Genomic DNA, 288,358 nt, shown 5'->3' on the forward strand with positions numbered 1-288,358 from the left:
CTGCTGTGCAAATTAATGCCCCTTTTTGCTGTGCTTTCAGGACAGTCAAGTAAAGATTGAGGTGCCTGCTTCATCTATTGGAGAGAAAAGGCACAAACTCAGAAGTCAGTTCTTTCTACTTTACTGGTGCAGTGAAATTCTTTCCAATTTAAAATTTGTCATTAGCATTTAGAAATCAGGTGGGTTTTTTTTTTTTTTTTAATCTAACAAAATAGAGATTTTTCTTCTGGCTCACATACTGGAATATGGAAAAGAACAAATTATTAATGACTATTGCTAAGAAAGCATCTTTCCAGTTCCCTTAGATTTATATTTGTTTTCAAACTTTTTTTCATACAGTCTCTGGCATTCTTGAAGCTAAGCAGGAAGGCTTAAAAAGGAACTGATTTCAATGGGAACTCACAGAGGAAAAAGGATACATTTCCAGGCAATTTAATCCTTAATATTGTTTGCTTTGATTTCTAGTATACTAGTATTTGGATAAGGAAGGATTTGAGTATATTAGCTCCAGAACTAAAAGCATTAGTTATTAAATGCACCATCAAATGCACCAGCTTTAAAAACCATATTTCAGGACATTTGAACATTGTTTCCCCTGTCTTAGTCTCATCATCACTGAGTGGGAACACAGTCTGATATTTTATCAATACGTTGTAGAGTGCCATAATATCTGACCATGGGGTTCTGTTAAATGCTCAGTCAAACCAGATCTTGTCCAGATGAAGGTGATACAGGAGAGCTCACTGAATGACATAATCAAGTAGCTCCACCGAAAAGATTGTTATGATCAGCCCTGTGTTTATAAAGAAAATCCAACCCAGAAAATGCATAGAGCCTTCTATTTAGTATAAGTGCCACAGTGAATAGCATTATTCCCCTTTTATAGCTGAGTGGTCCAAAGGCTGCATGGCAAGAGTGGCTTCCAAACTCCCTACTTCTTGTTTTATGGATGTCAGACCCTGTTCTACCAAAGCTTCAGTGCTCTGTTATTGCCAGCTTAAATCAGCACTCTGGCTCTATCTGGTACCAGCAGAAGCTGAGCACACAAACCTTGCAGAAAGTGTTCATAGTATGATGCTGTGCTCTAGTAATAAGCAGTTTAATTCTTCATCAGCTTCATAACGAAAGAATTCACTGTAATATCATGCCCTGATCTAGAGATAAAAATAAATAAAATTCCACCCAGATCCATGCAGCTACACAATGATGCAAAGGCTGTAAGAAATCTAGTAAGATGCCCTCTAACTCAGAAGTAAGGTGAAGTGGCAGCTGAAGGATGTGCATGCTCAGCAAAAGGACTCACATCTTTTTCATATCCTCTGGTTGCTTTCCCTACTCTCACCTTAGTATTACTATCCAGACTGAACTAAAATCAATTTGCTCTCAGCCACGCCACAGTCTCTACTGAGCTTTTAATGAGATGCCTGATCACACTCTCTGTGCAGGATGCTGCAGACACAAAATTCCCCAACAGACTCCCCTAATTGCAATTGCCTGATCCTTCTATTGAGCAGAACCATGACAAGATCCCATCAAGTGTCCTTCATGCTAGAGCAACTACAACTCATTTAATGATTATTCACTTGCTTATTTAATAATAAAAATCAATGCACAAATCCAAGCATTAAATAACAGATTTTAAAAGGCTCTTTTAATGTCTCAAAATGGATTTAATTTAGTTTTGTCTTCTTTCTTCTTTAGAGGATTCTTACATCCTACTTTGTTACAATAGTAGGATTATTGAGTTTAACCACTTACGCTGGAAAATAAAACACCTCCACACAACCAAGGATGTTAAGATAGAATTGCTGCATCCTGGGGGGTTACTAAGAAGTATCCTCCATAGATTGATTCTTACTATGTGTGGATTGGTACAATCATCTCCCCACCCTCCAGGAAAATAAATTCAAAAACGTCACCAAAAAAGTAGTGAAAAATAAATATTCCTGAGTGCCTTTTTTAACTATATGCATTAAATTCTCTGACATGTCTTCCTGTCCTCTCCTCTTCCAAATGATTTATCGTATTTTACCTTTGTTCTGGAGCGACTGTGTCCCCCATTGCCAGGCAAAATCATTCACATTTTGAAACCGTATGTATTGGTACTACAGTGATGGCTGTGGGATTTCTCAGTGAATTTTATTTAAGAACTCAGTAATAGTATCTGTCAGTAATGCAAGCCTGCTAGACACAGTGACAGAATATATATGCACAGACTTGTATTAATTACTATGTCCTTCTTTTATCCCTAAATTGTGTTTACATTATTCCAAGAGAGATTACTTTTTCCTCTTTACATTCTTCTCTTTTCTTTTTTCCCTCTAAGCAATTTGCCTTCTTTGAACAAGCTTTTAATTTTTGTGTTCTTCAGCAGTCCTATTTTTTCATGTCTGCTGCTGTAGATAACACCATGATATAGTCAGAGGCAATATCAGGTATGTACTCCTCAAATAAAGACAATATTCTCCTTCTAGAATAAATGCTATAAATTCTTAAAATCCACTTATATCATGACTGTCTTATCAAACAGGCTTTGAGACGAATTATTTCATAGTTTCCTGTGCAGGGTAGGAAGGCAATTTTGTTATAACTAATCTTTCACACAGTGACATGTCCTGCCACTTTGCTGTTATTTGCTGGAACTGTAATAGAGTTCAAAGGCCCCAACTGAGATCAGGATCCTATTACAGTAGCACTGCTCTGGGGCAAAAACACTTCAACCCTCTGACCCTGTGAAAAGAGTGGAATTAAACTCAGTAATAATCTTAAGCATGTCCAGGCTAGAGATGGACAAGGAAATACGTGGATTAAAGGATGAAAATACTCCTGCCCGTGTTTTTTCTGTGGGGTAGAAAGTGGCAGCAAATTTTCAGAATTTATCCAGGACACACAAGGCATTCATGGCACAGACAGATATTATTTTCCAGTCAATAATCTTATCGATCTTTATTTTTTGCATCTTACTGTCAATAGGAGGAATAAGGTTTAAGCTGAAACAGCACAGAAACAATAGTGTTTTGAATTGCAATGTGTTAAACAGAAGCATAAAAAATAGATTTGTAAGCACACAGGTATCACTTAAGGCACAGCACTATGACAAATCTGCACCAAAGGGTATTTTGAAAACCATTTTTTCAGAGGCCTGTCTGTGGAGCCTGAGGCCTTGATTAGGAACTCCAGAGGACAGCAAACTAAGCTAATAAGAACTGTGATAAGTGGGGAGAAAGGGGCATCTAGGGGAAAAAAGGACTCAAATTGGGAATTAAAGGAACAAAATTGGATCTGTCATAAACTGGAGGAAAGGGACTAGAAAGGACGGAATCTGCAAAAGCAGCATGAACTCACAATGACACAATCTTTTTCAGAAATTAGATTTGCACTATGAATTCCCAAATCTCAGAGTTCCTAGAATATCAGCAAATCCTTCACAAATTGTCTTTCTACCACTCAATTTTTGAAGACAGTATGCTGCAGCAAATCTCAGAGCTGCATAAAGACCCAACATGATACAGGTGAGTATCTGCATGGTGACATACAGTCCACAGCTTTGTTTTGTTGCTTGGGCTTTTTAAAAAACATGCAACGTTGCATGCAAAAACATAGCTTAAAGCATTATTGATGTTTTCCATATAAACATAATAAATCCCTATTGTATCTTAGCATTATAATTTGAAAATTTATTTTACACAAGGTTTGTTCCCCATCCAGTGGTCTCTGAATACTCTTACTCTAGGGACAAATCAGAATTATGCAGGGTAGGATGCTGTATAATCCTTCCATTAATTTTGCAAAAGTTAGAAGACATGCAGCAGAAACTGATGAAAAGAAGGAATGGTCTGAAAATTCAGGGAAATTGAATGGTGGCCTCAGTAAATGTATCCTTCATTCTCTCATGGCTCTATCACAGATACATCATCTAAATAGTACTCGTGGCTTTTGGTCACCTCTGTATTCCTCTTTGTTGTAACTCCAAGCCCTTCCTGTGGTCTGAAAACATTAGGTATCTATACTTGCAACACAAAAAACCAGCATTGAATTTATCTAGTACCATGGCTAAAGTAAAACATATACTGTATCCAAACCATCTGAAAAATCAGGTCATAAGCATCTCAAATTGGCAGTCAAAAATAGTGGATATTTTCTAATTTATTCTGTCTCAGTTCTCTCTCTGTCAAATTAGAATAATAATCCCTCTTCAGTGCATGGAAGTGCTGTGAAGATAAATTCATTAAGATTTGTAAAGCACTCAAACACTGCAGCAATGAGGACCATGGAAAAGCCCAAGAGGAAATTAAAAATTCTGCCTTCAGACAGAACTTAAAAATGTGACATGGGACCATACACTGAACAATAACAAAGAAAATTATGAATAGTTCCTTATTCAGGGAGCATTATCTATATATTGTGCATCATAGGAAGCAGGAATTCAGGTGGGGACAGGGATGTATGTGGTCAGTTAATTAAAAACAGGTTGATAGTGCATACCAGGATATAGGAAAATAAGAGGTTGGTGGACAATCCAAAGCCTGGGAATTCCAAGAGTTCAGCTTTTGGCTATAAATACTCTGTAATTTTTTTCCAGAATGGTTTTTGTGTTTAATATGTAGAAAGCTTAAAAGATCTCTATCTCCATTAAGTCCTTTCACTAAGACATGACAGCAGCCATAGTTTTGTCTAATGTTACAGCTAATCTCCTAATTCAATAGATTTGAGGTAGTATTTGTCCTGCTTCTCCCAAGTCATCTTAATACCTTCTTTTAAAAGTGTAGGATCCTATCAGAGACAGATGAATTTTAATGTATGAAGTAAAATGAATGCTGTTAAAAGAATCTGAAGAAAAGTTAATTGCAACAATTCAATACTTGTTATATGAATGAAACCCAAAATTTGCTGGCTGAATTATCTGGAAGACATTAATCCCACCTGAGAGTAACTAACTATATAAATTTCTTTTTAAATTTAAATACCCAAAGTTAAACAAAAAAAAAAAGGCTGCTCTTGACATCTGTAAGTATAAAAACTAGATTTAAAATTCAAAATGGCTGTTTGGTTTTGCCTTCAGAAAGTCACCTTTCTAATTCCGTTGGCAGTGCTCTGATTGTCCGATTGTTTTTCATTGTCTTGATTGCAGTATCTTTCCTTAATAAATCAATCAGGAAACTCTGCCTGTTTGATGGTGTCCTAGTAGCCCATATCCCCTAGCTTCACAGAAAACTTCTAATAAAACATAGACCAATGATCCTTAGATATGTTGGACATTGGGTTTTTAGAAAGAAATGATCTCTTTCTTCTTACTAAAAAAATGGTTTAGAAAGGGGAAAGACTATTCTCAAGATGTCTACAAATAAGCAGAGACAGGTAAGTAATTTAAAATACTTTTTTCCTAAATTTTTAGAATTCCTCCTCAGAATACCAGGGGTTTGTTTTTTGGTTTTGTTGTTTGTTTCTTTGTTTTCACAGAAATGTAAACATGGGATGTCACTTTTCCCAGACAGTACTGAACAATCTTAATAATTTTTCATACATATGAAAGAAAAAGGAAGGGCAAAAAAATGTAAAATACTATATTTTTAGATAAAAGTACTTCTGTAGTAGTCTTGTACTTTCATACACAATTTTAAAATGTAGGCCATTTCACAAGCTATAAAGTAAATCAAGACTGATACAGATAAAAGTGCGTTTTAATTTAAGAATTTAAGTCTTTTGGGCTTCCTTTCTATTTGCATATGGGTTTAAAGGTTAAAAGTTAGAAAAAAAAATTAAGTGACAGTACCAAACAGGAGTTCAATTTATCCCCTTTAAAAACTACTTGGAGTTCATGGGTATGAGTAATGATAATGAACATTTCCGTGGTTGGCATCCACTGATTGCTGGTTTAAGTGCTTTTCCCTTTTTACGTTTTTCCTACATTGACAGGACTCTAGTGAAACATCAAATATGACTGTAACCTGTGGAGAAAAAAATTACAGAGGTTAAAACTGTAAGATTTTATGTTATGGGAATACAGGTAATGGTGAAGTTAAGTAAGTCTGTCACACTTTGCTGGATAAATGTTCCATTCTTGCAAGACATCAAGCAGTATTCCTAATATAGGACAGTGTATTAACTTTACCTGAATCACTGGGAATCTTTCCAGAAGCAAGATTAGAATGACACAGGCAAAAGACCATCCGTAATTGTTAAGTTTGAGAGAAGAAAGATTCTCTGTGGAACCAAATGATGAATTGTCTGAACTCATCATCCCAGTCAAGTACAAACAGATGTGTCTAAGAAGACACCATGTGACAATATATAGCATGTCATTTTGTGCTCCAGGCACCAATTACCATAATAGAGCAGGAAGTTATCATACTTTATCTTTATTGCCCTGACAATAGGTTTTAGATTTCCAATGAATTTTAGAAATCCTCTGCCCCAGGTAAATTTGAATGTTTTAGAGAGGTAGATGGAAAATTCAGCCCCTGGCAGATGTTTGCTAAGAAGCTTCAAGAAGTTGCCAGGCATAGCAGAGGAGTTTCAGCATCCCTGAGTACTTCTGAAATCTCTCTTGGTCACTTAAGTGTAATGAAAGGCAAAATCCTTTTAAATCTAATTCTGTAACAACTATTCAGCTCTGAATTTGCACTTAAGCAAAGGGAAAAATGAGGTTCAAGAGACCTGAGAGGAAACACTAATATGTAATGTAATGCCATGCAAATGGCTGCAGGTTTTACGTCACAAGCTTCATTAACAATACCTGCTGTACTTACTTTAATAGTTCTGTATATTCTGATAACTGGAAAACAATGAATGGAACATGTAAAAAGATATCCTAAGACACATATATGTCTCTTACACCTACATCTCACTTTGCCGTTGGTAATTTTATCATCAAGCCCATTTGGCAAACAAAAATGTGGTTGTGATGAGATGCAGGACAGACTTCAAGACAAAAAACTGGACTATTAGATATTAAATTGCTCACCTAAATCCCAATGATGAAGAATTCCTAGCTTTCTTTCACATCCACCTCAATGCTTTCTTAAATAATAAGAGGTCCTTGTTTTGCTGAAAAAATGTTCCCTTGAAACTTGAGAATTCACTTTCAGGAACAGGCAATTTACCAAGTACTGATCCAGTTTTTCACTCCTGCCTTGTTACAGTTTTAATCAAAAGTAACTCTTGCAAGTGCAGTTATACTATGAATATTCAAATACACCCCAAATTTATAAGACTTGATGAGCTGGTATCCAGCCCTGTTTAGCAGCCAGTAAAGAACTACCACAAAGAGAAGAAGTCTAAGTGGTTGAATCTCAAGTCTGTAGAGAGCAGCCTGGTTGGCCTTAAGAGAGGAAACAGGCACCAAACAGCCAGAATTTACTGTCACTCCAGAAAATCTGAGTGGTAGGTCAAAACAAACAGAGAAGCTCAGAATTCCTGTATGGCAGGTTCTTGTACAGCAGGTTACAAGATTAAGCTCTGTACACTGGTGGAACAGATCTTATGTAATAAGTTTCACAGCAAATTTTCTTCCTGATATTTCTAATGCTTACGAAGCTGTAATTAGATACATGTCTCATTTGTATGACGGTTCTGGGAAACAGCACACAGGTTATATTTTTATTCCAGTGGGATTAACTTGCATCCCTCCATGGACATCAACAACAACAGCTCTCTAAATGTGTCAGATCATGGGTGGCAGCCAAGGGAAAAAAAATATAATTTGATTTCTGAAGTGTAACATGAGGTATACTGTCTTGACTGTATCAATCAGAAAAATACAAATTTTGAAAACACACATCTACAAAACCAGGATACTTTCCGTTAACTATGGTTGAAAAGCACCTTTAAAAAAAAATAGAGAGTCCATGAAGTCCATGAGTGACATGAAGTCATGTCAGTTATAGTAAGGTGGTGAACCAACAACATCAGAATTAGAAGGCAAACAAAAAAAAAATCAGTAAGCATTTAGTAGAAATATCAAGCTTGAAAAAAGCAGAGAAAAAGGTAAAAAAAAAATCAATACAGTTGAAAATTAAGCAGAAAAAAGATTCCATAGAATGATGATGTGTTGACACGTCAGTGGGTAGAAAGGTTGCATCAACAAAAAACAACAGCACAGCTCTGGGTGTGCTATGCCATCAACATGCACAGCCAAACAGAAAATAAAATACAGCAGAAAATTACTCTTGTATAATTGACATTTAGTAATTATTTTCTATTCCCTACCTTTCAAATTTCACTTAAAATATTACCCTTCTGTAGCAGAATTTAATCAGAATGCAATATTCTTTACTTAATGTCAAACTATGACATAGATTTACCTGTATGAGAAACAAGACAGGTGCTTCCTATTTTCAGAAATAAAAGGGATAAAATGAGTGTGAAATGGAAAGGTATCAGAGCTTCTAAAATGGACATATAACCTCTCCTCTCCTCTCCTCTCCTCTCCTCTCCTCTCCTCTCCTCTCCTCTCCTCTCCTCTCCTCTCCTCTCCTCTCCTCTCCTCTCCTCTCCTCTCCTCTCCTCTCCTCTCCTCTCCTCTCCTCTCCTCTCCTCTCCTCTCCTCTCCTCTCCTCTCCTCTCCTCTCCTCTCCTCTCCTCTCCTCTCCTCTCCTCTCCTCTCCTCTCCTCTCCTCTCCTCTCCTCTCCTCTCCTCTCCTCTCCTCTCCTCTCCTCTCCTCTCCTCTCCTCTCCTCTCCTCTCCTCTCCTCTCCATGAAAAAAGTTTTTGTGTCCTGCTGTTGGACCTGTCCATTGGGACTGTGACCCAGAGGCCTCATTAATAAAAGAGAGATAGAGGGTAAACAGTATTGTCCAAGCAAAGCATCTTATAATCAACTCTGTGATCACAATCAGTATTGCTTGCCCTCTGTAGAGAGTTTAACACATCAGAGACCCAGAGCATCACAAAGTCGGTACATGACTAATATTTATATTATATTTAATGTATGAGTACAAAGTCAGCTCTGGTCAGGATTTCTGCTATCTATCTGAGTGATGCCGACATGCTCTCATGTTCTTCCCTTGCTGCAGTGTCAGGAAATAATGACAGAGGGCAATATAGGCAAGTCTTATGGGACTTGAAGACTGGGATGTATTTAGGGAATCAGTAGCTGAGAAATAATTTTATCCTACTCTGAAGACATCATTCTGACAAGGGGTAATTTTTAGGTCATTTGAGTATGCACAAAGAGGTGTCCATTTTAGAAAAAAAACCTTTTTCTTGTCCTGTAGATATGAGAGCACCCTGAAGCAGCACTGAGTAAAACTGCAGGTCCTGTCAATTATGCTCAAAAGCAACAGTAAATAAAGGAAAATATTTGTGAAAATGGAGGTCAACTGGCAGAGAAAGACTGCAGCTTTTCTAGTCAAGTCTCTAGACAGGTCTCCAAGAGAGGAGCTGCAAGCAAGCTACCTGTCAGAGGTGGAGGGGTCTGATGAATTCTGACTCCCAAACCATGCCCAAGGATAATTCTAGGCAATGTTAAGAAATAGAGAAAAATATGCCAGGAAATACACTAGGATAGATGAATCCAAAGTTTAGCAGGTTTTGGATCTAATAGCTTTGAAAGCAACTTTTGAGACTTATCAGAAATTACTTCATACACAGATCTGGACTGCATTGCTATTACTGCAAGCCAGGAACAGAAGAGTGCTTGTTTTTATAGCATGGCTCCTTTCAGTGCTCTATAAATTTTGGAGATTTTATTAGTTGGCATTCCAATCTTAAAAGTATTTTTAAAAGGATTGCATGATTTATGCAGTCTTAATAAGAGATTTATGTCCTAATTCATGGCTATCACCCAGGATCCTGAGAAGAAAGTTTAAAAATTTAATAGGTGGAATATGGGACATTTATTCTTCTGAAATAAGAGAATTCTAAGCTAAATTTCACCCTTCTTTTTCTCATTTAAAGGGCAGGCTATTTTACATGAAAATTAGAATAATGACTACTAATTAAATAAAGAGAAGCAATTTTGGAGTTGAACAATAGGAATTTGACAGTTGCTTAAGTTGGAGAGCACTTTACAGTTACACAATCTTGTTGCCCATTAAATCTATACTTACTCTCAATTTGTCAAGTTACGATTAGGACAAACACTTATGAGTCTGTTTTTTTATTAATCCAGTTAATAATTTTCAATTTCAGCAGTCTACAACTTCCTTCTGGAAATTGTATAATAGTATTTCTTCCAGAAATAGTATAACAAAGTTAACATAAACCTCAAATGAATATGCCACAAACATTGCAGTCCTTCTGAAGAAATGCTACAGGCTTTCCCAATACTGAATGAACTTTCCAGCTTGCCCACTGGACTCGACATTCATTATCTTCACAAGCTTATTTATGCCAAGCAATAAAGGGAAGAAACAATTTAATTCTGAATTTGACTATAGCTACATCTCAAAGCTATCAAGAGAATTTAGATTTAAGGATGGATATGATTCCATAGTTTACTTCAAAGTTATACCAGATTCTCTGTTGTGCTAAACTGTGACAGCTGGCCATATGCAGATTTGAAACTGGACTATTAATATGGCACTTGAGGATGAATGTGAAAAACATTTTTAAATACTGCTATTGTTTTTAAAAAGTAGAAAAGATACAGCATTTACTGCTGACATGGAGCTGCTGAGAGAGTCCAGAGGAGACTACAGAATGTATTGGAGTCAAAACTGTTTAGCCTGGAGAGGAGAAGGCTCTGGGGGAGACATTTATGTGGCATTCAATACTTAAATGGGCTGTATAACAAAAATGAGGTGGGAGTTTTTAACAGCGCCTGTAGTAATAGCACAAATAATTTAATGATAAGAGCTAATGATTTAAACTGTAAGAGGGTAGATTCAGTCTAGATAAGGAAGAAATTTTTGTGGGAATGGTGGTGAAACACTGTTCCTTGGAAAAGCTATAGATGACCCATTCCTGGAATTATTAAAGATCAAGTTAGATGTTGCTCTGAGCAACCTGCTTTTTTTTTGATGTTGCTGCTTATTTCAGGATGTTGCACTAAATGACCTTTAAAGGTCTCTTCCAATGCAAAGCATTCTATGATTATCTGAGTCTATGAAGTGTTAAGTTTTTGGTTCTCAGAATATTTACTAATAGGCAAACACAACATAAAGGCTGCTGTGAGATTCCTGTCCTGAAGGAGATGGGTTACCCTTGTCTTACTTGGGGAGATCCTGGTCCTCTCCTGTGCTCTGGCACCTAGTTGTGATAACATTTTCAATTGGCTGGTTCTCTGCACTCACAACTCAAATGTTTAGACATAGGGACTGGAAACAAGGCATTGTCACGTGGTGACAAACATGTGGAGTTCACAACTATCCTGGTAACTACATACAAAGTTCAAGGTAACAACTCTGACATGTCTTTCTTAAATGGAGAAAAATAGTGAGACATGAATAGTTAAAGACATCTATTTGAATAATCCATAGAAAAGGTGCCAATGAAAATCTTATTTTAATGTAGCAAAACCAGTCTTGCTACATACACTCCTTTCAAGGTTAGACATGTTGCATTTATAAATTATACAAGAAGACACTCAGATGAAACACAGAGGATGTGTCTTTAAATATACTTCTCTCATCATCTAGAAGTATAAAAAATCAGATCAAAACAGAATTTCCTACAGTTGAAAAAGATTATTTTTTAACTAAGCACAAACCAGACATCTAATATAAACTAGCCAAGAAATTTCTGTCATTTGATATTGAAAGTGAGGAATGCTGATAAGTTACAGACATTATATTCTGTGCACTTCCATCAGCAATTTTAGTTCAGTTTCAACTAAAATGATATAAACATAATCCTAGAATATCTATTGAGCAGGGAAAATCCCATGTTTTACAAGACACGCTTCATAATTACATACAATGCTAAAAATGTAGAGATTATGTCATCATCTATGAAACAAAGCAAACTATTTTGATAAATGTCTCATTAAAAACATATTTGGTTGACTTTTTTATTTAAATAAAGAAACAGAAACAAGTCAGAGCTTGTTTTATCTTGCTATGGATTCTAGAGGGCACAGCTGATTTACTGCTGCTGATTAGACAATGGCAAAAAAAGTAAAAATGTAGTAATCAATTTATTACAGCTTCACCTACAGATATTCAGAGATGGAAGGCGGCTATCTGCCTGTTTTTCATTTGTTGCATATTGCTGCAAGCTGTGGAATTCATAGTTGCTGGCCTTTGGATGTGCTCCCACTCTGTCAGTGACACGCTGGCTTCAATGGGCAGGGCATCAGCACCTCTCAGGAAAGGCTTCCTGCTGTGTTGAATAATAGTTGCTGCTGCATAAAACCCTTGTTTGCAAATCCTGCTTCTGGTTACAGGGTGATTCAGTTGCCAGAGGTCCATGGAACACTGTGTGTACTTACCCATCCTCAAAACAGAGTGCTGGCCTGCCAGGCTGAAACTGTATAAATGTGATATAATCTACTAAATACTCATTACATTTGTACTGGTACAATGTATTAGATACACCAGCAAGCACCCGCTTAATTTCCAGGACTAGGATCTAAGCTGGCCATAATTTTACCAGCAGCAGATAGCAGGCGAGTTTATATTGAAATCTGAAAAAAATTGGTTGATCTCCATTCTCTTTCTCTTATTTTAAAATATTATTTAAAAAATTATTTTCACCCAATACACTTTTTGAGAGAATCTATTTGTTAATGTATGTATACTTATTCACAGACCTGACTAGTTGGTCTTTCTAGGCAAGATGTGTGAGCTCTATTTACATAGTTAGAAGCAGTTTGGGATGGACTCTTAGTGTCAAAAACTGTATGGCAGATAGCTCTTTGTACCCAGTTATTATTGCTGTGCTGAGTAATACTTAAAAGACAATTTTAGTTGTGAAATACACTCTGCTTCAAAAAGAGCAAGTGTGTGTACAATGCTGTGTAAAGTATCTCAGGCGACTTAGCTCCAGGAATATAAAGTAGTTTCTGATAAGCAAAGATTCCACCTTAGAGGACTTCTAAAGAAATCCCTTGGTCTCTCCATAAAAGCTTCAAAGTAAATAATGGAAAAATTGACATTTTTTGCCTTGGGAGCTCTACTTTTGTCTCTTCCTAAATTCTTCAGCTCTATAGTTTGCAATGATATGGTGTCTCCCCAGATAGTCTCTGACTAATAGGTACTGAAAAAATATTACTGGACAGGACAGTTCTATTACAAAACAACACAGGATTTTAATAACCATTTTCTGACATTAGAACAACAATAATACTTTGGCTTTTCCCTTGAGGTCTAACTAGATAGCAAAGCCAAAATTATAAGATATGGGGCAACTTCTACCCCACTCAGAAAAAAACTCCCAAGTATGAAAATGAGGAGCAATAAAAATATTTTAAGAGATTTTAATATTGAAATTACCTTTGGCATCAGAGAAAGGTAAAAATAACAGTAGAATAATCCGATTTCACAAATCAAATCTGCACAACATTTTTTGTCATGTCTAGGGAAAGGTTAAGAGGAAGAGCTGTATCTCTGTACACTGGGCTTTGGGAAACACCTCCATCACTTTTCTATACAGATGTCAACTCACTTAACCATGGTGCTGTGAAGAAAAATTTATATAAACCCTTCACCCTAAAAAAAACCTTTTCCTTAAAGGAACAACACTTAAGAAATATATAATCTTAAAAACTCTGTTTCATGTCTGTCTTCTTGGGGATTTTAAGGTTAATAATGTTTACCTTTATCTTCTGCTGCTGCTTACAATTTAGAAAGACTTCTTTACTGTAGTAGATATAAACATAATTTATCTAGAATAATTAAATCATCAACCTGTCTCAAGGCAAAGGCTGAGCTTCTAGGCCATTTGAAGGGTTTTTTGTTGTTTGCTTGCAGTATTTTATTTAGTTTTATCAGTTTTCTTCACCATGTGATCCTACGAAAAGATGTGTCAGCACAGCCTAGGGTAGTTGCATATTGCAGCATGGGAGGAGGAATGTACATTGTCTGTGAGATGCAGGAATACTTTAAATTGGGACTTGTCCTCAAGGTGGGTTTTTTTAATACACTGAAAATTGTTTTATACAAATGTATTTACAATGAAGGCCGTGATTTATTTAATAATATAAAGTAGCTTAGCATGTGCATTACAATTCTGTCTTCTCAGAGTAGAAAAAATTTCCTATCTCAGCTTTGGAGGTGTCAGAATGATGCTACCAAAGATATAATTCAACGCTGTTGCTTCAGGAAAGGCACTCTTTAGTGGCAATAGTAGCCTGAGGAATTGCCACACTCATTCTCCTTCCCTGACTCCTCACTGTGTGGCTGAGTTGTGCTGGCCCAACATGTTTCTGGCTGTGATGTTCAGCAGATAGGGAACCCACTTGGGTTGAAAAATCTTAACAATACTTACATAATAAAATAATGTAAAATAACAGTATTTTTTAAATTTTAAAATAACACTATTTTTTAAAATGCCAGTATTTTTACATATAAATAAATTTTAAAATAACAGTATTTTTTTAAAGCCAGGTCATCTCCTTTATCTCTTTTGCAGAACAGGTGCATAAACAGTTCTGGGAGCAGAAGTGAGGAAAATATTGAAGACTAAGGAGAGCAATACCTCTAAGGTGGAAGGGTGGCAGAGGAATCAATGCTGACTTCAGGTATTGTATCCAAAGATATAAAAACATGAACTGCAGTCTGAAATAAAATACCAACAGAAAGCTCAGTGGGCTTTTAGCTAGAGACATCCACATATAGCTGGCCTGCTTTCTGGTAGCTGGAAAATAAATTTGCTTTAATACCATTGATCTTTTAAGGTGGCTTCTGTATCATCTTCATGTTAAACATTTACACTGTTTTCCTGTCTGAATAAGTAGGAAGATATAAATCCCATGATTTACAAGTACAGACATTTAGCTGAGGAATTATTACTCCTTTGGCTTTAGAGTAATAATGACCTCTGTTTTTGTTGGTTTTTTGTTTGGGTTTTTTGTTTGTTTGTTTTTTTAAAATTAGTCAGGAGCATAATAACATAAATTAGCAATGCTGCTCCACAGAGCTGGAGGTAGGAAAATTAAATCCGTGTGTCAATCTGTAATGTCATCTGATGCACAGGATAAAACTTGGGCTTGTCATATCAAGAATGTGAGAACAATGTAATGGCATTACATAAACTCTGTAATTATTTTTTTAATTGATCTAAATGCTCAGGAACTGATCTATAGGTCTCCTCCCTCATCACGAGTTGATGCAGGATGTTATTGAAACCTCCTGTTTGATTTCTGTGCGTGTGTTCCAGCACTTGTGTATCTGTGACTATCTATTAGGCTGAGCCCTATGACTCTAATTAATGGTAATGGCAGTAAATTTATCAGGACTTTAAACAGTTTTAGGAAACCAGGTGAATGTAAAATCAGAAACTTGAATGTAAAATCAGAAATTTGAATGTGTGTGTTTATCTTTTGATTATAAGTGCATACCCCACTGCACTCTTGTTCTTTGTACTCAGGCATTAGCAAGGATCAATAGCAGCTTTTAAGAAAAAAAAAAAAAACAACATTGAATTCCCTCACACCACTGGGAATCTTTCCTTGTGTCTTCTGAGTTTTAATTCATTGTAAAAGTAAACTGAACTTGCTGGTTCTATTGACTTCTCTGAGAAGTTCTGTGGCATATTACAGTTTACACAGATGAAAAACAAATTGTGTATGTGCACATTGAGCCTGCTTATTTGCATATGAAAATATACACATATATCTACATATAGGTAAATATTTACATAAATAAATAAAAGTATGTTTACTTCTGTTATTTCCACCATCATCCCTTTAGCCACCATAGATAAAAAAATAGTCAAATTAATGTGAATTGGGATGGAAGATCATTGGCAAGTATTAGGATTTAGCAATGTGGATTTGCACCATAGCTTAGAGCTGGGAAAATCCTGTCAGGTTATTCTAAGGAAACCTCCAGGCCCCTTAAACACAAAATGTGTAGTTTTAAATAGCACAGCATAGATTTGAAAAGGGTCTGAAGGCAGCACTAGTCAGATCGTGGTGTTGCCATAGCAACAGACATTGAAATTCAAAATATGAAGTAAAATGGGGGTGAGAGAAAAACAAGGGTAGAGAGGAGAAAAATAGCAAGTAATAATGAAAATCCCTAAAAAGAATATGAAAATAAGACTTCTGTAATCAGTGATAGAATAACTATAATATCCTTACTCTGCTTACTGTTATTTGCATTTTTTCACCTTTTCCACACAAAAATTTGAAAATGCTTTGTAAATACTAACAATCTACACCTTCTAATATCCTGCAATGGAAGTATTGATGTTGTCATTTACAGATAGAAATACTGAGGCAGGAAGTGCTTTGCATAAGTAGAATACCTATGGCAGAGGTAAAAAGAGAGTTCAGCTGTTTGCTTAGCTCTGTATTCATGTGCTTTTTGCTTCATTGCTTTAACATACCTCAGTTTTATGATGTTATTATCTGGATATGCAATAGAAGAACCAGAATGATTTTCGTAAGAGGGGTAGCAACATCATTCTCTTTCTGACACAAAAGCTCTGGTGCTTTAATACACATTTGGTATAGTTATTTAAAGGTTTCTTGGTATGTCCTTACAATGGTAGTGATAGAAAATAAGAAAAGAATGAGTAAAATAGTAAATTGCAATTTTTTTCAAAGACATTCAATAGTTCAGAAAAAGATACTCATTTATGCCTAATTCATCAAATTACTGCAGCAAATCTAATTCAACAGGAAGGAATTAATATGCCTTTGTTGAGGATCAAGGAAACATACTGCAGATTAAAAGCCTGAGCTAATGTTTCTGTTGGGTTTTCTTTGAAAATGTATTATTTTATCTTTCATAGACACCTCTTTACAGTCTTTACTTGTGAGTATACATCATATTAATCTTTCTGTATTGCTGACTTGTATATAATATAATTCTTTAGTATATCCAGGAACTTTATTTAATCTTGAGTTTTGCAATGACTCCCATTTTACTTTGGCACTATGATGGAGTGATAATGAGGAAATTTCATCTCTCTATTTCCTACATTTATATTTCCCTTCCAGGCATGTAATTTAGTTTACAGTCATTATTCTTGAGGGAATATAATGCTACAGTATGTCTCCTAAGAATAACTTTGAGGTTTTTCAACATCAGTATCAGCAGTATAGAAAAACTGATAACTTGCATGTCACATCCAGGAATTTTAGGCAATGAGCCATAAACAAAGAAACTAGATAAAAGGTAGAAAAGAAACATTCAAAATTATGAAATATGACTGAATTACAGACTTGCAGTATACCAGAGGAGTTGAAGCAAACAGAAGAACAATGGGGAAAATAATTCTTGAAACCTATAGCTTACCTGAATAGGACAAGAGTTTTACTATTTAAGAAGCAAATCTGTTATTTCTAGGGTCACAATGGTGGGTGGATAGATTATGATAGACTGACAATTCTCTAGTAGTGGGAAAACCAGAAGAAGCTAAAGCATGAGCTTACAGAAAATGAGTAATGTGAGAGGTGAAGAACAACCCAGGATACTGAACTTATTTCTTCAGGTATTTTTATCAGACAGCTGCTATTGTTTCATGTGTTTGCGCCATGGAGTACTCTTCCTGGTAGCTGTTGTGGAGCTGCACCATGGAGCCTGGCATGTGTCCAGGTTCTTGCCCAGTGTCTTTGGAGGCAGTTTTGCAGTAAGGTCTGAAATAATGCTTCAACGCCACCGTTGTCCAAACCAGCAGGTTTAAAGTACTGATGCTGATCACCTCTGGTCTAACATGAAGATATAATGTGCAGGAGTTAACATTAGGAACTGCTGAGGGCAGGATGGAAACTTTGAACAAGATTTATGAGGGAAACCCTCCTGCTGCATCATGAGGTTCAAAAAGGTTCTGGCTTTCTAATGCTCTCCTCAGAGAGAAAACTAGGTGTGGCTAGATTCAAACCCAGTCCCAGACTTGGTCAAGAGTTTATGTCTGAAGATTTTTATAGGAGTAATTGAACCTTAGTACAATTTATCCTGCACAGTTAAGGATAGCAAGCCAATACAGAAGAATTATTCATTTTATTTAATAATAAAAATGCTTAGACTAAAAGATATTAATCATAATTTGTTACTACACAGTGAAGATAGTTATTACTAGTATAGTGCACGATTTATTGAATACTGAAGGAATAATATTAAAGTTAGCAAATCCATTACTAAACAGAGATTGATGTTGCCCATACCAACAATCGAGGGCAAATCTCTTCTGCTCAGCCTTGAGGAGTAGCCTTGAGGGGCATCTCCATTCAAGGGTGGAATAGCCACGGTCACTCTGAGAAGTGGCGTGTTAGAATTCCCTGCAATTAAAAAGAGGGGCTGGGCTTTTGTGCTACAAGGTGATTCACAGCCAGATGTCTCTGGGACTGCAGGATCACCTCAGCAGCTTGAGATAAGTTATCAGCACTATCACTTGATGGTGCCTCTAATAGCAACTTCACCTGGGACATCCTCACTAGTGCCAGTTTCCCTCAGGAAATGTTCTTCACATCCTCACAATGTTTCACTTTGGGACTGATGAATCAGGCTGATTCTTCATCACCAAACACAGCATGAGGCCTCTTCCCACCAAATACTGATAATTTTTGCAAATAGGGTCAAGTTTGAGCTGTTTTACCCCCAGTTAGGCAGAGCATCCTGCTACATGAGCAAAGGGGGGAGGCTGGAACAAAGTACAGACGTAATGTTGAGGCAAGAACACATCCATTTCCCTGATCCTTCTCTTCTGGATACTTGCAGGAAGCAGCTTCTCCAAATTTGTACTTAGGCAGTGGGCCCTCGGTCAGGCTTGGGAGGAAAAGGGCAAAAGAAGTATGTACTGGGCTGAGTGAAAGAATGTGTGCAGAACTGGAAGACTGGGATAGGGAGGATCCTTTTACAAATAAACTTGCTAATTTGGATTTTAATTGGAAATGGTGATAAACTTCTAAAGCTTTTTGTATTCAATTAATAATTGCACTTTCTATGTAAAGTTAACAACTTGATTTTCAAAATATTTTGCATATGTCTACACTACACTGCAGTGACTATAGTATAGAAACATCTCTTTTTCATCTTTATTTTAAAAATATATGAAAGCTTTGGGGAAAGCCAACCCTGTTACATAAAAAAATCACATAGAATCTTTTCTTCCTCAAAAATAAAGTAGGTTCTTTGATAAAATTTAAAAATTTCTAATCAGAAAACTAATCATGAAAGGTTTTTCTACCCTCATACCATTGCCCACAAGTTTTCACAAAACTGGATTGTCTCAAGGCCAGGTAAACTACTGAGCTGTAGACAAAAATCATTCAATGTCTTCTGCAGGCATGAGACCCATAAGATGCCTGCCCAATAACACAGTCTGAGTTTGAAAATAGCTGAACCAAGACTGGTTCAGGTTGTTTGCACCAACATTTGTCATAAAACACTCTAACTGATGATTTCTAACCACAAATTCAGTATTAGCATATTAGACTTTTATTCCAGATCTAACACAGCTGGAAATCTATATATATAAATTACATCTTAAACCCCCATTTTCTACTACAACTAAATAGGCTTTTTTTCCTTCAGTACCATGCAAATTTGTTTATTACTGCATATAGGTCTCAATTTGCCTCAAGGTGCATAGAGATGAGGTACAAAGGAATGTAATTTTTTCTTATTTGATAAGCAGGTAAATAAAGGAAATTATGTTTATAAACTGTTTGGGAAGACAACATGGGAATGTCTTAAACAGAGGTAGAAAACTGCACACACCAAAGTTTCATTAGTGGTCTTTGAACACTTTGGTCTAAAAAGAAGCCATGAACTGAAATATGACTGCTCTGTGCATATCTCTGTTTTTGGGGTCCTGAATACCAATCACTACCAACCTCTCAGAAGAAAAAAAAACCAAAACAAAACAACAAGATACCTCTAAGTTTAATCTAAACTGTTTAATCTAAACTGTTAAGGGGCTCTTCAATATCTCTGAAATAGATTTTGCAATCAGATTTTGTTATTGCTACTTCATTAAATTGATTTTTTTACATTTGCTTTGAGCATAATCTATTATAAAAGACAATATAAAAAGCTTAAATATTAATGGATTTTCCTGAAAACTATATCCTAGGTTTTCCTGAAAACTATATCCTAGGGTTTTTTTCCCTTTTTCTTCGATTATTTTCCCCCTCCTTTTTTCCCCCCCATCTTTTTTCCCGCTCTCCCATTTTTCTCTCCATTCTTTTCTGCCCTTTAGTTTTCCTTTCATTTTTTCTTTCACCCTTTTTTGTTTCATTCCCTTCTTTTTCCTGTCAGTTTTTTTACTTGTTTTCTGCAATTTTTTCTCTTCCTTTTGCTGTCTTTTTTTCTTCCATTACCCACCCTTCTTTTCACTTCTGTTTTCTAATTTCGTCCCCCTTTTTTCTTTTTTCCTTCCTTCCTTCCTTCCTTCCTTCCTTCCTTCCTTCCTTCCTTCCTTCCTTCCTTCCTTCCTTCCTTCCTTCCTTCCTTCCTTCCTTCCTTCCTTCCTTCCTTCCTTCCTTCCTTCCTTCCTTCCTTCCTTCCTTCCTTCCTTCCTTCCTTCCTTCCTTCCTTTCCCCCTCCCCCTTTTTAATTTTTGCCCCTCTTATTTCCCCCCTTTCTCTTTTCCTTCCATACCCAATTCTTTTTTTTTTCCCACCCCCTTTCTTTCTTCACCCCTCGCTGCCTCTCTCTGGCGCTGAGCTGCCAAACCATCAAATCACAAGGATTCCTTGTCCACCTGTCTGGGCAGCCGCGGATCCCAGGATTTACTCTCAGCATCTCGCAACGCCGAGCCTCCCTCCCTGGGGACAGCGCTGTCCCCAGGCTGTCCCCAGGCTGTCCCCAGACTGTCCCCAGGCTGTCCCCAGGCTGTCCCCAGCGCTGTCCCCGGGGCTGTCCCCAGGCTGTCCCCAGGCTGTCCCCAGCTCTGTCCCCAGCTCTGTCCCCAGGCTGTCCCCAGGCTGTCCCCAGCTCTGTCCCCAGGCTGTCCCCAGGCTGTCCCCAGCGCTGTCCCCAGCTCTGTCCCCAGCGCTGTCCCCAGCGCTGTCCCCAGGCTGTCCCCAGACTGTCCCCTGGCTGTCCCCAGGCTGTCCCCAGGCTCTCCCCAGCTCTGTCCCCGGGCTGTCCCCAGGCTGTCCCCAGCGCTGTCCCCTGGCTGTCCCCGTGCTCTCCCCAGACTGTCCCCGTGCTGTCCCCAGGCTGTCCACAGGCTGTCCCCAGGCTGTCCCCAGCGCTGTCCCCAGGCTGTCCACAGGCTGTCCCCAGGCTGTCCCCGTGCTGTCCCCAGCTGTGTCCCCGGGCTGTCCCCGGGCTGTCCCCAGCGCTGTCCCCAGCGCTGTCCCCAGCTCTGTCCCCAGCTCTGTCCCCAGGCTGTCCCCAGCGCTGTCCCCAGCGCTGTCCCCAGCTCTGTCCCCAGGCTGTCCCCAGCGCTGTCCCCAGGGCTGTCCACAGGCTGTCCCCAGCGCTGTTCCCAGCTCTGTCCCCAGGCTGTCCCCAGGCTGTCCCCAGACTGTCCCCAGGCTGTCCCCAGGCTCTCCCCAGGCTGTCCCCAGCTCTGTCCCCAGGCTGTCCCCGTGCTGTCCCCAGCTGTGTCCCCGGGCTGTCCCCGGGCTGTCCCCAGCGCTGTCCCCAGCGCTGTCCCCAGCTCTGTCCCCAGCTCTGTCCCCAGGCTGTCCCCAGCGCTGTCCCCAGCGCTGTCCCCAGCTCTGTCCCCAGGCTGTCCCCAGCGCTGTCCCCAGGGCTGTCCACAGGCTGTCCCCAGCGCTGTTCCCAGCTCTGTCCCCAGGCTGTCCCCAGGCTGTCCCCAGACTGTCCCCAGGCTGTCCCCAGGCTCTCCCCAGGCTGTCCCCAGCTCTGTCCCCAGGCTGTCCCCAGGCTGTCCCCAGACTGTCCCCAGACTGTCCCCAGGCTGTCCCCAGCTCTGTCCCCAGCGCTGAGGCGCCGCGGGGCCGCGCACGGGGCCGCGCACGGGGCCGCGCGCCGTTGCCGGGAGACGGAGGCGCGCGGGAGGCGTCGCCGCGGGAGCGCGCGCCCCCCCTCCCACGCCCCTCCGTCCCCGCGCGCGCGTCAGCGGGAGGCGGACCGCGCCGCCATTGGCCGGCGGGGCGGCGGGCGGCGCCGCGCGCATTGGCCCGCGCCGGGTCACGCGGGGCGGGCGGGCCCGTGACGCGCGCGGCGGCGGAGGGGGCTCGGCTTGTCAGGTAGGGACCGTCCGCGCGCGCCGCCCGCGCCGCGCCCGCCCCGGCCCGGCCCGGGACCGCCGGGCCCCGCCCGGCTCCGGGCCGGCGGCGGGCCCCGCGCCGGCTCCACCTGCGCGCGCGGCGGGGCGGGCCGGGCACCGGCGCCGCTCGCCTTTCGCTCCGCCGGGGCGGCGGCGGCGGCCGCATCCGGTCGCGTCCCGGTGGCGTCCCGCCGGGAGGTGTCGGTGGCGCCGCTCGCCCGGAGGCGGCTCCGCCCCGGCGGTCAGGGGCAGCGCAGCGGGCGCGGGTCCCGCCCCCTCTCCGGGTCCGCCGGCGATGTCCTGGCCGGGGGGGCCAGAGGGCGGTGCCGGGCCCCGGTCCGGCGGTGCCGGGCCCCGGTCCGGCGATCCTGGGCCCCGGTCCGGCGGTGCCGGGCCCCGGTCCGGCGATCCTGGGCCCCGGTCCGGCGGTGCCGGGTCCCGGTCCGGCGGTGCCGGGCCCCGGTCCGGCGGTCCCGGGCCCCGGTCCGGCGGTGCCGGGCCCCGGTCCGGCGGTGCCGGGCGCGTCTGCTCCCCTCCCGTTCTCCGGCTGGGCTGGAAGTGCTGGGAGTAACAGGAGGACGCGCTGGGTACCGCCAGGAGCTGCGATGTGTGACCATCCCTGCTTCCCAAAAATTGCAGCAGCCCCGGGGGTTCGGTTTGGGGTTTTGTGATTTTTCCTCCTTGGTGCCGCCTGACAGTTCTGTACAACACAGCGGCTGCCTGCATGAACTTCTGCATTAGTGTTGGACCTGCATGCTGAGGCCTTCTCAGTGTCGCTGCCCTGGCGCTTTTTTTTGTGCATTCTAATGCTTTGTGCGTTTGAGATTTTGGTATTTGTACGTGTACTGTAATATTCATATTTGGGGTTCGAGAGGATTACACTGAAGGGCATTAAACATCCTTTTTCGTGTTGGAGTATCTTTCTGTTTGGTTGGACTTCACATGAGCATACACCTCTGAAGTGACACATCCTGTGTGAGCACCAGGGCGTTTTGTAAGACCTTTAAAACAAGCCAGCTCATTTTCTCTTTGCAGGACGGCATCATTGCTTTTGAAGTAGGTGAAATAACTTTTCCCTGCTTTGAAGCAGACCTGCTCAAAGTGTCTTTGGTGGTCTGCTCTGTTGTACTGCAGATTCCTTCAAGAAGTTGCAGTGTGAAAAAAAATACAGATGATGATGTGTGAAACTGGACCAAAAAAATTACTGGGTCTTAAAATAAATTTATTAAAATAAGTTAATCTTACTTGCTAATAATACCTAACAAATAAATTACTTCTACAGTTTATTTTATAGTGGTAGTCTTTGAGAATCTCAGAGAGGTGGGACATTCAGACATCATCTGCTCACAGTCAAAGCAAATTGCAAATTAGGGACACATTGTAGGTTGAGTTAGAGCAATGATTATTGTTGGTGAGACCAGTGTATGTTCCCTCATCTTACAAATTCCTTGAAATGTGTTGACAGAAATTGTCAGTATGGTTAGAACTTTAAAATATACATGCATGGAATGTTAACCCTAGTAAACTTGGGCTTTGGAGTTTTTTCTTGGAGGGAGAAGATCAAGTCTTGTATGTACAGTGCTACTTACTAGTGGAGCAAAAGCTCAGTTATCCATCACATTTCCTGATTTTCTACAACTGTAACTTCATGTCACAACTGAGTCCTTTGTCAGTGGGTATTTGGATTGCCAGTGTATAAAGTGATCATGTAGAAATAATTCTGACACTTGAAAGCAAGACAGGCCAGAGAAGGTGATGAATGGAGTATAGAGAACAGAAAATTTCAGTTCCTCTGGAGTTGTTTGATAGAGCTTAAAGATTAACTAGCAAAAAAGATAAAAGAATGTATCAGTGTGTGCACAGGATGTCAGGCCGATTTCAATATCAAAAAACTTTAGTGATGCGAAGGTGAGATGGGCCTTTGTTAAGAGAGAAGTGACATTTTCTTCACTAATAAGAGATAGCATAAAAAGGAAGTAAGGTTTGGTTGCAGGAGGTACACTGCAGTTAGGTAAAATGGTATGTATTTCCATACTTAAAATGTTCAGAGTTCAGTGTCATTCTTCCTGCCGTGGGGAGCAGAGATGCTTTGGTGGTACGAAGTTATGTTGATGCGAGAGCGGGCAGGCATCTGGTGGCCCGTTCTTTGTCCGTGGGAAATCCCCTCTCCCTGCCCGCTCTGCCCTCCCCACTTGCCGCCCGTCCTCGGTTCCCTCAGTTCGGAAGCAGCAGGATGAAGGAAGATATGTTTGCCATGTCAGGCTGAAGGCGGAGAGAGCTGGCAGCAAGTCCGGAATTGCTCCATACAAGGAGATGGGCTAGGAGCATGAGGTCATCACTTCACAGGGAGGAGTTTTTTTTGCAGTGTGTGGAAAGTAGGTCTAGGGAAAGAGACTTTTTTGCTGGCGGGGAGGAGAAGCAAAACAGTAAGAGAAGAAAGCCTAAATGCATTCCAGTAGGAAGTAAACTGCATATATGCTCCTATTCTGAGATAAAACTGTCCGCTCAGTCCTGGCTTAATTATATTGTTGCTGTATCCGCCTTGTGAAAATGGATTTAAAAAACCTAGTGGAGGGCTTTATTCTACGGCAGAGATAGTCTTGAAATGGTTGAGTATTCACTATTTTATTAGGGAGTTAAAGGATTTAAAATTTGGAGCATGAAAATATGCAGAAAGTTTCTGCTGTTTAACCTTTGTGTCAGGTAAATGTAGCATTTCTTTACAAAGGTTTATGTTTGAAACTTTTTTGCAGTAGTGAATCAGTGAAATTCATAGCTTTGTTTCTTTGTTTCCAGAGTTTGAGAGAAGATAGTCCCCTCTCATTTTAAGAGCTATGTGTATGGGCTCATAGATGTACATAGGAAGTTTTTGTAAGGATTCTTAAAAACCAGTGAGAGTCCTTCTAAAATGGCTTTTATTTTTGTGTTTGGGATTATATTTTTTTTTCTTGTGGGACAGCTTCACTGGATGGAAGGCTTTGATTGCTGTCAGCTTGTAGCATGAAATCATATTTGTGACCATTACTATAATTCTTTTCTATTTTGCAAGTTTAAGTGCAGAGTTCAGTTTGGTGTAAGGAGTCTGAAATAATAGGGAATTTTAAATTCCTGTGTGTTTCCCTGATGATAATAAAAATAAATTCCCATTAATGTAGGGCTTAATGCTGTTTTTAATCTGAATGAGTGAACTGTACCTCATGGCATCATTCTACTTTGGATTTCAGATTGCTGTTTGCTCTATAGTAACCAGCTTCCCTTGCATTGCTGCTTTCTACACTTGAGAGAAAATGCCTGGTGCTTTAACCACGTGTAATTTCAAACTATCTTCTTAATCTCTGGGTTTCTTACTAATCTGCTTACAATACCAAGATGTGTGCCATAGCAGTTGGTAGAGACAACCCTCTGTATTTATAACTTTACTGCAGTTCAGTGTCTGATTTCTGTCCCCATGTACAAGTTTGACAGAATTACTGATCTTTGGAGCATGTTAGTTGGCTCTTTAGAAACTTGTTGATGTTGTGGGCTTGCACCTTGAGCAAAAAGGGTATTTTGTTAGGATTTCTGATATGGCTGCTCTTTTTTTCTGCCGAGGAAACAGTGCTTGGACAGTAATTCCAAGTATGTGGAGTTACAGCACTAACTGCATCCTATGAGAGCTTTCTGCCATATAGCTCTCTATTAGGACAAACACATGCTGTCAGCTGTTGAGGGGGAAATAGGGCAATCATGTGTATACTGTTAATATGTTCTTAGCTATGCTGTATGATACTGTAGTCCAGTTGCAACCCTCTCTTAGTATGAGCTAGTAAGAAAATATTTAATGAATAAGTATTAATGGTTCTCACATATTTGGCATTTTTCTATATGGCATTCAAATCTTGGTCTGAAGACGGGTAGCTGTCTTGCAATTGTCATTAAATGATTTTAATAGTGTCACAACTTTTCATCCTGTGATTCTGTAAGTGATTTATTTCAACATGAGGAGCTGAGACATTAAGAAATTGTGCTTAAACATAAAGCTAAATTATCATAATTAAGACTGAATGAAAAGTCAGTTATTGTGTAAGTCATGGCAACCTGTGAAAAGTTTGTGAATTGTTGTGTATTACATAAGCACTCTTTACCAGAGGCAGAAGTTAAATCCAGAGCAGTGTTAAAGTGCATTAATTACAAGCCATTTGTTCCTTGAAATTGCCTGCTTAGTAAATGGGAGACACACAATTATAGCAATGAGCCTGGTAAGAGTCGTGAGGATGAGCCCCTCTGACAGAGTGCTGAATCATACTCAGAGCACTCCATCCTCTCTAATAAATGGGTTGGGCATTCCTAGGGAAAAGTGCTATGAAAGTAATTACACAATCACATAGTGCATATTCCAAAGAGGGTGGAATTTAGGTTTGCATCTTCATTTTGTGAGTCTCTTAATTTTGTACTTGGTTTGTCAGCTTTGCTGCTTTTTTTTCTGTTTATACCTAACTTTTTGCTTTAGAAAATTTGGAAAACCTTACTCCAATACATTGAAAGCATATTGTAGCTTACATTATCTGTCATCACATTTGTAATGTTTGCTGTTTCAATTGAGAGTGGCAGTTATAAGTTGTTTTCTCTCTTGCAATAGAGAGCTGGAAAGGACATAGATTTAATGGTTATTTAATAAGACAGGAATTATTTTATTGAATATTTGGTGCTTTAATACTCGGACAAAGAACCTATCAATAACGTCTGAGCTGGTAGGGATTGTTAGCTGCTACACTTGTAAATCACAAAATTCACCTTTGGTAAACCTATAAACAAGTAGGAGTAACATCATAGGATCAAAAATCCTGATTTTTGAATACAGATTTTTGAATAAAGCTTGTTTTATCTGCTCTTACATTTAATAAATTTGTTAAATTATGATCCCTGTAGTGTATTGCTATTGTGTCTGCTCAAATACAGCTTTTCAGAATTATGCTAAAGCTTTCTTTCTATATTTTGTGTGTCTTTCAGATAGCATCTGACTTCTTAGTTGTGGCTTCTACTTTCAAATGCTCATGAGTGTAAAATAATAACCCGCAGCATTTATACTCTAGGTTTCAGGAAGTACAGATAAGGGGTACAGTCAGGCAAAGTGGTTAAGTTCAAAAATATGACAACTTAAGCTTTTTAAAATAATCAGCAAAATGTGAGAATTGCAATGTTAAGAAAAATCATACAACTTAACAGCAGCTTTTTACAGATTCAAAAGTAGAAAACACAAATCAGAAAAACACATCCTTGTTTATTTTAGGTGTATTTGTTGTATGCCAATGCTGTGAATGCTGCGTTACCGCCCAGCTTTTCTGACGTTTCCATGATATGGTTCATAAACTGAAGTTTATCAGATAAAAGGAAATGCCTGATTTGCCAAATACAGAAAAAATGTTGGCAGTTGAAGTGTGCATCTGAAAAAGCAGAGTTCTAAAGGGTCTGTAACAAAGATAGAGGAAAGCTATATAACTTTTGCCCTTTGGATTAGGTGAATGTTGAAACTGGAGTGCATAATCTCTTACCAATGAATGTGATAAGTAAATTTGAAGCTACTATTTTAAGAAATTTAAATGGCATCCAAACAATCTAATTTATCTAATTTTTTTTTTTTTTTTTTTAAATGAGAGAAGGTAATTATATGCCATTCTTACTGAAGTCAAAATCTCAGTTTGAGTCAGTCCTTGTGTCTGGTCTCTTAGTTTTCCATGCTGCATACTTTCTAACTCTCCTTCTCTGGAGCCAAGTGGTCCCTCTGAAACCCGTAAATGATGGGAGTTTACTCCTGGCCCTGCTTCAGACACAATATGGAAACTCATTGCAGCAGATTTGTGCCCTTCAGAGAAAGTCTTCAGGAGGTATCCTGTCCCTGTATGCCTTGTGTCCCAAGGCTTCATGTTTCTGGGAAGCATGTAGTGCATACGCTGTGCACATAGGCCAGGGGAGCCTAAGTGGGATGTAGGGGTTAGCAGTGTGGGTGTGGAGCTGCCATTTCCAAAGCTCTGATTAAGCAGATGGTCGTCAACATTCGGCCGTTATGACAGCGTGGCTTGTGTTCCTCTACAGAGTTTTTTTCAGATTAAGTTGGGATTTTAGGTTTAGAGATGCAGTCAAATTATCTCCGAGTACAGTTAGGCAAGAATTCTGAGGGAGCTAAATAACCCTTGTCTACAGTACATTATTGTTATTTCTAACTTGTTTCTGAATGATACTGTTAAGAAGAATATTGTCCTTTTAAGTCAAATATTGGCTGCCTGGTATAATCTCTGGAAGGAACAGTTTTGAGCAGCAGCAGGAAAGACTGGATATGAAAGAATAATCTATTGGAACAAAAATCAGATAGGCTGAATCTTACTTATGCAAATACATTTCCATGTGAAGAATCCAGTCTTGCATGTGCACTTCAGGACCACTTGTCCAGACACCTGGAAGATTAAGCTTCTACCACTTTTACCTGTTTGTAGTAGCATCCTTTAATTAAAGCTCATACACTTTTAAATGAAAGTAATATTCTTCAGAAGGAGAGTTCTTTAGAGCTAGGATGGCTGATGATACCCCAACAGAACTGTCTGGAACTAAGAAAATAATAGGTAGGTTTTTATATTGATACTTATTTGTAGAATATATGAAATAAATTTTGTTACACAGTTAAAGCATGTAAGAAGGCACAAATGCATAGTTCAGTCATCTGCATTTCTGGTGAGAGTAACTGTATCCCATTTAACACAGAGAATTACCATGGTATCTTTTAGGATATGGAGATGGGAAGGAACAGTCATTCAGTTCAGGGACAGCAAACAAAGGCTTGAGGCAGCACACCTTTCACAGAACCACACGATATGTTACATTTCCTGCAGTGCAACAGCCTGGAATATCAGCGGCTAGGAAGAGACAGAGCCACCTCCTGGATCTATGATCCTCATGGCCAGTATTTTCTGTACAAAATACTGTGTAATTAAACTACATTAAATGTGGTACAATGATGCCAAGGAAATAAGTGACCTTGAGAGGACTGAATGAACAGTGAGTTAACTAAGTAGAGGGTTTAATGAACCAGAAGGATGTAATTAGTTTAATGAAGGAGGAAAGAAGAAGAAACCTCCTGATTGCTCATTCAGTTGCTTTCCAAAGAGCAATAAATACTTGGAACTAGATTGTGTTTCTCCTGAGGAGACCACTATTGTCATATATTACAGACCAATGGCAGATTTGCTATCTGTTTTTTCTGAATTGAGACATTCTGGCTGATAATGGGTCATGGGAAGAAATTAAATGTCTCTAGACCTTTAAAAGTACTTGACATCTTGCGGATTTGTCTTTTTCTATGGCTGTTCTTAAATCTTGAGAGCTAAGACAGTGCTACTAGATGAAGCTTCTGGTAGTACTCTGGATTTCTAAGTTGAAATGTGCAATGGCAGTAGCCAGTGAATTTTGGGACCTGAAGTCTTCAGGATGAGTCTTAGGTGTAGCTTTTGTGATGATGAGAGACCCCCAGTAGGAGTATTCTTCAAACCTGTTCCCCTGAAGAAATGCTTACATAGGCAGCCTTGGGACTGATAGTTTACATGTAGGTTTTCTGTGAGTGTTAATTCTGACTTGCCAAGTATTCATCTCGAGACAGATGGATATCGAGATGTGAAATGCTGCTTTCAGAGGTTTGGTGTATTTTTCAAGTAGGGAAGACTGCTTCCTACCTTCAGACTAGAGAACTTGGTAGCTAATTGAAATCTAAATATCTAAGAGAAATATCTAAGTTAGTGGTGCTTAAAATAACTCTTTAGTTGAGATGGTTACTACAGGTGCTTTTTAATTTCAGTGTCGACTTTTTCCAGAAGTTGTTTCTACCTTCACTACTCATCTAAGACAAGAAATCCCTTAAAAATGCAATAGTTTAATTTTCTTTAGCTTCTCTTTTTTTACTTAGAAGTTTCTTTACTATACTCTATAATATACACTTTAAGTGAGCTTGAGTCACTGATGTATTTTTTATTCTGTTTTCAGTTTGTGGCCAATTTTTGGAGATATTAACATTATTAACATTATTAACATTATTATTTAACAGTATTTCTTTGTAATTCTGCCCTTCTCTTTAGCTGATAGAATTGGTTAATAGGGCTGCAGATGCGCAGTACCTGCCCTGAGATAGTCACTTCTAGCAGCCTTATCCTGCTCAATCCATTTCTCTTTTAGGATCTAGAGTGTTGATACGTGTTGCAACACTGCAGAATTGATAGGTTAGTGAAAATTTGTTGGTCAGAAACTCTTTATTGAGGCCATGCTTTTCTTTGCCTTTCCTTGAGTCCTGGAGCTGAATTTAGAGAAAGTGTAATTCTTGGAAAAATGGAGGAAGGAAAGCTTTTTTTTTGTAAACACATGAAAGGTGATGGGTTACTAGGTGTGTTTACCTTTGAAAGCAAAAGAAGCATGTGTGGCTTACTTTGTCAATTTTTCAGAGTTAACAAGGGAAGAGTCTTAAAGCATTAGTGACAGGATGTAACTTGTGTCCACTAGACTAGCTCTTTTCTTCTTAGCCTGTATCTGCCTCCACCTTCTTGTTTGTCTGCCTGGTGAGATGCAGTGTGAATCTCACCAGTGAGAATTCAGTATGTGTATATTTAGCTGTGACTGTGAGGTAGAAACTTCTGCAGGGTGGAAACAAAACTGATTGAGTAACTGCACGCACCTAAAAAGCACTTCCTGCATGTTCTCTACCAGATGTCATCACTACCCTTTGCCCATTTTTTCACAGAAAGCCTGAGATGATAAAGAACATGCCGAGAAGGTTACCAGACCATGGGAAGTAGCAAACAGCTGAAGGTGGGGTGGAGAATGAGATTACTGTTCAGAATTGTCTTGGAAAATGGGACATGTCATCTGGAATAAAGCAAGGTTCAGTGAGTGTGAAAGCTCACTGGTTGGCTGTAGGGTGGACAGAATGGATGTGTGGTGGGGGAAGAAAAAGTGGAAAAAGAACATGAATTTTTGATTAATGAACAAATAGTGATGCATTATCAAGTTATTAGAAAGAGGGTAAGTACCTGGGCAAGGAGCTTGCAAGTAATATAAACAAATCTTTCTGTTCTTGTCAGAGTTGGTTGGTCCTACACTGCCTCACTGATTCAGCTTCAGACTTCTTATGTGAGATGGTGACCAGTTCCAGGTTGTTTAGAGGACAGCTGTGGTTTATAAAATAGTTTAGAATGAAGGATTGAAAAAACTAGAATTGCATCTTGTGATTCTAGGCAGAGAACCTGGGAGCTGTGTTGTTGGGCTTCTATCTGTTTTGCTTTTTTTTTTTTTTTTTTAGAGGAACTGCTGAGGAAAACTATGGTCTTCCTACAGGTGCATGGATGGGAGAATGAGAGTCCACTGTTTGAGGATATTTGTACATGACCAAGTAAAATCCATGTAAAACAGTACTTGCTACTGTCAGATAAGAAGGGGTGTTGGCATAAATGTAGAGTAATAATTCCTGTTCTGCTTTTAGAGTTTAGAGACATCTTAAGATGGAACTCTTGTTGTTCTACAGATCTGTTTTTTTAAAATTAATTTTTATAATAATTTTGTACTGCTTTGTTTCATGGTCTCAGAAATGTCTGTAGGTATTGATTTATCTAATTTAATTATTTACTGGGCAAAGAAGGATATAAGAGCAACTTTTTAAAAATTTCATTTGATGTTCTCAAGTTCCTCTGGAAAACACTTCAGGCATTTGACATATCATATCACTTTGTGCTATAATGATTTTTTCTTTTCGTGTTCTTTGATCTTACACCTGTCATTCTTACCTTTTTTGTGAGCTAAAAATTACCTTTTCTCTGTGTGTAAGCTGCTACATGCTATGATCAATATTCTTCTTTGGTGCTTTATGTTTTTCTTTAGCTAGAAGCACTTGGACATATAGGAATACCATTAATGTATCAGCAGCATAAGGGCATGTTATGTTTTTTAAATATGTTATATTTATGTATTATTCTGGATGGTTTCTAACCCGATTGCTTGAAAGCACTGAACAAATGTCTTTCAAAGGTGTGTCTTCAGAGACTGCTACAACTTTTTCTGGTACTATTATTAAACAACCCTTAACCAGTATATTGTGTTGCATTTATTGACATGTGACTTCATCTGCTGCTTTCTGTGCTTGCTGCTCAGTATTCTGAGGTTTTTGCAAGTTTTGTAATGATCTGTCAATTTTGATGAGTCATAATAATTTTGTATAAAGCACAGATGCTTCTGTAATGATGTATAGGCAGGTAACCATTCTGAAGAGCAGCCCAAGTTCTGGCCCAGATTATGGAGAGGCTTCTAAGCTCTTTCTCCTGTCAGTCTTTGTCTCTTAAGTCTTACTTTGCAAGGTCTTCAGTTCTCTGGTAGCTTCCTATCAGAGACATCAGTAGAAACTTCTACTTCCAACACCTTTTCCCACAGGATGCTTGATGCCTTCACAGAACTCTTCAAGTTGTGAAACATGATTTTGCTCTGTAAAAGCTGCATTGTTCTTTTTTTCATTTGAGTTATTCTAGTCTATAAATTCTAGGCATGGTTTTAACCACCTTGTGCAGCATCAGAGTTAAACTGTGTTGTGCTTCTGATTGCCTTGTCCCATCTGAAGAAAATTTGATATATTTTCTACTCTTGATTATTCTTTGTTTGGCTCACTTTAAGCCTAAGTTTTTGCAGAATTAATATTTTGGAAATTTGATAGCTGTTGTTCAATACTTTGGCTCAATAGCATCTGACTCAGGTGAATTCTTACTACTAATTTGATATTTGTAATTGCATCTCGGATGCTTCAGTTTTAGAAAATGCCTTATGTATCCTAAATGTAAAGAGGATCTGATTTGGGGACTTGCCTTAGCTGTCTTGTTAGTAATTTCAGAAGATGACAGGTCATCTAAATTTTGTGTTCTGTCTTTATCTTCTTATAAATTTGTCTTTTATACCTTCCTTAGCTAGTGAATAATTGCATTGAGGTAGCAACATGTTTGTAACTATCAGATTCAGCTATGCTTGGGCTCAGAAATATCAGTGGAAATGTTGTGAGATTTTATTGCCCTCTGACAGATGGCTGTGCAATTCACTGGAAAGCTTTTATTATGCTTCCATGTACTAGCTAGTGTATGTCTATCAATTAGACCTGTGTTGGACTAGCATTACCAGGTTTAAGTTCTACTAATGACCTGTATGCAGATGAAAAAATGCACATAGGTAAAAAGTTAATAGTAACTGGAATTCTAAAGAAAAGTTGGTTTTGAATTTAGTTTTCATATTGAAAAAACAAAATTTTGCACTCTAAAATACATGACAGCATAGTTCTTTAAAAAGAGAAAAAATGGTGTGTCTTTGTTTGTGTTCAGGGAGCAGAAGATAGAACTTTTTTGTGTTGAAGTGGCTCCAATCTGTTGTTTCATTTAATAAATGGATTTTTTTTGTGGGCTTCATTTTGCCATGTGCAGTCCTTAACATCTCTATGAAACTTGAATGTGCCCAGGTGCTGGTGGTGATGTTTGTTCCACTTTCACGAGGCCCATTTGAATGGGGATTAGGATTTATGTTCCTGTCCAGTGACAAGTTTGGTGTTTCCACCCCGTTTGTATTTGTGCTAGTAAGATGAGCCAGATTTACTCTAATGTTTTGCTGTTGCTTGTACTTTTTTGCTAGTGGAGGCTTTCCCTTGGGCTTTGCAACTTTGGAACAAATGATTTTAGATCTGTTTCTTAGAAATGTGATGAATTTTATAATGCTTATCCTGTGGTTTTTTCCTCCTTTTGTATCTGCTTCCATATCTGCTTTTCCTTTTCAGTGCCTGAATCTTAGCATCACTTAGACTTTTCTATTTTTGGTCATGGCAAATAGAAGTTTTGTATTTATATTAGGCAGATCTTTGTTTCTCAAATGTCACTAAGTAACGAGAAAGGAATACTAAATAATGCCTGCTTGAATGTGAACTAAGATTGTCCCTTCGTAAGATTTTGTGATCGTGTCTGTGATCAGTGCTTTGTTTTAAATAATGGGGATTTTGAAAATAGTTTTGCTTTCTTCACCCCTACACACTGTGTCTTTCTTTCAGTTTTGCTTTATGTGTTTTTTCCTATGAAGGCGTTGCTAAACTGTTATGGAATGTCTCATCTGAAGTTGGACATTGTAGAGTGAGATTGTGAGTGAATACTTATCATGAGTCCACACGTAGAGATTATACAGTATACCTTGCACTTACTTGTAAGCTGTGCAAAGCTTGTTTCTTACAATTTTTTAAATCAAATATATATTTTTCTTGATACAAACGTTCAAAACCCTTCTGTGTCGGTTTGCTTCACCTAAATTTTGGTCCAGAGCTACAGTTTGAAGTTTTGGTCTTGCTAATCATCCTAACTTCCTGACCCCCTACTTTTCTAGATATTAGAGTAGCTAGAGCTAGATAGAATTTTATGTGTAATGAGGGGTTCCTTTCTCTTGTTGCCACTTGTTTTCTTCCACCTTTATAAAAAATACCACTAATAACTTGGTCTTTCATGTAACAAACTTAGGCCTTCTGTGCTTTCATTTTCCTTAATAAGTTTCTCTTTTCATTTTACCAAGGGGAAGGTTCATAAATAAATAAATTTGTCAGATTTTTCAGCTACAGTATACTTGTCATAAGAAATTCCAAGAACTTAAAGAAAAATATTTTTTTACATGCATAGAGGCAAAATTATTTCTTCACTCAAAATTATGTGTATGAAGTGATAGCATACTACTGCTGGCAGTCATTAGAGAGATCTGCTCTTTTAGTTGAACTTTTGTTTTTTTAAAACTGTATTCTTGTAATAATCTGAAAATGCAGGGCAACTTACCTAAGTTTGAGTTTTGCAATGTATTTGAAAATGGTGAGATAGTAAAAAGAAGTTTGATATGTTTTTCTTTCACAGAGTCCTCAGAAAAGAAAAAAAAAGTATATTTCAGTAGGTGAAAATCAGAGGAAGTAGCTGCTGACATAGGAAAACTGTACTAAAGGACATTTCTGAAGGAAAACTTTTAAGGTATGTTGGCTAAGTTATGCTTTGCAGAAAAGCCTTCCTGAAAATTAGCTGCCTGCTTTGCTTTGAGTGGACCAGTATTTCAAATCAGCTTTGAAATAATCAGGCAAACTTGTGTAACTCCTTCAGATGTTTATTGTTGGCAAAAGCTCTGCAGAAGGATTAGTTTTACTAGTTTATGTTGTATACATGATATCTGTATGTACAAAGATGGTCTTATGAATATGTGATTAGTGTAAACAAATGGTAGGTAATGCATGTGTTTTGTGTTTCATGGTCTTGTTCATTCCAGGAATGGATGCTACACTAACAGAATGTCAATTGTTTGACTCTATAATTTTTATTTAAGGTGTGGATGGAGCGCTGAAAACAATCTATTTCATTATTTTAATGGAATATAACTACTGTAAGTCTCACATTGAGAAATTGAGAAGAACTGTCTAACAAATTGATAATCTATTGTAAAAATGTTTTTAGTTTGGTATAGAAGCTTTGATTTTGAGGATTTGTCTCCTGAATCCAAATAATCTTTATTTTCTGATTTTGAGATATTTTTAATGTTTGTAGAAAGTGTTTGCAGAATAAGAGACATTCTGTATTCTCTATGATTTGGAGCCCATGCAAATTTAGGAATAATCTAAATTCATGGTTACAATATGAAGGATAAGAGAATCCAGATCTGTGATGTACTTTCCTATTCTGAATTTAATTAAGAATCAGGTGTGCTTTCTGGTTTTATAGTTTTTTAGTTGCCTACCTTGTCACTGGTACTGTGAAATCACACGTTCAAACTGATGCGGGTAGATCCATCATTATTACAGGTTTATAAAGTCACAACCTTGGATATAATTGATGGCAATATGTAGCAGAAGACACCAGTTGTTACAAGTGTAGGAGAGCATCTTGTGTTGCATTGTACATGCTCTGCTCTTCCTTGCTCATTTGATCTCAGGCTTTGGTCTGACACAGCATGGCCACTTTCACATGTCACAGACAGATTGCAATCTTTAAATTAAATGTACATTGGTTATGCAAACTACTTTCTTCAGAATTGCTGCTGGAATCCAGTAGCAAGACTAACTGGAATACTGGCTTTATTTCCTGGAGGGAGTGTTACAGTATTGAAATATTATGTGACTATCAACTTCCTTGAAGTTTCTCAGTTAGGCTGAAAAAATTTAACGTTGATTTGTTTGGAATCTGACTGCACCACTGTGTTGGTGGTTGAGAGAAATTTTAAGTTGTCTTTGTTAATGCTGCTTAAATTTAGAACAGTTTGAGATCTGGTTGCTCATTTGCACTATCCTTTTAAATGTACATTCAGTGTGTACTTCCTGTGAATGATTAGTTTGTTTTTTGGGCGTAACACTATAAAGAAAGTCCTACTTTCTTGAAATTGACTGTGAGACATATTTTACTCCTAAGTTTAACAAATATTTTTTGACTAATTTACATGTACAGTAATTTTTTAGCCATCTATATCTATGTCTATAACAGATATTATATGTCTTATATATATATATATATATACATATATAATATTTCAAAATATAAAGAGGTAGCTGAAATTCATTTGTCTAATATGGTGGTGCTGGTATTTTATTGCTTTTACAAAATATGCTACAATTCTGTTTGAAACTTGACTGGCATGTCAAATTATGTAAGCTTTGTTCACATGTGGAAAAAGAGATAAACCTCATGGGTATCTACCAGAAACAGAAGAAATCTCTTCACTGTAAGAGTAAAGCAATTCCTGAAGGCTTTTATTTCTGTATGAATTTCTGTATTAATTTAATTCTGTATGAATTTACTTTTTTGTTGTTATCACCTCTCTGTCTAGCTTGTTTTAAATCATTATGCCATCTCTGTTTTTTCTATTAAGATAAAACACTCTCCCATGTTTTTTTGAGATTTTTTCCCCCCCAGAATAGCTATCACAATGTTTTTCATCTTTTGAACATTAAAGAAGAAAGTATGCGTGTGTCTCAAACTCCCCATATCTCATACCAGTTCCACATTAAAACTTTTTTGAGTTCAGATTTTGCTGGTTTTGCCAATTTCTGAATTTTGGTTGTAGTCTGTGGTTGCAAAATCTGCCTGGGAATCTTTGTCTTTCATTGTGAATATTTTAATGTTGTAGGGTAAAGCCTAAAAATATGGGAATATTAGTATTTCATAATCCAGTAGCTGTGAACGTGGGGAAGCACAAGGAGAATCACACCCCGAATAGCAGCCCAGGTAGTTTGCTGTTCTTAAATGTCTTCTGGTGCCATGGGTGGAGACACAGGGCTGATCTAAATGCATTACTGTGCCTGGGTGATCACTGTAGGTCCTTTCTGACTGAAATACTCTGTTGTATTGTATTGACCATGTAGGGCAGCTCTCATCTCTGTGATCATTAACAAGGGAGATAGCAAATTTGGAAAAATACCTGTCTGTATTGGTGCCAGATACTGTATTTTCGTACACTGGCCTTTCAAAATGTGCCTGTGTTTTTTAAGAGTATTTGAAAATCAGATTTGTGTGTTCATGAGTTTGGTATACCTTACAGTTCTTACTTCAAATTAATGACTGTGTGATCTGTTTTGTTTTCAATTGTTTAAAATTACTAAAAAAATTAAAAATCAGAAGTGGTTTTAAATTACAGAATCGGGTTTTAGTTTTTCAAAACTTAAGCTTAGTTAAGTGGCTTAGGTCTTGAATACTTCTTCACTACGTCTTCACCTCCACAATAAAGTATTTGGCTGATGTCTTGATTGAACATTTTCTCAATTTACATGGAAATGACATGGCAGCTGGCTTACCCATTTGGGAATCATCAGTTCTGAGTCTTTATGCTTGTTAGTTTTAGCAAATAATAATTTTACCACTTTTGCAAAACAATCTTTTGCTTTGCTGCTTCTGTCACAGTGAAAGGAGTAATTTAAAACGAAGATTGGAGTCCAGTGTGTGTACAATTTTTGCCTATGTATCTAGGCATCTAATGTTGGCATTAGAAAAAAATGTGGTTACTGCTTCATGAAGAACAACTTAGCAGGCTGGAGTGGGATATGTCGGGTCTTTTGTTCTATTGATTTTTGTAATCCTAGATCTCCTTTGTAGGTCACTAGAAGCAGACAAATATCACGTGCTGAGAATATTTCCTACTTCTCTTGCCATACTGCCTCTCAGTAAAAAACAGAGGCTAGGGTAAAAGCAAGCAAGCCATTTCTTTACTCATAATACAAGGCTGAACTTCACTGTGAGATTCAGCTTCCATCTTTTCTAAATCTGGATGTAAGAAACAAGGATACTGTCTTTTCTCACAGCTGTTGTGTTAGGAGAGTTGGGTAATGTGCTAAAATGGTGTTGTAAAAGATGAGATTGGATCTAGATCCAAAGGGCGTAGAAAATTCACTACTGCAGCTTTAGTCATGTTAATAAACAAGACTTTTAAGATTTTTTTTCTTTGGTTCATGTTGCTAAAGTGTTTGTGGTTATGCAAGAGTGTTCCTCAATTTTAACTGTGGAGGTATTTTCATATTGCTACTAACAGTGACATAGTTCATAAATACAGCTAACATAAACTATTTACTGTTGCTATGTATGACTGAATTTCTAGCCATCAGGAATAATTCTGATGAAAATATACAGCTTCAAATTAAAGATCTTATGGAAGCTTTCAGGTTTAAGGTTGCTCATACAGCTTTGACTTATCTGTATTGTGTCGATACATAGTAATGTGGTCCTGTTCTAGTTTTCTTTATTGGATCTTTGTTTTGTTATGTAGCATGGTTTGTGTTCTGAAGATAAACACATAGTACACGAAGCTTATTTTAGAGGGTGCTCGAGATTCTGATTTGCAAAATCTTCAGAAATTTTGTGCAGTAACTGAAGCCAGTGACATATTTATTTTTTCTGAATACCTAACATGCTAAAAATGCTAGGCACTCTGAATAGTCTGTCTTTAAGCCTTGTACATACTGGTATGAGCTGCCACAATGTTGACATCAGTATGTGTCTCAGTTCTTAATGTAAAATAAGAATATTAGTCCTACTTCCCTCAATGGACCACTGGAAGATAAATAGATAAATTTGTTAGTGTTTTTAGAACACTGCTATTTTAAGTGGTAGTGTGTAAAGCCTGTGAAGAAATTGGTGTTTCTGTGTTAAAAAGAACCAAGACTTTGCTGAAGTGCAGGAATTAGTGAATAGGCAATGTACAGGCAGTGGCTGTACTGCAGTTCAGAGGTAAGGGTTGCAGTTTATATTAGTTTATCTTACCTAGTTGAAGCTGTTTAGTATAGGAATAGGTGATTGGTATGTACACAGAAAAGAGGGTTCAGCCCACATTAGAAAACCTTGTGCAAGAGTGTGTAGGAATTCTTTGTGTGGTTTCAGCTTTTCCACAATGTAGATGTGTGTTTATCAGTGTCAGATACGTGTATTTCAAAGCTAACTCTAGCAATATGTCTTTGACCTTTGGTTCTGCTACAGGATTTCATAAGGCAGCATTTCTTACCTGTTTATCAATCTTATTTTATGTCAATTTGGTACAATAAGACTGGACTGTCTAGGGTAAAATGGTGTGAACTAAAGAACTCTGACCCAGGGGACCAGTGTATGGTTGGATGGGAAACCTGCTTTGGGATAGTTTCTGTTTTTTGGGAGGTTGAATCTGCTGGTTTTATGGCCCACTAACACAGTGTTTTGAAGCAAACTAGCTTCTAGTTATCAGTTTCCCACAGATGCAGTGCCTGAGAGCTGGTGTTTTATGTGGATTTTTCTGTGCTCTTATGACAGTAAACATGACAAAAATTGCAGGTCAGCAGGAGTAGAAAGATACAGCTGGCAGCTTGTCTGAAGATATTGCTAGCTGTACTTATTTGGTTAAATATGTAGATTGGTCTTAAGTGTTTGTCTTAGACGCTGTTGTTTTCTTTCATACTGTAAGTTAGGGAGGGATGTTTTTGCAGAATTGGAAACTGGAATTCTAAGGCTGAAATCTTGCAGTCAGAATTTGTTGTTCAAAACAGTGCTCTGAGCTTACTTTCAGTTTATACTGAGGAGGTTAATGTATGTGGTTAATCTTATGATGAGGTAATTTCAGTGTTTAGGCATCTATAGTTGCTCTTTGTCTCACCAGAAGTTTTTCTTTTGATAATTGTCTCATCAGTCTTGTTCTCCTTTCAGATGTGGTGAAGAGCCTGTATTTTCCCCTGTGTGGTATATTGTGCCTTAAAAAATGGGGTTTGGAGGTGACCTGAAGTATTCTCATGATGCTCTATTAAAACTGCAAGACTGGGAACTACGACTACTGGAAACAGTGAAGAAATTTATGGTCATGAGAGTAAAAAGTGATAAAGAATATGCGTCCACTTTACAGAATCTTTGTAACCAAGTAGATAAAGAGAGTGCTTGTCAGTTGGATTATATCAGCAATGTGTCCAAGGTAAGTCTGAAGTTTGAATTTGGAATATCCTTTGGTTCTGGGTTTTTTTTGTTTTTTTTTTTTTTGGTTTGAGTTGGATTACTAGCCATTCAGTTTCTTGTGAGTTAATATTGCCAAAGCATTTAAAATGGATTCTTTTAATTTCTCAGTGAAATATGCAGAAGTTGAGCTCTAGTCTTGCTTTGAAAAAATTAACTGAATGAGAATCAATCCCAATTTTTGAAACTCAGTATTTTACATAAATGGGTTGAGCCTGCTTCTTTGCTTAGTGCTTTGAAAATCAAGTATGCCATAGTAAGCTTTTCTTTTAAGATAGGAGCTATTGTTTATGTTGTATAGAATTTGTGACAGAAATAGAAAAAATGCCAGGAAACCAAGGCAAAGGCTAGAATTCCAGCTGTTACTCACAGTGCAGCATGTGTTGCAAGAACAAAACATTAATTCAGGATGTTTCTCATATTTGTGAGGTTATTTTGTATTCTGTTTAAATAACCGTGTTGACTTTCAAAAAGGTAATGCTGTCTGTTCTGTCTGTTCCAAATTACTGGTTTTTAGACTTTGAGCAAGTCCAAGTAAATGTAATAATGAAGCAAACTTCCCTTATCACCTGTTTGAAAATTTTACTCTGGACCTGGATTCTCTACTGACAAGAGAAGACTATTCTGTTTTGATGGCTTATTCAGTTCTTGGCCCTTGTTCTGTAGCAGTGGTTACACAGTGCATTCAGTCTGGCATGAATCCTTATTTTCTCTCTGCAGGAAAACACCCTTTCTGGGTCAGGTTAAATTTCAGACAAAGCAGTTTTTTATGTCATGGGCTTATGAGGTGGCTGCTTGAACAATGGCTGTGGTGTAGCATTAGGAACAGGACTACTCCTTGTGCAGCAGGATGGATGTATACAGGGTTAAAGTGGCTCTGTGTGACTTGAAGGCTGTGCTGCTATAGCTAGGCTGCTTCAGCACTGTGCAGTGTTTATATATCACACGTTCTGTTGTTGCCTCCCTCCCTCCCAACAATTCTTGCCTTGCAAATTGAAATACTGCCCTTTTTTTTAATTGGCTCAGAGTATTTAGTGTTATAAGGTTTAAAAAACCATTAACCTTCACATAGGTATCTCAGTCTAGGACAGTTCATGTTAATAACATGAGCATTTCTTGTGAGCAGATACATTGAAAAAATCTGGAGGTCTGACTTAAGCCACGTTCTTTTTGGCTTGAAAAGAGGCATGCATGGCACATTTGGAAATCTTGTTTTGAACAGAAGTGCTCAAGTTGTCCTTCAGCATGATTTTCATTCCCTTTTTATTTTTTTCTCTTAAGGAGGTGTAATTTTTCACTAAGTTGCATCTCTAATTTCTACATTTTCTCTGTTTTCTACATTTTAACAGCAAAAATATTAATCTGGACTGGCAGATCTTTTATATGGGCTTGTCTTATAATTTCAGTGACATCTTGGATTTTGTAGTTGTGTAGTGACACATTATGTTACTGATTTTGGCAGTTAAAAAGCCTGAATTACTGATTTTTTACTAATCTCATTCTAATTTATTTTAATATTTTGTGGTACTTTTTTCTCTCTTCCTGTCATTTTACAGAACCAAAGAATGATGCAAATATGGTACATGAATCTAATTTCTTACATCTTCTAAGATATTAAATACCTGTTTTTGTTATTGTGGTATTATTTGGCATTTTGTGGCATTAAAAACCAATAGCAAGCTTTTTAATTTTTAATGGGTTTTGTTTGGTTGGTTTTGTTGTTATGGTTGTTTGTTTTGTGTTGATGTATCTCTAAGCATACAGTAAGAGTGAACACTTAGAGAGAAATGGTGTTTGGGAAAATCTGTCTTCTGATTTTTTTTCATGTGAAGACAACAAACTTGCTGGAAGGCATGCTAGCAGCAACTGATAATGCTAGAAAAGAGGTGTTCTTAAGAGCTTTCAGACTGCACTTTTGTGTGTGCATATGTCTGAAAAATAATATTAAACCAAACAATAATATGTTTTATTGCATTTACATTTGGACTGTGGTAATTTTTTGTGGAAGGAAATGCTTTACCTTTTCTGCCGTTCCCACCCAGCTTTTTTGTCCCATATAAATCTCTGCTATGGAAGCATTTTCACTTCACCTTCTTCTAATTCAAAGTAATAAAATATAACCATACAAAGCACAGAAATCCTGCTTTACTGCTATTTCCCTATGGAAACATCACTTTCCCATTTTCCTGATGGAAAGAGTGATGTAAATAACAGGGAAATATGCAAATTTTTTTTAATAGAAAGGGAAGTAATTGCTATGTTTCTGGCTTATTTAAGCTAATTTGGTGACTTGTAAACTAAGCATTTGCTTAGAATACCTGCACTGTTGAAAAATGCTTTCGGTGTGATTTTTTGGTATTAAACAGTAGTTGTCTCATCAGTAATAAATGAGCCTTATAGAAAATGGATGATTCTGACTACATTTTCACTTCTGAGAGCACTTCTGTGAACTGTTCTGTAACCACAAAGGCCCACTCTTCTCACAGAGGTGTTCAATGCTGTTTTATCCTATGCAGCTTTGCAGTATGGCTTCTGAAATGGTCTCCAGCCATAGCAGGAAACCTTTGGGCCTTGACATTTTATAACATTACACTTTAAGCAGTCCAGATATCTCTGTGCCAATCTGTGGGATATTTACAAGCTGGAAGAAATGTTTAAGATAGTCCAGTGTATAGGGGAATCAATTTTATTTTCTTTTGTTCTCTAGACTCTTGTCTCTGTTGCAGCATTGTCATGTAGAGATGGAAATATTAGGTGTATAGGTTGGTATACAGGATATGAAGAAACCCCAAAACTAAGAAACAAATTGATTTTCCAAAGTTTTTATCTTAGGTTAATTTCTGTTTTAGTAACAAAAAAGATAAATGCCAATAGAAGTCATATGCTAGCTGCCTTCAAAACCTTGTAATTCTGTGGCATGTAGCCACTCTGAAGTCTTAGCACAGCATTCATTGTCAGGGAGTTATCTTTAAAGAATCCAACGTGTGACAGCAATCTTGAGTGTAGCCAAGGCTTTTATTTGAACTGAAGTTTAATTTGTGGCACGTTTGTGTCTCTGATATCTGTAGAAGCATATCTGTATTCAAAGCCACACACAGCACATTAAGCTATCCTGAAAACTGGCAGACTGTCCAAGAAAGCTATTAAAGCAAGAGTACAGAAGGATGCTGGGTTACAGTGATGGATGGGTGTTGTGTCTGTCTGTGCTTTGGTGCTGGTGGCCTGACTGATGTCCTCTTAAACCAGCACTCCTCAAATGCACATTGCTGTCAGGTATTCACTCAAAGGTGTGGAAGGCAGCTTGGGCAGAGCAACTGTGGGGGGGAAAACAGAGGACAAAGGATGTAGCAACATGGTTCTTAGGGTGTTGGGGTTATATTAGAAAAAAATAAGGCTGCAGTGCTTTTATGAGGATTCAGAAATACTAGGACAGTGCTGAAGAGTGACTATTCAATGCTGTATTTTTTTCTGTGGTGCTTTTTTATGATTTTATGAGTGAGATTGAATCATGACTTTGCAGTTGCAGGAGGATCTCAAATGCATTTGGGTAAGCTTAAAGTTAGTTCTTTTACTGACTTTTTTTAAAACGATGCATCTTTTCCCACAGTTCTTATAATTGTTTGGTTGTGAGCTGAAATTAATAAGTGCTTTTCTGTTCTGACTTTTTTATAGTCTTGGTTGCTTGTGGTACAACAAACAGAACAACTGAGCAAAATAATGAAGACACATGCCGAGGATCTTAATTCTGGGCCCTTGCATAGGCTTACAATGATGATCAAAGATAAGCAGCAAGTTAAGAAGAGTTTTGTAGGTGTTCACCAACAAATTGAAGCAGAGATGTATAAGGTATTTTATTCATCTGTGCTTGATAAATTGATAATAAATCTCTGTGTTTAAAAATATTAAATTAAGATAATTTTTTTTGGGTTTTGTTCATACTGTGGTAGGAGCATAGTGGGTGATATGTAGAATGCTTAGTTTAAATTTTAATAATTTTCTACACAGATTTTCTTTCCTGATAGCTAATAAGACAAAGATGAAAAATTTCTTCCATATGAATTTCAGTGGACAGATACCACTGGAAATGCTCTGTTAGTAGAGGATAATTAATTCTTGTGTGACACTTCTCTATTCCATCTCCTTTCTGTTCTAATTCCACTCTAGGCATTCATGGAAATTGGGCACTGTAAACTGTTGTTAATGAGTGCTCTTGGCAGTCCAGACTCTTTTGGGTGGAGACAGGCTGTTCTAGTCCCTGTTCTAAAATATAAAGCAAGTGTAAACCAAACATTGAGGCTGCAGGTGGAACTCTTCAGAGTGTTTTCCATGACATATCTGTTATCCTGCTTGTGTTCAAAGTGATGTATCTTGTCAGTAAAGCTGACAGAAATCAGTTTCAGATGCTCTGGGGGAAATGTAGCTACAGATGTCAAAAATCAGAGCAATAGTCTGAAAGGTCTACTGAGAGAAGGAAAAGCACTGTTTCTTCTTTCTTCCAGCAGAGAATTTGGGATTTGAAGTAATGTAATTAAAATGTAACATCTGAGTAAAGCAGTAACACTGTCATGGATTGACGAGTAAAAAGTTCTTGGGCCAGTTATGAGAAGAACTTGGAGCTATTCTGTATTTAAACTAAGACTATTTTAAATTAAATACATTGGCTGTAATAAGATTGTTTCCCTAACATGCTAGAATCTTGGCATCTTCCTCAGGTAGGGACTGTGGGGATGTCTTTTTTGATGCATGGTCTGTTGGCTGTCATTATCTGAAAAACTTCAAGCCAAATAATCATTTGCTGCTATTTATGAATTGGTGTATCTCAAAAATGTTAGAACGAAAGAAGAGGAAAAACTGGTAGCATGTGATAGAAATAATAAAAATTACAAAGAGTTGCAGGAAGATAAAAAGAAAGATAAGAAAGAAAGGCGGAATGGAGTTAAGACTGCTGGAAGTTCAGGTATAGTTTGAAAAGAGACTATGCAATGTTTTGTTTTCTGTTAATAGGCCAAACTCTAATAGAACCTCTAATAAAAATGTCTTTTAGAATAAGACTTTTCCAAAAAAACCATAATGCAAACTCAGCATTTGCCAAATTATTATTACAAACCATATTGGCTTTATTTTATTATGGGCTGCATAGCCATGAATGTATTTTGCATCCTGCTGATTAAGCTTGCATTGTTGTTTGGTTAGAGGTTTTTTGGGTTTGTTTTCTTTTTTTCCCCTTCCTGAATTTGCAAAGAAGTATTTGAATAGTGTTCTCCTATTGTTAGCTGACATTGTTCAATATTTTGTGTACCTTACCTGGAGCACTTTAAGAATGATTCCCTGAAATTCAAAAGACTTCTCATGTTCTGTGATATTATTTCTGCTTTTGTTATGCGCAGAGGTAATATGCCAATTATATCTCAGGACAGTATACAAAGGTTGTGAACATCAGTGTCTGTGCAGCTCTGATTTTTACGATAAGATGGCATAAAAATGTGTTTAGGTGAAATGCATGTATGTAATCCTTTCTTATTCTAGACACCTCTACAATGAGGAATCTTACAGGGGAGATTCTTAAGGACAGTCAAATAACATGGCTTTTGCATAAATGTAATAGGACTTGTATCTTGTAGATTTATTCCAGTTTCTATTAAGATGTTGAATAATTTTCTTTCTTAATGAAATTTGAGGGGGAAAAAGTAGAATACTGTGCTAATTAGGTGGTTGAGACCTTTTAAAATAAAAATGGAATTTAACGTAATCCTTGACCATCTTAATTCCTTAAATGTTCTTTGGGTACAGACATGCTGTTGGTGTTGGTTTTATCTGTTAGAAAAACGTAATCTCAGAATCATAATGTAGTTGTTATAAAGGTTTCCTAATGCTAGTGCCCTGTTTTATTTTTTGGTTTTCTATAAGAGAAGCTGTTCTTGTTATTTAGGTCTTTATTGTGATCATTACTTCCTAATTGCTTTTTTTCCTCCATTTGTGACGGTGTCTTTAAATACAAGTTTGTCATAAAGTTATTTCTCCTATCTCACCTTTATTGGTGTATAGTAACAGCAGATCTGTATAATTTACAGAATGCAGAAATATGAGATGAGTGTATGTGATTGATGTGGAGAAAAGGTTCTGCCTTCAAATTAAATATTGCACAGTTGGCCCAAAAATAGAAGTGTAGACAACACTTTGTTGGATCTTTAAGGAATTACATTAAGTTTTCAGATGTTGGTGAAAGTAGTGTTATCTGGGCCTTGCCTCATGAAAAAAGGGGAAAACTATGAACTTCAGCCTTCTTCCTGCCAGCTACAAGAGGAACAATTTTTCAGTAGAATGAACTTCTTTTTTTTGCACATTCACTTAGAGGAGCACTTCAGTTAAAAGTAGTTAATAATTTATCTTCCTTGATTTTCCAATTGAAGTCTGTTACTCTGTTGGATTTTTTTTGGGGGGGGGGGTCAGAATTTTTTGTTTTTCTTTACAATACATGGTAGGTTTTTTTGGTATTATGATGGCTGGTTTGTTACTGAGTTTTGCTTGCAAGTTCATGATTTGGGATTATTTCTGAACAGTAATTTTTTGAACAATAGTTATTTCATTATTTCTGCACTAATTTTGTCACACACTGAGTGAATGTTGGGGTAGAACAGAAAAATTTTGTCACCAAAAACATGTTTATGTTCAGTGCTCAGTTTCATGGTAGAGGTTTCCTATTTGGTTGATTGCTTCTGTAGTTGGGTTTTTGTTTGAGTTTTTTTGGTTATTGGTTTGGTATTCCTTTTTAGTGTTTAAGTTTTACAATTGAGAGATTATTTCATGTCAAGTTACTGTTCCTTAGTCATTTGTGTGAAGTGTAATATCTAAAAATTCTGGGGTTTTTTTAGGTGCAAAAAAAATTCCTTCCTATACATAGGACATTTTAAGCCAGCATGATTTGTTAGCAATTTTTCTTTGGCCTTGTAATTGGAATGGAATATTGTCGATGATTAGCTGGATTTTCTGACTATATTTTTAATTACATTCATGTGAATGGGGATTTGTGTCTTAGGGCTCTTACTTAATTCCATGCATTTATTGATTTTGATTTTGCACCATGTAATTTGAACCATATAATATCCTATTAAGATTTTCTCAAGCCGGTGGAAAGTGTAGCATCCTTATCTTGGATAATAAATTCTGTTAATTCTGTTTTACTAATGTTATTTTTTTTTAACGTTGAGAATAAGTACTTTTAATACTTTTTATATTTCTCTTTTCTTAAAGGTCACAAAGACAGAACTAGAGAAACTTAAATCTAGCTACAGGCAACTAATAAAAGAAGTAAATTCTGCCAAAGAAAAGTATAAAGAAGCTGTGGCTAAAGGTATGATTGACTTCATTTTGTATACTTATTAGTGCCTTTTTCAAACCTGCTAAAACACTTACAATGAAACAAGGTAATTTTAAAATATTTTTTATTCTGAGCAACTTGATTACAATATAAAATCTAATTTAGTTTCTTAAGTAAGCCAGGGTGATTGTCATCATGTATGCTTGGTATAGTATAATCTCTTAAAAATTCATAAAATATAAATGGTGATTCTTTTAAGTTCTCGTATGATTCCTTCAGTGGATGTTTTTGAAATCTAAAATTGCTTGGATGTACTCTGGTCTCACCTGTGTTGTAGCTGCAGCCTACTTGTCTGTGAATTATTATTGTTGATACAGTGGCATGAGTATCAGTTCTTGTCAGTGTAACTCATCAAATCTTTGTTAGCCTAATCTAGAAGAGGAAAATAAGTCATTTGCACACTGAGATTTTTTTTTTAGGGAGTGATGTGTTCAATCTGCATGGATTTTTAGTCCTGTTGAATTATGCTTGAATGATAAGATAAAAGAGAGCCATTGTTCTATTATGTATTGAAATATTGTGCTAATAGTTCTTATGTGTGCTTCATAGATTTTCTTTTCTTCCTTTAGTGAAAATTGACTGGCAGTATGTAAGTGTAATTCCAAGATCCATCTTAAGGTTTTGTATGAGTGTCTAAATGACAGTTAATATTCTTGGTTCTGTTATAGTATAATTATAGTAGCTCTCAGTGAGAAGAGATTGTTTCTTTCCAGATTTGTCTCAAATTTGGACAAAACAGCAGGGGATAAGAAGTTATGCTTAGCTCTCTTGAACTTTTACTGTTCATTTTCTTTTACAGAAGCTCATAAAGACTTAAAAATAAAAATGCATACTTTGATGTTAATTTGATCCAGTTCCATGTTTTCTATATCTAACTTAATTTGATTTATCTTGGTTTATTCTCAAGTAACTACTTAACATCAGAATATGTAGTATATATAATGGAATATATAATAGGATGTTCGGATCTTAGTATGTTATTTTTAGCCTGTTTTATCCTCTCTTCCTGTTAATAATCTGGTCATTCTCTATTCCTGAAGCACCAAACTTTCCCACTGGAATAAAGGAGTATTTTGTCTGTCACAGCTGTGATGTTTTGATGTGGTTTTGATTAACTGAATTAATGTTTCTTCAGATAGACAGCAAATATAAATTGTTTTTAAGACACTTACCTCCTGTGGTTTTCTTTGACCATCTCTTTCAGACTTTTATCTAATATTTGTCTTATTATAATTCATACTTAATTTCATTTTTGCTAAAATCTCACTTTGATAAACACTGAAGCCCATAAAAATGTTTTTCTCCCAAAAGTTGCAGAATTGCTTCTCTCCTGCTGCATCCCAGGCCCTGTTCCTGTTTACAAATACTAGTGCATTTGATGAGCTACTACAGTTGTTTATCAGCTGCAGATCAGCAGAGCCACTTGAATTTTTCTAAGTATTGGTGTTTCTGAGCTTTTAAGTTGTCAAACTGGTTTGCTGGTGAAGTGGAAAGTTAGGGAAGTCTTAAAATGAAAATGCTTCGTTATTCCAGGGTATTCTTTATTCAGTAAACTATGCTTATTCAGATTATGTGCTATTAAGATACATTACTTTTGTTAATGTAGAAACTGATTCCGTTTTTCATGATTTCAAGAATTACTGAAAACAAGAGCAGAAACAGTGCTTACCAGAGCAGTGAGAGGGCATAACTAAGTATTGAAAATGAGCTGAAAACCATTTTGTTAAACAAATTAAAATCTTTTGACATCAGCTCTTGCAAGTAATGTGCTAAAATAGCCCTTCCAGGTTCATTTATGTAAGATGTTTTTTTAAACAGAGTCTGTTCCTCTGTAGGGACTGTCCAAGTCTGTAAGGCAGTGACTGGCCTTGCCTCTCTGGAGCTAAATGGGAAAACCACCTCTTAGGACATAGAATTTTAGCTTTACCCTGGGGGTTATGTGTGCATTTGTCTAGCACCTGTACAAGCTGGTCCCCAGGAAAAGAATGAAGATCACACAAAGTGGTCTGACAAGTGTTTCTGTTTTGCAGGAGTAGTGATTTTGAAATGTAGTAACTTTTTCTGCTTTGTTGTAGAATAGTAAAGCCGCTTTTGGGTGAGATTAGAGCTGCTAGTGAAAGAGGTACAATTGGTTCTTCAGCTTGTGAAGATAATTGCTTCCTAGTTTTCTAGTTGAGTTATTAAAACATATTAAGCTCTGGGCTAAACACACATGGTAGATGATATTAACTGATAAGGGTAAAGGTTGGCAAAGTTTGTACAGCGGAAAGTGATGTTATGATTTTCTGGAATCAGGAAGTATTCTTAGGTAAATGTGAATTTCTGTGTATGCTACTTTACACCAGTGAAGTGTAACTTTGAATAAATGACACCCTAATTGGAAAGATAAGTGTTAAGGACTGACTAATGATACTGGTTAGTTTACAGGTTTTGTTAGTGTTTGTGCAATGGGTAAATTACATGGTGGGATTTTTTTTATAGTTTTTTAGTGGAGAAAAGGGAACTGATTTTTGAAGGAGTGCAGGAGCTTTATTATGGAAGACTGTGTGCTGTCCAGATCTGGAGGAAGATGAAAGTGTCTGAGATTGTGTTTCAGAAGCTGTTCTGGGGAACCCTCTGCTAGCATTGCTTCTGCATGTGCACCGAGGGAAGCAGTGGGACAACTGTGTTGCAGAGGGAGTACCACTGAGACTTGGCTGCCACTTCCACCTTGGGCTGGGTTGCTCTGCCTTGTTATGGCCACCAGTGTCTGCCTGATTTATTTTGTTTTTTCTAGCCTTTGCCCCAGTTATTCCCATAGGAATCACAAATGCAGTCTGGTTGGTTTTTCTTTTACATGGAGGCTCCAGGTGTCAGGCAGTCTGGTTGATGTTAGTCATTTGCATGATAGTTTTCTGCCCTTTTTTTCCCAGACATTCATTCATATGGTTTTTAATGTATAGGAAGAAATAATAGGCAGAGAGAGGATGAAGTCAGCAAGCTGAACTAGTCCAGTGCCTCTTTAACGAGGCATACTTCAGTTTTGGGGACTCTATGGACAGATTGGATGCAATAGTCTCTTCTAGATTAGAAAGTTTTGTTAAAAGAATTCCACCAAGTATATGTAGTGGGAATGCAGAGCATGTTCATTTGCAGAACTGGGGCATTGGAGTCATAGGGCATGCAGGGGTCTTTGGTGCTAAAGATAAGATCTTATTATATTATTTTTCTATAATGAAATGGACAGCCCTGTGAAACATTCTGGATGTGTGATACTGACAAAAAACAGAGAAAACATTTTACAAGGCAGTCCAAAGTAACAGTCTCAGAGTATATACGAGGCTGAGTTTACAGGGCTGTGCTAATCAGTGATGCTGAGTAACAAGGTGATTAGAATGTGTCATATTGATGTTGGTGCTGTAGAAAAACATATCACGCCAAAATTTGTGCCAGATGGAAAAACCATGGTTTCACTAAAGAAGTCACAAATCTTCTGAAATAATTTAATGAATATGTATTAAGAATACAAAATAGAGACTGTAGGACAACTGTAAGTATCGTGTGATATTTCATTACATTTTGAATCTCATTTGGTTGGATTAGTAACTGCTTCCACTTAAGTTTGCTGTTTGCACAATTATTTTTGTTTCTGCAGGATCTAAGAGAGATCTAAGTATAGTTCAGTGTGTCTGTGGGGTGTTTCAAATATTTTCATCCTTGAATCTTTTTATTAAGTATTACTGCTTTATAAATAAGGAAATAATGTTGACATGAAACAATAATATACTCCATTCATTACAGGTTTTTAAAGAAGTTTAAATGCTTCAATAAAATCTAGCATCTGTTTTAAATAATTTTGGCATTAGATATTGAAGTCTGAAAGGGTTGCTCATATATTGGTAAAAATTGGAAGTTGGAACAGAGCCAGTGTCACTTTGGGAGGTTCATACTGATTTTTGATACAATGTATTCTTTGGAAAAAATTACAGGTTTTGTGTAAATACATTAGTTATGGATGTTTATTGTAGTCTTATTCAGTTCATTACTGATTGAATGTAGAAAATATTTTGCAGTGCTCTTATGTGACACAATAGATCTGAAATATATAATAAAGGAAAACATACATGGATTCTAAGTATTTAATATTATAATTCCATTTTATGCTGCTACAGCATAAAAAATACTTCATCAAATTTCTCTAGGCTTGTGTTCCCTGACAACATTGTGATTTAGTGGAGCTTAGAAATACTAAGTGTGCACCTACCACATTATGCCACATTGCGTCTGCTGTAAGAATGTTTTTGCTGCAACTCAGGTGATTTAATAATTCAGAATTTGTGACTTCTGTGGTACATACTGTAGCTTTACAGCAGCATAAGCTCACATCTATGATAAATAAGGGAGCTGTTAAAAAATCTTTCATTAAATCATTGTCCTACTATTCTTTGTAACAGCCAAGTGGTCAGAAAATACTTATTAGATGGCTGGTGCATTCATTGTGAGAGGCCTTTAAAATTGTTATTATACAACCGGTGGCAAATGTTGCCTGTAGTTCTTGCTGCAATGAGGGAAACTCCTATTAAGATTTTTTTTTTTTAAGCTTAGTTTTGACTGAAACTCTCATATTGTTAAGACAAAACAAGTAACACTGGCTGAACTGGTCTGTCTTACTCACAGAGGCCAGCATGCTGCATAGATTTAAAATTAATGCTCTACTGCAAGTGTTTCAACACATATATACTACCAGTGCTTTTGCTTGGAAGGAGTAGGGTTGTTTCTTCTGTACAAAATAAAGCTTCTAGAGCAGGAAACCCAAGGGAGTGGAAAGAGATCATGGTGACTACTTATGGAGTGTGCGACCAGCTTGGATGTACTGTTTCCACTACACACAGACATGCAGCCCCAGGATGTGCTCTCCTCACAGACCAGCAGACACTGGACAGAGAACTGGCTGGAGGTTCTTAATACCTTGCCCTGACAGTATCTGACAGCAGTTCAAAAGATGGAATATTAATTTTTGCTATTTTTATGCTATATTGCTTGCTTAAGATGATAGCTTTGGTGAACTCATTCTAAACTCAGAAGTTTAGATGTGGTATTCTGTAAATTTGAACTCTGAGTATACACAAATAGTTTTGGGATTTTTTTTCCGCATTATTAAACTGTTCATTCTTTTCAATCATTAATTTGTTAAATAATAATTGGGAGAAATCTATCCTCTTCTCAGAAGCTGGTTGAGAGGAGAAAAGAGTAAGGGATTTTGAAGAAATACATTAATGTAACAATCTTGCATGACATAAAAGGGAAAAGACCTTTGAGATTGAAGGTAAATCCTATCTTGTTTCTGTCTGTCTTTGTGATTTTCATCTTGTAAAACCTGTGTTAATTGAGATCACTGTTGTTTGCTTATCTTGATTTGCAAAGTGACGATAAGGCTGATGACCCACTAAATTTCTGAGTGTGCTTCCAGAGACAGAACTAACAGTCAAAGCTGTCCTAGTTTAGTGGCAGCAGTTTGCATAAAAATTGCTTTGTAGATAGGAATTTGTAAAAGTGTAAATTGGGCGTGGAGCAGCTGGAGAGCAGCCCTGCAGAAGCGTCCTGGGATGCTGGTGAATGGCAGGCTCTGCACCATCAGCAGGGTGACAGGTGTCAGTCATCTGGGGTGCATCACACACAGAACATGCAGAGCCAACCAGAGGGGATTGTCTTCTGTATTTAGTGTTGCTGAGGCCTCACCTGGGGCACTGAGAGTGGTTCTGGGCCTCACACGTGAGGAAGGATGTGAAGGCTCTGGGATGCTGCCTGAGGAGGGCAGTGGAACTGGTGGAAGGGCTGGAAGGGCTGTGCTGTGAGGGGCTGCTGAGGAGTTGGGGTTTGTCCATTTTGGAGAAAAGGAGGCTGAGGAGTGACCTCACTGCTCTCTGCAGCTTCCTGGGGAAGTGCAGAGGGAGGGGCTGATCTCTTCTCCCTGGGATACAGGGACAGGACGCATGGGAAGGGCTCACAGCCGTGCCAGGGGATATTCAGACTTGAAGCTAGGAAACTTTTATTCATTGAGAGAATGTTTGAACATTGAAACAGGCTTCTCAGAGAGGTGGGGGATGCCCCAAGCCTGTCAGTGTTTAGCAGGCATTTGGGCGATGTTCTCCAAAACATGCTTTAGTTTTCTGCTAGTCCTGAATTGATTAGGCAGTGTAACTTCATGATTCTTGTAGGTCCCTTCCAACTGGAATATCCCAGCCTGGCCTAGCCTTAGGGAAGTGAAGCCAGGCTCAGTATGGGAGTCCAAATGATTCAAAAGTCATGTAACTGGTGTTTTTTTTGGGATCAATATGAACTATTGTATGAGGAAGTAATTTTCATAATTACCTATGGTATTTAGATGTTTCTAGCATTATAGCATGAAATATGGAAGTTAGGAGATAATTTGGATCAGGAAGGTCCTGAAATCAGTTAAATGGGTAATATAGAGTGATCAATTACAGAGCAAGTTCTACAACCTGTATCTTTCCCATTGCACAATGAAAATCTGGGAAATTGAAAAAACTGTGGAAATAGAACCGGAAAAGTGAGAAGATTGTCTCCAAAAGCAGGGTGCAATGGTTTTTTTTTTCAGGAACTAACTGTAAGTTGTGTAATGTATTGTATTGGTAATCAGTTAACATAAATATACATAATTACATTGGTTTGATGTATTAAAGTAGTCTTTTTTTTCCCATCATATCTAGGCTTTTAAATGATTTGCTGTAATTTAAGTGCTTAGTCCATACTAAAATTCAATTGAGATAAAGACCATGTCCCATTTTGCTCCAGTTTCAGTCTGTGGAGCAGCTGAGTCAAGTTTTATGATTCTCTAATGTAAAAATATTTTTTTTATTAAAAAAATATGTTTATAGAAAAAGAGCTATTTGAAAGACATGGCCATCTCATTCATGAGTGTAAAGAATGTGTTCAATACCATAATGTAAGCAAATAATGTAATGGAGTGTTCTTTTTCAGGTACAATTAAATAATGCTCTGTGAAAAGGTGTATCTCCAAAGTTGAAATAAATAAGGAAGTGACTGTTTTGGAGTTTTGGTATTGATAAACAAATGTAAAGACAGCAAAATACTCAGAAATTGTCTTTGTTGTTGAAAATGCTAAAAAAAGGTGTAGATGGAAAGAAAAATGCAGTTCTGGAAAATTATGGAAAAACTGCAGTTATAAACAATGGGAAATGCATTGTAGATCACTATATGCATTGACAGCTTTATAGTTTAGTGCTGGTATTTACAAAAATAAAAGTTTCTAAATCAAACTGAAGAAGAAAAGTTTTTTCTGTCTTAAAAATTGTTATGTGCTCAAGACCTGCATACTTGCTCAGGGGAGGATTGTTACTTCCATTAAAAAAAAAAAATAGCAAAGGCTCTGATTCTCCCCTCTTTTTCATGTAAAAATTTTCTGATACCAACTACTGTGATACGTAGTGAGATTTTAATCCAGAAAATTGCAACAACTCTGGAGCCAAGCTGCTTAATGTACTGTGGGACTTTACCTGTTCCCTCCATAATCCTAACCCCTAAGGTTGCTCCTTCTCTGTCACTCCTCACCCATCCTGATGCAGCACTCCAGCTGGTCTCTCCTGTAAAGGGCAGCTCCCTCTCCTTGACTTCCAGGAATCTGAACTCTCCATTGCATTGCACCAGTCCTGCCTCTGCGATCCTGACAATATCCCACCCCTACAGCTGCACACAGACACCCAACTCACCACGCCTACTGCTCACGCTGCATACAGTGATACACAGGCATGTCATCCCAGCATGCTGAGGTCCTGGAAAGGATTTGTGGAACTTCTCACACTGGTGCTTTGCAGGAACCTTCTTGCCCACCTGCACCTGCTGATTTGTTTTCTTTGTGATTGATCCCTTCCCATCTTACCATGCCCTTTCCTTAGCAGTCTCCTTCCTCAGGACTGTGGGTCACTCTCACCTTCCTGTGTAGTTCCTAGTTTAAAGCCTTCATAATGACAAAAATACTTTTGCCCCGCTTAGGAAGGGGCTTCCTATCTTTCAAGCAGATGGTGGTCTGCAGAAAGGATCCCATGGTTTTAGAATCCAGACCCCCGTGGCTGACACTGGTTCTGCAGCTGCTTGCCAGCCTGTACTGTCAGTGCTCTCCTTGCACCCTTTCCCTTCACTGGCAGGATTAAGGGGGACACAGCCTGGTCCCTTTTACTTTTCATGTCTGTCCTTAGGGCTCTGTAGTCACTTTTGGTACTGTCCAGATTTCCCCTGCAAGTGTCATTGCTGCCCACATTTCTTATGACATTGCCTCTGCTGCTCTTCCCTGTACTTACCTATACCTAGAAATTTGGATGGATTTGCTTTTTGCAGTCTCTGAATTACAAGAGATTGTTATGTCCCTGACATATGTTTTAGTCCTCAGTTTTTGTGGATTGTTAGCCACAGTTTTATTTATGTATAAAGACTTTCTGCCTTCTTGTTATTAATTTAGATACTCACCTTGTTCTTCTGTTTATAATTTTTTTTGTCTATTTCCACAGTTTTAGCATGTTTAAGGTTTCTCCTTTTGTTTCTGTTGGAGGGATGTAACCATATATTGTGTCATTGTCTACTTTTCAAAATAAATGAAATTAATTGTCAGAAGCTGGCCTTGAGTAATATTGTGTCATTGGCATATCTACATGGGGTGGCATTTATTGTGTGCTGAAGTCAAAGGTCACATTTCAATACCAGGAGCTATAAATCTAGAAATTTAGTTTGTTGTGAGCTAAGCTTTTATAATGCTCTTTCTTAACTCTTTTATGAATACTTTGTTATCACTTTGGAATGACTGAATGTCTAGCTGGAAGGAGCTGGAAAACCTGGGAAAAACTTGAGCTCAGTGGCATAATTATTTCTTTTAAAGCCAAAATATGTGTGAAAACTTTTCTCTATCTGCAGCATTTATTTCCTTAAGGTCAGTTTCCCTGAGGCATTTGCGCTGCACATTGATGGCGATTTAAAAAAAGATAAACTAAACATTATGAGCTAAAATTTTTCTCAGTTTATTGTCCCATCCACCATTTTTTCTTCTAGTCTAGGTGATTATTAGGTGACAGGAGTCTAATAATTATGATTGCAAGAACTTTAGATTAGCAAATTTGCCTTTTAATTGAAAATAGACTGAAACATTCTTTCCCTGGATGGCTGTTTGTTTCCTGGATGATTTTACTGTATGCAGTAAAATCTTAAATGCATTTCTATTAGAAATAGAAATACTAGACTCCAGAATGAGTGAAAAAGCCAACCTTTTCTTTGTAAATATAAAACTTTCATAATTGAATTTTGCAAGCTTCACAGTAGTTTATGGTGTGACATATTGTATACCCATCAGTTTCTATTAACATTAAACTGTTTGTTCAACAGCTGATGGCAGTAGAATTATAATTAGATCTATTTATGAAATTCTTTGTAGAGATAAAGAAAATTGGATGTTTTCCTCTGTGCTAATTAATATGTAGAACAACTGTGTATGCTGCTTCACTGCATTTTGCTACTTTAAAAAACAAATTACAATATGAAAATAATACTGTAACTGTGTTCCCTGAATTAAATATAGATCCAAGACTCTATTTTAAAGTTGAGTGAATATGATAATTTGATTTATGTCACAATTAGTTGAGGTGTTCTGCTGAGGAGTAATGTGTAGCAACTGTATTTAGTCCTTAAAACGGATGGGAAAATCAGATACTTTACATGGTAATGAGGTTTCTGAAAGAGATACAGTATTATTAAATTGTGACTTATGTGAATTTGATAATTTTAGTGTAAATTTTCAATTTAGTTTTGCTGTTGAAGGTGGTTTGTTGCAGTTCACAGGTCACAAGCCCATACTGATGGTACATGGTATGATTTAGATGTGCTAATATTTCATAAGCTGAAAACTGATAAGGAATGTATTTTAAACACATGCACAGACAACTTGTAGGTCTTAAACTACAACATATGGAGATAATTTTAGATTATTTGATCTAGGACATGCTTGAGTAGGAATAGCCAAACACAGAATAACCCAAGAAATAATGCAGCATTTTTGCCTGTGCTACCACCTTGCCTTACTCTTCTGGCTTCCCTGAACGGTGCCACTATGGACCAGCTTCCAACAGCTTTGTCCTCTCCTTTTTCATCTAGTCTTCATCCTGTAACTGTACATGACCTCTTCCCTTCCTTCCAAATTCTCTTCAGTCACCTTCCAGTATTTCCCCATGTTCCACATACCTTTCCTTCTCCAGAAAGACCTTACGGTGTTTATGTTTTAACCTGAAGATGACCAGATTGACTCTGTAGCCTACTGTATTTAGAAAAAAGTCTGTATGATACTTTTGTATAATACTCTGAAGTTAGTTGAAGTTTTCAGGTCAGGAATAATGTATATACGGGAGAAATTTAGTTCCAAAGGCAGATGTGAAAATAGGATTTTACACCATCCTGTTATGTTTTTGTGCTGGTGTCAGACATGCATATTTGGGGGTGTTTAATTTCTGGGATATTATTCTGATGTGTTGGATTATTTTTTCCTTTATAAATGGGCTGCATTTAATTTAGAAATAAATAGTGTGAGTTTTTTTGGGCGGGATATAAAAAAAATTGGTCTCCTCATGAAACATGAGTTTAGATGGTTTGCCAAAGACAAAATCTGCTATGTCTGGCTAAAGTTTAAGATAGACTTGTGAATGTTATCTCTACAAAGCAGTTCTACTTTGGATTTTAATTTTTAAAGTGGATTGTTTAATTCATACCTACTTGAAAAATTCTTCTCTGATGATGGCTCTAGAGATGTGCTTTGTCCTTGTTGTACAGAGTAACTCGGATAAATTGTAGTGTAAGAAATCTGTACCTTCCATGTACAAAATCAGGTCAGCAATTGGATTGTTTTCAATTAAATAAAAGACATAATATCCTTTTAATTTTTATTAATCTGTGTTTGAAATGTAGCTGACAGTGGTGCAAAGTAGCAAGTTTCTGGAGAGCCATAGGAAAGTATAAAGTAATAGAAACGTAGATTGGATTAATGGTAATTTATTACCTAGGGAGTTCCTGAGTCAGAAGTGCTGTCCTAGTTCTTAGTAGCTCTTCAGGATTGTTTTTCTTTTTTTCTTTTTTTTAAATTTTTTGCATACACTTGTTCCTTCACTGTTAAACCATGTAAGTTTTTTTTGTTGTTGAAGAAGATCTGTGTTTTTACTCTTTCCATATAATGCCATATAATGTATGGCTTTTACATTGAAAGAGGTTGTGCAGGTCTGTTTCCTGTGTCTCTTCTTACATGTTCCTCCTCAGACTCTTAGTGCTTCAGGACCCTTCACTGTAGCAATTCTTTCTGTAATTGTCTTGTTTCCGACCCATCTGATGGCATTGCTCTTTTCTAAACCTTTTGTATGTCAAATATATCCTGCTTGAGGTCAACAAATTTCATACTTTTAAGTGAATTTAATCAGTTCAGTAGCATAACAACCCAGTCTATTCCTTTGCTAAATAACATTCTGTTCAGCAGCTACTGAACACTGAGTTTATATTTCCATCAATCTTGCTGTACTGACCCCAAGATCTCATTTCTATGTGCATTTGGATTACTAAACCAGAATAGTTCTTTACCCACGTGCACCTCTCTAAATATTCACTCTGTAATTTACTGTTGTTTTAATTAGTACCTCTTAAGGTTTCTGTGTTGGTTTTGCATGGTCTGGTTTTTGGCAGTGATGGGGGTCACAGAGGTGGCTTCTGTGAGAAGCTGCCAGAAGCTTCCACCATGTCCAGCAGTGCCAATCCCTGAAGGCTCTGAAGATGGAAACGCTGCTGGGTAAAGCTGGGACAGTGAAAGAACTTGGTAATGCCTCTGTGATTACATATTTAAGAGGAAAATCAAAACAAAGGGAGCACAGTTTTTTCTACTCAGAGAAAAGGAAGAGGGAAAACAGCATGGAGACACCCAGGTGAGTGGAGAAGGAGAGGGAGGAAGTGGTCCAGGCACAGAGCCCAGGTTCCTCTGCAGGCTGTGCTGAGCCCATGCTGAAGCAGCTGTGCCCCTGCAGCCCATGGGGGCACGGGGAATGCAGAGATGCTCCCGCAGCCCATGGGGAGTGCCCGTGCTGGAGCGGGGGGATGCCTGGAGGAGGCTGTGATCCACTGGGAGACCCAGCGGAGAGAGGGCCCTTGCTCCTGGGCTGGAGCAGCCTGTCCTTGGAGGGCTGCACCCGTGGCAAGAGAGAGACCCGTGCCACAGCAGTTTTGGGAGGGCTGTCTGCCCGTGAGGGCAGTTCATGCTGCAGCAGGTGGGGTTTGGCTGCTCCTGGTGAGAGTGGACCCACACTGGAGACGTTCATGGAGAGCTGTCTCCCGTGGGAGCGACCCCACGGAGTCACAGGGGAAGGATTCCTCTCCCAAAGCAGTGGAAGATAATCTCAGTGATGAACTGACCAAAATTCCCATGCCCGGTCTCCCTGTGCTGTTGGTGGGAAGGAGGTAGGGGTTGGAGAGAAAAAGGTGTTTTTAATGGTTTATTTGACTTCTCATTATCCTGCCCTGATTTTGTTAGTAATAAACTTACCTTGTACCTTTAAGTTGAGCCTGTTTTGCCCTTGGAGTGTTTTCTTCCTGTCCTTATCTGAACTCACAAGCCCTTCATTAAATTTTTTTCTCTATTCCCAGCTGTGGCAGGAGACAGTGGGCGAGCAGCTTTTCTGGGTGCTTGGATTTGGCCAGTGTCAAACTGTGACAGTTTTTTTTCCAGTTCTTCACATTTGGTTTCCCCGTTTGCTACTTTCAGACAGCATCTTCATCATCATCGTCTTCGTCACCTCATCAGACAATTAAGAGTCCAGCTGGTATTCCTGGGACTCTCCACTGAGTGCCTACTTCCTCCTGTATAAACTAATCATAATATTTTAGCTAAAACTATCTCAAGTACCTTTAAAGTTTCAAAGCTAAGCACCATCCAGTCCTCATAATTTGTTCTCATTTCATTTAGTCTCAACAACCGTTTTTCTGACAGCTTAGAAAAAAGAGATTCATTGACTCTTTCACAAAGTAATATTTCATCCTGGAAATATCTGAAGGTCTGAAGGAAAAAAAAATCTTTTCTTGTACCAGATCCTTTTATATGGTGACTGTTGTTTACTTTTTCTGACAAGGTTGCTGACGCCAATGTATATGAAAGAGGATTTGTTACTGGTTTTCCCTCAAGTTTTTTTTAGTGTGCCTTTAATGTTGCTCTGTTTTGATTTATTTGAGTTCACAGTCCCGTGTGTATTCCTTATATGACACAGATCTTCAAGGTTTGCTTTCAAGCAGCTGTTTTGCCACTTAGCTATGAATGCTTACATTTTCCTTTTTCTCAACTACTTTGTGATGGGTAGTAGACGTGTTTTTACTTAGATAATTTATTTTATGTTTATAAGAAATGGAGTGGTGTGAATGAGATTACTTTAGGTAGCATGTGTTTATCTGTGCATATACTTATGACTATGCACTTGATATTTGCAGATATGAGATTAATTTAAAATTATCTTATTTGCTGAAAAAGTAATGAGATACTTGGTAAATATAAAGAAGACAGCAAGGATTCATTAAAAGCTTGTGTGTCTGTTCTGGTTATAGCTGAATTAGAGTTGATTTTCTTCACAGTAGCTGTTGTGGGGCTGCATTTTGGATTTGTGCTGGGAAAAGTGTTGATAGCATACCCCACATAGCTGTGCAGTCACTGTGGCAAAGAATGGGATAGGTGTGCTCATGAAGTACCTTGTTGCTCTGCAGTTCAACCCTCAGCTGGTCCTGTCAGCTTGAACTTGAGGACTTCTGGTCTCAGTGGTGCAAGGCTGAGGCTGTAGAGCCAATCCTGATCAGGATATCAGTGTGATAGGGAAATGCTGAGGTGTAGGAGACAAGCTGCCCGTTTTGAGCAGGAGTAACAGTGTGAGGGTTATATACAGCTGCTTATATGTAGACTGACTGCATCATTAGTTTGTTAGGAATATAGGTAGCAATAGAAATGCTTGAATACAAAAATGTAATATATTTATAGTGAATCTAGTGTAGGAAGACATCTCTCTTCTAAAAATAAAATTTTGCAAATAAAAAAAAAAAGCTTTGAGATAGTAATGCATCTGAGATATCTTTCTTGTTGGTAGTTGTATTATTTTTATACTTGTAGTTTTTATATACTTTTAGATAAAGAATTCTTACGTTTCTGCTGAAAGATAACCTTTTTCTTACAAAGTTTATTAATTAGAAAACCTAGACATTTGATAATGTCAATTTATTAATTAATAATTACATTTGATCATGTCAATTAATAATTAACTAATTAATTGGAAGTGGTTGTATTTTTCCTTCTTCAGAGAAGTACATTAAAAATTACTGTAGAAAAAGGGGCAAACCTGACATAAATTTACCAGGTGTGTCATCTGTAGGCCTGTATACTTTTTAAATCACCATGTGCATTTTTGTTTTGTTTTCTTGCAGGAAAGGAGACAGAGAAAGCCAAAGATCGGTGTGAAAAAGCCACTATGAAACTTCATATGTTGCATAACCAGTATGTGTTGGCACTGAAAGGAGCACAATTACATCAGCACCAGTATTACGATACTACACTTCCCCTCTTACTTGATTCACTACAGAAGATGCAAGAAGAAATGATTAAAGCCCTGTAAGATGTGTTCTTAAATATTTCTAACTTGTAAATTTTTATGTGTAGTATTCTAATTAATTTATAAGAACAGTTGGAAATAAGAAGCTGTGATTAATTACTTGTATATCAGGGGATAACAGTTGAAAAAAGTCTATCCAAATGATGCAGACGGTATTTGTGAGTGCTTACTTAAGCAACAAGACACCATCTTCTTAAAAATTCTTACAGATTGACTGCAGTGTTTATATTTGACCTCATGATTTTTCCTTCTGCTAATAGACTATACCAAGTTTGTTGCCTCTCTGGTAGTCATTATTATGAAATTCCACCAGCAACAAATGTGGTTTAAACTGCCCAACTGTCTTGAAAGTGATTGTAGAAGAGCCACAGTCTGATGCACAGTTAATGGTATGGGTGGGAGGATTAACAGGATTATGTAAACTTGATTTCACTGTAAGGAGTCTCCCCTTAAAAATACTATGACCTCTTTCCTAAAAGACCATTCTTACATCATTACAGAGTATGTGCAAAGTGATGATATCTGAAAACAGATATTGAGGACTTTCATCCCTCCTTTCTAATTTTGAAGCACCAAAGGGTGGTTACCTTTTTTTGTAAGTGTTCTTAATTCAGATGTGAAACACTCTTATTTAATTTATATTCTTGCCTATTCTGAAGTCACAATTTGTCTTGACTGCAGTACGCAGGAAGTGAGGGACAGTTGAGGATTCCACACTTTATATGGTGCAGGCATCATTAGCTTCCCTATAGAGTAATTTTTTTGGTTCAGGTGCTGGTATTGAAATAAATCTTTGTAGTACTCCCTGTACAGTCCTTTTAATTTTGCGTGCAAGATTACACCAAAAGGCTACAGTTAAATGTGTGTGCTCTAATTCAGGTGATTTTTTTTAGAATCACGAGATATAATAATTAACTGAGGAAATATATGATAGAACAAGATCTTATTGAAACTTACCTTTGCTCTTCCTGGAGTAAAAACCTGTAAAAAATTCTTTTGTCACTACATAGACATTTTTGTGAGTTCTGAATGTATTGGAAAATTATTCTATTATAATACCTTTGGTGCACATATAGAGATGCTGATTTCAAATGCAGAGCTTAGTGTGAGAACCTCTGTGAAGCTAAACTTCCTCAATTATCCTAATTTTGCAGGTGAATTAGTTTTTTAAACCTAAAAAAGTATAGATTAATATTGCTACTATTTTTTTCCTCTTTTTTGTCATTGTAATTGATATATTCTTTTTCTCTTAGATATGGCATTGCTGTAGTTGATGTTTAGGTATCTTTTCATCACACTCCATTAAGTATTTTCTGGAACTTTTTCACACATGATATTCTCAGAAAAGACAAGATTTAATGCCTTCACTTCTCTGTTTTCTGCTCAGTACAAGTGCACTGAAAAAAATCCTATCATACCATTGTTTTTTACAGAGCAAACAAAACTTGAGATCTTATCCAGGAAAAATGCATTTACACTTTTTCCTCTGCATATTTGGCTAGCCAAAATCCATTAGTGTTTTTTGAGTGACCACCATGCTTCAGATCCTGGAAAACTAGAAAATTTATCAGAGATAAAAATGAAATAGGAAATAATAATGAAGGTTAGGAAGGAAATTAAAAGTTAAGGAAGGAAAACTAAAAAGTTAAGGAGAATAGAAGGGTTTTCCGAGTATGTGTTACCAGATGCTATTAAGAGTAGTGTCACACCTCTTCCTCTGCCATTCACTTCTCATTTGGTTTTTCCCACTCTTGGAAGCAGGTAAAGACAAGCTTGAGTGTCTTGTACTTGATCACAGCAAGTTCTTGGTTAATTTTCTCTCCTCTTTTAAATATATGCTTACTTGTGATTTATGCCTATTTTTGTTTGAATGACAATATATATAAAAAACATTAGAAAGACGGAAAATCAGTGTTGAAAGGAAATGTGTGCATTTCTGTAAATCATTATCCCTTATGCCAGATTATATTTTGTCATGAAATATGAAAATCTTCAATGTTACAAATGGGTAATACAATGACTGGCTCTCATAGTTAAGGGATGAATGTTGTGTGTATGTTAAGAGAAGTACTGTTGATGTATGGTTATGTTGTTATAGTTTGTTGGGATACCCTGTCTTCTCCCCATAGTCCCTTTTCCTGTCTGTATGGTTGGCACTGGACAGCCTTGGTTGTCAGGGTTGCTGGGGGCATGTGGAGGGGAGGTCGTGTCCCTGTGCCCCTTGCATGGGCAGATGGGAATGGGAAAAGCTTGTTACTATGGGGGTGTGTGACAACCCCTGACCTCTGATCGGGTTGTAGGAAAGTATTCTCCACCAACAAACAGCAAAGAAGAGTTGACTGACAGACTTTGGGAGGTGCCAGGGTTGGCTGATGCGATTTCCCCCCTCCCAGGGGTATAAAAGCTGGAGCCATTTTGTGGATGTGTCTCTGGTGGTTGGCCACGCTCACAGCGCTGGCCTTTTTCCTGATTCAGTCCTTTGCTGTGTCTGTTGAGGTTTAAAAAACATTTGAAATTTTAATGTGAGCGGTTGTTTCTCACATTCTGTGTAGGTTATAACAAGCGTCACATGTCCTTTGTGAAGGAGTGTCATCACTGAACTGTATACATTCCCTTTCCTTGTAATCTCTCCAGTTTTTAGTTTAGCTATGCTGTATGTTGGTGCACTGAAATCAACAGAAGGAACATGGTCTTAAGAGTCTCTAGCCAGCCTAAGCCTGTAGAGGAAAGTCCTCAGGTGATGCATTGTTTCTTTGAATAATATATTGTCGTATTTTTCCCTTTTTAGCCAGTTGGAACAAGACTTTGTAGAAACAACAATTTGAAAATTTGAAGCATCTTCAATGCCATCTATGCCTTCAGTGCCATGTTATACACTAGACTTTTTTTTCCTCTCTAGAAAAGGGATATTGGATGAATATAGCGAGATCACCAGTCTTGTAACAGAAGAGATTGTGAATGTCCATAAAGAGATCCAGACCTCGGTGGAACAGATAGACCCTAACTCTGAGTATAATGACTTCATAGATACTCACAGGTAAGCATTTTCATCTCATTGTTTCTTCTTGAGAAAACCCTGCAACTGCTTAAATGTTCAGAGGAATTTGTTTCTGTTTGGTTCATTTTACCTTGTTACTTTTAAAACTTCATCCTAATTGCAAAATTGTTTTACTTTGCACATACAGAAGACTGGCTGAACAGTCTGTTTGGCTGGCTCTAGAAAAACAGATTTCCAGTTACATGAGAAAAGCCATAACTTTGGTACTGACAGCAGACTACACATTATAGTCTAGACTCAACGTGAGACAATTTACTGTTTATTTGGATGCATTTGCATTCTGGGCTAAACTTGTTCTAGTTGAAAGTGATCTCTAGGTACCTTTGTACTCTGCAGCTATTGCAGGTTGAGACTTCAGAACATGCAGATAATGCAAGAAAGTTCTTACTTAAAAAGTGTATTTCCCATTTGTTGAACTATTACTCTGTTTTAGTGTATGAAGAAATAGCTCTAAGACTTCTTGTATTATTTTTTTGTGGTTGTTATATGTGAATTGGTGGTTGTCATGTGCAGGTTTATGATGGAAACAAGTAAGAGTCACCCATTCACATTGGTAGTCTTTGAGAACCTTGATTGTGCTGTGAACTTGATTCAAAGAACTGTAGTGTGTTTTATTGTCTCATGAGCCTTTAGAATTATGTTTTCTTTACAGGAAAAAGAATATGTATCCAGTTTCTATCTATCATTATATTTCGTCTATAATTTTAACTATAGTTAATGAAATACTTCAAAACCTAATGATTTGCTCTATGATCTACCCAAAGATACATGTTGATTTTGAAATTATAACAATTATTTGCTAAATTAGGTCATCAGAAGTTGTTGAACAAGAAATAGAGTTTGATACATCTTTACTAGAAGAAAATGAAAACCTTCAAGCTAATGAGATCATGTGGAATAATTTAACAGCAGAAAGTTTGCAAGTCATGTAAGTCTTCACAAACCTTTCATCCTTTGGAAGTGCTATTCTATGTTATATCTATGCTCACTTAGATCTTTGCATGGCTGTATCTCCATTTTTAAGGTCCAATTTTCTAAGTGTCATTTTTCAAAAGAAAAATGACAGCTTTGCATACATAACTGTTTAACAGTTTTTAACAACGTGTATTTTAAGGGAACATGACGAGAAACTGTTTTTTACAGTTTAAGGTAAACTTATATTTATGAATGACAGCTAGGTAGTTTGGTAGTTAAAAGTCGGTATTGACTAGCTAACCTTTCTAAACAATGAGCTATGGTGTCTCCTGATAAATATTTTCAGGCTACAGACTCTTTCCCATGCTGGATGTACTGTACTATGCACAAAATCCTTCTCCTTAGTCTCCTCAAAAACTTGCCCTTATTTTCAAAGTATGGAATTCTCTGTGCCAGTTAATAAAATTCCTCAAATCTATGATGAATCCTCCTTGGGAAGGTGCTGGTTCATTTTCCCAAAAGTGTTTCCACATTCACTACCTTAGGAAAAACAGCAAAATATTTTGATGAAACCACTGAGTTACGTGGTCAGTGATTTAAATCACTGTATAAAATTTTCATGAATAAATTTATTTCTCTTGTTTTTTTAATTTTTGCTTTTTTTTTATAAAGGAGATTGTTATTCATTATTGTAAACTTTGGAACACATTAACTTAGTAACACAGATGTAGCTGTTGTATAGCATTTCACAGAGCTTTTACCTATTCAGGATGATGAACTACTTCTCCGTGTTTTGTTAATATATTGCCTACTTAAATGTCTTCATAACTTTTACCAAGTTCACCTTTAGTAATTTGTTATAGGGAACGAATTGACTGCTGAGATTATTATGTTTGTATATTATCAGCCTCAACTTTTGACATAAAATGGTCCCGCGTGGTCATCTGTGAGATTGCAACTGTTAATAATGCATTAAAAATGGGAAATTCAGGATTTCATTGGTTGATGATGTTTTTGCTATGTCTGCTGTATTTTAGTTCATGTGAGCCTTAACTGAAATATTTTCCCCTTGGAAAGTATAACTGATGCAAATAAGACATTGATGATGCATTGTGGGAATTGTTACTTTTAGTTTTCTTTAATTTAATTTCACTTCCTTAATCTTTATTATCTTTATTTCTTGTAGGTTTTCATGAAAACAAAAATCAGTGTGAAGTATTTTCAAATGTAAACACGTTGCTGTATCTACTGCAGGTTACTCTCATGCCTGTGTTTTTTCAAAATGACAGAAACTCTGGATTTTAGTAATTCCTTTTTAAGGCTGTTAATCATCATCTCTTTTTTCTCCACATAATATGATTCCTTTCTGTAAATCTATTCCATTGATAATTGAATATTTTCAATTAAAAATATTGAAATATATTTTAATCTGAAATACCTGCCTATTTAGTCATGAAGCAGCTTTATTTTATGAAAGGATCTCATGATAATTAAACCACTCAAATTCCTTTAAACATGCTTCTCTTTTTATATATTCTGCATCATTACTATACTGAGATTATTCCTGCCTAAACTGTGAGATGTTGTACATCTTGATGTACTTCAGCACAGTAGCAAGAAATATATACATATCGAGCCTCCCTTTTCAACAGAATATTAAAATTTTTGAAAGAGTCTGTCTTTGGCTTGCCTTTGGTATCCAAACAGCAGCATATCTAAATAAAAGAGATAAAATCTTGCTTTTCTAATAAATATTTCTGATTAAATATATAATTTTGTTATGAATGTATATCTGTATATTTACCTACATATATACATTTTCAGTACAATTTTCATAGTGTCCTGTTGCAAACCATTAATCCGCTTGAAATTATTTTGCAAATTGGAGAAATTTTATGGTGTGACATTATTTCTGGAACTCAAATCAGGTAGCTCTTTGAAGCATTGCTGTCTTTAAGGTGTTCACTTTATGATATAGATTTAGGGTTCTGAGAAAAACAGTTAAACCATAGTAGGTCAGACCAAAGATAGACACTCAGCTTTTTTCATTCCCATGTTAGACAACAGGAAAAATGTCTTGAGAGGAGAACAAACTGGGATGATCATATAATGCTATTTCCTCAGCCTCTGATAATTTTAATTTCTGAAATATTTTGAGATAAATGTCTTTAATAGCCATGGAGGTAGTTTATAATATCCTTGGAAGTACTTTTCTTCTGTGTTCTTTTTCAGTCAGGTTCAGTGTTTAAAAGTATCTGTTGTACATAGAATTTTTGATCAAGGAATTCCAGAAATTAACTTCCTATTTTGTGAACCTGCTGTTATCTTTTTTTCATTTTATGACTCTTAAGCTTTTGTTTTGGAAGAGAAGAGGAACAATCTATTCCTTTTTGCCTATGATAATGTAAATTTCTGTTCACCTTCTGTTCTGTGACCTCTTTTTCAGAGCAATCTTTTAGCTTTAATCTGTTCTTTCACAAAGTTTACTCATCCTTTATCCATATGGTTGTCTTTATTTGAATGTTTTCAAGGTTGCTATATTGGGTTTGAGATGAATGACTAGAATTTCACAGGTAATGCAGATAGACAGTTTAGAGGGAGGCCTTCCAAGGTTTCATGTGCTCTTATTCTGTTTTGGTTTTAACAAATCCTAGAGAAGCATTCAATTTGATTTTCTGATCCCAGCAGCTCATCAAGCCAGTGTTTTCAGGGAATTACCTACTGTATCTCCAAGGTTTTATTTCTGAGCAGAACTGGTCATTTTAGATCCATGATTCATTCTCTATATAAATAAAGCTTTGGGTTATTTTTTTCCCCACTATATATTTGCCGATTTCCATATGTATTGAAATGACAGTCCAGGTACAGAGTGTCACAATGTCCAGGATAATTCTTTTTTATTCTTCACATTCAGCCTTACTCCTACCTCAACATTATATAATCAGCATTCTTTGTCACTTTTCAAACTATCCTTTTTTTTGGATTATTATGAACATAGCAGCAGTGCAGATTATTTATGAAGTTCCACTGTTCCCTGGGACTGTAAAAACTGTTCATTATTATCCTGTTTGTCCTTTTGCTTTTTAATGTTAATGCAGGTGAGAACCCTTCATTGTTTGTTACAGTTCTCAGTAACTGTCATTACTCATATACCTTGTTAACTGTGTTTTTAGATATGTTCTTACAGTCTTGCTTTAAATCCACTGCAACAAACAGAAAAAAAAAAAACCCACCCGTATTTCTGGTAACTGTGTATAACTAGAAATTTGCAAGCAAGAGAAGTCTAATCATTTATCCATGGTTGATAACTTTTAAAAGGTCAGCTCTGTACATGATGAAACAATAGAAATTTGACTTTTGATCTTCAGTATTAAAGTCATGGCCTTGGATCTTTGTAGTGCTACATTATATTTCTGTAGAGAGCTACCTTCAGTATCTACCAAAAAAGCGCACATGGCGGATTTATTTCACAAGCATTTAAAGCATTCAAAGGCTTATATTTATTTATAGTCAATAATATTTGGTTGAATCAGCTGTTTTATTGACTATACAATAGAAAAATGACAGCTTTGCATACATAACTGTTTAACAGTTTTAACAATGTATATTTTAAGGGAACATGATGAGAAATCTGGTTTCTCCATTTTAAGGTAAACTTGTATTTATAATAAAATTTTGACAGGTAGTTTGGTAGTTAAAAGTCAGTGTTGACTAGCTAACCTTTCTAAACAAAGAGCTATGGAGTCTCCTGATAAATATTCACAGATGTCACTGAATAATACTGAGAAATTCTGAAAAGTGTAGCAGAGTAAGAGTTTATGCTTTGAAGAGTTATGTGTTAAAAGCTGAGAGGAGGCAACCAGAATAAACTAAAAATTGATCAATGAGCATAGTAATATCCTGTTACTCTGAAATATGAGTTCTTCAAGATCAAGCATTTATTTTAATTGATAGTTGCAGCAGAACAGAGCTTTAAACTTAAGAAATATAAATGAAAGCTTTCCAGGTAAGGGTATTCTGTGATTTTTAAAGTGTTATAGTGATTAACTGTTAAGTCGTTGAAACCCTTTTGTAAACTGATTGTATCCAGAAGGCAAATACAAAACCACAAGAAAATTCCTTTGGCAAACTACAGCCAAGATAATGCCAGACAAATACAGTTATCAGCTGTAGCCAGTTTGAATGAAAGATCTTGTTTAATAGAACTGGAGTGCAAGGAGGCAAGTGGTTTTGGTCCACCTGTTAGCTTTTTCTTTTCTCTAAGATAAACAAAAATGTCCTGAAGTATCTCAGAAGCTTCAGAAAGAACTACGTCAACTTAATGTTTGAATCTGATACTGCAATATAAAATATAAAATCTAACGAAGATGTTGTATCTGCATGTATATGCTCATTCCTTTTACTGACAAAGTCTTATCAGTATGTTTTTAATTTCATGACTGTTGATGCTGGATCATTAGATAAAACATCTGCTTCTGGTAAATCAGTTGTTAACCAAATACAGTGTTGAAAAAAATTTTATTTAGAAAGCTGATCAAAAATTTTTAAAAATTACTTTATTTAGTAAGGTATTAAAATAAAAAAGTTAGTTGGTAATAAGTTGGAGACTCAGTATAAGAAAACACAGAGATTTTGACAGCCTAAAATTAATAAAAATGTATATGAAAAGCAGAGCTGTGAGGACGTTACTTTGAGGGAAATGTTTTAAGTATTTATCTTATCTCAGAATAAACACATATAGAAGGTTTGTCTTTTGGGAAATAAATTTTGGTCTTTCACTCTGTTGCTTTTTTTAGTGATTTTAGTCTCCTAGAATTAAGTGCATGAATGAGTATGGATCATATATAATCAACATTGTATAAAATAATATTGAGAGGAGAGGACTGATTCAGTGTTTAGATCCAAATAACTCAATTTGGTATATATGGATGTGTGGAATGTACCTCCTAGATATTTAGAGAGTTGAGTGTACCACTCCCTGGTCTGGAAAGGTTTTGGGCCCTAGATCTGTGCAGTGGTAAATGCTACATACATTTTGCTTGTGTTCCACTCTTTACTTCAGTAATTTTATTGAAATTGGGCTTGAAAATAGAGGGGAAATGAAGTTAAAGATATGTACATAAATGACAAAAAGGAAACAAGATGTACATGCTTATTTATTTTTACAGATTGTTCTGACTTAACAATTTCTTGATTGGTACATATTTTAGAAGTTATCATTATGTAAGCCATTTGCATGCATTGTTTAGAATGCAAATGTTGTTATACATTCATGGATTTTTTTTGTTATTAGAATATTTACCAGGATAATTATGAAGTGTAGTAATGGTTTAAAATGTAATGCCCCTTCTCTGTTAGTATTGAGTGGTTTTGTACTTTAGTTGGAATTAACCATTACTAGAGATTGTAACCTAAAAAGGATAATATTAAAGAAAGATACAATCATTATTACAACAGAAGGTGATGATTTGTACTTTTACTATTTCTAAAAGTAAATACAACCCCATTACTGATTCTGTGTATTTATTTATCATATGCTTTATGAGTCAGAAGGCTTTTGTCTTTCTTAAAACATCTCATAAATTAGTAATATATTAGGAAGGCATAAATTTGTGGAATTCATTGCATATTCTGGAAAAAATACTTTCTTGCTAGGAGAACCTGCAGGCAGGAGATCATTCTGTTAACCTTGGGTGTATGCAGAGGCTCACATAGAACCTCTAACAATGCAGATTAGCAATGTAAAGGTCCAGCCACACAAAAAAAAGAACTATCACTAAGTACTGAGTAACATAATCTAAAAAATAATGCTCTTTTACATCTTCAGGAAAAAGATTACAGTGTTTCCAGATATATATAGTTTATGCATTCACAGGTTGGGGTTTTGGAATCTGTTTTACAGGTTAAAAACAGTAATAGAAGAACTGATGCAGACACAGCAAACCCTTCTGAGCAAAGAGGAACTTGTTTTGGATCTAGAGAAAAAAATAGAAGAGTCATCTAAGACATGTGAAAAGAAATCCGAGTAAGTTGAAATTTAAATTACAAAATACAGTAGTTTGAGGGGGAAAAATGTCTATAATACAATTCCTAAAACTTAAATGAGACATAGCCTTCACTAATCTTGTTCTGCTTTTGGGTTTATCAGTTACTGTGAAAAACAACAGTAAGTTAGTTTCTTGTTTCTAAAATAAACCTTGCCACTGCATACCCCAACTCATTGAAGAACTGAGCAGCTCTGTAAGTTTAAGATAATTGTCGTGGTTTGGCATGGCTCAAGAGCTGGGCCTTTTATTAATTCAGTTCAGCTTGTTCAAGGAAGATGAGTGAGTTCAGTTGCCTTTCTGTTTGGCAGAATTCCTTGTGGAAGTGTAATTCTGTGAAACGCTTTCAGAGTCATGTGCAAGACTTTCTTACACAGTAATATGTTTGCAACTTGTCAGCTTAAGTTCATTCTTCTTTGTATTTTCTTTACAGAAGTGTAAATGTAAAGAATGTGAATCTCATACCCTGATGTAGTGCATAGTAAATGCCAAATGTGAGAGATTAGTGAGTGTTTTAGTGCACCATAAATGAAACATTATTAAAAAGAATCTTCCTTGGGCAACATCTTTAGGTTTTTCTTCTACCTTTGGTTAGAAAAAATATTCACATACTCTTCAAAACTGATGTCAGTACAACAGATAAAGAAACCTTTTGTCTGTAGTGATATTTTTCTGATTCTTGTTGCAATCAATTTTAATCTTACTAATTTGATCATAAATATTTGTTTACAGTACCAGTAGTGAATTGGAATGCAAGTCCTTCAGGTAGTCCTTCATTCACTGAAGAAGTCTTGATGCTCTTTGTTGATGGAACCTTGTTCCATGAAACATCATATAGTATTTCTCATCCAAAACTTTATTTTTGTATCTGTTGTCAGTGTTTCAAATAGATATTTTGTGTCCTTTCTTTGGTGAAGTTCACATGCACCCACAATGTGTTTTCCAATTTTTGGTTCTTGACCAGTCTTTGCTGTATGCTATTTAAGGGATAAACTATATTTAAACTAGTTGAGTTTGATGGGGTGATGTTTGGTTTTTCTCCCTCAGTACTGTTTTGTTACTAGTTATTACTCCTTGAAAATAGTTTAGACCATCACTGTATTTCTTACTGTGTGAAGACTTCTCTGACTGATTCTTTAGCAGATGTTTATGGTGTTGAGGAGATAATTTCAGTTCAAATTGCACCAGTACCTGTTTGTCTTATTAAAAGGCAGGGAATCTGGTGTAGCTGTCTAGCTGTACAGTGAAGGCTTCCCTGAAATCATCCTTGTTCTGTTTTGTCATTGATGATGCCTGCCTCCAACAAACAACCTTTTCACCTTTTAGCTGCAGTGCAGAGTGATTAGGATATTTCAGGATGCTTACTGTTCCCAGAATATCTTGTCCAGCTGTTGCACTGGGTTTAATTATGACTACATTAGGTTATACCTTATGGCAATGTCTTGTTGCTATTATCCTGGCACTAATATCCCTTTCCATCTTCAAAAGATGATATTACCTTCAACACAGAAAATGCTTTAATTGTATTTTATTTATATATGTATATGTCAAGAATACCATCTGCCCTTCCAACATGATAGCATATTGAATATTTGGGTTTTGATTTAGTTCACCTTTTTACCACTTTCTCATGTGTTGCTCCTATCTACAGAGATTCTTCATAAAAGATCTGACTCTGTGAAGTTGCTAGTAGCTATTAGTAGCGACAAGAACTTCGCAGTTTCCACTCAGGCACGCCACAGGCAAATAATTTTATAGATTCTAATTCCTCATACATGAGTGGAGTGGCAAGCACTGAATGTTGGATTTGGGAAACCAAATCAGATTGTAATCCATTTTGCCACAGTTGAGAAAGAGACACGCTTGTGAGTGACTTTTCAGGGTATGTCTTGTTATTTCTGTATCCTGATCAGTTGGAACCATTCTGGGTTTGGGGATGTTACTCCAGCCAGAGTGTATTCACCAAACCCTTGCTGATGGTTCAAACCTGTTATTTTCACATGGTGATGTCCTTTTTTGTCATAAAGGAGACCAGATGAAAACACTTTATCTTCAGGATAACTTCAGAATAATAGTTCATTTGCTTCTCTGATGCTTTTAAATATGTGCAAGTTCATGCCAAATCTCAGTTTTGGATTTGAGAACTGTGTCTGCATACCTCACACCCATTTTGAATGAACAATCATTTTGCTGATGGTGAGGAGTTTTGTTCATTACTGACTTGATATAATACTCACCTATATGAACATAATTTGTATCTTTTCCTGCCAAAGAGAATTTTATGATAGGTGGTTCCCCTGTTAATTTGAAACCCATTTGAATACTCATTTGGCTGAGCATCAGTTTGTGAAGGATCAATCCCTATATGAACAATTTCTGCTTTTCTTTTTTTCTTTAAGCATAGGGCTTGCAGGGATTGTCTTCAAGGGATTATTGTGAAGATCCAGAGTGATACAATACTGTGATTTTTCTTCATATTGCCCTCATTCTTCATAATTCTGGTTCATCTACCTCCTTCATCTGTTCTTGTAGACTGTGAGAAGTCTGAATCTCCTGTAGACCACATGTCACTGGGCACTGCTTGAGTGCTTTTAAAGGTGTCTGTATTGTACTGTGGGTGATTCTATTGCTTGGGCATCTTCTGTCAGTCTTTGGTTTTGGTAGTTCTTTGGGATGATGGAGTCATTTGAGTACCTGCAGGTACTCTTCAAGTGCATTTCCTTCAATATCATTTAATCACGGTTGTCTCAAATAGTCAAGAGTATGAGTGGTATTCAGAGAAGAACTATAAAAATAAGCAGATGATGAAAAGTTGCTTTTAGCTCCTTGTAAAGATAAATTTATTTAGCTTCATAAGACAGTTATAACCCAATCCAGAAATACTTCGAGTGCAGAGGGAAAAACCACGTATCTCTTATGTGATGCCATATGAATTTATACTGGATGTGAAGGGAGTTTAATATTGCAAATTATTACTGCACACTTATTGGAGTGTCCGTGCAAACAACTACACTGATTGGAGTGAATTTCTCATCACTTGAAATCATTATCTAAAATTTACTTATTCTCTCAGGGAAAGGGAACCCCAGTGTTCATAAATTTAATCAAAAGTGAATGAAAACAGGAGTTTCACCTATATTTATTAATCATGATTTTTGTGATAGAAGAGAATGTTTTTGTGATAGAGAGAAGAGAATGAGTATTTGAAAATGAGAATTTTGCTTTTATTATTTTGTTGCTTTGAAATTTTTCTGGAATTTCACCTTTGAATAAAAGAGTATGTTGAGGAATTGTCATGCTTTCTTCCTCACAACTTTTATAAAGCAAATAGACTATTTTCAGTCATGCACGATTTTAAATTGTTATTTTTCTTTTCAGTATTGTACTCTTGCTGAGCCAAAAGCAGGCACTTGAAGAACTTAAGCAAACAGTCCAGCAATTAAAATGCTCTGAGGCAAAATTTGCAGCCCAGAAAGAACTACTGGAACAAAAGGTTCAAGAGAATGATGGGAAAGAGCCACCACCTGTAGTGAATTACGAAGAAGATGCCAGATCAGTGACTTCTATGGTAAGTTTTACATCTGTTTTACTGAATTGTGTAGCCCTTACACTGTACTTCAGATCTGGGATCAGAGTATCAAGCTACTCACTGAGATTATTTAAAGTGAATGGACTTCTCTTTGCATTTTTGGAGACTTGTTTGGACAAAAGGTTCAGTTGCATGATATTTTTTCGTTTTAAGTGGCAGTAACTCAGTAACTCATAACAGTCTGTGTCTGGGGACTTGGGTTCATCTTCTCCACACTTGATGCTTAGATTTTCATTACACTGTTTAATAAAGAAAATCTTAACCCTTACATAGATTTAGTAAATGTGACTGGGTAGCTACTGGTAATTTCCTTGGCTGTATTGAAGAAATAAATTTAGAATTGTAGGTAGAAAATTAACAGCAAAATCTCTTGGAATTGCTGCACATGTTATGTAATTGAGAAATTAATTTTATGTACTGTAATTACTCTTTCCTCAAAACAGAAATGAACACCATTCTCTTTATAACTTATTTTTAAATGTGTACATGCTCTTAAATGATTAAAATAAAATTTTTTTGGTCTGATGACACCTCATACAGTTTAAGTAAGTACCTTACTTTGCTAATATTTTGTGTGACTTCCTTTTCTCAGTTGTCTTGCAGCTATGTGCAGAGTTTGTAGGCTACAAAAAAAAAAAAGCAAACAAACAGCACCTGTTTACTAAAAGGACAAACAGTTTTTGCCTTTGTGTATTAGTTTTGACATGTAGGAGATATTTGTGACTTTTTTCTTTGAGGTTTAGCCTGACATTCTTTTTCGCCTGTAGGGCAGTAGCTCTGTGAAATGATAATGAAATAGCTGCTTCTGAGGGGAGAGATGTTTTTCTTCCTCTGTCTATTGTGGAACTGTTTGATTCCCATTCTACAATTTGCTTGATTGTCAGCATTTTCTTGCTTCCATTGCTGTTTAATATTTACAAGGCACTATGAGGTGGTTGTCATTTATGCTGGTAAAAAACATTATTTTACAAAGCTTGTATGCTTGTCGTGACTTAGAAGGAGTTGAAAAAGTACAAAAAGATGAAGAGAGAGAAAAGGATCAGGATAATAATTGCAAACAATTAGGGGGCTTGAAATCTTTTTGGGGCAGGCTATCTTGTTAGTTATTTAATACCACATCCTGTAGCAGTGCTAGTGATTAGTGTCTGCTGGTATTAGTGTCTGCTAGTATTACAACGTGCCTGATGGTGTTGAGATGATGAGTCTAGTCATAAGAATGGTACTCTCCCCCTTCAGCTCAAGATTACTGAAACCTGTGTTTTAGTGAGTGGAGGAAATAATCCTGTGTGCTGAGCACAGGCCTACACAGGGCCAACAGGACAGAGACACGGCAGCTCCATCACTGCCAGCGCCATCTCACCTCCAGTGTCACCTTCAAGGGTGGGGCTCATCACCTCTAGTGCAGCCACTGGTGGGCCTGTGGTGCCCCAGGGCAGATGGCACAGGGTGGGCTGTGTGCTCAGGGAACAGTGACTTCTGCAGAAGGGCAGGGGAAGGGGGAGCATACATAGAGCCATAGGATGGTTTGGGAAGGGACTTCCAAGATTGCCTGGTTCCAACCCCTTTCAACACCTTCCACTGCAGCAGGATGCACTGCTTGATAAAATTCTGCCACTTTAACCCCAGTGCAAGATTGCAGAGAAAAGCCATGAGAGCAATTAGAAAGGGGACTAATGATGAGAGGCAGTCTGGTCATCTTCTCGGGAGAAGGTAAAATGGAAACAGGAAGTTTGTACAAAAGGAGGCAGAAATATTTAACACACTTAAATTATGTAGTGTAAGCTGAAATAGAGGATAATGTGGGTTTTTGTTGTTTTATTTTTTAAACCAGTAAGTAAAATTTACTGTTCAGGCAACTTGAGAAGATTAATCAGGTATGCGTTTGTATGCCAGGGATAATGTTAACATTCATTTTTCCATTAATTTAATGGATTGTATACTTTAAGTAACTTGCTCTAGTTTATGTAGTTCCATCTGGCCTATGTTATCTGAGAATTTGGAGTGCCTTCACCTTTTATGAAAATAGTAATAAAAGATTGTTCAAGCTACCTTGCAGAGAAGACCTGTCATGTAGTGTGATGGGCTAAGCTCCATCTGAAGGAGCTTTGTGTCATTTCTTCTTCAAGGCAAAGCTTACCAAAAGGGCTAAGTGGCTCTTGGACATGCACACTTATTTTGTGGGTGCCAGCTGTGGAAGTCCTTGTCTTGTACAGTCCTGAATGGGACTGAAAACAGGGTTAACTGTGATAGAAGGCATCATTATTTCCACAGATAAATCAAGTTCAGCGTTTACATGTACTGGGTACAGTATTTACATGCAGGTCATTGGTACTGAGGCTGCCTTGGGATCAGCACACATTACCCCAGAAGGAAATGCTTATGATCTACTCCAGACTATTTCTTCAGCTCTAAATACCTTAAATTTTCTCCACTTTTTCTGAGAGCAGGTCATCTAAATGTTACTCTGATATACTTGAATATGGTTATTTATTCCTCTTTAGAAATTAATTGTAAACACTTGTTTGCATTTTTTTTCCTTAAGAATTAGAAAATCATAGTTGGCTTGTTTTGTCAGCATCCATATAAAGCAAATTTTCATGACCTCAAGTCACAAGTAAGTTTTTTGTTTTGTAATTTAAAATTTAAAAGAGGGATATGCAAAGCAATTTTGTTTCATATCTCCTAAGTATTTATATCATATGAATAGAGCCAATTTCATGGTGGAATAGTTTGCAAATTGTTTTGTTTCCCTTCTCTTACATTAGGTAACTGTACAATAGAATACTAACAAGGAGTGAAACTCTGAAATGCTGTTAGATATGTTTTTATAGACAGTGTAATGTTATATTATGTGAGTGTTTTAAGTTAGTTTTCTTGTTCTTTTTTGCATCTATTAAGTGTAGGAAGTTACCTATTCTGTTAGTGTCTTCAATATGGTTTGCTTTAGTCAATATATTTGTTTAAGTATATTTGCCATGTATTGGTAGTCATGTACTCATTTAAGTAAAAAAGGAAATTGCCAAACTATTCTCTTTTTCTAATTAGGATATAAAACAGAGAGAAACAGAAATGTCTGAACATTGCATTTAACAGTTTTGTCATTGTATATGGAAAAATGAAACATTGTTACTGGCAGTTATACTTTTCTATTGACTTATCCATGCAAGACAGAGATAATTATAATGCTGATGGCACTAGAAGTTTAAAATCTTATTTCTGAGCCCCTTAGAATTATGCATTTATGCCATTCACTATGTTAATTCCCATTAACATATATATTTGTATTTATATCTGTACCTTAAGTGTGGAAATACTAAAAAAAACCCCTAGTTATTCCTTTTAAACAGATACATTTTGACCAAAATATAGTCGTATCCAAAGTGTTATGTATTATGTCACTTCATAAAATTTAACTGGAAGCTATTTGAGCTAACTTTTCCACATTTAGTTGTTCAGTCAGTGGATGTATGGCCTGTCATTTATCTTGATTTCCTTAAGGTGTATTTTTGCTGTTAATATGATCAACAAAGCATGGCAGTAGTCCATGGTAATTCAAATGAAGAAAACAACAGTGACAAAACTTTTATATGGCTGGTGATCAGATTAGAGATAAAAACATCATTAATTTCTGAATATTACAGTACCAGTTAAACATTTACTCAGGTAAATACATACAATTATGATAATTTGCATTTAATGGTAAAGCTTTAAATTTACAGGATCGGTGTTGCCTTGGAAATTTTGTTACAGAATAGGGTAAATAGAGTTCTTAAACCAGGCAATAGATTCAGTTAATATAAAATAGTAATTAATTTTGTTTAGCAATAATTTAGTGAAATCTCTGTACCACTTTAATATGTCTTCTCCTTTTTCCTTACAAGGTAAAAAAATTATGAAGGAATAAACTCACAACTTTTAAGAATATGTGTTTAAAATTACATGCTGTTCTCACTGTAAAAGTGTTTCATATAGATTTATTGTGCATACTGCAGCATTTTGCTGGAGCTGGTTGACAAAACTGAGACACGGTGCACAAGCTGTGCAACACTTGAGAGACTTGTCAGCAGGTGGAGCTCAGTGCCAGAAGACTAGTTATGACTGAACAAGACAAAGCTGTTAGCATGAAGTCCTGAGAGATACCCAGGGCAGAAGCAAGCTGAAGCACCATGGTGCAGCCATTGGGATGTTGTAATGCTTTGTGCCAGTAGAGTTCCAGGCTTAAAACTGTACATAGCAGAAAATGGTTTTATCTGTTCTAGCATAATTACTTGAAAAAAAAACAAAACACCAGAAGTTCACCTCATATCTAATAAGATTTTTTGTTCGTTATTCCTTTTTAAAAGGCTTCAGAGGTGTTATCCTTAGTGATTGCTTTAAAAGTAAGAGAAATCAGCTTTTAGTGAAGGTTGTGGTAATTAAAAAATTAGATCTCAATCATGATGGAAGGAAATATACATGAATACTAAAAATACTAAATACGTGAAACAGAGCTGAAGTGCTACTTTATTTGTTTGTAAATTATTCTACCTAATGTGAATGTTTTATCTTTCTGACCTTGCTTTCTAAAATCCAGGACTTGGTGCTCTAATCAGGATGATCAATAAACCAACAGCCAGAGTTTTCTGCAGGTTTGGATTTGAAGAGAATGTGTTCAGAACTCTCACTAAAATAGTAATTGACAAATGTAATCAATTTGTATGTTTTGATTTTTTTCATTGTCAGTTACACAGATATGAAAGAGGCTTTGCAGGAATTTGCAATTTCATTAAAGATGCTTCATTGCCTACATTTTTGATGTTGGATCACACAGTCCTGAAGCGTAATCTGCTGAGAGAACTCCCACAGTCTTTGGGGGTTCCTTTTCCCCTGCTGTGTCAGACTGTGCAGGTTCTTTATTTTGAAATAGATGCAAGGAAGTGATTGCCTTCTGTGACAGGCCATTGCAGCAATTGCAGAAAGTGTAACAGTAGAGATAAATTTGTCATTTTTCTACTGACTCAGAAGAATAGACACATTCTTATGCTCTGTAATGCATCATCCAATGTCTCCCTTATTTGTCCATGTAATTCTCTACTGATTTGAGGCTCATGACATTTATATAAAACTTAAGATTGTATTAGAGCATGGTAGGGGAGCCCTTCATAGTAATTTGGTTTATATGTTTATAAATCTTGTACACTTGCACCATGTTACTGCAAGATTTTGACTTTCTTGTCAATAGACCCAAGACCAGAATTAGTCTGTGCAGCATTGGTATCCTTATCTTTCTTTTATTTAGTCTCTGCTGAGGAAGTGCTACCGGTGCAGTCATGCTGTAGAAATTTTTGTCTATTTATTCATAAAAGACCTGGAAATAAACAGTTTTATTTGGTGGTTGCCTGGACAGCTAAAGTTCAGTTTTGTTAATGGTCATTTTCCAAGCTTGCTGGCTTGGACCTGTGTTTCTGGTTTACAGCCAGAATTTGACATGGATTGAAGGTGCCCCAAACGTCAGACGCTTTTAAGAAGTGTGGAAAGGAAGAATTCTATTAATCTTTCTCTTAGTGAATATGTTCTAGCTTCTGTTTCTTCTTTTTGTAAATCCCAACTGCCTGATGGACATGTATCAGAGGAAGAGCAATAAAAAACGAGATACTAAGGTAGTAGGCAGATAAAATCAGTCATATTTTGTCCCACTGACTGGTCCAGAACTTATAGGAAGAGAGGTCAGTGGAGCTGTCAAGACTCTTGCCACTGAACATGCCTAGAAACATCTGAAGTAAAAGATTGGACTAAGTTCACACATTAAGGCTCAGAACTTAAGTATTTCTTACAGTTAGCATATTAACTATCAAAAACCTGTCTACATAGTCTTGGGGAGAAGAGGAATTAGAAGTATAAGCAAAATTTTTGAGGAATTGAAGGAGGTGGATCATTCACAAAACCAGAACTCTTTAGAACATTTGAAGTCCAGAACTGGTTTACCTTCTCGGTATGAAGGAGAGTCATAGCACTTGAGATAAGTACCTAGATCTCTCTTGAAAAATATTTCAAGAGCTTTCATTTCTTCCTTGAGGAAACAAGCTTCACCATAGTAGTGTTGCAGAACTGCATACCCACTGGGGATTTGTTATTTCAGTGTAAATCTTCTCTGTGGATTAAGAAAGCTTCACACAGAAGTTTCCTTTCAAACGGAAATCACATACTGGTAATCCAGCATATGTTTCTCTGTGTGCTGGGAGAAAAGTAGTAATTCTTTGCCAGAATCATCATCCTTGCCTTCTTGCATCTTTTTCATAGTGATGGGACAGAATTGGTGTGATTGCTAACTTCTCATAGCCTCTAGGCAACACACAGGAAGTAATGTGATAGAATTTGGATCCTTTAAATCACTTCTCTGCTTTTCTCTCTTCCTTTTTAAGTGGCTGATTAAAAATACCGTTGTCCTTAAAGGCAATTATTATGCTTCTAAAACTCGTTAAATATGCTGTAAAATAATTATTGGAATTAGGATTTATGGTTTTAATGTAGTGTCACTGGTAGTATTTCTGCCAGATAGAAGTGTATGATTTTATGCTTAGCTTCTGTTTTCTTTTCTGCCATGTGGGGAAGTTCTTACCTGCTACAGACTTGAGAAACCAGAATGGCAATCCAGTTTTCAGACCACTGTCTTTAACTTACAGGGCTATTTTTTTGTTCTCTTTTTTATTTTTTGGTTTTTACTGTTCGTGGTTTTAACAGTGGGGTAAGTGAAATAGTGTTTTTCAGATAATACTTTTTTGTTTTAATTATCTAGCGGTCAGGTAGATGCAAAACATTTCTGGTCAGTTTGGGATCCAGGTGCCTGAACTTGAGCACCAATGCCTGATTTTGGATTGCTTATGGTATCCTGCCTGTGACATGAAGCTATGACTCAAGTCTGCCAGTCCCATGTAGTTAGTTGTCTTGGATAACCTAGGCCATAAAGAGCACTGGATATTAATATTCAAACAGGTGAATATTTCGTTCAAACAGGTGAATGTCTGTTTCCAAGAGACATTGAGGTTCTTTGTTCAAAATAGTCTTTAATGGTAGGGAAGATTAAAGTTCTGTGTGAGATAGTGGTAGTCACTGTAACCTTTCAAAAATTCCAGGATACTTACCTCAGTTTCTTCTTAGGGAGGTACAGAAACAGGTCATCAGAAACGTAATTTCTGTTTGGCTGTTGTGTTAGGGTAACGTGAGAAGGTCAGTGACATTTGCATGAAGATAATAGCAGATACCCAGGAGTTTCTGAAACTGATGTCCTCATTCTAGAGAGGAAAGAAAGCTTGGAGTATCACAGCCAAGATGTGTGGAAATTTGTTATTCCTGGAAAATGATGGAAAGTCTTTACTTTTAGGGTGCTGTAGGATTTTGTGGACCAAAACCAGGCTTGTTTTATGGAAATTACTGCAAAATATTTCTGCAAGACAAATGGTGTTTTAAATCAGATGTTTTGGGACAAGTTTCTGAAAAAAGCAAGATTTGGTGTTTTCTAGAAGCTAGAGTATCGATTAGTATAGATTAATAGAAGTAGGGGGAAAGAAAGAAAAAAAGAATGAAACCAAATACAGGATAGAGTGGCAGAGCCAGACACTGGTAGCTCCAGAGGCATTAGAGTGTTTAGTCAGGTTCAAAGTGTGCCTAGGAGTCCTATCAGGAGCAAAATGAAAGAGGATGGGGACAGTGCTGAGGACAAGACTATCATGTGGGTCCAAAGTCTGTTCAGGACACAGGACCAAACACAGGATTGGAGAAACATACAGCATGTAGTATGGTCCTACTCATGTAGGACTCATCCAGGACAAAGGGCTGGAGACAGAAATCAGTATAATTTAATGAGACAGTACTTTTCTGAGACTGTGGCTCATCGTCGTGAGACTGACTTCATCAAGACATGTTGCCACTGTGGTAAACTGAGTGCTAAATCAAAGCATAAATGGTATGATAAGAAAATTACAGTACAGAAGTAATATAGCCTGAGCTATATCTGAAATTTTTGTTTCTGATGTGCCTCAGAATGACTTGTTTTATTTCTACATGTTGGCTATGAATAAATACTAAGATGAAATAAAATCACTTAATATTTGGCTTTATATGTAATACAAACTTCTGTCATTCCCCTTTAGATTAAATTTACCTAGTTTGCTAGAACTCTGTAACAATGAGGACATCACAATATCTAGCTGAAATTATCTCACTCTGGAAACCTGTAGCATTTACTGAGCAATTGCTATAAAAATGAAAACAAAGAACTGTTGGTAGGAGAGAGAGAGAAATGGAAACACAAATATATTGGTTTGGGGTTTGGTGGGCTAAAATGAGATGCTTGACAGTCTTGACAGTTTCTGTATCATGTTAACCTGAAATTTTTGCCTTCTGTGCTAGCTGTTGTTTAGAGCAGTTGAACATGGTGATTGTTTATACTGAATTCAGTGTAATGCAGTGAATGTTACAGTACAGAAGGAGCTGTGTGACTGAGCTGGCCAGTGATTGTAAGGAAAGAGGATTTTCGTATGACTTCTAAGTGAGGGGAGATATATTTGGAGAGTTCTAAAAATGAAAAGGTTTAAAGGTAACTTCTGAGCTAGAAACAATGAATCCAACAAACAAAACGAGTAACTTCTGATTTATAAAACCAGAAAAGTTAAGGAAGTAACTCTGGGTTTAAAAAAACCAAAAACCTTTTAGGTATGTCTTTTGTTAGTCTGAAAGGTAAACACACATCCTCAAGGAAAATCAAAGTTCAGTGGTGCAGTTGATATAAATTGTTTTCTAATGTCGATTTGTTGGCTATTATAACATAAAGGGGAGATTATATTTTCTCTGTAGGGGGTAGGGGAAAGACAAACCAACGATGGGAATTGTGAACATTTCCTGCCTCATAGGAGATCCTGTTACAATGTTGTTGTGCCCATTTAAGGATGATTCAAGTTGATGACACCTACATAAGGACCGTTTATGAAGGAATGATTTGTTTTAAGAGTAAGTTTTGTACAGGCAAATGAAGTAACTTTTTGACAAAAATTCAGCTGTTTTCTTCTCAGGCTGTTTTGTAGTAGTATGCAAAGCTGTGGCTGTGTTTTAGTCTGCTTCAGACTCCTGCTGCTTTTGTCCATTTGATCTTTTCACTCCATAGGGATTTTTCTGTATAACATGTAAATTGACACTGGTTTTGTAGATACATGTTTGTACAATTTGGTTTTGTTCTCAGGAACAGTGTGACAATGAAATTTGTATCTTTATAATATGTAATAAAAATAGTGAGAAAAATAGGGTTTTCAACCAACATGACTAAAGTATTTAATCAGTTATTTTCTTCAACGTACCTTTTAAGAAATTGATGCATTGAATCATGTATAACTATACCCATAAACTAGAAATTACTGATTTTTTTTAGTGGAAGGGGGAGTGTGGGTGCAAAAGGAATTTCTTCTGTAACAGAGGAGATTGGTCTTTGATTCAAGAAGCAGCTTGAGCATGCCAAATAAGAACAGCTTATGAACTTTAAGGGAACAGTACTCAGTTGTTCTGACTCTTTTTTTTTTAATAAGTAGTGATTGAAGTAAAAAAAGTCTATTGACTGAACTAATAACTCAAAGTCTTTGCATTTCTGTAGAAGACATGCTTATTTATTTTGGTTCATCGTGCTAGATAAAATTTATGAACCTTGGCTTGAATATGATTGAATTCTTTTTTTTTGGTACAATTACTGAGACTTACACACTGACTCTGTCCTCCATGTTTATATTGATGGTATTTATATTTACAAAATAGTCTTGTTGTGTCTGATTTGTAGCAGTGATCTGTGCATGAGTTCAGTGGACCATAGGCTTTACTCAGAGTTGAATTTGAACACTGCCAATTTTGAGGGTTTGCATTTTTGTTGTTCTGTTGTTTAAATTGGCAGGTATTTGTTGCTTTGGCACCCTGCAAAGATTACTCATTAAGCCTACCTCAGTTATGGTGCTCAAGTTGTGTTCAAGCTGTCACAAAGTTGGTCTATAATTTTATCTCTTAACATGCAGGCTGATTTGTGCTTAAACAAGTATCTCTCAAAATCAGAAGCAAGCGTCATATTCTGACTGCCCTGCCAAACAGCTGTCAGACAGAAATACCTGATCAGATTTGAATCTAGGCATACTGCAAGCTCTTTACAGTTATGAAAGTTTCAGTTTTATTGTTTAACACATCTAATGTAAATGTGGATCTGGCTAAGAACCTGTCATGTCCTATTTGACTGAAACTCTTCAGGATCAACTCCATGAAACTTTGTTTTATTGTGATAAAACAAATGCATCCTCTCACAGTATGATTTTCCAAACAATTTACAATCACCAGTTCATATTTAGTAACACAGTTTATTGGGAGAGGAAAAAAGGCTCCACATCCTGCCTGATCACTTAATATGTAATGCTATTTTTCTGATTCTTGACACAGCATTTGCCAGGTGGTTTCATTAGAGCTAGTCAGTGTGTCAGCTCATGCCAGTTAATGAATTATAGAATCTTGATTAGTCGATGGCAGGGTGTAGAGGGCAGAAGTGAAAAGTTACTTTGTACCAGTTGGAACAGTGTGATGACAAACATAAGGACACTGCCTCTCTGGTACAATGATGTGGTGGTTGGCTGGGGAGACAGGATTTTTCTGCTGCTTGTAAGAACTTCCTTTGAAGTCAGGGAAAAATTTGGTGGTTTCTCCACCTCATCCCCCTAGAGAGTAATGTTTTCTGTAGGTTGGCCTAAACCTCTGCTAAAGTTGGGCTGCAGAGTTCCCTGGCAGCCTGGGATCCTGCAGCTATCACATATTTAGTTTTTGGTGTCTTGTGAACCATAGGAGGATTTATGAATTTCAAAGTCATGCAATAAAGTGATGCTGTTCTTATTCTCTGTTCTTTACATGTTGACTATGCAGCATCTGTTTAGGGTAGAGCTGCTTCAATACATCTAATCCCTTCCAGAAACCAGATTTTTTTGACTTAAATGCCTATGATCTAGACTCCACCACTATCTTAGTAAAGTACTTACCTTTAGCAGGTATTACCGAGTGTAAATGTGTCTGAAAACCAATGAAATCCATCAGTGTTCAAATGTATTTAATGAGATCTGGAAAGACTGTTAATCCTCCTATTAGTGAGTAGTGCATTCTCATTGAAATAATTGACCAATGTAGTAAGTGCAATCACTAACAAATGCCATAGTCTGTTCATGCTATATGTTTATATATGTTTGTATATATATATGTTTATATTTATAAACATACATATGTTTATAAATACTGCATTTAGATATATTTTGGACTGACTAACTCCTAGTTAGCATAGTGGGAAGCAGCATCAGCTGCTTAATTTGTTGATGCATAGAGTGCTCCCATACTTTAAAGAACAATAAAGAGATGCAGTCCTCCTTAGAAAACCATGTTTTGGATGGAACCTTTGCTTGAGTTGAGGTCAGGCAATTTTTTTTTTTTTTTTCAGAATATGTAGGAAGCAACCCCAAATTCCTTCTCAGTGACCTATTACCTTAGTTCTGTATTCCCTGTACTTTACTTGAGGGTCTTTTAACTAACCTCCATGGGAGAAATAAACCACCTGCTTCTAGTTCATAGCTTTATTTTCTGTGCTGACTTATAATCGCCCACCAACAAAATGCTATATAGATTTGCTTTATGAGATCACATTTTGTCAAGCTATTGATGCCATTGTACTTAGTGAGACCAGAGGAGCTTTGCCTGTGCAGATCTGGAATAAAAGAATGAGAACTGTTTTTGTTTTGTTCTCCGCTGAAATGTGGCTTGGCTTCCTGTCTGGGGGTTTTAGAGTTTTAAAATAACCAATGCAGGTTGTAAAGAGAAAAAGGGAATGGTTTATGCTTCTCAGTCACAGGGTGGGTAAGTATATATGGATTTCTGGCAAGCCTGTTACTGTTATTTTAAGTTTGTGGCTAGTAAAGACAATTCCCAGTTCCAGATGGCATTCTTTGGCATGCACACTGCTCTTCAGGAATTTGTCAACATGCTTGTGGTAGCTGTGAGTGATCTTCATCACTTCTTTAGTTCAGCTGCAGACTGTTGCAGAGAACATTAAGAATCGAGATATTTTGGATATTTTTTGGAAGACTTTATGTTTACCAGTGTGGATCCTTGTGTACAAATGTCCTGGACATTGTGTTTGAATTTACTTGGTCTGCTGAGTTCATTGTGTTGAGAAATCTATGCATAGCTTAGTACTTCAGGTGCTTTCACTGGAAAATTTTGCATGCCTCTTGTGAAATGTAGCCTAGGGGTTCTTCACCTGTGGCTTTTTTGTTATCAGCCCACAGAGTGATTACTCTAGTTGTTTTTATGAGGCCAGTAGTTTTAATAAAGTTCTGTTGGTCCTTGAGTAATATTTACCAGTTTGAAAAGTCTAATGTTAACTTTTTAGAAACTGAAAGTAACTACTCTACACCTGAAATGTCACCATTCCATTGAGGAAGTGCCATTACAGAATACTGTAATTTTTTAATAAGTGCCAAAACTACTCTCTACTTTTATACTTGTTTTTGTGAATATATGAGTGCATGAAAACTTCAGGAAATAAAATTTATTTCCTATGGTCATTCCCATCTCTAGTGGAGGAATGCTGAATTTTCAGTTGCTGTTTTATCACAATCTAGGTAAAATAGAGATGCAGTTTTCCAAATAGGAGTAATGCTGCAAAACAGGTGTTTATGTAGAAAAAAAAAATTTCTTCCATTACCTTAGCAAGAATTTTCATTCTAGCTCTGGTTTTGTTTTGTTTTTTCTTTTTTTAACTTGAAAGGGGATGGTAAGAGCAGTCTTTTTGTGCATAGATGCATATAACCAGTTTGAAAATATATTTCAAATTGAAGACTTTACCACTTCAAATGGCAACTGTAATGTTGATCTTGATTAAAATGCTGGGGCAGCATCAAGCACTACTACATTTCTCTGTTTTTCTGAGAATTCTGGTCATAAAAACCTGAAACTATTTCAACTGGATGTATGCAGTATTAAGGTAAAGAATAAAATTAGCCTTTTTGATTCAAAAATTCTGAACGGAAATTGTTTATGGATGCACATTTATTCACTGCTTTTTAATTTGTGAGTCTGTGTTTTCTTGAAGCAGCAGCAGTAGCACAGCCTGAATGAGCATGTTGTCCTAGCAGATGCTGACCTTCACCAGCAGCCAGTTCATCATACCGTTGGTTTATTTCATGCCATTGTTTTTTTGAATTATTAGCTGCTGCTGGATGTAAGATGTTGGCTTTCTTGCTTTTGTGAACATTAGGTATTGCAGTACAACTATGAGTACTCAGTTTTATGTTCTTCCATTGCTTACACTTGATGAGCTTACACAGAATTATAGCAAGAGAGAATTTGTATGTATGGAGATCTGTTACTGTGATGTGGCAATGGCAACCAAGAAAGGGAAGGACCATGCCATGAAAAGGCAGTTCCCTTTCATATATAGTAAGTGCCATACAGACTGAAATTTGGTAATTTTTTAGTACTTGAAATATGTAAAATGATTTTTTGAGACTTAATAATTTTTGTACATTCAGTTGATAATGGCATTATTGATTAATAACAGTGCTCTTGAAATCAGCAAAATATTTCATATCTGAAAATGTACAGACAAACCTGAGGCTTTGAAAGGATGGAGGTCTTAATTTTCCTTGTTACATGTTTCCAAAGTTAAATAAGGTAATAGTATTTAAACTTCTTTTTTTTTTAAGTATTTATTTGTTCTAAATGTGTCTGTAAGTTTTCAGAAGTCTCAATTGGTTTGTTAAATTGCCTTTATTGAAATCATATGTCATTTACTTGGCAGCATTATGTGATCAGTGAATGGAGGTGTCTTGGGATTTAGTGGTGTAGAGATACAGTCATTAAACAGAGAAGGAATACTTAATTTCAGGGGCCTATCTGTGCTGCAAAAGCCCTTGTCTGGCTACTTTTTCCTTCCACAAAAACAGTTTTTTACAAGATCTTGGCTTAGGTGTTGAGGTACATTTAGTCATCTTTTTCTCTAGATAACTGTTGACATTCTTGATGATAATTTGGTGAAATCCAAGTATCATCTTTTTAGAAATAAAAAAGCTGTTAGGTGTATATAAGAGTTAAAATGTACTGTGTTTATGGAAACATTATTGCTAACCCCCATTAAGAGGTGCTTGATTTCGTTAAGACACTTAATACATGTTCTTGTCTTTGGAAGATTTGCTAATAATTTAAAAGATGAGTGACATTTTCCTGACATTTCATATGTAGCTTGAAAAATTAGCCTTCTGAAAGTCTTAATTAAAACAAAAACAGAGCAGACAACTTAACCATACATTCCATTATGATAGATAGTGATTCCAAAAAGAAAGTGAAGGTTCAATCATATTGTAGTATTCATAATTCTTTAAAAAAAATGAATCTATTTACACAGAGTGTTTGATGATATCCAAACCTTTCCTAAGTAAAATCTACCAAATATTTTTCAGGTTTCTGTCTCCATATATTTCACCAGTCTCTTGCTAAATACTTTTTCTTGCTGCAGTTTTCTTGGAAAAAGAATAAAATTACTTTCTAGCCTCTGTTGTAACTTCAAAATCTGATATATAAAGAATGAAATACATAAAAGTAATAATAACAGAAAAAAACCCTTTATTTTGAAAGAAAACAAATGTTCTTGATAGTAAGTTAAATAAATTCCTGAACTTCTTACAATTTGTATGTATTATTTCTAACAGCATTTTAAAAACTTGTAATATTTACATTGTAGTGTGTTACTACATTCCTGTAGACCAGCCTTATTTCCTATAATATTGCCTGATTTCACATATACCAATAATGCTTTCAATAATGACCATTCAAATAAGTTCTAAATGTTCCTGAAGATAGCAGATCACTGGAAGGGATGAAAACCAAAAAGCATGCCAGAAATTTTCAGGAAAAGAAGAAGAGAACAGAAAACATTACATCGCTGTATTAATTGATGTGCACCTGCTTCCCAAATGCCATAGAACTTCAGAATAATTTAAATTGGAAAAGATCTCAGGGGTTCCATCTGGTCCTGCTTCTTGCTCAGGGCAGAGCCATCTTTAATATTATACCAGGCTGCAAAATGTCTTATTCATGTTGAGGTTCTAGCAGCTCCTCCAGAAAACCAGTTTCAGTATTTGATCATAATCCTCATTGTGAGGTTTTTGGGTTTTTTTCAGTATCTAACTGGTGTTTTTCTTAATGAAATTTGCCCTTTTGCTATGTACCACAGAAGAGTTTGGGTTAATGTAACGAGTTCTATTTTCAGCTCCCTTAATTAGAAAACTGATGTAGGAGAATTCAGAAGGACAAAACAATGATGCTCAGATATGTCGAGGAGCTTCTGTAGAATTAGTGAATAAGTAGATTGGGCTTTACAGACTTGAGAAGTGCAATGAAGGGGAATGTGATAAAGATGTGTTGTGTGTGGGAATACATGAGGGAAGAATAAGGAATAATGACTGTTCTCTGTCTTTGCAGAAGCAAGAAGTAGGACTCATCCAATAACCACTGTAGGCAAATTATTAAAAACAAGCACAGAACCATACTCTTCAAAAATGTGTAATTAAATTCTGCAACTGGTTAGTACAGTAGGGAGTTGTAATATGTTAATAGATTCCAAAAACAGCTAAAAAATATGGAAGGAAAATCCTTCCATGACTGTTGCATGTAGAAACATTAGATCTTAACTAGTAAGGCTGATCTTATACTACAGATCCTCAGAGGACAAAGACATGCTCTGAAGAATTGTTATTCTCTTTTTCTTACAGGTTGTTACTCCACTGGCACAGTCCAGGATATACCTTTGTTCTGAGAAATTATAATAGTTACCAAATTTCACCCTAGTAAGGCTTGTTTTCAGGCTACCCCCGGCAATTCAGGATAGGGAACATTAATCCAGTGCAGTGTTTTACAATATGTGTACATCAATTATGCATAATTTCTGCTGCTTTGGAAGCTGTTTAAAACAGAAAATGCTGCCTTATCATAAAGTGATTTTTGAATACCTATGTTGTTTAATTGGTTTCACTGTGTACTTGAGATATTTTTAATTAGCTTTGAATATTTAAATTTTTAATAGCTATATTACATCTACATGGCTCTGCACAGTTCTAGATATCTACAATAGTAAACTAAGAAAATGCATGTTATAATTCCTGGAAAGGGACTCCAAAGAGATGATCTACTTGACTCAAGTAATCAGCTTATATCCAGCCAGCAACTGGTTTAGTGTGTGAGTGCCATGTTACTAATTCAAAATAATCTGTGTTTTTTGTAAAGATGGCATGATTCTTTATCTGGTTTTCTATATATGGTCTTTCAGAGATACCTAGTTCTGTCATGAATGGGACAAAAAAGCCCTGAAAAAAGAGGAACAGTCTTTTGAGGAACAAGATTAGTCTTGTTTCTGAAACCATAGACTTTAGGGATGTTGGCCATGCTCTGCTCAAATTTTAATATGTCAGCATTTATGTCCCTCAGTAAGCGTTAGTAGCTGTAAAACAGTTGTATGAAGATTTTTGTGGTTAGTATATCCAGTCATCAATTAGCAGGCCATAGTTAATGTTGCAGTGTAAGTTTATGACATGCTTTTAGGACTGCACCTCTACTGAAGTGACTAATGTAGAGGATCATTTTCAGAAAGTTATTTTCTCTGTTTTGAAGAGTTCCTGCCTGTAAGTCACAAACTTTGTTCTCACTCCATACTTCCAAAGACTTCAAAAAACCAAAAATATTCCTTGTGCCCAGTGTCTAAATTTAAAGCCTTGAAATGAATGTTATTCAGCATGTTTTTCATCAGGGAATGTGTATCTTTAAACAAGAAAGGAAGCTAGCATTCACTTTACAAAAGCTGTATTAATTACTCTGGCAGATGCTGTCTGTATGCCTGTTTCATCTGTATGTTCGTTGAACATATCATTTGCAGTGGCTGCTGAAATTCCCCTTTCTTGTTTTATCTTAGAGCCCTTGTATGGTACTGAAATAGTCTTCATCAAAATATCTGAGTACCAGTTCCCTAGCCAAATCACAGAAATAGTGATATCACTCTCATCTTTTAGGTATCACTGATTATGTTCTTCTAATTGAAATCTCCTTTTCTTCTGGGGGGCATTTTCTTTTTGAGTTGTAAAGTCATAGTCACATTTCCTCTAAATTTCCTGTGGAGGTTTTGTGTTTTAATTTCCAAGCCCACATTCAACTTCTGTATCCATGTGGACAGTTCACATGCTTCATCTGACTCATAACGCATTTTGTTTGAATGGAATAATACTAGAGTATGGGTGTACTTATATCACTGTACATAAATGGCTGACTAGTGTTTTAGGAATATTCAATATATGCTGCATTGTCCTTTGTCTCTTGCTGATAATCTTCCATCTTTGGTAGTGTTACTATCTGCCTGTCCCTTGGAAGCATTAATTCTATTTTATCTTTATCTTAGATCTCTCTCCAGCCTCTTACTTCATTGCTCTTCTAAAAAGAGTATAGACTGTTTTTCTTTCATGATAACATCTAAAATACAGCCCAGTCCTGAATTTATACAGCTAAAAAACTCTTCTGGTCTTTTACATCACACAGTTGCATTTAAACAAAATCATTTTTTTTCCTGTTGCTTTTCCTTGCCTATGTTCATTGAAAATACTGTTATGACTATGACTCATCTGGTCTGTCTTTTTGATTGTGTCACTCTGCTGGGTATACTGTATTATTTCTCATACACTGTTAAGATTTGCAGTCATTGTGCTCAGTGACAGGACTGTGTGCTTGGCAAATAAGAGATTCGTTGTCCACAGGAATGTATCTGTTGTGGGGCATGACCATAGAATTGTCATGAAAAATCTACTAGAACACACAGGACCTCACACTGCACAAGATCTCCCAAAGACAACACAGAAAACACAGAAGCCCAGTTTCTGTTCATATATAAAGATGCAATTTAGGAAATCCTCAAGTGAAATAGCAGGTGCTTCACTTGTGGTTTTCAACTGACCTGGATCCTGTGCTTCTTTTTTCTTATGCTTAATTTCTCCTTTTTGTCATTTGTGAGAAGAGAAAGAATGGAAAGGGAAATTAAGAGTGTTAGAATGGTTGTCTTCTGTTGTGACATCCCTTGAAAAAAGCTGAAATAATTGTTTCTCCTTTTAAGAAGGAAAGAAAACTGAACAACCTTACATCCTTCTGTTCCAACACTTCATAGGAGTTGCCCCACCATGCTTCAGTGGTACCAGTAAGGTTATAGCACTGAAAGCATGACCTCATTTCCAGTTGTTCCTGTTTACTGACCAGATATCTGCATCAGCATAGAGGCATTTCCGTGGGCTCCCAGCAGAGCTGCCTTTGTTTCTGGAGTGGCTGAAATTCCATGGTGTTCTTTCAGGTGTTCTGCTGACCTGCCTGGCTACCCAGGGCATCTCAGTGGTGTGAGTGGGATGACATCTCATCCCACAGCTTATCATTGTTAAACCTGATGATATACCCTGCCTCTGTTACATCTAGTTTATTATATAATTAATTTAAATTCATTCTGGGGAGTCCAGATGTCTAGTCCTAAAAAGGGAAATATCAGTCCTGCATTTTCTATAGTTTTTTTTCATTATGTGTTCTCATGACATAGGTGCGTTTGAATGCACTTAAAAGAAATAGGTTTAAATGTTTTCTAATGACAGCTTGTATTTGCATACATACCTAGCTTCTTAACGGTAGAGTACAAATTTTTTCTGTAGTAATTCAGTTATTGCATAAAATATTACAACTTACAGGTTAGATTGCTTTCTAGTGAAATTGGTGCTGTATAAAATAAAGAAGTGAGAAATCATGCTACCATTTTCATGATGTCTCTGAAAGTTATTAATTTAAGCGGAAATGAAACTGAATCAGCTAATATGCTTTAGTAGCTGCATTGTGTATCTTAGTAAGTGTAATACTCCATAATGTGTCTAGCTCAGGTTTGTTGATCTGATAGTCACATGTCTTATAACTTTGGAACTTTTGTCATGACTACATATTTGGCATGTTTGTTCTGTTTGGTGACATGATGTCTGTTGGAATGAGCACTGTGTGAAATTGTAATGAATTTTCTGAGTGAATAGTACCTCTGCTCTCTGCTAGGTTCCTGCAGAAATTTAAAATTACCTAATACCCTGAAATAATCCTTTCAACTACTAAATCCTTTGTTGAATTGAGAGGATCTTGATGGGGAGGTTCAAAATATGATGTGGCTGGGGAGAGATCGCTGAAAGATTGCTGTGATGTGTGTTTGCTTTTATTTTGTAAATCAGACTTAAAATAACACCCTGATTTAATTAGTAAGATTCTACACACATATGTACATGAATACATACATTTTAAAAGAAGTAGATGGGATGTTCTTGGTTGCAGTTACACACTAGTTTAGAAAAAATATGTATTTAATGTGCATTAAAAATCCCTTTGTTTTGATTTATATAATATTCTGAGTGAAAAACTGGTTTTCCTGCAAGGTCAAATAGTTCCTTCTAAGGCACACTGCAGCTGGGCAATTGCAAAAAAAGTCAGAACAAGACCACTGTTGTAGCTCTTTAATTTTATCTAGGTAGCCCTAAAAAATACTTGGATGGAATAAATAAACTCCGTACTGGCTACAGTTGTGTTTTGTCATATATTTGGTTATGCCTGCTGTGCAAATTCTGAATCTTCATTGCTGTAAGATACAGACTAGTTTCAATGTGTCAGGGGAAAGAGCTGTGGAAATGCTAAATGGTGTTTATATATGTACTGCAGTTGGAACAGGACATGTGCTATATTTTGAACAAAGCCAAAGTTTATCCCTTAAATCCACATTTCAATACTCGCCCTGTTTAATGGAATTGTTTGCCTCTGTATGTCATTCAGTAGTGCTTATCAAAGTTGTCCCAGGCCTTGAATCTGATATTTTGAGTCAAAAAAGCTCCCTCTTGTTAATATTTTTTTGTTAATGAGAAATCTGTGAATGTAGAACCTTACTTGTAGTTTGGTGTTGTTGCTAGATAAGTGAACATTTTCAGTGCTCACTTGAAATGGAACTCTTGAGTTTTGGTTGTGGGAAGTGAAGTAGAATTCGTGTATCTTTTGGTAACTTATTTTCTCCTGTTTTGTAAGAAGTATACATTTAATTGGTGTTAAATTTCATGGCTCACTTCTGAAGAGATGTGTGAAGTGGGTCATTCCACAACCAGCATGCTAGCTAATATAGACTTTGCATCTTTAGTTGTTAATGTTTTTTTGGGTTTTTTTTTGTTTGGTTGGTTTTTTTGGGGTTTTTTTGGGGTTTTTTTTGTTGCTGGGGTTTTTTGGTTGGTTGGTTGTTTTTAGGGGTTTTTGAGGTTTTTTTTGTGTAAGCAGTTTAATTCAGCAGCATCATAAAAATAAAAATCAGGTTTCAGCACAGAGTTGTTTTACTAAAATTAAAGTATTTAGTATATGACAATACTTGAGTCTGATAAAAGGTATAAAAATATTATTGATGAATAAGTTGGCACATAGTTAATGGGTATTTCTGTGGCAGATTTGCTCCCTATCATAGTTTACACAATATGGCTTTTTTTTTTTTTTTGCACTCTTTTATTCATTAGCTTACAAATTAAGGCAAATTGTAGACTTCTGCTACTAAATAAATAGTGTTATTTTGCTAAAAGAGCATTTAACCTGTATCTTGTAAAATAAAACTCTATTTGGAAATAATTTTCAAAGACTGCTAAATTTGGTGTGCAGATTTGTTGCTTGTTTGGGAGTCCTGGAAAAAACTGAAGCTGCATTTCTTACATTATGAGGGCTTTGGTTTCTTCTGTCAGAAGTATACATTGGAAACTTGAAGTAGTTTTTCTTTGTAACACTGGCAAACAGTTGTAGTCTGTCTTCATTATCAGTTTTTTACAGTTTAGTTAACTTAAAGCTAATTAGAATGAGATTGTTAATGTAAGATTTTTCTTCTTCAAGTTTATATACTTTGTGAGTACTCACTGAAGTATCTTTGCTGTTTCTGAAGGTGATTTACAAGCAATAAACTCAGTTTGTCCATGTTAAAATTAACAATACTTTTTTTTTTTTTAAGGTTTTTATTAATTTGAGAGCTGATAGTAAGAAATGAGGAAAAATACAGTCTTCAGACTACGTCAGCTTATGAGACCTTGGAATTTATATTGAGTTCTGCTGAACTAGAGATGCTTAAAGGCTGTTTCAGTGTTCCCGTCAGAGCACCATTCTTGCAGAATTTTAAATTCAGACGGTGACTTGTCAGAAGTGACAGTGGCACTTACAGTATACACTAATGTCAGAAGAGAAATGGCTTCTATTACTTGAACTAATGGAGGCTAATACTTACAGGTAGTCTGTTGTTAGAGAAGAACCTGTTAATAAAGGGGAAAAGCCCTAAAAATGTATTTCAGGTATTTCAGGAGAACAGGAGTTATGTCTCTTGTTTTTGGCGTATAAAAGAATTTCAGTTTTCTTTATAGTTCAAAAATTGCACAAATATTTTAGGAAATACAGAATTTATAAGTGGCTAAATTGGTCTGTGCCTAATCCTGCTGATATTGACACTTTCTGGCTTGTAGCAGTTAAGTTCCTATCTTTTATTTCAGTGAAATTCAGGATTCTAAATTGCACTTTCTCCAATAAATCATTGATCCTACAGATCTGCTTTTTTTCACTAAAGATTCTGGCCTTTCTCCTAGGACAAGAAGGATAAAGTCTCAAGATTTGACACCATACGTCATTCCATAGCTGGAATTATAAGGTCTCCAAAATCCATGTTGGGTTCATCATCGGTAAGTAGTACCAATATTGTAGTATTGGGATATATTATTTTTTCACTTTAAATAAGATTTCTTTGTCCTTGAAACATCATGTATTTCCATTTGAATGGAAAAATTACATTAAAATAATGTTATATAAACACTGTGCTGACTGATCAGCATACAGGATAATATCATAGTGTAATGGTATGTCAAAACAACTTGCCACACTTGGGAGAATCACAGTTTGTGTGTTCTTTGCAGCTCCCAGAGTGATGCTATATTGTTCAAAATATTCTTCCCAATGAGGCTGATTTTCTTGAAATGCACTGTATGATAATAATCTGTAGTATGTTAGGTGGCCATACATGTTTTACCAATTGTTGCAATAATTGTATTACCCATATTTTTTTATAAAAAGCTCCAATGTATAAGCATATTGTTACTAGTGCTACTACTGCTGGTACTATTTAAGTTACTTAAAGTAATCTTGCTTAAAACCACTGTAAAAATGATTGTTGAGTATCTCTGGGGTGTAGTTAGCTTTTGTTCAAATTCTGTAATTGCTGGACAAATGTCCTTGTTTTTTTTAGTTTGTATTTCCATCTGTGTGTTTCCTATGGAAGCTTGCACTATCAGTTAGAATCCTTGAGCACCTACTTATGGATGTGTCAGATTGTACTTGAAAACCTTCTGCCTTTGTCTTGAAGAGGAACGCGTGATCACCATAACCCTCCCAACTTAAAATCAAACCAAAACAACAACTCACAAACCAAGCAAAAGAAAAAAATACTGGAAGAACTTCGGGTGAAGTTTTTAAAAATTGTTTCCATTTGCCTTTTAATTGTGATCTTGTCACCTGAAATACAAGCTCAAAGTAGCATTATTGAGAAAAATTCAGGAGCGGGTCTTGTATTTTATGCTGCAGGATTGCATCCAAGGGCCCGTTAAAGGACATGGCAAACCATATTTAAGCTAGATAGTATTCAGAATGGGTGGAACAGATAACAATTACATATGTGTAAATATACATGTGTATACAGAGGACAATGGTACATAGTGATGGAGGAATGGAAAAATAAGTATGATAATGAAATATAATTAGGGTAGAAAGGCTTTTCCTCTGAAAAACATGAGACTTGCATGGCATTTCAAAAACTAACAGGAAAAACCTTGCTAAAATATTAAAATATCCTTGATGTTAAACAAAATCTCCACATTATTGTGATCTTCATTTTATTAAAGGTCTAGTTATGGTAAAAAGGCAGCAGTTCATATTAAAAACTGATTAAAATGTATATTTCTGTGATCTCTGTTCTTTATAAGATCTCACCTCTTTATGCAGGTGATGCACAGCATTCATGTCTATTTCTATGTATTACAAAACTTATGACTTCAACGTAAACCAAAAAGCTTCCAGAAACCACAGAAAATACCATACCTAGAACTGCTTCAGAGAAAAATTGGAAGAGAAAAAATATCTCAAGAGGAAGATAAAAATAAAATGCTTAGATTAAATCAGGGAAAGTCAATGTCAAAATGTCAGTTGGCTTAAAGTGTCATTTTCAGTAGTCTATGTGCCACACTGTTTTCATTTCATGGAAGCTGATGTAAATCTGGCTGTAGATATATGGTAGATAGGACTGGTGAAATCTTGGAATATATTTGTAAGAAGTAAGATTGGCATTGGTTCATTTGAGTCAGAAAGTAAAATCTGAGTAACAAGTGCAATCTTGATTACCTGTCGCCTAAATGACAACTAAATTACTTCAGAGTTAGAATACATAAACTAGCCAATTTTCAATTTTGCTTTGTATTTTGATTTAGTGATTTTGTGTTAGAAAAGCTGACCATATCTATACAGCTCAAATTTGCTTCACGAATTAGTACTTAGCTATTAAATGTGGTCATCTCTTTCCTGCTGACAACTACATAATAATTTTAATTGCTAAATATATAAACTAGTACTTAAAGCTTACTATGCATCAATATTCAAAGTGATTATTGAATGTATATTATAAAGTAATATTAACATTCATTTAAAATTTTAGTTTTTTTAAAATAGACCAGTACAAAAAAAGGATGTCAAAGCAGATTCAGAAAAGAACCAGTACTGATCATCTCATATAGTCTAGTCTAAAATGTGATACTACCTGTTTACAAATTATTTAAGTATTTAAAGTTTTTTAAGTATTTCTAAGTATTTAATTTTTAAATATATAAAAACTTTAGAAATGGAACAATATCATTATTTAAATGTGGTGCTATATTATAAACACTGTCTAGTATTTTTAATTGGTGGATAAATTGAATTTTGTTTGTATAAATTTGAGAGGACTAATTTTTTTGTATATCATCTGGAAAAAGCCATAGGGAAACTCTGCCATTCTAAAAGCAAGCAGGAGGTTTTGTGTGTTGACACTGAAATTCTATGCATGCTCTCAGAATGAGAAGGTAATACAGGAAAAAAGTGTTGCTTGAAGAGAAAGAAAGAGGATTCAGGCAGTTTTTCTTGGACAAAATGCAATCCAATTTTCTATAACAGCAAGAGATGTAAGTTTAATCAAATGAGGAGAGGAAACACAACAGTGGGGGTAACTTTTGTGTACTGGTAATAAAATGCTGTGAATAATCTGAATGAAGAGTCTGAACAGATTGCATCATGAATACCAGCTTCTGCCCTTCTGCATATTTTCTTTTTTTGTATGACACATTTGAGCTTGACACAAACATCTGCTTTTGTTAACAGGATTTTTTTCTTTTACTCTTCAAAGGATAATAAGTGGAATTCATACTTGTTTCAGATGTTATTAGCATGTGGGAATGAGCCAGGTACACAGAGAGAATATTCCATAGGGTATGTCTTAAATTGTCAACCTAAATTTATTGCTTTGGATTCTCATTAGTGTCAGGCTACTCTTTTACACTGTAAAAGAAAAAGTACCTTGAGAAAATGTTTTGTTTGCTCAAAGATTGAAAATAAGGGATTACTGAACATTTGCATTCAGAATATATACAAAAATACAATATTGAACATAAGTATAATAAAATATCATTCCCATTATTTTTATTTAATTGTTAGTGCAAGTGAAGGAATGAATAATGCACAATTTTTTTGAGTTAGAAATGACACATTGCTGTTGTCTCAGTTTTTTTTTTCTTGAAATAAGGGAAGCAGCTGAGAACTGCTTCTTTTTACTATTGGAGAAGAGCATATGTTTTAATGGATTGTTAAGCAGGGAGAGAGAAAGGGGCTCAATATAAGGAAAGTGGACAGTACTAGATCCATGAGGAGCATGATCAAATACACGAGACATACATCTCCTTGTAGAAGAAAAAGTGTGATTAAATATATAAGGACACACCCCCCCAGCCTCACCCAATAATCAATGGGTGAAATATGGAAATAAATGGAAATCTTAAGGGAAAAAAGACAATGGCAAAAAAAAAAAAAAAAAAAAAAAAAAAGTAAGAGGGAGAGTTGAAATTTGCAGTGTGAGTTCCTTTCTTTCTGCACGGTTTGGTTAGTAATTGTTACCTTCCAGCAGAATTAACAACAAAAATCCTAGAAGCAATATTTCTTCCTTTAGGCTATTGAATCATGGAATGCTTCTGTAAGTGTACATACAAATGAGCAAGAGATCCAGCCCCCAAATGAAATTGTAAAACATTAAAGTCTAGAATATAAACTTGTCATATTAACTTGCTGGATGATATTTAAGTAGAGTTTAAAGAAAAGAGGTGGGAATTTAATTTTGTGCAGGTAGCTTTTTTTTTTTCCTCCTGTTTTCCTTAAAGACCAATCTATCGTGTAATTCGAACTATAAAATGCAGTAGAAATATTAGTACTAATGGTGGTAAACTGAGTTGAAATCAATATTAAAGTAGTTATATATTGTGCATTGGTACTGTTTTTTTCTGGGCTTTCAGCCATGTTTCATTCTTTAGCAAGTTAGGGTCAATATTATATCATAGAAACAATATGTTAGAATCAGAAGACTTGTTCATAAAAAGAATGAGATTTTAATAACATTCAAGAGTAATTGCCACTTACTTCATCAGAAAAACCACCTTGATATGATAAATCAAGGTAAGGTGAAGTGAAAAACAATCAACAGAGAACTCCATGGAATTTCCACTGTTGCTTTCTGAAGTAATAGATAACACTTTAGTCAAATTTCAAAGAGGGGGAAAATCTACGGGAGAGTTATAGACAATACCATTGTTATCTATGTCTAAAATGCTCTGTTTTCCTTCCATAAACTTTTTCTTTTGTCATAAAGGCTCTTAAGATACTTTGTTTTGCGATTTGATCCTGATTGTTTGGTTCCTCAGCCTGCACCCAGTTTGTACATAAGCAAATGTTACAATCTGGTGGCTTCCTTTTGAGGCTATAAAATAAATTGCATGTCAGGTTGATTTTTTTTCTTAAACTTTCATGAAGGCCATGAAGTAACCCTATACTGTACTTTTATCCTTAGGAGCATTCCCTCTCAGGTAGGAATGTGCTCCTCTTGAAGGGTTTGCTGCTCTGAATATAACAGAGGTTTAGGTTTTCTTTCAAGTCGAGCTCAGAATCTCTGAATAAATAAATTAAAAAAATATTTACTTGAAATAAATATTTAAGTAAATCACATTGTCTTAACATTTTGAAAGCTTTTCTCTTTCTTTTAGAAATTTGTGAAAGAAAATGTCATATTGTCATTTAACAATGGTGAACATTTTTCACCTGGGATGTTTTTTAACTGTTGATGAAATTGAAAGATATGACTACCTTCTTAGACAATCAGTATCTCTGCTTTTTAGCAGCTCATTGTGCTGATAAACACATAACATTGGAGTAGAGCTTTTGCCTCTAAAAACTGTGCAATTTGTGTTCAAGCTGTAGTTATTTCTTAAATAGTGCTTCCTATCTCTGACTCTGTAACAGACCACACTTTTTCTAGTGATCACATATTGGTTATAAGTGCTTGTTTCAAATCTCAGGTCTGAAATTCTCCTTGATGAGAATTTAATCCATGATGATTCTCTCTCTTTCTGTTGATATCTGAGAGCACAAGGGTCTGTCAGGTTCTTAAATATGTTCTCCAGTTTTCCATCAGTTTTGGACTAAACTGGTTCTTTGAGGTATAACTTAGGCAGCCAGAAGCCAACAAAGACATTTTTAACAGCTAAAAATATATCCAAGTACTAAAGAATTGCAGATATTTGGAAACAAGAATTTCTGTTTAGATTCCCATTTTTGGGTCTGCTCATTTCCACTCTCAGAGTCCGAGACCATTCCTAGTGTTTTTTTGGACTAGGTGTGGCACTATAATCAAAGTATCTTCTGAGAAGAACCTTAAATGTATGGATGGCCTCCAGCCTGGGTTGTTACCAGGGCAGAGCAATAGCAGAGGTTAATTCAGAATGGTGTTGCTTTGCTTGCATCTGTTTAATTGTCCTTCACTGAGATGTAGATCTCCATGCTGTTACTTAGGTGCAATTCAGGAGGCTGGAGAACATTCACATACCTGTTCTACTCACAGTGTGAACTGTGTTGTCATTCACAGTTTTACCACTCTGGCTCTGAGAATTTCTATGAGCTCTGGCAATGTTTTTGAATTACATACAGCTTAAATGAGGGCTTGTCTTCCTACTCATAACAAATAAATCAGAAGTGGTCAGTGACAAAATATAAAGTTTTCTTCAGTGTTCTGTTAAATAATGTAGGCATGTTTAAATTAATGTGTGAAATCATAGATTAAAACTGATTAGCTCCCACTTATAGCTGGTAGCTTCCATTTGCAGCCAATTCCATGTAGTGAAGACAATTCCTTATAATCTTTGTGTCTTATCATAAGGACACTACATCCAGGTGTGTACGCTGCACTACAGGGTGCATGCTAGGAAAACACATAATTTTTAATTGATTTGGGATACAATTGATAAATTCTGTGAAAACAGTTTATCCGATTCAAGTGCTTTGTATGAGTATTATGGTTTTGTGCCTGAGAAGTTTCTGTCTGGATAAAGAAATTATTTTCAGTTGTAAGTAGTATGTCAGAATGTGTGAGAAGGAGTTGGTCAGTATGCCTTACAAAAAATAGTAAGCCAGATAAAAAATATTGCATCATTTTATGGATGATTCCTTAAACTTCTGCTTTTGATATGTTGATTTTCCAGGTAAATAGAAAAGACGGTGATCAATATGCTTTTGTGCCAAGTGTAAGAGCTGTAAGAGCCTTGATTCTGTTGGTTAATAGAAATACATAATTTAGATACATAAAACAGAAATTATTGTTGTTTGTGATACTTTCCATGTACTAGTAAACTCTATAAGTGTACAATTATAGTAACATTTTTCTTCAATATTTTTCCCAAGTTCTTTGATGTAATCTCAACCACTGAGAAACCATTGGCTGAGCAAGACTGGTATCATGGTGCAATTCCAAGAATAGAAGCCCAGGAGCTGTTAAAACAGCAAGGAGACTTCTTGGTGCGAGAGAGCCACGGGAAACCTGGTGAATATGTCCTTTCTGTGTTTTCAGATGGACAACGGAGACACTTTATCATACAATATGCTGATGTACGTCTCTGATATAGTACTGAATATTCAATTTAGGACCTAAATAGTTTACTATAGCAAATGGATATAGCCTTTATGTGCAAATATTAAAGCTGTTGGAAATATTTCCGTCAGTGCTGGAACTGGGGGTAAAGGTCATTCTGGGAAACAAAGGAAAAGTATGAAGTATCAGGTTATTCAGTATCTTTTGTTTTATACTGAAAAGGCAAGATATTTCTGTAAATATTTTGAAATCTGGAAATTGTTACTCTTTATTTATGCATTTACATTTGGTTATTGATTACTTGGTCACCCATTTTCATAGCTGGTGCAAATTAGGCTACTTCTAGTTCAGACTGGAAAGACAGCACTGCATCTTCCTGAAAAATGGAAACAACCATACAGAAGAAAGTAATCTGTGTTTATTTTTATACACATGGGAACTGAAGTTCCTGTTGCATTTGCAATGCTTATTTTTTTTAGTCCTGTGGTTCTTGTTTTTTCAGTATTACACAAACACTTTTGGATGTTGTACAGTGTGTATGCTTCTAAGGACTAGAATTGACTCCCTTGTTGCTCTGAGGAAAAAATTGATGACTTAATGAACATCATATTAATTATCATCTACCTTTATGCAGTAGGGGGTTTTTTATTCCTCTTAATGCATTGCTTGGTTTTTTTAATGATACATTTTTCTTTTTACCTTGGAGAATTTTAAACTTATTAAAAATGTGACAGTTCCCATAACATTGCTAGAAATATTTATTGAAGTATGAAATCGCAGCAAATCATTCTCAGTTTTGATTCAGTAGTGTTGTCTCTTCAGTCTCTTGTAATAAAGTTTCCCACGTATAGAAGAATTCTCAATTTAATTGCATAATGGTGATACACTGAGGGAATTTCATTGTGTGACTCCCCAGATGATGCAGCATGCCTGGGGTAACTCAATGTGTACCTGGTTTATTTTCTTTCGAGAAGCAGTGATATTTTTCAAACTTCACAGAGGTTGGAATGCTTCTCTAGGATTAGTGATTATAGACACTTGTCACACTGGAGAGTGTTCATTAGTTATCACCTAGAATTTTCCTTGTAAAAGTGAACACACAGTTTATTTTATTTTGATTGTATGACCTTAAAGTATTTTGATGTGTCAGAGTGCAAAATGAGAAAATAAAAGTAAAAAAATTACCTATACCTAGAGTCTTACAAGGTGCTTGGTGCACCCTGATCTGATCCAGCAGAAATAAAAGCACATTATATATGTGGTCTAACTGAAATAATTTTGTGCAAATCATTGTTTGTGCAAGTAGATCTTGAAAAAGATAGCTTGTACTTTCAAGTCCAAGTTCCAATTATTATTTAAGGGCCTGCCAATCAGATTTCTCTTCCGTTGTGTGTGTGTGGGGAGGTTTCCACCAAAGCAAAACAAAACAAAAGAAGCTATCTTTCTCTCCATAGTTTTGTACTTTCTCTGAGCAGTTAAATTTGAAATGTGAGACTAATATTATTTAATGTTGCATAGCCTGGACAGTCCCAGCATTGTCAGGTCAAGATATTTAATCTGCTTGTACATTTACTAATAAAGCATTATGTTCATCTGCTCTCGGGATTAATTTGTAGTAGATTTTCTTGTCAGTCATGGAAGCTAACACTTTTTTTTTGTCCTTAAAGATGTTCCGTCCTCTGTATGCATTCCTATGGGGTGAATTTTCTGAGAATGAGAAAAAGAATTATTAAGTTCTAGAAAATAGGTATTTGGAGTGTTAGGGTCATATAGTGATGGATTTATTAATGAACATTTTTGTAGACAAGTTTTAGGAGAGTTTAGTACAAAGGATTTGTTTGTTTTTTACATTGATATGAACTATGTGGAATTAGATTTCTGACTGGTCAAGAAACAGTTGCTGACTCTTGGATCATTGACAGGTTTCCATATTTGCTTCTGAATTAAGTACTGAAGATTAGAGTAAGACATCAGTTTTAACAGCAATCCTTTAATTGTATAAGTGTTCAGTGTCTGGTTTTATGATTACTTTAAAAGCTAATCTTGATACAACTACATGATAAATTAATTAATCATTCAGCTTTGGGCATCAAAATTTACTGCTGTCATTCAAGGCTACCATTGTTTTCACTTCTGCTTATTTGAGGCTGTGCCATTTTAACGTATTGGTTTGTTAGTGATCTTAGTAAGGGTCAGGATTAGGTGTAAACACACAGAATGAAAGGACACTGGCTTCTCTAAAGGTTTTACGTAAATGGAAGCAAATGGGCAGTGGCTGGCTCTGGAATGAGGAAGTAACAGGCAGTAGTGGTGGTTGTGCTGAGGAGACTCAGAGCAAGTTTTTTGGATCAGCACAGAAGTATGAAGGAGCTTATTTGAAAGGAATGGGAACTAGTGTTAATGATCAATCAAAGCTGAGTCACTATTTAATAAACAACAAAACGTTCAGACTGTGGAAACATTTTTATGATAGAGATCTGTGAATGTTAAAAACAGCTGACAAGACCCTGCTGTCTTAACCAACAGTAATGACACGTTTCAGGAAGTTAATGCTTTAACCCTTAAGGAAATAGTGAATTTAGCGTGCACTATGCAAGGAATTCAGCCCTTGGAGCCCTTGGAGCTCTACCATGCCAGTGGTAGAGGTGCTCATTGCCCATTTGTGTAAATGAACTTGAATCACCATCTGTGCTCTGAGTTTTTTAAATTGCAGTACTTGTTCATTGCTGCTTTGTCAGACTGGCTTATGGCAGCTACTGCCTTGTGGGAAAAGCTCTCTGTAGATACTGAGACTTACTAAAGCAGGAGACTTTATTGTGTTTCACAATCAGCTGCAAGGTCCTGCCCAACTTCAGTTTGAAGCCTGTGTATCACCTGCCTTTGTCTCTAGCTTGTTTAGACATTCCTGATAAATACTCTTTATTAAAGACTAGTCATGCATTCTATAAACTATTGCAGGGTTTTACTAATTTTATGAGACAATAAATGAAGAAAGATGAGATTAGGATAGCATTGCATATCTCCTGTTTATTTTATCTCTTGTAGTATTTTATCATATATATTTTTTAGTTTGCTTGCTGTAATTTTTAGAAATAAATAAGAAGTTGGTGTTGTTTTTTCTGGTTTACAATATTTTTATTTCACTCTGTAATAGCTGTGATTTTAACAGCCCTATCTATTTAAATTAAGAGTTTATATAGTTAAAATAGTTTAAATAGAGTTATTTTATCATATTGCCTTAAGTGATTGATGAAGCAATTTTGAATTTATTAATTTATCATTTTCATAATTATCATTCAGGTTAAGTTAGTATAAATGCTATCCAATCGGTCAGAAAAGGAATCTAAAATAACTCTATAAATAAAGTGTACATTTTTTTTTTTGTGGTTACTAGTGAAGAAAGTTTGGTCAAGCACTTTTGCAGTTTCTTGTTCAAACTATTGCTTATAGAGAAATAAGGTTTTCCTTTTGTGTCCATACAGAATCAATATCGTTTTGAGGGAACTGGGTTTCCAACTATTCCTCAGCTCATAGAACATCATTACACAACAAAGCAAGTTATTACAAAGAAGTCGGGCGTTGTTCTGCTTAATCCTGTTGTTAAGGTAAAGCATACATTCCAGAACCTTTATTTAATAGACAATATTTTTGGGGGTTTCTGTTATTACTTAAATAAGTTTCTGTGGAACTTCTCAGAGGATTTTTCATTTTTGTTCACTTTGTGACTTGGCTCCTGATGTCTTTCAAAATTTTCACCTCTGTGCAATTAATTTACTTAAAACAACTCTCCATCCTGATTCTTACCATGAATTTCTGCTATTTTGAAAGAATAGCATTCAACTTCTTACCAAGTATCCTAATACTTTTATTTTTGGTTTCACACTTGGATTGCTCTAAGTAATTCAAAGTAGTAGTTCATTGCTGTTCCTTCTATAAAGTAAAAAAATTATTTTATATAATGGAGAAGGTGTCATGAAATTTGGAAGACTTAATACAACTGCATTTTGTCCCTATTTTATATCGCAAAAATAAGTTAGACACATGAAAAGGAACTGATATACCACCATCAATGAACATTTAAAACAAAAATTCCCTTTTTAATCAGGGAAAGTCTTTCAGGATCGAAATAAAAAGGGCTAAGTATTAAACTGTATGTTTTGAGAGTCTCCTTGACTTCTTCTAGCAGTTTTTAAAGTTAGTATCTGTCTAGTTGTTATGTCATTCATAAGCCAACTCCACTTACATCTTTGCATCTTTTGTTCTTGATGTATTTATTTTTTTAAGACTGGTTTCAGGCCTGATTCAACATAATTTTAGGAAGTATGACAATTTATATTTGACCATTAGTTACCTACTTTACCTACGCCAGGGTCCTAGTTCTTTTCTGTTAATAATCCTAAGAAAGTCAAGTATGTTTTTTTCTCTCAAAATTGCACTTAACTCTTCTATATAATTTTAAAATTTTAAGAATGGGGCATTGGAAATACACATTTTATGTTAATATCTTGCTGATTACCAAACTGATGCTTCATAAGTTGTTTACATTCATTATAGATCACATGAGAAAGCATAGGACATAATTTTGATGTGTGAGTAATTTTTTTGTATAAATGGTTTAAGCTCCAAATAAGCTCAAAATGAAATCTTTTTAAGCCTGTTTGCAAATTTCTCTTTCTCTTTAATACTGTGTTTTAAAGGTGTAATGCTTTTTCTGTTTTCTGACTGTACATAATGTGAAAGCAGCCCTGTTTTTTAGTAAATGTAAAACGATAGTATAGAATATTATCACATTATCTTACTTATTTTCTGGTAAACTGGAACACACCTAATCTGTAAAACAGCAGTCATTCTTCATTCTCTGATGCTTACTTTGAAGATAGGCAGTTTCTTATTCCTGCCTTTTTTGTTTCATTTAGTATTTTCTCTTCGTAACTTAAGTTTTAATTTAAACATAGGATTGTGTAACTATAGCCAAATAATTTTTTTAGTCGCTATCCTACAGAACAAACATACTCCCAAATGGCTTCCTGCTCATTTCACCATTACCTCTGCCGTGGCAGCAGCGAATTCCCCCCCAGGCAGTAGATCCGGCCATTCTCCTCCAAAACCCAGAGAGCAAGAGAGAGCTCATATCCAACCTAGCCAACCACACCTTTCCCAGGGCAACTTCTTTTTTCTGTTGACTAAATTATTGTCGTTTAGCAACAAAATAGGAGATAATTCTCTAAGAGAAAGAAAACAAAAGGAAAAACCCCTAACTTCCAGTCAGCCTTTTGTTTTTCCTCTATTCAGGGTGAAAATGAAGTTTGTCCACTCCTTCCTGGGTTTGTTGAGTTAGTATAAACTAAACTCAGTATTAACTAATAGTTAGTTGAAATAATGGCATTTCCTCTAGCATTGTGCTAGTTGGTAGATGATCTGAGCTGCAGTGCACAACTACTCAGGTTTCCCAAAAATTATGCAAGTAATTGGCATCTGTCCATAAAATCCACAGGCTGCATCTGTTTTTTCATATGACTTACCTTGTCCTGGTGTGCATCAGTCTTAATATTCAAGAGTACTTTCTTTAGGGTTAGTAAACCTTTCTACTTCCATTCTGATCTGTTACGTGAAGTAATGGAAAGGGTGGCTGTTAGTACTAAGAAAAGTATTGGGTGACAAAAAACTGATTGCATGGATTTTTTAATATGCATATTGCAATTGCATGTATACTTTCATGAATTTATTAAATGAGATACCAGTTTCTATAGCTACTAATACTTGGTGTAAGCTAAATCCAATGTATGGTATCCTTAGTGCTTCCTGACCTGTAGTTTGAGCCAAATAAGTCAGTGTTGATTTGAATTTCTTAAGAGCAGCTATTCTCAAAAATATTTAATTGTTTTGGTTTGAGCTATAATTTCATGGTGGTTTTAGTTCTCCTATCTGATAAAAACTATTTGCTGTATTCTGAAGAAGTACTTCAGAGTGAAGCAAATGAATGTTGTGAACTTTCCTTTTTAATTTGCTTGGAACTCTGGCTTTCATATGGAGAAGTGCACACATTTTAAGTCAATTTTCCAAAGTGAAAACTGACACCTAGTGTTGAGGGTAATTTATGCATCATGTGCTATTACCAAGATGTCATTAATCATTTCATTAAAGTTCATTTGGCAGGTGCAAAGACTGTTTTTGCTTTGTTCACATTATAGCTGCAGAGCAGTCATTGTCATTTCATGTAATCTTTAATCTTCTTATGCAAATTGCTGTCCCTGTAATAACCTATTTAGAAATTTAAAGTTAAATATGACAAACTTCACAGCAAAAAAAAGAAAAAGAGTTGCCCTTTTTCATTTGCTTTTGCTTTTCTTCCTTCCCACAGTCATTCATCCTCCTTTACTATGTTAGTAAAATTAGTGTTCACCTTCTGTGATGTTGCCCTTGAAAGGAACAGGCTTAATTGTGTCACAAAAGGCCTGTCCCATGTCCCATTTCATGTATACTGAGTTACCTGCTTGGAATTTTAATGATTCTCTAATAATAGAATTTAAATTAGAAAAACTGATGGCATTAAAAAGATATCTGCGAGTAACTTCCTTAATGGAAAAACGTCTCATATTTATTTATAATCTTCTAGGAAAAAAACGTATTTTGTGTTATTCAGGTTGTTATTGATGGATTGACTGGTACACAAAACCCCTGAGTAACTCAAAGCACACCCTAGGACTTTGTTAATAAATTGCTGGTTTTACCATACTGGATGTATTTTAATCTTTTAATATCTTTGACCTCCTGTTTTGGAAGTTTTTAGATTTCTTTAAATATAATTTGTTTTTACAGTTTTACAGATTACAAAACCTATATTAAGGTGTGAATGTGCTTCAGTTTGACTACTAGAAAAGAGAATTATCAAAAAAAAAAAAAAAGGAATACCATTTTAATTTAAGTGTGCATGTATTAAAGTTTTCACTTAGATCATAAATACACTTTGAAATAAATCTGCTCAGGATGCACAGCTGCTCATGGGAGGGAGTTCAGTTTTCAGAACCAGGAAAGATTTAGCCTGAAATGATGCTTTTTCCCCAGATAGATGTTTCAGATTCTGAGCACCAATTGATTCACTCTGGAGATCTGCTACTATTTCACTAGTGCTGAAATGCTCTGAATGCTGAATGCTCTGTAGTTAATTCAAATTCTGAGCATATGGAAAAAAATTAACTGCTACTTTGTCAGATGAGTTAAGCCATGTGTTTGTTACTAGTAACTTTAATTTAAAAATTCTGGATCTGTTTTTATGTGACAAAGAAACCTGTGATATGGTCTGATATTTGCATACACAGGAAAATGATGGCTCATAAATGATGAAGTGAAAGAAAAGTGCTGAAAGAAAAAACCCAGGTATTTCTCAGTAGTGTTTCTAATGCTGATAAATAAGTTTGCAAATAACATTAGAATTCTCTGCAGATCTGATGCTGTCTTGCAAGGTATGAATATATTGATGAGTTAGACATAGAAAGAAATTCTGAAGAGCTATAAATTTAAGTTAGATTTTCTTCATGAAAATCTGAAATTATGCTAATTTTTTGCTGGTGGGTTTTCTGGGGGATTTGTTTTATTTTAGCAAAGCAAGCTGAGTTTCACTGTTGCAGACAACACATGGGCTTAGAGTACATGTAGTGTGTGCCCCTCAGGCCAGCAAAAGCACAGGAGGAGGAGTTGGAGGAGGTTACTGAACAGTCTCAGTTTCAGGGAACCACTCTTATGCTGCTGGGGGATACTGGATAGAAACACAATTTACAAAGGCCAAGTTTGTCGCAAAGTAATGCTGTCACACAATTTTAGATGCTCATTTCATGGCTGGAGACAATTAAGATGCTGCAGAGGGAAGCAGTGGCAATAATGGTGTTGCCTGTGGGGAAGATCATAGTGAGTCTGAGCTGAGGACAACTCTTGAGGAGCAGGAGTCTGAAAGGAGGAAGCAGCCTGTAGCAGAGAGTGATGCAGTTATTGCAGCTCTACCTTAGCTAGATTTGTCATTCCAAAGAGGATTCCTGTGGCACCCTGGATTACCTGTGTGATACCCACTAATTTGGCTAGGCATTCTGTAGGAATGCCAGGAAGCACCTGGTGGTAGTGATCTTTGCATGCTGGTTTTTTTGGCCTAAAGTTGTAATTCCTGTGAGTGTGGTTAAAGTTTAACACATACATTTTTAAATGTCAAAATCTATCTTCAGTTTTCTTTAAGAAAACTGATTACCATTAAAAGTGAGTGTTTATAATATGCAAAAGACATACTTAGAGGAAATGAATGTATTTATTGAATACAAAATGAATCAATAGCCTGCAGCCATTGACATTTGAGAGCAGAGTTTCATATCTTATTATTAGAGGTGCAAATCACTTACGTTCTTATTCCTTCAGAATTTGGAGAAGTGTCACAGGATTTGCTTTTAACAATTTTTAGCAGAGATTATTGCAATATTTCTGTCAGGTAACAAAAAGAATGCATCATCCTTAATGGTGGCCTGTATTGTCAAGGCATGTTACCCTGTAGAGAAGAGGGAAAAAAAGAGAGAAATTTACTCTTTGTGCTAACAAAGTACCGAACCAAATTTATGTATAGTTTCCAATATATTGTGTATTTTCAAAATTGAAAGTACTTACTTTTTCAAAAAATCTTATTAAAATGTGTAGTAATAATGGAGGTAGATAAGGCTTCTTGAATAATGAATAACAAGGGTTGTTTTATATTCAAAGTTTTTTTTTTAAGTTTTTTATAGTTTAGTTTTTAAAGTTTGTTTTTTTTTTTTCTTTTTTATAGTTTTTTTTTAGAGGCCATGGCAATAAACATCTGCTATGTTGAATGTTTCTAATTCAGTCTTGTTTCTCTGGTATTTCTTTCCATGATCAGGTTTAGATTAAAATTGAAAGATAAGATTTATAAAGGATGTAAGCATTATGCTCAAACCTAGAAAAAAAATTTATTTTATCAAGTATATGAATTTCATTTTAACAAATACAATGTAATTTTTGACCAATCTCATAAAGAAAAATCTCTGTCATGAAATTTTAAATGAAACCTTGGCAACATGTGCATTCCTACTTTCTGTACAACTTTCATTAAAAAAATTACAGAATGCTATATTGCTGTGTGGAGTGCACATTGAATAAAATGAGTTACTTCAAACACAACTGAAACACTAGGAAGTAGAAAAAATAATTAAAATTTATAAAGCAAGAGATGGAAGCAAGCCATTCATTCTTATAAAAAAATAAAAAGGTATATTGTTAGGAAGGAATAAAAATTATTAAATGAAAGATTTAAGAGAATTTTTTTGATAACTGGTAGATAAGAGAATAAATTGCATCAATTAAAGGATCCTTCATCAAAGATTATTTAGATTTACTAGATTTTGTTGCTGGTAATTTGCATATACATGTGAAAATCAAAGAATTGATTGTGTTCTGTAATATTCTGGGTGTAAATTGTACCTTATGGAACACTTGTAAAAACTTGGGCTTTTATCAGAAGCTTTATAATACAGAATTGTAATAAAAAATTGTATTAGAATTGTTTATGACTGCAGCAGCTTTTCTGCTGAACTGAAATGCTTAGGAGTTTTTTTATGGATTCTGACTTCTTCCCCATATTTGGAATTCAGACATTCCCTAATAATTATTTTCTATAAGATTGTGAGTTGTAAACTTCTTGTAGTCCTCTGATTATATTCTTCCTATTTTCACTAGTGCAGTCAGGATGACCTTAATGCAAATAATGCTTTGAGTTTTCAGTATTTTCATAATATATGGCTGACAAACACATAACCTTCCTTGAACGTGGGCTGTCATGGGTCAGAAAACACAGTGGAGATTAAGAACAGGAATGAGTGTCTGTGCTCTTACATTCCTTTGTAGAGTTATATTTGTGCACAGTGGGGTACTGTGAAGTAGCTTGTGGTTGCTTAAGTGTTTTGGTTTCCATCAATTGAAGTGGAACAGAATGTTAAAAAGGAGTGAAATGACATTTCAGCTATGGAGGAGTAAAGGATACACACAAAAGGAGCTATAGGGTAAGAAAGGTACATTTTTCTTAAATCAGGTTAGTGCATCCGATGTATGTAATAGTGCCCAAATTCTGAAGAAGATCAGTTTATTTAAATGTTGATTAAGGAGGAATTCAGGGGTGAGAATAGGTAAGGTTTTAGGATTCCTTATTTGCAAGGTAAATACTGTACTTAGCCTACTGTTGAGGGTAGTGCATGGATTTCATGCTTAGTTCATAATGAAGTAAATGCTATTACCATCCTTTCTGCCACTAATAGAGTGACAAATCTTTATTTCCTTTCTTTTTCCTGTAACTAATAAAGTTGCTAGTGATTTACATAGTGTTTTACAAAAATCAAGATCACCCCCATAGAGTGGTAATCAGTGGTACAAAGTCTAATTGGAGGCCACTAACTACTGCTGTACCCCCAGGGTCAGTACTGTGTCCAAGCCTTCCTTCATTGACTTCATTAACAAACTGGGTGTTGGGGCATGAGCAGTTTCACTGATGAGACCAGTCTTGACAAAGGGGCTGATACACCAGAGGGTCAGGTTACCATCCAGAGGGACCTGGACAGGCTGGAGAAAGGGTTAGACAGGAGCCTCATGCAGATCAATAAGGGGGAAAGCAAAGTTCTGCAACTGGGGGAGCACAACTCCAGGCACCTTGCCTTCACTCCAAACATCCTCCCCCTTCCTTCCTTTTGATCAGCTTTATATGCTAAGTGTGATGCTGAATGGTATGGCATATCCCTTTGGTCTGTTTGGTGTCAGTTGTCTTAATTTTATCCCCTCCCAGCTACTTGTATAACTGCTAGAATAGGTGGTAAATTCTTCAAACCATTCATATTCACTGTTTTCATTTCATGTTTAATTTTAGAGAAGGATTTGCACATATGCATGCCATAAAGATTGCTTCGTATGTAATCATTTTTGTCAAGAGAATAATTTAACATGTAAAACCAAAATACAACCCCACACTGACTACTGTGAACAAAATTACCTCAGCCAGCAGCATTACAGTAGCAAAGTATAGATTGCTACAGACCACACAGGAAAATTTTGTCACCAATATGGGAGAAAAAGTATTGCTGAAGACAGCATTCAGAAGATTGCTAAAGTAAAAATAGAATCTTCTAATATCTGGCAGAGATATTTGGTGTGTGTGCAGCTTTTCTTTGTGTGACCTTCATTGATCGGCTTTTCTTTTTCTGCTGCTGTGAGATTTTCCAGTGTTTTTGCTATCTGAATAATGAGTTAATGGTATGTGAGAAATTCCCAATATCTTGTTAAAGAACTGCATGCATCTGATGTAAAAATCCGGTGCAGCATGCTCTTTTTAAACTCTTGGCATCTATGTAATGTTGAATGACTTCTGATTCAAAACCAACTTCTTACTTGGAATGTAGGCCAAGCTCACTGGTACACTGAAATCTCATAAGTTAAGCATGCAGTTTCCTTTCTGTGTGGCTTTGCCTTTTCCCTGCACTTTTGCAGTCACAAATTAGCTAATACAGAAGAATTTTTGAAATTTAGACTGGTTATTTTGTTCCAGTTCAGTGGTTTTAACATGCTATCTGAAGATTATGAAAGACAGTGCAAAATGAGCAGGTGTGGCTGTTAAAACATAGGATGAAGGATCTTGGGGTTTTGCTTTAAACAAAATAGTAATTTGGTGGAAGTGTTAATGTGGAACTGTAGCACGCTGAAAGGTATGCATGCTGAAACATAGACATTATTTTTGAGGGATGAATTAAGTGTTTATCTTCCTGGGGTAAAGAAATCATCTAACTGGAAACAACTGGATATTTTTGAAGTTAAGTCAGGATGGAACTAAGTGTGTGGCTAGGTATCTTATATAGTTCAAGGAGACTGTCTTGGACATTTTTACAAACACCTGTAGTTCCCCCAGCCCCATATGACATACCTTTTCATATGTGGGTGGGAGTAAAAATGTGTTTGCACATATGTGAAAATATTTTAGCCTATTTTAATAATTTGAGTGTTTGGGGAAGGTATTATGCATGCATAATGTGACTCTGCTTTTCCATTCCTCTGTTTAAATTATATGGAATGTTTAAATGGAAAACCACATTGCCGACTGGTTTTGTTTGCCTCTGAGTGTTTTGTAGGGCATACCTGATCCAGAGCTGATAATTTTTCTGTTTGAATATATTTGGTTGACCAATGATTCATAGTACTTTGTTCTGGTAGCTGAATTTACTGTATTCAGTTAAGAAGAATAGTATGTGTTCTAATGTGCTTGAAATATAATGATTTTGACATAAACTTCACTTTCTTTTTCCTGAGCTAAAGGATTTCACATTCTATGTCTTTTTGTTTTCTTGGTTGTTTTTAACTTCTTTATTTTTCTTTATTTCCTATATTTTTCCTGAAATATCCTCAGCAACATTTTAGCCCTTCCATGAATAAGAAAACATAAGCTTAGGGAACTACTGCAAAAAAACCCCTGAGGAAAACGGGTATTGTATGTTGAATTGTACAGTCACTTTGTCTACTGATCTTCAAGAAAGAATGGTCAAAGAACAGCTGTGCAGGTAATCTGAGGTCACGTATGCAGTTTATAAATTGCACAGTAGCTTTTCCAAATCTTACTTCTCCCCTCCTGTTTTATGATAATTTAGAATTTGGTTTAGCAGGAGGGTTGAACTTCACAGAGTTTTTTATGTAACAGTAAGAAATCAGATAAAATAGTAATTTTTCCCAAGGAGCTAAACCTGTCTGTGATATTATTCTCTTTTACAACCCACATTGAGTTTCATCAGTGTAGCTTAATACAGTGCTGTTAATAATGCAAAGCAGCTTCCATAACAGTTTTTACAGCTCATGAATTTTATTCTGAAACAGTTTTAAAGAAGTTGCCAGTGAAGTTTTTCAAAACTCTTCATGTAAAATCCACCTTTTCTTATGAAAAATCTTTCCCATCAGCTACCCTTACTTCTGTACTTAATCTGAAGGACTTGAAACACATAATTTATGATTCATGAAATTGATATGAACATTAGATCTAGTGGCATAGGTGGTATCAAAAATAGTACTTCTCTAAAAAGACAATTTCTCATTCCTACATTAATAAGCCCTATCCACATGTACACAGCTGTTACTTTTTTTTTTTTTTTTCTGTCTGGTTCATCAAGTTCTGATAAGTGAGATTTGAATACCCATCTGATGAAAATTGTCTGCGATTCTGATTTTCTTAGCCATAAAAAGAATTTTACTCCAATTATACTTAGTATTGGAAAGGAAAGATTAACTTTCCATTTCTGTTGATGTGGAAAAATAGCTCTTAGCTGCAGTAATTCATAGTACTGATATTTCCTATTTAACTTGGAAGAAGAAGAGCAAATAATACTTTCCAAAGTATTTTTGATGCATTTTTTCTCTGCTTAAAACATGGAGGAACAGGCATCATGCATGTTTATACACTTGACTCTTGAAATGTTGACAATATCCCTCTATTTTGAGGTTTTCTAGAAGAATGTTATGGAATAATGTACTGGGATGAGGGAAAGGGGAGGGATATTTAGGTTTATCATAAATGCCACATGCTGTGCTTGGATATTCTTAATATTGGAAAGTCATATCTTTTGAGTTCTCTTAAAGCAATAAGTTTTGTTTGATTCCTTCTGGGGCTCCCTAAGTCAACTAAGGTTTCCAGCCTATAGAGTTTTTTATCCTTTTTCACTTTTGCTACAACTACAATTAAGATGAAAAACAGTAACAATGTTTGCTGTAGATACTGCTTTCTGAGCTAGGAAGAGTAAATAATGTGAGAGAGAACAGGAGATGAATAAATAACAGTGATAATTACATAAAGGTTTTTCTTACTCATACTATGTTGGAATTTGATCAGGGTTTCCTCACTCTTTCTCTTTGAAAAATCTTGGTAAGAATCTTGGTGTTTGGCAGTTCTCTGAAACTGAATACATACACAGGTGGCTTTTTTTCCCTTCCCTTTTCTCTCTCCTTTTTAGAAATGGTGAGATTTTTAGAACCAAATATTTAAGCTGAGGCTCATAAATTCATACCTAATTCTCAAAACATCTGTTTTTAAAAGTTTACTTTCTAATTGCTTTACTACTGGTTTTAAATTTGAAAAAGTAGCATTTTAGAATTCTTAATGATTGATACTGTGTCTTGGTTACTGAGAATTATAGGAAAAGAATGCTAAGGGAGTTTGAACACTAAGTATTAGATCATTATTATGTTTTCTCTTTTATTGATAGCTGTTATAATTTACTGCAGACAATTTGTAAGCTTTCTTCCTGGTATAGTAATTTGAGATCTCTTTGATGTAGCTTCTCCCAGTAAAGGGAGATGGGCAGGAAAAAACCTGCAGTTACGTATTTTGAAGATGTTTAAGGTAATAGTGATAACATTTCAGTCTCATAGCTCAGAAAAGGAGAAATGAGATTTCATTTTATACATCAACCATCTGCTGTCCAAACTGTTCTCAGTGCCTTGCACACAACTCCACTGTATACTCACTGAAGCAAGTATTGATGAACAATTGAATCATTGCTATCTTTGCAAGGTTTGAACCTTATCATGGTCTAGGGAACCATGAAACACCCTAACATTATAAAAGGAATGCTACGTATCCAGGAAAAGAATACTGTATATGCAGAATACATTGTTTTATGAGTAAAAAAAAGGAGACATTTCTGATTATTTTAAAGTACTCATTTTCACAAGTGAAAATTTTATTTTTTAATTACTTGTCTGTTTGAGGTTTTGGTTTTTGAAATAACTCTTCTCTTTGAAAATGCTTATTTTTGTTGAAGTCAGACAAGTGTGCTGGGTAGTTGCACAGAGTCTAGAAAGGTAGTCACTAGCAAGCTGCTGCATATAAAAGCCTTCAGTGTGATGTGGGTTATCAAGTGCCTGACTATTGGGGAAGGATGACTGTCAAGGCTGACGAAGTTCTCCCCTTTGTGTGCTGTCTGGTTGACAGCTTGTTTCTCAGTGTTTGACCAACAGATGTAGCAGTACCTCCACAGGTAAGATAAACTGATAGGATTCCCATAATCTTATTAGTAAACCTGTGCTTAAAGTGTGGCATTCGTGTCATTCAGTTTCTCCTCCTGGGGAAAGCTAGAGGACAGAAATAGAGTGTGGTAAAGCTTGTAAATTTCCCAAGTAGTTTCATTTGGAAATAAGGTATATAATTAAGATTGCAAGTGAGTACGCTCAAGTGCTAATTTGTGTGGCTGAATTTTTCGGAAGTGCTTTTATATTCTGTGGTCCAAAATTAACAAGAGAAAAATCTGAACAAGTGCAAGGTAAAGGGAGATTTATAGCAGTGTCACTATAGAATAAGAGGACTGCATAATAAACAGCTTCCTTTTGGGTGAAATTAATGGGCATTAATAGTCTCAGGGGTTCTGTTTGCTTCCATTCAGATTACTTTGATTAGGTACAAAAATGTATTGGATTTGCTCCACTTGATTTAGAAGCAGCTAACTCTTAATGAAATGAAAATTTCTGTGGACTGATGTGCATTAAAGTGTTTGTTGACCTATACCTGCATTCAAGAATATTTTTGTCCCATTTTTCTGTCACATTTCTTTTATAATTTTCAATATCTTTTGCATACATGATTAATATGTAGACTAAAGGCTTTTGAAAACTGGAAAGATTGTTACATTCTATTCACAGTCAGAATTAAGCATTTAGAGAAGATCATGAACTTCATGATCAGACAGATATTACTTTATTTCATAACCTTTGTTTATGAGTACTAGTATTTATGCATTGATTTTGACATTGATAAGTGTGCCTTATTGATGTTTTTAATCATTAACAGCTATTCTAATTATTGAATGATGTCATATTAAACTCAGAGCAATTCAGGTAGATTTAGTGAGATAACAAATTTGCAGTAGAATGTCTTGTTATCTTTGACCTTAGTGTTCATAATGTAGTTTATTTATTAAAGGCAATTATCTGAACCAATGACAATGTATTTTGAACACTGTTTTAATTAATATATAACACACTGCAAATCAGAAGATTTGGTTTGTTTCTTTTTTAGTGTCAGAATTGTACACTGGCATGATGTACATGACTGTTAGGTTTTTTCTTACTTCTGCTGAAGAAACTGCTTTTGTGCAGTTTATAGCAGTTACATCAAACAAAGTTGATCAAGCTTTAAATAATTCTTTTTGAAAAATCCGGCAGAACTACAATAAATTAATGAATGGGTTAAAGTGGTATAAGAAATGACTGAAGGCTTTCTTAAAAAGTACAGGTAATGATTAATGTAAGAGAATGCAATAATAATAAATATAAGGTAATATAAAGTAATGCAATGATTATAAATCCTTCAACAGATAATTTAATTCCAGTTTATGGTATTTTCTTTGGTTAGTTTTCTGAAGAATTACCAGATTGCTTTCCTTTATAAACAACCTTTTGAAATGTCATATTGTGAATTTATTAAAAAAAAGTTACTCATTGAAGTACAGAATCCTTATAGTTAAGCAGGGATTAAAAAAATCAATTCAATTTTAATTCTTTAACTTTTGAGCTTTACCACACTTATTTCAATGTTAAAAACTATTATGTTAATACCACTAAGTAGTAATTTTTGTGGGTTAAGGTTTTTACAGCTTTCTTTGCAAATTGTTTTCTTAAACTTGAGTATTATTATTGAAAGAGTGTGCAGTTGGATAGCACTTCCTATCAATTTGTAGTATAACAGCTTTTGAATGAGGCATTCATTCAGCAGAAGGTATCTAGTGAGATGAAGGAAGTATGTTTCTTATGATGTTTGATCAGTGAGACAGTAGTTTTAAGTAATAATCTTGTGTATAGGGGAAAAATAAACTATTGTATGTTGAGAATTTCCCCTAAGTCTCACCATTTCCCACCCAGGGAAGAGATATAGTAAAGATTGGTTTAAATCATGCAGCATGGTAGCGTGGTACAGGAATCCTTGGGATGGGACTGAGAGGTGTTGTGTGCTGGGAGTTTGTTTTAATGAAGGCATTCAGAAAGTCTCTAGAATGCACACTTGTGACATTATACTTACGAACAAAAGCATAGAAATCACACTAGCAATGATCCCCACCCCTTTTTAGATTTGCTGAATTCATGTTCGACAGAAAATCTCTGGAGAGGGTGACTCCATGACCTCCCTAGGCAGCTTACTCCAATTCCTAACCACTCTGTCAGTGAAGAACTTTTTTCTAATTTCTAATCTGAACCTCCCCTGGCATTATTTAAGATCATTTCCTCTTGTCCTTTGATTTGGGATGTGGCAGAAGAGACTGACCCCCACCTAGCCACACCTCCCTTTCTACAGACTGAGCACCCCCAGCTCCCTCAGCTGCTCCTCATCTGACTTTTGCTGCAGAGACTCCCTAGCTCCAGTGTCCTTTTCTGGACATGTTCCAGCCCCCCCATGTCCTCCCTGAGTGGAAGGGTGTAGAGCTGGACACCAGTGCCCAGCACAGGCCATGGTCAGTGCCTGGGCAAATGCTTTACCTGGCATGTGTTGTCTTTTCAAGCAGTTGCCTGTAATATTTCCAACTTCCAGAACAGATGGAAGAGATGCAAGTATGTGTCTTGCTGACAAGTTGAAAGATCAGTTCATTTCCGTGTGCACTGAGGAGAAAAATGTGGGAATTTTTTGATTTAGTAGTAAGTTACATTGTATACTAAAACGAAGTTTTCTTATCTAATTTTCACTTGATGAATTGTTAAAATCAGGGTGCTAAATATAATTTCAGAGCTTGTGTGAAACTTTATATAGTGCTAATCTATCTACATACCATCATGCTGTAGGCTTAATTTCTAATAAAAATTTTCTATACAGTATCACTCACTATTTTATTGTATAAAATAAAGCAAGATTTGTAAAATTTTGAATTATAAATGTTTAGCTTTAAAATTTCTTGGTATGCTTGTGATTGAGTGTTCTGAATGTAATACTTTTTCAACTCCATTTCTACTGAAATGTATCTTAGAGAAACCGTATCTTCCATATTTACACAGACTGAAAATTCTGCTTTCCTTTTCATAGGATAAGAAATGGGTTCTCAATCATGAAGATGTCACACTGGGGGAATTACTGGGCAAAGTAAGTAGTAAAGTGAGCTAAATAACATTTGAGCAAGTATACGGTAATGATTAAGCTATTTCTGTGTACTGTTTCTTTTAAATTGCACTGCAATTTTTATGTCTTTTTTTACACTAATACATGAGACAGCTTTAAAGTGTGATGTAAATCACACTTGCTAGTAAACGTTATAATACTTATGCTGAAAGTATTTAATAACCATATGGGTTTTTTTTCCTCCTTTCGAAGTGTTTTGAGCTAAGTAGATTTTTATAACTCATGATGTGGCTGTTTTACTTTCTGTAGTTGGAGAAAAATATTGCAAAATATAAATAAAAACATGGAGAGAAACAGGTGTATACTTATGCATTTGTGTATAAAATCTGGTATGATGAGATGACTAAATCATTATTTCTTAAAACAAATGCTAATTGCTTGTGCATGATTATTGTCACTCGTTCATTGATGAAATTAAATAATTTCACAATCTTATTAAATCTTGTGTAGTTCATAAACATGTAGTTTACAAAGTCTGTTTAGAACTACAAGTATTTAAAATCAGGCAAACTCTTCACTTTTTTGGCACTTTTGCACCTGCAAAGACCATTTTGGGTGCTACTCTGAACACAGAGTAGTTTGAAAAGATTTTTTGAAAACTGAGAAAATAAGATTAAATGGGGAAGACACAAATCAAAAGCAGTTAATTGCCTTCTTACTATAGTACGCAATAAAAAAATCAGTAGGAAATTCAAGAATGGGGATATAAAATACTGCTATAAACTTCTGTTTCCCAGGATAAAAGCTCTTTGGCAGATTAAGATGACAAAAAGTATGACCATATTGAGCTGTGCCTTCATAAAATACAAGTGCTGCAGGATCTTCACATTTTTAAACAGGATAGTTTCAAGGAAGGAAAGGAAGGAAAATGTCTCCAGGAGATTTTTTTGAAGTCACATGTGGCGCCACCAGGACACAGAAGCGTAGTTCGTGTAGAAATTGATCAGACATAGTTTCAAAATTGAGATGTGTGTATTCTTTAGGAAATACAAAGCTTAACTAGAAGTATGAGATCTATAGTTTCCTTCTTGTTTCTTTTTGAGGGCTTTTTTCATTGATACCAGTGTTGTATACCTCACAAATTCCTTCTTCTTTCAACTCAGGTTTTAATTAATTTTCCTTTTGTTTTTATTAAATAAAAACTTACCTGGTGGATTTTTTTGTGGTATTTGTTACTTCATTTTTCTTCTATGAAAGCTAAAAAAAACCCCTAACTTGGGGATATGTTGTTCACTACCTAAAATGTCAGATTATAAAAGGAGCTATTTTCTAAAGTCTTGTCCAAATGGAAGCCTTACACATTTGCCTTTATAGAGCAGTGCTGACCTTGAGTTTAAAGAAATTCTGGATCACCATACACCACAATGCATTTTGCAGTGGGTTTAATTTATGATAAAAAATAATGTTCAGTGTTTTCATTCTTCATATTTTGTATTTTTTCTTTCTTATATAGGAGAATGTTTATGTAATTTTGGTATGTTTTGTCACAGTTTTTGAGATTAGTTTTTGGTCTCTTCCAGACTGCAAGTTAAAAACCATTCACAAAATACAATAGTGAAATGAAAATGCAAGTGTGCAGGAGTAAGAATAAGACGAACAAAGTACTACTATCAATGTCAGTTGATTTGAAAAGTTTTTAAGAGATTTTATGAGAAAATTCTAATTACTTAATTAATGGTTTTTTTTTTTCCTCTTTCCAGCAAGGTCAAAACAGAACTCATATGCTGTGTCCATATAATAGATGTACTATGTCAGAGTGAACGGATTTGGTTAGGGCAGATACTGAAAGAAAATCTCATTTGGCTTCATAAACACATTCCAGAGTTCTAGTCCACTTTCAGATGCTCTCTGCATTATTTTTTCTGGCAATTCATTAAGATTTTATTTACCTAGAATGATTTTTTTTTGTCCCGATTTCAGGGTAATTTTGGTGAGGTGTATAAAGGAACATTAAAGGATAAAACCCCTGTTGCTGTAAAAACTTGCAAAGAAGATCTTCCTCAGGAACTGAAAATAAAATTTCTGTCTGAAGCCAGGTAGGTTCTCTAAAATTACTTGTAGCAGTTTTTTCAGTTTTTATCACCAGATGCATTTACAAAACCTGACCTTCTGAAAAATTAAAAAAAGAAGTAGTAAAACTTTTCCTTCCTTTCTCTCCCTCAGTATATTCCACAGCTGTCTCCCTGGTAACTAAACTTTGGCATTTTTAATGTGTGAATGCAGTAGTATTTTTGCTTGCTGAAACCATCTTTTTGACAAAGCAAGCCATGCCTGTAAAATAAAATTTTGTTGTCTTAAGTGCTTTAATTTAAAACTTCTAAGATGTGCCATGAGGATTCAGATTAGAAGATTGGAAGAATTTAAATGTGATTATACCAGGCCTAACATCTGCATTATATTCATGGCTGGTAGAGGTGATCAAATGTGCCCAGATTACTTAGTGGGGTATAGACCCCATTTAGTAATTTTCTCTTTGTAAGAAGAGTTTGCTTCAGTAGAGGTATTTTATACTGTGTCAATCAGCATAAGATGATATGTTTATTTTCCAAATTACAGTCATGACACAATGTGCAAAGCATTCTGAGTGCCAGCTCAGGTAGATTCTGAGACTCCAGGGAGAGGGCTGTCTTGAGATAAACTACCTTGCTCCTTCTTGCTATGAAGCTTCATATGTTGTAATTTCCACTCTCAAGCTAGTATGATCAGTATTGGAAAATAAAAGATACTATCTGCATTTATCTGCATTTATAGAATGAGGATATCAGCCACCCTATCTACTGAATAATTTTTAAAAACTTGTAACTTGGCAACAGCAGAGATATGTCATTTGTTAAGCAGCTTGACACTAATGGGAAGAAATTGTCTGAAAAAATGGAATGTGTTATTTTTCGCTAAACATGTTAGTATTTTAATCTTGATCTCTGGGAAAAAGGGAAAAAGAGGAGGTGCTTTGAGTCAGCAAATATCAGAAGAAACATTTAAGTTACAAGGTCTCTGTAGAATTTTGTACTGCTCTTCTTTTGACTTACAAATCATACCATGCTGTTTTAGGCTGGAAATGTTCTTATTAAAGCATTTTATCAAAATATATAAATTGTTCATTTAATTATCAAAATTGATGTCCTTATAGTCTTCTAAAACTTACTGGATTAATTAATCTTTCAAAGTAAATTGGAACAAGTGAGCTGTTGAACAGTGCAGCAGGGAAGCATACAGGCAAGCTGTGCATACTGTTTTGATGTAGCTCTGCTTCTGGTCCACCACTGAAATTCTGATTAAATACAAGGGTTCTGTCAGGCCGTTTTTCAGTTATATAGATAAATGTCACATAGACAACTGGTAAGATTACAATGAGAATAAGTTTTGATTTATTAGTGACTCAGTTATGATTTTCATTTCAAACAGTAATGATTGATCTGTTATATTGATTTTGATAACAGTCATGATGTTTTTTCCTTTGATAACAATAATGACATCTTCCATTAAAGTAACATTAAAGGTTTAAGATATTTTCCTGTTTAATCAGCCTGTACAGTAAAGTTCATTACTATAATAAACTTGTCTTTTTTTCAGAATACTCAAACAATATGACCATCCTAATATTGTAAAACTTATAGGAGTTTGCACTCAACGACAGCCTATATATATTGTTATGGAACTTGTTCCAGGTAATTATTTTTTTCCTTCTTTTTGCAGCATATTTCCATAGGTTTCATTGTTTCCGTAATGTGAAATGATTTGAAATGTAATGTGAATGTTTTCTATTTGTCTTAGTCTGCCTTGTTGTGACTGACCTCAAAAGTCGCTTGTGTTGCAAATCTTTGGAAATGCTAGTTTTACTAGCTTTGGAGTGGTTGAGCTCCAAAAGTGTGTTGAGAATTTTACTGTAGCCTTTAAATACAACAAGCTTCATTATTCTCCTGATAAGATATAAAATGTTATTTCCTTTAACAACAGAGTTAGGTAGAGAATATTAAGTATTCGAAGAAACTTCATGTATTAATATCTCAATATTAATAACTCTTGTTTGGGTTACCTTTATTATTATACATTTTACACTCTATCAGAGTGTATTGTTTGGTTTTAGGGTTGCTCTTGATTTATTTTTGGAATTGGGTTCATTTTGTTCAGCAATAGCTGGAGTGAATTTCTAATTGTTGGCATGATAACAGCTTTTGGGCAATTTTGCCTCTTTGTTGATTTTTTTCAGCAGCTGGAAAATGTGTTGATTTGGTAGCCTCTAGTACTGCTTAATATGCAACACTGTATTTGTTCTATATATCACTGGATTTATCTTCAAAATTCTACAGCAAACTGCTTCAATAACCTTTTTATTCAGGAAGACTTGGATTGCTTATAATTCTTGAATGCTGGCTTTAGAGTGAGAGCACTGATGAAATATTTGACCTTGTGGAGTTTTCTGCCTTTATTAAATTAGATTATATTAGATTATTATATTTGTATGCATTATTAACTTTATTAAATTGAGAATGAAAGCAGTGTCCTCAGTTTTAAAGGGTACTTTAGCAATCAGCTTCATCAGACATCTCTGAAAAGTAAATCCTGATCTTTTAACACCTTTGTCATTCTGGTTCAGGTTTTTCAGAGCCTTGTACAAGTTGTTGAAACATGCTAATGCAAGTAAGAAGGAATTGAGTTAGAACTTTCCTCTGATTCTTATGCCTATTTTGCAGTTCAAGTCTATCCAAACATTCTTGGGATTGAATTTGCTTGAGAAAGAAGCTTCTTGCAAAGAGAATTGTTGCCCTGTTTCAATGGTCTGTAAACTCCCTGGGCTGGCTGCTCTGCCTGCAGGCCCTGATAAACAAGGGACTGCCTTCAAGTCATCACACTTTCCCCACTTCCTCTTCCATCTTGGCACACCAAAGGCTGACCACAGAAAACATAAAGATGCCAGAGAAATGCCAAATCACTTAAATGAGTAGAGAAGCAGTGATTCTGATGTTACTTTTTTTATCTAGTGACAAGTTTGGATGAGATTACAAAAAATGATAGTTAATAGTACTCTGACTTGGTATTTAACACTGCCTTTTGAGGAGTAGGATAGTGATAAAATTGTCTTCCACTTGACACTACACTTTCTCAGTATCTTCATTGTTTTGTCATAAATGTGTTTATGCTTGAAGGTGTTTAAGCAGTTTAACTCTGACATTCTGTTTAATAACTAAAAATGTCAAGTTTCAACTTAGAATTGTGTTCTGTGGATGTATGGCTAAGAACACCTGTAATTTATAAATGTCTGACAGTTTTTTTCTCAGAGTATAAAATTAGAAGCATCTTCATAAAATAAGGGATTTCTCCTGTGTTTTCTGACTCCTGTCTAATGCTTGCAAATTTTCTGCCACTTTTATATCCCAAATACACATAAGCCGTACACCTACTGTGTCTTTTGAGACTCCTATGGTGTGGTTCCATAGCAGTTAATTCTGCTTTGCATTCCAAATTCTGATTTCAAATTAGAGTCTTAATTTATTCAGGTATTAGAAATGTATATTGAAACTTAGCATTTTATATAGAGAGATGCTACTCTGTTAGTGATTCTGTCATAAAATGGCTCTGAGAGATATCTTTGTTGCAGGTGTAAATGGGATGTAAAACCATGCATATGGATAAAGACATCAATGAAAACAGTAAAGAAATGTTGCAGATTTAATTACATGTCTATCCTTTACTACATGCAAAAATAGCCCAAATGTCGCCAGCAAATAACAGAGAAACAAAGCTGTCAAAAAAAATTATTCTTTGCAGTAGACCCTTGAGTGGGTGGTGTGAGAGGTGTTGGCGTAAGTGACATGTCCTGTATGTGTCCTATAGTAAGAACCAATGATAAAGAAATGTCAAGATGGGTGATGTAGGAAGGATTAGGTGAAATAATAAACAATGTTGCATATTATGGATAGATGGAATCATAGAATTTGGCTTGGAAGGGGCCTTGAAATTCATCCAGTTCCAACCTCCCTGCCATGGGCCAGGGACATCTCTTGATAGAACAGGTTGCTCAGACCCCCACTTCACCTGGCCTTGAACACAACTAACTACATATTAGTGAGAAAAAAACATCCTTTACTTACTGCTCACTGGCTGTTGGCCATACTGATCTCGCTGTACTTGTCCTCCCAGTGTCAATCCATCATAGTACTCCAGTACAGAAGGAAAACCCTGGTCCTTTTCACAGTCCATCTATTAAGAATTTAGGGAAAGTTCTTAATGTACTCTATGTATGCATTATATAGAGCTCTCTTTAAGGGATGCACCTACAGGAAAATGCAGCTGATCTCCCTGCCAGTGTCTGGGTTTTTAGAGGGCCAGGTCTCTTTTCTTCTGAGTTTTGTCCTACAGGTCTTTCTGCAGGTTACTCTACAAGTAGGAAGGAACATCTTGTAAGCAGAGTGTGTGCACTGTTTATTTATTTAGACTTTATATTTGGTATTGCTTACTATAAACTATTCTTTTAATTGTTGAAGAAATAAACTAAGTATAACGTTCTTTGTCATATATAAACATAAGCTAAATTGCAATTTCTTTCATGTATATATCAAAAGTTACATATATGCAAGAAATGTGGCCTAAAACCACCATTCAGAAACTTGCAGAGTTGCTAAAAGATATATATCTTTTTAAATCTTAAAGAAATTGTCCTGCCTTTCCTTCTCTCCCCTTCCCAAAATTACCAAAAGCCATGGAAAATGAATCAGTAAACTGTTACTATTTTTCTTACACAAGTTTTATGTATTGGTAAGTTGAGATCTATACACATATCTGATTTGCAGGCTTAAGTTATGGTAGCTAGCTTCTGTGAAAAAGGAATCTAGTCAAGCAGATGATTTATAAATTTTTATGATTGCATAATGGATAAATTTGCCATAACCTTTAAGGCACTCTTGCAAATAATTTATTTTACTATTTTTTACCTAAATGACATTGAAATACTGACTAAAAGTATAGACAGCCCTGATCTTTGTATGGGCCTAGTCCTGGATGCTGGATGGCTTTTCAACTACCATATGATAATAAAACCCCATGAATTTTACAGTGCCCTGGTTTTCTTCTGTGAAATTTTTAGTACACTAAGAAATGAGAAAACAACTCTGCTTGGGAACTATCTTTCTATTAAAACATTTTTTTTCTTAAGGGAGAATTTACCTAGAGATGTCCTCTTTTCTATGACTTGTGACTTTTTCTCTATGACAACTGTTGTTCCTAGTTTGAAAATATTAGGACTGTTAAGAAGACTGCTGCTTAGATAAATCAGACTGTTGCTACATGTTAGTATGTTGAAGGACTCTGAACATTGTATAGGTTGCTATAGGTTATTTTCTTTGGAATATTCCTCTTTACTTTTACTGCTTTATACTGAAATGCTCTCTAAGATAGGTTTGATAAGGTTTGTTGCAAAGGTCACATTTGCTGGAGTCTTTTTCTGGTATCTTCTGATCTAAAAATAAGAATACTGCACTGTTTCATAACTGAATAGAGTAACATTTTATTAATCTGTTGTGATACAGTTTAAGTATGCAGTTTAATCCTAAGAAAGATAGTAGATGTTAAAATTTTAATTTAATTGCTAATTAATTTTGGGGAAAGAAATCCTGTATGTTGAGACTCCCCAAATGCTTATGGTAGTATAGAGCTGTGAGTTTATATTGTTCCATGGACTTGACTGACCTGACTGAAAAGTAATGCAGTAAATTTGAAACATGAATCTTAAAGCTGTTCAAGGGGAATTGCTGCATATTTGCAACCACTGAAATTTTCTAATGCAGATAATCCTTTGTCAGGGATTGTTTCCCACATGAGACAGAGCAGAATTCCGTATAAGAGTTTATAGTGCTCTGTAATAATGTTACTTTCCTGTAATGCTAAGTCGATCTAAAAACTGAAGGATTATACTCATATTTTCTGTGTTAATTTATTAATTTTTCTTTGCTCTGTGTCTGTTGTCCTGGTGGGATTTCTGTGCTTTATTGTTGACCTTAAAACTGAAGAAGGAGAAATAATTACGAGGAACTACTTTGGTATTCAGAACAGTGAAAGAGCTATTTGCCATTGTCTTTTAAGGCCACACAGGTCATAAGGAGTTTTCACAACAGCTCATTTTTAGCAAATTTATATGATGATTAAAAAGACTGCCTGGAATACTGCCAGAGTCCAGACTGACAACTGAGACAAATGCTGAATTTTGTTGGGGTGTGGAGAAGATTTATCAGGAAAATGCTGAAGGGACTACAGAGCCTGCTTCCTGTTGTTCTCAGAGTCAACTCAACATCTATTCATGAAAAAAGACAGAAAAAAAAGAAACTAAAACCCCCTTCTCTTTTACCCTTTTTAACTTTTAACTTTTTAACTGTTACGTTTCTGGCCCAAACTTCTCTTTTAGTGATCATGGGTAACAAATTGTGTTTTAATTCATTGCAGTATGCTGAATCTTTTAACTGCATTTGCTTATAATTTATCATCAGTTCTCCCTTGTAATCAAAAAGGAACTGCAGGAGTGCCATTAAAAATTTGAATGTTTTTTCCTCTTCCTTTAGGGGAAGAACAAATCAAGACCAAATGTAATCTGTAAGAAGCAAAAAGAAAACCTAAGCTACAACATTCTTGCTTCTCCTTCTTTATGTCAATTTCAATTTACTTGTATCTTAGCTAGTTCTGAAAGGAGAATTTAATTTAGAGGTAAGAATGTGATGTGTCCCTGAAATACATGCTCTAGAATGGGGTGTTTTGAGGATAGGTATGGAATCCTGTGGTGCAATTACCACTTATGCAACTATTTCAGCAGTTTATCTTGTAGAATCCTCCACAGTGCCTCTGTCCCTCCAGCAAAGAATCTGCAAGATATGCACCATCCTCATGCTTGCACCAGCTCTCTTTGAAAAATTGTCTAATTAAAAGTAGATGCAAACATCTTGGTGTGTTCCAGTACTTGATTACAGATAGTAGATGGAAGCTTGAAGTCCCATGTTTTGTGACCTGATCCTTTTTGAAACTGAAATGTTTAATCTCAAGTTAATAGCCTACTTTCTCTGTTTCAGGTTTCTGTATATTTAAACATTTTCATAACCAACATAGTTAAAATTAAAACCCCAAGAATATTTTGGAATAATTTAATTTCTGCTAGGTCAGGCATTCAAATATAGGCAATTGAAGTGTCTGTCTTGTCTCTTGATTCTTAATACAGCTTCCTCTAGCATATGCATTATGCTAATATGATCTATGATGAGGATATTATATATTATGATATTATGAAAACTGGAAAACTTTCTGTACCAGATCCTTGCCTCAGATAGTTCTAAACAGTTTCTCAGCAGTTGTCTCTTGGCTTTTCATCCATTCTGTGGCCACAGACTATATTTAGTCTGTTCTAGCAGGGATCTGCTCTGATCTGATTCTGATCCCCTCTCCCCAGTGTGTGCACAGACATTTTTCATTCTCCTGCTAATTCATTGCATTTCACTGGGGTACCAGTGTACACTCCTGATACCATCAGATAATTCCTTTGATAATAGATACATGCTTTTAAAAAAAGCAATTTCCTTTTTAACTTAACAGTGAGTTTGTGTTCGTTGTTTTAGCTACCTCATGTTGGATTGTTCTCAATGCTGGCAGCTGGAAAGAGGTAGAGCTATGCCTGTACATGTAAACAGCTATGGAAATACTCAGTAATCTAATAGCCTGAGAAGATTGTCAGAATTAGGTTTAAGCTATACTCAGCTTATATCCAGGCATGTGTATCCAGCTTCCAAGGGGGAGTTCAGCAAGGTCACAAGTTCTGTCTTTGCAGCTGGATAAGGTAACCTGTAGAGGTCTGTTCAGAATCATTTGGGATGCAAATTGCCTGTGCCACTGATGCAGAAACAAATCAGAGGTGGCAGGTTTTACTAGCTTAGATCCAGCACATCCAGCTGGATGTGAAGTGCCCTGACTCCCAGGCACACCCAGAATGAGCATGGCCATTTCTGTTGTGCCTGCACCAAGTCACTGCTCCTGGAAGTGCTCATGGAATGGCTAAACGTGGCACTTCGAGATATGGCTTGGTGGGCATAGTGATGTTTGAAGGATGGAATTGATGATCTTGGGAGTCTTCTCCAACCCAAGGGGTTATGATTCTTACCCAAGTGTGGGGTTACCTCTGAACCCTGTTCATGCTGTCCTACCTGCATTTAGCTTTGGTCTGGCTTGGTTTATTCACTCCCTTTCTTCTGAAATGTAATTCCATTGCTACTTTCTGTGTATTAGAGCACTTAACTCCTGCAGGGTGTGTTTTGTCAGAAACATGTGTAAATAAAGTGTGGTACCTACTAGGCTCACTTTTTGGCCTTTCTTGGAAAAGAGAACTCCAGGGCATGAAGATCCATTATAGGCTGCACTGAGGAGCTGAAACAACTTACTAAATCTTAAATAACTATTGTGAAATTGCTCTTATTTTCTGCATGTAGTGATAATTCAGAGTATAGCACCAAATCACAGTTGACTTGGTGCATTTCTTGTTACTTGCACTAGAGCCAGTAAACCCATTTATACCTAAAAACTCAGTTCTGAGATGTTTATAATTTATTTTTTATTGTGAAATTCAATATCCATATTATCTTGAGCTTTTATGCTAAATTAATTATTTTAAATAGAGGAGACTAGATGCTAAAAGCAGCTGAAGTACATTTATATCATGACTTACTTGAACCTTAGATTAGACCTCCTGTCTCTGAGGTGCCACTGATTTCATGCACAGGCTTGGAATGCTGACTGGTGCTGAACTTTCACTTTCACATTGTGTGATTCAGCTACTATGTTTTCTACTTCAGTGTGGTTTTTTTGTCTTTCCTACTTTGGAGGCAGTGAGATCTCTGTAGAGATCATTCATGGTTTTTTTCTAATTGCTTCTCTTTAGAGAGCCCCTTAATAAAGTTTTGTATGAGCTCACCTATTGGTTGTATATCCTCTATAGCTGTCTTTTGTGGGCAGATTTCAGATCTGCATCCTATCTTGCAGTCACATCCTGAGTCTTTACTGCACACTGTTCAAAATCAATACAACAACAGAAAAAAAAAAAAAAGATCCATCAAATTCCAGTTAGAGATAAGATAAAGTAGTAATGACTGTCTGGCTTTTCTATTCAGTTCTGTTTTTTTTCTCTAGTCACGTAAGTAATCTTCTCATTATTTCTGGTCAGTGCAGCCACCTTCTGTCTGCCTAGTTCCTCTTCACACAGACATGTCTGCTTCTCTAGGTTTTCTCTCTCTTACTTATCCTCTTAAGTTTCCAGCTTCCATTTTGATTTGTCTCTGTGTCTGCAACTTGTGCTTTTGCCTGTGCCTTCTTTGAGTGAAATGCCTGTTGGGCATTTCACTCAAATAGCCAGACAATTCCCATGGATTCCTTCTCTCCATGTGTCCAACTTTTCCCTCTCCTCACCAGCCCTCATGCAGTACACGCACACATTACATACAGACCCTGCTTCTTCTTCCTTGCCTTGCTCTAGCCCTGTAATGCACATGGGTCTCTTCCTCCCTCTTAATTCATGGATTCCAGATTATTGAGAAAAGTCAGATTCCTTTGGTAGGGTGAAGGTGAGGGTGATTAAAAATTCCTTTTGACTCAGAGCTACTATTTAGTCAAAGAGGACCAAAGCTCTGGTCTGCTTTTATATTAGCATTTCAGGCTACAGTTGGATTTTTATCTCTTCACATGTTTTCAGCTTTGATTTTAATATATTTTGTATCAATATTGTACAAAATCAAATCAGCAAATAGGTTAAACTAGAAAATCCATTTTAAACTGAATAAAAACAACTAAGCATTAAAAAAATTATTGAAGTGTTTTGGTAGTTGCAAACACCTCTGTATTCAATTTATTTATTTTTCTTGTTATTAAGTTTTTTTTTTACTTTGCCTATAACAGTTTTTACTATAGTAGCTATTTAATGTGTTTGTGTTGTTCATTGTTGTTTAGATTTAAAAACTGTGTTCTTCAGGTACATTCTGTTTCACATCAGCTATAGTGTCTCTGTAATCTGCAATACTTTTTGAGGCCTTTGATTATGGATTTTTGAGCATTTTCAGTTTGCAGGAATTATTTACTGAAGAATGGAAGACTTCCTGGGGAGGTCCTCCTTTCAGGTAGCTTCTGAAGTAGGCTTTATTCTGCACTCACAAAGGATATCCTTACAGCCACAATACTAAAATATAAAGAGTCCAATTAGTCTGGATAGTGTTGTTTTGGCATCACAGAAGACAAGGGACGCTAGCTGCTGATGTCTCACTATGATTTCTGGTTTCTTCTTGACAGGTGATGACAGACTCTGTTTTGGACAGGCACTTATGTCACATGGGATATTGGCATCATGCTCTACTTTATTTGCTCTGCCAGAAATCTAAAGCAGGACTGCTGAGCATTGTCAATATTTCATTTATTTTGATAATCATATGTCTGTGGTCTGTCATCCGATTGAAAGGAAGTGAAATAGCACGTATAAATATGTTGTAACCTTCTCATCTTCATTTCATCACAGTGCAGTTTTATTTTGTGCTCATGAATCATCTTTGTTCTGGTCTCAGCACAGGTTGTCTGCTAAAAAGTCATCCAGAGCACGTTTTCTCTGTGCTTACTTCTCTGCTGCTGCTCCTGTCCTTGTCTCTCAATGCACACTATTAGTTTAATTTTTTTTTTTCATCTTTTGTTTTCACATACAGCTGTTCCTACACATTCTTGATTACTGCCATTGTTAATACTGCATTGACAGCACTTCTCATAGTTATAACAACTTCTGTTTGCTGTACTTAACAGGAAAAATAAAGTTTTAACTGGATATCACAATAGTAATCTGTATGCAGCTAGAATAGTAAACCTTGGGTTTATGTATAGTTTCTGTTACTACATATATAAAATAAAAGAACAAAAAAGTTGAAGTACTGCACTGCACATAAGTTATGCATTAGTTGAAATGTGAAGGCACAGTACTTTATTAAAAATAAGTGTTTTAACATTTTTAAACCCTTGTACTTTAAACAGTTTGTCAAATTGCTTCTTACATACTTAAAAAACATATCTCCTAGAATTCCCTAGAGATGCATGTTTACTATTTTAAGTTCATAGTTTTAATTTGGGCTTGTGTTTTTAATCTCATTTATATGGAATTAAAATGGGCTATAAAGGAAATTCTAAATTGCTTTAAGGCTACTTGGAATATTGACCATTTAAATTCTTAAATTTATAAATACATGCAGGTACAGATAAACATAATTTCAATAATATTGCAATGGCCTGTAAAGTAATTAGGAATACGGAATCCTAAAGCTCCCCTGAGTTATGTGACATTTAGGATGTGTGGCCACAAGCAAGGTGCACCTGTGTGATGAATGTGTGTATAAATATGAGAAAAATTAAGCAACCTCTTTAAACAAACATAGTTCAAAAGGATGTTTAACAAAGGAAATTACCCCACATTATTAAAATTTATATGTGAGTAAGAATACATATAACTTCCTGTCATTTGTAATCATTGATGTTGTATTACGACATTTATTAATATTTGTATAATTATTTATAATATTATTAGGATGCTAGCTAGAGATACAATATATAAGCAATGAATGTATACCAATTCAGTGTGAGATTTCCCATCATCATTTCAAAATACATTTTAGTTGTGTTCAGAATTGTTGTCAGAATGATGCCGAGAATGCCTAGAGTAGGTAGGTAGTTGTCACTGTGGACACCAGCTTAGGAAAACACTGAAATATGTCATCGCAGTTGATTATAAATGCCAGTCAAATCAGAGATTGCCATAACAAAACACTTTGTAAACCTATTTAACATTTTTCATTGTTGTTTCTTGCATTTTGGTTTCTTCTCATAAATCACAGGTTGTTTTTTTTTCCTCTTCCTAAGCTTGCTTTTTTGTGTGCAGAGGAGTGAAGTGTTTTATTACCATGATATGCCACTTATTGTACAAGAAGTTTATGCTGTAAAGCACAGCCAACACTAGGAATTGCTGATATGTGGTATTCTCACATTCTCGGAATTCCAGCATGTAATGAGAAATAGTTGCTATTCACAGCAAAATACACAAACGGCTGTGTTCAGAAACCCAGTTATAACAGGCTGCTCTCATGGAGCTTCTGCTTATGAACTACATTTTGTCCTCTATTTAGTAAAATAATTATGTTTTATTAGGAAGGGGCTAAAGTGCTGTTATATATACTCTTGTAAACCAAAAATGCCAAGCCATCTCTGCTAGGTGATTATATATATATATATATAATGGTCTAATTTTTTGGTAATTCTTAGGGCTGTTAGAGCATACATCATTTTCTAGTGGTGTTGTGGGCCATTAACTGGAATAACAGGGAGCTGTGCAGAATACAGTGAAAATTCCACATAAAAAAGAAATCATTGCTTATTATTATGTAGTCTTTCTAGTGTCATTAGTCTATTTATTTCATTTCTATCAACAGCTATTACGTTGGAAATAATACTCTGACACAATGTGCTGCAAATAGTGAATTAGGGCTTTTCACATTAAAACTTATTTTTAAAAGTAAATAAAGATATTACCTAACCACTGCTCTGTACTAAAGAGTTTGTAAGGAAATACTCTTAATTTAGTCTTGGAGATATTCATGTGGATGCTTTGATGTGAAGATGAATAGTTGGAACATTGACCACAGTAAAAGTCAGAATTTACTGAGGAGTAACTGCTACTTAAGGGACAGATACTTCAGCCTATGTTAGTATCACAATGATGAGGATAATCAGATTTAGACTAAACATTACATATATTGTACAGAGTGAGATGGTTGTTAGTTGGCTCTTTTATTTTGTCTGCTACTAACACTGCTTTTAAATTAATATTAAACAGAATATTTATTAGAAGATGTTTTTGCCATTTCTATGCAAGGACACAAAAAGGAAAACAGAGCATGAAAACCCTGAGACAGATTAAAGTAATGTAATTACAATTTGGTGATAGGCATCTAGTGCACTGTATACACCTTGACGTATGGTGCTGTTTTTGCTGGAAACTAGAATTTCATACAGTGCATGCCAGCTCTGAAAATAAACAAGTCTAAATCACTTCCTGCTGGATGTGAATTGCATTAGCAAGTAAAGGGCTTGTGCGTTGTGAATTTGACATATTCTAATGTTAGGAACTGAGAAGCTTTTAATATCATTCAGAAATAAATTGTTAAAACTTGGGATATTAATGTGATTGCCTGAGCATATTGGAAACTAATTTGTAACAGGTATTATTTTAAATTTTTTTAATGGATATGGTTGGGATTTCTTTTGTTTAAAGTTTGTTTTAAGTTTCCTTGTTGTCTTCAATACCTTGTTACTTGAGAACAGATAGTTTAACTGTTGATTGTGGAGAGCATTAACTTATTTATACAAAGAATTCATATGAATTGTAAGAAATATAGTTTACATTGATGTTGTTACAGCACGTTTTTTTAAGTAGAGACTATTTGCAAGAATTTGGGGGGATTTGTTTCTGCCAGTTTTTTTTGTTTTGTTTTGTTTTTTTTCTCTTTTTTTGCATGTTTGTGTTGTTTTCTTTTTCATTCATTTGGTCTTTTATTTATTTTGTTTTCCCAAAATATCAAACTGAGCTTGTCTTTTCAGTTCTTTCTACAGGAAGTTGCTAGCAATTCTTAATCTTCAATATTGAAACATTGGTTGATTCACTGTAGAGTTTTTTTAAGATCTTAAATGTCTTGTAAGGTCTTAAATGTATTTTTATGAGCTGCCTTGATTGCTCTTATTCAAGTAATGCCACAGTTTGTAAAGAAGGCTTGTAGTCATACTTTTCATAAAGGCTTTTAGTCATACTTTCTCATTCAAAGATGATTCCTGCATAGAAAGCAGTGAGGTCTCAGCACATAAATAACAAAATTTTCATCAGCTTGTTGTGTGTGTTTGAGGGGTGAGTTGCTTAAAAGTTTTTTTTAGCTGTCTGCTGTAGCTAGAACAACTCTGTTTACATGTGCAAGAAATGACACATTAGTTATTGGAATGTTTATCTTACTTTCCACTGGCAATACCTGCTTTTCACCAGTTACCAGACTGTGTCAGTAACCTCTCAGATTAAATAAAAGGTATTATTACCCAGTCCAGTTTGTAGTAGTCATCTGTCCTTTTTCAGTGGAGTTTAAAACTCAGTGTAGGGTGTTTCAGATTAGCTTTAGAGTCAAGGCAATGCAGTCACCTCTTGCTCTCCCATCTGTGTGTTACCCAGTCTGAGAGTAAAGGGCAGCTGCCCCATAATGTCTGAAGGTATTGCAGTAACACTTCATAACATCTGACTTTTTTCTTCAATATTGCCTTTATTTCTTACACTATGAAATATAAATATAGATAGCCTCTTAAGGGAAATCGCATCTGTAACTTTTAATATAATACCATCATTTCCTATTCCTAACAAAAGGCAATATATAAAATTGTGTAACAGCTTGCAAGAACAAATTCTAATAGTCAATTCAGTCCTAAATGAACAAAAACAAATACTGGAGCAATAACTCGCTACTCACTATCAAATAATTGTGTGATATGAAAAGGTTTGCTGTGATTTTTTTTTCTTTGCCTGGAATAATAAAATATATTTTAGAAAAGTCTTTTAATACATTTATGTCAGTTAGAACATGGCTTTGCAGTGTTTGTATAATATTCTTCCAGATTATCTTTGTCCTAAATCAGTTTTTCGGAATATTTTTTTGCTAACAGTTTTCTTTTTGGAAATTCTCCACCCTGATCCTTCACACTTCTCAGATGAGAGGACAGTGGCTTTGCTCCTCTGAAGGCAGAGTAATAACTGTTCACCTTCCACTGCCCAGGTCAAATGTCCAGTCACTGCCCAAGAAGAAAACACTTTGTTACTCCTTCAACACATCAGTGTAGAATTAGAGAAGCATCACTGCAAATGATTAATTTAAAAGTAATTTCATGTAGCTAATAGGACATAACCTCTTAATTCACAATTAGTAATTCTGTGATTAGAGATGAGTATGTATCACAGATGATCAGGTTTTTTGTTAACAGTTTTTGAGTCTGTATTTAATGTACACTGGTGAAGACTAGGTGTATCAAAAGCATGCTGTGCAATTTTCATTTTCAAGCATCTAATATTTAAGGGAAAATATATTTTTGAAAGATGAGTTCTTTCCTTGTTCTTGGACTAGCCTTAAACTGTTGGGATGAAGATAACAGCTAATAACCTGCATTTTCTTTGATCTTGCACTTTGATCTTGAGAGAGAAATGTGAATATCCTATCAGTCTGTCTCACTTTCCATCTGTCTTATTTTCTAGGAGGTGATTTCCTGTCATTCCTAAGAAAAAAGAAGGATGAGCTGAAAACCAAACAGTTGGTGAAATTTTCATTAGATGCTGCCTCTGGTATGGCATATCTTGAATCTAAAAATTGTATACATAGGTAAGGAAGATTTTTTTATTTCTCACTAGTGTACCTTTGCTTAGTAGAAATGCAAGATGTTTAAAGGTGTATGGTCTTTACTATCACAGAAGTGAACCCAGCTCTTTCAAACAAAAAAATACTTTTTCTGATGAGTTGGTTATTATTTCTTGTCTAACTCAAATAGTTATTTGGGTAACAAAGAAATGCTACATTATTTGATGTCTGTAGTTTGGTGCTACTAATAGAAGTTAAAAATTGTTTTTCACCATGATATGCATTATAAGGAGCCTGATTCATGCAGTGAGAATGAATCATAGCAAGAAGCAGTCTGTGAGGCTTATGTCATGTCTGAAATGTGCAAATGCTGGGCCAACAGAGAAGTTAAGGTATTAAATTAATGCCTTAAGTATTAAGAGCTGAAGTTCTGTATATTAAAATATTAATTGCCTGAACTACTCTCTCTGAGAGATGGAAGATTATGGGTCATCATACTGTTGGAGTTTCTTATTTCTGTTAGTACCATTCCTTTTTCTTGTGTCTTCTCCAGTTTGACTCTGCCATTGCTGTTTATACTCCATTTATATCTAAGGGGATGGAATTAGTTTCCACCTGTTTTGTTCTCGCAGAATAGCACATTATATATATACATACACATATACACATAGTATATATCCTGCTTAGTGCTATGTGTAAAATATGAGATGTAAACATGATGATGATCTATTTCACACAAAAATTACAGAGAACAAGTTTTCATTTCTGATGTTGATGTCTTACACTTTGTGGAGCATCTACAGGTGAACTGTGTGACACCTCATTTACATAATCAGTTCATTTGGGATTTAAAACCTTTCTGGTGAAATCTCTTACCAGAGATCTGAGTGGTATTTCTTAGATTTTCATCAGCAATGAATGGGTCAGTTGCAGTCCTGCACATCAGGTTAATCAATACAATTCTAGATCATGATCTAGTAAGAAACAGAGAGGAAAAACTCATGATCTAAAACAATATAAAATTAATTCCCTTAGGGAAATCCAAGAAAGGGATTGTAAGCATTCTGTCATGACAGAATGTATTTCAGCCTGGCTCTGTTTGTCAAGGATATAATGGCATAAAAATTCAGAGGAAGTAACAGCATTAGTAACTTACAGTAGCCTCATAAATGCTCTAGTGCTTAATAATTCCTGTAACACTCAGATCGGTGTTAAATCTGAAGTTCCTGTTTAAGCTCTTGTGTTCTTAGTTAATTAAAGCAAAGATAAAAATAGTAACTGGATAACTGAAGTTCGTTATTGCAATTACTGAAAAAAAATTTGCAGCATTTATTCACTAAATAGTAGTGTGCTGCCTAAAATATAAATAGCTTTATAGGGGTTTTTTTGGTTTTTTTTTTAATTTTTAACACTGTAAAAAGGGTATGCCTGCACAGATGTGTGAAATAGAACTGTTCTAGTAGCTGTAGATGACAGCGTGTCTTTACTGTATCTCTAGAAATTTGCTCTGCTGATTGGAGAACAGGAACTGCTATTCCTAAAATCTGTTTACAAAGCTAATAATGTTCTAGAGAATGTGGTTCAGAGAGAAGATATATGGAGTATTGTCTTACCATATGAATATTTAATTTTTTCATAGTTTTCAGTTGGAAATCTGAAACTGATCAAATCTAAATTTGTCTGCTTTTTACCTTCTAAAATATTAATGAAATTTGTTGATTATCACAGACTGCCACAAAAGGTTATCATAGAGAGCTAGCCCTTTCCTTAAAGGAAAAAATCAGAATTTTTAGGAAACCTATTCTGAATAAAAATAGAGTTTTAGGGTAACCAAACAAGCAAACCATGTGTTCAAGAGAACTTCTTACTTTTATGAAACACGCAGGTTTATAAATCAAAATATGCATTGCCAGTATTAGTTTACCAGTCTTATTTTCTTCGGTATACAACATTCTTTTTTGTTTTATGTGGTTAGCCATAGCATGTGCTTACTTTATTTATGAGTTAATTCTTCTAAATTTCATAGTTAAACATAATGAAAATACTAGAATCAGGCAGAAAACCAACCAAATTTAGTGAGTTTTGCAGTAACAGTAAAGGAAATTGTGTTGTTTGGTTTTATTTTTCGTTACTAACACAGGTTAGTTACAAATGCTTTCTCTGGGAAAGTAGCTCATAAAGTTCTAAAATGTGTTTGACCAATGGCTAAACTGTAATTGGATAGGCTTAGCATACACGGAATTTCGCTAGCTCTGTTCCCTGTTTGAGCACTGATCCAGGATTTGTGGACAACCTGGGGAGAAGCTGGAGGTGCATCAGTCTAGAACCCCTGTCTGCCACAGGAGCCCAGAAAAGCAGGGAAAATTCAAGCTGTGTTGTGCTCCATGAGCAAGTTCTTGGGTGCTCTAACTCAGAAGCCCCCTGGAATTTCCCAAGCACTGAGAGTGCAACCATGTGGCTGCAGGGTCTGTACAAGGAATCTGGGAGTCTTTGCTGCCTCCTTTTTAGGTCAGGTAGGACAGATTAGTCATGTGCAAGTTTAATGTTGACAGGAGGTAAATGAGAATGGAGCAATTTAATTCATAGCAGGAAGAAGCTTTAGCACTCTGTAAAAAGAGTGGTGGTTGTCTGAAAGAGCATTAAACTTGATCTTTTATTGTCAGAAAGTTCATCTACTGAAAGTGGTTCTCAGGTAAAAAAGAGGTGAGAAAATTAACTAGAGGAAATGGATTAAGCAGTGGTTAAAAAAACTGTAGGCTTTGCATTTCTTTAAAGGACTGTAGGCCTTGATTACTATTGCTTAAAGATCAGTAATGTATAGTTAGAAAAGGTTTCTATTATATAGATTGCAGTAAAATGAATGTGGTTTGCTTCATGCTGTTGTTTTTCTACAGTATTCAGAAAGGATTTTTTCAGAATCTCACATATATATTTTTATTAGTTTAGGTGACTAATTTAGTGCCATGCATATTTGGCTACCTGCTGAGGAAAATTAGAGCTACTCATCAGTTTATTCACATTTTTTTTTTAATGCTGGTCTTTAGTTGTAACTACAGTATCTACCTTAGCCTTTATATTTTAAAATTCTATGAAAGTCTGTATTGGATTTCAAAAAAGATTGTCTGAATTACACTTTAACTTACCCTTTCAACAGCTGGGACAGTGCCACAATTAATGTGCTGTTGGTTTTCTATTTTTTTATGTGTTAGCTATTTCACTAGGTGAAAATGCTTAGATTAGTATGTAAGTGATTATTGAATGATTATTTGATCTACATTTGCATTTCCTCTAGCATCCAGATATCACTTGTTCTTTGCTCTCTCTCTTTAAAGAACAGAAATGACTGCACTCTCAGGGGGAAAAAAAGCTGCATGAAAAGATGTTATTAGAAAAATAAAAAGAGTGGTTGAACATGCACAAAAGAATGTAGTCATTTCATCTCCATTTAATTAACATGAGGTTGAAGAATTGTTTCTTGCTTTCATTTTTACCATATGCTATTGTTTAGATAGTTCAATTTTTCTGTTAATTAGAAACAGAAGATAAGGATGAAGATGTGATGATTTGAGTTGGCTTAATAAGCATTTGGAAGTGGCCTTCTTTTCCAGTTTTGATTTGCATGTGATGAATTAATTTGTCCATAATTTATGTTTTGTTTTCAAAGCAGTCTTGGGGGCTATAGGAGGGAAGCTGCAATTTTTATTGGACTTTATTGGATTTGAAGGGATGTCTTCTACAGGATCAGGTTGACATATTTGCAATAGATGCACTATGAGTGTGAGGAAACAAGGGATCAAGGTCCCTGCATTCAGTGTCAAATTTTCCTTTCAGTTAATCAGTTTATCTTCTGGAAGTCTCCTGTATTCTGAATTAAAAATATGTTGGTTGGCAAGAAGATCATGTTCTCTAGTCTGGTTCTTCCATTTTTCACTTGTATTGCTACTGCTTCTGTTTGCCTTGGTTTTGTAGCTATGAAAAACCCTGTGTTGTGTTAAATCTGGTTTACTTTCGTGTTATAAAATCCTGACTCTGTGGATATTAATTCAGGATTTTTACAGTTTTCATTAGATATGTATCATTTAATTTAATTACATATAAATTGCTAGGAACATACTTGCTTCCCTGCTAGTAATCTAGTTTAGCTGATCTGCTCTGCTATGAGAGCTTTTTTTCTTCTCAAGTCTGGTAACTACTAATGTATAGAATTTTGGAAAAAAAGTGTCAGAACCTTTTCATAACCATGAATTTAAGAACTATAATAAATAGTTAAGGAGGTGTTTCATTTCCTGTGAATCTTCTGTTTCTACATGGAACAGCAGTTCAGCTACCACAAAAAGGATAAAAAGCGATCCTTTTCCGTTTAGCAAAGGTTCTGCTCAGTTCTGTGTGTTTCAGGAGGGATTGGAGCCTCCTGGGAGCCAGAGAGTGACAGTTTAACTCCAGAATGGAACAGGTATCCTTCCTAAGGAGGAGGAACAACCTGTCTACTTGATTTCTCTGCCTAAATGCTGTGGATGCTCTTCTCTGTGTGTGCTCTTGGGAGGCTCCACACAACCCCATGCTCCCTGGAATGACAGCTTTGGTTCTGTTCTGCAGCAGCTTGGGCACTCGTTTCTCTGAATATTGCATTTCCTCCTGGCCAGTTGCAATGCCTGAGGCCTTTATTGCAGTTTCTGTAATTTTCTCTGCTAGTGTATGACTTAGAAAGAAAGGCAACATTTTGGTGGTAAACCACCTCAACTCTCTGAGGTTTATTGCAAGGATTAATGTGCCATTATTAATTTTTCATTATTCCGTTGGAATTACATGTATAAAACTATGATGTGAGATTCCATTTCTATAGCTTTCTTTCACAGAAAATTTATTTATGACTGAATGAAAAAATATGTACTACTGTATTGATAATATCTGTTGATTGTGCTTCAATGAGTAAGTCTTTGAGAGAATTGTCAGTGCTATTGTCAATACATCCCATAAATGTAGTGAATAATCATAGTTTTGATCATTTTTTTATAAGAAGATGCCTCTGCTTTATATAAAATGAGGTTTCAAAGCATTTTTTTCCAATCTAAATGTTAGAAATATTTCTATTCTGTTTAAAGATAAAAACAAATGGAAATTTGATGAAGAACTGTTACTTTCTGCAGGCCACTTTATATAAGATATATTATTAATTTTTTTTAAAATCCACTAAAATTTACTCTGCCATGTCTATAAAGTATTTTTTACACTAACTTTGAGTTTGATCAGCACATCACCATGTGTTGAGCTTTTATTTCTTAATATGGTCATGCCTTATGCAACCTTCTCCGTTGCATTTTAACTGGTAAGAGTTTTTCACCATAATGAGTATTTCCACTGACTATTTTATTAGATTATAAAGATATTGTGCAATTAAAGCATTGCCAGTTTTATACACATTATTGTTTTTTATTTGTTCCGTTGGTCATACGGGTACTAATGAAAGAACCATTTGCAAGATTACAAAAACTCTCCTTTTCATAGTTCTGTTGTGGGTAATAAGGATCTGTCTGCCAACTTTTTCCAAAATAAACTGAATTCAGAGAGCTGCTCTTGGGACTCCCAGCTGTTGCTAAACAAATAAAGGAAGCACTGTTTCCAGAAGAGTGGTGCTGCTCACCTCTCAGCACATTAATGCCAGCACTCTGTGGGTGCTGTTGGGGTACTTGGTCTGCCATGATCCTTCTTTCATCAGTGGCTATTAAAACTGCATTTCAGACCATAATATTGATAAAGACAAATGTGTCACTGCTTTCAGATGAGCCAGGAAATTATGTTTTCACTCAAAATGAGGAGTTTCCAACCGTAAAATAACTAATATGGGGCACTCCAACTCTTGTCATCTAGGACAGGCAGCGGAACACTGCTAGATTTCTCTAAGCTTGCCATTTTGCAATTGATTATAGAGTATTATATACCAGGTTTCAGCTTTTAAGAATAGATTTTTAAGAGATTCCTGCCTCTATTTTTTTTCCTGCTGTCACATTGGTAAGTGTGGTTTGCTCCTAGAGAAGTACATTTACAATTAAATTTGGATCAGTTCTAAATTAGTATTTCTGGTTGTCTAAGATCGTATTTGAGTAGTGTGATTATTTTTTTCTTTAGTGAGCTTATATGAATCTAATCTGAAAGCATTAAGGGGAAAAAAAAAAAAAACAGGAAACATGAGTATCTAAGCCCATGAATATTGTATACTTTAAACTCATTAGAATAAATTAAAGTGAGTATTTAATTCGAAGTATATTGTAATAGAATTGCCTGTGAACTATGATGAGAGAGTTGCTTCTGAATAAAAAATGAACTTCCTTCTAATCTATAATCTGTTTCTCTAAGCTATTGAATTTTGACATGGCTGGTAACAAAAGAATTTAAAAGGAAGAGAAATGCAGTTTTCTCCTTGTGGACACTGTGCAATTGTTGCACTGGTTGATACTGCTTCCCCTTGTGTGCTTTATTTGAAATTCACCCCAGGCTATATTAAAAGCAAACTAGGCATAACAGATTGAGCTTTGCCATAGCTGCACAAGGCTTGTAATTAGAGTAACAGATTTGGATGGCCAGAATGTGATATAAGAATGGTCTGCATGCTTCTTTGTATAATGTAAATCCTCATGTCATTCTGTCCCCATAAGACCATGCTATCTTTCATATATTCTTGATGTATGCTCAAGGTAGCCCAGTTACAGAAGAGTTAGTGATCACAATGTGCAGGAAATACATATTTGAATTGTGGCTTTTTCATGTTACTTTGTTGAATAAACATGCAGTAGACTACACAAAGTATTACATTAACTTAATGATTGTTACATTAATGATAGAACTGGAAGTTCTGGTGGGTTTTTTTTCCTCTTTAGGAATAGCATGATAGTTTATTCAGCTGCTATTAGGACAGGTTTTATTTGCCATGGGGATTTTCCAGTATTATTTATCTCTACCACTTATTAGTCTTTTAAAATATTAAAATAGAAGGCATATATTCATACTAGTGGAAAGCAAAGTTCTTGTTCAACTGTGGTCATTTGGAGGCTAATATTAATAATTAATGTTCCCAGAGGCCAGTTTAGTATAGGATATTAGTTTATGCTGTTTCTTAGCTTCAAATGACAAATTGATGTTCATATTAAATAAATAAAGGCAAATTACCTTTTTCTTTCTGTGTTTGTATTTTCTTTTGAAAAGGCAGTTACATCTTTATTTTTGTTTCATCTTTATTTTTGCCTAATTGACTTTTCATTTAGCTTCCATTTTATGTCTAAAGATAACACAGCCTGTATATCAACTGAATGGCATCAGGGATAATCCAGTGTGATCAGTTAAACATAATTCTTTACATTAATGTTTTGAAGTGTATGTTAAAATATTCAATAAGGTGGATATTTTCATTTTATTACAAAATTTCAGTGGTCCCTAGTGGTCCCTATTCAGTATATGCTTAAGTATCATCTTTTGTGTATTCTCCATAAAATGTGGAAAATACCCAGTTATTTCAGACCTCTGAGCTTTCAGGATCTCAGTTTTTCTAGGATTGTGATTTAAAATGTCACATAGAATTAAGCTAAAGGTAGTAATAGTTAAATTGGTTGGCATGTTATTGCAGAATTATTTTATAGACCTAGGTACTTAAAAAATATAATGTCAATGTTGTCAATAAGCTGTATTAGTACAGATGTATGTTGTGGTAGAATTCATTGATAACAGTTAATACAGGGGGAGCTGAAAATCTATTACTTTCACAATAGCTAAAAATTTATAAAGACTTCTATTTTTTTCTTTCTGTTTTGTACATTTCACTTGTCAGTTAGCAATTAGAGGTTAGATATTTACCATTGGAAGGCAGATACTTCATTCTGGTCAGCTGACTCTTGCATTTTTAAGGAGTATTGAATGTTTATATAAAACTTATTTGTGGCCTGAGGTCTTAGTCTCACAAAGAAGAACATGAAAATCCTTGCTAAGGGGCATATGTTATGTACAAATATAAAGGGACAGAAATGTGCCATTTTAAGGATAATATTTTATAAGAAAATGACCCTAAACCTAAACTTTTTGAAGTTCCTTTACTTTGTTAGTCCAGGGCTTTTCCCTCTTGAGATTTCACACTTTTTCTTTACGTTGTCCCTGCCCTTACAGATTTTACTGCACAGCTGGGCAAGATTGTGAGTGAGGGAAAAGATATGGAAAATTTGTTAAGAAGGAAATATTTTTGTTCTTCTTACTGCATAGGTAAAGGATATATTGCATAGACAAGCTGATATTTCTACTCTTACATGGTGAAGTGAATAGCAATGAATCTGTTCCCTGAAATCTCAGATTATACTCTGATCTTTCTGCCATGTGGAATTCCTTTTTGGGTTCCAGGAATCATCAGAGAATCCAGAAAAACAACACAAAGTTCAAAATATTGCCAGATATGGTAACAAAATGTTAAATGGGATGAATATAGTTACATGATCTCTTCGTTTAGAAGTGCATCTGTTTTATTCTAAGGGGGGACAATTGTTCTCTGTAAAATCAAAATCAAGTTATTAGAATTTAGTAACTATATAATAGTATTCTGTAGACAGTGAGAAGAAACATTAAGTATTAAAAGCTAATTATAAAAAGGCTTATATCAGAATAAACTCTCAGGTTGTAAACAATCTGTAGGAAATGTCAGAAGATCAGATTTAGATTTTTTTTTTCCATGTTACAGAAGTTGCATTGTATGAAAAAATATTTATTTCTTGCCATTGGAGTTGAATTAGTCTATTTTTATGAGCTATCCCTGATACAGAAAGCTCACTCCTAAAAAATTAGTAAACTTTGCTAGGAATAAAGGAAATAAGGCTGAAAGAAATTAAAGCAAATTTTCTTAGACTCTCTCATTCTGTTTCACAAAAAGTAACATTTTAACTGTGACATTATTGTACTGTATTTTTTTTTATTTACTGCAATATCACTTTCTTGATAATAAATATTAGGCATCTACAAGTATTACTCAGTAAAATAATTTGAGTAACATTTTTTGTATAGTAAGTCTACTCATTGCATGAAAGCAACAGGCTCTCTAATTAAAAAACAAAAAAGTAAAAATGAAAGAGGCTGTTGAAACTAAGATAAAAATAACATGCTGTTAGTGAAAGCTATAGTGCTAACTATAAAGTCACATAGCTCTTCTGGATAGTGTAAATTTTCTCTACTCTCATAATCCTGGTACAGTGTAGAGCAGTGGGTGAAATGTAATTACTTTCTAAGAAAGATGGGCTGCAGTATACCATTTGTGCAGTGAGCTAAAGAGGTATTAGTAGATGATGAACAACGATGATAGGATAAGAGAAAAGCAGAAGAATAAGGGAGGAGGAGAAGGGGGAGAAAGCAGTCAACTACAGCAGTTGCTTCAGAAGTGATGTTTAGGGTACCTCTTTGCAAATCACTGACTACAAAGTGTGTGTCAGTACAGGGAAGTTAAAACATGCTTTCATGTACTGATTTATTTTCTTTGGGGTGTAGAACTTTTCCTGGTTTCTTTCTTACAGCAGAAAATTCTAATCAGTGTTTCTGAAAAGTAGAAAGAAGCATATCTAAGATATTATGTGTTGCTTCAATATTTTATTGGCTTCCTGCTACTAATTTTTGACATTCCAAAGAGGAGTGTCCCACAGTTATCTCAGACTGGAAAGAACTTCCTTTTAATAAGAAATTCTTAGGCTGTATGTGGTAGCAAATAATTAATTCCCAAATTGTTTTTGGAAGAAAAAGTTATTTCCCTTTTCTGCATTTTATACACATAAATATGTATATGCTTACTAGGTTACACCAATTTTCCAGATAGTACTAATGATGATACACCTTACTGTAGTTTTTACCACTGCCTCAGGAGGTTTTTCAGTGTTGTAGTTTTATCACTGATGTATGATATTCAGCATTGTTATCTGGCTGTGTATATAGTGAAAAACAGATGAAGGAAGGACATGTGACGGGTTTTAGTGTGTATTCATGAAATAATAGGGTTTTAAAGTTTATAGAACGAGAAAACTTCAAGGTCATATAGGTCTACATATCAAATAATAAAGAGAGGGCTGTTTTTCAGCTTTTTGTAAAATCAGGACATTTTTCCCATAAACCTAAGAAAAACTTATCCCGTTAAACTAAGTTCAAAGGTAAATTCAGTTTCAGTAGGTACTGCTCACAAAAAATGTTGTCTATCAAATTTAAACTGTCTGAAAGGAATACATGTGCTGAGGATGAGTAAAATAAAACACACAGAAAGATAAGTGCATATTTTCTTCTCTTTTTGTCATTGCTCTGCTGTTCTCAGCCTCTTCCCTCCTTGTTCAGCAGAACTGTAATGCATGGATACGCTTTTATGAAACAATTTTTGACTCAAGCAAGGAGTTGTCCAAGGCTATTTCAAAATCCTTATGCAAGGTAGTAAATAGCAAGGGAGACCATACTGGCATGTTAACTGGTTTGGGAGATAGATGGAGATCATTGAGGTACATGGAGCTGTGAGAGTTTTTCAATCAATGTTGCAGTATCTAAATGCTCACAGATTTCAGCTGAGTATTTCAAGCTAGACATTAAAAGCTCCTGGCAATGCTGCATGTCAGATACTTCATAAGTGTCTTGGCTTATGGGAAATAAAAATAGGTGAGTGGAACAAGGGCCAAGCCTCAGTTTAAAAAAAACCCAAACTATATGTAGGAGTTAGGATGCTCTAAGTAAAAATACCTAATTTGAAAGGTTTCTGCTTTGAAATAATTTTGATTTTGTAGATCAGTAAAATAATTAGCCTACATGTGCTCAAAAGGAATGGTGTGAACTTTACTGCTCTGAATATTGCATCTTAGTAGTTAGCTGGTTTTAAATATCTCCAGGCCTTTCCACTAAAAAATTAATTGGCTGTCCTTTCTGCTTGGTATCTTAGATCTCTCTGACTTCTTATGTGCTTCTAGGAAACCACCCTTCCTACTGTTGTTGCCTGTGCAGATCATGCTCTCTTGTAGGAAATTATCTGGAATAGTTTCTTACTCTTTTTGCAGGGTCATGTATGGATTAATGAAATCCCACTCCCTCCTCATGAAAATTCTGAGTATCCCAAATGAAGAGCAAAATTGAGACAACAGGGTCTCCCATGCTGCTATTGTCTTTTTTTGGCAGAACTCAAGTCTAAAATGCTAGTATTGTGGTTACAGATATATTTATCTATCCTGGTTGGTTTTTAATACATATTTATTTCAAAGGAGTTAGTAAACTTTTGTATACATTAACAATCTTCTATAACACAGGGGTACTTATGTTGTAAATTGAAACCAGTTGTTTTTAGTTTTGTAACTCTGTAAACATCTCTAGCTACAGGAGAGCATTATCACCTTCAGAGAGAGTCAAGTAGACAGAGCTCTTAGCACTAAGACTGTAAAAGTTATGGAAGATTTTTCTATGTCAAACATAAAGACGTATTTTTTCCATAAGCAGGCAGTTTCTGCTTCTTTTAACTGTCAAAGAGCTATTAAATTGAAGTGCTTCAGTTCCCTTTTGGGGAGTATTTTATAGTAATTTATACAGAGCTTGATTAAAAAATCTCTTATATTTGACAGTGGGCCAGTATTTTTCTCTGATGGTTTTAACCTATTCTTTAAAACTTCACAGTTCACCTCTACTGATGTTCCAAGCCCTTTGCAGATGTCTGAACCTGTAGCTGGGCTCTGAAGTGCCACTGATGTGCTGCTCACACCAGCCTGGGTTAGGAGACAGGACAATTTGGTACTCTCTAAAGAAGCCTGTAGTTGAGGAAGCCAAAATTTCTGTGATAGATTTGCTACACAGAGTGTGGAGCCACATTTGACATGTGAAACTACTTCTAACCACAAATAAATGCCTGTAGCTGCATATGATGGAAATCTGAGGAGGCTCAGCAGCACCTGTGTCATTCTGACTTCATGGGAATCTACCTGTACCCTGCTGGCAGCACCTGTGGCCCTTTTCTGTACAGAAATTAGTAGTTCGTGTCAATTGCATTTGGAATTTCGTTGTTTCCCCAAATATGTGATTGGTTGAAAAAGTCACCTTTTCATATATGATAAAATGAACAAATACACTAATCCTGGAAATTAATAATTCTTTGGGTCTCTCCCTCTTTGACCACTACATTTTTGTTGTGTACTATATGCCTGATAGTATAACAATAGATTCCAGGACACCTGACAATTCTAATGTTTACTTTATGTCAGTAAAAAGTTGGATTAATTTAATCCATCCCTTTGAAACAGACACTGGTCTGTACACCTGTCAATTTTTTTTGGCTTATTAAAGTAACTTCATTAATAAAATAGAATTTTTACATTTTCCTAGACAAATTTCTCACAATCTAGTAGATAATGAGCTTTTATTTTTCTGATGCTCAATTTAATTCCATTACTTGTATTTAATTGGAATCCATATCTTGTTAGGTTCTCTTTTCTTTCTACATGATTGCCTAGTAGCATTTACTTTTTACTGAATATTTGTATTTAGGCTTAATTTTTCAAAATGTAATAGTTACTGTTTTACAGGCTATCTCTAGCGCTTATTCCAACAGATATAGTTCCTCCCTCTCCCTCTCTCCCCCTTCTTTCTCCTTCTCTCCTTTCCTTCTTTTTTTTTTATTTATTTGCCATTACTGTTCCTTGCAGTTACTCTTAATTTGATATTATCTGGAAATGTAATTAAATTCCCATTTGAATTTTTTCCTCAGATCATTAACAAAGCTGTTAAATGAAACATGCAACTCCAGTTTGTTGCCCTACATTATATCATCGTCTAAGAAATTTCTTATCCATGATCCTTTAAGCAGGAAGATTTCAAATGTTTAGCAGATGACTAGCTGGACTTCAGTTATTTTATAACCTTAGTCCACAACAAATCCTAAAATGAATATAATATTAAATGGCAAAGAGGATCCTGTCTTCCTAAAGTATAATGGCAGAACAGTTTTTTGTGCGGAAATATTTCAGAATAATAGCCAGGTGCAGGAAACCCATAGCTCTGCAATAGTTTTCTAATAATTTTCTCTTCCTGTCTTTAGATTAAACACATGAAAGTGTTTTCTGCACCTCCTGTAAACTTTGAATCCTGGTAGGACAAGGAACATTCAGATCCATAGAGAGTAAACTCTATACAGGAGTGAACATACTTCCACAGAAAGCAACCAGAGGCAGAGGGGCTGATTCCAAATACAGAACTCTGGATTTTCCAGGGAAAGGACATTCTTATAACAAAAAGATGACTTCATGATATGGCATAAGGTTTTAATAGAAGAAAAAGGATAGAGTTCAGTATGTGATAAACTTGGAGCCCCTGAACTTACTAACATCTCTTCCTTGGCTTGGCCCAGCTCTGAAGTTCTACCATGGTGAATATGCATGTGACATATAAGTTCATCCACTTCCCCAAAGCTGTGGAAGTCCTGTCCTATCTCCTGCTATCAATATGAGATTTAATCATGATTCTTAATCAGCACTGTCATCTTTTTTTTTTTTTTCTTCAATATCTCCCACTTAAAATGTGGGCTTAAAATGTGGCTGACTTTTCTCCCTTTGCTATTGGCTTTCTTTGAGACTGTCTCTAAAAAATGCAGGTGGTTTCTTTTTTTCACTTTTTTAGCCACTCAGTTTATGGCTGCAGCACAATCCTCTTGTCTAGCCCTGCTAGATTGTGCTACTTCTCTGCTCTGTCTTTTCCTCGTGATTTCTAATATACCTAATGTGTTTTGTTTCTCTCTTATTCCTTGTGTATTATTTTCATGAATATGTAGTGTCTTGTACCTTAATCATGCTGGATGCTTCATTTCTTTATAGCCTGATTATTACCTTTACCTTTTTTTACCATCATTAATAAAATGTTTCAGGATCTAGTTCCTATAAAATACTTTATCTACTGGAAAATCGTGAACATTGGTCCATGCTTATCTGTTACTTCTAAAATCTTAACCTGTGCCTAGCTGCTGTAGGAGCAAAAGTAAACTTAAGTGATGGAAGTGCATGTAGAGATAACTTAAACTACACGTACTGTTGCATACCACATTATTGGTTCTGGCTATTGAAAAAGGAGTAGAGTTCCTACCTGTCCCAGATGAACTTTTAATATTCACTTGTGGCAAAGTACTTAAATCTAGCCTCAGAAGGCTTTGAAATACTACCTTTTTCATTGGGATTTGAAAAACCCTGCAAATACTGTATTATTGTGCTATTTTATTTTAGTGAAAAGGTGGGGAAAATGTGACCCATATTATAATCATGCTTTTGAATTTCTTGATTTCTTGTGCACTTGCAGGGTTCTTCAATTCCATATGCTCTTTTTTGCATTTGTATTCATTTGAACTTAATACATCATGATATTAATACTAGAATAGGGCTTTGTTTAATAGAATGAGAAGTTTATTTTGTAAAAACCTTAATCATCAGAAAATCAGTGATAGAAGCTACTCTGCTTTAGACATTTTCTTTAAATCCAGCATGCAGCCTTTTCCATCACTGATATATAATGGACAAGGGAATATGACCTTTGACCATATCTGGTTTGCATCTTCAGATTATTCCAGTTTTGTAAACAAGTTAAATCAGTATTTAATGCTTCTGTACAAAGCAATCAATTACATTTTGACATTTTATTATAGAATTATTATAGAATTATTATAGAATTATTATAGAATTATTATAGAATTATTATAGAATTAATAGAATAAGGAAGACATTAATTGAAAACTAAATTCAGAATTAAGAACTAAATTGAGTGATCCTCCTGGTCTAAAAGGCAAGGATACTCATTGCAACAAGACTTATGTTATCACACATAATAAAATAAAGTCATATTGTTATATTAAAAATGCACTTGTTATCAAAATTTTGTTCTCTACTGTTGTATCTCATTTTAGTTGCTTCTGTGAAAGATACAGTGAAAATTTTTGCTTGCAAATGGTATTTTTCATCCTCTGAATAATACAATCTGCTTGTATAACTGGTTATGGAAATAGATGGCATTGTGATTGTAATTGAAGTCCACTGTAATTTTATCAAACACAAAATATAAACTTGTGTTCTAGTATATTTTGGATAATGAATTTTTGGACACTTAGTTTCCCCTGTAATTCAGTTAATGTCAAAGTCAAGAGACTTGTCAGGACTATTACAAACCTTACATATTTCTTAAATGTACCCATATTTGTGCTTATGTTCTGAAATGTTTCTCTCAAAATCCAAGTTGCATGGAATCCAGCAGAGGTGTTATTCCTCTGTCTGTCCTGTCTTTAAGGATTTATAGAAGGTATATTTTGTTTTCTAGTCACTGTGATACTGTAGGATCTCCAGGAAGTTGCCTATCATCCACTCGGATGGCTGTCCAGCCCTTAGTTTTTCACTAAAATGGGCACATAAAAGAAATTGGATTGCAAACCTTTGTTTCAAGATGCAGCATGAGAAGAAGAAAAAAAGAAGAATTAGACATTTTGTTCAGCATATTACATGTAATCAGCAGTGCACAGGAAAAAATTGTTATAAAAATCTACATTGATATTAGTGCATAGAGGGCTGTTATAGGCCAAAATTACTGTGATGCCTTTTTCATCAAAATAACTATTCAGAAGAATACAGGCAATAACTATTAAGTTCTAAAACAGTTGAGAAACAATGCAGATAAAAACCATTTAGATGATGCTGATAGGAATGTTTCTGTTCCAGGAGCAGGCATTGTGAAGACAACCTCAGAAATAGGAAAAAGGAGGGAGGAATATATGATACAGCCATTTATTGCTTTATTTCCATCCTCATAGTCTACTGCTTTGATTCTCCTCAGAAAGTGCTCATTGTCAACTATTGCCTTCTTTATCTTTCTTAAAATTGCTGGTATAGACAACTTGCCCTGCTAGGAAAATGGAGGGCACACAGTAGCCTACCTAAATAAAACACAACTATAAGAGTTTCCTAATGTGTCAGTAGATCTGTAGAGTCCCTTGAGTCATATCTGGGTGGCAAACAGTAAATAAGTTGACAGATGTGTTCAGCTACTGAATACATATTTTTGGGAGTTGTTTTGTTACTTTTCCTTTTTAGAGTTCCTTTTGCAAAAATTTTAAGTCCTTCACTTAAGTGCAAAGCGCTTTATAAAAAGTGATTGAGAGTCACCAATGCTGTGATTTGGGTAGAGCTGCTTATTTTTATTGTTGAGAGGAAGTGAGCAACATCTAGAACTGTGGATGGCAAGCAGAGCACCTGACATTATTGGAGTTTCTCTGGTTTGCCAGCACCATCTGTGGAGATGAAGACGGACTTGCATTATATGAGAAACTGAGAGAAGCTATTAGCATTGTAGTTAATATGGTTCCAGTATTTTTATAATAGCTAAAATAATGTAAATAAATAATTAAGTCAAAGTAAAAAAGGGGAAGAAAACACAGAATGCATGCAAGGGTGGTCTTCTAGCCCTCTAATATTTTCCATTCTCTTATTAGGCACGTTATTTGCTGAACTCTCCGAGTACAGCAAAATTAGCTTATGCATCTCAAGAAATTTCTGAAATAGATTTAGGCACCACTGTGTTTTGATTTAGACACTACTGGAAATTACATCAGGTGTATGAAGATGAGGTAGTATCTTATAGTTCACAAAAAAACCCAGTAATTTATCTTGTAGTTTTACTTTCTTCCCCTTTTTTTATATTTAGGTAATAGACTATTTTCATTGAATTTAATGTGCAGAGGAGATAAACTGATCCTGTTCACTAATTAATTACTTGCTTTTATCACCTTAGAGTATTTTAACTGCGTGATCCAGGGACTGAATATAAAATGGCTAATTAGCTAAGTGAAGCAGTTTATGCTGCTGGTTGGTAATGAGGACTTTGCTCTCTAGTTTTGCTTTGCTTTAACTCAGAATTGCGTGGCTGTATTAGGTAGAACTTGCTATGCAGATCCTGTGGGTGTGTGGGGAAGGGGGAATGAGTGTAAGAATGTCCTTAAAGAAAGCTTTAGTAGGTTTATGTCTTTACTGACAGACATGAATTTGTTATTTTAAAGTTATGGGAGTAATAGTTGCTGATGCCATTTTCTGTAATAAATTGTGTTGACCGAAAGCATCTTCTGTGTTTTTCTCTTATGTCTAGACTGAAAAATAAGAACATCCTTTTAAAGGAATCTGTCAGACATAATGGAGTACAGTGAAGAATTGATTTGAAAAATACTGAAATGTCTTAACCAAACCCTCAGAATAATAGTAAAAAAAAGCCCCAAAAGCTGAGGTACCCATAGCTTTCAGTGTAATTGTTTAAAAAATTATTTTAAGCATGCAAATACATATAAAAATTATCTGTAAAATTAAGCAACAAATCACTAAGGATATGAAACAGATGTAAAATGACAGTACAAATACTAACAAGAGAGTCTAACATTGTTGCATTTCCATGCCTAAGGACTGAAATTATCACATCTAAATTATTTTCTAAATAAGTGAGAGAAAGAGCATATCATACACAGGATGATAGAAGAAGGCAGATGTGCTTGTGTCAGAAGTAAATATATGAAGTGCTCACTTCATATATTTATTATTTATATTTATTAAGAGAAATTAAGTATTGAAAGTATTATAGTATAACAAATGGGAGAGTTTTAGCTAAAAGCGTAAGATGTTGTTACTACTATGAGACTTAAAACATGTAAACATTTAATTTGTTCTTTGTGGTGTTAATTTATATATATCCTGAACCGAGTGTCACAGTCTTCACGAACTTCCGCAAGTTGATTTTCATGGAAGTGTTTTAGTCAATTTTCAGTAGGGATGAAAAGCTTTTTCTCTAGGTGATTCTGAATGGAAAAGAAAATTCATATATTCTATGTGCAAAGCTGACAAAAATTATGCAAACTGAGTGTAGTCTTTGTTTATAAGCACCATAATGTGAATATCATTTGCGAACCACTTTCCCTAATAATCAGACTTATGCATGAGGAATAAACCTAAGGCAGCTCAGTATATAGATTTTTCTTAACCTGACTCAATATGTTTAAGTGCTAGGTCATACTTCAGGTAGGAGGATACCTGTGCTTTCAGTTAACTGTAAATTTTCTTTGAGATAGAACCTCATTACTTTTTCCATTCCTTATGTGCATCAGTTACGAAATCTAGACTATATTGAGTAACATTATAAAAACTAATTACAGAAGTATGATTGGAACTTAACTCATAAATTCTTGAAGTTCTGTGGTGATAGTTTTTACACACTTGAGAATAAACAATAGCAGTTTGATTTTGTTTTGCAGCTCACTTGCTTTAATCAATGTAGCTGTATATAACCATACCACCACATGCTAACATCAAACTGTGTAGTAACACACTGCACACTGAACTGTTTTATGGACTTGTGCACATCTTTAGCTGGTGCCTGTGAGTTCAGATTTGTTTTTTAGTAGTCCATCTTCTCAAGCCACACAAATAACTTTGTTTATATCACTCAAGCTCTAGAGCTATTAATGTTCTTAGTGGCAGAAAACCTGCATGAGTCAAATATGTTAAAATTTGTAAATCAAGTTATGATATTTAGGATCATACCTAGGCTCTGTCTATGTATTGAATAACATAGTCCAATATCAATATGGATGAGCTGATTAAAGTGGATGTATGAGCTTCAGCATCCTTGAACATGGCTCAAGACTTTTAGTTTGGGTTAAATGTAGTTTAGTACTTTGTCATTACTGTGGGTAGGTTTTGAAGCTGTTTACCACTGGTTCAGACCTTTCTGCATTAGCTGTAGAAACAAATTGCATAGAAGGAAAATTCTGTAGCTAGAGAAACAGATTCCATGCACATCATGAGCAGAATTCTAAGTTATTTTCTTCCAAGAGCAGCGCAGTTTGCATGCACCAAATTTATTCTTCAAAAACCAATGAACGTGCATTAAGTGCTCAGGGGATTCACTTCAGAACTGCATTACAGCTCCAATTCAAAACATCAAAGTTAATGTAGTTTTTCTGGAATATTCATGTAAGCCATTTGTAAGAATATTAGCTATTTAGCTAAGCAAAACCACAGTAAGTTTAGTTTAAAAATATTTTGTCCATGATGTTCATAATGGTTTAGAATTACTCCTCTTGCTTAACATATTTCTCCCTTTATATTAATTACAATAGGAATAATAATATATATTTTGTTATGTTGTATTTTAATCAACTGTAAAATACTGAAATTTAATATACATATAGTATGTTTATAATATATTATTAGCATGTAGAGAAGTCACACTGGGTCTTTTATCAGTTATTACTGCATGTCTCCTGAACTGAAAAAAATAAACAAATTTGAGGCGAAGGGAGGGAGTTGACTTTCTGAGCTTCTCATCCATTACTGAGCCAAAATTCTTTTTCTATGCTGAATAGCTTTTATCTTTTGATAGAAACTCTAATGGGCAGAGGGAAGATGGAGCTGTAGCTCAGATTTCTTGCTGAAACACACACTGGACACATTTCAGGATGCTTCTTCAAATTCCATTTTGTTTTCCATAGGATCCAATTCATTAATCTGGGTTTTATTTTTGTAGAGGAATAAATGGAGGGCAGTTGTGGTGGGTTATGTGGTTGTGCCAGATCCCCACACAGATGCTTTCTCACTCCCCATCCTCATCAACAGGACAGGGAGGTAAAATAAGAAAGAAAAATTTGGAGGTCAAGATGAAGGCAAGGAAATCACCTACCTTTTACCATCATAGCAAAACAGACTGACCTTAGGTAACATGAATTTAATATATTGCAAGGTAAAATAGAGTCGGATGCTGAGAAATAAAAGACAAAAACTGAAGTACCTTTTCCCCTTCCCTTCTTCTGAGGTGCTCCTTCATTCTGAAATTCTTCACCTCCTCCCCCAAGGGGTGAGTGGGGAATGGAAGTTCTGGTCTGGCCATAAGAGCTCCTGTCCTCAGCCTCACACTCCTCCCCTGCTCCACTGTGACTCCCTCCTACTGCAGGAGATTATCTGCTCGAGCATTTGGAGCATCTCCAGCATATACTCCCCTCACCTCTTCATAGGATTATTTCTGACTTTTTTTCCCCTTTCCTCACTTCTGTTTCCCCACAACTGCTGTGAAGTATTTTTTACCCTTTTGTAAATAAGCATCTGAGAGGCACAACCATCTTGGCTGAGGTGCTCAGTCAGTTTAAATGACTTCTAAATACTTTCAGACCTGTAAAAATGTGGGTGTTTATTTCTTTTTCTAATTCAGAGACCTGGCTGCAAGGAACTGCTTGGTAGGTGAAAGCAACATCTTGAAAATAAGTGATTTTGGGATGTCCCGGCAAGAGGACGATGGGGTGTACTCATCCTCAGGCCTTAAGCAGATTCCTATCAAGTGGACTGCTCCAGAAGCTCTGAACTATGGTAAGAACATAACTGGATTTTCTTGCAAAAAAAAAAAAAAAATGCAAACGTGTAGATACATACAATTCTTTTCCCCCCGTTCAAATGAATGATGTTTAAAATAATTGTAATATTTCAGTCTGATTTATGTAAAAAATGCAGTTTTGCTGCCAAAAAACAATAGGGCAGCAACATCAGAATTGTTATTATGCAGCAATAGCAGAGTGCTTTGGTTCTGCTGCTGACTCATTCTTGTAGACAGCCTCGTCAGTCATCTAAATTATGATTGTTAGCAAAATGAATGGCAAGTTCTGCATATTTATGGCCCCTCGTTGAAAACAGTAGAAAATGTTAATGTACTAGAACACTGTGTTAGATAATTAATTGCATTGGTGGAATTTACAGTCATTGTTTTATTTTGGGGGGTTTTTAACTGCAGTTTTTCTTTACCTGCATTTTTGTGTATCACTAGGTTGTTATACTGGGTATAAAAATCCATTCTTTATCGCTGAGGGAAGTGGTCCACACTACATGGGTAATAATTCCAGAATAGAAACAGAAGCTGCTGCTCTTAGGTTTTTTTTGCTTATACGAAACTATAAAAAAAAGTTCTTCAAGGTAAAGTGGGCTCTGAAGAAGCAGCACATTTAATAAATGATGGTATGTTTTGAATATACTTTTCTAAACCAGTTCTTTAGTTGAATACACAGAATAAAATATTTTTGAATTCTTTATTTGAAGTGTCTATAAATATTTCTGCCATCTCTTAAATTTAGACTTTTTTCAGAAATTGTGCATTGGAAATCATAAGTTAGTTAATTATGATTGATAGCAGAATGCTTCCTCTCATTAGCACTTTTGCAGCAGTTAATGACATTAGACAGTAATGCAGATCTTCCTTTAAAAGGCTGACTGTAAATTCAGTTTAGTACTTGATTCTCTATTACCAATTATTCTAAGAGATATTAGTGTTGCCAGCATTCACTGGTGAATGCTTTGCTCTGTTGGGTGTTTGGTCCACTATAAATGGTGGTTTGGGTTTTTATTTTTGTTATTTTGGAAATGCACACAGTGTTTTTGATGTATTATGAAAACCTATCCTTATATGCATACGTGGTCCAGTTGGCTACATTTAGCAGGGAGCAGGCTCTTGTGACAGCACCTTCACTTTGTACTGCTGAGTCTGTTTTTTTTCTGCACTGTACAGGAGAAGAGGGGATTGTTGATTAACATTGACTTATTTTTTGTTTCCTAAAGCACATACATATTCCAGCAGCTATAAAATGAAAAATATTCATCTTCTGTAATGTTTGTGAAATAAGCTCTCTCAAACATGTTAATATGTTCAGCAGTCAATATTCAGCTTTCAAAATGTCATAAAAGATTTCTCTGTGTTTTTGAAGGATAATTTTTTCCACTCCCTTGAAAGATATTAATAAAACTTACTGGATTATGTTTTATTGTTTTCCATTCTAATAACAAGGTTGTAAGAATTGCATTGAATTGTGTAGGTAAGACTGGGGGTTTTTAAGATATTAAAATGAAGTAAAACTAAATCTGCACTATTTTGAAACTAGTTGGTTAACACTGGCCAGGTTAGTCCTGAATATCAAGATTCAAAGGTTGGAGGAAAATGAGGAATAGGGTCATTTGGCCATTACATGAATGCTAATGTTAAGCTAATGTGGTTAAGAAGCTACAAAAAAGTTCCTTTTTTTGGTCTCTGCTGAAGTTACTGTATGTGACAAATTAAGAGTGGTCATTAAAGTATGTTAATTTAAGAAAAAACACAAGTTGTGAAGGCAAGAAACCAGTCTAGGGCAAATGTTGTGGTTCCAACACAAATTGTGTTAGAAGTCAGAAGCAAAATTCAGATGTCACTGGAGTTTTTGAGAAATGGAAACTTTGGTTCTGTGGGTGCTGTTCAGAGCCATTCTACACCATTATTGGGAAGGCAAACCCCATCACTCCAAATGTCTCCCCTTTCCTCCTTCTTCCCCCACTGAGACTGATGTCACAAGGTCTGGAATATCCCTTTGGTCTGTCTGGGGTCACCTGTCCTGGCTGTGTCCCCTCCCAAGGACCCCCAGCTTCCTCACCAGCATGGCAGTGTGAAAAGCACGGAAGGCCTTGGCTCTGTGCAATCAAAGCAATAACAAAAACATCTCTCAGTTCTCAACCCTGGGTTCAGCACAAATCCAAAAGGCAGCCCTGTACCTGCCACTGTGAGTAGAATTAATTCTACGCCACCAAAACCAGCATATGTTTAGGATAATTATGGGGTATTTCTTCTTCCTGATCTTTGAAAATTAAAATACATTTAATATGTATGTTTTCTCCCTACAATATTTTGAGCTATTTGTGATGTTAATAGTAACATGGGGAGGACTTGGATCTTCTAAACAGATCTTTTTTTTTTCCCTTCAGAAAATGTCATAGCAGAAAATATAACTGTACAGAACTTGCACTTTCTTTAAAAAAAAAAAAAACAGCTAATCGCCTACCTTGTATTTGCTGAATGCTTTCAGTGAAAAGTGTTAAATTACTGGATGCCCAGCTGTGGGGAGTTGATACACAGACAAGAAAACTAATCTGACTCCAAAGAGCATAGTGAATATCTATAATTGTCAACTATGAGACACACAAGCTAACACAGCACAGCTGGAAGTGATATTTAGCCTAAGAGTAAACTGAGTTTTCTGACGTCAGAACAGTTGTCACTGTCATCAACTGTTACTATAATTTTTCCTTTTTTTCTTAGTCAGGAGTGGCTTAGCTTGGCTTGTTTGATGATTACAGATAAACAAACAATACATTCACAAGTGTTGTTTTTAAACACATACAAACATGTAAATACAAATTAATAGCATACAACAAGGAAGAGCAGTCATGAAAAATGTTGAAAGTGATGTTGAAAATGGATTTTTAAGGTAACATTTTCACTGATTCTGCTGTAAAAGGCTTTATGGCTTTATAGTCTTAATTTTGTAATGTGGATCCATCAGGGACAATAGAAATATCTGCTCCAAAATGTCTCCTATTTCCTGTAGTAGAAAGCTATAATTCCGCAAAGAGGCTTGGAATTCAATTGTCTATCAATTATCTGTTTTGCTATTTCTGAAGCATAGTTGGAGGCAATTGAACCAGCAGGTCTGATTTTTTTTTTTTTTAACTGATTGGTTGTGTAAGTTTGGCAGTATCCAGCCTTAGATTTTCAGAGATCAGTTTCTCAAAGCATGAGAACCAGGCCTTCTTCACACTTAGAAACAGTGATGGTGGAAGCTCCTCTCAGAATTAACACTGCCATGCTAAAATGGAGAACTGGAAAAGGTAATTTTTAAAGAATATTTGGAATTGAACGCTGTTGTAAATGAATGGGAAAACCCTGGATTTTTTTTGTCCTTTTATATTAAAAGAGAAATATTTTTATACATTAAGAAGGAAAGAAATTCTTGCATGACAGAGTGGTGTAGTCTGTATATAATAGTAGAACTAAAGGTTAGCTTATGTTATGCCAAAGTATTGGCTCTAATATAATTTGTTCATTCTTTGAAACATTGGGGACTGTGGAATCTGTAGAATGTTTTATTAATAGCTACAGCTTTGCTTTGCCTGAAGCTCGTCAGTATAACACTTCTACCTTTACAGGAAGTTTGGGCCATAATTATCTGAAACACCAATTTCACTGTATGTTAAGTTAAAGGTTTGCTTTCCTTTTCTTAGGGAGATACACATCTGAGAGTGATGTATGGAGCTTTGGAATCCTTCTGTGGGAGACCTTCAGTTTAGGAGTATGCCCATACCCTGGAATGACCAACCAACAAGCACGAGAGCAAGTTGAGAAAGGTAATTACTCATAGGGAGTGAAAGAAATGCTGGATAAATTGTAAGGATTCAGTGTAAAATACCCAAGAAATAACATACAAGTTTTGTAGCAACTTTAGCAGAAACAATATGAGGTTTCCTAATGCTGAATCTAGCTGTCTGGGAGGAGTAGGGTGGTATATATAGGCCTTTCGAAAAAAAGGAGTACACTGACCAGTAACTTAAAGGTTGGAAGTCTTAGAGCATGCTGCCTTTCATTGTTGCAGAACTAACAGGTGAGATGGAAAGGAGGGATTTACTGCTGTGCAAAGCAGAAGCTTGAACAGAATGAATTATTTAAGATTATGTTAATGCAGGTATAAATATTCTAAACTGCCAGAAAAAAATCTCTATCATTCCATCTTCTTTATTAAATCATTTCACAGAAAGATTTAGCAATTATGGTGGAGAATGGTGAGCTAGTTGAGCATTGCAAGCTGCATTTCTCTTTTACAAAATAATCTAAAGGCTTTTACTTAAAATAGCAAATAACTATGAGCAGGATTTCTGGAGTGTGATTTATTTTCATTGTCTTTAGTGGCATGTCAGAACTGTTCCTTCCCTACATAGTACTACTGTATAATTTATAAATATGTTCTAAGCTAGTAAAACTTCCAAATTATGTAAAACAAAACAAATGACAAACAAAAAAACTCTGGTTTGCTGATTTACACACATTATCAGTGCTTTTTATAGTTTTATAAGCACTGTAGGTGATAATAAAGTTTCTCCTTAAAGGCCAAATCAAATCCTAGAGCCCAAGCCATTTTTGTTTGAACTTGCATGCATTCATCCAGTACCTAGAGCAGATGTGTGCAGTACAAAAAAAACAAAAATATTTCTCAGTTTTTCCTGTTCAAGAGGTCAGTGTCATGGCACTTTTCTTTAGAAAGGGACATACAGAGACTTGTGCAATGAGTCTGAAGTCACTGCTGCATTTAGCTGTGGAGTCCCGTGCACATCACTGTGCACTGCCTGTCATTTGCTCAGAGCTACATGTGGTAAACAATTTGTGGAATCACAGACTCAAAGAATGGCTGAGGTGGGCAGGGAGCTCTGAATGACATCTGGTCCACCCAGCTGCAGGATCACATCCAGATGGCTTTTGTATCTCTCTAAATGAAGATGCCACCACCTCTCTGGGCAATCTGTGTTCAGTCACCCTGACAAGGAGAAGTGTTTCCTGATGCTGAGGAGGAATTTCCCATGTGTGTGCTCATCACCTCTGTGTCCTGTCACTGGGCATGGAAAGAACCTGGACCCACCTTCTTTGCACCCTCCCTGTAGGTGTTTATGTACATTGCTGAGAACCCCTGAGCTTTCTCTCCTCCAGGATGAGCTACTCCAGCTCACTCATCATTTCCTCATAGGTGTTTCAATCACCTTGGTGATCCTTCATGAGACTCTCTCCATTTTGCCTGTGTCTGTCTTGTACTGGGGAGCCCAGCACTGGACTCCAGACATGGCTTCAGACTGTACTGAACAGAGGGGGCAGATGATCTCCTTCAACTGCTGAACACTCCTTCCAGTGCAGCCCAGTGTGCCATTAGCATTCTTTTCTGGTGTACAGCAGGAGCCCCAGGGCCTTTCCTGCCCAAACTGTTTCCCCACCAGTGCTGGTGCCTGGGGCTGTTCCCAGCTGCAGGACTTGGTTCTTCCCATGCTGAGCTGCTTGAGGTTCCTGTCAGCCCCTTTCTCCAGCCTGTCTGGGTCCCTCTGGACAGCACCACCACCCTGTGGTGTATCAGCCCTCCTCAGAGCTCGGTGCCACCAGCCAGGGTGCACCACTGCTGTGTCACCTTCACTAAGGATCCACAGCCTTAATGAAGGTGCGACACAGGATTGGACCCTGGAGCTCCACTCAGACTTCCATACCACTCATCACCTCCCTGCAGGGCTCACTGTTCAGCCTCAGTTTTCAATGAGTGTCTGGTCATCTGGCCCATAAATTCAAAGGTGTCTCTGTGGGGATTTTACAGTGAAATCCCCTCATGTACCAGGCCACTCATCTCATTGAAGAAGTTTCTCACATTTGTCAAGCATTACTTGCTCTTGGTGAAACCATGCTGACTTTCTGCATGCTTACTCCTGATGACTTCCTTGTACAGCCTGGAAATAGTTTCCAGCATTAGGTGCTCCATCACCTTCTGGGATCGAGGTGATGCTGACCAGCCTGCAGTTCCTTGGGTGCTCTGACTTGAAGATAGGAGTGACGTTTGCTTTACTCCTGTCTTCAGGTACTCCTCCCAGTAGTCAAAGTGATGTATGAAAGGTGATTTGGAATGGTGTGGCAGTGACATCAGCAATTCTCTCAGCACTCATGGGTTCATCGGAGCACCTGGACTTAGAACTTAAATCCAGTGTGCTTAAATATTCTCTGACTAGGTCCTCTTCCACCAAGGGTACATCTTCCATGTTCCAGCCTTTCTCACTGGTCCCTGGAGCTTGGGATTCCTGAAGGCTGGTCTTGCTAGTAGAGGCCAAGATGAAGAAAGTGTCCCTGTCCTATGTTGCTGAGTTGCTCAGTGCCTCATTCTGCAGTGGGCACAATTTTTTCAAGCCTTCCTTTTGTCCCCTGCAAAGTTAGAGAAGCCCTGTTGTTGTCTTTGACACAGCTGGCCAGGTTCAATCCCTTCTGGGCTTTGTCTTTCTTAACTTCCTCACTAGAGGTTCAAACAGAGTTTTGGTATTCCTCCCATTACCTGATGTTGTGTTTGATTTTGTCCAGAAGCTCCTTGTTCATACATAGGATTCTCCTGGCATTTTTCCCAACTTCCTTCTCATTGGGTAATTGTCTTCACTGTTGTAAGTACACCTCTGTGGTCCAGGGTACTGATGATATGCCCGAAGAGCCACTTACCTGTGACTTTTGAATTATTAGCTGCTAATTTACTTAACTGATTGTCCATTCTCCTGCTCATTGTCAAGTCAGAGAACTCCTTGGCTGATGGCAGCAGAGAAGTGTGGAAGCCACTCCCTATCTAAGCAAACCAGAAGAGAGAGTTGAGATAAAATGGGAAGATGAAAAAGTTAAGAAAACAGAGGGAGGAAAAATGAATTACTAAAGTGCAAATGGGGAAGAATTTTCTTTAAGGAGAAAAAAGGGAAGAAATGTGAGAGTAAAAGTGATACATCTTCAAAAGAGTAAATAAATTTACTCACATCTTAGTTTTTATTATCAATTTCCTCACTGCAGGGAAGTAAGGAAATACAACTGAAAACCAGATGGTGGCTACTTCCTAAGATACAGGAAAGAAATCTGTGTGGGTTGCTCCTGTTAGGGATGAGCAGCAAAATGACAGTTCAGCATGCCCAGCTTAAATGTCACTGGTACCTGAGCTTTAATTAGTTTCATAACTAATTAACAATTAGTTTCATCTCTCATGTATAGGATATGTATTGAAGATGTTCCTCATAGTGCCTTGAAGATCTTTATAAATGAAATGGTCTTGAACTTTACTCTTACCTTTTTAGATTTGTCAATACGCATCAGTTTTCAGTACTAAAAGTTTTCACCACTTTTTCTGCATACCAGGCTACCGAATGTCTGCACCACAAAAATGTCCAGAAGAAATATATAAAATAATGCAGAGATGCTGGGACTACAAGCCAGAAAACCGGCCAAAATTCAGTGAGATTCAGAAAGAGCTGTCTTCAATCAAAAAGAAAGTGACATAGTGATGAAGAAGTGCCAAACTCAGTGTCTGAGACTTTATTTTCCAGTGAAGTAATTGTTTCCCTCAAACACTATGCATTTTTATAGCATTATTTGCAATATTCTTCTAGGATTACTCTTGAAATTACCTGGTGTACCATCTTGAATGGCATCTACACCTGCATTAAGATATAAACTGCGAAATGCTATATATCCAGTCACAGTAGTACTGTAATTTAGGTTACATGTACATAAGAAAGCACATATTACAAATTTAAGGGACTGTGGCTTCTACCTGTTTTACAGCAAATAACTGCTAGTGACATTTTTCAGAGGTATTCTACTTTAAGCTGGGCTCTTACTCTGCTATCCTTGTCCTGTAGGTCAGCATATTAATGTGGGGATTATCATACATGTTGGCCTTATAACTGAAGACAGTTTTGACAAGTATTTCAACTAGAAGGTTGCTTTTTTTTTTAAATTCTTTCTGCATCTGATATATTTAGGTGATATTTGGTTTTAAGCATGAAGCTCAGTTAGATTCAGGATGCAAACATGCTTACTGAATGGAAAAATCCAGAATTTTTTTGGTAGTTGAATTACTTGTGCATTTATTACCATACAATAGAAATACTTCTGACTTTATATGTGATCTACTTAATGCCTTTTTTCTCCTTCAGTGCCATCAGAATTCAGTAACTTGTTTCTTTTATGGTGACCTATGTTTATGTTTATTTTAGAAAAAAGACCAATATAAAGTATATTTCTTAGCACATGCTAAGACATACTGCAAACTATCTGCTTTCCAAAGAATATGTGAAAGTAGTAGGCCAAGAAAAAGCAGTTTATTAATGATATCAGCAAATAACAAATATCATTGATTTTAGAGTCGCTAAAGGATATGTTGCTAGATTTGCTTTTGACCCTGATTTTTTCCCTTAAATTGGTAGAAATTCTCAGAATGCAAGTTTATTCTGAACAAAAGAACATTTCATGCATAGTGTCCAAAGGAAAATACTACTTCTGTATGGCATGAGGAAGTTGTTCAGACAACCAAAAGGAAAGAAGCCTCTGACAGGGAACAGCAGAGTAGAAATACTAACCTTCTATTTTTCTTACATTATTGCAATCAAATATCAAAAGACTGGGGATAAACAAGGTTTAAATGCACCAAGAATATAAACCTTGTGTTTGTATATATATACATATAAATATATATTAAAAAAAAAGCCAGAAAGAATAAAAACTTACTAGATAGGGGAGGGAGGAAGTGCACCATTTGTTACTTTGACTCTAGGTCTTCTTTGCAGCTGGAATTGTTTCCTAGGGCTCTGAATGGAAATAGGAACAAGTTACCGTATCCCTGTCTTGAGTTCCAGCATTAAGGTGCTTAAAATATTTCTAGGAATTTACTAAACTATTCAGATCAAGGGATACCAGTTGCTGCTAATGCAAGTAAGAAACAGGGATTGTAAGTAACACAGCATCTAGAATGTTAATTAGCCTTATATTTTAGTGTTACAGTGGGGTTGAGATGTAGTGAAGTCAGTGGCTACATTACATTTTTATTTCTGTTAGGGTGGCTTTTCTATTGTTCACATCATCTTCTGTTCTTTCAAGTATATTTGCAGTAGTGCTGAGTGGTGGTTTAGGGCTGTGTGTGACCGAAATATGTGTAGTCTAGAAGAATCTGTCTGTTACATAGGAATTAGTGTCCAACTACAACAGTGAATGGTTGTGTGGGATCACATCACCTGCATTTGAGGTGGTATTATCAGTATCCAGCTGTAAGGATGTGCTTCTTGCATTTTGTTAAGTGATTAATTTCTTGGAGATAAGGAAGCATTTATATGCACATACCCATTAAAGTGTAGTGCTTGGAAAACTTGGTGGCATTAATTAAAACTTCATTGTAAGTGTACTGGATATATTTACTTAGTTCTGTACTTCAAGTAGCCCAGAGATATTTCTAAAGAGCAATAGGAAATGTTCTTGTTAGCTTGTATGCTTCTAAGTAGTACACAAAGTCTGTGCCTTAATTTGCTAGTATGCTAATGCAAGTGCAAGTGTACTAAGATCTAAAAGATGTTTCACAATCATTTGGGAAAATTGGAGTTGCATCCAACTGCCTTTCCTTACATATGCATCCCTGAAGTCTGCAAGTAAGGATAAAATTGTCAGCATTCATAGCTTTTCTGGAGAGTTAATACTCTTTTGTTAGAGAGATGGACTGTTTCTTTGCCATATATCCTCTTGACAGCAAGAAATACTGCTTTATTCAGTTAAAATATAATACTGTTGTGTTTGTCATAATTTAACCAGTTACCATCCTGACTCTCACAGAAGGATAAAGACAGTACTAACATTTTATTCTGAAGTAGTTAACCTCCATCATGTATATCACATTTCTGTTTAAATTTAAAGTCTTTTTAAAACAGGAGATGTGTACAGCATTAGGAAACTTTGTTTCTGTTACTGAAGTAGGCACCAGTTCTGTTCAAAACTAGTAATACTTTGAGAGAATACCAGAATGGCTTTATAAGCAAAGAATAAATTTGAACACAGATACATGTCTTTTTCAATTATTTAAACTTTTTGTATCATTAATTTAACAGTTTGTGGCAGAATTTGTTCGTCATGTCTGAGTTGTAGTTGCTGAAACTATTCAATTTAGGAAGTGGAATCCATGCCTATTGATACTGTAGGCTTCTCATAGGGGCAGTCACAACCAAGTCTGCCATGCCATCAAATTTATAATAACGACATGACACTAAAGAAGCAAAGCTTCAATATCTTCTCTCCATGGCCTTTTGTTGACTTCATCTTGTTGTCAGGTTAATCTTACCAGGTTAGCCAGATCCTGGTCATTTGGCTCATGTACTGTGTCTATCATAGAGAACTTAAAAAGATAACTTAAAAAGTTAAGCTTCAGTCTCTTTTGCAAGCGTGGATTTCAGGTTAGGTTGTTAACACTGGCACTGTCACTACCAGAGGGACCCTGAGGGAATCTTGACTTATTTTACATTGTTAAACATAGGAAACTAAATACTGTTATCCTCAGCTTGTAATGTGAGAAGGGATTCAACAGGTTATCTCCTATTTTTATGTTTTTCCCAGGCATTGCATTCATTATTTTAAGAAAATTGCTTTGATGGCAAAAAGTGCATCCTTAGTTTGTTTTTAGTAGAAAATAAGTGCATATTAGCTTTCAAGTCCAGTCCTCAGTGAAGTCATAAGGTTTTCTAAGCTTCTTTATTTTATGAAATATAAAATAGTAAAAAGTATCTTGTATGGAAACAAACCTTGCTTCAGCAAAGGGTAGTGATGTAGAGTTAGCATCCCACAAAGGCAGTATCTCTGAAATGTGCATTTTCATTTGTTTTTGTGAAAAACAATGGATTAGCTTTTTGTTTATCAACTAGTTATATTGCATTTCTTCTTAACAAAAATATGCCCTTTTGCTGAGTTGCCTAAAACTTTTTTGGAAATTGCTATTGGGAAGTGCATCATCAGAAGGCCATCAGTGCAGCTGGTAAGCCCATTCTTACTGACAGGAAAGAGAAAACTGGTTGAGAAAATATTAGGTTATTCATACTCAAGTATTTTTTCATGTCTTTGACTACCTGTTATGCCTACTTAAATCCTACAAGCACATCATTAAAATTGACTATGAAGTTTCTTATTTGTTATCTCTTTATAACTATTTTGTTACCCTTTTTGCACCCATTGTAAAGGCAATAAAGAAAACAAAATAAAAAAAAGAAGAAAAATCCCTCACATTTTTTAAGGTTACAGTGTAACCCAGTCTCAGACGTATTTACAAATGTTTCCCCTCCAGTTTTCTCAGATGTGCTGCTGCACAAGTATTAACAGTGATTAATTACTAGCCCCATTCCCACTATTCTTGCTGTCATATCCTCTAAATGTCAGTGCTACTCACAGACTTAAGGGAGTGCAGTATTTGAAGAACTAAGCTACTGTGTAAATAGTGTCATCAAACACTGTATTCAGCAGTTCTGAGAATAGTTGATGGCCATAAATAATAAGTCATTATAAAGATTAAATAAAGAGAAAGGAGCTGAGAGTCCACTTTCTGTAACAGCTGTTCTGTTTGTAGGCACTAGAAATATTTGTTTGTGCCAGTGCACTTGGATTTGTAACATTTTTATGGCTAAGCATAAAATAGTTTGCTATTAAAGGAAGAGTTTTTCAATTATTTTCTTTTCTCCTAAAAGACAAAAGTACATCAGATACTGTTGGAAGCTTTCTTCCTAGGCAAGAAAGGGAAGAGCACCCCTGTTACCACTGAAGTTATGCGTTTTTTTCTTCTTAGAATGATTTTCATGCAGTCCTTCACTTCTAGTAATACAGGATCTCAATTAGTAATCAAAAGGTGCATAGCAAGAACAAGGCAAGTGTCGTATTCCTGAAGTTCCAAACAACCATGAGTTTTTAAGAGATCTGGTCAATTTGAAATATCAGCTCTATTAGAAATGTTTTCTTTCAGTTCCCTTCTGCAGATTTACTGAAAAACAAAACAAAAAAGCAGCCCTTCATCATCAGCAGCAACTTACTAGGAAAGCAAATCAACCTCAGGAGCCTATCAAGTTTTTCTAAGAGTAAATATTCCCTGGGGTAGCTTCCCATTATAAAGAAACAAAGTTTAAAGGTGGAAAGCTCCAAGTTGAAATGGAAGAATCTTTTCACATGTCACATCATGAACAGTCAAAAATTACTACCATTTTTTTTCTCAAAGTGGTACTGAAGTGTGATTTCCAACTCCTATATGCATTGCAGAATTGTCTGTTAGTGTGTTACTAATACCAACTTTACTTTGCTGAGATCTGAAATTTTAAAGAAGGGAAGATTCTCTCATTGAAAATTCCAGCAAGATCTGCCTGGTAGCTTCAACATTTTTACATATTTTCACATCCAGTTATCAGAGTCATTGTGTTCATTATAATAAGTACCACAGAACAGGAACTGGAAACCCCTGTCTTTAAAATTTCACAGTTTTGACCCTAGAATCCACCTTGATTTTGCTTCTCTGTCAAATAAGCAAAAGAAATTTCTGGTTTTCAGCCTTAGTACTACTCTACAAAACAGAAAGGTCTAGAGATGTATTTACTGTTCTCTCCCAGGAAATGCTACCTCCACCAACAACCCTAAGTTACCATTATGTCCCCTTCTCTTTGATAAAAAATTGCAGCAGGAATATATGTCCAGGTATAGAACTTGGGTGTTAACTCAAGAGTTCATTTTCAGGCAGTTGTATATTATTGACTATTTCAGAGCACCATTTTTTCAGGCATCATCTAGGCAGGACTTAAATTATAATTTTCAGATGGTTTATTTGGGGCTGGGGGTTTAAGCTAAGCAACTAATTAGTTCACTAGCTACGTGGTTGTTTTGCAGGTGTTTGAGATTGTAGCTATGGAAGGGTAGTTCATTTAGAAATCTCAGATCTATATGCTTTCTCCAAACAAAAAACTGTTAGGTATACTTAGAAAAAAATGGATAAATAAAATCCTAAAATCTAGTTTAAAAAATGCAGTAAAATCTGCCTTGTAAACACAACTTACATTGATTTATTGTTTATAGATGAAGAGAGCCTCTGAACCAGTATGGCAACATAGGATTCACACTGAACAGGGAATACTAGAAAAAATCCTGAATTCCTACTATTTGGATTTGTCATTTAGTTTTAGAAACACTTTTTATAGATAAGTACTTAAGTTTATAGATAAGTACTTAAGTTTTGTGAATACAGTGAGTGAGACAGCCATTGAAGCTCTTCATCAATATAAGGCAATTAGACTTTTTAAAACAAAAATCAGATCAGTGATTCCCTCTGCATTACAGCTGTTGAAAGTATGAGCCAGAACTTTCCATTGCTAAAAAAAAAGATGCGCTGTACTCTTTTCAGTCAGCTCAGTCTTTCTCAATATATGATGAATTCTATAAATGTTACATGCAAGTAATAATGCAAAATTCTTGGATTATTGATATGTAAGCAATTGATTCTGAGCCGTTGCCTCAATTCTCAAAGAATCTTTCTGCTCTCTAAAGAGGGTTGCAGTAATCTTACACTTCCAGCTGAACTCTGCTGTAATAATCTCTCTGAAATATTTCCTAATTCTGAAGGCTCCATGTACACTTACACACCCTTTCACTTACCAGGCAAAGTTAGTTATTCTGGTGACAGAAAGTCCAAATACACTCCTGCTTTTATTTAATTCAGAAGTACTGTGGTGATACTATACTTTAAAACCTAGGGCTATGTGTTTATATGAAAATGGAAGTAACCATGAATCAAGGTGAAGGATATTGTTAAAATCAGATTTTTAATGAATAGCTGTATCACAAATTGTCTACATCATAAAATACATCAGAGGAACAACATTTGTTACTGTCTGGTTTATAATACAGAACATCCTGCTCCACATAGGAGAATTAAAATGCTAAATACACTCCTTGACATTTTGCTGTCAGGCCATATTGGAACAGTATCTTCAAAATCAACAGCAATTACTGAATTCCACCTAAGCCTTATTATGAACTTCCTTCTTCTTAATAGACTTTTTCAGACAGTGTTAATTTTCATAATTCTGCTTTCAGAAATTTGAATTCACTATGCCATACAACATTTACTTACAGGAATAATTATACATCCCCACCACTGTGAAGTGTTGAGACCTGCAAGTCGACAAGATAAGCATTATTGTGTACGGGGAACTGATCTTGCACTGGGTCTCAACTGAAACGTCTGTTTAGATGTCTGTTTCCAGTGTTAATTGTACCATTACTTGTAAATCACAAGTTGTTTTTTTTTTCCACCAAGCTTCCCATTTAATTTTCACTGAAATGCTGAAAACATTTAATAGGAGAAAAACCCATAATACAGGTTCATCACACAGGACACAACAGGCAGGCAGACTCCTGCAGAGAAATACTGAGGAGTGAAAGCCTGCATTAAACACCTGCCCTGTACCTTCTATTAAAGGACTTCCAGGGATGAAACTTGGGCTGGGGTTGTAGGACTGCTGATTTTAAAATTGCATATGTTGCTTTTCCTTTGTGTAACTGTTGGCAGCTGGAGACTGAGCAGGGGTGTTAGGGAAGGAGGGAAATTCACTTCACTGGCCTGCCATCACAAGCCAGACTTTTGTCACCAGTAGCCTTGAGTGGGCACAGATGCCAATTGCAGATGTCTTTAGGTATCCAGTTCTCAATTTTGTGCCAAAATACACACCAGCAATATCAGGTAAAGCACCTTTCATGGTCTTTGTTGTTTAAAAATAATATATTTGTGAAACAGATTGATAATACATAACACTGGAAATGGGTCCTTCTTCCCTAAAGTACATGTAAAATAAAATAAATAAAAAAAAAAAAAGAAAACAACATTTGTGAGTTTATCTGGCTTTTAATCAAGTCTGAAAATGATAACTATGTTATACAGTTGCCAGTTGTCGGTCCTTTATATTTTAAATAGATCTGCATTTTAACTTTATTTATTTGCCAATTTTTTATATACTTTTAAGTTACACTTTAGAACTCAAGCTAACTTTTTAATTTCCTAGGCTGTTTATGTAAGAGATTTTCAGTCTTCTTGTAAACTGCAGACCTTTTTTGAATAGTCCTTTGTCTTCTCCTTTGGACCACTTACCACTAATGAGTCTGCAGTCCCTGTTTTACTGTACTCTTCCAATAAATGTAAAATGTTTGTATCAAGAGGTCTCATTTTATTTGATATTTACAAATTGTGTTTGTCCATTTGTTTCTGTAATCAGGTGGAAGACCAAGTCTAGTAACATTGCTTTTGGGAATAGGCACAATTCAAAATACTCTGTTTCACACAGCAGGGGGAGACCAAATTTTATTTTATTTTTTTTTTAATTTCTGGAGATAATCTCTGTATGATCCTCACTCACAATTTTGCATTACTTTTGTTTACCTTTTGCATATCAGAAGAAACTAAAGCAAGGAGTAACCTAGAGGACAGAAGGGACAGGAGATGTTGAAACGGGCTGAGAACTTTTTGTTAAGAACATTATTATGCTTTAAGAAATACAAACTAATGTTTTAAGATCGTGTTGGTAACATAAAGTATGAATATCCTCATATGAAGTACTTCTTCCACTAATGAGGAGCCCAGTGCTCCCTGTAAGGGGCACCTTGTTTGAAGACCCAAAATCAGGTAGAAAGATGGGATTTTGGGTACCTGCACCTTACACAGTAGTTAAGCACTCTGCAGACTGGCAGAGAACTGTGATTTGCATGACTTGGTGCCTGACTGAAGAAGGAGTTTATAGCACGTAAGGCAATTTACAGCCCTGGTTCCTAAGTGGGACTGAGGTACCTTGGGTTTGTGTCGATTTTTTTTTTTTATAGAATAGTTGTTCCCTTTTACAAACCCTTTGAGGCATTTTTCCCCACAATCTCCCAGTAATCATGAATGGATGAGGTGTAAGTCCAAAGCTCGTCCAGTGAATTTCCCCAGTGTATGTTGGAACAGAAGACAGCACAGCATGGGATTGCACACAGGTCTGGTACAATTCTAGTGAGACTAATTTATTAGAAGGATTGTTTTAGAAAAAGTTACTGCAGCTAAATCTGTTCTGCTTAGTGATGCCTGGCCTCTGAATAAGAGAAATATGTTGTTTGAAAACCTGTGACTGCCAAACACTGAGCAGCACAGGGTCATCAGATTTCCTCATTTGAAGTGTCACTGCAGTGAAGTTGACATGAGGCTAAAGAAAGGAGCCTTGGAGGAGATCAGGGCCTTTGAACAGTCCTACAGTTTCTCCAGTTTAGAAGTACAGTTGAAAGACTTGCTGTTGAAAAGATTTTGTTGATTAAGACTTCTCACAAGATCCCAAAGGACACTGGTGCACAAGGACCACTTTAAATGGCAGAACACAGCATTTCCCTATTCTTGAGATGCCAAATTTAGCCACGGAGGCACATCTTATCCTAACAAACCTCATGGCCTGCAGTAGGAAAATGCTCCAAGGTAGATAGCTCCCCATTTCCCAGGTGACCATAGTACCTTATTTTGTATTTCATCTCAAGTTCTTCACTTGGGACTTTTTATGTCTTGCTGACTTGTGAGCCCTAATGTCGCAGGTACTGTACAGCTGGCAAAAGTCCACACAGAAGACATTTGGGCACAAATGTCCTGGAAGTTTTGATCCTGGATAGCAATGCTGTTTTGGGGTTATTTTTCTAGACAGCCACCATTTGCATGTCAAAGCTGGATCAGTTCTTTTTCTCCCTTTTAGATCCAAATACTTTGCATGCAAAGATGTTTTGATACAATCCTCTCTTGATGTTTGGCAGAAATGCCAATTTTGTTAAATGAGGGCGAGATTAATCTTGTTCAGAGACAGAGAAGAGGCTCACATCTGAAGACTCCAAGCAGAAGAATGTGCCTGACTTCAGCCTGGTTATGCGGGGAATTTGTGGAAAAGCAGGGAGTGGGGAGTGGTTTGGTTGTTTTTTTTTTTTGTTGTTTGTTTGTTTTTTTGTTTTGTTTTTCTCTTTTTTTTTTTCCCAGCATATTCAATTTAGACATACACTGTCTGCTGACTTCCATAAATGTTCTCATAGATCCCTATGTTTTCACCAGCTCCACACTCTGGAAGCTTAACTTAGCCAAGGACCATAGGGGGATCAAAAGCCAAGTATTGCTATATTTAAGATTTTTGATACATCTACCACTTAAAAATAGGTCTGAGGAAATCTGCAATAAGATGCACTTAGTGTAGAGCACAAGGGCCATTACAGATCACTGAGTTATGATGTTTCACCAGGGCCACAATTTTCTCCTCAGATAAGCTCCTGATATGAAAACTGTTTGTCTCCATCATACACTGCAGCTACTGTTCAGTCCTCCTTGAACTCCTGTTCCAGCCATTAGAAAATGCAAAAATACAGAAACCTCACCGATATAGTCTGGATGCACTTTACACCTCAAGGGACATGATACAGATAACCACAGAAAATACACAAGTCAATGACACATGCACACACCACTAACACTGCAACACACAGAGGTCTTTGATGAAATTTCATCAGTATTCCTCTCTTCCATCACCCTCTGTTCCTTGCAGGTCTGCTACAGTAAAGGCACTGCTGCTAAACTGTGTGCAGAAATGCATCAGGACTAAAGAAATAGCTCTGTCTTGAGAATACAGAATAATGAGACACTGTGCTCTATTTTTCTAACAGTTAAGCTCCCATAGCTTTCAATGACCTAATCTGCTGCAAAAAGAAGTCAGGAGAGAGAAAAATCAAGCTACTAACTGGCTTAGAATCTTCAACAGAATTCTAAAAGGAACAGGCTGGCATTTGACCATGCTGTAATGGGAAGACGCACGTATCTTCAAGAGACATTTCCAACTCATGATGGATTAATTCTCTGACAGCTGAAAGAAAAATGAGATTGCATTAGAAACACCTGGAGTATATTGAAATATTTTTCTACTTTCTATCTTAAAAGCTTGCACTGCCAAGTGCAATTCACTAAAGAGAAAGTACAGAGAAAGGTCAGTAGAATTATTCAGTTGCTAAAATTTAGTCTGCAGTCAACAGGTATGAAAGACCATCCATTTAACATTAAGACATGGAAATCACAGGCCGTATAATGGCAGACAAGCACATACTAAGCCCTTACCCTCAATGGTCGTAAAGACCTTCACTTAACTAAACCTACAGCCCTGTGCATTCAAAAATCCTTTCCACTACTCTATTACCCTGAGTCTGAAAAGAAAAGAATGCAGTGACCTAGATCTTGCTAAATATAATTAAAGAACCTTGAAATATGATAGAGCTAGACAGCTCCATTTCACTCACAGCTATGGACCCAGAAGGTCAAGTATCTAAAGTCTAGGCCTGAACAGGGGTCATTTTTGTGCTATGCATCTGATTTACAGAGAGATACCTTGACTTTCTGTCTTTCCCCAGTACTTCAGGTGGATCAGGCCCAGGGACTCTCTGAACCTTAGAATGGGGGGTTTTATAGTTGTTTTTTGTTTGTTTGTTTGTTTGTTTTAATACAGCACCAATATTTAAACAGGAAAATTATGGAAAAAAACCCTCCTAAGTCCTTGTGCACTCAGCCTGATCGCTGCTGGAGTGGTATGAGAGGCAGGAAAGCCTGAGTGCCAGCCCTGCTCAGCAATAACTAAAACATCCTTGTGTTATCAATTCTGTTTTCGCCACAAATACAAACTACAGCTACTGTGAAGAAATTATCTCTATCCCAGCCAAACCAGCACAAGAGAACACACAGAGAAGTTTAGGGTCTGAGCTCATGCAACTCCTCAGGGTGCAGCTCACAGCAGCAGTCACATTCCACACTCTGACTGCACAAGTCTGAAACTGTCTTGTGAAAGAGCTGCAGATGTGCTGGTTGAAAGAAGCAGGTGGTCAGAGCTGTTCCTCAGGCAGGGTTGGAGGGATAAAATAAAATAAGCAATGTAAGCACCCTGTAGGTGTTTATATCAGTCACTAGAGTACATCCTCCAGCCCCATGAAGTCTGTATTTTCATAACAGGGAGGAGCAGAGAGAAAAGCCCTTGTCAAGCACTTGTGACCTTGGCTTTTAGGGCTGCAGGGAAAGGCCTTGGAAAAATTTACCTCCCAAATTTACCTCCCTGCAGAGTCAGTCTGGCTCTGGCTACCGAACTGGGGAAATGTCCATTTTGAGGCTCACAGTCATCCTTAATCCAGAAATGTGTAGGAGACATTTGGCTAAGCATGGAGGTAGAACCAGATCTTAAGAGGCCCCTTCTGCCCCTTCAAAACTGGTGTCTACAGCAACAGCTCCCTTGGACCTTGGCAGCTCCAGCATCCTTCCACAGCCTGCCCCTTCTCTGAGCTGAAAATACCACCTAAAGCAGTTCCTGAAAGCCAGGGATTATAGATGACTTTGTAAAGCATAAACAACATATGCCACAGTCTGTCACTCAGGGATTATTAGGTTTATAGCTATAGCTTGTCTAATTACAAAATCACTGTGAAATAAAAGGTTTAAATTAATTTAAAACTAGAAAATAGGAAAACCCATGCAACCTTTTAATTTTTCTGCAGTTTCTTCATGATCCACTTATAAGCAGTATCTGCTTTACATTTTGATGATTGCCTACACTGGTATAGGGAAGCTTTTTTTGAGGGGAGGGTGAGCAGTTCATTAAGGTTTAGTTTCAGGGAAAAAATTGTTCCAGAAAGTTGCACTGAAGTCAAAGTTCAGGCAGTTTGATGCCCAGCTATTTGATATATAGAGTGAATACTAAACTGCTAGATTTTCTCATACAGTGTTATCATATATATCATATATACTCTTCACAGAGATGATGGTGAAGTCGTATTAAAGCAACAGAATCAAAGAGTCAATATGGTATTATCTGAACCACACACCTGATTATTATGGGGGAAAAAATTTAAAGCAGATGAATTCTTACCTTTTTTTACAATAAAAGGAGCCTTCAATTTCCAAGACTTCTTGGGGTGCTCCTGCTGTGAGGTTAAGGGCAGCTTTTATGCCAGAAACACATTCTCCTGAAACATTTTGAGGCAAGCAAAATCTGACAAACATCAAAAATCAGAACATAGCCTATCTTTCTTTTATTCCTTGCTATTATAATATTCTTCAACCATGGGGATATCAAAGACTTTGGTGGCAGTGGATGCAATTTAGCTGCTCCCTAGAGATGGCTTTAGAGAATGCATAATCAATTTTATAAATGAGCAGCTGGCCTGCACAGCAAGGTGCACTCTGCATTTCACTGAAATGAATAATGAATTGCATATACTCTGCATTAAGAAGATTGGCTTTCCTCTTAGAAACTGATATGACTAAGTCTTGTTTGTTTCACTTGTAGAAAGATAAACTAATACCTGGCTGTTGCTTAGTGTATCCAACTTTTTTGTGTGGTAGCCATGCCCTGTGTTGGGAGGAGGCTCACAGACATGGGCCATGGTCAGGCACCCAGTCAGCAGCTCATGAATGTCAGTCTGCCCAGACCCTGTGGATCCTTCATTGAAGACATTGGAGCCTGAGGCTTCAGTCTTGGACATTATCTTTTGATGGCCCAACAAATTGATAATCTCAGCTAAATGGAAAATATTTATTTTTATATTGAACAGAAATATTTCATTGCAGAAGCAGAAAAACTATTTCCAATGCAACATCTATTTCTCTCAACATTTGCGATTTCTGTGATCCAGGACAAAAGTTTGCTCAGGCCCAAGGGCATTTTGTTGACTTTCCACTGGCCTTTAAGTCTGTAATGTGATTTCTCGGGTCTCTGTGTGGAGATGATTTGTGACTCTCATATTCCCATTGAGAATAACCCATCCATTGTATAGCCTCCAGCAAAAGCTGCACTGTGACACATCTTTTGAGGTCAGATAGGCTACTGCAATGCTTCAAATGGGCAGGCATGACAGGCCTGCTGCTCCTCCCAAGGCACAGAAAGCAAGCAGGAAGGAGAGCAACAGAATGTGGAAAGTAAGAAAGAGAGCACCCACCATCTTTACAGGGGCACATTCATACGCAGATCTACATTTTATTCCTGACAAGACAGTCTCTGAATAAGTCTGACTTCAGCTGCCCTACTCCAGCCCCTAGGAAATGTTGTCCTTTCAACACCAAGCCTCTCCTGAGATTCCTAGGTGTGCCCCATGAGATTTCACTGGCATTTACATTTTAATTTCTTATTAGCAGATGTACTTGTAAGACAGCACAAAGGGAGCTGTTGTCACTGCTAAGACCTGGCTCCAAGATGTCTGTGGGGTTTTTTTTCTGATCTAGTTGGTGTTTTAAGAGAGTCGTGGCAACAGCGATGGAAGCTGTGCAGACTACATTCAGCAACAACATAAGACAGGTGAAAAAGTACATGTGTGGGAGCACATAGAAGTAGTGCTAGGCTTGGTGTTCCATGTGTGCTGCAGGAATTCAGCACACAACACCAGGCCCCGTGACATTCCTCTGGGCCTGCTCCATCCCTGCACTTTCTAATGACTTGAGCAAAATACCAGTCATTCTCTGCACAGCTTTTAACACTCAACTACTTTTTTGGACATTTAAAGTTTCTGATGCTACAGAGATGCAAAAATTAAATGCAGCATCCAATGGTCCCATTGCATCACTGCTTATATAGCAACTTTCTTCTTTTCACTACATGGAATACAATAAACTCAGTCAAGACTTGAAGCATCACACCTTTATATGAATCAAAGAAAACCATGCAGAGACTTTAGCACCTAAGTTCTGTTTCCAACACTGAGGCCAAAGATGGAAGCCCTGTATGGTGTAAGACACCACTGTGTGGTCTCCCAACATTTGAGCAACCTTCGAGCATCCAGGAGTGTGATTAAGGCTCCTGGCTGTTACCAAAAGCTGGCAAAACTCTGCTGGAAAACAGAGCTTTATGCTACTGACATACCAACAGCTGCAGTCCCAAGCAAGCATAGCAGCTGCTCTAGTGGCAGTTCCTAAACTGGCAATAACTTTTGCTGCAACACTGCCCTCCAGCTGGCAGCCATCCCAGATGGCCAGGCCAGGCATGGATAAAAAGGCCTGATTTTTAGCTCTGAGCATTCCTCCTCTTCCTCTTCTTCTTCCTCTTCCTGTTCTAGGTGTGAAGACAAGGAGCAGGGATCCAAACTGGGGATTTGGCAGCTGCTCCTCTCAGAGGTTCTGCACATCCAAGGCAATTCTTGGATCTTGTTTGCCTTGTTGTACTGAGAGCAGCCAGGTAGTCCCTCTGTTTCTGCATTCTGCTTCTTAAGTATTCAACTGTGCTTTTCCTCTGTTCTCAGATAAACTACTGATTTTTTTAATCATCAAGAATTCACAAAAACGTCATTAAGTACTTTCTTTCCAAATTTATAAATAAATTCATTATGTGACTACTAAGTAATTAGTCTTAAAACACATTTTTAAAGGCAGCTGTAGACCAGAACCAATCTGTTGCTAAACCTTGAAGATATTTCTTCATGTGGGAAGCTTGCTTTGCCTCAAAAATACTACCACAGCCACACTAGGAATGAGCCTGCTCTTTCTGTGTTTCTGTCTCATTTCTGGAGAAATGCTCCATAATCTAGGACTGAGGAGGGCATTATAGTACTTCAGTGGCACTGACATTCCTCATGCAGCAAACACTTACCTGCACCCTGCCTTTTGACAGCAAGGTTGCTTTCCAAAGGGAGGCCAATTTGTGTGTCAGAAAACACATTTCTGAGTCTTTTTCTTTCGCTGTTGTTTTCGAGAATAAACAGCACACTGCAGCATGCCAAGTGGAAAAATGACAGGAGGCTGACACGTTGTGTGCCATTTGGATCAGGTCATGTCACAGAGACTTGGCTGTGGCAGGACTGCCAAAGGGAATGGCTCTCCAGAAAATCTGGGACGTCACAAGCTGAAGAGAGGAGATCACGTCCTCAGAAGAAAGTACAGATAGTCAATACAGGGACAAACTAGTCCTTCTGAACAATATGTTTTCCTGTATGGTTCTTACTCCTGCCTTCAGCAAGATTTCTGGATAGATAGCACTAGTCTTTAATTCTTATTTAGAGGGGAAACCAGTGAAAGCTAGTAAGAAGTAATATGCAGGACCTGAAAAGGAACATAAGTCTTACCTTCTCAGTAAAATCTTAAAAGGCTGCTCTTTCATCATTCTCTCTGACACCAGTTGATGTAATGAGCAATGTAATGTCGTCACCAGATTCTTCTCTGATTATGTAAATGTTATTAGTCAAGCCAAAAATACAGAGCTTAAAAAGATGTTAAATTTCCAGACATTTAAGATATTTAGGGCTTTTGGTTTTCTTTAACAAGAATTCTTTACATCCTCTGGCTGTTTATTTGCCCACCTATGCAAATTCTGAGGAGAAAAAAGAGCCAAAAACTTTCTAAGGTTTGGATAGTTCTAAAACACAATTTTATTTTTATAAGTAGATGAAGCAGGCTATAACCAGGCAGCTTGGGCACAAATACAGCATAAAGGAAAAAGGCTGATAGGATAGTGTATGGGCAAACTGAGTGCCACACAGGACTGTGAGCCATGGGGTAAGAGCTTCTTCTCAAACCCAGTGTTCACATGTCTGTCTTGTAGGGAGGGCAGGGCAGAGGGGTGGAAAGCCCACCTGTGGCAGCTTGCCTTCCAAGACAGATGACCCATTTTGCACCAATTGCATTAAGAAGCTCATAGTTAAGCACGCAGTCAAAATTCCTCATTATCCTGCCTGCACATGCAGGAGATCAGCTGTACTCTACTCCAAGTGTAGATGCCTCATAACCTATCTGAGGATTTAGGTGGTTCTGTAGGAAGTGCTTATAGTAAAAGCTAGAGGAAAATGTTCCAGCAATGTGAAAATATGAGTATTGCAATAAGGACCTGCATACCACCTCTTCAAGATGGCATCTTGATGTTTGTATTACTATTTAGGGCTTTTCCTCAACAGTCAGCCACCACCAAATCTTTTCCTCCTCAATCTGCAGGGGTTCTGTGCTGCAAGTACTAGTTAATTTTTTGTGAGAGGCTTCTGGCAGGATTAATTGTTGTTGTTGTTGTTGTTGTTGGGTTTTTGAGTCTTGTTTTTTTTGTTTTTTTTTTTATTAAGAAGGTAGCCACCATCTTACATGATTATGAGATGAAATAGAGCAGCAAAATGAAAGTGAAACCTGTATTGAGTTGTAGTCTTTACCAACAGATTTTTTTTTTACTTTACTTAATTAAAATTAAATATTTTTTCAGTAAGAAATAGGACCAACTCTCAATTAAGTCAGCAAGTATTACTTACACATTAGCAGAGATTATTCAACAATTCAGTGCAATCTTCACAGCTGGTGTTCGAACAGAGGGTGAATAAAGGCAATGTAGTTTTCACTAGATGAAAAACACATCAGCAGAGCTCTTGTTAGAGTTACAGTAACAAAAGATACACTTGACAAACTGCATCCTAACGGCGCTGCCCAAAGAATTCACAGCTGGTTTTTGTGCAAACATTATTCAATCAGACATTTTTCTTCTGTGGTCACCCTGTAGGCAAGCACAGCCAGGGGGAGAGGAGGCCAGGGATGTTACAGCTGTTATCTCTCCTTCCCTTCCCATAAACTATTACTTTGCCCCTTGTCATTGCAAGCACATGGAATTTCCTTGCTATTGATTACACAGCAGGCGATGCATCAAAGGTATTTCATTGCTGGGTGTGAGCCCTGTCACTGCTGCAGCAAAAAAGGAAGGCAATTAAATTTCCTGAGGGTAGGTGGGATGGGGTTACAGAGCACAGGCCCCAGAGATCACCCCTGCTCAAAGCCTGCAACAGAACAAGTGTGGAAGCATCCATGCAACATTACAGTGATGTCCCACCTGCTTCCATAAATCCTCCCTATCTCAGCTGACTCCTTGCTTGTTATCGTGTCAAAAAATACATGAAAGTTCAGTAGAAAAGTTAGGTCAAACCTCAAAGTGCAACGATTTCTGTCTATTTTTCTCTTCCAAAACACAGGCACTATTTCTCAAAGGAATGAATTTCATTTCAATCTCTCAATTTCTTTATTTTCTATGTATTTTTTTATCCTGAAACTCCTCTTTTAGTCTCTGCTACAGTGCTTGAGCCATTGAACAGCTGATTATTTCTGTTTGAGAGAAATCTATTCAAGCAAAGCACATCTATCATCTTGCTACATATCCATACATACTTTTGAAAAATTGTATAGAGCAAATTATTATTAGAGGTGAGCAGGAGGAGGCAGAGCTTCTCTAATACCCTCCTATCCAAATGCTAACATTTTAAGTCAAGTTCAGATAACAGGACTGTGCTTCAGTGATACTGAGCACAGATGGGAAAAAGACAGCGCAACAATATAGGTTTAGAAAAATAAAGAAATGTTATCTTCTGTGTAAATTTGTAGATTTTGTCTTATTTGAGCCAGGGATGAACTGTTAGTGTTGCTGTCCAGCCAAAGGGTGATGCCACTGCCCCAGCAGCACACACAAAATCAAGGCAGGGTTGACCTGGGAAAGGGTCTCAGCCTTCAGCTCCCTGCCCAGGGCCTCTGGAGGAGAGGCCAACCCTCAGGGTAGGTGGGTGCAGTGGGCAGCCAGCTCTGGCCATCAGGGACACCTTGGCTCAGAGCAGGGAGGCAGCAGCTGCTCTCCAGATGGTCCCATGGCTTCATCCATCACTCTTCATCGCCCACCCCCCACTCATGCGTAAAACTGCGGGTATGGCTTTTACAGAAATACAATGTCAGCTGCAGTAAAATGTGGCTTCAAAGAACAGCAAAGCACTTGCAGGAAAACAAACATAACCAGGAAAAAGTTTTACTGTAAGTGTCCTAGGCATCTTGCCTTTTTCTAGTTTCTTGTTCATGAAGATCAAAGTTAAGCGTTTCATTTTTCTTTCTTCGTAAGCTTTGCTTCAGAGATGCATTACAAAAAAGTCAGAGGGGAGAGAAGGTGTGATTCTGCTGTCACTACTCTGACACCATTAAATCCACATGGAGTAGTTCAAATATGGACTAGTTCCCCCTCTGAAAACAGCATTCATCCTCTGATGCTGTCAGCTAAAGACACAGCTCTTCCACAAAAGATGCTGTTAAGGTTAGATTGCTTCTGAATTTAGGGAGTTTTGTATCACCTTCCTGGATGTGGTAGCATCCAGGAATTAAGGAGGTTTTGAGTGGGGCCTCCAGTCATACTTCCGTCACCAAGCTGGCTCAGCCCTTAGCAAGGATCCCAGCCAGGCTGCCTCAGTCCGTGTCTCTCACTGCTGCTGGTGCTGATGAAGCTGCTGAGGTCAGGAGGGTCATGGAAGGCTCATTTACACCACAAGTCTGCTTTGTCTCAGGCAGACCATTCTTACTCAGTGTAGCTGGTAACTGAGTGGTCTTCCATCTCCAGGTTTTTCTGACTGTCCCTTGCTGTAACTGGAATTGGCCTGGCTGGTGATGGAAAGTTATTTCAAGGTTTCTGTAGCCTTCAGACTCAGGTTTCAAGACTGGAAAGAACATTACATGTTTCTCTTTTATCCCAGTCAAGACATGGCATTCATTTATTAAGGACCTTTCAAGGCTGTTGATTTGTCACTACCCTTGTAACTCCCTATAGGATACAGTCCTTTCACCCACCAACTACCACAAAACATTTTCCTTGCAAACAGGAACGCCCTTCCTTTCCACATCCATGTGCACTTAGACAAGTACCTGAAAGACACAGAAGTTTTAAATGTATTTTTAAAGGGATGTGGATACCATCAGCAAGTGTCAATTTTCACAACTCTTCCTTGTTTCAGCATCATTTAAAAGCTCTCAGACGCTTCATAACCACATTGAAAAATCAGATCTACTCTTCTGAGAGTAAAGAGAATCTACTGGAAAACTATGTTAAAATACAAAATAACACCCAAACCACAGTAAGTATGCTTTCTATTTCCTCCCTCCTCTATTGCTCCTGCTACTATGAATAAAGTATTAAAATTCTTTTTGAGTCAAGAACTTCTTACAGTGTTTAGTCATTCATTATGAAAATTGTCATGTCCTTATATTCATGGTTTTCTGTCCTGCACAATTAGGACACATCCATCAACATCATCATAAAACATACACCTGCACTATAATCAAGTCCAATATTAACTGCAACAATCCCTTGAACAAAATATTTTGTGCACAGTTTGGAAATTTTAAAAGGACACCTAAGTCTTAAAATCTTTGGACTGAAAGAAAAAAGAAAAAAATCCCGACTTTCAGCACCCACATACATGAAGCATCCATTTGAGTCATAAACTACTCAAGATCTGTCTTACAAAATAAATGGCCTTAAATACCCTAATATTCATCTTGCAAATTTGTTTTTGAGCTTCTGTGCATATTAGAAGGTGCTTCTTAACTATTCCCCAATTTATCCTCTCATTTTTTGTGCTGGTATTGTCTTTCATGTCATAAAGTCCCTTTCCTCCAGTCCTGGCCAGTTTCCCTTTGGGGTTTGATCCAGCATCATTAAACCACCAATCAAGAACAGCAGAGAACAGTAGTTAAAGAGCAGTTTAAAGCATTTTAACAGTAGCTGAAGCTCCCGCATAGGTAATACATTTCTACAGCATACACATTGTGCAGACTGTGGGAATAAATGGCTTGGGGTATCTTGAACATCTGCTCTCTGAAAACTGTGACAAGTGTCTGGAGCTGCAGTGATGGACAGGATAGAGAGCAGGCCCTTCCCTGCTGTTTTTCATAGGGAGGCTGAGGTGTCCTCCTGAGAGCCCAGATGAGCATCCAACCAATCCCCCTTCTGCAGATTAAAATGGACACAGAAGAGCAAGCTGGTGAGTCAGCACTCCTGCCTTATTCTTTTGTGTTTCATCAACTAACCTTTTTCCCTTTACATTATGTCTTTTATCTGAAAAAAGTATTATTTTATGTTACTGCAGACACCTCATGTAACAACAGATTGAAACAGATCTTACACACTGAGGGCCTTTTCAGACATTTTGAAATGGAGTTTTTGATAGTTCAGGGCAAGACCCCTGTAGCTTTTCAGGGACAAATATTGTCCAGTGAAAAGACTGAAGTAAAATGAGAGTAAAAGTGGGGGTTTCTGCCATGTTTCTCCCTTACCAACCAGTCTTCTTCCTCCTCATGACACAAAAATTTACAGCAAAATGGAATGGTATTTTAGGGTACTACATGACTGCACTATTCATACATCATACATTCATACATTCAACACCTCCTGTCCAGTTTTTGAAAGAACACCTAAGTTTTGAAAGAAGAAAATGATAAAACATGCAAGTGCCTCAAGAAGTTTTACTATCATTGCATGCCACACTACAAAAGCCTTGAGAGAAAGGAAACCTTCTCTGAACTTCAGAGAGCTGCACAACTACCTCTCCCAGCTACACCAAAAGGTCCTTCTGCAACATTGCCTGTAAAGCAGCATCTACAGACATGTCTAGTAACAAATGTGGAGCTCTGGTTTTACTTGGACTTCTGCTGTAGCATTGAGGAGGCAATATAACAGCCAATATAAGTAAGAAAGAGAGAGGAAGGAACATGGGAATTCTAGTTTATTGCTTTGTAAAATAGAAATTATCTGAAAGGCATTAAATTTCTGTATTCACGCAACCTTTGCTCAGTCTATGGCCATAATTGACAAGTAATTTAGAAAAAAAAGGAAAAAGAGTTAGTGTTCTGCATAAAATGCCATCCTTCAAAGTGCAAATTATCATGAGTCACTGTTGAGTAATCTAAAAGGTCAATATGCAAAACTGGAGAAGCACATATAGTCTAGAAAAACATGCTGTCAGCTCCTCAAAAACTCAAAGAAGCAATGGTTTTGTTCTATGCAAATAATATAATCCCAATTCCTGCCAGGTTAGTTTCATTCCCTGTAGAAACTCACTCTAAGCCAAGGCAATAATTAGAATCACACCTTTTAATTGCTTTTTTTCTCTTTGGGTTAAAAAGGGCAAAATTTCTGCTTTCTGTTGGGAGGGAAAAGAAAGCAGAAACTAAATAAAAGCCTACCCTAAGAGATCTGTCACTTCTCTCTCCAATCCAAGACACATTCCTGCTCTTCAGTGTGACCTTTTCTGGTCACACTGAAGGAATTGTTTCTGTATGATTTGTGAATTGCAGAAGAGAGATTCCCATATCAGCCACCCTATGGCCACATGGCAAAAAGGAGAGGAGCTGCCATAGTTAGAGATTTGCTCAGCACTGCTGGGAAGAGGAGAATGCCGCATGTGTGAAACCAGGTAGAGGATGCAAACCAATTTAAAAACCCCATTCTACAGTCCCAAATCTCTTGCCTCCTTTCTCAGGGAAGAGAAGAGAATTGAGGCTAAGCCTAATCAAGGAGAAAATAATGTGGAAACCAAAGGCAGAGCAAATAAAACATGGAGGCCAAAAAACAAAAGGGAAATTCAAATAGTTGGGTAAAAAACAGAGGAGAAAACAACCAGCCAAATTCAGATAGGGAATGAGGGATAAAAGCTTTACTATAGTCACAGTTGCAGTCACTGTCATTTTGCAGTCCAGTGACTGTAGCATGAGGCAAAGTTAGTTAATACTGAACTGAACATCCCCAAAGAAATTTAAATGCATCCAGTGCTTGACACAGGGGCCCAAAGCCTGCAGGAACTATGGAATTAAACAGCTTTATAGCTAACAGATTTCCAGGAAAGACTGTGAGACACTTTTAGGCAGTGAGAGAGCAAAGAACATTTCAAGCCAATAAGTCTTTGAGAAAGGTTTATTAACCAAGGAGAAGGACCAGCAAGCCCTGCAAAAAGATAGATTAAATCTAAAATGAGCAAAACAAACCAAAACTAAGCACTCTTGAACTGTTAAAGTTAATTTTTAAATGTGAAATAAGGTGGCTGTCAGATGTTCTGGACCCCTAGTAAACAGCAGTGTTGTATTTAAAAGTGAGTACTAGAGTTGTCCTGGTTATAGAAAAGACACTGAAGTTGTGTGGTCTTAGCACAAATGTTTTTACATTCATTTCTCCCATGTCAGTTCTCTGTCTGGGACCCTCAACACCTTGTTTGCTCCAGCACAGCTTATGTTGTCAGTGAGAAGGCTCCAACTATATTCAAACACTGTCCAGAATAGTAGGGCATTAGCACTGGGAATTGAAACAGGAAGAAACAATATCCCACACATTGGAAAAAAAAAAAAAAAAAAAAAGCTGCATACATTGAAAATTATGTAATTCCTAGCATAAGTAGGCTGAAATAAATTTTGTTTAACTTGGTTTGTTGTTTGGGATGATCCTTGTAAGAACATGAGACAGTAATTCCAGGAAACAAAGGCTGGAAATCAATGTTACAGTAAATACAGTCTAACTGACCAACTAAAGGTCTGGTTTATGTGAAGAAGGAACAGAGAAGTTGATTTTTTTTTTTCTCTCGGTACTTGAACCAAGGAAAAACATCCCCTGCTATGTTTGAATTACTCCCAACTATTTTCCACAACCCACTACAAGTTTTCTAGAGGATACTTCACATCTCCCTACTCCTGCAGCATCCTTAGGGCAACTCTGGCAACCCATAAAATTTTGGTTCTCATGTTCTTGCTTTTGAAAATCATCAATAACACTTCATGCATCAAGCTGTTTCCATTCTAGTTGACATAGGTATTTTCCAGTTATCCCTCAAGGTTCTCTTTCTTGCCCATGCATTTCCACATTTCCACCTTCCACCAGGGACAAAACAGATTGCACTATACTGTACACAGAACTATCTCTTAAGTAAAATGCTGCTTGCTTGAAACCAAACCTAACAAGTAGAGGTGCAATCCTTGTTGTCCAACACAATGTTCCAAGAATAACCTTCATCCCTTCCTGAAATCTAGAGCATCCCTCACTCTGCTATAAACTGCAGACAAAGATAACAATTCTTCCTCAGAAATACACAGGAGCACCCTGGAAAAACCAACTGCCTTTTAATCGAGTTGCACATGTCCTCCCAGCTGCAGCACAAATTCTTACTAAAACTGAATTTCTCTGCCAGTTGTTTCCTGTGTAAGAATCATAATTCCAACTACACTTAACAGCTGGCTTAAACCTTGCTCTGCAGCAAAATGAGCAATCCTATGGAGGATTAAGGAACATTAAGATTTTAAAGTGCCACATAAGAAGGAAGATCAAAAAGCATAATATACCACTGTCTCACTTGTAAGAAGAACTTCCTGTTTTGGGTACAGTAAAGGACTAAACCAAGAGGAGACATGGGAAGTTAGAGGGCTAGAAGAGGTAAATTTTAGGCCTAGAAGCAGAGCCTCTTAACTTTATTCAATAATAAGTATTATCTGTGTATCATATAGTGACACAACTTTCTCAGTGTCTGTAGTACTGCTCTGAAGTAGAGATGTACCTTGCAAGGCCATGTAGCACCGTCTGCTTCTATGAAGTTTTGCTGTCCTAGGTCTTTGCTGTCCCTTGCTCTAGCCTCGTCAGCACTACTACTGTTACAGCAGGACAAACATATTAAGGAAAGGCAGCATGTTTTATTTATGGTAGAGATCAATACTCTCTTTTAAAAGTTGTAGTTGCATTTTTAGGAGATATGGCTAAGACAGGATTATGCAAGCAACCATTTTTCTGAGGGCAACACTTGAGTTAGTGAATCAACATGCTCTTCTGCTTTGTCTCTTTATACCATTCTTTGATCCAGATACATGACAAATGTGCTGCACAGGGTGTTCAGAGAAAAAATTAATGCACAGTTTTCCTCCTCCTCCAAAAGTTTTTCTGGTTTCTCTGACTGTGATGGATGTCCTCTGCTTTTGTTTTCCATTGATCCTAGATTGTAAAGGAATACTAAAACAGCTTTTTTCCTGTATTCGCATCATCCAACAACAGGCCGGAAGTGTTGATTTAGGATTTCAAGCAGTATTTCTGCCTAGGGTTTGCTACATCAGTTCAGAAATTCATTGTATCAAATAACTCAGCAGCTGGTTTTTTTTTTCTTTGCCTCCTAAAAATTGCTTTTATCATCTTGTCCTCAAATGAAGGCTAATGTGTCATTAGTCAGAGCAAACACAGGGTCTGTTGGAAATCACTGCACAGGGAGGCTGTACAGAAGGATTTCTGTGCTAAACATCACCCCCAGGGAGCCTGCAATAGCTAGCATCACAGCTGCCTGGGTGTAGTTTAACTTCAATCAATGAACTTTTTGATAAAATTTTGATGCTAACTGGAATGCTGGGGAAAATGAAAAAAATTCCACTATATGAGGCATTAGCACTGTTTTATGCATCTTCCAGGACTTAAACTATGCTGTGAGCGTGTCAGTCAGTACATGAAAATAAAAGCTTCTTACAGCATTGTGGGCTGTACAAAGTAAAGGACAATAATATCTAAGTTCGGGTCAACTTTGGCAAAAGCTTAGTTTTGTTTTGGATTTGTGTTTGGTTTTGGTTTTGGGTGAAGAAGAGGAGATCAGACAAAGATAGCAGGATTATTCACGTCCATTGTGGGATGCCATTGTGCTTATTACAAGTGCAAGGACCACCTTCTGCTTCCATTCCTCACATAAAAGCAAAGAATTGAGAAAACTCACAGATGTCCTTGCTCAGTACCAGCATGAATTTCAGCATGACTACCTAAAAGCTAAAGGGATGCTGTCACTGTGGCAGACTGCTCTTAGACTGTTCAAGGCAAAGATATTACAAGGCTTAGACAAGAGGATCCACCTTAAAAAACAAAGTGTAAGACAAATTTACCATTTTATTTCTGATAAAATAATCCCTTCTTCCTGAAACCAGTATGTTGTTCTTAAGCTGAAGGACAGCATTAGAAATAAATTCAGATATGCAAATGCAACACACTTTATCTTATTTCAAAGCTGTTTCTAATAAGTTGCCAACATCTCAGCTGAAAATTATCATGTGTAGCCATCATTTAGTTTAGAAGTTATATGATGTCTCATTAATTGCTTCTGGCTACTTTTTCCAAAGCAGTAATCAATAACTTGTATTTCAAGTCATAAGTTTGATATCCTGAGACATGCAGACAAGTTTCAGTGAATCAACTGGACCTGTGAGAAACAATATGTTTAGTTAGCTGTAGGTCACACCTTACCCACACTTGATCAAAATGTGAACTAGCAAGCACCATGAGGTATAGCTTTAGCACTCACTGCCGTGCCCACCAAGGTCATTTAAAGCATTGTGACTTTAGACAAGAACATTAGTGGAACAAGGCATACAGAAGCTGATCAGGCACACACAAGTTTTGAAAGCAAGACACTTTACATTACATCTCAATATTTCAATGACTGCATGCTCTGAATTTAAAAGTCTTTGGGTAGCGTGTTTCTCAGCCTGCAATTTCATTTTGTGCCACCTAGGACTGATGTCAGCAATAAGCTTTAGAGAGGATGTGGTATCCTACATTATCAGTGTAAAAGCCAGCATGATGCCTCATAAAATTTCACTACCTGGTCAAGAGATCCAAACTAACATTTGAGTGATATCACTGGATTTTTGCTTCTTTAAAATAATTTTCCATGTTAAAAAAAAAAAAAAAAAAAAAAAAAAAAGCTACAAAGCAGTCCAAAAACATTTGAACAAGAGCACCTCTAGCTTGGAAAATAAAATGTAAAAAAAAATCATGCAGATTTTTTGGAATATCCTGAGCTGGAAGGGACCCACAAGGATCATCAAATGCAACTATATAGCACCAGCCCCAAGAGTCCCACCATGTGTCTGAGAGCACTGTCCAAACACTCTTGTACTCTGTCAGGCTTGGTGTTGTGACCACTGCCCAGGGGAGCCTGTTTCAGTGCCCAAACAACCTCTGGATGAAAACAATTTTCCTGATAGTTAGCCCAAACCTCCCCTGACACAACTTCAGGCTATTTCCTTGGGTCCTGTCACTTGTAACCACAAAGAAGAAATTAGGGTTGCCCCTTCTCTTCCCCTCACAGGGAAGTTGTAACTGCAATGTAACTCAGTCTCCTCCAGACTGAACAGATCAAGTGCACTCAATCTCTCCCTGTATGGCTTTCCTTTCAGGCTCTTCACCATCTTCATGGCCCTCTTTTAGACATTCTCTAATATCTTTGTATCTCACATGGTGGTACCCAAAACTGCCCCCAGCACTTGACATGAGGCTGCCCCAGCCCAGAGTGGGACAATCTCCTCCCTTGTCCAGCTGGTGATGCTGAGCCTGATGTCCATAGAGTTGCAGGGGTCCAGCTGGAGCAATGGGACCTGCACAGGCTGAGGGTCCTGAGGCTGGGAGTTTGTCACTCTCACAGCCATGGTCCTCCAGCTCAGGGCACTCGGACACCCTTAGCCCATCAGCAGTGCTGGAAACTGAGGCAAGGAAAGCATTAAACATCTCTGCCTTGTCTCTGTCCCTCTTTGGGAGGTGACCACCCTTAGCCTGTAATGGGCAATGTTACCTCAGCACTGTCTTTTTCTCTTGAACTATTTAAAAAAGCTCTTTTAATTGTATCCCACAGTTCTGGCAGCTTTAACTCCAGTATTTTTGGCTGCACTAATTTTCTCCCTTGCAGGAGTATCTTTGTTTCCCTCCCATGTCTCCTGATCTTGCCCACACATCTCCTTGTTCTTGCTTTAGCTCCAAAAGGCCCCTGCTCAGCCGAGACAGCCTTCTGCCTTACCTATTTGACTTCTAATATTTTGGAATTGCTTGTTCCTGTGCGCTTAGGAGGTGGTGCTTAAAAAGTGATCAGCACTGATAGACTCCAGCACCTTCATTTTCACAGGCTTCCTTACTCACAAGTTCTCTGAGCAGCCTGAAAAAAATATGATGTAGTGAGACCTCATGGTGTCTTCAAAAATCTGGATAGAAATGGCAATCGATTTAAAAGGTAATCACCTTACTTCAGATTTTCAAATATTTTAGCTTTCTCATCCAAATAGATGTGCAATTATTAATAAGTCACAATTTCAGTGCAAAACATACATGGAGCTCTGCAACAATGAGTAGTTTTGATAGTGCTAAACTCTAGAGAGGGGAATGAAACAATTAATATGAGGTGGAAGATAAGGGACTTGAAAGAACTGGAGGCAATAAGAGAATGGAGGAAGGAGTTTTGCATTCCTGGTTTAAAGAACGTCACCAAGAAACACAAAGACAAGAAAATCTGCAACAGTGCAGAAAGTAGAAAATATACAGATGAAAGGCAGTAGCAACACTTGAGAAGAATAAAAGCAGGATATTTTAATTCTGATTTTGTCACAATTCAGTGTATAGGCTTGGAGAAATGGTTTCCCCCATGACTCAGACTTCCTCTGTTTGAAACTGGAATGACAGTTTTTCTGAAGTGTCTTCCCCCAACCTTTCCACAGCATACTAATCACTGGTAAAAGAAAAGTATGTGAAGTTTTCTACCAGGTTTGCAATTGCTAAATAAGGGTGTTACTGCCTGTAGCTTTCAAGATCTTGGTAAGAAATAGTATTTGCCATGCTGTGCTGGACCTGTGATACCTGCAGGTCTCACTCCCTCCTGCACAGAGGATGTTTCTCTGGAATTTGCAGGTGTTCAGTGGAATAATGGAAGCTGCCAGACACTCAGGGATGGTGGAAGTTATTGGCAAGACCAAAGAAAAAGGCAGACAAGGAAAGAGCTGAGGTGACACGTACCTGAGTCACCACTGCAGGGACACAGACACCATCTGAGTCAGAGCCCAGGTTTGTGTGACAGCTCATGTCATTGCATAGAGCAACTTCCAACTGAAGACTTGCATGCGGGGAAAAATGAACTCCAGTGGCTGCTAAGGAGCTTGATGTATGAGGGAAAAGAGCTGTCACTTCTGAGCACTCCTTGGAGGCCCAGTGGAGCTGCCCCTGCAGCACCCCCAGCAAACCATCTCTACACCCTCTAGCCTGGGTCTAAATATTCAGGATCTCAAAACCTCAATGTTATGTCAGATATTGTGTCAAGGTGTCTCCTTGAAAGGAAAAAACTATGACAAGAGCTAAAGTCCTCTGCAAAATTAGGGTAAAAAAAGAAAATAAGTAGAAATTCACAGATGGTGGTGCTATGAGATTGAGGTCTTTTTAATGTGGAACTCTTATTACAGGACCTGTGAGTTACATACTGTAAATAACCAAAAGTAATAAGGGAAACAAGATACATTCCAGTCCTCAGCAAAGGTTTGGAACAAGCAAAAAAGATTATTTTCATCCCTTTTAGGTATGCACACTAATAACATAAATGTTTTATAACTTTGATTAAAGGAAATAATTTCATCTTTAATTCAAACTTTGAAGTAATTTCCAGCACAAACACAGCATCTTTTTAATTAAAATAGGAGTGGACTTTTTTTCCTTGAATGTAATAATTCTTTCTGTCCTTGGAGATCAGATGAGCATGTTGAAGTCTCTGAAATTACAGCAGAAAGTTTTGATTGTTTTTAAGGTTAAATTATTGTTAGACATCAGCATTAAGCAGCAGCTTCAATATAGAAAGGGGAAAAGTACTTATTTTCAATTACTTGTTATGAAACTGTAATGAAAAAAAAGAAGTTACAAAAAAAAAGCAAAGCACCTCAAGGTTCCCAAATTAATTTTGTTTTTAAAAGCAGAATGGTTTACAGTTATGTAGAAACCTGAAACTGCCTGAACTTGACCTGTATTGAATCTTAAAGCAGAAATAACACAGCATTTTTTCATTTCACTGTAATACCCACTAACACTGAGATGTGCTTAGTGTGTGTGTGTATGTGCATGTGTTAGGGAAGGAACCCATGTCAGGGTTTTTATTTGTGGCCCACTGATATTGTTCAAGATCTTTATTATGGTGGTTTGTGTTGCAATATGCTTTATTAAACCTCCTCTGCCAATAATTTTCTATTAACAAGCTGGTGAAACACAGTAATGAGTGCCGAGCTCAGAGCAGGGATGACCTCTGCAGTGAGAAGTCCCATGCTGGGCAGTGTTCTTTGTCACTGTTTTCAGGCATGGCTGGTTTTGTTGTTGCTGATGTATTCACCTCTAGTCCACAGGAGCTGAGCAAGGCAGAGAGAGGACACCTGTGTGAGGTGATGTGCCAGATGATGGCAGAGCTTTGAAAGGAACTGGACTGGTTAAGGAACATCAGGGAGTCTGATAAAAAGCTGCTGGAGCCATGCTCTTCCCTCCCTGAGACAGAAATAGGAACATCTGTGAGAAAAAATCTTGAAGATCCAGTATCCCACCCCCTGCAGCCCCACCCCCAACCAGAGAAGGCAGTTAACTTACAGTAAAGGAGAGAACAGAGGCAAATCGATGCTTAGGGTGGCAGGCGAGCCCTCTCCAGGAATCTGCCTCACTTCCTCAGGTTCCTCTGCACAAGAGGTGTGAGGCTCTGGATCCGGCAGGTCTGTCAGCTAATAATGTGGATGATGGTCCATCTACCCCAGAGGCGTTGCCAACATCAGAAAGGCCAACCCTGGTGTCATAACCACCTCCATCAGGAAGAAAAGATGGGTTACAACTGCTCCTCCTCTTTCAAAATACTACTGCTTAAAAGGCATTCTTTACTGTCAGACAACATTTCACATACATCTTACAAATATGCAAATTACAGTCTTACTACAAGATAATTCATGTTTATTTCTCTAGGAGCACCTACTAGGAAATATGCACAAAAGCATAGAAAATCAAAGAAAAATCCTTATTTTTCCCCAGAGTTAAAAAAAAAGCCTTGTGCTATACTTCTCAATATTGAAAACATTTATCACATAAACCCCTTGAGTATATTCCCAAAGAGTGTTACCAAACAGAAGTGCTGAGGCACTTCAGCAGATCCCCTCCCCTGGTTTGGCATGGAGGGTTGGTGCAGACTAGCTCTCACTCCCAAACCAGCAGTTCACCTCCCACAGCCCCTGCCATTGCCTGGTGCTGAGAGGGGAGTTGTGATGGATCAGTGCTCTAAAAAGCAAGACAATAAATAAATAAATAAATAAATAAATAAATAAATAAATAGCCACAGTGATAATTAAAGCTGTCTGTATTTTTACCTAAGATATCCCTCCGCATTTTTCCCCATAAAGAATTTCTGTTTGGTTTTATTATTGGTTATATATGTATGTATATATATGTATATATAATTATTATTTTTGTTTTATTGTTTTGGGTTTTTTCCCTTTTCTGTTCTCTCCTTGATTTCCTCCATTTCAGAGCCAAAATAAGTGCCTGACAGCTGGATGCTCTCTGGAAGCTGCTGCTCTCTCCCCAGTGGGCAACCCAGCATTCCAGAGAAGTGTGAAAAGCATCCCACAAAGTGAGGAAGTACCAAGAGGCTGATTAATGGCAGGCAAAAGCTGGGCCACATGCTGCAGCTCATGCAGGAGGTCCCCTGGCAAGGATTAAGCTGCTGGTCATGGCCCAAGGAATTGTATCCTTTCTTTATCCTGAAGGGGAGCTTTTGTTGTATCACTCACTGCTCACTGGCTCTTGCACTGGGGCAGGCAGTGAGGGGCTATCCCCACACCTGTCCTGGGCCACCCTTGCTCCTGCAGCCCATCAGAAGCTCTTTTCTATGCCAAAGGGATCTGTCTCCCTCACCCACATTCAGGCTGGGAGCTGTGACAGGAAGAGAAATCCTAAATGTGTTTTTTTTCATAAAAGCACTGCTGACTAAAATACATCTGCCAATCAGTGGATTGAGCCATTTGATTTGACATTTAAATGTAGTAATCTCTTACTGCAAAGTGATTTAACACTTCACTGAAACACCACAGTTACAACATAATTTTCAGAGTAAGAAAACATTAAAGAGTCACCTATCCAAGCAACCTGTTCCCAGAAATGTAACAAGGTCTGCAGGTGTCTCCTTTTGGGCCCCAGAATTGCTGCTGGTGCTGGCAGCATTGCCTGCAGGATAGAGGGGAACAGACAGGCACAAATGCTGCACCACTCTCTGGGCTGCTGCACCCAGCCCCTTCTCTCCTCCTTCCCCCAGGAACAGGCTAAAGGGGCAGCTCTTCTGAGAGCTGTTTGGGGAGAAATGTGTTGCTGTGGCTGGGAAAGAAATACATACAGTGTAAGAGGGGATAGAGGAAAAGTTGAGAAAACAAAAGGCCTCTGAAAAATCTCATGACTGAACACAAAACAGGAATTATGGAGGAAGAAATCAGTTCTTGAGTGGAGAAAAATCCAAAATAATAAAGAGTAAGAGAAATGGAAAAATCCGAAATAATAGTTCCAAACCAACAGATTAAATCAATGCATTCCTCTCTGCCTTTTTGGCAGCACTAGGCTGATGACTGCCCACTTATCCACAACTGAGGATAATATATTTCACATGAGGATTAATAGGAAGATTATACTTTTCTCTTCCTTACCATTTCTGAAAATAATATAATACATCCATCCAAAACTAATACAACCTACTTTTCAAATCCAGAATGCATTTTCACTGACCTTTTAAGGAAATCCAATACTGACAGTTGATGGTCTGTACAGTATAGTGGAAATATGGGAAGGTTAGAGGACAGTGAAAGACAAATAATATACCGATGTTCCTCCTGTCTTGTGTGTTTCATTTTTCCTGCTCTCAAAAAAGAAAGGTTTTCACCTCAAACACATCTGAGTGCTCAGAATCATGATAATGATCAAAAGGTTATTAAAAAGCTTTTAACTTTCTGCCACTTTTACATGAGATGTAATAGGTATGCGCTCTCTTTCATTTTCATTGCTTGCAGCAAAAACATTTTACAGGTTTTAGCACAGTAGCTTTTTCCTTTTCTTGATGATGCTCACCACAGGACTGTTTCTGATAAGGACCGTATGATTTCTCTCCTACACCTGCAGAGTTCTATTAGTCTAGTGTATAAAAACACAGTGCACTGCCTGGACTTAATATGCCAAAGCAAACTAGGAAAAACAGACTGAAATCAATTCAGTTAAAACATGCATGGGTTTGGTTCAATTTTTAAAAAAATTTCATTATAAACATAAGAACAGTCTATCTAAAATCTTCTTTTAAAACCAACCAGACCAATGTCAACAATAAAGTTCCAGTAACCAAACAACAAAAAATTTGTATTTTCATCTGCACTGTATTAGAAACAAATTATTTCACTTTGTGTGGGAAAGCACTTCCAAATATGCATAAAAAATGGGCAGAGATGTAATGAACAGAACATTATAGTCACATGCAAAATATAATACATACCAATGCATGTGATACATTTGTATCCAATCAGGCTTTTCAATTCCATGAATTGTTTCTAAATTGCCTTATGCCAAGCAGAAACTATGATACAGTTTATTATTAGATTTCTTTTACCCCTAATCTTGGTATTTCTCCCTAGCAATCACTGTCACAACCTTTGACCTTTCTCTGGGGTGTTAGGAGAAGGTGAATGGTGGAGCTAAAAATCCAGGGATGCAGAAAGGACAACCAACTTTTAAATGAACTGTTGAATTTTGGCACTGAAAAAAAAAAAAAAAAAAAAAAAAAAAAAAAAAAAAAGACATCTGCTCTGGTCAAAACTGCATCACAACTTTTAATCTCAAATTTCCTATTCTCAGAAAAAAATGTGTGAAAATGGACTTACAGCCAAAGAAGGCCCAAACAGAAAAATATTTTGGTTTCAAAGATATTTTAAGTGCACAACTGACAGAAACAGATTTTTCAGCTTCCAGGTTTTGTTGTGATGCTACATTATCTTCATATATGATACCAACAGGAAGCAGCAATAGTACATAACAAAATCCTTTCACAAAAACAAAGTAGAGACCACCCAAGTGGTACCCATTCCTGGAAGACCTGAGAGATGCACAACTGGAGGACAGAACCCTATCTGCAAAAATTTGTATATTTAAGTGAATGAATCATCAGCTTCCACCCTCTCATCTTAATGTCAATACTTTTACTGCTCTCTCCTGTGTACATACATAAAGAGATGTAAAAATGTACCGGATTGCATTTAGTTACTCTAAAAATCACATTGCGGAAATTACAGAACTGGACTAATTTTTAAATACATGATAAACACTAACTCACCTGTTTAATGACTTCTTAAGCAATATGGGTTTTGCATCCTTCCAGCTATTACAAGATAGTATTGAGATGAAAAAAAAAATTTTCTGACTTTTAAGACGCTTGGAAGGGCAAAAGTTTTCTTGACTGGAGTTTCCACAACTGTGTCTCAGCCCAAATTCCTTTTTGAACATCAGGGAGCAAAGTTTCCTCCTTCCTTCTGTACATTTGGGAATAATGCAAAGCCCTGTTTCTCCATGTGAGCCACCTCCAACTGAAGCTGGAAAGCACTGTAGCACAGGCAGCACTTGGCAGAACAGCACAGATAGAAGGGCTACAAAGGCCCTGGTGAATGAGCAGAGTGGGACAATGCTCTCCTTTTCCCAGCTGGCGATGCTGAGCCTGATACCCCCAGGACAGGGTTGGCCTTCCTGGCTGCCAGGGCACTGCTGACTCACATCCAACCTACCACTGACCAGGACACCCAGGTCCTTTTCCACAGTGCTGCTCTCCAGTCTCTCATTCCTCAGTCTGTCCCTACACCCAGGGTTGTCCCAGGTGCAGCATCTAGCACTTTCCCTCACTGAGCTCCGTATGGCTGGTGATTGCTTATTGTCTAAGTCTCTCTGCAGGATTTAGCACACTTAACAAACAACACAGTTATGGCTACAGTATGGCTTCTGAAATTCAGTATTTGGCCAGACATAGTGCAGCAAATACATGTACACTACAACAGTGTGAAGTGCCAGAGAGCCTCCTGTTCCCAGCACCAAGATGACTTCTTGAAGAAAAGTGTCACTGCAAAGCTACCTGCCAAATTCCATAAAGACTCTGCCTTGTCCTCCTTCACAACCCTCATGAAAGCTCTGCAGAGATCATTCAACCACTTTGTAATCTGATCATGCTGAGACAGCTGACAAGGAAAGACTGCCCATTTGTATCTAAAATACATTTATTTTGCCAACATTTCAGGCTCCAATAGACCATACACTCCTGCTGCACAGTTCTTACTAGTGCTTTGCGTAATCCCACACTATTTTATACAAGCATTTAGGAAATGTAATGTTTTTCTTTTCTTTCTTTTTTTTTTTCATTGCTTACAATGATCCCTAATGCTTTATTTATCAAGTGCTCTAGAATTTACTGTGTCAAAATTAGAAAAGCCACAAATTAAAGTTTTATGAATAGCTAAAGAAAACAAATGGCATATGCCTTGAAGTAGTAGCAAATAAAAGCTCTTAGAAGAAAGAACTCAGATGCTTCTGCATTGAATAATCAGTTGTGAAGAAAAACTTAAATCTATTTAATATTAATTTAGTACATTAGTTTCAGTGGGAATATTGCCTGAAAAGGATGTCACTACTAAGATATCTGGAAAATAACCAGGCTTTTCATTTTCCCTTGCACACTGCAGTCTGTATGTAGCTACTGAGGGACAGCCTTCAATATTCTGCTTCCCTACTTTGAACTATAAATCACTTCCAGTTGTATTACACAGATGCTCAGGAGAAAAAAGAATAGGGGTCATGGTTAAAAAAATATAATACAGCTCGTAACAAAGACATTTAAAGGCTGAAAGGTTAACACTTGAGCATCTAGTACTATCTATCCTCCATTAGCTTTTTAAGTAGCATAGAAAGGAATGCAAATGCTTGCAGGCATGTAAGCATCTTTGCAATGAATATGTATTTTAGAATTTCAAACTGAACTTTCACAACATCTTTCAAGCAGTTCTGCCATTCTAAGTTACTCTTTTGAAATTCTCCAAAATTAATCATCACCTCATATGTCAGATTGTCACACATACAGAGGACAAGAGATTCACTTACTTAAGGAAACAGACAAGGCTCAGCTATTTTTTTGCTCTCTCACTCCTTTTTTACCTCAGGAAAGAAAAAAACTAATTTGTGTCTGAATGAGAATGTGTGTCATATAACAGCAACAGAGTTTTGCACTTGGGAACTGCAAATATATTTGAATTTTATGCATTAAGAAAGCAGCAAGAATTTTGAAGAATTAGACCTTCATCAAAGCTTAATTTATGTGATACAGGAAAACATAAATAACATTTGTAAGAATGATTGCAAAAAGCTGCACAAGAACAGTTTTAACTGTAGCCACTATAAATATATACATTTATTTTTTAGGGTTTTTTAATTAAAATGATGTAATGACAGATCACAATGCTTCAAGAAGTTCATCAATATTTGATATATTTTGTACTTGGATAATGAAAAGCCTGAAAGGATTTCTAACTGATCTCTGGAGCTTTAAAGTGAACTAGAAATTTCACCAGATGTTGTACTGTGATCTCAGTTTTGAAGGCAGGTAATTATATAAAAAAAAAACAACCCAAACAGTTTATTCAGATACTGTACTTCAGTACAGCACCCTGTGGTATCAACTCTTAGTATTGAGATGATTATCCAGTGAACATTGAAACTATGCAAAAAAAAATCTATGAAAAACTGGATCAGCCCTGACACGCTCCCCCACCTTTTTTTTTTTTTAAAGGCAATATTGTCTAAAGTCTCTGACAAGCTGCTACCCTGCATTGCAGTACATTCCCTGAATGCATCTATTCTTCTGGTACTGTAGAGGAGTTGAGGCTACCTCACACTCTCCATTGTGCTCCAATTCGCAGCATAACAAGGCAACATGAATGTTAATGCAAATTAACTGATTATACTGCCTTGCTGATAACTTCAAAATGCAGCAGGTAGGTGGGGCAAAATTCAGTTGTCTCCCTCAGATGCATGATGTCATGTGTAACATAGGATAGAAGAGGAACAGTTGCTGGAAGTACTAGTATCCCAGGTACAAAACATAAAAATTATCTAAAATTGTTTAGAATATAACTTACAATTTGAGTATGTACTTACTCTGAAAATGAAACATCCAGAGCATGCTCTTCTGCCTTGTGCTTGAATTATGCCCACAAAGAGACACCTTCCCTCTGGAAGGTGTATGGAAGGAGAAAATACTACCTTCAGATACTTCCCCAACTAACACACACTGATTGTAGCAGCAATAATATGCCTCTGATTACTGTCATTCATCAAACCATTTTCACTAACAGAACAGAAATTAATTTTTATCAACAAGTTAACTGATGCTTCTTTTTTCAGTTAGATCTGATAAATGATTCAGAGCAGGAGAGTGTACAGTGACACACTCAATAGTGATAATAAAGACCCTTCTGTAGGTCACGGGTTTCTCATGAACCCATCCTTAACTGGCAGGGCACACTGGCACCCTTTCTGTGTCCCTGACACCAATAAATGCAAGTTATTTCAGTCAGAAAGAAACTGTCTCATAGGTTGTGTAAGATTTAGACCAAGAGATTTTGAATCTTTTAGTGATCAGGCTCTACATTTCCTGAAGAGCTAGGAGAGTGCAGTGGGTCAGACAGCAGCGCCTCAGGAACTTCCATGCTTCCTGCTGTGGGACAGAGCTGTCAAAAGTAGTTTTGTGCCGCACATTCCTTTTTTTGGCTTGCTTCCCTCTACTCACAACTGAATTTTGTCTTGGTTGATACTGTAGATTGCCTAGATTCACTTGAAAGACCACACTTTTTCTGCTCCCATTTCTTCCCTTCCTGCTAGCCATTTTCAGAAGAAAACTGCATGAAGTGAATGGACCTGAAGGGCATCTCTTCACCAAAAGTCCTGGTGAACTAGGAATTTGTTTCAAAAGCTCCAAGAAGATCCTTGCTGTGCCACAGGGAGAAAGAGGACTGTCGCTATCTGTAAGTGATAAACACTGCTGAGGATCCCGTTTTCTTGCATCACTTCTGTTTAAATGGTGCTATTCACTCATGTCCCAGAAGCTCACCATTCAGGAGCAAACTTTTTAGTCAGGCTATTTTTTTTATTTGTGTGTGATTTGCTTTGTGTTGGTCCATTCAGTTATTTTTCCTATCATCAGAAGAAAAGGCTCACAGTCTCATGAAGCTTTAATGTAAATAAGAGGACTAAATCCTATTTTTAATCTCTATAGCAAAACTACTTTCTTGCTTACATGACTTGTGATTTGGGGAGTTAAAACAATGAAGAAGACAAAAGCAGGTACAGGATGTAGGCTCCAATTCATTTCACTAAAATAGCTTAAGAGGAACCTATTTACAGTATTGCTGACCAGAATATCTTCCTTGACTAGCAAAGCAAGTTAACAACTTATAAAAGGATGTCTGGAATATGCAAAAAGCATTTTCAAATCAGTGTCAGTGCTTCTGCAGCTGACATCCTCCTACTGCAGTATTAAAGCAGTGTTAGAAAAGCATATTTTATGTTTCTGCTTTTAGTAAGAGGAGGGAATTCCACTCATCCACAGGGAAACTCTTCTACCCATTGACAGAGACAATCCTCCAAATTAGCACGTCATACATATTAGCATATCACTCAATATACAATCAAAGAAATACCTTGATATACAATATCAATTATTTTTATATCCTATTAAGAAATTTATTTCCTCTTTAGGTTTTCTTAACACAAAGGCATGAAAGATCAGCCAATTCCTATCACTAATCAGTAGAACTTACGATACTAAAATTAGCTCTTGGTTCTTGTAAATTAGAAAATGTGACATAAAATACCTAACCTGCCTTAGAATTCTCACCATCACATTAAATTTCATGGACACTCTTGACTATTTTCAAAGGTTCCTTTCTGGTAAGCTAAAGACAATTCTGCTTCCCAATTGAAAAAAAGGACTTGTTTTTACTGTGATTTAAATGTAGGTGAAGAAACCACCTAGACTAATCTTCCTTCCTATTTCTTACCTAATTGTCTTCTACGTCTTCTTGAGAGCCTTTTCTTTTGCCTCAGGAGGCCAAAGAAACTCTAGGATGAATCAAAATCACGCCTGTTGCAGATGATAGATAAATATGATTGTTCATAAATAATACAGCTAGGATGAGAACAGCTCTCCCAGCTAGCCGGATGACACCCCTGCCCTTGGATGAGTCCTGGGGTGAAATGGGCTGTTCCATCCCACCCCCCAAAAGATGTATGGCTCATCCTACACCTCTGTACCCTCCCCTAAAACATTAGTGTCTGTAACCCCATTGGAAATCCTCATCCCAACCCCCCTAGGAGCCCCTGATAAGGGGGCTCCGAGGGGCCACGCGCCCTCTTGGAACCCCTTCCCCCCTCTTAGAACTTCATCCCCTCCTGGGGCTTCCTCTCTCCTAAACCCTCCTTTTGTCTCTCCCCTCCCTCACCCTCTCATGCTGGCCATGTGCTACACCTGGGAGCACGAGGCAGGAACTTCTGCACCCCCAATAAACCTCTTTCCCCAAGAGCAACCTTCAGAGATCTCTGCCTCCATTCATCCACACCGTGCAGGAGCGTGGTATTCTCACACACGCCCTTTACATTTTGGCCTCAATACATCATTAAATCCTCATACTTACTCATTAATTACTATCATTAGTTGTTTTGTGTGCAATTATTTATGATACATGGCTCAGAGCACAGTAATTTTCTATCTACACAGAGACTTAAGACTGGAGAAAAATTACAATTATGATTATTAATTATTAATTATTATTATTAATATTAATACAATTATTAATACATATTTTGCTTACTAGCCTATAAAAGGACTTATTCTCCACATAGTGATATTTCTTCTCTTGTCTAAATAAGTATGCAACTTAGCTTTCTGTGTGTACCACTTTGAGCAAATAACTGCAGATAACTAATATATTTTCCTGTTTTCTATTATGTATATCCTAAAGCACTCACCAACACCAAAAAAAAAAAAAAAAAAAAAAAGAAAAGGAAAAATACAGGGTAAAGAGCATGGATTGTAAAAATGCGCAGATAAAATAAAACTGAAATTACTGAGCCAGGGTTGTTTTTCTTTTTCCATCTTTGGCATTTTTCAGAACAGGATACCGACTGCATTCATAGTATCAATTCAGATGTGCTCACATAAGTGCATCACCACAGAGAGATTGTCCTATTAAAAGGAAAACGTCAAGTAGGATTATTACAGCTGCACATACTCATTTTATGAAATAAACCACTCTGATGCTGCTGCTTTAAAATGTGTCCCTTATGGCAATAGTCTTAAATTCACTAAACCACAACAGGCCTTTTCAGGAACGATTCTACTGTAAGTTCAAAGAGAAAGATAATGTACCTGGAAATATGCTTTTGGAATTAATTATATCCATGCCAAATACATAATATTCTCAGCAAAATAAGCTCCCCTCTCTCTATCCAAAGTAATCTGAAAAACTTTGCTTCAAACTTAGGGAAGAGAACTTTTATTTTCAATTATGTTTTACACTGCATTTAAGGAATGTGGCATGAGCTTATGATGAACCCTTGCTTTGTTTGGGTTAGTTTCTACTGGATTTCAATGACACAATAGCAAAAATCAGGGACACTTCAAGGCTCCTGAACACCTTTAAAAGGTTTAAACAAAGGTTTAAGCCTTTGTTACCAGGTCTGTACATCCAAGGGCTATGCAGAGATGACTGTCAGCCCACTTGTCTCCTTGTAACACAAGACAAGGAGCCTTATCTACTAGTCCTTGCCAGTTGTTCTACAGTTCAGTAATTGAGCCCTACTCCATAAAGAATCAAGCCTCGGTGTAAAGAAGGCTCTCTTTGTATACCCGTTGTCCAACAAAACCTCATTACATCTGTTTCAACAAAAAGCAACTGGAAAGAAAAGAATGGATTTTCAATGTAGAGCAGTGGGCTGAATTTTGTTTGTTTCAGTCTTTACTTGGCTTTCTGAGAAAGAACAAGCCTACCAACTATAGCAGTATATTTTGTTCAGTGGAAATAGCGGTATGCTACAGGAATGCTACAATATAAATAAATTTTCTTGACCTTTAACAACTTCAAATCTACTCAAGGAAGACTGTATTGGACAAATTCTGTCCAAAAGCCTCAGAAAGCCACACTTTTATTCTTTTCAAGTAGGAAAAACTGGAATTTTGTGAGAATGTACCTAAGTATTTATGCAGCATGCCAAGCAGCATCACTGCAATATTAATACAGCTTTTAGGATTCAAATTGTAAAGCAGTAATTCCCAAACAGGAGAGATTTCTATAAACAACAATACCTCCAAACAAAAAACCAAACCAAACCAAACCAAACCAAAACAAACAAAAAAAAAAAAACAGTAAAAAAGAAGAGTTCAAAGGATCACGCAGTAGGCCTTGCTAGTGCCACCAAAAAACCAAATCCTCCAAAGTTAGGAAAATTCTGTACTTTGCAAAATAGGGCACAAATATCAAATCATAGCCTTATGTCAACAAGTTCCCCTCTCCTATGAGATGTATTTAATTATCGTTATTTTAATTTAAAATGGGTAAACTATAAACTATCTCCGGAGTAAAAAGCCCTCAAAAACTATATTCTCCTTCATGCTCAGAAGAATTACGTTATTGCAACACTTAGTTTTTGTACAACTCAACCTTGCAACTCTTTAAACAAACTGAAGAACACAGGACTTTTTATATCTTTAAAAATACAAGAAGAAGGTAGCATCTTAGAAATGGCTGAACATTTAACAACTGATCCTAAATGCTGTTCCTAAAAGTTTGATCACCTACCTTTCAATTAAGTTCAAGAGAAGATGTTAAAAGCAACAAAAAGAAAATACTTTCAGTGTGTTCTAAGCAGACTGCTTGTTCAAGATTGTTAGCTTTCTGCACACTGCATTTACTAGATTGAAAAGCTGTTTTGGGGGATGTGAGGTTTTTTGTCTTCTCCTTTCTTTTTCTCTTTTTTTTTTTTTTTTTTTTCTGCATATGATATTGGTATCAGATACTGAGCACACAGTTTCCCACAATGCAAAAAGGAGATTAATCTGATTATTAGGAAATTAAAGCCTGGAATTTGAGCCAAAACACTAATGCACCAAAAATATTTTCTGTGCGGAAATGACACCATGCAGAAATACAGTGGCAGATTATTTTCAATGTAGAGTATGAAAATTCAAGGAAAGTGCTAGGGCCAAAAGTAGCTCCACATCCTGGGGCTCCAAGGCTGTCAGATAAGCCCCAGAGGTAACAGTGCACTAAGAGCCAAGCTTAAGCAGGAACAGTGGTACACAATTCTGAACCAGCCACAGCTAGTGAGCTCAGGCAGATGAAAAACTGCCCACAGCGAGAGCTTCAGCTGAACACTTTCACTCCAAAGCAAGACCACAGACAACTGATAAAGCAGAAAAAAACCCAAAGAAATATAATGAGGAGATAATTGTGAGGAATTAAAATAAATAAAGAAATAAAATGAGTAATCAAGCTACTTCAGATCCCACAGGCTTGACAAAACCAACAGAGAAATGGAAAAACTGCTAAAGCAAACACAAAGGTGCTATTAGTTGAATGTTGTTGGTGTAAGACCCTCCAAAGGCTCACATATTTGTGACCTTGCATTGAATTCATGCAAGAGATTAAAAGTCCAGCTGGTACCAACCTCTTCACAAAAGATGAGTCATAATTATGACCTGATTGCTACTACAGAAACTTGCTGGGATGAATCGTACAACTGGAGCGCTGTGAGTGATGACTACCAACTATTCAAAAAAGACAAGCAAAAAAGAGAATTGGGGGGAGTTTCCTCTATGCCAAAAATGAGATTGACTGCACAAAGCTGTTCTTGAAGAACAGCAAAATTAGAGACTAAGCTAACAACAGAAACCTTGTGGTTGGTGTCTACTACGCCTTACCTGAACAAGGAGAGTAGGTTGATGAAGAGCCCTTTCTTCAGCTGCAGGAAGAATCACATTTGCAGGCCACAATCCCAATAGAAGGCTTCAGCCACACGGATGTTTGCAGGGGAAAATGCACAGCCAACTGCAAGCAGTCCAGGTAAATACAGGAGAGCATCAACAGCAGGTTTCTAGTCCAGATGATGAAGACAGACCAGAGGAGAAGAATCTCTTGACTTGTTTCTCACTAATATGAAGGAATTTAGGAGAGACATCAAAAGGCCTTGGCTGCAGCAATCAGGCCTTGGAGGAAGTTCCAGTGTTGAATGGCACAGATAAGTAGAATGAGCACCATAAACCAAATATGGCATACAATACAGTTTGAAAGAAGAGGGGAAGTTAGCAAGATACAGATGGCAGGAAACACCAGGAAGAAATGGCTTGGACAGTCTGCAAAGGAAGGATGGAAGCAGGTTCAAAAAGAAAGTAGGAAGTGACAGTGCATAAACAATTTAGGGCTGTATCCCAGAAGAGGTAAACTGCAGAAAACTGTACAGATTTAAAAAAAAAAAAAAAAAAAAAAAAAAGGGTGGCTTTGAACTGGATTTTTTGCCTGAGGACTTTCTTTAAGGGGATCTGTTTCTATTCTTAGTCCAAGGAGTGAGATCAGTTACAGAGGTCTGCAGGTAAGATTACAGAGGAGTTACAAGATGACAAAAGGGAATTAAATGGAAAGGAAAGACAGGCCACAAGACTTCCACCTGCTTGGACGGTGCACTCAAACAGAGAGACGTGCTGACAGTGGGAACAGAACCACAATTTGGGATCCAGGACCCACTGCCCTGAGAGGAGTCCTTCACTCCTCTGCCACACAACAGCCTTTTCTAGAAACTGGAGAGACACAGATGGGACAGACAGGACAGTCACATTCAAAGGGTTGTGGTCAATGGCTTCACGGTCCCAGGTGGAAACCAGAGACAAGCGGACTCCTCCAGCATTATTGTTGGACTGGCCCTGCTGAACACCTTTGTCAGTGAGACAGACAGTGGGATCAGAGCACCCTCAGCACATTTGCTGACAACACCAAGCTGTGTGGTGTGATTGACACACCGCAGGGAGGGGATGTCACCCACAGGGACCTTGGCAGGCCTGAGAGGGGCCTGGGTGGATCTCATGAAGCTCCACAGAGCCAAATGCAAGGTCCTGCACCTGGACCAGGGCAATTCCAAGTACAACATAAAACACAGGCTGGGGAGAGAACGGACTGAGAAAAGTACCTAGAAGTACTTGGAATGCTGGATGATGAAAAGCTTGACATGACCCAGCAACATGCACTGGCAGCTCTGAAGGCCAAACATGTCCTGGGCTGCGTTAAAACGTTGTGGGCAGCAGGTCAAGGGAGATGATTTTGTCTCTCTGCTTCACTCCCATGGAGAATTCTCCCCCTATCTGGAGTGCTGTGTCCAGCTCTGGAGCCTTCAGCTTAAGAAGGACATAGGCATACTCAAGCAGACCCGAGGAGAGCTGAAGAAACATCCAGGGAGCTGGAGCACCTGCCCTGTGAGGACAGGCTGAGAGACCTAGGCTTGTTCAGCCCAGATATGAGAATGCTCCAGGGGGACCTTAGAGCAGCCTTCCAGGGGGGCTACAGAATAGTTGAAGAGGAACTTTAAACCAGGGTAATAACAGTGATAAGAGGAGGGGTAAGGGTTTTAAACTGAGAGGAGGTTTAGATTAGATATTAGAAAGAAATTGTTTATTGTGAGGGTGGTAGGGCACTGGAACAGGCTGTGTGAGTTTTCGAACAAACTCTTCCACAGCAGGGGCATTAGAACCAGGTGATGTGTACGGGCCCTTTCAACTCAGACACTCTGATCCAAACACTTTTACAGTTCATATAGGCAGCTGATGTGGTTCATACAGAGTTGTTTTTTAGAGACAAGAGCAGTTGCATTTTGTAGCTTTACTTTATAAAAGAAGAGTTTGTTTTTCTCAGGTTTTCAATCAAGCACAGAATAAGGCAAGGGGAAACAGGAGCTTTCTGCCTTACATGACATGGAAGGCATCTACAGAGTTTCAGCTTATGAGGCAGCTCACCATGCAACCTTATCCAAAACCCTTAGAACTGTCCCTTTGCCTTGAGGGAAATGATTTTCACACTATGTTAGTTACTGCTACTATGGCTAGTTAGGAAAAGATTGTTCTTTGTCTAATGGTCAAAACAAATTAACACCTGCCAGAATCTGAATGCTTCCAATGTACTAGTGCAAGTACAGTTAACATGAAACTTGAACAGAAACAAGGTTATTTTTTTCCTTTTCCTAATTGCTTTCTGTCTTTCCCATCTGGTGGCCTTCTATGATGGAGTGACTACAGCCATGGATAAAGTGCTACAGGTGTCATTTATCCAGACTTCAGCAAAGCCTTTGACAGCATCCTCCACAACATCCTTCTCTCTAAATTGAAAATGGATTTGATGAGTTGACTAAAGTGGTTGGACAGCCATGTCCAGAGGGTGGTAGTCAATCGCTCAGAGTCCTGATTGGTGGCCCTTGAGGACTGTTTAACGTCTTTATTAATGACACAGACAAAGGGATCAAGTGCTCCCTTTACAAATCTGCAGCTAGCACCGAGCTGAGTGGTGCAGCTGACACTCCTGAGGCACAGGATGCCATCCAGAGGGATCTGGACAAGCTCGAGCAGTGGCCCTTGGGAATCCCATGAGGTTTAACAAGGCCAAGTGCTGGTGCTGCACCCGGGTCAGGGCAATCCCTGGTGCCAGCCCAGGCTGGGGATGAGCAGACCGAGAGCAGCCCTGCCCTGAAGGACTTGGGGGTGCTGTGGGTGAGAGCTGGGCAGGAGCCAGCCATGGGCACTCCTGGCCCAGAGAGCCAAGTGTGTCCTGGGCTGCACCCAGAGCCCCGTGGGCACAGGGCAGGGAGGGGATTCTGCCCCTCTGCCCTGCTCTGGTGAGACCCCACCTGCAGAGCTGCCTCCAGCTCTGGGGTCCCAGCACAGCAAGGACATGGAGCTGCTGAGAGAGTCCAGAGGAGACACCAAGGTGAGCAGAGGGATGGAGCACCTCTGCTGTGAGGAAAGGCTGACAGAATGGAGATTTTCCACCTGGAGAAGAGAAACCTTTGAGGTCCTTTCCAGTCCCTGAAGGGAATCCACAAGAAGGATGGATAGGGACTATTCACAGTGGCTTATGACAGGACAAGGGGAAATGCTTTCAAATGAAAAGAAAATATGTTTGGATTACATATTAGGAAGTAGTTCTTTACTGTGAGGGTGGTGAGGCTCTGGCACAGGTTGCCCAGAAAAGCTGTGGATGCCCCAGTTCTGGAAGTGTTCAAGGCCAGGCTGGATGGAACTTGGAGCAATCTGGCCTAGAGGAAGGTGTCCCTGCCCACAGTGAGGAGGGAGCCAGATCATCTTTAGAAACCCTTCCAACCCAACCTAATCCATGACTATATATCAATATTTTATACTGAACTGTTTTCACATTATAGTTAAAAAACAGGCAAAATTTACATTTTTATTTTGGTGCAGACTTTATTTCTGACCGTAGTCTGAGGGTCCTGTAGCAATGTTAATGGAAAATACTGAAACATCAAACAAAAAAACCAGAGTCATCAGCTGCTTCAGGACGTAGAGGTGCAAGCACATGACGACAAACAGGGCATGTTCCCGACTACAAAAAGAGAGAAAAAAAGACCAGGTTGTTTGCATTCAATTCTACTGAAAAGCTAAATGCTATTATTTATAAAGTATTTGGGGTCTCCACAACAGCACCATCTCAAACTCAAATTTGACTGCATAGCTACCTAGAGCTGACAGCTACTTAGAGGTGACAAACTCAGAAGAAAGACTTGTTTTGTTTTTACACCAGCTACATAGCAAATGCATCAGGTTCTTTCCAAGTTCTTTTTCACAGCATTGATTTTACTTTTTTAGGTTTTTTTTGATGCAAGGATTAAAAATAAGTTAGTTACAGCCCAAATCTAAGATGAAGTATTTTGTCCTAATTCTCAGTGATAGTAGTTTCCTATGACAACAGGAAAAAAAAAAAAAAAAGGCAGGACATGTATAACAAGAAAAAATGAATATGATAATCAACATTATCAAGGTAAAAAAAAATTTATAAGCCCATCAACTAAATCCATCAGCCCTCCATGCTATAGGTTTTCTGATATAACCCCCATGGTAAAATAATTCATCTTTCTCTTATACTCTTGAGGAAATTGTGTTACACTGTAAGCTCACTGAGAACTACCAAGTCCAGGTTTGCACTGCACATAAAGAAGAGTGGAAGTGCAACTAAAAAGAACATACCAGTTTATTAATTATGGTTGTTTTAGTCTAGCTTCAACATGATGCAAACCTTTTTAAGACATTTGGAAGCAAACTGATTATAGATCATGAAAATTAAGTCTAATATCATATAGAATTACTAAAGGTAATTTAAAAAAAAAATCATTTCAGTATTTCATCTGCCAGCCTTAGCTGTCACAATAAATGGGTCTGACATTGTGATAAGATAGAGAATATCCTTTGCTCTTCTCAGAGAAAATGATTCCATTGTCTTTACTACAAGATAGGAATATAGTAAAGAAAGCTTTTCTTGTACCAAAATAAGTTATAACCCAGCCATGTCCTTCATTCTTAGTGAAGGAAAATATGTTTTCCCTTACAGAAATATTCCCTCTATTAAAGAAACTGCCCTTTAGGTGAGCACAAATATAATTTTTTCCCTCACTTGCATAAGAATTTGGTTCCATAATGCATAAATTAAAATAATATTTCATAAATTTTTGGTATCTCATCCCACATTTTCAAAGAGTTAAAAGTTGTTCTTCCCAGAAGAATACAAAATATACACAACCTCCCCTGCCCCTAAACCCTCCACCAGTCCTGTAGTACTTACTCTCTGTAACCAAAGAGTTATACAAGATCTGTGAAACAAATGATGACAGGGTAGCTCTGTTATTATTTCACCTTCCACATATTCACTGTAACAGATAGTACAACACTGCTCTTGACCTAAACCCATGATGAAGAAAAAAGCATTAATACCTTGTTTTACATCTAAGATAAGCTCAAATTAAAATACATGATATATTATCAACAGTATCACTAATGGTTACAAAGTACAGTCACAGTAACTCCATTAAAGATTACTTTTCCAAATGGATCAAAATTATACTCAGATTCAAAAAGCTTAAAACAGCATTATGCAGTAATGCATAATGATGCAATACTTAAATATTGCATCTATGGTATTAGAGAAACTTGAACTCATTCTTACAAACTTTATAGAAATTACTTTGACATTATTTTTTACACCATTGTAGTCACCTGTGACAAAAATCTGTGGCAGACTATCTATGGTTTCTTTTGTAGCTGGTGGATGAGTCTGTTCAACATCAAAAGTAAGAGACGCCAACTGTGCCAGAGCAGACTGAAAGGGGTAAGCAGAAATCAAGTTCTATTATTCACAAATGTAACATTTTTCATACAAAACAAACAAACAAAAAAAGGAATGCAGTTCTAGCAGAATTACTTCTTAAAATGGAAGATATGCCTGTCAAACTATCCATTTAATTTTTATTTTTGTAATGAATGAGATGAAACTGAAGGTCAAAACAGCAATGTCTTGCTTTTAAAGCATTCTTAGATATGAGGACAGTCACAACTTAATCTACAATGAACATTTGTTTATTTTATAAAATTACAGAAAAAGCAGCAAGTTGAAAGTGTAATAAAGCTTGCCAATCTAAAACTGTGCTTTCAGTGTGCTTCTGAAAATAAATGCCTCATTAATGTGTTTCCTTGCTTCAATTATTAAATTATTCCGGCACACACAAAAGATATTAAATACCTTAGCTATACTAAGAGTGTAAACTTCAAGAAATAAAGACCCCAAGATCCATGTAGATATTTCTAATCTTAAGACACATAGAATGCTCTGAAGTAACTTTTTTTAAACTCAATTTTTTTACCATACAGAATCTTTAAGATTACAAGTCTACATGATATTTGCTGTGTGCATTTGCTGTGTACATCATACATTCAACTGTGTAAGACACTGAGAGGATATCCAGCAGAAATGTACTACCTGTTTGAACAGCACACAAATTGAAACTGAAGAACCAAGAACACAGAAACACTGGGTTCACACCCTGAACGAATTAGTCACATCCTTTAAGTACAACTACTTACTGTTCTAATCAGCTTGAAAATTATTTACGCTGTTGGCCACAAAATTCTCTTAGTAAGAAGTGTAAGATAGCATGATATTTTTGTAATGTTGGGAATACACTTAACTAAAAAGCTCTATGTACTAGAGAAACACTGGACTATACAAAAACCTCTTCAGTCTTAAACTTTCCCCAAAGTTACTACAGCTGCAACTGAAAACATGCCTGGACTTGGATCACAGTGAACAGGCAGCTGAAGCTACCACACTACCACAGATCTAAACTAGCAGTTTTATACATAACAGTCAAACCTTTGTGGCAGAGAGAGATCAGCATGAGCTAAGAAATATTTACAGCTCCTATTGAAACAAGAAATTTGTCAGTTTAAGGGAAAACCTGGGGTTATTCCTAGTGCAGTGTGCAAATTCCCCTACCAAACTCTGCTCCAATTTTACAGCTAATACCCATCAAATTCTGGTACAGCAGACTGTACTACCTTACTAACATTTAGATGATTTTAGTATTTGTATTTGGTTTTTGTTCCAATGGTCTGAGAATAAATAGTAGGTATGCTTAAGCAGAATAACTACTACACCTGGAAAAACTAGATAAGATCCCAGGGATACAGAAGGTTGCAATATTATTTATGTGTCAAACTTTTCTGTTTATATCCAGCATGAGTATTCTCAAACAGAAAGCACTGTATTGCTTGCTTACTTCCAAAACCTACACAAAAGAAACATTATAGACACAAAGCCACAGTTACTCTGAGGCTGAAAGCCACATTTTCAAATCCAAAGCAAAGTAGTGTCTGTTTTATAACTTTTATAAGATGCATCTTCAAAATAACTATACTTCCTCTTATTTCTTGTGTGACTGCTTACTTCTCCATGCAGCAAAAACAAAATGCTGAACATTTTTCTTTTAAAAACAAGAGTGCTACAGCCTACAAGGCTTTGAGCTCCTCACGTCTGTGAATTGCCACAGGAAATATTTATAAAGTTTAAATTGATAAATTGATGCAGCAGAGGCAACCAGCCTGTTCTGTACTGCTAATGAAGTAAATCAGACACTCCCAGCTATCTAGCTTCTTTATAACAGATGGAAGAAAATAATATTTAAAATCACATATATATTCTATTAAGTTTTAGAAACCCAGAGAGCTATAAAAGCTATACAACATCGCTTTTCAAAATAAATATCTAATATTTTAATTACTTCTCCTGTCCAAATGTCACAATTATTTGTGATAGATATCTCCCAATCCCTCTCCTCCAATTAAGATACACTTGAATTTTGGATGCTTTATTGTGTCATATCCCTTTCAAGTATTTCAAAACAACAGTAAATTATTTTGCTCATATCTTCTGAACAATTTTAGTAACCACTACATACTGTAAAAGTATGTGCTATACATTCTGCTTGAGATTTGAAAGAAATACTTGGAATTCTTACTCAAAACCTGTGCTGTCTATGTGATTACAGTCCATACAACTCTTCCTTTTATTACTCAGTTATCACTTTCTGCTGACTAATTCCAAATATGCCAAGACTTCTATGCCCACCATAAAGTTTCACTTTTTGTGCTACTTTCAAGCACAAATGCTACATAAGAGAATCAGCTTTTCCACATTCACAGTGTCCTGTACCATCGGTTCCTCTGCCTGCTTGCTAATGGTGTTCAGTGACGCTCTGTTCCTGGTGACACAAACATAATTACAGCACCTCCTTAGCCAGCCATGCACATAATCATCCAGGATTACTTGTACAGGTCATTCTGACAGGACTACACACATTACTCCTGACAGTACTTAGGCAAATGTTGTTATACAGGAATGAGAAAGGAAAACTTAGGAGTCATAATAAACTCAGTCTCCTTCTCAAGTTCTAATGTGTAGATAAAAAAAAAAAAAAAAGATGGGATTAGTTTCCCCTTTAGTTTCCCCTCTCTACACAGATCTTCTTGCTTTGGTGCAAAGGAGGTCAACTGTTTTTGCAGTTCTGTTTTTACTGATGTAGTGAGAACCACCCACTACAAAAGAGACAAGAATCTTCTCTATATGGCTTCAAAACACTGCTTTAACAACAAGGATATCAACAAATCTTCTCCAAATTAATGAACTGTCTCTAAATAAGTAATGCTAACAAGATCCTACACAGCTGTAGAAGGCCCTGTGATACATGATCATGAATTATGACCTCCTATATACCTTGGGGGACGTACAAAACCTGGAAACTGCATGACTGCCAACTTATGGGAATGGCCCCTTCCACTGCCTTGGAAAAGACCTGGGAATGTTATTCAGAAAGTCACTGGCTTTGCACATTTAATGGAAAAAACCCCATTATTTATGATTATTCCACTGTCTGTCAGCAGTAGAGAGCATTTCAAAGTGCCCTTGATATTTTGTCTGCAAGCACACTGTGACATACAGTGCCTGGTTCACCCCTTTAAAGTGGATACTAGCAATCAAATTGCCCCTTGCTGCCCTAAACTTACGTAACCTACAAAACATTCAGTTCAGCTGTTATAACACCATATGACATGTCTACACATTATTTAGCTCTCATTTTGACAAATACCCTGCAGGGGAGATTTATGGCAGTGCAAGAATTGTCACACTGCATCAAACTAGATCACACCTAGCTTTGTATTCACTCTGACATTGACCAACCTGAAGTAATAAACAAAAGACAAAGACCATAACCACGCTGGTTCCTGATAATAAATGCTTTGGTCTATATCCAAAATTAGACAGATGAAATGGGATAGAACAAGGTAAAGATAAAAGGCTTTTTTTTTTTTTTTTTTTTTTCTTTTTTTCAGGTGGTTTCTTTTCCTGATTGGAGTTTTTTTGCTTGTTATTGGGTGGGTTTTTTTTTTAAACTTTTTTAAAATTTAAAATACACAGAGTAAGACAGTCACACATAGGAGAGTTTTCTACTTGTAAATAAAAATTTGAGAAATCCAAATGTACTCTTGCCAAAAAAACACCAAAACAGTTGGACAACTCACAAGCATAGACTCAAGCATAAGCTTTCCTTTCTTATGTAGAGAAGTTGGCGAAAATCTTTAGAATTAAATGGCATATGTTTATACTGGTAGAAACTAGTAACTTTCTTTGCCTTACGAGGAAATAAATGCATATACTAAAAGGAGTAGGTACTGATAAATGACTTCTTGTAGTACACCCTTTAGAAGATTTTTCAAGATGTATTTTCATGTTTGCCAACCCAAAAGTTCAAGCTAACACAGGAAAGCATTTTTCTCTTATTCTCCTGATTTTGAGATTAAGTTAAAAATGATTCAACTATAAATATTTATGTCGCAATATCACAGATTTAAGATGATCAAAAATATTTTAATACCTCCACAGCTTCTAAGTGTCCATCTAGTGCCATATATGTGATAAATTGAGGTTCCATGTAAGGAATGGCTTGAGCTAGTCCTAGACCATCACCAAACTCATCAAGTACTCTGAAAAACAAAGGTTAGGAAACATGGTCTTATTTTCGAAATAAATAGTTACAACATAAAAGTCTGGATATATCAAATTATGTTAATAAAATTGTTAATAAAAGCCTGATACCCAGCCAACTGATCTCTCCCACCCTTGCCTCAACTGGACATGTAAATAAGATAAAAAGCTCATGGGTCAAGAAAAAGGGCCAGGAGTCATCAATCACTACCACAGACAAAACACTCAATTCAGGAAAAGCCTTAATTTAATTGAAAGGTTCAACCAGATGATCTTTTGAGATTTCTTTTTAATTTAGGCTGCTCTATAATTCTATTAATTTATTGCCAATAAAAATGGATTTGAATGGTAAGAAACAAAGACAAAAACTAAAACACCTTTCCCTTAGCCCTCTCTTTATTTCCAGTCTCAACGTCACTCCTTCACCCTTGAGGCCTTTAGTTTACCTATCCCAAGCAGGGCAGAGGGAAAGGAACAGGGGTTGTGGTCTGTCCATGGTTAGTTCCTCTTTGCAATTACTTCCTCCTCACACTGTTTTCCTGATCCTACATGGGCTTTTCCCACAAGCTGCAGCCCTTCATCAACTACTCCAGCACGGTTTCTCCCCAGACACACTTCCATCTAGCAAGTCCCTCCCTGTTCCACCAGTCTTCTCCAGCACCTAGAGCACTTCCTGCCCCTTTCTTTCTGACTTTGGTGTCTGCACGGTTGCTTCTTACACATCATCTTAATTTCTCTCTCTCACTGTTTGCTGTTCAGCATTTTTTATCCTTTCTTAGCACCTTTCCAGAGGCCCCACCCTATGGTGGGTCCACTGGAGCCAGCTGGAACAAGCTGTGTCCCACATAGGGCAGACCCAGCCTCTAAGAGGCAGTTCTGCAGTTCTGGTCCCAGCACAGTGGTACCATACTCCCACAGTGTATACTTCAGAGCATCCTGATGGGAGTTTCTACTGTAAAACTGTAAAAGTTCAGCTAATATGTTTCACATGTATGCTATTAAGGTTGATTTACAACTAACAGTCAGATTTTGACTACATCATGTGTCACAGTTCATGGCTTGGCAGGTCTTTTTTTTAGTTCTGTTTTATAAATTCAGAAATTAAATCTTAAAACAGGCACAAGTGAAATGATGTACAGGTCTGCATATGCTCAGCAGACCAAACTTAACAGACCATCAACATCTCTGTTCCTGTTTCTAGTAACTAGGAAGCTTACCAAGGCTAACCTCCAACACATAAAAGACAGCTTCTGTCCCTGTCACACAATTCCACTGCTAGCTTACCACCTGACAGTGTAAGAACATAGGCGTTACTTCTAGTTTGGACTCTCATGCATTAGTCCCTTTTATACTTTTCTACAATATAACTTCATAAGGAGAAAACAACAGTGTTGTTATGTCTGCACTCAAGTCTGTATTTTAATAAGTAGAAGAGAGCAAATGTTATGTCTCTAACTGTAAAGCCTTCTATCACATTGTAAAACAAACACATTATACTATTTTGTATGTAGCTCCAATCACTTTATTCCTGGTATTTGAAGCATTTTTATAATAAATTGATTGTAATATCCTTCAGTAATCTAATGACAGAAAATGGAGTGAAGCATTCAAAATTATTATAATATTAGGTAAGTGCATGGCATTTCAAAGAGAAATAAAATAGATTTGTAATGACTAACTTACACCAGTTTCAAAGGAGGAAAAGATCAGTTATAAAACAGGACTGACTTGAATGCTGATTGCATTCATATTGCCTTATTTGTGTTACACATCCACTTGAAAACTAAATTAGAAAATACACCCATACCTTGCATATTTAGGGCACCAAAATTTTCTCAAATCAAGCCTGATTTAGCAAATCTATTCCTTTTCCTCTCATTAGAAAATACATAGCACTTGAAATACCTTAAACAATAAAACTGAGATTATTAGTCCTTGAAGCAAGTGTATACTGGTAGCCATAAGTACTTTTTACATCTTACACAGAAAAGAAAAGAGTAACTACAAAACCTCTGAAATGAGAGCAGACAACTATCAAATGCATACCTCCACTCCTCATCCAGGTCTTCACTCACACTGGAGTCATCCTCAAGATTGTTATTACCATTCAACACGGAGAATCCAAGACGTACAAAATCACTAATTGGACCATTTTCCTCATCACTGCTACTTTCCAGGTCTTCTTCGTACCGTAACCAAGCAACTTCACCTTCCTCCAATAACGCCTGCTCCCTTTATATAAATAAATGAAAAGCTAAAACTAAAAAGCTAAGAGAATTTACAAACACACATAAACAACAAAAGCCAAACATAACAAAAACTAAACAGGCATGTTTCCCAGACTATGGAGTCACAGATTAGGAATTAAGCATTTGCCATAAAAATTCAAGAAGTTCCCAGAGTTCAGAATCAGTTCTGTGGCAAAGCTTTGTCTAATGCTCAAGGCCAGCAGTACAGTAAGAAGTTTGTTTCTAATTTCCCCTAGTACAGACAGGGTTAATAAATTTCATACTAAACATTTTCTTATTTATCTACAAGTTCCTAGAGCCATTAAGGAGAAAGGTCTTGACATCCAGAGCAGCCTCCATGGCAAAGCTTGGCCTGAATGTGATGTAAAGAGCTACTACTTGCAAGAGAAGCTATCTTGCAAGAGAAAGACTCTTCTCATTCCTGGATATTCTAGAGGAGCAGAAGTCACCTGGATACAGAGTCATGGGGCTGTGAGGCCCACTTTTCTTATAGAAAGACGGATTATGTTAAAGATGCATACATTTTCACGCTGTTCATATCAAAGACAATTAAAAAGCACACAGCTCCATTATTGTTGTTTTGAAAGAGATGAGTTGTTATAAAGTTTTCCTAAAGTCACACTAGTTCTTCAAGACCCAAGAATGTGGAGAATACTAAAAAAGCATTAACAACCAAGGGGACTGCATAGCAATAGGTACTGTGCACCTAAGAGTGGAAGAAGCTGAAAGAACACTTAGGTGTGGCCTTTGCTTTATAAAGATTTAAACTAGAGTCAATATTAGATGCTTAGGAAAAAAGCCAAGAACATGCTTCTTAGCTGTATACAGCTACAAATTTTGCCTTATAAGCAAAGGCAGCTATAGTTTATGAAGTATTGAATGACTGGAAAAATAAAGTAAATTTAAAGTTACTAGAGCAAGCAAGAAATTCAAGTTTTCTTTAATCACTGATAGGGCTGCAGAAAATGAGCACCAGTTTAATAGGAGAAGTAATAATGCAGAGCAATAAATAAATTCTTTTCAAGGAGTCCTAAGCAGTATCAAAGGATATTTATGTAACATGTATATCTTAACAAATAACTTGCCTGACTTTTTAAAGTCAATATATTAAGTCTATTATTGACGCTACATGTCAATATGCTCTCATTGTTTCTGTATTTTTCATTACGCAGAACTGCTTGCATGGAATGCCGTATTTTCCTTGATTTGAAACACATACAACTACTCAGATTATTGTGATGCAGGCAAATGATTGTTGCTGGCACGGTAACTGCTTTTAGATGTTATTCTATGCAGTGCTACGTGAATACCCTACTACTGGTGATGCTAGAAGCTATAGGAAGTTAGCCAATAAAATAAAAGCATACTCTTGGAAACAGAAGTCTGTGCTCTCCTCTTTCATACCCCTGCTGCTCCTCTGCACACCAGGGTCGTGCTCCTCCCTGCTCGAGATAGTCTCCCAGCTTTCATCACTTGAGGACTGCTCTTTTTCCACAGCAGTAAGACTGGAAGGCACAGATGTAGGCCATTCTCCATCACTGCACTCTGAGCTGCAATTTAAACAAATAACAGAGTATGAATTCAAACACTGCTTTAGGGGAAATAAAACAATTTCCTATTTTTCTATCAACATTGCTCTCAATATAGGTAGCTTTTTTCTAAGAGAAATTAATCTTGTGCTATATATAGATGCATTACAAATCAAGCGTACCTAGAGTTATTTTAAAAAATTAGTCTCTAAAAAAGAATTCAAACATTCTACCCATCCTACTTTGCAAAAGTGTTTTGTTCTTCCCTTGCCACATACATAGAGTACAGGAAACAACTCAAGAACAGAAACCAGACTCACTATGCACATGCTTTTCCTAGATTAGAAAAATGGCATCAGTGGCACAGTTTGATTAACAAATAATAATCAATGTTGGCCTTACCTCTCAGCCAAACAAATTTAAAGTAACAGCTCTTAGAACGTATAATCCATCTAGAATGACCTTTTTTAACATAGAAAGCTATGATGGATAACTTACTTACGAAACTATTTGATTTGATTTTTACTGCAAACTCCAAACAAGATGAATGGCAAGGAGTTTTGAAAAGACAATTTGCTCAGCCACCACAAAGAAAAGGGCAACAAATAAACTTTGGGCAGCTTAAACAAAATAGTAGAGTTAGCACAATCTTAGGAACGATGAACTGCTGCTAGCATTGGTAATGGCACTTAGATAACTCACTCACTACAGTGATAGTTTTTGAAATTCAAAATAAAGCCAAGTAGCTATGTCACTTCAAAATTTAGAGAAAACAGATACGAACAGCCAACATGCTTACTAGACCTCATTTTGCAAAGCAATCCACAACATCCGCAGCATAGTTTTCTAATCTGCCAAACCCAGTATGTTTAAGTGTATTGTTACCTCCCCACCTACAAATTCACTAATTTCCTCCCTTTATCAAACAGTACAAATACATGCCAATAGAACTTTCAATTTAAGGAATTTTAAGAGCTTTTGAAAAACTGCATAGTACACACTGCAAGTTTTATGAGAATAAATAAGTTCAAGACAAAGATTATATATAAGCATTTTAACTTGAGGCAGGAATAAATTTTTCTATCACAATTTTGATGAGTAAGAAAAGTGGTGAAAATTAGAATATTCAGTAATTTTGGGCTATTTTAATGGATTACTTTAAAATAGAAATAATATATATCATGAATTCTAATATGTAGTCTAATGCATTTCATTTTACACCATCTAAAACTGAATATTGACTTTTAAATCTTTTGTTCTGTTTGGTTCTTTGGTTTTGGGTTGGGAGTTTGGTTTGGAATGTGTTTTGTTTCTGTTTTGTTTGCTCAAGTTATTTTATATTTTACAATTTCATCTTAGATATATACAATTTAGATATAGACATCTTAGATATATACAATATGTACAATTTCATCTTAGATGAAATTGTATATAGCTGTATATAGCTGCAATACTTAAATGCCTTGTTTTAGTTGTCTCTATTTACAATCTGAGAATGACTTCCAACACACTTAAAAATACTCCTCCTTTGCTTTTAATCAAACTTGTTCTATTTAAGGTTTATGCACAAAAACTAATTCAAACCAGAAAAGGATATACCTAGAGTCACTAACACTAAACAACTGAAGCACATTAAATATTTCAGAACTCAGGATTTAACTGTGCTCAGTTCTGCATGAGTCCAGAACATTACTTAATGGTTAGGGTGTTACAGACTTACCACTTGCCAAAAGCACAGCACACGAACTTAGCATCTGCATGTGGATTTGCTGACACTAGTCCCTCCCCTGGCTGAACCCCCTCCTGACCTGTACCTGGCACACAGTCCAAAATTAACTGGACTGAGCTAATAGACATGATCCTCCTCCCTCCAACCCTGCCCTGGGACCTTCCACCACCCTTCCAACTTCGAACATACATGGTTCTCACAAACATGCAAGTCTTTCTCCCTCCCACACAGTTTCCACAAGCTAATACCACAATAGCTGTGCAGCTCCTTGAAGAGAAAATGCAAGGTGGAGGCCCACACTGCAGCAACCAAAAGGTGAATTTCTCCCTGGGCTGGGAATAAGCTAAAACTGAGCTGAAGGATGTAATTTGACACGTATGTCAAATCCACTTTTTATGTAGCTCTGCATGAACATAAAATATGGTTTAAACCTTAAAACATAAAACTTCACCTTTCAAGAGTGAACATATTACTCATTTGTACAGACTAATCATTGACAATATATTTAATAAATATAAGTATTTTTAGGTTTTAGAACATAAATTAGAGGGATTCTAAGTTAAAAACACATGACTTCTGTTTACTAGTTCAGTTACTGCCATCAAGAACATTTCAAATAATCAATCTATATTTCTTTCTGTCATGCTACAATAACCCATCACTGTGCATCATGGAAGCCAATGCTGTAATTTTAGATTACACTTCCTCCATGCCATTTTAATTTTGTAGCAGCAGCATTTCAAAAATTGAAAAGATTATGCACTAAGATAAAATTTTGAAAAGTAAACCTTACAAGGAAATGAAGGATTCATTTACAAGTGCCTTTATTAAGAATCACAGAACTGTCAGAGCTGGAAGGGACCTTTGAAGATCATCCAGCCAAACCTTTCTGCCACCTTGCCATCCAACCCTTCTGCAGTCCAACCTGGAACACAGAAATAGTCCCAGTTGAGTTTGGAATGTCTTCAGAGAAGGAGACTCCATGACCTCCCTGGGTTACATGTTCCAGTGCTCTGTCACCCTCAACCTGAAGTTCTTGTTGTGGTAGAACTTCCTGTGTTTTAGTCTATGGCCATCGCTCCTTGTCCTGTCACTGAGCACCACTGAAGAGATTCTGTCACCATCCTCCTTCCACCTGCCTCGGAGCTGTTTATTTGCATTAATGAGATTCCCTCTCAGTCTTCTCCAGACTAAACAGACACAGATCCCACCTCTCCTCACAAGAGAGATGCTCCAGACCCCTCATCATCTCTGTGGCCTCCACTGGGCCCTCTTCAGTAGCTCCTTATCTTTCTTCAACTGTGGAAACCAAAAATGAACACAGTATTCCAGATGTGCCTCACTAGAGCAAGAAGGGGAGTAGGATCACCTCCCTGACCTGCTGGCCACACTCTTCCCAATGCATCCCAGAATAACTCTTCTCTCATGGCCCTGAGGACACACATGACCAGCTGATGGTCAACTTGCAACCCACCTGCACCCAAATGTCCTACCGAGAAGAGCTGATCTCCAGTGGGTGGGCCCCCAGCCTGTGCTGCTACTGGGTGTTATCCCCCACCAAGTGCAGGATCCCATACTTAACACCTTGAAGAAAAGCCCCCAAGTCTATTATTTTAAAATGCACTTTGTTCTCTCATAGTTGCAATTCTGCAATGTTTTAAGGACAAGATTTTATGCTAACTAATTTTCACGCTTTTCTCTCTACAAAAATACAGGACATACAATCTACTAAGCAGGTTAGCTTATGAACGGCAAGCACATGCACAGGAGAGCCACATCAACATCCAGAAGACATGTCTTGTAAAGAATGCAGTGGGAACAGAATCAACAAGATGAAAGCAAATTGCAAGAAAAATATGAAAAAAAGCCATTACAAACACTACTACATCTTCCATAAATTATCATAGGGTTAGAAATGTTTTTACCCTCAAATAGCTTGGTTATATAATTCCAGTTAATAGTGAAGAGTTCTAAGCTAACATTTTATGAATAGAAGTTAATCAACATAAGGTTTATCCAAATTTCTTTGTCTTTTGGGTGATGTCTTAGGGTGACTATATGATGCTTTCCTCCCTAATTATCTGTTCTGTTTATGCTGGATATTAAGTTCTGCACCTTTAAGACTGGTTCTGAGAGTGAAGCAGGGAGAAAGCAGTGCACAGTTTATTATCAGAAACTGCACTCACTCCTCCACATTCCTGCTCCTGGACTGTGTTGTCTGCAGCATGGACAGACAGCAGAACAGAGCTCTCCTTTGCTTTTTGTTAGTTTTTAGTTATCTGACGCAGACAAGCTCCCTGGACTGCGATTTTTCTTTTTCTTGGAACAGTTCAAACCCGCTCTGGACTGAAAACCCAGAAAAACACTGGGGAGCTCACACCTGTGGCCCATTGGGGCCAGGATGCTTCATTCCAGCACCAGAGGGAATGATGAGAGACTGAGCGAGCTGAGTTACACCCCACAACAAGGACTCTCTGAATTTTAATACTTTTTCATTTTTTATGCTTGTGAATATTTTCTTGTTAAATGAACCATTTTTTCAACTTTTTCCCAAGGAAATATTTCCCTGAATCAGCTGGGGGTGGGGCCACATGAATCTGCTTTCTAGAGGGACTGCTTTTGGAGTTTCGTCCCAAATTCATCCTAAACCAGGACAGCTGAAGAGCTCAAAGGAGAAACCTGAACATTGCTTCTTGTGTCAAGGTTGGAGCAATTTGTAAATCTAAAACTGTCACAATTAATAGCTACTTTGGAAACATCTAGTAGTCTGAACAATTTCCATTAAAAAGGGATTATAAGCAACCCTATCAAGTTATTCTTCAGATATTAAAATGAAGAACAATTTCTTTCAAAAGGCTGGAAATAAGAACCTAAATAGGCTGTCATGCAGAATACTGAGATTTGGAAGCAAAATTACCCAAATTCTCAAGAGTAAGCCTAGAAGGAAACTTTTAAAGCTGAACAAGGCTTTCAGTCTTTACCCTCCATCTGCTCAGTAAAAATGAAATAAAAATAAACAAGTAATATTCTTCACGATAGGATGCTCTGACTACAGACATAAGTCTTTTTACATTACCAGAAGAGTGAAGGATAACTGAATGGAAAAGTTGACATCTTGTTAGCTGATCATATTCTGAAATGCCTTAAGTTTTTATGTCTCATTTGCTAACATATTGTTCAGTTTATCACACTATTTACAGAAAAGATTCAATACTAAAACAGATATAAAAAGTAAAATTTTTACCTGTCTTCATCTTTGTGAGGCATTATGTAATGTGTGTCGTGGTCTTCTAACTCATTCCAAAAAACACTGTCACTTAGAACATTGTTTTGCTCTCGAGCTAGTGAATTTCTTCTTAAGTCTATTTCTATGTTCTTTCGATGACTGTGCATTCTTGAGAGAAAGAAAGCACCAGAACTCATCTCATCTTTGCCATCTCTCAAGGGACACTCAGGATGACACTGCTGGACATCAGCAATTCCAATTCTCCTCCAGGAATTATTTTCCTCTTCATCATCACTAGAGAGATGATTTTCTCTCTCCAGTTGTTTAGCAGTATTTTGTGTTCTAATTTTAGGTCTCACTACCAGCTCAGATGAATTTTCTTGGTCAGTGTCTCCATCAACAATGTTTAATACATCAGCATCAGGTACAGGGGTTCCAATTCCAACATCCACTATATGTTTTGTCTGCTGTGTTTCACAACTCAGGCTAATTTTTGGTGCAGCTTCATCTTCAGCAGATTTAAGTGTCCTATTGTTTGGACATGCCAAAGGCATTGGTCCTCCTTCTTCGCAACTTTCTCTAGAAATGCTGTGGTTTAAAGCAGACAGTGGGGACTCTAAGTCATTAATAGACTCCATGTCTTTTTCATACTGAGAAAGTAAGTTATCTAGTCTTTCCTGAAGTAGATCTGCTGCTTCTCTTAACCAAGAACATTCGTCTAGAACACCCTCTTCATCTCCATCACTGCTATCCGGCTCATAGGAGTCAATGTTTACAAAAGCAATTCCATTTTTACCATCCAAATCATTATGCCCTCCAGATGTGCATTCTGCAAGGTCCTCAGATTTTTCATAAGGATTCATCAAGTCCCGTGAGATTTGGTTGCCTTCAAGGCCATAACTGAATACAGAAATTGGTGATGTTTGGCTTGATGCACTTTGGCAAACAGGTTCTCTAATATCAGCATCTTTTGACAAAGGTTCAGTAGAAACTTGAACCAATGGACTAGAATCTTCACAGAAAGCTGTAAGAAAGAATGCACTGGAATAACCAAAACCAACAGAAATATTCTTGTCTACAACAACTCCTCATTTAAAAAGAAGGAATAATTTACTAAGACTGCAGTACAAAGTGACAGAAACATTTATCAGAGATGTAGAGATGTAGGCATTCTTCAATAATACCTTCTCATTTATACAAACTAAGCCTACAGAAATAGATCTAAATTTAAAATTAAAATTCCAGCTACACATGTTATAGGGAAAAAAGTATTAAAGGAATATATACACAAGCAGATTTTTTACATTGTTTATATAAAAGGGAATTATAAGATAACAGGAAAGCCAAAAGAACTTCTCTCTTCATATTGGACTATCCATTAACTAGCTAAATTGTGCCTTCTGCCACACTCAGATAAAGTCACTTATTGCTACTATAAATTACATACTAAAATAACTGTTTTTTACCTGCACCTTTGAGTGCAACTCCTCATAAGAAGAAAATAGCAGGGTTGAATATGCTATTACAGATAATAGTTGCTTCATCACAAATGTATTTTAGATATATTACACTTGAACACCTCTTGCATAAAATAGCAATAAACATCAATTCTAGCAGCAAGAGTTAAAGAAGGTAAAAACATGGATACTACTGCTACTACAAAATCAGTATTTTTCAAGTAATTTTTAAACTCCTAACCAAAGCAACAGTCCAAACTATTTTGTCCAGAATCTCATCTAAATCATTAGATGAGGCTCCATTACTAGATTGGTGAATTCCAGGCACTGGAATCTTATGACAGCTATGCTCTTCAGCACTAGGAATCTGGCTTCTAGGAAATAATACTGTATCTAATTAGAATCTTGAAGCTCCTCCACAAAATTGCTATGAGCCAAGGCTGGTTGGCGGGCCCCTCTACAGATCACCTACTCCATTACTCTTGCTCAAGCAGAGTCATATATAGTAAGTAACCAAGGATCAAATCCAGTCATGTTTTTAATATTGTCAGTATTATCTCCTCTTACTCATCTTCTACAGTTTTTTTGATTCCTAAAGCACCAGGATGGTAACTTAGGGTACAGGTACTAAAGGGGTCAACTAGGAAAGGTGCCCTCCTTGATTTACTGCTTGATAACAGAGGGTCTCATGACCCATATGGAGATTGGTGACAGTCTTGGCCTCAGTGAACATGAAGTGATAGAGATCAAAGTCTCTGGTGAATGAAGAAAAAAGTAAAAAATTCAATTAAAGACATAAGAAGACTTCAGGCTGCTCAGGGAACTAGTTAGTGAGATCCAGGGAAAATGCTCTGGAAGCTGCCGGGGTCAGTGCTGGTCATTTTTAAGGACCACATCCCAAGGGCATAGGAGCAGTCAATTCCAAAAATGCTGGAAGTCAAGAAAGTGAGATAAAAGGCTGGCTCGGATGACCAGGGATCATCTTTTCAAGCTAAAGCCAGAAAAGAAGGTGTATGGCCAGTGGAAGAAAAGTTAGGTGACATGGGAGGAAGAGATGCTGCTGCCACTGTAGGGAAAAAAAATCAATGTGGCAAAGCTCAGTTGGGGTTGATGGAGGCCAGAAACATGGGGGACTTAACAAAAAGTTTTATTAAGTATGTCAGTAGCAAAGGCAGTGCAGGAATAACATTAGCCCATTACAGGATGATGGTCACCACACAGATGGGGACAGAGAGAAGGCAGAGTTGTTACATGATTTCTTTGCCCATCTTCAACACTGATGAAGAGAGGATGTCCAAGGAGGTCCCAGGTACCTGAGCTGGAAAATTATCAACTCCCAGTCAATCCTGAACATGCATGGGATCTGCTGCTCCTGCTGTAAGTTTATAAGGCCTGACGGGATTCATCTGAGGATAGTCAACTAGTCCGCTGATATCACAGCAAGGCCTCTCTCAATGATTTTTGAACAGTTCAGGGAATCTGTAGAGGTCCCAACTGACTGAACCATGGCTAATGCTGTCCCAGTTTTCAAGGAGGGAAAGGATGACATGGGAAAGGCAGGCCTGTCAGTCAGCCACATGCTGCTACAGTCCATTTCAGTGACTGGTAAAATTACAGACATGACTATTCTGGTGTAGTGAAAAACCTGAAGGAAATGCAGCCCTTGGCCACAGCCAGCACAAATTCATGAGGGGAAAGTTCTGCTTGTCAAACCTATTATGACAAGGTATCCCAGCTACTGGATCAAGGAAACTTTCTCATGTAATCTTTATGTATTTTAGCAAAGGTTTTGATACTGCCTCACATAGGCTTCTTATGGACAAAACACCCAGCACACAACTGGATAAACACATCATGTGATGGGTGAGTAACTGGCTCACAAGTCAGGTACAAAAGGTAACAGTGAATGGAGTGAAATCTCACTGGTGACCTACCACTAGTGGAATTCCACAGGGCTCCACCCTCATCCCTGTGCTCTTCAGATCTTCATGAACAACTAAGACACAGGACTCAAAGGTGCATTAAGTAAGTTTGCTGATGACACTAAGATGGGATGCTGGAGAGCAGCACAGGGGACCCTGGTCAATAGCAAGTTCAACATGTATAAGCAGTGGCCTGGCAGCCAGGAGGGCCAGCCCTGTCCTGGGGACATCAGGCTCAGCATCACCAGCTGGGCAAGGGAGGAGATTGTCCCACTCTGGGCTGGGGCAGCCTCATGTCAAGTGCTGGGGGCAGTTTTGGGTACCACCATGTGAGATACAAAGATATTAGAAAATGTCTAAAAGAGGGCCATGAAGATGGTGAAGAAACAAAACGGGGAAGCCACACAAGGAGCAGATGAGGTGACTTGGTCTTTTCATCTTGGAGAAGAAAAGACAGAGGGGAGATCTCACTGGGGTCTTCAACCCTAGAGAGGCAGAGGAGGGGCAGATGCTGGTCTCTTCTCTGGGGAGCACAGGGACAGGACCCAAGGGAATGGCCTGAAGCTGTGTCAGGGGAGGTTTAGGTTGGGTATCAGGTAAAGGTTCTTGCCCCAGAGAGTGTTTGGGCACTGGAACAGGCTCCCCAGGGCAGTGGTTGCAGCACTGGCCTGACCGAGTTCAAGAAGTGTTTGGACAATACTCCTGGGCACACAAGAGTGATTCTTGGGGATGTTCTACGGCCAGGAATTGGGCACAATGATTCTTGTAAGTGCCTTCTAATTCAGAAAATATGCAGCATTTTAGGTAATACCTATCCAGCCAGGGAAAAATATAGCCTACTGGAGACAAAGAAAGTAAATAAATCCAAAATATAATTCCAGCCAGGGAAAAATATAGCCTCCTGGAGACAGAGAAAGTGAATAAATCCAAAATGGTTCTGTAAGACAAATCTGAAGAGTTGTAATATAGACACAAACAAATGTAAAGGAAAGGCATCTTGTTATTAAACTAATGTACATACAAAGCAACTGTATCAGGAACAGGGAGAGAATACACCCTTAAACTGCATATATCTAATGATCCATAAAATAACTGCATGCATATCTGTATAACTGAAACAACAAATGTGGTAGCATTATATAGAGACTTCATTAACATCAATACTGCCTTACAGGAAACAGACCTTTAACGAGATGGAAGGATAGAAAATGTATGAAGCATGGACAACAGTAAACACACTTCAATTAGAAAAAATTAAAACCACCCCAAGATGATCTACATCACCTAACAGATTACAAAAACAATTGAATACAAAGCTAAGACAGCACTATACCATTATCATTTTAAAAGAAAAAATTAGAATAAGAAAGCAGTTTCAAAACAGTCTATACAGGCAGGAGAAAAAAAAAACAAACCTGCCTTGTAGAGCAATATAATCACTTATGCTGGAAAAGACCACTAAGGTATCAAGTGCAACCACAAATCTAGCACTGCCAAGTCCACCATTAGACTTTGTATGCATGCCTTTTAAGAACCACCAGGAACTGGCAACTGCCAGTTTTTCGAGCAGCCTCTTCCAATGACGGGCAAACCCTCTGGTGAAGATACTTTACCTAACAGCCAATTAAACCTCCTCTGGTGCAATCTGAGGCCATTTATTCTTGCTCCATCACTTGTTCCTGGGCAGAAAGAACCACACCCGCCTCGCTCCAGCCTCCTCTCAGGCAATTATACAGAGCAGGAAGATCCTCTGACCCTCCTTTACTTGAGACTGAGCACCCGCAGCTCCCTCAGCTGCTGTTCATTTGACGTGTACTCCAGTCCCTCCCCCAGCCCTGCTGCCCTTCTCTGGACACCTTCCAGCCCCTCAATGTACTTCCTGAACCGAAGAGCCCAGAACTGGACACAGCACTTGAGCTTTAACCTAACCAGTGCTCAGCACAGGCAGATTGTCACTGCTCTGCTGCCACATTATTGCTGACAAAACACTCAGCCAGTGTTGAGAAGCATGCCCAAGTCTTTTACCCCCCAGGCACTTTTGAAGATCTAAGGTTGTATCAAATAAGGTTTTTTAAGCTGAAAACCTCAGGCAAAGACATGGGACCATATTTCTAATCCAAGAAGGCGTTCTGTATTCCTCTATTAAATTATTATTCAGATGATAATGTCACAGAAGGCATTTTGGTAAATACTAACATCCAGTACTCATTAAACAAGAAAGGGTCTAACTGGTATACACAAATAAAAAAAAAAAACTTTTAAAGATGTTTTAGAGGCTTCAACTAATTTTCGCTATGGTTGACAAAGAACAACCTGGTTCATGATGCATCAAATATTTCACAGCCTCATTCTAAACAGAAGGTTAGAATAGGCATTTTCTTCCAAATGTGAATTTTAATTTGGACAAAATAATTTGAACTAAACAATGTTATTGTTTTCTAGTTTGTTAGAACACATGATGAATGTTCTTCAGGCAAAACTACATAGCCTAATATAGATTTATTAGATTACTTATACTTTATAGAATGAAATTTAGTATAAAAGCAAAATAAAGACATAGGAAATATACTTTCATGTTATTTAAGTGGCTCAATAACATGAGCCCCTTATATGGCTCTCAATGTGCCTTTCTCCTCCAGCCCCAAGCACCCCAGTTTGCAATGAAATAGCACATACCCAAAGATATGTACATACATACATGAGGAATTCTCTTTCTGAACATCTTCCAATTCTAATTGTTTGCAGTTGTCATTCTGTTGATGTCCATCTCTGTCTTGATTATTCAAAAATGGTCTAAGCCCAAGAAAGGAATGTTTTCTTTCACCTGTAATAGTCTGATATCCTCCTGCAGGTTTGGGCCAGGCAGTTTTGCCAAGTCCTTGGCCCATTGCTACACAAGATTATGGGGGAAAGAAAAAGACAGAGATACTTGTTAAACAACATATCTTTGCAGTTTCCCTCCTCCCTAACACTTTGATATACTCTTTTACCAAGGACTTCTCTATTTCTTTGAAGTCTTAAGCTTCATTTACAATGTGATTATTAAGAACATAGAGTGCTCTGGGCCCATCCATTATGAAAGCATGTAACTGAGTTTTCATCTACACTAAATAATACTGGCAAACACTGTGTCCCCATCTTAACGTGTCTTTAGAACATAACAGAGACTTAATAGTTGTTTGGTTTTTTTTAAATCAATCCCAGATGTCACAGGTTTATGGGTTTTTTTTTTCACTCTGTTCATAAAGGTGACGCAACACATATATCAGCTTGCAGAAAAGATTTGCAAGCACTGCAATGGAAAATCCTTCAGGTAAAACAGCACAATTCAGGAAACCCTAGCTAGCTTATCTTTGTGAGTGGAAAAGTATAATTAATCAATTTACACTTTCTAAAATGAAAGTCCCAGGGAGAAGGCTTTATTCTTACTGCTAGAGGTAGTATGTTAAGGCATGGCCATACAAAGCATAGCCCACACTTTGCTTCTTCTTGCAGTAGTTTTTCTTATTAATGAAACTTACAGCTTTTACCAAGAAAATATAGCATAAGGAGTAAAAAGGAACTTGAGGAACTGTGGAAAAAGGCTGCAATATTTTAATAAAGAGAGACTTTAATTCAGCAGTATTATCAGGTATTAATAATCTAACACAAGAGTTCATGCCCAAAAGCTGTTGCTGGTACAACTGCAATTAGAAGTTCACTATTTCAGCTATAGAGTTGTGTCCCTCTAAGTCACTTTTAATCTTTACTAGATATGGATTTTAAAAGTTTCTGTTCTTGAAACTCACCAAATTAAAAAGTTAACATTAAAGACAAGGAAGATTAAGTTTGCAACCATTAATATAGAGTATTATGAACCTTAGAAAAATAGGAAGCTTTTTTTATTTCCTGGCTGTGCAACTAATCTCTTCATTACACTTAAAAACAGAGTATCTATGGGCAGACACATATGAAAGAGATTGAACCTTGGCAGAAAAAAAAAATAGCAGGTAGCTGAGGCATTTTTTTCATGATTCATCTATAAAGCTCTATGTAGTTTGATTACACATAATTTTCCCTGGAAATATTTTTTAGTATTTGTCCAGATCTGCCTATCCTACATTAAAAATCAGAACCTAAAACGCTTGTTTTGTTATTAACTATACCACTCCTGCAATCTTCAGAAAGGTGAAAACTCTTGACATCTTTGCCAAACAAAAATCCTGGCAACTAGTGCAAGAAAAAACAGGACTGACATTTCATTTTCCTATCTAGTCAGCCAGTAGTTAATATCTTTATTAAATCAACCAGCAAGTTATTTCTTTTCAACCAAGCTCTGACAATTCTGAAATTTCCCTTCATTACAGCATGGTTGGTCAGCAGACTGCCAGAGGGAACTGATAATTAGCAGCCTCATGCAAATCTGTAGAATAAAATCCAACAGCTAAATTAGTAAATCAGAATAGCAATGCAAAAATCTGTTCTTGAACAGAGAAGTGGTTGAAACAAACAAGGTAAAAATACAACAAAATTACATAACTCTTAATTTCATTTTGTTCTCTAAAACATCAGCATTGTTCAAAAACAGATGTCCACTCAACAGAGTCAAGCTCTCTGAATGCAAATATTTCATTTTTTATAAAACTGATGTTCACAACATGCAAAATCTGTTTAATGCACTACATTTTCTGTTCCAAATAATGCTCTCACATACAGAGCCTCTCATCACATATTCAACTGCTTCTAGAAGACAGAGCAGGCAGTTACTATTCTTCTGTCCTGGGGGAGACTTATCCCATCAAGACAGTGAAAGCTTCCACCACTTACTGGAGGTACGGATGTCACATTTGCTTTTCAGGAGAGGCTAACTTCTACCTAAATACAAAATATCTCAAAAATAAAGAGATGGAGGCATGCACTTGAGCAGCATTTAGCCACATGAATGCAGAAACCATTTACAAGAAACCCTTCAAGACATTGAAGCTGTGAAACACAATATCCTCTATCAGGTATTTCTTCCAGGCTAGCTCAGCCTAAGGAGTAGGTATTGCTTCAGGTCAATTTAGCAGACCTGTTCAAAGCACACCAATAGTCCCCGATGATGCATTTCTGTAAAATGGACCAGTCTTAGAGAAGCAATGCACCAGTGAATAAATAACTAAGGTATAGGGCAAATTAGCTAATTATTCAGTTTGCTGGGTGGAAATGTTTATACATACACATCCATGCTTCCAGAAAAAATATTGCAATCACCTGAATTCCTCAAAAGGATTGTGAACAGGAAAGCATTTTGGATTACCAGAGCTATTAAAATATAGGAGAGATTGTCTCATAAAACACACAGTTCGCAAAGAGGTAGATCCTACCTTTAACAGGCACTGCCTTAAACACTGACAGAGTGGTGTGCTTCCTCTACTTCTACCAACACTGCACTAAGGACACCACTCCCTAGAGACACCAAATTACAGGCTGGAGCACACAAAGCCTCAGTATCTAGACCAAATCCTAACCAACTTGTCCTCTTCCATGAATTTAGAAAAATGAAAAAAAAAAATCCCTGTTTTTCCAGATGTAAGTGTTTGAGATTAGAGTAGATGCATGCCTGCATGTGCTCACAACCTAGCACTGTATGTTTAAGTTACAGAAAACATCCATGTTCTTGACCACAATACTACATTAAAAAAATCTCAAACTGATTTACAGAGCTACATGTAGGACTGGAATTTCCTGCTCAGACGGATGCTGGCAGGATCCTGTCCTCACCCACTGAAAGCTGGTCACCTCTCTTTAGTCTCCTCTCCATTACCTTTTGTTCGCTCCTATCTCCTCAATTCCATCACATCCTGTGCACCAGTGACAAGAGCAGCAGCCCTCTTGGGCTGTGCAGTGCATGACTGAGGGCCATGAAGGTGATCTGAGGCCAGAGCACCTCACCTGTGAAATCAGGCTGGGAGAGCTGGGGCTGTTCTGCCTGGACAAGGCTCCAGGAAGACCTTACAGCACCTTCCAGTACCTAAAGTGGGGCTACAAGAGAGCAGGAAAGGGACTTCTTACCACAGGCCTATTACATAGGAGGAAAAAGCTCGGCAGAATACGGCCAGGGGGCCCAGAGAGGACTGGGCAAGAAGGTGGAATGGACCCAATCTCAACACCTAACATAGAAAGAAAAATAAATCCTTTATCCTCCTCAATTGCTCTTTTTTCTCTTATATCCATGAATTACATTTTTATTAATTACATGAATTTTCTCCTATATGCATTCTCTTTTCAGAGTTTGAAAAGGGAATGCATGTTATACTGATACAATTACTGTTTTCTAGGTTATCATCTTAAAAAAAAAAAAAATCTGCATTTATTTCCAGAAGTATATGAATTCATTTGGCTGTCAAATGGGCAAAACTTAAAACCAACTCATGTTCTTCACACCCTCCCCCATAACTGACTATTTCTGAATCATAACAAAATCACTCCCCTTTTCAACACAAATAAATGTTTCAAGAAAAGTATTCAAATTCTTTTATAATGTATTATCCAATATTCTTTACATGGAACCAGTATTCTACATCTCTTTCTTCTGCAAGTATTGAAAGCTTATAAGTGCAGTTGGATTAAAAAAGAAAATAATTAGAATGGAGTGTTTTTAGTTTGCTAAGCACCACTGCTCAGGACTGCAAAGAGATTACTTCATTTCAGTTAACAGAAGAAAGGTACACAATCCCAAAAATGAGAGGAATATTTCAATTTAAATAACTGAAACAACATACTGCTGTCACAATTTTTTTCTTGCCTCTATGGGCAGATTAACACCAAAAATATTTAAATTTTTAACAATGCTTACAACCTTCAGACTGCATACAATAGCAGATTAATACTCACAGCAATGAATATGCAGTTAAAATTTACTTTTGTGGCCTGGTATTAATCTCAATCTCAGAAAACCTACATGCCAGAGTCTAACCCCAGTAGGCAGCTAAATATCACACAGGTGCTCACTCACTCTTCCAACCAGTAGATATTGTGAGAAAATAAGAAGGATAAAAGTGAAATATCCCATGGGCCATGATAAAGAGAGTTTTGGAATCTGGGGGTTTCTTTAAGGAAAAAATAAATAAGAAGACAAAGATATAAAAGCAAGGAAAAATGAATAATGCGAATAAGATTTAATTGCTCATCAGCAACCCAACAATGCTCAGACAGTTCCAAAGTCCAGCAGCCTGGCCAACCTTTCTCCCCCTATCAGCTGAGCGTGATGCCACATAGTCTTGAATATCCCTCTGGTCAGCTGGGGTCAGCTGTCCTGGCTGTGTCCCCCCAACTCCTTGTGCACCCCCAACCTTCTCACTGCTGGGGTGAGAAGCAGAAAAGGGCTTGGCTAGCAGTAACAAAAATATTCCCGTTTATCAACACTGTTTTCAGTCAAACATATAGAACATTATCCCATACAAACTGTTGTGTAGAAACGTGGCTCTATCACTGCTCAAAACAATACACTGGATGATAAACAAAAATCAAATCTTTTTCTTATGGATCCAATTCATTCAACCAAAAGTTCCTTACTCAAACTCTCTGGTTTAGAAATGACTTAAGGCTCCTCATAGGATATTTGAGAACACAGTAGCAATTATTTTCATAAGCAGTATCAGCTCAGCTACAAGTACACTGACAAATGGAATATGCTTCAGGGACATACTTTCAAGGCATTGTCTTTTCATCAACCTTACAAGTAATTTTGAACTCTCCTTTAAGCTACAGATTCCACTAAGTCAATGTTTTCAGTCAGTATAGTTCCTTCTCTCTGCCTGAGGCTGCAAGCAGCCTGGAGCCCAAATTCAATAAGCTGTCAGGCTGGTCCACTACTGATTTAATTTTAAATTAGAATATAGTTTAGTAGTGTTTTTTTACCTCTCAGATTACATTTTTTTAAAAATAGACCCCCAAAACCTATGATCATATAAAAATATTCTGATACTGGTTTGAGACTCTTCCCAAAAGAGGCAAATGATCATCAGCAAAGAGCAGCTTCTTCCTACTTAAATACTAAATGGTTTGTTTTGCATTTCCCTAAAATCCTGCAGTTTTGTATGCAATTTGTGCCATAAATGCAAAACTGAAGTTCTGAATTATGGCAGCCTATTAATATTACACATATAACTATTAAGTTTACAAATAATAAATTTCTGCATTTACCAAAACATTAGTCAACATGAAGGCTAAAAGAAATAAGTTGATTACTATTTTGGACATTGTCTGTATATCCCAAATCTCAATAATGACCTCCCATAAACATCATAAACAATTCACAACTCTACCCAAATTAAGAAAAAATTTTTCCAGACTTGAAATGGAGCAAGTGCTGCCACTATACAAACAAGAGTGAATTAAAGTATATGCATGAAAGTATCAGCGGTTGCTTGCAGCTTTCGGGGGGTTCTCGCTGCTGTCCCCCGTCCCTCCCCGGCCCCCCGGGACCCTCCGGCTAGCTGTCCCCTCTCGGGGCCGGGGTTTTCCGCGGTCCCGCTGCCCTGGGCTCACCAGGCAGGGCTGGGTCAGCACGGTCCGAGCGGCAGCGTTGCCTCAGTCGCCGCTAGGATTCGAGATAAAGAGACCAAGAGAGACCAGTGGTATGCTTGTCCAGAGAGGTTGTATTGCCTGAACGGTTGCAGGGACCAAAGACACTGGGCTGCTGACCAGATACAGTTTTATACAGCAGAATTAAGAGTTAAGGTCTAAACAATAGTGACAGTGTCCAGCCTGGGCACATCAGAACCACCCCAGTGTCAGGTCCAATGGGAACTGCTCAGGGGTGGGGAGAAGGGGGTCTACAGAGAAATGCTGAGGAGAAACTTTCCCGAAACAATGGGGCATACAGAAATGTATCCTTTTCCTCAGTTTGCCATTCCCAAGGCCTTCCTAAAACCCTTCCTCCACACTACCATGCTGGTATGATAGCAACAGTTGCTCTAAAAGAAATGCATTAGACATATTCACAGGACAAGTCATGAAGCAGAGACAAAAATTCTTCAAGTCCAGAAGTCCCTTAATAAGTAGAGCCCAGTCATAACCTTCTATACAGAGATGTGCGAATGGGCAAGTTGCTACAAATTACCATCTTAAGGCAGTTCCCTTCTGTCCTTAAACATCCTCCACAGATCTCCAAAGATCCTGCTCAGCTCCTCTCCTCCAGGCTCTTCTGACCAACACGACAGCACAGAACCCCCTAGGCTGATGTCTGACATCTGGTGACTTGAGCCAAAGAGCCAGAGCTAGGGTGGCTTCCTCTGATGCAGCTTCAGGCGTCACTGCAATGGTTGGCTGTGAAGCTCTAAAGCAGCCCGCATTAACTTACTCAGCTCTGGCAGATCTCAGATCTCCTTCTTTGAGAGTCTAAGTCTGCCTTCATTTTTAAGAAGTTCAGCAGGCTGTTGCATTAGCACAGCTGAGGTGGTAGAACTGAGCCATTCCAGTACTGATATGACACCATTTTCTAAGGGTCTATCTGCTTCAGTGCTATACACAACTCCTGTATTATTTCCAGGTTTTTTATACTTGCTCTGACTTTAGCCCAGTTCTCTTTACTTTCTTACTCATAACTGTAAATAGTTTGAATGCATCATTTTCATCTCCCCTGACAAAAATCCTCAATCCTCTATTTGATCTGATAAACTGACAGCTTTGCTTTACCACTGTATTAATCAGTTTTACAGCTTTCATCCTAATAGCTTCAGCAGAAATTACACATTAAATCTCAAGAGGGAAGATTAAGCAACTTCAGTATTAAAAGCTTTTAAAGATGAGGACAATGTGTATGCCACGTACTAACCAAGTAACAGCAAGCACCATCCTCCCACAGAAAGCTAGCATTATAACTTTGAGAATAAAAAGCCTAACTTCACCAGCAGTCCCTGCCGCAATCTGTTCTGTTAATACAGAACGCTATTATGTGCTGCTAATCATCCTGCAAGCTTTCTCATCTCCCTCCTTTCCCAATATCACAAGTTTTTGTATTCTAAGTAGGTGTACTAAACTAAGGGCACAGAAGTAGCGATTTTTACCTACTGCTTGTCAGAAGACATTCTGAAATTCAGACACCAACCCCCCACTCCCATATCTCTCCTCTCTTCTTATGACTGTATTCTTGACTTACATCTTGTATTCTTGTTTAAGTTTGGATTATAAACTTCCCAGAGGAGGAAGCATGTCTCTGGAGGTGAAATATTTCAAATAGAAACTAATAATCAACAAAATGACAAGATTTGTCTACACTTTAAGCAGAAAAGGTACACTTTTACTTTTGTCAGTGCAGATGACCCTAAAACACTTCAAGAATCCAGAACAATCACTTCCTCCTGATAAACACAGCAAGTAGAAATGACAAAAGAATCTCAAGGTGGAAGTGCAGGCCCTGGAAATTCTCACATGATGAAGAGATATAATTTATCACACTAGAATTCATCACAAAGATGTGTTTTTGCATTGCTATCATCTCATACAGCTGTCTTTATTAAAGTAAAATTAACCTAAAACATGCAATCAAACCTCATCATTATCAGAAGCAGTAAAAGCAACTTTTAAACCTTTTTTTTCAAAGTTTGGAGGCGTTTTGTTTTGTTGTTGGTTTTTTCTCCTGAAGAACAGGGAGGTCTCAGTACTTCAAACTCTTCTTCACTCATAAACTTAATTCTTTGTCTTGGATACAAGGGTAACAAAAGCCTCTGATCCAATCAACAGACAGGAGAGTTCACCTGAAGTGTCACGAAACAGAACCTGAAGTTATTGCAGTATGCCTGTGAAGAAGTAAAATCATTCTCAAAAAGAGAAGCATGAGAGATTATTGTCAAGTAGGAATGAACAACTGAAGGAATTACTAAAGAGGGAACAATTGGCAATGTTCAGCTAAGCAGACGAGCAGTGGAGGATTATAGAGGACCACAATAAGCAAAAGTCAAATCAATGCTTCCCTCTGTTTTGGCAAAGAGCAACACACAGAACTACAAGACAAGAAAAGTAACCTTTGTATCCTGACCAACAATGGAAATTAGATCTTATGCTCTGCATACAGTTTTTAAACACCTTGCTTCAAAAAAGATCATTGTTTTCCCTGACACACAGAAACAACACACGGAAATGACAAAAGGGAAATGTTTCTACCAGTAAGAACACTGTATCCCTCAAACAGATTGCCTGGGGAGGCTGAGGAATATCTATCAGAAAAACAAACCAAAGAAAAGTATTCAAACAAACATCTGTTTTAGAATCACTGGGAGGAAGGGCTGGGAAAGGATAAGCCTGACAACTTTGAGGTCCTTACAGCTCCACAGTCACTTCCCTCACCAAAGCTCCAGAATTTCAGATATTTATTCTGCCCCCAGGCTGGAATGACAGCTCTACATATCTACTTTTGGATGGAGCGGAAAATCTGTACTTTTTCCCTCCAAACTGCTGGTGCTACAACATGACTACCGATAACTATTTGCTTATTTTTCACATAGAAGATAAATCACAATTAATTTTTATTACTTTTACACTTCTTTTCTTTTCAAAAATGTTTGAAAGGTTACACAATTAATATGCTGTATGAAATTGCACTGGATTTTCTTGGTATGGTACAAGTACTTGATTTTTTGTAATCTCCTTTTAAAAAACACTGCTTTTCACTTAAAGCACCTTATTACACTCATGGAAACATATTACATATCCGTTACCTAGGAGCCAGATTTTAGGTCTCAAAAATGCTGCTGCAGGCTCCTGACAGTACTCTCAGAACCCTACACCACAATATTTTTTTAAAGCTGCCAAACAATATCTGATTCACCAGACACATAAAGATCTAGTTAACATACGAAGTTGACTATAGCAACACCAAAACAAAAGGCAGATTTTGCTACTGTTTGAAAGCACCTGGGTTAGGTAAACTTCTCTTGAATGTTTTGGAACATTCTGACACTAAGCTGACATGACAGGACACTTTGATATAACCAATTATCACTAAGCTCCTGAGAAATAATCCATAAGCTACCTTCAGGATCAGAACCATTTCTCTGTATTACACTTTTCTATAGTATCAACTAACGGCATCATTTAAATATCAAATCTGTTACAACCTTGGATTTTCTTTTGCCTGCTTTTCTTCTATCAAAGAGATATTGACGATGCTACAGCAATACATAAAAATTATAGGGGACTTCAGAATCTGAACAACCACAAACTTTTTAGGTTCTATTTTAGTAATTGTTAAGGACACACACATGCCATGTGGAATTCTCTCTGTTTCCACAGTCACATATTTAGTTACCTGAAATGCTGCATAAGGATTTAGTATGAAAACATCACACTTTAAATTAATCAAATTTGAAAAGCTGTTTTTAAACTACTCAGGATGATTAATGCCATTGGCAGCAGAATTTGTAAGTAATTTTTTCCACCACAACACATGAACATTTAGCAATTTACATGACCATCCACTCTGTCATCCTAGCACAGTACTGCACTCATTACTACGAGCTCATCAATAATTACCTCAATTTCCCATATAAATAAATCATAGTCCTCCTCCACATAAACAGACAGCCAGATGTGGCCTGTATGACAACCAAGGTTCTTGTAAGACCTACTGCATTTTGCACCTTGACAACTGAAATAACTGCCCTGTATTAAATGTGCACAGCCCCACTACAAGCACTTCGGGACATTCCCCTGATAAGCTGCATAGTGAGTTTGAACCCAGGCTATCAAAACCACAGAAGCTGAAGTTCCAGCCTCTGGTTCAGGTCAGTGTATTCTTTAGGGACAAACACAGTATGTCGATGGATGCTCTGAACAGAAGGCTAAGATGAGCTTGTTGTCCCTCTCTAGTAGTCTAGGTTTATCTGCTTATTCCACATTTGAAGTTGTTTCTGTAACTTGAGCATTTATTTCATGGTATTACCTGAAGCCTTTAAACACATTTTCCAACTGAAATAAATGCAAAGTAGCTCTCTAGAACCTGTCAAAATACACTACTAAACATATAGATACAGTATTGCTGAAGTACCATTGTAACTGAAGTGGGCTCTACTGGACTTACAGACATATCCACTAACATGCAAGGGGGTTATTACTGTATCAGTGAATTAAAAGAATTAGAACTAATTTGTTACCCATACTTTGGTCAAAATATTATTCAAAATACTATTAGGACAAACCTTGACAGAATGGTAAGTTTTATGGTCACAGCTTCAAATGACATCCACACCTCCAATTACCTCAGATGCCAAATGAACATGACTCACCCTGCAAATCACCTGTCTGCCCCCCAAACAGCCCCTACTGTGGTACAGCACAGTAATACTTTTGGTATTCTTCCTAAGAATCCAAAAATCAAAACAAACACAGCTCAACAAATAATACAGGCCACCAGGGAGATTTCTGTGCAAAAATGGTAGCAATGCCAGCTCAACTCTTTGCAACAAATACCCATTACAGTGTTTGTGGAAGTCATCCAATACATTCTATTGATGTTTTTCACTTGCTACGCTAAACTACTTTTGCGAAGGCACACATCTTCATAGGATCAGTTGTCTTAACAAGGCAACAAATCATAAGTGTTTCTTATTTAGATGACTTTTGATGTGTCAAGAACTCTTGCACCTTACTACATTGCAATTCACTATATCGGCAAAGGAAACTTTAAAAGCAGGCCTATTTCACAGAAATTTCCTGATCTTACTTTTCAATGCAACTTCAAAATAAAGACTTTTGTGTACAACTTTTTTCCAGACTTCTTTCTTTCTTATTGGGTGAGAGAAAAATAAATTCTGTGAGAGCCTGACTCAGCTACAAGAAAATTAATTTTATTACATACATTTGCTTACACAATTTTAAATACGCATACTTCTTCCAAATGAAATTTCAATCTGTAAGTATATATTCTTCATTTCTGCATTGAAGATAAAACTAACAGTCTGACACCACTCTTCATCACTACAGTACACATTTCTTTTCTAGATAGTGTGGCAAAAATCCAATCAAAAGTCATTCTTCTAAACTGCTTAACTGGGTGCACAGACAACTGCAAATCAAGAACTACACTGAAAAAAAAAAGTGCTGAATATGGTACAGCATAGAAAAAGGACCTAAACACAACCTCTAAGCTTTCTAACACAGTAAAGTGTAAAGTACACAGTCTCTAAACTTAGAATAAACTTTCTAAGTCTTTGTGCACCACGGAGATCCACATGCTATGCAACTCAACTATTTCAGTGTTAACTGACCAACAGTACCCAACAAAGCCCTTGTGCAGTGCAGGGCATCCTGAGAACACTCAGCTCCACCGCAGCCAACACTGCTCCCCACAAACATTCAAGAGAACTTCTAGTAAGTTCACTCCAGGTGCAAAACCCTTTCCGGGCAGTATAACTACAGGTTAATTAATTTCACTCGTGCAAAAGAAAAGGCACATCAACTACAAGCACTGACAAATCTTCCCTGGATTCTGGGCCCACGTTCCCCTTGACCCTGAGCTCGGGGGTTGCTCTGCTGGCTCGGACCTCCTCTCCTCCAGCGAAGAGAGAGGTGCGAGTGTTCCACAGCCTCGCAGAAGCGAAGTTAGCGATGTCACTTCGCCGGGGACTCTCCTCCCACCCGCGGCTGCTCGGGTGGCACAACGCAGACCCCGCAGGGACCTCCCCTTTTCCCGGCGCACTGAGTCACCGCCGCGCTGCCGCGGGAGAAAAACTACCAAACACAACAAAAAAACCCCAGCCAAACAAGAACAAACCAGACCAACAACGAAGAAGGGACATTAACTGCAAGCTCCTTGCCGCCGAAGGCCTGTCCGTGTTTGCCCGGCCGTTGCTTGCCCCGCACCCACAGACAGCCGCGGCCACTCGCGAGGCCACCACGGCCCGCCGCGGCCCTCTCGACACACCGGCTGAGGCGCCCGCCCTCAGGCCGTCCGGGAGGGAAGGAGCAAGGCGGCTGCTCCACAGCACAAGCACTGTCCCTAGGACCAGCAACGTCCCCGTCCCGCCCCGTTTCGTGGGCGCCCCGCGGGGCCGGGGCCGCACTCACCCCGCCCGCTCCTGCCGCCGCCTCCCGGCCAATCGCGCCGCCAGCAGCGCCGCGCCGGCCAATCCCGAGCCAGGCCGCGCGGGCAGCGACCAATCCCGAGTGGGGGCGGGCCCGGAGCGGCGCGGGCCGCGCGGCGCCCTCAGCCGCCGGCGGGGCTGGCCGTGGTTCAGCTGCTCCCGCCCTGCCCGCGGCAAGACGGGTGAGAGAACCGAAAGGGTGGAAGCTGCAAAACTCAGGCATTGGGATATGGACAGTTTATAACAGGGAGAGCAAAAGGCACGCACACAAGCAAACCAACACAAGGAATGAATTCCGTGCTCCCCGCTGCTGAGCAGGTGTTCAGCCTTTTCCAGCAGGGCATAGCCCCATCACACTTAGCTTGATTTGGGAGGACAAATACCATCAGTCCAAACATCCCATCCTTCCTTCTTCTCGGCACGTTTTACTGACCGTGATGCCATATGGTCTGGAATATCCCTTTAGTCAGTTTGGGGTCACCTATTCTGGCTGTGTCCCCTCCCAGCCTCCCAGGCACCCCAAGATCTTTCCCCAGTGAGGTGGTGGGAAAAGCAGAAAAGGTTCTGTGCAATCCCTGCTCAGCAATAACAAAAAACATCTCTGAATGACCACCTCTGTTCAGCACAAAACCAAATCACAGCCTTATACTAGATGAAGAAAACTACCTGAACACCAGTAAAATACAGCACAGACGACTATTAATTTTTAATAATATCAATCATCAGTCTGGGAAATCTCTCAATGTCAACTTTGTGTGAAATATTTCAATTAAGATAATCTGACATTGTTTGACACTGTTATCTGCACAAGTATTCCTACCCTCTGTTCCAAGGATAAACAAAATCACTTCCTGGAAAATAGAAAAAGAAAAAAGTGTTAGATGATGGCACTCTAACCTACTTCCATCTACAGCAAAAGTTTTTTTGGCTGTCAGTATTACCATGCTGGGTACACTTTAAATGGCTAGGAGTGAATAATTTAGGAATGCCAATATCTACCTATGGAAAGATGACAACCATGAAAGAGAACAAACTTTATCCCCAAAGAAGAAAACAAGTGATCACTGGGCCTAAAGAAATATGACTTCTCTTAATGTAGTCCATATTCATGCTGCCACTCCGCAAAAAGAGTAAAAGAATTAAACTCCTCTCTTTGTCCCTTACATTATCAGTTCAGATCTCATTTTTACTCATGTTACTCTTCTGTGTTTTCTGTCATTATTTTTTACGTCCCTCCAGTTTAAGCAAGAGAAGTGACAGGATGCACTGCAATTTATTTCTAGTGTTCTAATACTTTGGCCAGTATGTGCAATGCCAGCTGCCATCCTCCTGAATGGCTAATTGGGAAATTCATGCTCCACAGAAATCCTGACTTAGTTTTCTTTCTCCTGTATATAGCTGCTAATTTTTTGCAGAACTTACTTACAAAAGTCTGTGTCTGTTGAAGATGGTCACCTGACTAATAGGGATGAATAAGAAGCAGAGGAATTCAATGACTTCTTTTTTTTGCTTCACTCTTTAGTAAACTGACAGGCCTTTTAGTAAACCGTGTGGCCTGGTCCCCTGAGCCATCAGTGCGAGAACAGTCATATTCTGATCCTGGACACTAAAATTGTAATGGACGGTCTATTTAAGGTAAATGTTCACAAAACCATGGAGTCTGGTGTGATTATCACACGGTATCAGTAGAACTGGTGGATATTATGGCATGACCCCTTTTGACCATCTAAAAAGTCTTGGATGACCAGGGAGGTCCCCACTGACTGGAAGTTAGCTGTGATTTTCCAACATAGTTTTACCCAAAAAGGTGTGAGGGATGACTCAGGGAATGACAGACCTGTGGGTTTAAGGACTGGGGAAGTTAGGGAGAAGAACATACTGGATACCACAGAAAGACAGTCAAAGAGCAATACAATCTTCAGGCGCAGTCAACATGGAAAGGGAAACTCTTGCTTAACTAATTTTTATCCTTCTAGGCTAAGGTCACCTGCCCAGAGGATGAATGGAAGGCTTCATTAAAAGTGTGTGTTGGGTTTTTCGGATTTTAATAAGGCTTTGACACTGTCCCTTATAACATCCTTTTGGAAAGGTTGTACAAAGAGAAGGTACAAGCTGCACTGGTAAAGGGCTGTTGTGAATGTGCCTGACTAGCTGCTGGTACTGTTCCTCAGGGCTCAGTTGTAGAGCCAGATTTATTCCATGTTTTTATCAATTATCTTGATACAGGAATTGACAGATTTGCTGATGATACTAAACTGAGACCCCTGGATCAGGCAACACCAGGCACAAGCCTGAAATGGGAGAGGATTGGCAGCAGCTCTGCAGAAGGGATCTGGGTGTGCTGGTGGACAGCAGGCTCCACCTCAGTCAGCAGGAGAGCAAACCCCATCCTGGGGCACATCAGATACAGCGCAGCCCAACAGCCAACACAGGGGATTGTCCTACTGTAATTACTGTTGGTGAGGCCTTCCCTTCCCTTCCCTTCCCTTCCCTTCCCTTCCCTTCCCTTCCCTTCCCTTCCCTTCCCTTCCCTTCCCTTCCCTTCCCTTCCCTTCCCTTCCCTTCCCTTCCCTTCCCTTCCCTTCCCTTCCCTTCCCTTCCCTTCCCTTCCCTTCCCTTCCCTTCCCTTCCCTTCCCTTCCCTTCCCTTCCCTTCCCTTCCCTTCCCTTCCCTTCCCTTCCCTTCCCTTGCCTTTTTCTCTAAAATTACTTTTGCTAGAAGCAGCTGATGGTTCAAAAGTATCAGAGAGGGGCACTTATAGGCAGACTTAGGGAAAGGCAAGCCCAATTCAGATACTTTGAGGCAATTATGTGAATTATTCAAAAAGATCAAGAGAGGCTAGTTTTATAGACTATCTCTACTATTAATAGAACCTAAATCCCTCAGCAACAGAGGATACAGCTTTTCAAATTATGCTTATATTGAAAAACATCCTCTTAAGGAAACAGCCCCCCAACACCCACAGACTGGCATAAAAGGAAACAGGAGAAATGAGGCACTAAAGGTTAAAATGCCTTCTGTGAATTCTCACAATGGTGCATCAACTCGTCATTCCATGGCAATACAAGAAGTTTTGGCTGAAAATGTCTGTCTAAATAGAGGAATGCTACTACTGTGAAAACACCTTGCTTTTGTATCTTCAGCTGAGGAAAAAGTGGGAATTCTTTCTGAAGACTTGCTTTGCTGATTGATGCTTATACTCCATTAAAAACAAAATACAGAAGTCCATTAAGTTTTTTTTAAATTAATTTTTAATGGTTGCATAAGACCCTTCTGATGCAACTGATGCATCCATGCTATCATTCATGTTGTAGTCAAAGGATTAAATAAATACATATATAGAAAGATCTGTGCAGGTAAGCATTTACTATTTCATAACTTTTAAAATCTCCCAGTATTCAGACCATGCGGTTTTCTCCTCAGGAAGCCAAACTGTAGCTTCTCATACTGATGCTGCACCCAGAAAGAGCATACAGAATACTGTGTCAAGATCACCTCTTTTTTCATCCCTAGATTATGATGCTTTATAATGATAGAAAAAAACTTTGATGATCATCCTTCCTCACAGAGGATTTAAAAGAAAACTGTGACAGAGTACTGAAAGGCAGGCATGAAATTATGATTCCTGTAAAAAAATTATATTGTCAACCATAAACTGTCATGTCTGTGTGCTTTCTTGATGTGTCCCATTTTCTCTGCAGAAATTTTGTCCAGTACTTTTCTAGTATTTTATTTTACTTTTTTTTTTCAGGTGCTTGGTATTCCTACAGTGTACATGAACAGCAGCTTCAATTGGAGTTGCTATTCTATGTTAGGAATGTTGTACAATTGGTTATTTCAGGATGTTTCTGAGCAAACAAGATATTATGTGTACTTCAAAGCAGAGCAAATATTTTTAGAAGGATGAGAATTATTGTCTGTACATACTACAAGTGATTTATTTAAGTACAGTTACTCAGAGGTATCCCCCAAATTCTGAAATTACAGCACAAGAAGCTGTAAAAATATCAGTAACAAATACAGAACTGCAAATGAAATCTTGTCTCCAGAAAATTCAGATGGCTGTAAGTTTAGGAAAACATATTGTGTTCCAGTTTAAAACTCGGATAATGTAAATATAATCCCATATGACACAAGAGCAAGGAAATATTCAGTTTAATAAAGTAAAGGTGGAAAATTTTAAACTGGTTAAAATAATTTTGCTGACATGACACGTAAAACTAGACAGGAGGTATTTCTGCAAGGAAGTATTACTTACAAATTGTGTTATTTAAAACTATCATTAAGAGCAAGCGTTTAGCAGAATATAAGGTATACTTTGCAAATTAGAGATAAGGTCAATCTAAGTTTACATTAGTATAAATAACAAATGCATACAACAATTGTGGAAGGAATTACTACAAATCTATGTCCAGGATTTTAGATTTCAAAGTATTTTTAATTGATTGAAAAGACTATTTCTTCATGATTGGATTATTTCCTGCCCTTGTACTTCAGAGTACTTCCCCCAGTTCCTTTTATTCCTGCTCTAGCAGAGACTTAACAAGATTTAAGCTTTTCCTTCACTTACTATGGCAATTTCTACATAACAAAACATTAATTTCTGTATTAAAATCAATTAAATAGTCCTGCAAATACACAAATAAACTAAACTAGCTTAATAAAAATGATATTTCTCTCTTACAGTTAAAATCACTTCCTTTGCATCGCTCTAGGGCTCAGCCTATTTAGCTGCTAAATAAACTAGTTACTGTTTCAGATTCTTTTACACCTCCAAAAACAAACAAACAAAAAAAAGCAAATGAAGTATGATTTTATTCCAGGTCACATTATCTAGCTAATCCAGTAGGATGCTAAAGCACAACTATAAGATATAAAAAATATTGCTTTGACTGTCCTCATTTGTGCATTTAAACCAGGTATGAAAGAATAACAATGTTTTATTGGTAACATCTGGTTGTTATTCATAGCAATTACTAACTGGTTAATAAATATATGTTTTATATGCAATAGAATAGAATAGAATAGAATAGAATAGAATAGAATTAGAACTTTCAGTTGTAAGGGACATAAAATGATCATCCAGTCCAATTGCCTGACCTCTTCAGGCTTGATTAACAAGTAGAGTGTGTTACCTGCTAAACTACAAATTACAGACTCAGCCTTGTTCCCATCATCCAGGCCTCTTCAAATACCTGTTGATATGGTTTAGCAAAACCTGAGCTCTGCAGGATAACTCAGACTAGTAAATTAAATACTAACTAACAAAAATTCCCAAGGCAACCATAGCAAATTAAAGTTTTTAATTAAAGAGACAGAATAGTCTAAATATATTTGTATCATATATTAATATATCAGGATATACACGGGCTGTTAAGTCTGAAAATATTGCATGCAATGTCTCTATCTCTAAATGTAATTTCTAAACAAAAGGTCTTTTTAATTTGAATTCCTGCTAAGGTCTCTGATTAATTTAATTCATTTGGCAGTGATACGTTGAATCAAAGAATAAACCCTAGCAAATAGGGTCTAAAAACCATGTATTAAAACCCAACAATGCATCCCCCACAAAACCCTCCAAATTCCACAAAAAGCTGCTACAGAAACAGGTACTCTACTAGTTATAGATCTGAGGCTTTCTTAATCAATATACAAATACATATCATGTTAATCCATCAAGACAGCACACATTAGGATTAAAATTCAAAGGGCTTTAGTTAGGAAAATGTTCGTCATCAGGAAAGCACTCAAAGTGATGCAGAAGGCCTATGCACAGACAAGTCAAAGGTTCCCTTATGGTTTTGGAAATCTTATCCTATACCTACTTCCTAAATGACAGTATTCTTAAACAGAAGCAGCCAACTTTTTCTGTCCTGAACAAAAGAATGTTAAAAAACAACTCTTGGCTTTTATGCCTCTTCTTCATCTACTGTAGCAGCTGTTGTTTCAAACTTGCTGCATCTTAGGCATCCAACACCCTTTAAAACTAGTAATGAAATGTCCAACAAAAATGGGTGAAATAAGAGCTTGTAGCTGGGCAAGACTGCTACCCACTTTCAAATGTCTGGGGTATCAGTGTGATATTGTAACACAGTGAAATAGTGACACTGCATCCTATAGGCACACTGAGAGAAATGAAAACTGCCACAGTGATTGATTTAGTTTTCCAGCCAAAAAAAAAAAAATGACGCGATTCTAGGATTAGTTTATAAATATTTAGCAGAATGTTTCAGCCACTAGTTTCAAAAGTCTGTATTTTGGCCACTTATAGTGAGCCAGCTTAATTAAGAAGCCCTAACAACTGTTCCAAAATGGATAACTTTTGCTTTTTAGAAAATAATTATAATTTTTTTTGTATCAAGCCCAGAGTAGCTGAAGCAATTCTGTTGTTATTCTCTGAGGATGACAGAAGTTCAAGCATGTATATCTATGTATGTGTGCTATGTCTCCAAATTCTGGCACAAAGTCAAATTTGTCAGGTCTGTGAGTGTGAACATCTTCTGGTATTTAGTTGACAGAGTGAAGAAATTGAACTGAAGGGTGAAGAGCTGTTAGAATCCAAGGTGGGCTCGCCCACCAGTGCAGTGAGAAAAGCTGGAGGGAAGGACTTGCCCCTGCAGTTCCCCCATGGGGCATTTCCAGCTGTGGGTTTACTGTTGGTGCCACAGCTGTGCAACAGCCGGTCTGGGCAAAATCCTGGACCTTCCCCTGTCTAGCCCAGAAGCTGGACCCTTGGGATGAACTTCCCAGGTCAGACTCACCCTGGGCTGTGTCTGACTGGGATCATCACCCTAATTCTGAGCCCTGTGATTTTGTCAGTGAGGCCACTGCTCCCACCTGACTTGCTGTCATTCTTGGCTCTTGGCTTGCCTTCCTTCCCAGAGCAGTCAAGAATTGCTGTGCCCAATGCAACTCTGAGAAACTGATTTGTCAAAACAAAATAATTTCGGAGTTTAGGACTAGCAGTTATTTATTGAGAGGGATCCCAAAGCCTGAGAGATATGGTACAAGTTTAATACATTAAGACCCAGGTAAGCTAAAAGTTCTACCATGCTGTCAATATGGGTATCATGGTAATGATTAAATTTAAAAATAAATCCTGGCCTAGTCAAGGACAAAGAGACAAAAGTTTGGAAAGCTCAACAAAAATGCCTTCTGAATTTGCTTGTGTAAGGATTTATGCTGCTGTTCTAGATTACTATTTCTGAGCCTGGGGAAGATAAAGATTACCTTTCTCAAGCAGTTAAAATGAAAACCATTCCTGTGTCTCAGAATCTTCAGTCCTCAGCCTGGCCTTTTAGCAAAAATCATCATGGGAGGGGAGTTTGTCTTAGCTTATTGATCTGACAGATGTATTTATAAGTACTGAACAAAATTCTGCTTTTAGGTGAAGTGGTACAGATTCAAGAATAGACAACATTAATGCATTTTTACTTCTGACTGCATTTCTGGCAAAAGCAGCATTATCCAGGGAGTGGTATTCGTGTAATTGGCAGTAAGGTTTGAACTACTGTAATTTTTCTAAGTTCCAAATTTCCCTTTCAGTGTTTTTTTGTTTGTTTGTTTCCTTGGGGTTTTTTTTTACACACTTGAATATACAAATGCTCAAGGCACTCCCTTCTCCTTCTTGAAATGATGGAATATCTTACATGAGAGAAGGGAGACTAATGCATTAAGGCACTCTTTAATTTCCTAGGTGCTAAGGGTGAAGAAGACTTGATCCTAAAATGGAAAGAAAATAACTGTATGAGCTTTATAGCTGCTGCAAGCATGTCTTTCAAACCCTTGTATGCTATATTTATAAAGAAAGTACTACAAAACACCCCCATATTTTACAACTGCCTACTTTTTTTTTCTTTCCTCTGTGAGGATATGTGTTTATGTCCACAGAGAATTGATTTTTAAATTTCTTTTTTTTTTTTTAATGAGTGAACTGGGATTTTTTCCGTCTTCAGCTACTGAAGTTGAAGAATCCCTATCCAGCACACTGACATCACTTTGTAGTGCTGTAAATCTATTTTTCCCTTCTTCAGTATACTTTTCCTCACTGAATCTAGGTGAAGTTCAGACCTTTCTAAGTATGTCTGCAATCATATCAGAAAAAGAGATCTTGGCTTAACAAAGAGGAATAGTTATTGTAGATGATAAATGCACATATGGTGATCTTACCTGTAGGTATTGTAGTTAAGGTTTTCCAAAAGGCTCAAGAGAGGTGTGTGAGTTCTTCCCCAAAAGAGTAGCTTACATTCAGTAGACTTTGTTTTCCCATACCTTTTAGTGTGTTTTCCCTCAAACTCAAGACTGTCTGAACCTTTACAAGTTGTTCTCTGCAGGTGGTGCTATAGTGAGTTTTCTTGTGAATGGCTAAGAAGGAATTTAGGTGTCTCACTATATTTACACATCCTGAAATTATGGAGCCTCAGCTTGTACCACCCTAGAGAAACTAGGACTGCTGCCTAACATTTATAAAATTGCTGGACAGAAAACACCACAGAGTCCTCCCTCCCTAACACTGCACAGCAGAAATGTGTGAGATACTCTGGCTGAAGTCACAGACAAAGTCTGCATTTGTTTTGGAAACAGAAATTTTTATCTCTTTAATTAAGATAAGCCTAAGAAGGGCAAATATTATTGCAATAAAAACTAATTTATGAAAAGAGTAAAATCTGTCAGTTCTCAGGTATAACTTCATCAAAAAGCTAACTGATCAAAAATTTGACATGGCCTACTTATTAGAAAGTTAAAATATTCAAATTCCATGGCTAAATATGTCATGTCTGCAGTTTGGTTTCCTAATTAATCCGATTATTTGTCTGTCTGCCTCAGAGTTTTTTCAAAGGCAGTGAGTAGAACAGGCTTCACTTTGAAAACACACAGTCCACAGTCCAAGTGGAATAACTCCTATGTTTGTTCAGCATCAGTTCTTTCATCCACAGGAGGCCTAACCCATCAGTTCTTCTCTTCATCACACAACTGATTTAAGCATGGTACAAACAACATAATTAAAAGAGGAACTGAAAATTCAGAATGGAAACATTCCAGATTAAATAAAATGGCATAAAGCATTTGCTAGAGTTTGATTTTTCAGCAACCAGAAGTTAGGAGTTACTATAGGAATTATCTTGCTACTTATCTTCATTCTGTTTCAGTAACAGCACCTGCAAGATCTTATTGATGTAACTAGCAAACCAGATGGCAACTTTTCTAATTTTTCTTTTAATTTTTTTTTGTGGGGGAAGTAATTGATTTTTTTATACAGTCATTATGTAGGACAGCTCAAGAATATTAAATTGAATGTACATATTGACCTATATTAAATCAAGCCACCTTGTTATGTTTGTTGATAATCTACTATGTTATCGATTGCTACATACTTCCCTGTCCTCTAGAATCTGCTGGATGTGTTCATATCTTTTATGTGTAAAGCATCAGGAGATCATTGGCAGAATCTAAAAGTTATGCATGGCTTCTGCAACCCTCACAGGTCATGCTGGTAAAGCCAAGTCTGTTTTGTTTATTCTGTTGCACACTTCAAGCTAATTTGTTTCCTGGCAAAGAAAGTGGCATATATTAAGTCTGAATTTACTTTATTTATTGAGCTCATAATCTTCCCTGGCCAGTCAGATTGCTTATTCAAACTCAGCCAGTTAACAGCTATATAAAACACAGTTATCTGACTCAAAACAGTTGCTGTAACATGCAAAATTATGCCCAACTTTCTTAATCCTTTTTTACCGTTTCTATACACTGTCAAATATTCTGTGTTGATTTTCCCAGTAACAGTATTTTAATGTATCATCCACAGAATAAAGAGTGAAAGAATGTTTTCACTGCAGCAACATCTCATCTAATTCTAAAGGAGAAAAGTCTACCAACCATTCTACTCCTCTATGAGTATGTAAGTTTAGGTATTTTCCATGTACTGTGTAGGTAGGCGTGGAAAATGTACCAGTCAGGTCTCATTAAGAAGCTGTACCACAGGCCATGTTTAAAGAGGCAGGATTCAGACCTTCGTGACCCAGAGATGACATTAAGGAATGAGATCCAATAATACTGTCCATACGTAAACAGAAAATAAATACTGTGGAAGTGGTCTGGCTCTCTGCCTTAAGAAACAGGCTCTAGAGAGAAACTCATCAACAAATCACACAGAAGGTTGTTTAGCAGAATTTGCCAAATCATATCTCTTAGGTTAAAATAAATAATAGACAATATAATGACATTATTATATGTGGATAATCTACAGATTTTAGGACCTTATTGTTCAAAATGAACATAGAAAACAGTGAAGCCTGATGTTACAAGGAAAGTTAGAATAAAATACTATTAAGTGTCTCACAGCATTTGCAGATGAAATCTGAGTGTATACTCATTTGTGCAGTATGTCATGGAAGAAAGCCTGGTAATCTATTCTGCTTGCAGATTCATTGGGATTCCTTTCAGCAATAGCTTATGCAGCTTAAAAAAGTGAGTGAGTAAAGACTTTGAATGGTTTGTAAACCAGTGTATATTTCCAGCTTTACATTTCACGGGGATTTCTTATACAAAAATTTAAAATAACAAAATGTGCTGTTGAAGCAGAAAAAAGTTAAATGCTGAAATTCCAAAATGGAATTTCTCAGTTTTGCCTAATGAAGCAGTCACCTTATACATATATGTATATATATACATATATTTTATACATTTCTATAAGCATCTGTCCTAAATAGAGACATTTCTGTGGAGGCATTAATTCTGAAAAACTGATATTTTAAGAAGACAGATAGAGAGATAATTTTCAAGCATCTCTGCCCTGCATTTCCTTCACCTCTATGAGTATGTAAACATCATAGAACAATGTAAATACTTATTATTTGTTATTACCTCGTTTACATTTTCTGTTGTTTCAGACAAAAGGAAACATGAACGTTTGTCCCAGCCCTGAAGAGCTTGCAGTGTAAAGGTGAGGAGCCAAGAGAAGAGCAGTCTTACAAGAGAAGGATGTCAGCTGGCAATTGGCTACATATGCTCAGCATAAAATTTTAGAAATGGAAGAGTTTTTTTTCCAAAAGATTTGGTATGCAATGTGTTCCTACAACTTAACAGTAATGGTCAGCTAGCCTACTGTGCACTTCAGTCCAAATTGCAGCCAATTATTGTGGTGAGTATCTATCTCCCCCATTTAAAGCAGAGGTCTATATAGGATCAGGGAGTGAATTGCACTGCTGCCTAATGGGCCTGTTAGCAGGCTATGTCAAGGTTTCTAGCAGTCTCCATATACACTTTATCCCTGACATTAACAAGAAGGAATGCTAATACTAAAGGATAAGTCTAAGGATCTGACACAGCCTACGGACTATCAATATGCTTCAAAGCACCCAGCTATTAAATAAGACAAAACTGTTGAGGTTTTGGTCACAGATGAAGATGCTTAGTAGCATATATAGGTCTTAGTCCTTGAGCTGCAAAGGTGTAGGGGTGTGGCCTGCCCCTAGACCAATTCTCAGAGGCCGTGGCTGTAGCTACTGTGAAATGGTTGACATCGTCAGCTCCGGGAGGAAACCACCACAATCTGGAGAACATGACTTGGATCCAGTTGCAGCTCACAGGAGAAAAAGAGGACCAGCTCTTGCTGAGCTCCCAGCCACCAGCGCCTGTGCGCTGCAGCTGCTGCCAAACATGTTTTTTCCGGTCCAATACTCCCGAGAGCTGGGACGAGGAGAGGAAAAGGAAAGCCCGCCCCGGGTGTATTCCATGAATTCCCTGGATGCAGGGCCCGGGCGGGCTCCCGGCCCCGCCCCGGCAGTTCCGCCGCACGGCCGCCAGGTGGCGCCGCGCGGCTGCCGTGAGGCTGACCGCGGGCCGGGCGGGGAGCGCGGGCAGCCTTAATTAAGTAATTAACACGTCAGTGAAGGGATGACAGCTAGCCAGATAAATAAATAAATGAATAGTTAAACAAGGATCGAGCTCTCTTTTGTAAGCCCCATCCCTTCCTTCTTGCTAGAGTGAAGTGTTTCTTTCCCTCAGTCAGGTCCCTGCTGGGTTTCTGGAAATGCTGATTTGGACACAAAAAATGAACTATTTGACCATTTGTGTTCCCGGGCTCCGCCATGGCGGGACATTACACCCAGGGACACTTCACATGCACAAGTGGAGGAGTTGTGGAAGGTGTGGGGCAGTGCCTGTGCAGCCCTTACATTAATTCTTTTGTGTTTGATAATGCTTGCCTACCATTTCAGTTTCTTCAGGGATGGGATTTGGAAAACATAATTTAATCCATATTTTTCAGAATATGGGAAGTATCCAAAGCATTATGGCACAAGCAGCTTAATATGCTGCAATTTGATGACATTGTGGTGATTTAGCTGCCTTTTTTTTTTAATGTCCAGAGAGGATACAAATACCAGAGCTGACAGTGGACTCATACTACATCACAACATAAAGAGGATTACACATACAGATTACAGCTCTTAACCTACCATGGAAATATCTAACACAAGCAGTTTACATCAGAACTGGAACTGCTGTTGAAGAACTAAGTGTTTGGGTAAGTCTGTGACTCTCGCAGGTCTCACATAAGCAAGAGAAAAAACACAACATGGACAGGAAGCCCACAAAGTGCTTGGCATATGCTGAGCTAGCAAAAGCAGTAACAATAGTGCATGATGTCCCTTCTTATCTTTAGGGTCTTTGTGATAATCCACTGCTGCTGTTTCCGTGGGAGCTTGGCATATGCTTAAAATCCATAGAGGCAATATTTCATGAGGTCAACAGACATTGTCTGACAGGCCAAAAAGTTAATTTGCTGAGATGTCTGCAAATTAGGAAGTTGGAAATAAGTATCTAGAGTATCCAAGATGAAAGAAAAGCTCTTGTAGAAAGACTGGTGAGGATACATATTTTTCTCTGTTTAGTGTTTTTTAATGCAGAATAAAGTTTGTGAAAAAATCTTCAGTTGAGTAAGTGTCATTACAACAGTAGCACAACTTCAATCCTTTAAAAAATGAGAGTTAGGAATAATTTGTGTGTTAGTATGGCTTTAGCACTCCCTTCTGACTTCTTGATTTCTGAATGTTCCAGGGCATTTGATGGAGCAGGATGCAAGCACATGGTGAAAACCTCTGTATACAGAAGTGTAAAGGCTGCTGTAAAACACACTAACATGACTGTCAGCTGAGAGACTGAGTCCATTTTCTTCACAGTAGCTGCTACAATAACATGGATTTCGTTTTCAGTGTGAGAATAGTGTTCCTAACACACTATGTTTTATGTTGTTGCTGAATAGTGCTTATCCTTAGTCAAGAGCTTTTCAGTGTCTCATGCTCTGACAGTGAGGATCTGCAGAAGAAGCTGTTTGGGAGCATAGCCAGGACAGCTGACCCAAATGGATATTTCATAACACAGACTGCCATGCCTAGTATATGAACTAGAGGGAATTGGGAGGAGATGGCTGCTCTTTGAGGATGGGCTGGACATCAGTCAGCAGATTATAATTTTATTGTGTATTTCTTTTTTCTCTTGAGTTCTGTTACTCTGTCTCTGCTTGGCTTTACTATTTTTAAAAATTGTTTTTATTATTGTTATATTTGTTTCAATTATTAAATGTTCTTATCTCAACCCATTAATTTTACCTATTTTTTCCAATTCTTCTCCCTACTATGATGGGCTGGGGGAGTGAGCAAGAGGCTGCATGGTATTTAGTTGCTGTCTGTTATTGAAGCATGACAATTAGGTATTCCATTAAAAGGTTTTAACTGCAGCCATTCTGTTTCAATGCTCAACATATATTTATTAGCTAGAGAGAGGTTGTTAAACTCAGAGGATGTTAAGTATAATGGGAATCTCATTAGTGGTCATTCACCCTGTTGCAATAAGCAGACAGTGTGTGTAGCTTGGAAATTTTGTTTGATTTCTGCTGCTGATTTTTGTGCTGACTTTTTCTGGAAATAACAGCAGAAAATTCTAAAGATGTTGCATTATGAGAGTAAGGAGGATTCTGAGGACACTGCTGACTGCTTACTTGTATTTCACTTGACAGAATCAGAGAATGCCTCTCCTCTCCTCTCCTCTCCTCTCCTCTCCTCTCCTCTCCTCTCCTCTCCTCTCCTCTCCTCTCCTCTCCTCTCCTCTCCTCTCCTCTCCTCTCCTCTCCTCTCCTCTCCTCTCCTCTCCTCTCCTCTCCTCTCCTCTCCTCTCCTCTCCTCTCCTCTCCTCTCCTCTCCTCTCCTCTCCTCTCCTCTCCTCTCCTCTCCTCTCCTCTCCTCTCCTCTCCTCTCCTCTCCTCTCCTCTCCTCTCCTCTCCTCTCCTCTCCCACCCCTTTATTTTTGAAATCTGTACAGTTTTCTGCAGTTTACCTCTTCTGGGATACAGCCCTAAATTGTTTGTGCACTGTCACTTCCTATTTTCTTTTTGAACCTGCTTCCTTCCTTTCTTCCTTTGCAGACTGTCCAAGCCATTTCTTCCTGGTGTTTCCTGCCATCTGTATCTTGCTAACTTCCCCTCTTCTTTCAAACTGCATTGTCTGCCATATCTCATTTCCCATGTATACTAATTTTTCTTTCTCCATTAGTCAGATGTGATAAAATATTAATTATTTGATACCTCAGTATCATTTCTGCAATATGTACCTTACACCAACTTCTATTACTGTATTCATTGTGGATTCAGCTAATAAACAGAGAGGCAAAGGGAGTTAATCAAAAGGAAGCAGGATTTTTTTTGTTGAGGAGCTGTTAACCAGACTGGCTGGCAGATGACTCTGAGCTGTACTCTATTTATTTAATAATTTCATTGCTATCAAAACTCTTCCAAACCATACACATGTTCTAGAATTTGACCACTCTTGTTACTGGGAAGCAGCCACCAGTTACTGGGTAATAGCTGTGGTCCTCAGCACTGAAACCATTCCAAAGGTCATCCTGTACAGCCTGGAAATTATAGAAAGGGACAAATTGGTTGGAGTTATGGAGAGTAAAGAAGGATGTAGAGAACTGTCCTAAGAACTTAACAATTTGTTCCTAACTTCACCATTGGTATTTTTTTTCCAGTTGTTCTCTTGGCCAAATATTCCCAACTAGGACTGCATCCAGTCACGGTAACACACCAAGTTTTTCCACAGAAATTATTCAATTTAAATTATTTTAAGAGAATTTTAATGAGGAAAAAATTGAGACAGAATGGCTTTCCTGGAAAATAGAAAATTATTTTACAAGAATATTGTTAAAAAAAATTAGTACTAAGTGTTATTTTCTGCTACATAGTATCATTATTTTTGATAGTATGATGACTTTGAAAAATACTCCACACCAACAGCAGTTCTTGCGCATTTTTTGATCCAAATTTGGTCTCATAAATTCTTGATTCCTGAAACTTTAAAAAGTCTTTTCTTACATCTGTGTTCTTTTCATCATGCAAATACCCTCCTACGGTATAGTTACAGTTAATTCCTTCTGACTAATACTGCTGTACTCAGAGAATGCTGGCACGACACTCAAGATAGTAGGCTGTCCATATTTTGAGCCTCAAAAAATGATGAGAAATGATAGATTATTTAAAGGTGTTGCTGCTGGCATAATTTCTGCAAAATGTTATTTTTTTGTAATATTGTGAGCCTTTTAAGGGCATAGGATTTGTGAAGTCAAAGGACTTCATATGTGGTCTCTTAAATAAGTTGTGGGTGCATTATAGGTAAACCCTAAGGAGTGAGATGTGGTGGAAAAATAGTCTACAATTTGCTACTGCAAAGAGTATCTTGGTCCTGGTGCTTGTGAATTGTGACATCCTTGTGACCCAGCACTGTGTTTACTGATTGCATGCCAGGGAACTACTGCAAAAATTTAGGGAACAAGTGTGAAACAGGTGTATTTATCAGAAGTAGGATGGCAATTTTTTTTAAACTTAAGACAAATGCAAGATTTTCCTTGTTTCCAATCTAATATAAAGCTTAATTATATGGAAGATTCATAGGTCACATTTCAAATTAAAGAATTATTTAGGAAAGGTTTGGTTTAATTAGGCAAAATTTACATGGTTATTATCTTTAAAAATAATTAAGGCAATTTTAAACAGTTCTGTTTCCTTTCTCAGGATGGCCTTGCTAAATTATTTCAAAAGGATTATTTCCCTTTACTTTTCACAAGAATTATGCAAATTTCAAAATATGAAAATCTGGCCAAAAGACATCTGCATAACTGGGCATGTATTATTTAGACCTTCAGAAGTTATGGGGAAATTATTATTATTGTTGCTGTTGTTTAGAATTTTGACTGCTTTCACACAGAGCTGCAGGAAGATCAGATAGTGCCCCAAGGTGGAAGACTCCTTTGTTAATTTTATTTATGTCTGTTTATCATGTCTGTCTATCATCTAAGCAACAAACCCTAACTATCCCTAGGAATGAAAATTTAAGTGTTAAGTATCTCTCAAATTAAATTTTTTTGTGCCATCTAGTCAGACCTATCAGCTGATAGATAGGTTGTGAAGTAGGTTTTCAGATATTTCTGGTATGTAACCAAACTGAATGTGTTGAAAATGAGAAAAAACAGGAAAGAGTGTCGGTAAACAAACTGAATTTGTAACCTTGATATATGAAAAGGTGATGGGAATGCTGAAGCAAAGCTGAGGTGAGGTGTTACAGAGGTGCCATGGCAAGTTTTGTATGAGCCATCTTGGGTATCTGAAGCCAGGTGATTAAACCTAAATTTCATATGGCTATCTTCCCCTCCAGGAATGCTGTTTAAATTAGACTATGGAACACTAAACTGTTCTCTTTAATGAAATTTCTACTGAATATTTTTTTTTTCTCATTAAGCCACTTGCTGCAGGAATATTTGTGCTTTCTTTTGAAGCAGGTGATACTACTGTCAGAACACTGCAGTTTCAGCAAAACAAAACCATCTCAAATTTAAATGCATTTATATGCATTCGACTTTGCACTTATAACATTTGTCTTTGTTAGAATGCAACATGGGATATGGATAAAAGAGTTTTTATTCCAGAGAGAAGATAAGCAGTAACTGTTCACAGAGGTCAAATGTCACCTAAGAACTCTGACAAAAAAGTATTTAATGTAGTTCCTTTATGTCTTGCTTCTTTCTTTTCTCAGTAATTATAAATACAGCACTGCACTGGATCTTGGTTTAAAATAATCCTTCAGAAAATAAAAAGTTATTCCATCTGGTATACTGCAAGCACTTTAGAAAAAGTGACGTAAATTTTGATGTATCTCAAAAAAAAAAACCTATGTAAATTACACATAAGAACATATACATGCAAATGCTAGCCTGTATCCCAAACAAGATTATTCAGCACCCCAGATGTCAGCATGACAATAGTTAAAACTCATATTAAATAAGGAACTTAATTTAAAAATATAATGTGCTGCAGATTAACTGTCCTGTTCCTAGAATTTTCCTCTGCTCTCTTGTTTGGCTTCTCTTATATGGAAAAAAACAAACAAACAAAAAACAAAACAAAAACCCCATACAAACAAAACAAAACAAAAAACCAAAAAACAACAGAAAATAAAAAAGAGAGAGAGATAAAAGAATATTAGATAAATCTTCACTTTCTTGCTCAAATATGAGTTACAAAAAAAGGAATGATCTTCCAAAGCATTAGGATGGTCAGATCTGTCCATTTAGTATCATCCCATCAAAAAAACAGTATAAAAAAGGAAAAAAAGCTAAACCTTGTCAAAATTTTGTGTTTTGCTACCTGGCCCACTATGCCTGCTAGGTACTGGTGCTGACTTGTGGAGCTCTGTGTTTCCTGCAGGATCACCATATGTGAAAGATCCTTCCAGCTTTGTGCTTTACCTGGGCAGACAGCAGAATTTCTGTGCACTCAGACATGAGGCAGCAAGTGAGAATCCCTGGATATGTTTTTGCTGAGTAGGCCAGGTTTTTTCACTTGATGTTGTTGTTATAGCTATTGTCTGCATTTCCAACAACAAACACAGAAAAAAGAATTGGGTCTTCTGACAAAGGATGAGGACAACAGCAGAAACAGAACTCAATATGCACTGCTCAGTGCAGGACAGAGAAATACTCACAAACATTCACATACAGTGACTGTAACATTTCTTTTCATCTTTGGCTTTCCTCAATTGTTGCAAGGGATATTTCCTGAAATTTCCATTACCCACTTATCCCCTACACTTGGACTGTCTGTCAGCTGCTGCTGCCTCCGTAGTACACTTAGGAGAGAAATTTGACATTTGAACTAGTAGCTATGGTTGCAGGCTGTTTGCTTTGTTCTTGGTCTAAAGGAGCCACAAATTAAGATGGCTTTGCAGCATCTGGATAAACATTGCTTTCTGTCTATATGAAACATCCATCTTTACTGATACCACATTTACTTTCTGCTGAGCACATTGCAAATTTGCATAGATTAGGCGAGTCAGTACATAACAGATCATACTTTCTGGCTTGGGAAAATTTTTTACTTTCCTCATCTACTTCTGTGTTATTGTCTTATGCATTGAACCTGTTTATGTTTCCTACCTTACATGTCCTTTTCTTAAATACAAATTAGTATCTTGAAACAATCAACTTATGGGAGTTCCCTTATAACAAATACTGAGGGTTTTTACCTTTTAAGATGTATTTCAATCCAGTTATGAGGTATGCATCATTGAGAAGAACAAACTAGAGTAGCAGTAAAATGTCATATAGTACTCCCAGGAGTGTTAACATGGGTTGAAATTTGGTTCCAATGAGAAAGGAATTAGGTCCATCAGCTGAACATTTCACTGAAAGAAGCATGGATAGTCTATTAACTGTGTGTAACACATTTTTGCTCCTCAAATCATTATAGGAAGAGCTCATAATTTTGTTCCTCAAATCATTATAGGAAGAGAAAGACTTATGAAGCTAAAAAAAAAAAAGAAAAAGAAGGTAATAGTGGTCTGTGATTTATATTACACCTAGTACCCTAAAGAGAAAAAAAGCATTGGTTTAAGTGACAGAGAACATAAGATGTGAGGCAAACATCTTTTAAGCCTGTTTTTTGTACCAAACTGGTACAAATCATGAGTTTCAGTAAGCATTTCTTCTCTCCTGACAGTATCCCTTGAATCTATAGTCCTAGGCCTATTGCTAATGATTACATGAGGATGCTTCTAAAAATATTCTTTTTCTGCATCTCTGGTACTTGCTTATATACCTGTATATCACAATTTTTAATTTCACTAAGTGCCCAGTCCTTATCTTAAAATTAGTGATACACACTACTTAAGCAAGAATTATAGATACTTAAAACCTCAGAATCTATGCTGTTGTGAGAGACAGGGAACTATATGTGTTGGTAGATTCAGACTTAAAAGTCTATGCAATATTTACCTGACTCCCAACAAACCATGAACCATCTGACTTGATCTTCTGTGTTGATGTCACCATTCCTGTTTTGGGTACCAAGTCTGGATTTCTGTAACATTTTTTTTCTGAAGCTCCCTCTTCCTGTGAGCAATGCATAGGATACACTTCAGGGCATTTTGACAAACAATGTTGAGTATTTCAAGGAATTTCAAATAAAAAAGCATACTGTTTAATATTAACTTATTTACTCTGTACTACGTTTACAGAACTCCCAGGTCTATTCTGAAGTTTACTTGAAATACCACTTGAAAAAGAACTAATCTCTTATTTCAACAAACATCAGAATGGCAAGTGGGGAAAACAAGGCTTTGTTTCACTAGGGTTTATCCATACGGGTATACATTTTAGACTCTAGATTTTTAAGTATTATTCAATGAGTCTTCATTGCACTTCATGCTGCTAACAAGCTTAATCTGGAAAGACTTGGGAAAATGCCCTCATCATTTCCACATGTACCTTGTTATCCTTAATTTGAATTGTAGCCATTATAATGTCTCAGACAATACAAAAACTGAAATAACATCAGCTGGTAATATAAAACAATATTCATCAACATGTGCCATGAAGGTAATTCATAGATTTTACAGGATAGCAAAACTCACCAAGGGGGGTGTGTGTGTTTATGTGCACAATCTGCTGAAGCTGAAAAAACAACTGCTTGATGAGTGTTTCTTCCTTTGTACCAGGCTACCCACTGAGCTGGTAATTATTCCTGCTTTTTATCTAATCATGATAAGGCAGAACACAATCTCTTTTCCCTCCTTCTTCCTTCACATAGTATACATTAAAAAGTGTCTGTATTCTGAATTCATGGTTAATTTTTCCCTGTCCTTCACAATTAATTGAAAATGTTTTAAATTATATATACAGTAGCTAATGCTCTGAAAAAATTAGTGTTTATATAGGTAGTTGTACTGATCTATTCTCACAGACACATATCTGAGATAAAATCCCTGGAAAGTAAAGAAAAATCATGTGCATTCAATCAAAGTGTGTCAAAATATTCAGGAAAGCATCAAAGAATAAATAGCTAATCCTGGCCTTTTCCCAAGCAAAGAAAGTTGGCTATACAAATAACATTGAAAAGCAATATCAACAACTCATTTTAAATTCATAACTGTGAGACATTTAATAAAATACAATTTTATAATAACAAACTTTGAATTTCAAGAGAGCCTAAATCCCATTGATATACTAAAATCCCATTTAGAGATAATAAATTCCATTGAATTTCCCTTTTAAAATTGTATTTCTGGAATGAATTAGTATAGACAATATTTATTTATATATTAGCTTGAGCATATAAACTTCATGTAACTTTATAATAGAATACATCTACCTGAATGAAATTAACACATTACAAATTCTTCAAAACATAGGCAATTCTTTTGTTTTACATCTGTATGGTGCTTGGTACTACTGGGACCCACAAGCTCATTACACAAACATAGCAGCAAGAGTAGCAGCACCATTAATTACATTTTTTCCTATATTAAAATCCGAGTGCAACAGATTATCATTCCATCTGTATGGGCAAATGTACACACGACAGAAAACAACACATGTATACCAGCAGATTAAAACCAGCTATTGTCTTAGATGTGGTTGAAGACTCTGTTATTTTTGGTTTCTCCTTGTAGTTCCACTACTCCTTGTAGTGGAACCAGAACTGGATAAAAGACAAGTGGGTTATTTTAATTCTTATAACAATCAATACAAAGATGTGAAATGAAAAAAAAAGAGAAATTTTCAGGAGAAAAAGAAGAGGGGGAGAGGAGAAAAAGTGGAATGAGAAAAAGCAAGAGAGTGAAAGAATTACAGATGTTCAGTAAATGCAGGAAGCAAAGTCAACCCAACAGTATTTATGATAAAGATTTCTATCTGAAGTTATTTTCAGACTATTTAAATCAGTAAAGTGCTATTCTTCTTATTTGACCCCTTTTTTTAGGCAGCTGTTGAAATCTTGCTGTTTTCTACTGTCAGGATTTTTAAACATCTCTCAGGTTTCTCCCAAAGATTTATATCTTTCTAGTAATCAGTCATAATTGCTCCCACAAAAGATTAGATTTTTTTTCTTTCACTTATATAGAAATCTATTAGTCATCAAATTTTATTTATCTTACTTGTTTGTATATGTAAGATATTTAAAAAGCATCTTCAAAATCTGCTAATACTGGTACAATAATATTTTCCTATCACATCAATTCACCTTGCATTACTATTCCTAATACTAAAAATTTCCTTGATACACCTAGATTAAAAGTAAAAATAATTGCATTAAAATTATGAACATACTGTGATGTAATACTCATAAAATATACACCAAACCTGAACAAGAGAGTCAAAAGCCAAAATAAAATGAGACATGTAGAAATGCTGAGAAACAAAAAAGCAACCAACATCCAGAAAGGAATCCAGGGAAACCACATGGCTTGAAACAAAAGAAAAACCAACTGGGTGATGGAAGACCTGCTGTGCAGAACATGCAAATACAAACAGAATACTATAATGTACAGAAATGACTGAAACAGGATACCAAATATAACAAAAGGATTAATGAGGCAGACAGAAAAATGAGTATATAATAATAATGATAGGAGTACATAATAATAATGATGAAAGAGAAGGAGGAAATATAAGTGCAGTGTGTCTGAAGCAAATATATTGTACAATGCCCATCATTTTGCCCAGTTTTGCTTTGACATGCATTTAGCACAAGAAGGATTTTGTCTAGGGATCTAATCCACGGCATGAGGCAAAGAAAACAATATCTTTGCACCCTGCTGGATACCCTTCTGTGAGAACCCAAAGAGAATATTGAACTCTGTTTCTGGAAATACCCAATTTTCAGAGGTGTAGAGTTGTTGTATAGACACCTTATAAACTTCTTTCTATTAACAATGCACTGTCATGGCATGTATTTGAGAAGACAGAAGGGTAGGAAGGAGGACGTAGGATAGAAAAAGGAGTGAGATTGTAGAGCTTTTGGAAGATGCAGAGTGCTGCTATTCTGTTTTCATTTTCATTTTCAAGCTGACTCCTAGAAAAATGGTGTCAAACATATTTCTCACCAGCCCAGACACCAGAAAAATCAGCAGGCTCCAGATGAATGGAGACTGTACAAGGGTAAGGAACATTTATAAGTTATCAGAATGAAAATTATGATTAATTACACAAACTGTAATAGTTGTAAGAGATCAAGAATATGTAAGACAAGAATTCTAGTGAAAAGTAAGAATTTCAATCACTGATGGAAGGGTTAATGAATCCACTGAAAATTTTATACTTAAAATGGTTCAAATAGAAGACTTTGTCCAAAATTTTTAATGACATTATAACTAATTTAACTGTTTCACTAATAAATGCTTTAAAACTAATTACATTAGAACAAGAGTCAGTATAGATATGCTGAGCCTGTGTTTATTAACATATTGATGTAGGATGATGAAAATGCTACCACCTTGTGATTAATTTCTTCTTAAAGAAGTAACAGAAATGTGAAGGGGAGCACTGGTAAAACAGGTGTTAAAATCTGAATGACAATGAGGAAAGAAAGGGGACACCTTTGGGCTTTTTTCAGATTTGCTTCTTTGAAGGTTACTCAGAATGAAAAGCCAAACATGTGTCAGATCACATGAGTGTTTCAGAAGGCTACAAAGCTGTCTGAAGGGGGAAAAACCAGATCAAGGTGAAGGAATTTGCTGTAAGGATTAAAGCATCTGTTCAGGTATGGTTTGAGAACAAAATCCATGTCTGTGGGCGGGGACCTGCATTCTGACAGCTGGAGAGGAGAGTTCCCACCAGAGACCAGCTGGGAATAGAAGACATGGAACCACCTTTACAACCCATCACCTTTCCCCTAGAACAACAGGACTTTCTTATCCTGTCACTGCATCTTGCCATCAGCTCCAAGCCAGACATCTGAGCATCTGAGATTCGATCTGTGATCCAAAACTAGTTCTGCCATTAATGGAGAAAACATTTCAAACTTGTTTTCTTTTAGGAAGCGTATCCATGCAAAGGCCACAGTGGGCATGGCTGGTTCCAGCTGCAGGAATGATCTGCAGGTCTTGCAACTGCTCCATTATCATAGACAATGTGTCGCTCTCACAGTTGTACCAAATATAACTTTTATAAGAATGAAGCCCCCCAAAAAGCAGAGTAGTCTGTGTCGCCATTAGCAACGCTAATGAAATCAGCAAATGCTGGAAAGAATTTTAATGTTTAAATTTCCATCACTTCAATTCTAGTGGCTTGCTATTAATGCAGATATTTATTTATAAAATTTGTAACAAACTTTGAGTATCTGACAATTTTCTTCCCTGTTTTTTTGTGGGGGGTTCTTTGTTGTTGGGTTTTTTTTTTTGTTTGGAGGTTATTCTTGTTTGGTTTTTGGTTTGGTTTTGGTTTTGGTTTTGGTTTTGGGAGAATTTAATTTTTTTTGTTGTTGTTGTTGAAATTCAACGTTTTCTGGTAAAATCAAACACTTTGCTTTGTTACTTCAAGTAGGCACTATGTATCACTTGGCTGTTCAGTTTATAATGCAGACTCATTACCATACTCATTATTGTGAATTATGGAAGTTTCCTGGCTGGTCTTCATTAACCATCTGGCACTTAAGCACTGATTTGTGTTTATATATAATGTTAATTTTATGAAAGCACCTGAACAACCACTGGTAACATATATTTAATCTATTTCTCTGAATTTTTGCAAAATATCAGTGACTGCTCCAAAGCCATATTTTGCTTTACTTTTATTATTGTATTTGCATACATGGATGACATAAGTTATTTGTGTGTATGCAATAACAGAGATAATTTTGTTCTCTTTCAACTGCTTTTTCAGTAAAGTGGTTATTTTCTTTGTCTTAGATAGTTGATACCTTAATGAAGCCTTAAACAGTATCAGCATTTCAGACCTTGTTTTTCACAAAACAGTATTTTTGGACTCAATACATTACAACCTCATTTTATTGCTTCAGAAAAATTTCCGAATTTCTTTTATAAGTTTCTTCTGAAACATTGAGAAAATATATTTTGGGAAGTACAAAATTTCAATAATTACATTCTAATGTCCACAAAACACTAGGGTGTACTCTTAAAGGAGCTGACAGAAAAATAACACAGATGAGGTATAGCTTCTTTTCCCTTTTCAATTTTGTAACATTGTTTTTCATTTAGGCAATGAATGATAATTCATAATTTTCAGTGAAAAAAAGTTTGTAATTACTGCACTATCATTATCAAATATAGTAAATCATCAAGGTTCCCCAAGATTAGTTTTAAAACATTTCAAATGTATTTTATAAATTTTTCTTTATGTTAACAGCCTGGAAACATTAGGAAATATATTAACCTCAAATTACAATGTCTGCATCTTCAGCAAATTCTCCATCTTTCTAAGCTGTATATTTCTTCAAATTATTTATGTGATCCTAGAGAATACTATTTTTTTTTGTGAGTTTGTCCAACTGAGCTTGTTTTATCTAACTCATGGCCTTGTACAACTGAGCCCTGAATATGTACATATCTACCCCAGGGCAGCAAGGCCCCACATGATCAAACTGAGAGATGAGCCACTCTTAAATTAAAATTTTCAGAAAAGAGCACTATAAGCAGTGTGACTGAGAAAAGTCATTGATCCATTAAACACCACTGGAGCACTGGCTGGTGAACCCTGTGAGAGAAGAGTTATACACCTAAAGTGGGACAAGTATGTGTGTGGGGACTTAAGCATTTTGAACTAAGTTCAGATATTAAATTATGATCCTAACTTTTTTCTTGATCCTGGACGAAACTAAGGGGAAGACTTGCTGCTGCCCATGGCAGATGAATTCAGGACAAATGATCAGAGCCCATTTCATAGCACTTATGTTATTTTGAGCTTCATTGTTTCCTTCTGTTTCCATATTCTGTTCTGTTTTGCTCCTTAAAGAATACAAACACACATTTTCTGCCTTTTTTCCCCTTAAGAATATGCTGTATATAAGCTGCTGTGGTTAGAAGAGTAGGTGAGAAAGCTGTTGAAGCTGTGTCATTGTGTAGCAGTAAACAAGAGGGGACCTGTGCCATATTGTGAAGTATTTTTTTGGAGGATTTACATGGCAGTGTGGCCTAAGGTGTTTTCTCCTAACATGGTTTTTATCATGCTCCATGTATTGACATGAGTGAATTTATAGGGTAAATTCTCCATGATTCCTACGTCTTAGCGAGGCCATGCTTACAAAAGAAGAGAACCTTACCAAAGGCTTTGAAAGAAGCACTTTTGGTCTCCTTGGCAACTGCTGCCAGTAGAAGGTGATGTCTCTGAAGGACAGGATTGCATCTGTTACCCTGCAGCAACCCTGCAGACCAGCACTGAGTGTGTTAATCAGCGTGTTAATCAACCATGCTGCCCACATGCACCAGGGTGCTTGGGCATAGCGCCAGCTGGACTCTGCCCTCCTCCCCTGGGTCAAGCAGCCAACACAGTTTGTTCTTGGCTGTGTTACTACCAGTGAAGGAGTTTCTTCCCTCCCCAAACTTTCATTTCCCCCACACCTATGAGAAGCGTGTATTTTTAGAGCAGAATGATGTCCAAAATAAATGAAGAGAGTGCGTAGCCACCAGCATAATAGCCTGGTTACAATTGTGTCTAAGAGCAGTAGTGCAATAGTAAATCATAGACTTAATATAGGTGAAAATTTTTGTATTGCCCTGATTTAAAAGAGATAAACTCCACTCCCCTGCATTTCCCCTTGAACTATGTTATCAAGTGGATATATTGTCTATTTCTCTGTTTGGAGCATGCAATTTATCTAGAAAGTGCCTCATTATTTTGTCCTGGGCCTACATATTAATTTAAATAGATACTGAAACATAAGGTTGACATAGCCAGAGTATCAGTACTTTTTAAGAGGCTGACAGAAAGCTAATTGTAATATAATGAAAATGTATACTGCAGACATCCTGTAAAAGCTTACTTTTAAATTGAATTACCACTGAGATGCTGCATTAGTGATCTCTTGCCTAGGATTGGGATTTTCATGCGGGTATCACTATGCAAGAGGTAAGTAGCAGGACCTGTGAGAATTTGTGAACAAGCCCTTGGTCTTCTGACCCTTGGTAAACCTGTCAAGGACTCTGAGCACTTCAATAAGGTGTCATAGTCACCAACCTCACCAAAACTGGCAAGGAGTTTGTTTCTCAAAAGTGTGAAAGAGAAAAAGCATTTGACAAAATGTGTGTGAACCTGTTCACGGTGTGAGAATAGGGCTCTGTGTGTTTTACAGGCAGTAGACTGGCAAAGCCCAAGCCGTGGTCTTTTTTTGACACAAAGCAAATAAACTGAAACCATTTCATTTTGCAGATTCCTCCGTACTGTGAGGCATTTTCCACAGCACTTTCTGTCTATACAAGGTTCACTGGAGGTCTGTGAGCACAGGGGTGCAGCTGCTGAAATAACCCTGCATGGCTCTGCCCTTACACTCTGCTCTTGCTGCCTGCTTCTGACCCCCATTAGAAGTTCAGCTGGGTGGAAAGGTTCATCCTTTACGTCCTCCCGTGCTTTCCTCATGCATGCAGGAAGTACCCTATTTCCTTTTTTTTTTTTAATAACGTAATTTTAATTTATGCTTTCATTACCTCTTCTCTCATTTTGAGTTCCCACTAGTTAAATTCTACTGAATTTAGGAGGAATAGTCCAAAGAGCATGGTTTACAGACATTTGCAGCATTATTCACTGTTTGAATGAAAATTATCTTACTTAAAACAAGGCTGTAAATTACTAGTCCATTGCAGTAAATTAAATAGATTTCCATTCATAATAACACCTAATGACTTTTGAGCAATTATCATTATTTTTCACCTCTCACTCTGCCTTTAGATTCTCAAAAAGTCAACCCTTCAAATAAAGGATTTCTGCCCTTTGCTGTACTGATGCATACAATTAAGCTGTGAAGATAACAGGTCTTCAGACTGTGATGGCATCAATTAGCTATGATATTCCTTTGGGTAAATTGCCAGAATGATAGAAGCATGATAGGAAACAGAAAATTATTTGCTTAAGTGAAACTGTGCTTCTCCAGACTGTATTATTCTCATCAGTGGTAGTTGTAGAATAGTAGCAGTAACCATTGGAGGAGTAAGTGTATTTAATGACAATAGAAAAGTCAGCTTGTATGTAATCAATGTGCACTGGCATGCTTTCAAAACAATTCACAAGCTAACCTTTAGTGGGGCTTTCCACAGCACTGTGTTACTAGCTGTTTCTCTTAAACCAACACTCATTGCTTCTTACAACTTCTGAAATACACAAGGAATTTTCATATAATCAGAACTGAGCAATTATTATGCTAACCACCTCTGAAACAGGAATTGCCATTTAAAGTAACTATACTGTTTTCCTAATTTAGCCTTTAATATACACATATCCAGAACTTTCAATTACATTTTATAGTGCCTATTGCAAACCATTCTGTTCTACAAGAAAATCACATTCATTTCTGGATTGTACTGTCACTTTTATTGATTTTTATTGATTTAGTCAATGCTGCCACAGCTTCTCTACCTTTTTCAACAGAATATATCAGTGCAGCCCTTTCCTTTGGAAGAAGACATATTTTGTCAGAGGTTAAGGCTTTCTTTGTACAAGCAGTTGGTACTGCTGCTGTAAAACTTGCCTATATGGAGACTGACTAGCTCTTTGCTTATTTGATCTGAAGCAATATGCATACATCTTCCAGGAAACATTGTTATTGCATGGGTAAACTTCAAATTGATGCTACTATTCTGTGCTGCTGTACACAGTGATTAGGTGGCTGAAGTCAGGAATCACTGGTGCAATACTGCTCTGTCTTTTGGAAAATCTGGTTTTGGAAGTGTTTGTGAGAGCCATTAGAACAGACATTTAGGGGGAGATATTTTAGAGTCGGGGCCTTAGTCATTGCCTCTATTATGGGTTTGTACAATGCCTCTTGTGTTGTGTTCAGCCTGCAGGTTCTTGGAGAATGGCTATTTATTGTGAAACCTTTTTGTATACAATGTTGAAGCAGCAGTCTCTGGAGGACAGCAGTACTACCACTGTTGAGTGCTATTTGACTTTGCATAATTACCTATGTGTTCTTCACTTTGGATGCCACTTGTTCTGCTTAATCTTGCATTGCCTGACAACTTGAGGTGAAAGCATAGTTACGAGTGAGTGTGGTGCTGCACAGTCTCTGTGCTGGCTCTGCAGACTTCCCAGTGAGTCAGAAAAGCTGTCTGTCAGCATCCTAAAATCTTGTTTTGGCATTATCATGGCACTACTAATTTTTTCTCACATTTCAAATGAACATCAAACTGCTCAAAGTCAGGGCATCAGTTTCTGCTTCCATCTGTGAACATAACTGAAAATAAATAAGCTAAGAATTGTATTTGACTGCAGGATTTGGACTGTGCAAGGAATGGTTTGGACAAGTTTTCTGTTGGAAAGAGCTACAGATTCATTTGAGTTAAAGGTAAATAGTGATCAGAGCATTCATATATTATCAAAATTTGTACAGCTTTTCTTTAATCTATCCAATGATACATATATGTATATATATGTGATAATCCATTTTTAATCTAATACCTTTCATATTCCTGAGTAGAATATGATTTTAGTGGGTGCTATTATTGTCATACAAGATAATTCTTCTTCTTTTTTGAAAGTTTTGAAAATCATATGTATTTAATGTACTGCATCATTATAATTTCATCATTAAATACAGAGCCAGCTGAAGTAAATTGCAGAAGAAAACTTTCTGCAACTACACAGTATGTTCAGATATGTCATACATTATAAAATAAATTACTCCCCTTGAAGCTCCATAGATTGTACTGGCCTTTGGGTTTTGTTTACAATGATCCAGAACATTGGCAATTAAGCAGTGAAGCCAGTCCACAAATATACCATTGGAAATATCTGCTATTTTGATGAGGCAGATTTAAAGGAAAGAGAGCACGGAAAAGGGCACATTCATTTTCTCTCATGTTTTGACAGCCCAGAATACCTAAAGAGATTGCTTTTGTACAAGGATAAATACACTTACACTTAAGGAAGGCTGCCAAATGGATTTTTAATAGTTGAGAGAGGACATCTGGTGATATACCATTTTAAGTGGTTAATGATTAATTTTTCCATCACTGCTATCTCACAGTAATAATATTTAAAATAATTTTTACATTTTCCTATAGATTTTGAAGTTTAATATTCACCTTAAAAAGTATATTACTTGAACCTTTGTATCTGGGATTAAAAAAAAAACATATGGGTCACAGTATCCTGTGGTTTAATACCATCCCCATCCTCTCTTTCCCAGTAGATCTGTCTAAAAGCTAGGTTCTGTGATGTAGAGAATATGATGGCCAGACACCAACATAATACTTAAACTTGTACTCAGCTGTCACTGAAGCAGGATTTAAATGTAAATCCTTTGCCAAGAAGGGAGCATTGCAGAAATAGGGCTCATAAGCACATTGTTAAGGAGTTCATTCCAGAACCTTTTCCTATTTCAAGAGATTTTATTTATTAATTCTATTATCTACACCTCCTGCAGAAAAAAAATAATCATTTAAGCTTACATTAAATGGGTATTCAGGTAAAGATATGAACTCTGGGGAGAATGAAAATGAAGACACCTGTCTTCATGTCTTCACTCACTCTGAAGAGAACAAATGCTAATTGGAAATCTTCACAGCTTTGACTGGAAATAGTGTAACCCAAATTTTTTTAAAAAAGAGAAATTGGCATGGAATTAGTTTTCTATGTGGACAGTTGAATCCATAATGCACAGCGGCAGGGAGTCCAAAATACATGAACCCGTGGTGATGTTATGGTGTTAATATACATGATGGTGGAGAATCCAGATAAGCAAGCTGATCTAAATTAACTCTGAGAGGCTTAACAAAGTGAAGTCCTCAGTCCTCACATCACATCATTGCTGAATGTGGAGTATATGAGCTTTCAGTGATGGTCCTGGGAGGAAAACAGCAGGATTTTTTGCTGAAAAGTTTCCATCTGAACTGAAACTGTAGGGAAAATAAAGTCTGGTGTAGGAAAAGCTCTGGTTACCTCTTACTCAAGGAAAAGAGCTCACTGATGAGACTGTGGAAGAAAATCTGCTTCATGAGGGAAAGTAAAACAGTAATTTATTTCCCATGAGTCAGAAAAACAATAGTACAGAAAACATTATTGTCCTGGGCCACTTGAATACAGCAGTGTGTTGGACCCAGTGAGAAAATATAGTCTAGAAAAGAAAATATTCTGATTATATTAAGCAGAAAATTACTAACCATGTAAAATCTCTGGTTTCACAATGCCTTAGAATTTATCCTGAAAGCCATTACCAGATAATTACTCACTCTTGTCAGAGCCATGCTACCACAGCCATGTCTCTTCACTGTCTTTATGTACTAATACTAATCACAATGTTTCCCCCTCTTAATAATAAGGGGACAAATAATAATTTGCTCTTTTATGTAAGCAAGCTCCTTTCTTGCCCCTCCAACCCCCCGCCCCTCCCACCCTCCTTCTTCTTTCCCCTTCATGTTTTATAAGTGCTTGAAACATTTCATTTAGAGCCACAGCAATTGTTCCCAGGCTGGAGAACAACTTGTTTCTCTTTTGGATATGAAAAATGGATTGCATGTCTGCTAGCCCATTTTTTTTCCCCAGCAGTATCAGTTAGTATAATATGGGACATAACCTCTCCCAGCAAAATTTTTCTCATTCTGCTCCACAGGGACCTTAAAATTCATTCAAGTACACTTACTGAATTATGAGTGTACATCTGCCTGTAAGACACAGATGGACACCTGCACTGTTTGTTTGTGGAGTTATTGCTGGGTCTAAAGGCACTCATTAACTGGGCAGACACTATCTAGACTGACAGGTGAAAAAGCTTAAAAAAATTACAGGACATTTATATTTTCATGGTGAGTAGCAGCTTTCAACTTATTGTGTTTGGAAACACGTTCCTAAAAACTGGACAGTATGAGAATCATAAAGCAATTTGTCCATGCAAGCCAGAGATAAACCACTGCAAACAGATTTTCATATTTATCAGACACACATTATAAAACATGGAATTCTCATATGTGGATAGACAATAAAGTATTATTTGTACGTAGCTTATGTTTTTAAGAGCCTTGTATAATGCAAAGTTAGGAACCTAATCATTTTTGAAAACACAATGTTACAAAGTCTGCCTTTCATGTAAAGTTATTTTAAAACAAAATCAATCAAAACTAACCACAATAATAAACATCTTCAAATAGTTCTACTTTTAGACAAGAACTAAAGTTTCAAAAAGGAAAAATCAATTTAAATGTGTCCTCCCAGTGTAGATAGATATATTCTATAACTCTTCAGCTGTTGTGTTCAATAGCCAGCAAGATAGGTATATAAACTAAAAGAGCAGCCCATAAGTGAATGCTCCAGTTACAAACCACAGAAAGTGATGACCAGTTTTTTTCTTTCTACTTCTCAGTGGAAAATCCAATTCTGTTGGTCTATTCCTGGAAGCACTTACTCCAGAATGTTTTAACTCTGTAGTAATTATAAGAAAGGCAGAGATCTTGTGTCATTTCCTTCACTGCTCTTGTTTCTCAGTTGAGGGTAGCAGTTTTCTTCTAAAAGCTAATTTTCTTTTCATTTTCCTCTGTTAATCATAATTGGCATAGCAGTGCGCTTAATGGCACACCGAAAGCCTGGCTAAAATATCCTGTTCTCTAATGTATTTTAATGTCAGTCTGTCTGACTACTTTGCCATGAATGTGCACAGAACTCAAATATTTGCCCATGCAAATCTCATAAATCTAATAGGTGCCTGAGTAAACAGGAGCACACTATTGAAACTCCCTATGAGCTTTTTAAAGAAGTTCTGCTGTAAGAACGTGATTCAAAGTCTGACTTTATTTGACAAAAGGCTGCAAGCCCATGAAAATTAAAAAAAAATAAATCACACTTTATTTCAAAATGCTTATTCATTCAAGGCTATTTTGATGGGAATTGGTAGGTATTTACCATTCTACTATTTTTGTGTATTTAAAATACATGCATAATTTGCTGTGGAAAGGTACATTACTGTCTCAATGCTGCCCAGCCTCATTCCAGGAACCCTGCCTCTAGCACTGCTTTTTTCCCATCCCCTCCTCTGCTCTCTCTATCCCTCTTCTCCATATGCTCTGGACTTTCCTGTCCTACACTCCTATTAGTTTTCCCCAAGATGTGCCTCATCTATGAAAAGTTTTTGATTCTCCTGATATCTACAGAAGGGAAGAGAGAAAATAGTGGAGACGTTCAGGACTACAACTGCCATCTTCATGACACTCTTTATACCTTTTCTTTCCCCTTCCTCTTCCACTTTATGTTCTCCATCCCCTCTTCCTCTGTGTCATGGGTGGGGGGAAACTATACTAACCAGTTATCTTTTTGTTTTTCTGGGTATATTTTTTCTCTGTCAGTGGAGAACCTCAATATTTCTAAAATCTTTGGGCATAAAGAAAAAGGAAGACTGTAATATTGCATGAGTGGTTGATCAATATCCATGATCATTCATGTTTGCAGCCAAATCCAGTATTAGTCTGATTACACAAATAGTGGAGCTTCTGAAGCACCTTGTAGATAAGTGCTGTATTCTCAAACAATGGGACTTGCAATACATGTGAGCGATTATGTGATCTGAATGTGTAAACTATACAGATTCTGGGTGATAAATGTGACGTGATATTTTGTGAACTGCAGATTGACAACATTGCTGCAGCAAGGAACAAAACATTTTTAACATCCTGCAATTCTCCAAGGCTAATTCCCAAGCAGTCCTAGTCTGCATGTGATATAACCAATTTTCTTTCCAGCAGGTAGAAAACAGCAGTTATAAGTAAGGAAACCTTGGTGGCTGGATAACTAATTTGTATCAGGGTCCATGGAATGAGTTAGGAGCACAGAAAGGTTCTGTGGGTGGTGCAGGCACATACATGACCTTGCCTGCAAGTTTTATAAGGATGATTAGAAAGTCCTCGTGTTTGAATTCTTAAAAAAACCCCAACACCTTTTTCTTGTAGACCATGGAAAGTACAGTGGCCAACAGTGCACAAGAACTAGCTGTAATCAGCCACGAAAGTGTCTTTCTTATTTTCAGTAGGTTATGTAATAATTTAGGTGTTTTCCCTTTGTACAAAAATATTTTATCATGCATCATAAGAAAAAAAGTTATAATGTTCTGTTTATTCTTTTCTGCTATTCTATTTGAAAATTATTATATTAGAAATATGTCCAAATAGTGATGAAGGCTACTTTGTGTTAGACACTAATTTATTTGTGCTGTGTTTTGAATAGCCCTAATAATGTTTGCAGAATGAGTCTCAGAGATATGTTATAGACCCACTGTGGTATTTTGAATCACAATGTTAAGTCTCCAAAGAAAATTAATTACTTTATTGCCAAGATAATTAAATTTGCTTATAACAATTTTTTAATCTGGAAAAATACTAGACTAACAAGTGTCACTGAAGTACTAAAAAATGTTACAATGCCTTCATTTTTCCTCCTTATCTTCTGATATTCTGATAACAAAGATAAAGTAAAGAAAGTTGGTTCAGGGAAATATCACACACTATTTTAATAAAGATATAAAACAGCCAGCTGGGCACATATATTTATATTTATGCTTTTGATAAAACATATTCCTTGCAAGCCCATAAAAAGAGAAGGGAATATGACTGCATGAATCTTCAATGATGATCTGCTAAGACTTCTTTAGTTTCTCAATTTTTAATTGGTCAGTTAATGACAGAAATAGTTTAAACTTAAGATTTTGCAAAAATGCTAGCAGATACTTTTATTACTAACAGATGTGTGCATATGGATGCATAGCTATGCATGTTATACATGTGTATGAATGTGTATGTGTGCATACAGAGAGTAACGCAGATGCACAAGTTCGTATATGGTTCTGCAACTCCCACTCACACTCAAGTGTTTTGTCTGCTCTGTCAACATTAAAGTGGCATAGCCAAATTTTTTACTTCTTTTCTGCACAAAAGACACTGAAAAATAAGAGTAGAAATAATCTCATAAACTTTTTATAACCGGAATAATTTTATAGCAACATTTTAGAACCTGATCATGAAATATTTGATACCTTGCAGTCCATTGAAGGACTGAATGCTGAATATATTGCACCTTGGAAACAGAAGAGCTGTGAACTTTTCAAATACTTTGGCAGTGAAGTGATTTGTCAGAAAGAATAAAAGACTTAAATTTATCATCCAACAGGAAGCAATTGGTCTCTGGGTGAACTTTTGTAAAAATCACACTAACTCTGTGCAAAATTAATCCATGGAATTTCAAGAGCATAATTCTGGAGGTGAATATGACCTTAAGTATATAAAGCTGATATGCTGTAAACTTACAATCTAGAAACTCTTATTGGCAATTTGAAAGCTCAGAAAATGTGATCTTACAGCACATAATGGTTACCAGAGGATATATATCTCATGTAAGATAAAATTTTCAGGAAAAAAAAAGTTTTCTTGACAGGTGGAGAGATAGCATGTTTTTTTTTTTTTTTTTTTTTTTTTTTTTTTTTTTTTGTTTTTTTGTTATTTTATAACAATTATTAAAAGTAATTTCAGTACTGGTATTTATTTATGTGAAATTTGGAAAAATTTGCCTTCGCCTCCTGCATCTCAAGTGCTTGATTCTGCATGAGGAAAAACACCTTATGCCCTGAGAGAAACACCCTGGAAGAAGGTCCTGCCTTCATCTGGAACATGCTGAATGCAAGGACCTCTTCTTGGGAGTTATCACTGCACAGCTGTCTTGTTCTTGTTTTATCCTTAGACATCTAAGCCCAGGATGTAGGCTTGAGACAGAGGACTGGATTAAATGCAGATGATACTTGGTGTGATTCATTATGACTGCTCCCATTTTCTGTTCACACAGTCTGCTTGAACTCACCCGAGCCCTGAGAACACAGAGATCTCCAGGGAGACTGTCACACTTTTACCTCAGCTTGGGGAAAGTTGGACTTGCTGAATGAAGCTCTAATTTAAGTCAGTGTTAGAGTAGGTGATATTAGACCTCCATCTCTCATTGCACTCTCACACCATCACAGTCTTCCTCAAAATTGCACGTATTGTCCCATTTCATAGAGGCCGTGTCCTTCTGACAAGCTTAGTGGGAGTGAAGAGAAAGGTCTGTACTGGTGATTTCTCTTTATTCTTGTTCAGAAGAGTCAAAATGTATACCAATAACTGCTGAAACACTTTCAAACATTTCAAAATATGTCTTTAAAAAATTGTTTACAATTACTTTCAGAGGTTTCTATCAGGAATTCCCAACTGTAGGAACAGTACAATCCTGTGACATTTTTCCTTCGGTGCACTGAACTAAATTGAAAGGGAATCCTCACTAAAGTCATTAGAGCTTCTTGCAAGTTAAGGTACTGCTCTCATTGTGGAGAGAATTACTGATCTTTCCATACCATGGATAAAAATAGGAAAACAATTAATTTGAACATTTTAGAAATGTTAAAATTATATAAAGATTTTACTCTCTGATCTGGTTTAGTAAATTCTCTGAAATGCTGCTAAAGTCACAAAAGAAAATGTAAACAAATTAAACCCATTCTTTTGGGTTTCAATAGGGTGTGAAAATAGCTGGAGATGATTGCAGTTCATATTCCTGCACAGGTAACAAATAAACCACTCTTAACTGTCAGGTAGAACTATCAGATAGAAGTGTTGGTCAGTCTTGAAGTCTGTGAACAGGAGAGTATGTCCAACGCTAGGTGGGCATTTGTGTTCAAATGCTTGCTTAGGAGGTATTTATTTATGTGTTCAGGCCTATAATTCTTGTCCAATTTTCACATGTGTATCCAGATGTCTACCCACTGAAAATTGGTTCTTTAGGATTATTTCAGAAACAAATATCTTTTTGCATAAAAACATATGTTTAAAGGTTGCTGAACTCTCAACTTTCAACTCATCCATTTTGTGGAAATTTCTTGTGATTACAGGATACAGTATAGTGACTCTTTAAAATTAACCTTGTAGTACTGCCAAAAAGGAAAAGAAGAATAAGTGTTGCTGGAGACAGAAGGAATATCTGTTGTACTAAGGTTATGTCTGCCCAACATGCACCTACTGACAAGCCTAAATTCCATTCTATGGAGTTGTATGAGAGCTGTCCCTTTGTGATGGGCATAATAGATGTCAGCATTTTCCAGAATATGATTACATCCTTTTTCCTTTTCATAGACCTTTCATGTATCCTACTGAAAATTAACATCAAAGGAAACATAGCTGAGAGACAGACTTTGTGAAAATGATTTTTGCAAATTTTTAGACCAAGAAAAATGTTTCCATGTTCTTTTTTTCATTTCTTAGTCAGACTAAGACTATTCCTTACAAGCATGGTCCCTTCTAGACTTCATATCCGGGCTACTGCTACACAGTACTGTTGTACAAAAATTGGATGAAATTATCTATTAGAAAATAGCTATCAACTCAGTGGTCATAACCACTTTCCTTTTTTAGAACAAGAAAAGTACTGAATATATGCTCAGGAAAAGTCAACAACATGCACTAAACAAAGCATTTTCATTAACACAGAAGCTCCTCAGGGCCTTGAGGGGAAGCGTTGACAGTCAGTTCTGCTGCAGGGAGGAAGACTGAAGAAAATAGTGAAACTTCCCCTGTGTAAATCTGAGGTCTTCCACACTTCAACATTCCTGCTCTTTAGTGGATGGTAGTGTACAGTTCCAAGTCCTTTTTTAATCAGACAAGAGAAAACAGCCATGCAGAAAATTCTAAATGTTTGGACCCTGTGAGTTGAAAGGTTTTTTTGCCTCTCACCATATATCTCTGTCTTGCTGTCATTGTAATAGAAAATTAAATTGTGATCCTCAAAGGTTAGAGATAAGTTTGTGGAGAATGTATTTGCTAAACAAAGAGGGACAACTCCTTTACATTTCTAATTTGAATTCATTACCAAGCAATGTACCACTTCTGGTATAGTTTTCTAGTGGACATCTACAGGAAATATGAAAAGAGTAGGCTCAAGTCTTATAATTATTTATTCATAAAACAACTGCAGCATACAAAGCTGTAACTCCCGTGTTTGGGGCATTTGTGATTCCAGAAGAACAATTTTCTTTCAAAATTTTTACAGAAAAGAAATCACATTGAACTTAAATTGTTCAGGACAAAAGCACTGCTGAAATTAAAATGAAAGCATAGCAGTTAGATCATATTTACATTTCAAACCAAAAAGGAGTTCACTAAGGATTATCAAAGCCTCATGCCATGTAAGTGGAAATATTTTATGCATGCAGATGGTCTGTGGTCTATTTGGCTTATTATTACTGTGAAACAGGTAGGAACATAATGATATCTTACATAAACACATTTCTTTTTGATCATTTACAGCTGCTTTGCTTGTTTTCTTTCACTGTGCATTTGAGCAACTGGTCATTTCAATCAAGGATTGAATTCCTCCCTACTGAAAGAAGTATTTAGTACTCAGGAAATATTTGCTAAATAGAAGAGTGCTAAAAATGAAAGTTATATTTGATATTGAAGGCAGATTATTACAGTTCATTAGCAGGTATGTTGTATAAAGCCAGGATTTGAAAAGATTTGTAATCACTTATTAATTTTTGAAGTCCCTTTCCAAAGAAGGAGACAATGAAAGAAATGGTGAGTCATGAATTCCACCATTACCAAACCTACAGCTCTGTTTCCTTTTATAGATTATTTCAACTGAACACACATATTTCCTTTCCTTCCAGCTCCATATAAAATGTAAGGAACTGTAGTGCATGATAGAGAGAGAGCCTTAAAGCAGTCAAGAGAAGAATCTCCTACATGTGAAGAAAATCTTGTAAAATTTGATGCAGAATGTAGGTTGATTGTACTGAGGACACCTGAAGCTTTTCAGCTAACATACCCTGTGAGGCACATTATCTGCAGGACCTGATGTCAGAGAGCACAAGATTTTGTCCCATGATCTCTGTGCCTGTGGGGATGCATGCTGCCATTTCATTTGTCCTTCTAGCTCTGAAGGGAAGGGTGTGAAGCACAATGACTTTCTCAAGGTGGTATTTTTATTCAGCGCATCACAGTATTCTAAAAATAAAATATAGCAGAATTTCCAATTTTGAAATAGATATTTATCACAGTAATAATAATTTTCAAGTATTATTTTTATTATTTATAACTATTCCATTTTTTCACATCCACATCTGAATTCCTGTTTCAAGGCAGGCTTGGTGTCTTTATACTGCATGTCAGAAGTTATATCTTTATTGTTATCCCAGTGAATATCCAAATTTGCCTGTGATTTTCTGTCTCTCTTTTTTTTTTTTCCTGTACAGATGTTGTTGTGGAGTACATTCCTTTCTGCTTTTTTAATATATCTGCAAGAGAGCCATGAGATCCCATAGCTTAATGCCCTCCTGCAATGTTTCATAACAATATGGAGCTAAGTGGTAGCCAGAGAAATTGATGAAAATAACCCACTGTCATTATTCTTTTCATCCATTAATTTACTAAAATAATTGTTCTCATCAATTATCTCTAATTTATTTGCAGTTATTTCAGCATATTTTTAATACAAATATTTAATTCCTTTAGACATACTCTTTAGTTCTTCCAGTGCAGACAATGCTTAAAATGTCATTAAAAGCAATGGAAAATTTAATCCTGTGAAGACCTTGAAATTCATATTTTTTCTTTCAAAAGATACATTCAATTCTGAGATACACTCAAGCATGAATGGAACAAAACAATTCAATTTATTTTTATATGGTTACATTCACACAAAGTTTCATAAAATTTTATTTTTTTTCTGAAAGACAAGAGTGATAGTGAGATAAAATCTTGCAGAACTGACAGCAGTGCCTTTGGTGCATGCAGACAGTGACAAAAGAATGGTGTGATAGATTAGAAAGAAATGCATGCTAAAATAAAAAACAGAGGCAAATATTTTGTCACTGTCAATAGAATAATATCGGTGTCATGAGAAAATAACAAAACTAAAGAAGGTGATTGTGATCCATACAACTTGAATGCAAAGGTAAGAGAGAGATTACATGAGAGAAAGCTGCCAATTAAGAATTTAGAACAGAAGAGAAGTGAACACAGAAAAGGGACACAATCAGCTATAACCTGCATAAGGAAATATGAGAATTTCTTGTAGATTACAAAAATAGAAATAGTACTGCTTTTTTAATCCAGATCCAAAATAGATCTAATTTTTCTATATCTGTTCTTTGCTGACTGTGGCAGGCTGTGGTGTACAGGTTGAAGGTCTGGCTGAAGGCTGTCAGCCTGTGAATGCTGAGGCTCCATTTGATCACTCTCCTTAACTCCACAGAGGCACCATGTCACCTCACTCGTCCTTCAGTTAGCTTCTGTCATCCTGTTTTCTGAGATGGCAGTAATAGGTGTGTGTGTCTTTTTCTCCAGGTGCATGTACAGTTTTTAGTCACTAGTCCCATATCTCTGCTGACCAGAGGGTCAGAGTTAGCTGAGACTGAGCTGGCTGTTGTAATATTTCACTCTTGATGCACAGAACAATTCTGGTCAGTGTTAACACTTAGCAGTGCCCTGGTGATGATGAAAATGCCTGCATTGCACTGCTGCTGTAATAGGACAGTGGCAAAAAAAAAAAAAAAAATTAAAAAAAAAGAAAAAAAAAAAGTAGGAATAGGTAGCAGCACAGAACGATTAGTTTCCAAGGCCTGTGAGGGTCAGAAATGAAAAAAAAAAAGATCCTTAAAATTTTGGACAAATGAGTATTAGAAGATAAGGAGAGACACCATCAGTAGTCAAGGCAGGACCTACAGCTGTTGAAGAACAGAACCTCCACAGCTGACCCAGCTTCTGCTCTGGAGACAGAGGGATGAAGGAGGCACAGGGGGGTCTGACACCCTGGCAAGTGGAGGTTTGAGAGAAACAGGAGAAAGAGTTGGAGGTGTAAGACCTATACATCACTTTTTGTAGCACCTGTTTCAAAAAGAGGTGTTACTATTTTTTTTTGTATTTTGTTTTTGTATCTAGAATATCGGTACTGCTACTTCAAAACTTTTAAATCTTTGCTTTATTTGTATGCATATTTTCTTTTCAAAACAGTCTGCTTGAGTTTTGCTAACCACAGTGAAGTAGGATTTTTGAATATATATGCATATTATAATTGTTAACTTTCCTGAAAATATTGTAGCTTGCTTGGAAAAATACTTGAAATCCATACAGAATTCCAGCCTATCCATTTCAAAAGACTGAGTTTGTCAAATTGGAGTTACACAAACTCCCTTCATAGACAAAACCAAGCATTCTGTATAGAAATAACCTCAATAGAATGGATGATTACAGTTTATATCATATTACTTCTTCAGTACTTTTAACATACCCATAAAAAAACTTGTGTGCAATATTTTGCACATATAACAGCATTCCAGAGCTAGGTTGCAGTCACTTTAATTACATGAATACTTCCAGTGATTTATATGAGATGGTTCAAATAAATAACCAAAAAATATATGTCTATTCCCTATGCTCACATTCTTGCTTGCAGTTTTATAAGGTTGTGGTAGTGGGAAGTGCTCAATATTACTGACAAATGAGGAGGTTTGTTTTACTGACCAAATTGCAATGTGTGCAGATTAATAAAAATATGACTTATGGGTTCCATGTCATATGTATAGAGGAGCACAGAGAATTTATGCAATTCTGTAGGGGGAATGCTGCATTTTGAACAAGTTTATGAGTCCTCATCAAGTGGAGAAACACATAAGTTATGAGCTTCTCTTTAAAGCACTGTTATTTGCA

At 37.0% G+C, this 288,358-nt stretch overlaps 2 protein-coding genes across 8 annotated transcripts; one reads left to right on the forward strand and one right to left on the reverse strand.

Moving 5' to 3' along the window:
• The first annotated feature begins 22,148 nt into the window (after positions 1–22,148).
• On the forward strand, positions 22,149–175,921 carry FER (FER tyrosine kinase). Of its 5 annotated transcripts, XM_021524773.3 has the most exons (20): positions 22,149–22,216; positions 35,151–35,261; positions 40,431–40,689; positions 44,400–44,573; positions 47,979–48,078; positions 62,590–62,773; positions 65,674–65,811; positions 66,641–66,760; positions 72,650–72,772; positions 76,170–76,359; positions 98,106–98,198; positions 104,530–104,733; positions 108,199–108,321; positions 122,787–122,843; positions 124,800–124,915; positions 126,453–126,547; positions 140,200–140,323; positions 160,535–160,689; positions 164,392–164,514; positions 168,068–175,921. In XM_021524773.3, exons 3-20 carry the CDS (start codon positions 40,483–40,485, stop codon positions 168,208–168,210), a joined length of 2,469 nt encoding a protein of 822 aa, XP_021380448.1. In that variant the 5' UTR covers positions 22,149–22,216; positions 35,151–35,261; positions 40,431–40,482; the 3' UTR covers positions 168,211–175,921. The 5 variants fall into 5 exon arrangements, with proteins under 5 accessions (XP_021380448.1, XP_021380450.1, XP_031363318.1 ...); XM_021524775.3 differs by lacking the exon at positions 108,199–108,321; XM_021524774.3 differs by lacking the exon at positions 35,151–35,261 and having other exon boundaries at positions 22,161–22,216.
• An 8,193-nt stretch (positions 175,922–184,114) lies between these two features.
• PJA2 (praja ring finger ubiquitin ligase 2) lies at positions 184,115–247,173 on the reverse strand. 3 transcript variants are annotated; one of them, XM_021524780.3, is made up of 11 exons: positions 247,007–247,110; positions 234,821–235,012; positions 228,762–229,767; positions 223,627–223,809; positions 222,057–222,242; positions 219,901–220,009; positions 215,690–215,792; positions 215,259–215,374; positions 213,866–214,025; positions 210,350–210,578; positions 201,403–201,470 (listed from the first exon to the last, which is right to left on the reverse strand). In XM_021524780.3, the coding sequence occupies exons 2-9, from the start codon at positions 235,008–235,010 to the stop codon at positions 213,945–213,947; spliced, it is 1,974 nt and encodes a 657-aa protein (XP_021380455.2). In that variant the 5' UTR covers positions 235,011–235,012; positions 247,007–247,110; the 3' UTR covers positions 201,403–201,470; positions 210,350–210,578; positions 213,866–213,944. The 3 variants fall into 3 exon arrangements, with proteins under 3 accessions (XP_077646135.1, XP_021380455.2, XP_021380454.2); XM_021524779.3 differs by lacking the exons at positions 201,403–201,470; positions 210,350–210,578; positions 247,007–247,110 and adding an exon at positions 247,150–247,173 and having other exon boundaries at positions 213,861–214,025; XM_077790009.1 differs by lacking the exons at positions 201,403–201,470; positions 210,350–210,578; positions 213,866–214,025; ... (1 more) ...; positions 215,690–215,792; positions 247,007–247,110 and adding exons at positions 184,115–185,085; positions 247,150–247,173.
• Positions 247,174–288,358: the final 41,185 nt, after the last annotated feature.

The sequence above is a fragment of the Lonchura striata genome, chromosome Z (assembly GCF_046129695.1).
Source record: "Lonchura striata isolate bLonStr1 chromosome Z, bLonStr1.mat, whole genome shotgun sequence".
Taxonomy (NCBI): domain Eukaryota; kingdom Metazoa; phylum Chordata; class Aves; order Passeriformes; family Estrildidae; genus Lonchura; species Lonchura striata.

Excerpts from the sequence above, each read along its gene's own strand:
- PJA2 (XM_021524780.3), bottom strand. The coding sequence starts at position 235,010 with ATGGGCCAAGGACTTGGCAAAACTGCCTGGCCCAAACCTGCAGGAGGA. Across the intron at positions 222,243-223,626 it reads ACAGACTTCTGTTTCCAAGA|GGAGCAGGCGTTATTGGAGG; the intron begins GTATGCTTTTAT and ends ATTTATATAAAG. Across the intron at positions 220,010-222,056 it reads GACCTGGATGAGGAGTGGAG|AGTACTTGATGAGTTTGGTG; the intron begins GTATGCATTTGA and ends TTTGTTTTTCAG.
- FER (XM_021524773.3), top strand. The coding sequence starts at position 40,483 with ATGGGGTTTGGAGGTGACCTGAAGTATTCTCATGATGCTCTATTAAAA. Across the intron at positions 40,690-44,399 it reads ATATCAGCAATGTGTCCAAG|TCTTGGTTGCTTGTGGTACA; the intron begins GTAAGTCTGAAG and ends ACTTTTTTATAG. Across the intron at positions 72,773-76,169 it reads ACATGTGAAAAGAAATCCGA|TATTGTACTCTTGCTGAGCC; the intron begins GTAAGTTGAAAT and ends TTTTCTTTTCAG.